At 38.4% G+C, this 288,358-nt stretch overlaps 2 protein-coding genes across 2 annotated transcripts; one reads left to right on the top strand and one right to left on the bottom strand.

Moving 5' to 3' along the window:
- The first annotated feature begins 61,195 nt into the window (after positions 1-61,195).
- Positions 61,196-64,007, top strand: BHLHE22 (basic helix-loop-helix family member e22). The gene has a single exon (XM_047726570.1). It carries the CDS (start codon positions 61,206-61,208, stop codon positions 62,316-62,318), a length of 1,113 nt encoding a protein of 370 aa, XP_047582526.1. The 5' UTR covers positions 61,196-61,205; the 3' UTR covers positions 62,319-64,007.
- Positions 64,008-78,384: 14,377 nt separating this feature from the next.
- LOC125098786 (cytochrome P450 7B1) lies at positions 78,385-252,236 on the bottom strand. Its single transcript, XM_047727898.1, has 6 exons — positions 251,935-252,236; positions 106,730-106,866; positions 98,409-98,996; positions 97,720-97,926; positions 86,141-86,316; positions 78,385-78,779 (listed from the first exon to the last, which is right to left on the bottom strand). Exons 1-6 carry the CDS (start codon positions 252,045-252,047, stop codon positions 78,492-78,494), a joined length of 1,509 nt encoding a protein of 502 aa, XP_047583854.1. The 5' UTR covers positions 252,048-252,236; the 3' UTR covers positions 78,385-78,491.
- Positions 252,237-288,358: the final 36,122 nt, after the last annotated feature.

Genomic DNA, 288,358 nt, shown 5'->3' with positions numbered 1-288,358 from the left:
AAGCTTGCAAATAAGGTAAACTGTTAGAGCTTTTTACAGTTCTTGACCATGGAAAGCAAAGCTAGTCACATAGCCAAGCCCAGCATCAGTGGGGAGACAGTATAATTCACCCACGGGAATGGGACAGAAGGGAAAGTAGGAAGTGAATATTTGCTGAATAACAACCCAATGTACCATCTCTACCATTATATCAAATATCATGTCTTCTCATGTAGAAGACTTGGATTTTATTGTAAAAATAATCATATACAAGTGCTGAATCCTAGTAGGATTGAAAAACAAGTAAAAAATGGCAATGGCTCCAACCTCTGTCATGTGTATCCTTTTCTATTTCTTATGGACACATAACCTCTCCTTCCCTATTTAGAGATTTTCTTATTACTTCCCCCTTCTCCCATCAAAGTCTTTTCTTAGATCTTAACACCAGCTGGAGTTTTTAATAGAGGCAGTATTTATGAAAGTCTTAAAACTAAAGAGAAAATCCTTTCATTGGCATTTCAGGGTTGGAGCTGAGTGTTAAGGAGCCACCGGGACCTCCAGGGGTTCTCGAAAACCAAACCAGAGAGGTGGTAAATGTCATTCCTCTTAACACATCTGCCACCATTTGGACTCTGCTAGAGCAGCAGGTATTATTAAAGACAGCATGGTGAAGTATGAGTTTAATTTAGTTCGGAGAATATGCTGTGATTTTACTTGCTCAACCCATGACTGTTAAGTCAACAGCTTTTGTAACAAATTAAGACTATTTCCTTGAACTCGTATAACTATAAAGGATTCATAAAACACCAGAAGCAAACTCATCCCTCATGGATACGGTGTTCCATAATAGGTCCTGGGTAAGGACTTCCTAGCAGGTTGCAGTAATATAGGACACAAGGCTTGCAAACACATGACAGGTTAGCTTCTGGGGTGAAAGTTGGGGGACTCTTTCCAATTAAGAGAGAAGGCAATTGGAACTCCAAGAATTTAAGCGTTTGAATAAAATAAGTTTCTTGCAGAATTAGGATTGTAAGCAAAGTTTGTAGTTTCATGTTTTATCATTCATATTTTCAACCTACCTATCAATCATACACACCCATATGTGAGAAATGCTGAAAACAAAACACACAAGTCAAACCCTCAGCTTTTGCACAATATATATTTTTTAAATGTGTGGAGTTGTTATCATAATCTCAATATTTACTTTACATCTTGTTCTCACTGAACAGATATTATATGGAAAGCTGATGATTTTATTTTTTTAAGATTTTACTTGTTATTTGTGAGAGAGAGAGAGAGAAAGCACAAGAAGGGGGAGAGTAAAAGGGAGAAGCAGACTCCCTGCAGAGCAGGGAGCCTGAAGTGGGGCTTGATCCTGGGTTTCTGGGATCATGACCTGAGCCAAAGGTAGATGCTTAACCATGTGAGCCACCAGACACCCCGGAAAGCTGATGATTTTAAAAGGAAATGGGCTTTTCTAGACACTATGGACACCAAGATATACCCAATACCTACATATTGATATTTCTAAAACCAGTCCCCTGCTTACCTAAAAGTCTCAGATACCAATAGCTTCTATTTATTAGAAGGCATCTTCCCAAACTGAACAAGAAAACTAAAGTGATCTGGTTTTGCACTCATCTTTATAAGTGCAATGAACAGAGAAAAGAGTGATGAGAGCATGCTAGATAGGTTGGGGACAGGTGGCCTGCTGTGGCTGGAACAAAGGATCCTATAGTTGGAAAGAGACAAAAAGTTTAAATAGGACCTAAACTGTGGGATTCCTTCAGTGCTAGGTTGACAAGTTCCGATTTACCTCACAAACTGTTTTGAAGCAGAAAAATGATATGATCTAGGGGCGCCTGGGTGGCTCAGTCATTAGGCGTCTGCTTCTGCTTGGGTCATGGTCCTGGGGTCGAGGGATGGAGCCCTGCGTCGGGCTCTCTGCTTAGTGGGAAGCCTGCTTCTCCCTCTCCCGCTTCCCCTGCTTGTGTTCGCTCTTTTGCCATGTCTCTCTGTCAAATAAATAAAATCTTTTTAAAAAGTGATAGGATCTACATTATAGGGAGAACTCTTTGGAGTCAGGGATGGCTTGGAAAGAGCCAACCCTGGAGGCCAGAACAGAGAATAATCACTGAGCCCCTGAGAAGATTTTAACAAGGACCCAAACAGGTGGGTCTAAGTGTAGAAGGGATGTTACTGAAGTTAACCTGACTAAACTTAGTGACTGATTTTATAATTCTGTAAATTTTTAAAAAGATTTTTATTTATTTATTTGATAGACAGAGATCACAAGTAGGCAGAGAGGCAGGCAGAGAGAGGGGGAAGCAGGCTCTCTGCCAAGCAGAGAGCCCGATGTGGGGCTCGATCCCAGGACCCTGAGATCATGACCTGAGCTGAAGGCAGAGGCTTAACCCACTGAGCCACCCAGGCGCCCCTAATTCTGTAAATTTTTAATCAAATTATGAAAATATCTAGAAGTGATGAAATATCAACAATGACCATTTTGTTTTTTAAATAAAATGTGAAATATGTGCACAAAATATAATGAGTGTCCATTCACCTACTCCCTAGGTTTAGAAATAAAATGCTACAAAATTAAAAAATAACACTATAGGGACGCCTGGGTGGCTCAGTTGGTTAAGCAGCTGCCTTCGGCTCGGGTCATGATCCCAGCGTCCTGGGATCGAGTCCCACATCGGGCTCCTTGTTCTGTGGGGAGCCTGCTTCTCCCTCTGCCTGCCACTCTGTCTGCCTGTGCTTGCTCTCTCTCTCTCTTTCTGACAAATAAATAATAAAATCTTAAAAAAAAAAAATAACACTATAGACTCTCCCCAAAAACAAATTTTCCCTCCTGCCAAGAGGGTAACTCTATCCTAAATTTAATATTTATCCAATCCAATACTAAATTTAATACTCTTTCTTTTTTAAATTCCTTTTATCCCTTTCCTTTCCTACTGTCACCACTATCTTTGCAAAATGAAGCAATATTCACTTGCTAAATCACAACCTTAACTATATACTTGTAGTATGACAACATTCTAGAGTACTTTTCTGACTTCCTTCTCTATACATTGGGCTATCTCACTATGATCATAGCTATCCCCTTCTCCACATGTGGTAAAGCTACATACATTTTCCAATTTATTCCTCAAACATGTGTTACAAACCAAATATGTGTCAGGTACTCCACTAGGGACTGGAAATACAATAGACACTGTGATCGCTTAGTAAAGTAATTGTTGAATAAGTGAATAATGGGCTCTATTTATGCCCTTAAAGGCATTGAAAATAAAGAAGGAGAAAGACACAACTATTTGGTAAGTGATACTGGACAAAAGAATAAAGGGCTATAGGAATACAAGCCCAGATACCCCATCAAGGGATTCCCCTTGGTTATCCCGTGGTGTATCAGAATCTCGTCACTTAGTCTGATGACTTGGCACTTCAACATTTGCAGACAACTCATGCAATATTTACAGCCTCTCTAACAAACATCAGATTGCCTTATTACTCCCAGTGTTTCTGGGAAGTCTCCCAACTGGCCCTCAAGGATGTTAAATAAACTGCCCATGAGTATAGAACCAGAAAAGGCAGGGGTATGCCTATCTAGAAGCTACCAATACTACGGGAAAATATTATGATAGCAAAAGTAAGTTTTGGTGTCATTAGCAACAAATTATTGGCAAAACAGTAGTGGTAGTAGTAGTAGTAGTAATAATAATAATAACAATAATGGCAACATAATGCCAGAACTTTGGAAAGCCTAGGCAGAAAGAAGGGTGATCTTTGGTGACAAGATGCCTTGTCAAAGGCAAGTGCAGGGACCTTATTGATAGAATTATTCATTTGTTAAGCAGACTACTAAGAATAGGATTCACCTTTTGTATACTTGTCACACCAAGCTGTGGTTTCATTTTGCCTGAGGCAGCAGGCCGCTGGTTGCTGTTTGTGTTAGTAACAGAAGAGTCATTTCCATGGTTCCCTTATGGTTTCTAGAGACAATTATATATATTTTTAAAGCTTGGCTGATTTTACTCATGGAATCCACCCAATAGTTGACTCATTACAAGTGGCATAAGTCCATATTTTGTAATGTATATCAACATCTCACAGTTATGAAGTATTACATGCTAGAGTAGAAAGGTCTTTTAAAAATGATATGCATCTACAACATTCCTGCTCAGAGCACCCATCTGCAGGGTCCTGGTGCTGATGGGAACCAGGATAGCTTCATTGGCCGTTGTTGGCCAAAGCCTCACAGAGGTCCCCCTGGGACAGCCCAGAGGCAGAGTGGCAAATGATGTCACCTTTGGTGCCAATGCCAGTGGATGGGAAAGGCTTCAGAGAACACCACACTGATGGCGGGGAGGGACTTAGAGATTCTTAGGAAATATGGTCTGTTCTTTAGTATTCTTTAGGACGAAGGATCATCCCCCTTTATATGCCATCTTACCCAAGAAATTTCCATGGAAGGTATACTATGTGAGCTGGATTTTAAAGGAAAAATAAGAATTCACCAGGTGGGAAAGTGGGTGAGGGCTGAGCAGATGCAAAAACATTAAGGCACTGGAATGTTCTCAGCCTATATCAAGATGAGTCATGAGGTATACATGCATTTTTATGAGAGATCATGCCATTTACCAGTCTGTGTTGGGCTTTTCCTTAAATGTTATAATTGGGGTTATATTTTAAATTTTTTAAAAAGCTATTTTGGGGAATGGCATTTTATTATATGATAGATTCCAACTTATCTAACCATTCATTTAATGGTGGGCATTTAGGGTTTTTTCTAATCGTCCTATATTATAAACAAGGCTGCAAAGAATATCAGTGTATGAATTTCTATCTGATTTTCTGATAATTTATTTAGCAGGTAATTCCAGAAGTAGAAATGTTCAACAAAAGGGAATGGAAATATATGAACTTCTAGATGTATAATGACAAACTCTTTTCCAGAAAAATTCCATCATCCGACTTTCCATCCAGGGTTGTAAGACAGTGCTTATTTCACTAAACGATTTCTACTTCGGAGTGTTCATTTGGTCAAGACTTGAAATAAAATCATGTCATTGTTTGAATGTGTAATTCTTTGAACAATATCATGCCAAAGTAAAGTCGTCCTTTATTCACTGTGTAGAGTAACACCCGTCCTATTTTGGAAAAGTTGCTCTGAAGGGGACAATATCAATTTCTATATTGCTTCTATCTACATAACCTAGGGAGTAGAATTTCTGGCCAATATTTTGACCTGGTTTTACTGGATGGGAAAGGGGAGGATGGAGGAGGACCTTTAATTTCAGAACTTCTGCCTAGTGTTAGAATAAAGGTTGCTGCATCTGTTGTTTGGTAAGTCCCTGTGTATGAGCTGGAAGCAGAAGGATAAGAAAAGGAGAAGTGACATTGATCTGATGATAATGTAATGCTCCACATTGCCTGTAGGGAAAATCTCTTGTTTTCAACAGGCATGATCTGCCTTTGGGGTGTGTGTGTGTGTGAGAGAGAGAGGGAGGGAGGGAGGGAGGTAGAGTATGTGTTCTCTTCACAATTATGTAAGTCAAAATTCACATGGTTGCAGGTGACAGAAACTGACTTCAAAATAGCTGAAACAATAGTAAGCATTTGTTTGCATCAGTAACAGAAATCAAGGGGCTCCCTGCAGGAATTAAAATGCCGAATGCAAGCCCTATCATTTACTCATTCTCATTTAGGCTTTATTTTCCTCCGTGCTGATTTTATTCTTAAACAGGCTATCTATAGATACTGGCCCACATGACCTTCACCAGCTCAATATTATGGAATCTTAGTGTCCAGGATATTGAAAATACAGTGTACTTTTCCCCAGTCATTTCAGCAAAAGTCAGAGGAGACTTTGATTGGCCCATATGAGAATATTTACTCATTTTTCCACCAATCATCAAAGCTACAAGGTATGTGATACTCTGCCTACATTTGGAGCTAGAGAATAGGGTCAGTCCCATCTGAACCAACTAGGCTACAAATAGAAGAATTATGGTCCCCCAAATATTGGAGCAATGGTATACTAGTAAATGTTTAACAACTGGCTCTCTGGGGTAGGAAAAAAGCCCATCTGTAGCAATTCCCGATTTCCATGGTGTAAACACTCCCACTATGACTGGTTATAAGCTACCAAAAAGACATCTCTCAAGGAAAAGTGGGAAGAAGTGCCCACAGTTGGGTTTCTCTCCCAAGTGGGCCAAAAAAAGGAGTCTCAAGCAAAAGTGCCAGATCCCATCTGAATTGTCCTGCTGAGTCTCTAACCCCACTCCGTAAACACTCCATATATTACATACACAACAAGTTACTATCAGACTGATAAGTTAGACTTTGGAAAATGTCATCCCAGGAGGTAACCTAATATGGAGAGTCAGAACCAGAAGATAACTAAACTCTATGACGGTGAACAGAATTTTCCTAAACTGGGTGGAGGGAGTTCCTAATAGGTGCTAAAGAATGGAAGGGAGTAAGGTGAGCTTCAAGACCAAGAAATAATTGACCATGATGACTAAGAAAGGTTTTTAGTCTTTTTGTTTAAGTTTTTTTTTTTCTACAGTGAAATATTTTCTACCTATTCCTGAACACTGAGTACACCACCACCCATCCACAGTGGCCAACATTCTAAGGTCAGCATCAAGTTGAAAGAGAAAAGTAGGCCCAGGGGTTTGGAGGGCAAGAACAAAGTAAGAGGACATTTTTTAATAATATTTTTTATTTTTTATAAACATATAATGTATTATTAGCCCCAGGGGTACAGGTCTGTGAATCTCCAGGTTTACACACTTCACAGCACTCACCATAGCACACACCCTCCCCAACGTCCATAACCCCACCACCCTCTCCCTACCCACCCCCCGCCCCCAGCAACTCTCAGTTTGTTTTGTGAGATTAAGAGTCCCTTATGGTTTGTCTCCCTCCTGATCCCATCTTGTTTCTTTCATTCTTTTCCTACCCCCCAAAGCCCCCACATTGCATCTCCACTTCCTTATATCAGGGAGATCATATGATAGTTGTCTTTATCTGGTTGACTTATTTCGCTCAGCATAATACCCTCTAGTTCTATCCATGTCATCACAAATGGCAAGATTTTATTTCTTTTGATGGCTGCATAGTATTCCATTGTATATATATACCACATCTTCTTTATCCATTCATCTGTTGATGGACATCTAGGTTCTTTCCATAGTTTGCCTATTGTGGACATTGATATAAACATTTGGGTGCACATGCCCCTTTGGATCATTACATGTATATCTTTAGGGTAAATACACAGTAGTGCAATTGCTGGGTCCTAGGGTAGCTCTATTTTCAACTTTTTGAGGAACCTCCATGCTGTTTTATAAAGTGGTTGCACCAGCTTGCATTCCCACCAACAGTGTAGGAAGGTTCCCCTTTCTCCACATCCTCGTCAGCATCTGTCGTTTCCTGACTTGTTAATATTAGCCATTCTGACTGGTGTGAGGTGGTATCTCATTGTGGTTTTGATTTGTATTTCCCTGATGCCGAGTGATGTGGAGCACTTTTTCATGTGTCTCTTGGCCATCTGGATGTCTTCTTTGCAGAAATGTCTGTTCATGTCCTCTGCCCATTTCTTGATTGGATTATTTGTTCTTTGAGTGTTGAGTTTGCTAAGCTCTTTATAGATTTTGGATACTAGCTCTTTATCTGATATGTCATTTGCAAATATCTTCTCCCATTCTATCAGTTGTCTTTTGATTTTGTGAACTGTTTCCTTTGCTGTGCAAAAAGTAAGAGGACATTTGAAGGAGATCTGAGAAGAATGGAAAGTTGAAACCCTGTGGAGACATTAATGAACCATGCAAAAACTAGCGAGCAGATGAGGCAAAACTCTCCTTTCCCCCCAAATACACTAAAGAAAAGTTACCCTTGGAAAAGATGTATTTTCATTTTGTACGTAAATTCCTAGTCTATCTCCTTAGCTCTTTTTTTTCTTGTTGTGCTCTTAGTATTTTTACTTGGATTTATACCATAGTTCAGTTCCCTAGAAGTCTCTGAGATGAGGAGTTGTACCAAAGTGACTTCTTAGGAAATGTTCCTAGGAAAAAGTAGTAGTGTAGGAGAGTAGAGAAGTAGAACAGGAAGAGGAGGATGACTAAAGAATTCTATGGCATCAAATGAAGTCCCACGGAGGAAAACTTTGGCATAACCCCCTAGGGAAGCTCTGGGGCAACAGAGGTCATACCTCTAAATTGTCTTGATTGGGGAAAAGAGAAATTTTACTCTCCATCCTTGCTTAAAAACTATCTATGTCAGAGTAGGGGTGGGCCCGGGGGTAACGGGGAGAGGTAGGTGGGCTAAGAGAAGTCTCCAAAGGAGATACAGGTACCACTATTTAGAAGGGAAAGCATACGAGAAGCCAGTGTGACAAAAATTGGTAAAGGATCCTAGGGGATATGAGTGAAACACAGACAGTATTTGCTATTAATTAATGCATGTGTACTTCATACATCAGTGATATTAACTTGTGTCATACTTATTAGAATGTGTGTGTCTGTGTGTGTGTGTGTATTCCCAAGACCACCATTGGACTTTTAATTCTGGTTTTGTTATTTTCTGATGTACAGATCTTTTCAGTGTTTATGTAGAAGAATTTTAATTATAATTTCTTTGCAAAGAAGGGACAATGTCAGTCTTGCTTACCAGTATCTACCAAAAAGCCTAATGCATATTAGGAGGTGAATTAATATTGGAATTATATTGTATATAGAGTTTTGCATATTCACTATTTTTCAGTTTTGGAAACTTGTTAAAATCCTATCATTTTTCTCACATGTTAAACCACTGCTTGGGGTGCGTGGGTGGTTCAGTAGTTAAGCGTCTAACTTTGGCTCAGGTCATGATCCCAGAGCCTGGGATCAAGCCCCACATCAGGCTTTCTGATCAGCGGGAAGCCTGCTTCTCCCTCTCCCACTCCCCCTGCTTGTGTTCCCAATATCTCTGTCTCTCTCTCTCTCTGTCAAATAAATAAATAAATAAAATCTTAAACAAATAAATAAATAAATAAATAAACCACTGTTCAGGAGAGTTCCATTTTGGTGTAGGATGTAGAAACATACAAGAGACTATCACTCTACCTTAAACAGGAGGAATATCTAGCTAATCCACGAAATCATAAATTTTCTTAAACTCATTGGTAGGCTGAAATCACAAGGTAGATTGCTACTAAGAGAGAAGTAAAACCCAAAAGTACCTGAAGAGCAGGAAATACGTCTGAACACAGGACCTTGCTCTGACAAAGCTGTTCTACAATTAGTTAAGACTGATGCAGGACCAGACACCTGGGTGGCTCAGTTAGTTAAATGTCTGCCTTCAGCTCAGGTCATAATCCTAGAGTCGTGGAATGGAGCCCTGCAACAGGCTCCCTGCTCAGCAGGGAGTCTGCTTCTACCTCTGTCCCTTCCCCTGCTCATGCTCTCTTTCATTCCCTTACTGGAGCTCTCTCTCTCCAAAAAGTAAATAAAATAAAATCTTTAAAAAAAAAAAAAAAGGGACCAATGCAGGGCCAGGATGCCCCCGGCAAGCCTCACACTGGGTTATAAGTAAAGTCTGTTTCCCGGTAAAGGAAGAGCAGAACCATGAAAAGACAGCCCCGGTACACTGTAGTCCTACACCATCTGCTGAAAGGTAAGGAGAGAAAAAACCCACAACTCCACGCCAAGCACAACAGAGATGTATCCCACTGATGAAGGAAATGAAAGACTGTGACCACTGAAGGCAGTGAGAGCACCAGCATACGTTAAATGCAACTCTAGTATAAACTAGATCAACTCAAATGCCTACACTAACAGCTTGAGAGAAGAGGCTTGCCAGTTTCCGGGCAAGAACAGTAGTTAGCTTACTCCCTATTCTTCTACGTGCAGTGTCCAGCATTCTATAGAAAATTATGAGATACACATAAAATCAAGGGGAAAAAATCAGTGCATTGTCAGAAGGTAAGACAAATGAAAGAACCAAACACAGAGATGCCCCAGATAACACACAGGGATTTTATATAACTACGATTATTAATATGTTCAAGGATCAAGGGGAAAATATAGACAATATGTGCAAACACATGGGAAATTCGGCAGGGAAATGGAAACAATAATTAAAAGTCAAAAGGAAATGTTACCAATAAAGATTATCCCACAATAGAACTTTGACATACCTACAGAAAAAAATGGATAGAACTGAAAAGAGAAATAGACAAGTCTATTAATTATTATAATTAAAATTAGAGATTTCAATACTTCCCTCTCAGTAATCAATAAATAAAACAAATAGAAAATCAGTAAAGATATTGGAGACTTAAACATTACCAAACAAATTGATCTAATTTATGTTCATAGAACACTCTGGTCACCCCCAAACAACACATTCTTTTCAAGGATACACGAAACATTTACCTAGATAGACCATGTTCTCAGATAAAATCAAATCTCAATAATTTAAAAGGAATGAAATCATAAAAGATGTGTTATCTGACCACAATGGAATACCTTGAATTGGATGAGGAGAAGCATAAGGGTGCTGAGCATCTCCTGAAGGTGCAAAACCAGCGTAGCATGGTGCATCCATGGTGCATCCACTTCTAGGACATGCTGAAACCCTCCAAGAGGAGTGGCATAAAACCCTGAACGCCGTGGAAGCTGCCATGGTTCAAGAGAAGAACCTGAACTCACACCTTTTGGATCTGCATGCCCTGGGCTCTGCCCCACAGACTGCCAGCTTGGATACGTCCTGGAAATCCTCTTCCTGGATGAGAAGGTGAAACTCATCAAGAAGATGGCTGACCACCTGACTCAGCTCCCCAAGATGGCTGGCCCCCAGGCTGGCCTGGATGAGTATCTCTTCAAAAGGCTCACTATTCTGACACCTGGGTGGCTCAGTTGTTAAGCATCTATCTTCAACTCAGGTCATGATCCCAGTGTCAGCGGATTGAGCTCTGTCCATGCTCGGGGGGGAAGCCTGCTTCTCCCTCTCCCACTTCCCTTGCTTGTGCTCCCTCTCCCGCCATGTCTCTCTCTGTCAAATAAATAAAATAAAATAAAGTCTCATGGTCAAGCATGACCAGGACCCTTTGAAGGCCAACAGCCTTTGAGCATCCCCTGAAAATCCCCTTGGTGCCAGGGATTGTGCCAGAGCTTCCCCCTGCAGACACTGGGCTACTTTTTAAACACCCTGGAGCCCCCTCTTAAAGCCATGAACCAAATGGAAACCATAAAATGTTTTATGGAAACAAACAGACAAAAAACACAAAGCAAAACAACAAAAAAACAAAGCTCAGATGAAAATCCATAATGAACACAGACACAAAAATCCTTAACAAAACATTAGCAAACTTAATTTAGTAATATGTATATATCAAAAGGATACTATAGCACAACCATAATTTATCCTGGAACTAAAGTTTGTTTAACCTTTGGAATCCAGTCAACATAATTCATTATATCAAAAAACTAAAAACTAAAACAAAAACATATGATCATCTCAATAGATGAAGAGAAAGTGTTTGACAAGACTTAGTAACCATTCACAAAAAGCACCTTTACCAAACTAGTAATAGAAGAGAACTTGTTCAATTTGATAAAAGGCATAATTATGGGTTGAATTATGGACACCCCCCCCCCAAAAAATATGTTGAACTCTTAACCCCTAGTACCTCAGAATGTGACCTCGTTTGGAAAAAAGGTCTTTGCACATGTAGTCAAGATGAGGTCTTCAGAGAAGCCCATAATCCAATATGACTTGTGTCTTCATAAAACTGGGAAATTTAGAACCAAAGACAGATATGCATAGAAAGAAGACTATGTGGAAAAACACAGAAAACTTCATGTGAAGGTGGAGGATTGAAAAAATGTATTAACAGCCAGGAAATGCCAAAGATTACTGGCAAACCATCAGAGGTTAGGAGAGAGGCACAGAACAGATTCTTCTTCACAGTTCTAGAAGGAATCAACCTTGCCTACACTTTGATTTCAGACCTCTGGCCTTCAGAGCAGTGAGCCAATAAATTTCTGTTGTTTGAAGCCACCCAATTTGTGGGACATTATGGCAGCCCTAGGAAACTAACAGAGGTAGGTAACTATTCAAATAATAATAGCAACAACAAAAATACCACTAACATCACGTTTAAGATGAAAAGATGAATGCCTCCCTACAAAGATCAGAAACAAGAGAAAGATGGGGCATTTTGGTGGTGCCATCCATTAAGCATCCAACTCTTGATTTCAGTTCAGGTCATGATCTCAGGGTCAAGAGATCAATCCCCATATCAGGCTCCACACTGAGCACGGAACCTGCTTAAGATTCTCTCTCTCCCACTCCCCTGTCCCTCCACTAGTCATCTCTCTGTTTCTTTCTCTTACTCTCTCTCTCAATTAAAAACAAAAACAAAAACAAAAAACAGACAAAGACAAAACTTCTACTTAATAGTGGACATTGGGGGGGTATGTGCTATGGTGAAGGCTGTGAATTATATAAGACTGGTGGATCACAGACTTGTACCTCTGAAACAAATAATACATTATATGTTAATAAAAATAAATAAATAAAACTTTTAAAAAATAGTGGACAGGAGGTCCTGGTCACTGTAGGAAAAAAATAAATAAAACACATAGAGAATGGAAATGAAGGAATAAAGCTGTATTTATTTGCACATCACTTCATCTTACAGAAACAATCCCAGAGAATCTCAAACCAACAAAAATCTGCTAGATCTTATAAATTAACAATGTTACAAGATATGCAAAGTCAACATAAAAAAATTGTATTTCTATATTTTAGCTGTAAACAATTGGAAATTGAAAAAAACGTGTTGTCTCCAAAAGGGTCAAAAAACACAAAATATACAGGGATAAATATGTTCAAAGTTTGCATGCTAAATATAATAAAATATTATTGAAGGAAACTGAAGATCTAAACAAATGTACTTATGTACTAATGTACTAATGTACTAAACACGGTACTTCTGGATCAGATGTTGTTAAAATGTCAGTTTTCCCCCCTTGACATGCTCATTTTAAAATTTAAATGGAAAAGCAAAGGACCTGGAATAGACAAATCTATTTTGAAAAAGATAACAGTGGAGGAGTGAGGTCACCTGATTTCAATACTTCCTATAAAGCAACAGTAATCAAACCACTATGGCACTGGTTTAGGGATAGGCATATAGATCAATGGAATAGAATCCAGAGTTTAGGGGCACCTGGGTGGCTCAGTGGGTTAAAGCCTCTACCTTCAGCTCAGGTCATGATCTCAGGGTCCTGAGATCAAGCCCCACATCGGGCTTTCTGCTCAGCGGGGAGCCTGCTTCCTCCTCTCTCTCTCTGCCTGCCTCTGTGCCTGCTTGTGATCTCTCTCTCTCCATCAAATAAATAAATAAAATCTTAAAAAAAAAAAAAAAAAAGAGAATCCAGAGTTTAGAAATAGACTCACATGTGATTTGTCAAATGATTTTTGACACAGATACCCAGATAATTTAATGGGGAAAAAAACCAATCTTTGCAAGAAATAGTTCTGAAAGACTGCACATTATGTTAAAAAAAGAAAAGAACTTCAACTCTTCCATTGCATCATATATGTAAATTAACTCAAAATGGGTCATAGACCTACATGAAAATGTTAAAACTATAAAACTTCTAGGAAAAAATACATAAGAGAACGTCTGTGACCTTGGTATAGGAAAGATTACTTGGATAAAGTAAAAAGGCACAAATCATAAATGAAAATATTAATAAATTGGACTTCATCAAAATTAAGAACGTTTGCTGTTTTAAAGTACAACTAAAAAACAGAAAATACAAATCACAGACTAGGAGAATCTATTTGCAAAATAATCTGATAAATGATTTCTATCCAGAATATACAAAGAACTCTTACAATTCAAAAGAAAAACAACAACCACCACCAAATCATAAAAAAAAAAAATGACAACAAATTTGGATACTTTACTGAAGGAAAGGTATGAAGGACAAATAAGCACATGCACAGAAGTTCAACATTAATAGTCACTTGGGAAAGCAAATTAAGATTACGAATGCTCATGAAAGTGTTGGCTCAGTGGGCCTGGGTTTCCCAAACCCTGCATATTCCGAAGAAAGGCCTGTGTTTAGAACTGTCCCCTGGAACATTCCATGAACTATTTCTACCTCATAAGAGGTTTTTTTTTTGTATGTCTGAGCTCTTGAGCCATGCTACGTTAATGTTGAAACCTCGTTTTTTTGTGCCCAAGAACTTGGACCACGCTGTACCAATTTGTGGGTAGCTGAGATCAGTCACGCAGGCGTTGCACACCTACATTATTGATCCCCAGTAAAAATCTAGGCACCAAGGCTCTAGTAAGTTTCCTTACATGTCATACATCATTTCTGGGAGAGTTACACATATTCCCTGGAATATGAACCTGGAGGCTTTCATTTGCTGTCCCCTGGACTTCACCCTATGGACTTTTTCCCTTTGCTAATTTTAGTGTATATTCTTTCACTGTAATAAATTATAACCATGAATAAAACAACTTTTTTGAGTACTATAAGTCCCTCTTGCAAAACACTGAGACTGAGGGTGGTATCACTACCCACCCACCCCTCAATGCAATGAAAGAATATTACACACCGATTTGAATGGCTAAAATTAAGATTGACATGTCAATTGAGAATTGCCAATTTGGCACGGATTGAAAGCATCTAGAACTTTCTAGATTGTAGGATGCAAAATGACCCACCTACTTTGGAAATAATTTGGCAGTTTTTCATAAAGCTAAATACACTTATCACACAACCCAGCAACCTTATTCCTAAGTATATAATAAAGACATGAAAGTATATGTCCACACAAAGACATGTATGTCAGTGTTTCTGTCAGCTTTATCCATAATTGCCCAAAATTACAAATATTCACTGCCTGGTAGATGGGTGAAGGAATTGTGGAGCATCCATGGAATAGAATAGAATAGAACAGAACAGAATAGAAAAACAAAAAAGAACAAATCACCAATATATGCAACAACATGGAAGAATTTCAAACACATTATATTATGTGAAGCAAGACATCAGAAGCAAGAAAACATGTGTCTTCTGAGCAAGACAAAGAAAACTATATATTCATACTGTCTGACCCAATTTATAGGACATTTAGTAAAAAGCAAAACTACAGAGACAGAAATCAGATCTGTGGTCACAGGAGGCTGCAGCTTGGAGAGGAGAGACTGCATAGGGGAATGAAAGATACTGAGGTAATTATTTTATGAACCGCATCTATTTGCCAAAACCAAAAGCAACTTATGGGTCTAAAATTAATCTATGGGAAATATGTCTGATAAAGTGTATTTTATTTTTTTTAAGATTTTTATTTATTTATTTGACAGACAGAGATCACAAATAGGCAGAGAGGCAGGCAGAGAGAAAGGAGGAAGCAGGCTTCCCACCGAGCAGAGAGCCCGATGTAGGGCTCGATCCCAGGACCCTGGGATCATGACCTGAGCTGAAGGCAGAGGTTTTAAACCACTGAGCCACCCAGGCACCCTATCTTGCTTAATTTAATCGTTTCCCTATTGTTGGATATGTCAGTAGTTTCTAATAATTTACTGTTATAAGTAGTGTCATAAGAACTTACTTACATGGCTTTTTTCTGTCTTAGATTATTTTTATGTAGTTTTTATTCTTTTCATTTTATTTCACTTTATTTATTTATTTCAATTTATTTTACAGAGATTACAGAATCTCTTAGATTTCTACCTTTCTTTTCTATTTTGTTAATTTCCTTGAGAAAACATGAACTCGTAAATTTCTCTGGAACTTATTAAATTAAACTCTAATTTTTTTCTCTATCATTGCTTTTAACTTAGAAAGACATCTTCATCCAGATACTTGAATTAAAATCTTCTTGCTTCCTTCTACATGTCTGTTTAGTGATCTGGAAGGATAGGGTTCGAATTTAGTACAATCACAACGTTACCACTGTTACACTTTTGTAGCATTTACATACTGCTTTGTAATGATGTTTTCTGACTGTCCCCTGACATGGCAAAATTCTCATGAGAAGAAACCATTGTCTATTCATCTTCTGTTGTTCCCATCTCTATGTGTTTGGTGCATAGTAGAGACTTGAGAAGAGGTCTTGGGTAGATAAATGAATGGTAGGGGTGAGGACAGCTGGACCCTATTACCAACCAGCCCTCAACTCCACTGCCACAGTGTGAACACAGATCCATTCATTCCTCTTTTCTATACAAGATCAATCGCTCTTTTTAATGTCTTGTAGTAAAACCTTAAAAGGATAAAGCAAATCTGGCCTTTGAGCTGTGCACACTTCTTTCTTCTTTGCCTCTCATGACATTGGAGAGCTTCACTAAATTATCTGTAGTGAAGGAGTTTTCTTTGCTGTGAGATAGTATAGCTAGACAGTATAGGTCATGGGCTTTCTGGAAACAGAATTATTCTTGGGAGGAGCTATGAGTTTTGCCACTCACTGTTACTAGTAAGTTATATATACTTACTAGTTTGGGAAAGTTCACGGAAAGAGTGCAACTTAGACAGGGTCATTTTGAAGACAGCTGAGATAAGGTCTGTTAAGATCCCAGCACAGCTCCAAGCACACAGGAAAGCCTAGTAAAGATGAGATCTCTTTCATTAGCTATATTCTCCACTACCCCGCCTTTACTATTAAAGTTCTTAACAGGCTGTTTCACACCAGGTAGCACTTTTCGGAAGGAGGCCGACCTGTGACGATGTGGAAATGTGTGTTGTCCACTGATCTTGCTATATGGGCAAAGAAAACTCCCTTGTGTCTCTGACCATGATCTGAATGAGGGGCTTCCCTGATTCCCCCTACGTCCTATTATTCTGGGATTATCCCGTTAGGCGTCCATGATTGACGGAAGAGCCTTCACAGCAGTCTTTGTTCTTGTGCTCCATTGACACAGATGAACCATTATTTTTCATCTCAATTCTGTCATCAGGGTTCCTCAATCATCACTTGGTGCTTCTTTCTTCTTTTGCAAGTGATGAAAGGTCTGAAAGCCTGGAGACCACCCTTGTTCTGGCTTCATTCATGCTGTGATTTCTCACCTATTCAAAACTGTTCTATTTGGGTGTCATTCCAGCAGGTGGCTTCCTCCTGCTCTTTTTATTTCTTGTTTGCTTTACAAATTAGAGAGAAAAATTCTTTCCTTGTTTTGTTTTTGTTTTTGTTTTTTTGTTTTTAATCTCTGTCATGGGGCTGGGGGCTGAAAGGAAGTGGGTTTTCAAATGTATCTTTCTGGATGCTCCGAAAACAGGAATTGTAAGAGGACTATAGAATTTGCTTTTAAGATGAAATACACCTGGGGCTGTACCTGCTGGGTTTCTAGGCTGTAAATAAATACTAAACTAGGAGCTATTTCTCCAGGATTTTAACTACAGTCTCATTTGCTTCTGTGAAATACTAAGTGAGACTCATTTCTGAAATGACTGGTGAAGAGAGACTACAAACCCCATATTCTAAGCAAATGGTATAGCCTCCCAAGGCCATCCACCATCTGCCAGCCAAGTGTCTAAATTGCTACAGCTCAAATCCCACTCCAGTAAACAACATTAACCAAAAGGCTCACTTTGCTGAATCAATTTCAACTCCTGAAAAGTGGTCCGCACTGACATTCAGCGTAGCATAGCAGAAAGAAACATCATCTTAGAAAAAGGATGACCTGAGTTTGAGTACTTTTGAGGGAAAGGATGAGGATTAATAATAATGAAATTGTAATAGATAACGCTTATTGGGAACTTGCTCTTTCCTAAGCCCTGGGCTTAGCCCTTCACCAATATCATCTTGTTGAATCAACTTTCCCTCTAAAGTGATGACTAACACTGCCCAGTTGTGCAGATGACAAACATAAGACTTTAGAGTACTTTGATGACTTATGGAAACTCACACTTGATAAATGGCAGGACTAGGGGTCGAACCCTGTCCTGTCTAAAACCCAAAACTAGGCTCTGAACCAGCTGTCCTCCAACTCAGGGCCAGACAATGGCCCTAGAGTTACATAGGCATCCCCTGAGAAGCTTGAGAAAAACTGAATATGTTGGCTTTGCCCTGGAAGAAGTTGGTGCCAAGGGTCTCAGAGTCAAGGAATTCCAGTAGGAGCACAGATTGGTCTCTACTCTGTAATGACCCTAGGATTCTGAATTTGTTTCAGGATGTTACAGAAACACCCTCTAGGTTGCGGCTACAGAAGAGAGCAAGACTGCTGGGTTTGGGGCTTTTATCGTTTGAAAAAGTTGCCTGGTCATGGCGTATGTCAACTTTATATATCAGAGAGGGGTATCATAGTACATACCCCAATATATTCTAGTATCTTCCAGAGTTGTAATGGAGATCAGAAAGGAGAATGTAGCAAGGAGAGAGTGCTATATACACATATATTATACACTTATTACTATAACATTATATTTCTTATTCGCTGGGTGGAGCAGACTTCAGTGATCTATCTAGAATAATTTAGATCCTGTTTCTGCTATTTTTTGCACAGCTCACTCCCCATACCAACAACCAGCACCTGTGGCCTTTCTCAAAGCTGTCCTGGGACAACTGAAGCTGCTTTTTCCTTAGACATTTATGCGCATGAAGGGACGCCCTTGTCCAAAGGCGACTGTGTGGAGGTGAGAAAGGACACTGGCTCAGGTCGGGACAACTGAGGCATAACTTACTCTGCAGAGCCTGTCTTTCTAGAATTTAGCCTGAGATTGTACTTTTGCATGGCTTTTTCCCCTTTCCTGCCCCGTTCTGCACACTTCCCCACTGGTCTTTCCTGGGAGCCCTTCCTTAACAGTACTATTCCCTTAAAATCTGCTCCCAGGGAAACTAACCTCTAGGTTTTTGCCCCAAAGTCTGAGGGTAGGGTGCCTCTCTGTCCAGGACCCACCAACATGGACACCCTCATCACTTCCCTTTGTCTTTCCTTCTGCCCAAGCTCAGTGCTCTCTAGTTGGACGTTGTGAGGGTTCTAGACACTCACTCAACCTGCTCTTCAACCCTTTTATCCTTGTCTTTCAGTTGGTGAAAAGTCTCTGGGAAGCTGGGGGCGGAGGCAGGCAAGGAGTAGACTGTAGAGCATTAGCTCGGTACCATGCCGCGTCTCTTCCCTGAGGGGACAAATGGAATAGTTGCTCAGATGGGGAAGGGCAAGAGGAGAGAGGAGACATTGTTGGGGAGGGGGGGATCCTAAAGAACATTTTCACTGTGCTACTTCATCCTACTACTCAGTATCACATTGACTTTTTAGTTTTCATTTCTTGTTGGTTTGCTTTTTACTCACTGATTCACACTGGCCAACATTTTGGGAATGAAGACTCCCAAAAGCCACTTCTGTCCTCATCTCTTTTGTCTGATCTTACTCTCTTTTGAGTGGCAAACGGGGGGATAGAAATATGATTCCATGATAGTTGATCCTTCTCTCTGACCCTCTTGTCATGACTTGGACAAGATTGGTAGGGTGTGGAGGGAAGTGAAATATGAAATTTCTAGATGAAAAATAAAATCTCTGAACACTGGAAAAATGAATCCTTTGATCAGCCAAATATTTTTCACAATATGGCTACTTCAGTTTGGCTTATTTGTCCAAGCCACGATAGGGGGGAAAAAAATCTGAACTCTTAAAGTTAGTGCATCCTTCTGCCTGAATATCTATAGGCCCAAAATAGCTGTCAAAGACTATTTTAGGGAAAGAATTGACACAGTGATCCTAAAATGAATGTTCCCAACTGCTTCGTATTATATATTTAGAAGGAATGTGTTTGTGTTGCTTTGCTATTTTAATGAATCAAATCTGAATGGCTTAATCATCTTTCAAATATCAAATGATCTGTATTTTGACAGATGTCCTTCTTGGCCCAGGATTTCAAACACAAGTACCTAGAGTGACAGAAGACAGTCAGTTTTATGCCAGCAAAAGAAGTAACTCCAGGGCCTTGCAGATAACAGAATCATGGTACAGCCCGGCCTCCTGCCTGGGGTTCGCTCTGTGAGGCTGAAACAGCCCGAACATTCCACCTCTCCACCAGTCCTGTCAGCTGCACGTTGGCAAATAGTTGGATTGATTGTATTTTACTTCTGGCTAATAGATTTAAGTTTGTAATTAATGACTGAGACAACTGGATTAAAAAAAAAAAAACACTGAGATGACTTGAAAAGGAAAGCTGATGTAGGAAAAGAGGATCAATTTCTAACCAGTTTGGGAAAAACAGATAATTAAGAAGTCTATAAATAATGCTAAGTGTGGGTCCATGGTAATGAGTTACATCAAGCTTCTGGGAAGGAAGAAACGCAAAGCCCATGAAGAAGTAGCCTCAATGCTTTGAGGCCCACTGAATGGAAAAGACTGAATCCCGTTTCAGAATCTCTTCAGAAAAATGTTAAATGGTGGTTATAACCTTACTACAGCAACCTGAGAAATTATAGAACTCTTTTTTTTAAAGATCTTATTTATTTATTTGACAGAGATCACAAGTAGGCAAGAGAGGCCGCAGAGAGAGAGAGAGAGAGATAGGGAAGCAGACTCCCTGCTGAGCAGAAAGCCCGATGTGGGGCTCGATCCCAGGACCCTGGGACCATGACCTGAGCCAAAGGCAGTGGCTTTAACCCACTGAGCTACCCAGGCACCCCAGAACTCTTATTACATAATGTCACATACATGAGGAAATTCACATACATCATTTCATGCAATCAAAGATTATATCTGTGAATATGATAAGATTTATGTGAAACCACCAGTGGTCTAGTTAGATGTGGCACATTTTTTTTTTCTTCTCTTCTTCAAAACTTTTTGTGATTTGGTTAAATTACTCATAAAAATGTGAAAATATAAATCCATTTAAAATCCATCAATTTTAAAATGAGCCCATCGGTACACTTTACTGAGCTCTGACTCAAGCCTGTCAAAGTTCACGCTGTAGTTGCCACTCCCCCTCTATTCCCGGAACCTTGAAGAATGGAGTTCAGTAGCTTGAGGAAAATTCCAGAAACAACACCACAACTACCCTCAAACTGCTGCATCATTATTAACCATGGACAACCCTGACTTCATAATACAGGACAGTCAGACTCTGTAGTATGGCCAAGTTTAGTAATTCATGCCCAATTTATTCTGTTTCTGGTTTCCTTTTTAGGTAGGTTTCTAAAGTGATATGTGATAAAATATACCTCATCAAAGTCTAATCAAAGCTAAAAGAATTCTTTTCAACATGTATAAAATGAATATGCCAAGCGATAAGGAGTTATTATGCCATAGTTTATTTGGTAGCAATTTTTCTTCTTTAGTGGTGTATGGAATAATGGCAAAAAATCTTGCCACTTGTGCTGTCTTAGATGGAGTGAAACACGACTCTCCAAGTGGGGATCGACCACAGGCATATTTAGCAGATTTTGTAGCTGCCTTGGCAGCCATGGATTATTTTGGAGCTACTATGCCCTCCTATTTCATGTAACCTCGTACCCATTATTTAGGGGAACATAATTAACCAAACTAATAGGTAATTATAATGAGTGGAGGTCTTAAAAACATGAAAGCCAGAGACATGATTTTGATACTGAAGATGGTTGTGAATAATTTCAGGAAAAACAAGTATCAAGGACTTTTTATGCCTTCTAATCTTCTGGGAGAAATAACCAATTGTTAGGGATAGGAAGAATTCCAAGTTGCAGAGAAATCTAGCTCCAGGGAACATGTCTGATGAAAACCCCACCACTCCACCCATCACTCACTATGGAAGTCTCTCTCCAGGGAAAAGGATTGTGCATATGCTGAAGGAGAAAGAGAAGACGTCAGAAGAGGAGAAAAGGAGAGAGTCAGAAGGTCTACTTTATAGGGAAATATGAAATCACTGGAGTTGTCCCAGTCATTCATTTAGCAAATATTATTGAGTGCCACTCTGTGCCAGGAACTGTGCTGTGGTGAAGGGATAAAAAAATAAGGAACAGTCAGCCACTAACCAACTAGTCTAGTTGGAAGAAATACTATAAATAATCATCCAACCATGTATTGAAGACAGGATGTACAGAGAGCAACTGGAGTTCAGAGGGAATGAAGACCATTTGCAGTCAATACCCATCATTTCTTCTCCTGGGTGGTGGTACACAGTTGTGTACAGAGTTTGTCCTCCAAACTAGGGGATGACAAAGGGACAGGGAGTGCAAACATGTACAGGTGGGCAATTCTAGGGGCCAGGGCTGTATTTTCGCTATCTCCATAGAAACAAGACCAGGGAAACAATGTCTGAGTGCAGTTGAGCCTTGACTAACACACATTTGAACTATACAGATCCACTTATGTTGGGATTGTTTTTCTATAAATACAGGATAGTACTGTCTATAAATAATAATGTATCTCTCTTCCTTATGATTTTCTTAATAACATTTCCTTCTCTCCAGCTTACTTTATTTTAAGAATTCAGTATATAATATATATAACAGATACAATATGTATTAATCTAGTGTACTATTGGGAAATCTTCTGGTCAACTGTAGGCTATTAGTAGTTAAGTGTTTGGAGAGTCAGAAGTTGTATCTGGATTTTCACCTCTATGGGTTGGAACCCTAACCCCTGTACTGTTCAAGGATCAACTCCTTACCTTCACCCAATAAGTGGATTAATATCATTTTGACCAGTGGTTGCCACTTAGTGAACTATAATAGAATTAACATGTTTATGCTTGACTAAGATATGGATTCAGTCCATAAGACTCCTTATTTCAAGAAGAAGAAAATATTTAGTACCAGTATCCCCTAATGCATGAACATTTCAAAATCCAAATTTTATGGAAAAAGTAATAATGGAAATCTCTTTTCTAAATGTTTATTAAAACTAATCACTTAATATAATAGTGTCCTAAGGTGAATCTGAACCTCAAGGGGTTTTTTTAACCCCTCATAGAAAGATATTTTAAAAAACTGAATTGTGACTGGGCTATGCTATGGACATTATATACATTCTTTTAAGGCCAAAGAACTGGTTTCAGAAGCTTTTAAAGTCAGATGTTCATATGACCACCTCCTTGGTTTGATAGAACCATTCTCTCCCTGGAGCAGAGGAAGGTTTCCTGGAGAGAATAACATTTCCAATGTCAACTATCCTAGGAAAAAATGAATTCTAGGGCAGAAAATGAAGGCTCTGGAGAGGGCTATTAGCTTAAGGGTTGCAAAGTTTTATCTGGGCCTGAGCCATGTGGTGTGGAAACTCCTCAAGCCTTTGGAGGAGGTGAGCAGGTTGCTGAAGGCATGCTGGGACAAGGCAGGACGAAATTACCGCACCTCTTGGGCACAGGTCCTGACCTGTTGCAGTTTTCTCCATGTTCTATTTCCTTAATGTGGTGGGAAGAAGAGTTTTAAACCTCCTAACATAACTTTCTTTTTGCTAATATTTTTTTTTTCCTGCTTCCTTTCCATGATGACATTTATCACTACAGGAAAGGGAAAAGCAACATGTACCAGACTCCATATACGCATCACCCCAGATCCATGCACTTGCTTGGTTTTCTGGCCTGTCAAGTTCTTGATAGGACTTATCTTCTTCCATAGGTCATGGAGCCAGGTGCCTTTGTGACTACAGACAATGCTTCCCCTTCTCCCTCCTGCTGCACTGAGGTGGGGGACCCACCAGGACTCACTTGGTACCCCACATCACCATTAAAGCTCCACGGGACTAACTGTGACTGATAGAATGTGGAAGCCAGTGGTCACATATTTCTCCCTTCCCCTCCCCTAGACAGACTGTTGGATATACAGTCCCTTCATTTATCTTTTCTGAAACTATCCTGGGAAACAAAGTGGACTTGCCATGAAGATCCACAACATATTCCCTTATATTTTCTCTCCTTCTTTTCTTTCTTTCCTTGTCTCCCTCACTTGCCTTTCCCTTACTTCTCCTTCTTTGGTATTGCATTGCCCAAATCCAACATCAGTTTGGCTTCATTTTCTGCTTTCTAGGAAGACTAGGTGGACATAGTAATCCCAAAGTTTCATCCTAGGAAGAAGGGGGAGATAAAGTAAGAGACCCAACCAGATGAGGAGAAGTGAGAGAGGAAACCATATGGTGATGAAAACGTGGATTCTGGGACAGGATCTGGACTTCCTGGATTCAAATTCTGGCTCCACCCCTTACTGGCCATGTGACCTTGGGCAAGTTTTTCAGCTTTTTATGCACACATTCCTAGTCTGTAGAACTAAAGTAATAATAAATATAACCCGCCCCACAGGGTTAGTATGAGAACTAAATGAGTGCATAATAAGACATGCTAGATATGTGGTAAGATCTACAGTAGTATAGGCACCCATCATCATCATCATCATCACCATCATCATTTTAAGGCCACTGTGGTGCTGGGAGCATGAGGAAGAAAGAAAAGGAGAAAAACAAGAGGGTAGCTACCAGCATTCTTAACTCTAACTCCCATTAAATGAGGGAATGGGGTGCTGGAGTTCAGGAGATGGTATAACCCCAGAATGAAGTGGGCCACATAAGTTTGAGGGGGATCTAAGATATCAGGGCCAGAGCCCCAGTTCCCTCAGACACAGCATGGATAAGTTGAAAGCTGTTCCAGAAAGCACTCAATTTAGCTCCATGCACAATGTGGCTCCAGTGGGAGAGCACAATATTGGGGGGAGGGGGCCTGGGAGGGAGAAGTGAGACATGGTCCCCTGGCCCTGCGTGACCCGCCCGTGTTACACCAGGAATCCAGAAGCACCAGCATTAGCAGGCATGGAGGGCAGGGAGGAAATGCCCTAGTGGTGAGGTGAAGAATTCTGAGGGGATGGGGGCACCAGAAGATTCCTGGAGACAAGAATGTCCAATGGTACAGGACATTGATAGCTGAGCTCTAACAGGAAGGACAATAGCCTTCATCTGAGGCTGTCAGCAAAAAGACCAGGACAGGACCAGACCTCAGCAGGCCCCAGCACCAAATACCCATTGGATCTCAGGAATGAGATTTCAAAGATGTCGGTCATTACTTGAAAAACAGCATACAGACTAGAGCCACCAGCACTCATCACTCCTCCCCTCCAAGAAAGTTATCTTTGATTTTCCCAGAGCACAGAGAACTCAATCTGGGAAGGTGAAAGGGAAAAGAAGAGTATGTAAGAAAAAGGAATCACTCCCTAAAGGAACTGGACCTTTGAATTGATTAAATCCTTCCCAAGAGGTATATTGTAAACTAGAGGACAGTGAATTATATTTTTGTAGAAAATTTTAGCTTACCCCTCCACTCTCCTACTTCATCAAAGAGTAGGAGAATTCTGGTACCAGATAGCCTCGGTTATAAACCACAAAGGAAGTTATATTATTTTTGCACATCAGAATACTTCTTGGAAATAAATGGGGGATTTAAAAAAAAGGTAATTTCAGAACTCAGGTGTGTAGTGATTATTTCTCAAAATAAAACTCTCTGGGGCTTGTAATATTGAATTTTAAATCTTCATAACTTTAAAAATTCCCTGGGTGTTTATATGATGCCTCTCAGACCACTTCCAGTTATTTTTACCTGTTTTTCCTCTAGAGGAAGGACGAGGGTGAGGGTGGTGGTTACAAGACATTTAATGCATCTGAAACCAGCAAAGCGGTGGGGGGAGGGGATGGGAAGAGAGTCAGCTGAGTTCATTCAAAATGGGTAGAGTATGCTATTCCATTCTCATTGGAGTAAACAGCACATATTCCTTAAGGTCAAACAAGTACAGAATCTCAAGCATGAATAATTAATAAGGATGTACAAGATGTCAGAACTCACATTCCCTGGATTTGCTAAGATACAGATAAATTGGAATCTGACAAAAACAAATTGTGTTTAATAACCCTTAAAGACGTGATCTCTGAAGCATTCTGCACTGCTCTGGTTGTCCCTTGTCCGACTTCTTCTATCTTAATTTATAGTTGACAAAGACTAGTAAGAAAAAAGTGTTTGAACTTAAGTAATAAAATCAGTTACAAAACCACTTACTTTATCACATATTTAATGTGATCCTCTACCACTTTTATATATATATAACTTTCTAATCTTTCTATTTAGAGTAGACACATAAAGTATCATTTAGTTTCAGCTGAGAAAGCATCTTCCAGAGCCAGCTCTGGGATCAGCATCATGGAATGAATCACCCTTGTGAACTTTCTTGATTAAGTGAAAGAGATGGGTGGTAGAAACTGGCCTCACTTACAGCAGGAAAATAAAATGCCCTCTGATATCTCAAAACCAGAACTTTCCAAGACTGGACATAGTTCTACCCCAGGCAAAATTATGAAGCCAGGGAGAAATTCTATTGATAAAAGATTTTTTTATTCCTCCACATTTTTATTTAACACTTCTCCTTGGGTGATCTTCAAACATCTCTATCAGAACTTTGCAAACGTCATTCATTTGCCTTTCTCAGGTGGTGCAAATATATTCTTCCTTTCAGAAAAGATGTGCCCAGTTAGAGATCAACTGTACATGCCTCAGAACTAAAGAAGAGACAACACGAGCATTCCAAGTTACTCCCAAAGCAATTTAATACAAATAACTCCCTCCCCTTCCAAAAAAAGCTCTCATTACCAAAATCCAAAGTAGCATTCAAGCTTAAATGAGTTATTTTAAGTTTTTTTTTCCAGCAATTCTATAATTCTATCCAGAGTTAAATTATGTCTATGAGAGTGTCTTAGTCAGGTGCTATGTGTGACATATAATTTCAGAGCCTTGAAATAACACCCCCCCCCCATTAATATTGTTTTTCTCTCTCAGGTAGCCAAAAATTATGGGATTAAAAGTGGAAGTAGGAAGGCCACATTATTAAGAGTGAAGAAGAGGGTGCCTGGGTGGCTCCGTTGTTAAGTGTCTGCCTTTAGCTCAGTCATGATCTCAGGGTCTGGGATCAAGCCCCATGTTGGGGTCCCTGCTTGGCGGGAAGCCTGCTTCTCCCTCTCCCACTCCCCCTGCTTGTGTTCCCTCTCTTGCTGTCTCTTTCTCTCTGTCAAATAAATAAATAAAATCTTTTAAAAAAAGAGTGAAGAAAAAATATATTTTATAAATTATTAACTATTTATTAGAAACACTACATTAAAAATATAACACTTTCTGATAAAGCCAGAACTTTTGATCACTGAGGAAATGATGTATTATTCACTAAATGATGTTGAAACACATTATCAGTCATTTGTGTGACAAATTACAGTAGTTCATATATTATACAGCACCCAAGTAAATTCCACATGGATTACAGATTTAAATATAAAAATAAAACTATAAAATATTAACAGAAAGTAGGAGTGATGACTTATATAATCATGATGTGGAGAAGGCTCTCAATAAGGATTGTGCCAAAAGAAAAACCATTTTTTTTAAAAGGGATACTATTAAATTTAATCATATAAAAATAAGAATTAATGTATATCAAAGATCCATTCTGAAAAAAATTGAAGCAACATGAACAGTTAAAAAAAAATTTGCAACATATGATGAGAAAAGAATTGAAGTATTAAAAGTTTCTCACAAACTAGGAAAATGAAAACACCAATAGAAAAAAGTTACAAGTGAGATGAAAAAGCCCTTTATAAAAGATGAAATCAACGAGTCCCTAAGCATATGAAAAAACGTACAAAGCACTAGTAATTAAGGAAATGCATTAAAACAATAATGAGATGGTATTTTTCATCCATCAAATTCCCAAAGATTTCTTAAAGCTAAAATTCAGGGGATTTAGCAAGTGTTTAGAAAAATGGTCCTTCTGAGAAGCACAAATTAATTTATATATTTTTTAAGTAATTTAAGCAATATATATGAAAGACCTTAAATTGTTATTACCTCTTCTCCCAAGGCTCTCATTCCTGGAAATATTCCTTATGTGGTAAGCATAAATAGCAATTTAATTCAAAATTCTAAGACTCACAAAGCAGATGGGCTTATTCACCCCCATGCCATCTCCCACGCAGACTATTTCTGTCAATAAATATATATCTACAAAATCAATTTTGATGGCTTCATAATATTACATTGTGGCAATGTATATTAACATATGTATCCATTTTCATGATGATAGACATTGAGTACATTTCAAGATTTTGTTTTTGTTAAAAATGTTTCAGAAAGCATCCTACTAATTACATCTTTGTACGTGTCTTCAACTATTCCCTTAGGACTAATTCCCATATGCAGAATTACAAAGTCAAAGTATACCCATTTAAAATATAAATTCATAGTTTTAAAAAGCTGTAGCAATTTATTCCCACCAGCAATTTACATACCCTTGCTTAAAGTATGTTAAAAATCTTTTTGAACAATGTCCTTCTTATAGCTTTAAAAAAAATATATATATATGTGTATATATATATATATATATATATATATATATATATCATAGCTTTAGTTGGTAATTCCTGTTTAACATATGGAACATAAATTTGCCTATTTTTCTATTTTAATTTTTTTCTATTTTTCACTCTTCCTATCTATAAAAAAGCCTTGTTATACTAAAAATACTAACTTTGCATATGTGTTGCAAATAGTTTCTCCAAATATAGTTGTTTTTGACCTTTGTTTATGTTAATTTTTTGTTACAAAAAATTTTTATTTCTACATGGTTATACGTTTAAATTTCTCCTTTATAGTTTCTATACTTAGTGTCATTTTCATAAAGTCCTTCCCATCTGGCACAAGTAATAGAAATATTCACTACATTTATTTTTTTTAATGTTTTACTTATAAAAAATTTCTAACATATAGAAATGGAGAGAATAATACATAGATCCATTGTAAAGTCAACAATTATCAAGCCTTTGCAACTCTTGCTGTATTCACCCTCATTTCTGTTTTACCAGGTTTTTTGGTTTTGGGGCGGGGAGTGCTTGCCACATATTTCTGTTTGCCCATCACTTCTGTACCATTCACTATACATTTCTAAAAACAATTTTGTTACAAGTCCTCACTAACATTTCACATCTAATCAAATTAACAGTGATTCCTTGGGATGGTATATTTCAACCATTATTAAATTTCCCCAACTAATCTAAAAGTATCTTTTTATAGCTGGTTGGTTTTCATTGTGTCTAAATAAGGTCCAACACTACTTTGGATTTCTCATATTTTAACCTTAACCTTTAATCTTTAACCTACGGCATTTTCCCTATTTTTTTCTTTTTCTTGTTGAAAAGAGTTGATGCCACTGAATTATGACAGATTTCAGATCGATTGCCCTAAATGACATTTCCACTTTTCAGAGTTGTCTACTTTCTTGTGGTGTCATTTAAGTTATCCTTTTATTTTTATAGCTTCTATAAATAGAAGCTATGTCCAGAGATTTCATTAGACTTAAGTTTCACTTTTTTTTCTAACAAGAACACTTAATTGGTGGTTACTTTAAGCTTCATACAACATCATATCGTAAGTCAAACAACATCTAATTGTCCCGCTACTATTAAGTTTGATCAATGGATTAATTTTGTCTTCTCAACAACTAGAGCCCTGAATTCTGTTCTTGTAAATTCATCACAAACCTATGAGTTTTTGTACATTCAATGTGTGCCAATCATTTGCACTTAACAAATTGCCCAAGTTTTTGCCAATGGGAGCCCATTTACATTGGCTTCTGTGTCCTTTGACATAAAATTAATAGCTTTTTAAAAATAAACCTAATTTTAGAATAGCATTACATTTATTAAAAAATTGCAAAGATAGTACAAAGAATCCTCATATACCTCAACCCATTTTTCCTGATTATTAACATCTTACATTAGTATGGTAAATTCATCATAAGTAATGACCCAATACTGATACAGTGTTACTATGTAAAGTTCATACTTCATTCAGATTTCCTTAGTTTTTAACCAAATGCTCTATGTCTGTTGTGGGATCCCATCCAGAACACCATATTACATTTAGTTATCACGCCTCCTTAGACTTTTTTTGGTGAGGAACTTGTGATAGGTTCTCAGACTTGCTTTGACTATTAACGGTTTTAATATCTGAAGTCAGCTTGTATATTTCCAGTCCCAGTGCTTTGTTTTCCTGAAGGTGAAAAATACTCAAAGATTATAAACTATGGAGTGGGTATGCTCAGTCATTGCCCTTAGGGTTTTTTTAGTAAATACAACTAGAAAATACATTTTTTTGCAAAAAAAAAAAAAAAAAATGAATTTGTATGGATATTTCCAAAGAAAAGTTAACATTAGAGGATTTTTACTTCAATTATGTTATTTTATACTTTTATCTCTTTTCTCTCACACTGAAAATCTTGACTTCTATTCTGTAGTCATGGTTACTTACTAGTATTATTTTATAATGTATAAAAAATTGTTTCAAAATAATAATACCAATAATATAACTGATAATTAGACTACTAAATATAGTTTAAGATTTCTTTTTTTAAAGATTTTATTTATTTGACAGAAAGAAAGAGAGCACAAGCAGGGGGAGCAGCAGGAAGAGGGAGAGAGAGAAGTAGCCTCCCCGCTGAGCAGGGAGCCCAGTGTGGGGCTTGATCCCAGGACACTGGGATCATGACCTGAGCTGAAGACAGATGCTTAGCTGACTGAGCCACCCAGGTGCCCCTAGTTTAAGACATCATGAGAGAGGTTGCCTGGCTGGCTCAGTAGGATAAGGGGTTGACTCTAAATTTTGGCTCAGATAATGATTTCAGGGTCGTGGGATCTAAGGCTTCACTGGGCTCCATGCTCAGGGAAGTCTGAGATTCTCTCTCTCCCTCTGCCCCTTCCCCAACTTGTGCTCTCTCTCTCTCTCTTTCTAGAATAAATAAATAAACCTCTAAAAAAAGATTTATTTCTTCTTTGAAGATATATAATCAAAATAGTTTGTTCTAAACTCATTTGAAATAATGCTTCTCTCTCTGAAATCTGATGTATTTGCATACGTAAATTTCCTTTTGCTCCCTATTTTCATAGATTGCTGGTTTTATATATAGTTTATTTTTTATTATGCCAAACATTTATGTTTCCAAAGCTGTTTACAAAATGTTATTTTTAATTATTTACAAATATTTATAGTTAAAATATATTTAAATATATAGAATGCAGGATATTTTCTATATTTACTTATAGATAAAATAAAGGATGTTACTCCAAAGAGTCTCATGTCCCTTCCTACTTCCTCTGCTCTATTCCTTTCTTCTCCTCACAGGAAACTATTTCAAATTAATTTTGTTTATTATCCCAGGTGTTCCTTTTAGCCAATATAAGCAATGTATATCTGTGTTTGTATTTGTGTGTGTGTGTATACATACATATATATATACACACACACATATATACATACATAAACATACATATTTTTATATATACATATATCTGTGTGTGTGTGTGTGTGTGTATAAATGTGTATATATAGAACAGAATAACATTTTATTGTGGGCTAATATAAATTTATATTACAGGATAATATGTCTATGGTAATGACAAGAATGAAGAACTTTGGTGTGCAATAAAAGAGATAAAAGCTCAAAATAAACTCTACATCTGAAACTAGTAATGTACTATATATTAGCTAATTGAATTTAAATAGAAAGAAAGAAAGATGAAAAAAACTGAGCAAATGCATAGCCAAGGACCCTGCAGTTTCACTCCTAGGTACATATATAACAGGCATATGGAAAACAGAAAGTCAGGTACATGTGTGTGCATATTCTTAAGCATTTATAATAGTGAAAACTGGTAATAATCCAAATCTATAAACACAGAATTGATAAATAGTGTTTTATTCATTCAGTAGCATACAATTAAAAACAAACATGAACAAGCAACTGCTACATGCAGCATATAGGTGAAATCCCATAACCATAATGTCCAATGAAAGAAGTCAGATACAAGGAAGTACACAGTGTATGATTCTGTTTATATATAGGACAATAACAGCACGACTGATTTATAGTGTTTGAAGATGGGATCCATAATTTTGAGAAGCAACTGGCAAGGGCACAGGGAAGACTTCTGGAGTCCCAAAATGTACTATTTCTTTATCTGGATGGTAGTTACTTACATAGCTTTCGAAGTTTACTTTATGAAAACACATATATACCTATATGTATGTAGACTAATGCATATACTTTTTTATATGTATTCGATAAAAATAAAAGACATGAAGGAGTAAAATTTTTAAGAAGCTCAAATAAAAGTTTTAATTAAGCATTTGTAAAATAGATTTTGTAATGTTAAATTTGTGTTGGAGCTCAGAGGAAGATGGCAGAAGAGTAGGGGCCCTGAGTTTCATCTGGTCCCTTGAATTCAGCTACATATCTATCACATCATTCTGAATACCTGCAAATTCAACCTGAGAGCTCATAAAAGAATCTCTGCAACTCTACAACTCTACAACTCTACAAATAGAAAAGTGGCCATTTTTTGCAAGGTAGGAGGTGCACAGACATGACTCTCAGGAGCTACATTGGAAGATAAACTGCAGGGGGAGGGAGCCTCCATAGGCCAGCTACCGGAAAGTAGTATAGCAGCAGAGGGCAAAATTGGAACTTCGCCTAAGAAGTCTGCTCTTGTAAGGGATGTTCCTGACTGAAAGGTGCTTAGGCAGTCAAATGGGGCATACTCCTAGGTGGGACAGTATGGTCTCAAGATCCCTGGTGTAACAGAAAGAACAGGGGTGCCTAAGTGCAACAGAGTTCACAACCTTTGGAGCAGGGAAGCAGGCTACAATTAGTGAGCTCCCTAGTGGCTTCTCAGTTAGGTGTTACCATAAACTGCCAATGGCAGCACCATCGGGAAGCTGCTCTCCAAACAGCGGCCCAGCAAGCAACAGCCACTGGGAGATCCAGCTCCTTCCCCTGGGTGGAGCCGTGTGGGTAAGAACGTGATCTGGCAAAGAATCCCTGAATAGGGGCCCAGCCAGTGGTGGGGCTGTGGTGAGACACCTCTCCCTCCCCTGGGAGGATTGGTATAGGTGCCCATGCCAGGAGTCTGGAGAGTTTGGTGCACAGGAAAGGATTTGACTATCTTTCCCTGAGGGTGCAGTGAAGAGTGGGGGCCATAATCTTTCAGCTCCAGGGCTGGAGATCGAGGCACCACCATTTTTTACTTTTTTTTTCACCCTCCTAAAGTGGCCCCAAAAGACTTCAGGGAACAGAAGCCACATAGAGCAACCCAAAGCAGCTTACACTGAGCCCAGCCCCCTGGCAAGAGGTGGCACAACTCTGCCCAGGCAAAGACACCTGGGCCCCTCTCCCAGAAGACCAGCAGGATCCTCAGGCAAATACCAAGTTGATAGATATCTCAAAACCAAAAAATTCTTGCACTAGGGGAAAATGGTGTATAGAATTAAAGATTTTTTTTCATATGAGTCTTTTGTCATTCAGTCTAAAATTTTTTTTTCCTCCTTTTAATCAAGTTTCTTATTTTATCAACTCTTTGTTTTTAAGTCTTTTTAAATCTTCATTTTTACATTTATGTTTTATGGATAAATTCTTCTTTTTGCTTTCTTTCACTGTATACAATTTTACTGTTGTATATCTATAATTTTTGCTTTCTTACAGTTTTGGGATTTAATGTCTTCTAACAAACAGACCAAAATATACCCAAGACCAAATGTATCACCCTGTTTTGTCCATCTGTGAGATTATATTCTTTTTTCCCTTCTTTTTTCCTTTTTCTTTTCTTTTTTTGGTTTCTGACCTCTTTGGATTTGTCTAGTGTGTGTTTTCCTTAGGTTGTGGCTGATGTTTTTTATTTTGATCTCTCGTTCATCCATTCTTCTCTGGGCAAAATGACTAGAAGGAGGAATCCAAAACAAAAGAAAGAATCAAAGGTAAAACTTTCTACAACAGATCTAATTGATAAGGATATTAGTAAAATGTCAGAATTGGAATTCAGGATAATGATTATAAAATTACTAGCTGAGGTTGAAAAAGCATAAAAGATACTAGAGAACTTCTTAGTGTAGAAATAAAATCTAATTAGGCTGAAATTTAAAATGCTTTAACTGAAATCAGTTTAAGATAGATACTCTAGCAACTAGGTTAAGTGAGGCAGAAGAAAGAGTCAGTAACATAGAAGACAGGGTGATGGAAAGGAAGGAAGTTAAAGAAAAGAGAAAAAAACAACTAATGGACCAGGAGGGTTCAAGAAATCAGCAACACCATAAAGTGAAATAATATTAGAATTATTGAGGTCCCAGAGGAAGAAAGAGAGAGAGAGGGACAGAAGGTATATTTGAGCAAATCATAGCTGAAAACTTCCCTAATCTGAGGAAGGAACAGGCATTCAAGTGCAAGAGGTAGAAAGAATACTCTCCCAAGTCAAGAAAAATAGATCAACACCACATCATATAATAAATAGTCAACCTTGGAATTTCAGAGATAAAGAGAAAATCCCGAAAGCAGCTCGAAGGAAGAGCTCCTTAACCTATAGTGGTAGAAACATTAGAATGGCAACAGAGCTATCCACAGAGACCTGATAGGCTAGAAAGGGGATGACATGTTATATTCAGTGTACTAAATGAGAAAAACATGCAGCCAAGAATACTTTATTCAACAAGGCTGTCATTCAGAATGGAAGGAGAGATTAAGAGCTTCCAGGACAAACAGAAACTAAAAGAATTTGTGATCGCTAAACCAGCCCTGCAAGAAATATTAAAAGGGATCCTGTAAGTGGAGAGAGCCCAAAAGTAACATAGACCAGAAAGAAACAGAGACAATCTATGGAAACAGGAATTTTACAGGTAATACAATGTAGCTAAATTCATATCTGTTAATAGTTACTTTGAATGCAAATGTACTAAATGCTCTAATCAAAAGACACAGGGTATCAGATTGGATTAAAAAAACAAGACCCATGCATATGCTGTCTGCAAGAGACATTTTAGACCCAAACACATGTCCAGACTGAAAGTGAGGGGATAGAGAACCATTTATCATGCTAAAGGATAGCACAAGAAAGCTGGGGTAGCAATCCTTAAATCAGACAAATTAGATTTTAATCCAAAGACTAGTAAGGTATAAAGAAGGATGCTCATCATACTTAAAGGGTCCATCCAACAAGAAGATCCAACAATTATAAATATTTATGCTCCTAACTTGGGAGCAGCCAATTATATAAACCAATTAATAACAAAATTAAAGAAACACATTGATAATAATACAATAATAATAGGGAATGTCAACACTGCACTCACAGCAATGGACAGATCATCTAAGCAGAAGACCAACAAGGAAACAAGGGCTTTGAATGACACATGGGACAAGATGGACTTCACAGATGTATACAGAACATTCCATCCTAAAGCATCAGAATACACATTCTTCTGGAGTACACATGGAACGTCCTCCAGAATAGATCATTTACTAGGTCACAAATCAGGTTCTAACCAGTACCAGAAGACTGGGATTATTCTCTGAATATTTTCAGACCACCAGTGTTTTGAGACTGGAACTCATTCACATGAGGAAATTTGGAAGGAGTAAACACTTGGAGGTTAAGGATCATCCTACTAAAGAATGAATGAGTCAATGAGGAAATTAAAGAGGAATTTTAAAAATTCATGTAAGCAAATGAAAATGAAAACACAACTGTTCAAAACCTTTGGGATCCACCATAGGCAGTCCTAAGAGGGAAGTACATTGCAATACAAGCCTTGCTCAAAAAATTAGAAAATCTCAAATACACAAGCTAACCTTACACCTAATGGAGCTGGAGAAAGCCCAAGCAAAATAAAGCCTAACTAAGCAGTAGAAGAGAAATAATAAAGATTAGAGCAGAAGTCAATGAAATAGAAACCAAATAAACAGTAGAACATATCAATGAAACTAGAAGCTGGTTCTTTGAAAGAATTAATAAGATCAATAAACCCTAGGGGTGCCTGGGTGGTTCAGTGGGTTAAAGCCTCTGCCTTTGGCTCAGGTCATGATCTCAGGGTCCTGGGATCAAGCCCCGCATTGGGCTTTCTGCTAAGCAGGGAGCCTGCTTCCTCCACTCTCTCTCTCTCTCTCTGCCTGCCTGTCTGCCTACTTGTGATCTCTGTCTAATAAATAAATAAAATCTTTTAAAAAAATCATTAAACCCTAGTCAAACTCATCCAAAAGAAAAAAAGACCCAAATTAATAAAGTCATAAATGAAAGAGGAGAGACCACAACACACTCAGAGGAAATAGAAAAATTTTTAAGAATGTATTATGAGCAACTATATGCCAAAAAATTAAGGATTCCGGAAGAAATGGATACATTCCTGGAAACTTATCAGCTAACAAAACTGAAACAGGAAGAAATAGAAAACCTAAACAGACCCTAACCATCAATAAAATTGAAGTAGTAATCAAAAATCTCCCCACAAACAAGAGTACAGGTCCAATGGATTCTCATGGAATTTTACCAAACATTTATTTTTTTAAAGGATTTTATTTATTTGACAGAAAAAGAAAGAGAGAGAGCACATGCACAAGTAGGAGAAGTGGCAGAGGAGAGAGAGAAGCAGGCTCCCCACTGAGCAGGGATCCTGATGCAGGGCTTGATCCCAGGACCCTGGGATCATGACCTGAGCTGAAGGCAGACACTTAACTGACTGAGCCACCCAGGTGTCTCTTTACCAAACCCATTCTTCTGAAGATATTTCAAAAAATAGAAAGGGAAGGAAAACTTCCAAAATCATCTTATGATGATTTACCTTGCATACCTTATGATGATTACCTTACCAGCATTACCTTGATTCCAAAACCTGACAAAGATCCCACCAAAAAGGGACATTACAGACCAATATCCCCGATGAACATGAATGCAAAAATTCTTGCCAAGATACTAGCCAATAAGATCCAACAATACATTAAAAGGGTTATTCACCATGTCCAAGTGGGATTTATTCCAGGGCTGCAAAGGAGGTTCAACATTCAAATCATTTAATGTGATACCTCACATTAATGAAAGAAAGGACAAAAACCATATGATCCTCTCAATAGATGCAGAAAAAGCATTTGACAAAATACAGAATATTTTCTTAATTAAAACTCCACAGTGTAGGGGTAGAGGGAACATACCACAATATCATAAAAGCCATATAAGAAAAGCCCACAATGAATATCATTGTCAGTGGGGAAAAACTGAAAACCTTTCCTCTGAGATCAGGAACACGACAGAGATACCCACTCTCACCACTGTTGTTCAACATAAGACTAGAAGTCTTAGCCTCAGCAATCGACAACAAAAGGAAATAAAAGGGATTCAGATTGGCAAAGAAGAAGTCAAACTTTCACTCTTCAGAGATGACATGACACTTTATGTGGAAAACCTAAGACTCCACCTCAAAATTGCTAGAACTCATACAGCAACTCAGCAACATGTTAGGATATAAAATCAATGCACAGAAATCAGTTGCATTTCTATACACTAACAATGAGACAGAAGAAAGAGAAATTAAAGAATCAATTCCATTTATAATTGCACCAAAACCCATAAAATACTTGGGAATAAACCTAACCAAAGAGGTAAAGGATCTGTACTCTAAAAAGTACAGAACACTTATGAAAAAAATTGAGGAAGACACAAAGAAACAGGAAAACATTCCATGCTCACAGATTAGAAGAACAAATATTATTAAAATGTCTACGCTACCCAAAGCAATCTACACATTCAATGCAATCCCTATCAAAATACCATGGACATTTTTCAGAGCTGGTAAAAAAAAATAGTCCTAAAATTTGTATGGAACCAGAAAAGGCCCTGAACAATCAGAAGAAAGTTGAAAAAGAAAACCAAACCTGGTGACATTACAATTCCATTCTTAAAGCTCTATTACAAAGCTGCAATCATCAAGACAGTATGGCACTGGCACAAAAACAGAAACATAGATTGATAGAACAAAATAGAGAACCCAAAAATGGACCCTCAACTCTATGGTCAACTAATCTTTGACAAAGCAGGAAAGAATGTCCAAGGGAAAAAGAACAGTCTCTTCAACAAATGGTGTTGGGAAAATTGGACAGCCACATGCAGAAGAAACTGGACCATTCTCTTACACCACACACAAAAATAAACTCAAAATGAATGAAAGACCTGAATATGAGGCAGGAATCCATCAAAATCCTAGAGGAGAACACGGGCAGTAACCTCGGTGACCTCGGCAACCTCGGCTGCAGCAACCTCGATGACCTCGGCTACAGCAACTTCTTCCTAGGAATATTGGCAAAGGCAAGAGAAGCAATAGCAAAAATGAACTATTGGGACTTCATCAAGATAAAAAGCTTTTACACAGCAAAAGAAACAGTCAACAAAACTAAAAGGAACCTACATAATGGGAGAAGATACTTGCAAATGGCATATCAAATAAAGGGCTAATATCCAAGACCTATAAAGAACTTATCAAACTCAACATCCAAAAAACAAATAATCCAGTCAAGAAATGGGCAGAAGACATGAACAGACACTTCTCCAAAGAAGACCTACAAATGGCCTATAGACACATGAAACAATGCTCAGTATCCCTTGGCATCAGGGAAATATAACAAAACCACAATGAGATACTACCTCACACCAATCAGAATGTCTAAAATTGACAGGTCAGGAAACAATAAAGGTCGGTGAGGATGTGGAGAAAGGGGAACTCCCTTACACTCTTAGTGGGAGTGCAAGCTGGTACCACCACTCTGGAAAACAGTATGGAGCTTCCTCAAGGAGTTAAAAATAGAGCTACCCTATGACTGAGCAATTGCACTATTAAGTATTTATCCCAAAGATAAAAATATATTGATCCAAAGAGGCACCTGCACCCCAATGTTTATAGCAGCAATGTCCACAATAGTCAAACTATGAAAAGAGCCCACATGTCTATTGATAGATGTATGGATAAAGATGTGGTAAATATATACAACGGAATATTACTCAGCCATCAGAAAGCATGAAAATTAACCACTTACACTGAAATGAAGGTAACTGGAGGGTATTATGTTGAGTAAAATAAGACAATCAGAGAAAGACTATTATCATATAGTTTCACTCATATATGGAATAAAAGAAGCATTGCAGAGGATCATAGGGGGAAAATTGAGTGGGAAGAATGAGAGAAGGAGAAAAATGATAAGAGATTTTTAACAATAGGAAATGAACTGAGGGCTGCTGGAGGAAGATAGGTGGAGAGATAGGGAGATGGGTAATTGGGTGATGGGCATTAAAGAGAGCACATGAGGGGCGCCTGGGTGGCTCAGTGGGTTAAGCCGCTGCCTTCGGCTCAGGTCATGATCTCAGGGTCCTGGGATCGAGCCCCGCATCGGGCTCTCTGCTCAGCAGGGAGCCTGCTTCCTCCTCTCTCTCTGCCTGCCTCTCTGCCTGCTTGTGATCTCTCTCTGTCAAATAAATAAAAATAAAATCTTTAAAAAAAAAAAAAAGAGAGAGCACATGATGTGATGAGCACTGGGTGTTAAACTCAACTGATGAATTGCTGAACACTACATGTGAAACTTTCTCCATTCTCATTTTCATTTCATTAAATTTAGTTGGCTAGATTTTAAAGTTTTGTTTTTTCAAAAAACCAATTTATTCATTTCTTTCATTGTGTTTATTTTTTCTTTTCTATTTATTTATACTTTTTTCTTTATTAATTCTTTTCATTTTTCTTTTAGTTTGCTATGCTGGGCACTTTCAGCTGTGGGATTAAAATTTAAGTTACTTACTTTTAAAAATATTTTTATTGATACAAATATTAAATGCTGTGATTCTTCCTCAGAAAACTTTTTTTTATCAGTTTTCCATAGATTTTTTAAAGTTATTTCTGCACCTAATGTGGGGTTTGAACTCACAACCCCAAGATCAAGAGTCACATGTTCCACCATTTGAGCCAAACAGGTGCCCCAGTTTTGCATGGATTTTTATGTGTCCTGTGTTCTTGGTCATTATTTTCTAGAAATTTTGCAACTTTATTTTAATTTTCCATTTGACCCAAAATTGCTTAATAAAGAGTTTTAAATTTGGGAATTTTTTTTTTTAAAGATTTTATTTATTTATTTGACAGAGAGAGATCACAAGTAGACGGAGAGGCAGGCAGAGAGAGAGAGAGAGAGGGAAGCAGGCTCCCTGCTGAGCAGAGAGCCTGATGCGGGCCTCGATCCCAGGACCCTGAGATCATGAACTGAGCCGAAGGCAGCGGCTTAACCCCCTGAGCCACCCAGGCGCCCTAAATTTGGGAATTTATTGAAGTTTTCTTTGTTGTCTAGACTGGTGAATTTTTTATAAATGATTCATGTGCACTGGAAAAGTGATAGTCTTTAATTCTGAGGAAAACATTATGTACCTATCAGGTTATTTATTAATTTTTCTTTACATTTTCTATATATTTACTAATTTTTTTGTCTGCTTGTTTTGTCTGTTCTGTAACATATATTAATGTCTCCTATTATTAGTCTGTCTTTATTTTTCCTTTCGTCTCCTGCAACATCTGATTTATAGATGCTGCTATTATGCTATTTGTTGTTAATTGCAGACTTCACTTTCATTAAAGTGTACTTCATTAACTTGGTTAATACTTTTTGGCCAGAATTCTACTTTTTCTGAAGTCAAAATTGTGATCCCTGCCTTATTTTTATTTACTTTTGTCTCATATCTTCTCACATTCTTTTAATTTTAACCTTTTGATTTAGTTTATTTTAATTGTGTATTATAGGTATGGCATAGAGTTGGGTTAGTTGGGTTAGCTTTGTTGCTTGGTAAGAGAATTTCCTTTTTTAGTAATTGAGATAAGCCATTCATTTTATTGATATTACTGATATATTTGCTACCAATAATGCCATATTACTATATGTTACACTTACTATATACCATGTGGTCTCTTTTCATTTCATTTAATTTCATTCATTCATTCATTCATTTATTTAGTTTTAGGAAAGTTTGTATATTTGTTCCAGTCTTCACATTTATACTAATTTATAATCCCTTAGTCACCCTTATAGGAGAAGGGTTTTCTGTTGGTTTTCTACTAGATAAAGTATTAAAGTTAGCTTTAAAAAAAATGTAGGATCATGTGAGACCAACCAAGGCAAGACTTAAGGGAGGAGCCCCTTGGAATGTGTCCATGAATGTGGCAAGTCCCCTAAAGTTCTCAGGACGGCTTGGTATAATTGGAAGTCATCTTAACTGGCTGGAGGTAGTTTAATCCCATCTCTACCTAGTCCAATAGGACAAGTATCAGTGAACACATTCAGAAAAGTGACTCTCTAAATGGGATGGGCTCACCATCAGGAGCAAAGGGCGCAGAAAAGAACAGGCAAAAAGGTAGCATCAAAATGACCTTCAAAAATTTGCATGGGTTTGATTTCATTAGTTAGAGATTTCTTACTCAAATGTCCTTAAGAGACCCAAAGCAAATACACTATGATCTAGTTTGAAGCTGCCCATTAGACAATCTAGATGCCTACTTTGCCAAGTTTTAAACCCTAATTATTCTTGGGACTAGAAAACGCAGTCTGGATTAAATTCTACTGAAGTCGTCCTATGCCACAGAGAAACCTATCAACACAAAAGTCTTTTCCACAAAAGACCCTGGTAAGGAAGTTTTGGGTAACTAATGAAGAGATATAAAATATACTGATGTCACAGGCCAAGAATGAATAGCAAGGTACTCAACTACTGCTGTACGACACGATCAGCTTTGAACAATGTGAATGGAACAACTCAGGTTGCAAGGTGGGTGATCTCAGGCATAATACCTCAAGTACCTAATTGAGATCATGTGAAAAAAATATTTTAAGATTTTATTTATTTACTTATTTGATAGAGATCACAAGTAAGCAGAGAGGCAGGCGGGGGATGGGGGAAGCAGGCTCCCTGCTAAGCAGAGAGCCCATGCAGGGCTCCATCCCAGGACCCTGGGATCATGACCTGAGCTGAAGGCAGAGGCTTAACCCACTGAGCCACCCAGGTGCTCCGGCACCATGTGAAAATTTGAAGATTTAACATGCATAAGGTATTTACCATGGCTTCTGATGCACTGTAGGACCTCAAGAAATCATTGCTAGTATTTTGATCATTATAAATGTCCACTGGTATTAGACCAAGTAAAGCTATTTAATATAGATATGTCTGAAGCAAAATATTACTCTTTATTGAAATGAGCTATTTCTCAAAAGAAAAAAAAAAAAAGAAAAAAACCCAAACAAACAAACAAACAAACAAAAACATATAATCAATTTAGCTCCATGGAATGTTGTAACAATTTATTAATTAATATTATAAAGCGCTTTGGAAACATCAAGTAAAATAAAAATGCTAAATATTGTAACAGCTTTCCTTTGAATAACATCTTCATACTCAGTAACTTAACCTGATTTAATTAAGCTATACAAAGTTAAATAATAAAGAGTAGGGGAAGAAATAAATCAAGAGGCATGGTCCAGGGAGAAGGGCATGTTTCCAGATGAGATTTGAAAAGAGAGGGTGAATCAATGAGGCAGAGAGACACTAGAAAGCTGTTTTACTTGAGAGAAGATACAGACAAGGTCTCTCCTTAGACAATCTGCTACATTCCCTGGGACCTCATTATAACATCAAATGCATCAGCATCTCAAATAACAGTGAATGTTAATGGCGATCATTGGTGAGACACAAAAGAGCACTTAATTACCCTTTGGGAGAGTAAATGTAATCATTACTGAGAATTGCCGAAGTCATATAAAAGTTGAAAAATGTAATAAATTGTCGTTGGCTAACAGTAAGGATCCACGCCCCCCTTCCATAGGTTGCATTGCCTCTGGGCTGCCTTGTGTCTAAGGAAGGCCATGCAGCTTGTCCGGCTGATGCAGCATGAACAGAGATGATGTGTGTCATTTCCACACTGGTACAGATAATTTGTAGTAGTGTTCTTGCTATACTCGTTTTCCTACCCACAGCACCCTTGGGGCCTACATGTTTAAGAAAGTAGCTTCAAGAAAATGGAAGGAGCTAGAATCCCAGAATCCCCACTTAAAGAAAAACAATGGCAAGAGAGTTTCCCAACTAAGAACGATCACCTTGGACCAAGAATGGACCTGAAATAAAGTTGTTGTTTGCTAAGCTACTGATATTTTACAGTTGTCTGTTACCATAGATGACCATTGTTAGTAATATATTTTTATTTCCAACATTGGATAATTAATTAAAGACCTATTTATGAGAATAAACTGTTATCACAGTCTAGATAAAGAATGGAGTGAAGGGGCAGGGATGGAAAGAAAAACCCTGGTTGGAATAACACCTATCCCCTGGAGAGAAGTAAAAGAGAACACAGCAAGTTGGTCAGTATGGCTAGAATGAAGAGCTGGGCATGGTCCACTGTCAAATACAGTCCAGAGGTCAACTAAGATAAGAAAAAAAATGTCTTTAAGGGAATTGGGTTTCAGAAACCCATGTCAAAAATGTCTTTAGTGAAAACAATTTTCATAGAGTGTTGGTAGGTTAAGTCAGACTGTAGTGGATTGAGGACAGAAGTGGAACTGAAGTAGAGAAGAGAAATTAAAATGTTTTTTAAAGAAACTTGGGATTAGAGGGAAAGAAAGGCAGAGGAAGGCAGCTTGAGGGAACTGTAGGGATGAGGACAGCCTTCCTTTGTTTTGTTCTGTTTTAGGATTGGAGTGACTGGTGGATACTATTAACAATGCTGCAGCATAGAGGGAATGGTGTGAGACATGGAAGTATGTGGTACCACGTCCATGTGGAGGGACGTGCCCCACTTGGCAGGAAACGTGCCTCTTTTTCCAAGAGCAAGAGGCAGGAACAGGTGCTGCTGCATATTGGGGGAGTGTCACAGGGAGAAATTTAGCAGACCTGACTACATTTTGCTTCAATTTCCCTTGCCACTCTGACGTATAGCTTAGAAACTTCTGCTTAATTCTGCACATAAGCATGTTAACATTGATGCCAACTGCCCCTATCTAAAAGCCATGTATCACAGAGGAGATAAGGAAGTACGTACAGGAATAACATTTTCCATGTCTAAGATTTATAGGAGCATCATTCCGGGAATCCAGTAGGCAAAGATCAATAGACCAAGGACAGAAAAATATCACAACCCTTCCCCTGATCCTTGCGGGCACATGAATGGCTATGGACGTCAGTCACCTCCTGACCATCCTCTTCAGGCTTTCCCCTCCTCCTAACATACAAGCACAAATTTCGGGTTGGATGGAGATGGTTCTTTAGGACAATGGTCCCACATCATCTCGGCTTGATGACTTTCTGAATAAAGTCACTTTCCTTACCCCAACATCTTGTCTCGAGACTTATTGGTCAGTCTTGGGGTGAGGAGAACTAGTTTGGACTCCGTTAGAGGAAGTCCTGCCTGCTCTCGCTATGGGGATTCCAAAGAATTGAGGGATACGGGCAATAATGTTTTGATCAATAACAAAAGAAAATTAAAAACAGGAATAATGTCAAGACAATGTACAATCAAATAAGAATGAAAACATAAAAAAAAACAAGTAAGGTGGAAAATGGCAAGGATATAGAGATAGAGATAGAGTCACATATAAGGATGCATGTGTGAAATATAGTGAAACAAAACATAGAAGGAAAAGATTGCTTCCTCACAGATATCGGGAATACAGTCGAGAGTTGTCTTGCAATGTGAGTTAAGTGATAAAGAAGAAAAGTAATTATTATCAAGGGAGCACAATGTGCCACAGAGTGGGCTGGTTTTATAAATATTTTCTCATTTATTCCACATCATAACTGCATGCGGTATCGTTTCCTTTTTTTTTATTTTAACTTGAGTAAATGGGAGTTCAATTCATAATTACTAAGTAACAGAGCTAGAGTTCAAGCTCACGTCTGTGTGACTTAAAAACTCATCTTCTCATTATACTCAAAAACTGTTATTGCTTTGGGGAAAGAGGGAATATTCACCTCGGTGACAAATAAACCAAAATCGGTATATTATTTCCACATCTGACCTCCTATATCATCAACTTTCCGAGAACAAGGTCTATGTCTTTTTTTTTTAACCCTTGTATCACTTTGGCATTGCACAACGTTTAAGTATATTAAAGGTGTCCAACAGTGATTGTAGTACTATTTAATTTCCTTATGGTTATTTCAATATTCCCAGCAGGATGAGATGAAAATATTATAAAGGAAGACAAATGAAAGAAAAAACATAATTTTAAAGGAAAACTTAGAATAACATAATCAAGAAATAGCCAAGATGGAAAAGCAATCGATGGTTCAGATTGCCTAGAACAGCATACATAATCGCAAGGGTTATTTAAGTGATTTACACATGCCGATGATGGTGGAAACCATGTCATTGTCAGTAGCCAAGGATAGCACATTCCTGCTCTGTGCCACACACTGATATTTTTAAGTGGGTGCACTCAAAAAGTTTAAACATCATATTGTCAATTAATCACTACCCAATATTTCCCAAATGCTTTGTTTTTCTCAAAACTTATACTGAATTTTAAAATACATTTCCATGTTCACACTACAAATAATAACTTTTGCTTAAGTTGATTTTAACCCTTTTCCTGACTCCGTTTGAGAAGCCCAACGAACCTTTCTTTTACAGACCACATTTTAACATATACAATTTTAACAACATAGAGTTAAGAGTTTAGAAGCATATTCTAACAAAAGTTCACAGTTTTAGGTATCAAAGGAAATCATGATATGCATAACGCACAATAAGCAACATTTGCAAACTACCCGTATGGAGCGTGGGTACATCTGGTATAATATTTAATTTGAATACTATCTTTGTGTTACTTGCTCAGCATGTCAAATAGTACCAGTTATTTCAGTAACCCAAATTAACAGAACATTTAAGTGCTTCATTCCATGTCTATGACCAACAAAGCCCCAAAACAAAAATCATAGGAAAAGGTAATGCTAGGAGCTTAAGTTAAAACTATTTTATTCTTGGGGCACCTGAGTGGCTCAGTCGTTAAGTATCTGATGTTAAGCATCTGCCTTTGACTCAGGTCATGATCCCAGGGTCCTGGGATCAAACTCTGCAATCAATAGGGCTCCCTGCTCAGCAGGAAGCCTGCTTCTCCCTCTCCCACTCCCCCTGCTTGTGTTCCCTCTCTCACTGTCTCTCTCTCTCTGTCAAATAGATAAAGTCTTTTAAAAGAATTTATTTTATTCTATTTTATTAAAACTAATTGTATTCTGTTTTTTAAAACCTACTCTTCTAAACGATGTATTTTTTAAATGAGATTCAAGCCAAAAAAACAAAGAAGTAATGACTTTAAATCCAACTAGCTTAAACTTGTTCTTATTAAACATAAGTGAGCATATGCCTGGACATCTCCATATACATAAATAATGATAACAAATAAATAGACAGATTCATAAATGGCTACAAAATAGGGTTTGTTTTCTGCATATTCCAAAATTATTCAGCTTTATTTACACTTAACAGCAACACGGAAGGGAAATGTAAAACATTCCAACTTTAATTCTTACCACTAAAATTTATCAAAGTCACAGAAAAAAATTGAGTGGTTGGAATTATTATGGCTATTTTAAAACCATATTTCCCTTTCAAATAGTATTGACTGATATCGGAAGATGAAGAAATTGCCACACTAATGCTTTTTCCTATCTTTCATTTCATTTTTTGTTGATCAAATATTGTCTTTGGGCTATCAAGTTTTACTTTCTGTCCCAATACTAGTGATCCCCATAGATGTTTTGTCTTAGTTTTAATTGGAATAAAATGCATACTCCATTCCTTTTACCAAGTCCTCTGAATTTCTGAGTTCTTTGTTTTAATTAACTGCATGGCTGGCTGAATGTATCAGTGGTGTTTCCCGGATAGACTCAGCAATGTTGAGTTTATTCCTGTTAGGGAGTAACTAGCTCTTTGCCTTCAGACTTAATGGACAGCTTTGATGCATGTGCCATTCTTGGATCATGCTTGCCCTGGAATTAGCTTTCTTTTACTTCATTGTTTTTGGGCATTGAGTATTGCTATGAAGAAATCTGAAGCCCACCCAATCTTCCCCCGACACCTGCCATATAGAAAAACACTATACTCATTATATAGATTAAGAAACTGAGGGTCAGGGGGAAAGACTTGTTAATGGTTATACAATTTAATTAACAAGAAAACGCCATGTCCCAGGACTTCCTAATGCTTATAATAGAAAGTCAAGAAAATGTTTACTGTGGCAACCATGCACCTTGTTTTCTTTTTTACCCTGTGACCATCATGTTTGAATGTATTTCTGAAGATGGCTGTTCCTGACTTATTTTAGCCTTAGCCAGGGCTGTGGAAAGTGAAGGAGCGAGTAATGTAGCAATCTTCATTCCTGTATGGGAAAGCTATAGAATATGGCTGCAAGTATTTTTTCTTCTTTAAGATGTAAGATAAAGTGTGCAATTATTCACGGTCACAAATTAAAGTAAAATCACAATAAAAATAAGATGAAGGCTGAATATGATGAATATAAAAAATCAAATACGTCTTTACAGATATGTTAAAAACAAATAAAGATAAGAATCAGTGAAAGAGAGAAAGCTAAGATATATGAAGGCATTCACCAGCCACTTTTAAAAACCTTAAATAATTATTAGGATGTGAAGTGTTGAAATTATGTTAGGCACTTGAGCAAATGTAAAAATCCATAAAATCCATTTTTGTATTATAAAATGAGATTTTAAGAAGTATCTGTTTGTCTATCTAATAGCCCATTTTGCAATAAGTGCCTTTGTAACCTCCAAATAAATTCACAAGCCTTACAGGCTGTGATTATTTTCTATCTCCTTCCCAAAGTAAACTATATATATGCAATTACAAGGACAATGGAGTGTATATAGACAAGACGGGGAGACTGTGATAAAGGGGGGGTGTCTTTCCTTGAGGTAAAGGAAAAGCTACAATTTGATATTTTCAATCGCTAATAGTAAATTTCTTTTTATGGTGTCTAGTATAATGGTTGCAGCTCCTGAAATTATATCCAATTAACTAACAAGATACTCTTTGTACTACATGTACCATGTGTCTAAATTCATGCCACTAGGTGGCAGTGGCACCATCTAGGGTAGCATTGACCTAAAACCGCTTCATCTGAATCCACCAAACCTTCCTCTAGGGCATCTGGAGTTTCCGGACAGTTAGCACATGTCTCATTTGGAATTTTTGTGGTTCTTATTAAGATACAACTACATTAACAAATAAAATATTAATCAGATATCTATTTTCCTTTTTTTTTTAAGATTTTCTTTATTTGTCACAGACAGTGAGAGCAAGAGCACAGGCAGAGGGAGAAGCAGGCTCCCTGCTGAACAAGGAGCCCGATGATCCCAGGACCCCGGGATCACGACCTGAGCAGAAGGCAGACACTTAAAAGACTGAGCCATCCGCGTGTGCCTATATGTCTATTTTCAAGAGCAGAACTCTCAGAATCAGGATTTAGAGAAAGCTCTGTACATGATGGCTGTATCCAGTTGAATTGAATTGTACTGCACGAACTGAATCAGGGTGATACAGATAGATGCATTGCTGGAATGTTTAAATAGCTTTTGTTACCACTTACCTTAATTTAGGTTACAAAATTACTCTGACATGCTTTGTAGAGGCAGGAGCTTTCGTGATTCTGCTCCTTCAGGTGGGTTTTAAAAACTAGCTATGTACCTTTCTCAAGATGAAGATCACATTTTATCCTGCTAATGAGCTTTGAAGCATAGTTTCTCCCTGCAGAACTGTTACTCTTCAAAACTAGGCTGAAGAAATTCTTTTTTTTTTTTTTAAGATTGTATTTATTTACTTGACAGAAAGAGAGACACACAGAGAGAGGGAACACAAGCAGGAGGAGTGGGAGAGGGGGGAAGCAGTCTTCCCATTGAGCAGGCAGCCCAATACGGGGCTCTATCTCAGGATTCTGGGATCATGATGGGAGCCAAAGGCAGACGTTTAACAACAGGGGCATCCGGCTGAAGAAATTCTTGCTGAAGCTCTCAGCTTTTTCTCTTACCTCTGGAACCAACCCATGGTTCAAAACTCTCACCTCTATTATGAGTTACCCTCACTAAGAATCAATGCTTTCTTGGATACATTGTCATCTGTAAGCCTCTCTGATACATTTCCTCTTCTGAAGCTGCTTTTCATGTGGGCAGCTCTTTTTTTTTCTGAACATTTGTTTAAGATTCTAGGAAGTAAGTTTGCAGGTTTCAGGTCTCCATCTCTCCTAAAAGTTTTGTTCTCTTGTCTTTCGTTATCCTTCAGTGCAATTGGAAGTAGACCGGAGACTGATTTTAAAAGCTTCTGTAGATAACAATTATGCCTTCATACCTTACCCAGCATCAGATTCTACCAAAGATGCCTGTATTCATTATATACTTCCTTAACTGTAGCCTAAGATTGTTTTTGACATGCTCTTTCTGAATCATAATATCTTTTTTAAATTAACAAATAGTCCAATGCCTTAAAAAAAAAGGAAGAAGAAGAAGAAAAGAAAAGAAAAAGGCTGTAACAACAGGATGGGCAACTAGAAAATATAAGGAGTTTGAGAGTACCACACACACACACACACACACACACACACACACAGTGAAGAGGCGCTCTGACCTTAAGTAGTATGCAAATTGCTTTCTTTTAAATGGTAGCATGATCAACACAAATGATATTTCTGGGTCTTGGCACATCAAACTACCCACAGATGAAAGATGACTTAATTGCTTTGACCACAGTCCGAGTCAGAAGAGCTCAGTTGGCAAATATAAAAATAGCTTGGTGCTATTTGCATTTGCATTTGAGTAAGAGTGATTTCATTTTAATGTTTAAAGACTAAGTAACACAGCAACCCACAGGTAGTGAAACACACATTAGAAGCAATGGACACAATCCCTAGCCAGAGCGTGTAAGGGGTGCAGAGGACACATTGATCTTGTCAGCTCTATCCGTGTGCATAGGAAATACTGCTGTCAGCACAGCACCTTCAAATTCAGATCACAATATATGGAGAGTTTATGTCTTTAGAGGGTAAGCAGTTAAGCATTCATAGAGATTTGTTGCCCATACCTTTGCCTTTAAATAACCTCCTAAAAATCTTTTCATAATTAATTATTATTCTGAATGTCTAATATTACTGTTAATGGCTCGCATGGCTCCTCATCATTTTGTCTAACAAAATATTTCCAATAAACACTCACAGGGAGTGAGGCTTGCTGTATTTTAGACTTTACTATGCAGCAGCTCAAATAAAGTAAAAATATGTAGAAGAGAAAAAATACGACACAAAGAAAAGGAAGTTTCTCCAGGCCTTGTATTAAATGTGATTCCAAAGCAAGTAATGGCAAAATGGGGACTGTGGACTCTCCATTTCTTCTAACTAGTTATCTTTGAGATGTCTTTATTTTCGTACCTTCTAACTTTGTGATATAAATGCAAACTTAATTCAAGAGGAAAAAAAAAAAAAACCTGCCATCACTGATTACCATAGCCAGGCTCACAGACATTTAAATCAAAAGTCACCTGAGTTGGATAAGGTTTAAGTTTTTTCAATAAATTATTTTTTATAATGACTATAAAAGTTATATAGTACACAGAGGCTAGCGGGAGCTAGATACTTTACTGTACTTGAATTGCGAGGAATACTTTCTGAGACATAAAGCTGACAATCAGACATCTGAGTGGAACTGGAAAATAGCACTCCCTTAAAGATGAGAGGGGGAATGTGAGTACCTCGAAGGCAAGAGCCATTGTTCTTTCACTCTTGAACCAGTAGACAGCATGGGCAAATGATAATACAAACCACGGAAAGAAGCCAAAAGGGTAAAGCCCTACCCCAGAATCACTTAGAGCTGAAAGTCACAGTTCTTGTGCCGGGAAAATCTGTATTTCTTCTGGTATTTAAAAACCGGTTCTGTGATTATGCTAAAATCATAAAATGGCTCAATTTACAAAGTAAAACTGCCTTGTTCTTTACTGAAATGCAATACAGTCACTGAGGCTGCAGTATGTATTTTTCATGTCTTGGTTGTGGCGGTTGTTGTTGTTGTTTCTCAAAAATTTAGTTGCTGGGGAAGAAGGGCTGGCAACTTTGGGGAAATGAGAATATATATTGTTCATAAATGTCATTATTATTTTAAAAATGCATTTTTGATCCAAATGACATGAGAGAAAATGGTTTCAGGTAATGAAATTTGAGGGACAAAAATATGGAGAGCAAGTGGTTAAAATTAGGAAAACTACTGTTAATACTTTTAAAAGGAAAAGAGAATAAATAATGATGCAAAGAACCTAGAGAAAGTATTAGCACTTTATTGAATCTTTTGTTTTTAAGATTTTTTAATTGTTAAGAAAAGCTATTCACATAATAGCAAATATATAATTGCTATTAGCAATTATGCAAATATCTACTTGCATAATTTTATCCAGGTAATTAAAATAACTCATAGGAAACCACCCTTGGCTCTCCAGTTCAAGTTTCCCCTACCCTTCAGCTGTCCAATTCAAGGGAACCGGGGTTAACTATCAGTAAACTTCTTACAGATTTTTTTTGCATGTATCTACCCACATACCCTTTGTGATTCCAAAAATACCCATATTATATTCTACATCTTTCTTTTTGAACTTAATTATGGATCAGAAATGTCTTTCCAGGTCAGTTCATTTACTTTGTATATCTGCATACCATTTTATAGAATGGAGGCATTATTATTTATGTAATTATTTGCTTACTGAAGAACATTTAGATTGTTTCATATTTTCTGCCCTTTCAGAAAATCTTTATACATATATGTATAGTGTTTAGTCCATTAGTTCTGTGTCAGACTCCAAATCACCTTCCCCGAAAGACTGTAACTATTTTGACTACAACTGTTTTGCTTCACAACTCTGCATATTATTAATTTTTTAATAATTTTGGCCTATTTTAAAAATTGTTTTAATTTGTATTTTCTTTTTATTAATGGTCCTGAACATTTTTTATATCATGCTTTGGACATTTATATTTCTTCTAATTGCCAGATTAAATTATCTTCCTATTTATTTTATTAGGTAGCTTCTTGCTGTTTTGTAGAAACTCTTTGTATATTGGATGTGTTTATTTTCACCTCCTAGTCTGCCATTTGTCTTTTAACTTTGTTTATGGTCTCTTTCCTTACAGAACAGGAATTTAATTTTTCATGTGTAGTTAAATGTGTCAACTTTTTCTGTGTGAGTCCTTGGGTTTTTGCCTTGCCTAGGAAAGCCTTTCTACCCTAAGTCTATAAAAACCATCTATCTCTATAAGCATAGTATGTTACCACTCTGTTTCTTTAAATGTATTTCTCAATCCACAAGGAATGGATTTAATTCTAATTCTAATAAAATAATAAAAATTTTAGGTAGACATTCTCTTCAAATACTTACAGAACATTAAAACAAGGAGCAATAAAAAGCTGAGGTTTAAAAAGAAAAAATAATTTAGACAAACCTGATTTTCTTTCTTGATAAAAATAACTAAATTAGTGGGTAAGAGAAGGCAAGGTGCATAATAAATTTAGATCTCTGACATACATTGTCTCCATAAATCTTTCATAAAAAATTAATTCAAATTGGCTTTGAGATGAACACTGTCAACTGAATTGAAAACTGCCTGATGGACCATAAACAACAGAAATAATAATAGCATTGATGTCAGCCATAGGGAGGAAGAAACAAATGCCACACCAAGATCAATGATAGATCTGGATTCACAAAGCTTTTATATTAATGATCTAGAAGGAAGGAAGAAAGATGATATAATCATTAATTTAACAAATGTCACTAAACTGAAAAGTGTGCTCCACACATTTGAAAGCCTTATTATAGAAGACTGTTGTGAAGGATAGAAACGCAGTGGGATATCCGAGTAAGAATTGACTTGGAGCCAAATCTACGGCTGTTTTTCTATCCATATACCAGTTAGTTGAGTCAAATCACACTATGGTGACCACTTTGTAACTGACTAGAGACAAATTCATTCAGTTCAAGATAGCAGAAAGAGAGTAAACCCTCCATAAGCAGGGCAGTTAGGGATATTCAGGAGAAGGGAGAGGGAATGGGGATATAGACACTGAAGCAGTGGGAATATCAAGTGTCCAACAGCTCCGGCTCCGGCTCCCATGAGACTCCAGCATGGCGGAAGCCATGAAATCTGCCAGCGTCTGAACGTTGTGATAGAAAAATAAACAAAACACAAACCAATAATGATAATTAAAGGTGACTGAACTGGTTTAATGGAACAGTCAGACTGAACTGGTTTAATGGAAAAGCATAATAAAGTGTTAACATTAAATTCACATAACATTTTAACGTTTACAAAACGCTTCCCCATAGACCATTTGATTAATACCCTGAGACAGTCAGGATAGGCATGATTACCGGATCCATAGTCCTCCTGAAGCTAAGTAGGATCAAGAAAATTGCCAAGGATACAGAGTTACTCGACAGAGGATCTGCTATTTCTACTACACCTACTCATACCTCTTATTTTTATTTTTATTTTTTTAAAGATTTTATTTATTTATTTGACAGAGAGACACACAGCAAGAGAGGGAGCACAAGCAAGGGGAGTGGGAGAGGGAGAAGCAGACTTCCTGCTAAGCAGGGAGCCCGATGTGGGGCTCGATCCCAGGACCCTGGGATCATGACCTGAGCTGAAGGCAGTTGCTTAACGACTGAACCACCCAGGCACCCTACTCATACCTTTTAAAGCAATTCAGAGAGAAGTGCAATCAGGTTTGGACATAGGCAAAAATTATAATCCACAAACTTCCTTTCAAAGGAAAAGCAGACTCTATCTTTATGAGACAAGGACTTTCCACAAACACTGAATATACTCAATGTGTTCTTTGGCCTCAAATCTGCATACCTGGTTCCTTCCTTTGTTCCTTCCTTCTTTCTTCTTTCTTCCTTTTTGTCCCCCCATGATCCTTGTTCTCAAAAACAATGGGAATATGGGAAGGGACTCAAGGGAGTAAGAATGTTTAAGTACCTGGATTACAAAACATATTTCTGGGAAGATTTCGACTTCTCCTCCATAATGGCAATGGGAGACTTTTTTTTCGCAAGTGCCTAAGACCAGGAGGCCCTTAAATCACTTTTGGGGTTAACTTGAATGTCCTCATGCCCCCTGCATAGTAATATTCATTCTCCACATGGGCACTGCTCCACCATAGATACACAATCCGGATAGTCTGCCAACATGGTGGTTTGCAAATGACGGCCCCCTTCAGGTAGTCCGAATGAAACATTTCATCAGAAGAATGTTATTTTTATGTTAAGACACTTATGTCATGATGCCTTGCAGCTGTTGGTTTCCTTTTTTATAATACTTGCTTACCATTGTGTAAATACAGCACAAATGTGTGTGTGTGTGTGTGTGTGTGTGTATTTCCAAGTGGACAACTCAATCAGTACAGTTTTCAGCCAAATATATTACTAGAAAAGCCCAGTGAATGTTTCTTAAACATAAGTTAAATTGATTATGTGCAACAATACTGCATTGCTAGAGGAGATCAAATGACCTCATCAAAAATGTTTGAGAAGGTGTCAAACTTATCCATGTTAAATTTCAAAATTTAACTGTGAAAAGCTCTCTAGCTAGCCATCTGTTTATCTAGTTCCTCCTATACATAATCAAATTTCTTTCAAACAGGAACTCTTACATTGACAGAGTAAATGAGTCCAAATATTTGGCTTAATAGATTTTCACTGTAATGAATCAAATAAAACTAATCTTTTAACGGAAGTAAGGTTTACATTTGTCTGTTTGAGCTACAATATTTTGAAGGATATTCATAATATTTTGTACACTATCGAAAGCATATCTACTTTTATTTGTATTACAAGCAGCTGGCCTGTGTATATAATTGTAGATGAGAAATGTTTTTAATTAGGGTATCATCTCAAAGTTGTATTTTAATTGTATTTATAATATTTAATTGTATTTATAATATAATATATTATAATATACTATATTTTAATATATTATAATATAATATTTTGATTAGGGTATCATCTCAAAGTTGGATTTTAATTGTATTTATAAAAAGGATCAAAGCTTGTGAAAATACACTTTAGAAACATTTTAATTCATCAAAGTGTTAAGTATCCATAATTCTGTTGTGTGCATTAAATTTGAGGGAAATAATTTGGCTTCAATTGATAATTTCAAGTTCAGAAAGCCTAAATAAGACATTCTGAAAGACTGTGCCATGAGAAGACTATTAAACAGAGAAAGCAGAAGCCTAATTGAGAAAAGTGGGTAAGATTATTTACTAATGTTGGTTGGAAAAATTGGATGAGTTATTAGCAGCAGTAATATCTCAACACATCATCATCTCCCATTTGTCTCCTATCTGCTATATATGGTAAGTAGAATCCCCAAAAAGCAAGTGAAGAGAACTGTTTTTACTGAAAACACCCACACTTGAAAGAGAAATCTTTTGGCGATTAAAGTATCTCAATAGTATTCAGCACTTGGGTTTCACTTGTCAATTAATTCCTGAGAGCCCTGAGGTATTTATAAAGTTACAGTATCTTTGGCATAAAATGACTAATTAAAATCCTGATTTAGAAATTAAGTTGTGGTTATTTTCTTCTTTCAAGTTATGTACTTATGACAAATTAGGGAATTATGTTTTACCATAAGTCCTTAGAATAACAACTATATCTGCCTCTGTAAAAACTATGTGTATGTAAATATAAGATACAAACTTCTATTTACAAATAACTAGCTTCCAGGATAGTGTCTGACAACTTTTAACGATCATAAATTTCCAGCTCACGTTTTGTAATCGTAATCAATTTATCACTGAAATAATTTTGGAGACGTAAAATTGTCTCATCCTTCAATATTTCATATTCAGCATTTAAGTATTGTCATCCACCTTGGTATTCTCCTTATTGCCAGGAGATGGCGCTGTGGGTTTTAAATCGCCGCGCTAAAATCCCAAAGCCAAACTAAAACCTCTGCGGTGTTTCTTAATTGGTGACACAAGGCAAGCCCTAAAATTGTCCATCTTTTTTTGTGCAAACAATTTTTCTTTTAAAAATGTTTTCCAACGTTCGATGAAGGTATGGTTCCAGGGAGGAAACACGTGTAACACGAATAAGTAAATCAGCCCTTAGGGAATGCAGCTGAATGCAGGAGTGTGCCCCAACTAACCAAGAGGGGAGTGAACTCTGCAGAAACTCTTTACTAGTCTTCCTCTATCTCCTTCTGTATATCCTCTCGTTCTCTGGGGTCTCTGTAGTGACAGGCAAGCGCCAAGCTTTTACGCGTGCCTTCGCGAACCCCTCCCCTTAAGAGTCCGCACAATCAGAAAGCTCCCGCGGGAGACAAATGAGCCCTCCGTGGTGGGGGTAGGGAACCTACCTGCGCGCCCCTGTGGGGTGCACAGTCATACTGAAAAAAATTGTTTCTCCGGGCTCTCTGAGGTTCCAACAGCTTGAGGGTCAACCTCTTTTCTTTAAAGTAAAGAAAAAGAAAATCTTCCCGAAAGAACTTAGATCAACAGGTTTCAACTTTTCCACGAAGTCCTTGGAATTGACACGCACTTCGGGACAATTGCAATGCGGGGGGGCCCTTGGCACGCTGCCAGGAATGTTCCAGTGCCCATGGTCCCAGCACCCTCGCTGCCCTCTTCATTAGCCCCGCCAATCCCCAAGACACCGGTGGAACCACGGTGTGGCTCTGCAGGTGAGCTGTGTAGGACCTGGCGAAAAAGGGGAGAAGATACTGATGACAAAACGACACCGGAAGGCTTGACTGGGGGAGCTTGATGGGTTTGAATCTTTCAGCCGGGATTGGATCCCGCTTTCCCAAACGCCGCGAGGTGCTGGACGATCAACCTCAGCTGTGCAGGTTTCAAGCTGACCCAGGTGCCACCGGACGGCACTGGGCGGGCGAAGGGCAGGGATAGGCAAATGAATCTTCAAGGTCAGCGTGCCTCTGATTGGCGCTGGGGGCATGCCCCGCTTCCGCGCGTCGGCCACTGTCCCGGAGGGCTCGGAGACAGCACTTCCCCAGCGGCCTCCCTGGAAGGAGCCGCGCTGGGTTCCCTGCGGTTCCCGTCACGTGCGACCTTCCAGGCAGGACTCCTCCGGACCAGCGCAGCCCGGACAGGGTTCCCTTCACTCTCCAGGAAATTTGCTTTTCCAGAGCAGCTCCCAAGCCAAAGTTCATGTCACTCTTGCCAAACTTTGCTTTTACTTTTTAGAATGTTCTCTCACACAAATAGGACAATTTTCCCCTTTAGGAAACACACACACATACCCAAATCCCAGTATTCAGGGGTTCTCCTAACTTTTAAAATCTCGATAAGTAAACTGTTTATTAGGGCTATAGAAATAACAAAAACTCCTGGGTTTGCTCTTTAAAGTAGATTAGATTGTGTTCTGTTCTTTATTTAGGGTCCTATTTCAAATCTCAGGCAAATACTAATAAAGATGATCACCAAAACTTTTGGTTTGGTCTGAAGTTCAATGCTCTAAATTTCACTGCAGTGATGGTTGCTGAATATTCTAGAATGCTTTTAAAGCTATAGGTATGTTCCCTCCTGCTGTAACAAAACTGTTTTTTGCACAACATGCTCTGGCGTTTGGAAATTTTGTATCCAACACTCTGCAGAGAATGTTCCCTGTCCCGATGTGTTGTGGACAATGAGCCTCACAGCGCCAACCTGGGCAGCACAAGGGAGCCCTATTGGGTGTTGGTGATGGATGCCCACCCACCCTTCCCGCGGGCAGAGTGGCCTGAGCCGCCTCCACTCTGCTGCGAGTGACCCCCTGTCTCCTGTCCCCCAGTTGCTTTGGTAATTCACAGTGATCGTCTCTGAAACTGCACAGAGTCCCAGTATTTAGTTTTCAATGCATCATTCTCAAGAGGTCATCTGTGGGTCATGAGTTTTCACAGCCGGCCAATTTCCTACCCTTTCTTTCTGAGCAGCCAGAAGGTGTTGATTTTGGTTTGTTCACTGCTACCTTTCCAAATCGCTAGTTGCTTCCGGAGCTCTTTTCCAGCCTCTTGGCGGAATAAAGTTCAAGCATAGTTATCCAGAGCTCCTCGGGCCTGAGGGCACCACGTGAGCAGCTGAGGCCAGTCCTTTGCAGGTGGAAGTCAGGCGGCGGGATCCCACTCAAGTGAGGGAAGGGAGCCTAGGCGGTGACTTAGGGTGGCGACGATTAAACCAGGTAACGAGACACCAGGCAGATGTGTTTTCATTGCCTTATAAGATAAATGCAGTGTTAAGTGCCTGACAACTTCCCGGAAGCAATCAGCAAAAGTTTACGAGTGCATAAACCTCAAAGACCATTCCCCGACGGTTGTTACAAGGCCCACGTTTAGAGCTTCTATAAATTCTCCAGCAGTTTCCCAAAGCTAAGTTTCCTGTGACTACTAAGCAGCCACCTCCTCCGGAGAGACCGGGGGGATTTTCTTGAACTACCAAAGAGAGAGGTTTGGGGCTCCAACCGAGTGAACTATAGTTGCGGAAAAGTTTGTTCTAGAAGTTTGGATGGCCAGGGAGAGCAGGGAGGTGGAAGACAGGAGTGGAGGTGCTCTCCGGCGCTGAGTTATGTGGTAGCGGCGAAGGACCAGGGTCCCGCGAGGGTCCGAGGTCTAGCCAGGGCAGAGCCCCTTCAGTGGGGCTCCAGCTCGGCCATTACAGCCCATTTTGGCAGCACGGCCCATTTTGGCAGCGGGTAGCTAAGCCCGAGCTCCTACGGGACCCGGGCGTGCTGGATCCTTCGCCCATCTAGTGCCCATGGAGGGGCCATCAGGAATGCTGGCGTCGCACGAAAAAGTCCGGCCCGCTCAGATAGGCAGGGTAGCTGGGAAAACCGCGTGAGACATCTGGGGACCTGTCGCCTGTCCGGCCAGAGCCACGACAGCGCCAGCCTCAGCCCTTCGGGAAGAGACCAGAGGACTTTGGTAAATTACGGTCAAGCACACGGGACTCACCTATGTTTATAGTGAACCTTTGTTTATGATCCCGGTGAAAACAAAGCTGCTAATTGAAAAACAATAACAGGAGCGTGTCTTTAGCTTCCTAAGGGGTGAGGTTAACAGCTGCGAGAGCCAGGGGAGGGAGAGTGGGAGGGAAGTGGCAAGCGAGAGGCCACCCTGCACGTAAACGTGCTTTTAAGTCCCCAGTGAGACACGTGGGCAGGCTCAAGCCTTGCAGAACCACCGGCCTGGGTCCTGGGCTGGATAGCTTCCCGCAGCCCGCTAGCTTTTTCTCAATCTTTGGATTCCAGTAAATCTGAAGGCGCGAAAGTAACCCACGACTGCGTAGTATTTCTGTCCCCAGGAGACTGAATCTCAGGCAATTATTCTGGAAAGATACCGCTGGGCCCCTTTTCATTCTTTCCAGGTGAAAATGCAGACGCCCCTGTGTCGTCCTCACCCCTCCTTTATGAAATAAGGCGCCCAACTGTTCTGATATTACCATTCAAAAACAGGTTCTGTGGCGAACCTCATTTGTGAATCTATTACAGAGATTAATAGATTATTTCTCCTTTTTCAACTAATTCTCAGTGGGGAAATTTAACCATATGGTAAGGAGAGAATTAGAATTTCATCACATTAGAGCAAAATGTAATGAAAAGAGTCCAACACCTGGGGCCAACTCTGAAAGCCACAATTAAAAGGTTTTTAATGAAACCAGAGAAACCAAAAATTTCATAGGCTTCAGTAATTCTGCCACATAAGAAAGATTTATTGGAGGTGTTGGGAAATATTGTTTTTACTTATGTCATAAGGATAAAAACCAGCCGCTAAATACCATGTGCTCCCAGATCGAACTCAGGAGCGAGAGGACCGCGTGTACCATTTCTCATCCGGAAAGGAGCACTGGTTTTCACAGCTCTCCCCTTCCTAGCCCTCCAAGAACAACCGAGGCAGATCCAGAGGTCCCTGAATGGCTTCCTAGCTGCCGGTTATGTTTCTGGGTAAATAAATACGCACAAATGTCCCCTTGGTGTGTGAGAGGGTTTGACTCCTGGTGGAGTTGGCTGTTCTGAAACAACTGGATTTTAATCTTGAGGAAAGTTTGAGAAATCAGTTTCCTCCCGTTTAGGAAATCGTATGCTTCATAATCACCATCACTGTCTCAGTTATTTGGAGACCGCTGCAAACGCACCCCTTCCTTTTTTTTTTTTTCTTTTTTTAATCTAATGGGCTGCATAATCAAGTTGCTCTCCATTTTCCTTTTTTTTTTTTCCTTCCCAACCCGGATAGGAAATGAGCAGTGGGCGTGCGGGTGGAAATAAGGCAGTGTGTTCAAGGGGGACGACTGCTTTGCTCTCTTCCTGAGAATCCTGGGTGAATTTTGGGCAAGCCAGCGGGACACTACTTCCCCCCGAAACTCCCATCACCAAATCCGGATCAGAGTCATTCTACGAACAGGGGTGGAGTATAATTCTCGCCCGCAAGGGTAATTTAGCACAAGATGAGACAGCAGTGGCGAGGGAAGGGCAGTGGGGGTGGGGTGCGGCGGATGGGGGCGTCTGCTTTCCCCGGGACTCCCAGGCTTTGCCGCCGATCTACAATTTGCTGAAGGAGCAAAGAACATCCTCGGCTCTAAGTAGGGCTTTTAGTGTGCTCATTGATGAGTGAAAGTCGCCACACATGTCAAGCTAAAGGCAGTTGTTGGGTTACTAACAGGACCCAGCGCCTTGCAAACATATGCGCTAAGCTGTGTATACAGATGGCACGCAGAATAATGGAGCCGGCGCCTTTTATAAAGCTCTAGCTGCTGCCTGTCTTCAGACCTGGGAAATGAAACTATTCAGACTCGCGGCCAGATAGCGCCTGCGATTGTTTGTTACCGTTTTAATCCTATTAATTAAAACGTTAACCTGATTGGGTAGAAAGCGCTGTCCCAACAGGCGAGTCTTCTTCATAATAACCTACTCAGAGATAATGATGTAAAAGACTCCCCCGTCTGTGGCGGCGGCTGGTTGATGGGTCCGGAAATCTCTTGAAGGTGAATCCAAGCAAGATAAACGGTGCGGAGAGGCGGCGCGGGGCTGGGCTCAGAGCGGCGGCGGCGGCGGCGGCGGCTCCACTCCCTCCGCGCCCACCCTCCCACCATGCGGGGCCGCGGCCCATGGTGAGCCCCAGCAGCCAGCACCATCGGCTGGAGACGAAGAAGAAGAAGAAGAGGAGGCGGAGAGCGCGGGGGAAGGCGAAAAAGAAAAAGAAGGGGAGAGGGCTGCCAGCAGCACCGGGACCGACGCGCGCACCAGCCCAGGAGCCCGGCTCGGGCGCGTCTGCGGCGCCGCCTGACCCCCCAGCCGAGGCGGCGGCGGCCGGCGCGGCGGGCCGGGGCTGCGCGCCGGCGCCGGACCATGGAGCGCGGGCTGCACCTCGGCGCGGCCGCCGCGGGCGAAGACGACCTCTTTCTGCACAAGAGCCTGAGCGCCTCCACCGCCAAGCGCTTGGAGGCGGCTTTCCGCTCCACGCCCCCGGGAATGGACCTGTCCCTGGCGCCGCCGCCCCGGGAGCGCCCGGCGTCGTCCTCCTCATCGCCCCTGGGCTGCTTCGAGCCGGCTGACCCCGAGGGGGCAGGGCTGCTGCTGCCACCGCCTGGGGGAGGCGGTGGCGGCGCGGGAGGCGGTGGCGGCGGCGGCGGGGTGGGCGTCCCCGGGCTGCTCGTGGGCTCTGCCGGCGTTGGGGGCGACCCTAGCCTGAGCAGTCTGCCGGCTGGGGCCGCCCTGTGCCTCAAATACGGCGAGAGTGCGAACCGGGGCTCGGTGGCCGAGAGCAGCGGCGGCGAGCAGAGCCCCGACGACGACAGCGACGGCCGCTGCGAGCTGGTGCTGCGGGCCGGAGTCGGCGATCCGCGGGCCTCCCCGGGCGCGGGAGGCGGCGGCGCCAAGGCGGCCGAGGGCTGCTCCAACACCCACCTCCACGGCGGCGCCAGCGCCCCCCCGGGGGGTCCCGGCGGCGGCGGCGGCGGCGGGGGTAGCAGCAGCGGCGGCGGCGGCGGCGGCGGCGGCAGCAGCAGCAGCAGCAGCAAGAAATCCAAAGAGCAGAAGGCGCTGCGGCTCAACATCAACGCCCGGGAGCGCCGGCGGATGCACGACCTGAACGACGCGCTGGACGAGCTGCGCGCGGTCATCCCTTACGCGCACAGCCCCTCGGTGCGGAAGCTCTCCAAGATCGCCACGCTGCTGCTCGCCAAGAACTACATCCTCATGCAGGCGCAGGCCCTGGAGGAGATGCGGCGTCTTGTCGCCTACCTCAACCAGGGCCAGGCCATCTCGGCCGCGTCGCTGCCCAGCTCCGCCGCCGCGGCGGCGGCGGCCGCTGCCCTGCACCCGGCGCTTGGCGCCTATGAGCAGGCTGCCGGCTACCCGTTCAGCGCTGGGCTGCCCCCGGCCGCCTCCTGTCCGGAGAAGTGCGCCCTGTTTAACAGCGTCTCCTCCAGCCTCTGCAAACAGTGCACGGAGAAGCCTTAAACAACCACCCCCCCCCCCCCGCCCCGGAAAACACAAGACCGACCCAAAAGCTAGAGGAAAGTGAAAAGCTGCCCCCCCCTTCCCTTTTTATTTTGGTCCTCTCGTAGTTGTGAAACACTTGCAAAGCAAACAAAGCAGAGGCGAGAACTGAGGAGAAATATCAGAGACAAACGGGACTTTTAGCCTTGACATCCCCAGCATCTCCGTCTTTGGGGGTGGGGAGGGAGGGAGGAGGGAGGTGGAGTTGGGATGAAGTATGGATGTCTTTTTTTTTCTCAGAAAAGTGGCAACTTTGGTGGCAGCCTAGACCGCAAGGGAGTTTAAGAAATAAGTTGGGAAGTAGTCGCTTGGTTATTAAGCGTGGAGATTATTTATTCAATGGCAAAATACTAATCCTACTAATAATTGTGAATTTGGCTAGTGCTGAGGGGCAGAGGAGGAGTCCGGGTTGGGTGGCTTGTGGGACGGAATATTCATTCAGACAAATCAGAAAGGGCACTTGAAAATAAATTTTGATTCTGAGCCAGGAGAAAAACTTGAAATGTAGACTTATTTAAGTGGGAGGGGGAAAACCAGAAAGAGACACATTGCTATGAAAAGACTTGTATTTTTTATTGTCTCTGAACTTTAATCCTGTGAAAACGCTCAAAAGTTTTGGCAAGAGTGATATAAAAAACTGACTGTGGCTGAAAGAATTGCATTTAAAAATATTTATGTGCACCTTGTTACTTTTCACTCTGAAATGATGTATTAACAATTCATGGTATTTATTTGTTATTCTTCAATGACCCTTCCACATCAACAATATTTATCATGTGTTAAGGTCATGGGTCTTATGTGCAGAATTTTTTTAATGCCTCTAAAATTCTGTTTTATAGATTAACTTATACCGTGTGCCAAGTGTTTAAAAGGTTTATTTGCCAACAAGTATGAAGAGACATATTGATGTATCTGAGCTGCTTAGGTTTATCAAAGGTCACCTGGATATTTTCAGTTGCATCATCCCTGTATTTAAATTGAGCTTTAATAAATTGCTTCAGTCCAAAAATTACAGGAAAGGTGTATTCTTAATTGATGAATGAATTGATCTCTTTTTTTGAAAGGGGACTCCTTTGCATTCTAAAAGGGAAAGACATCACAGCAATAGATCCTATAAGTAAGAACATGCTAAGCAAATATTTTTCCAGGCTGTGCTGTGCATTTTTAAAAGGTCTAATTTAATTGCTTTTAATATATATGTACATATATAAGTTATTTTAACTGTGGAGAATTATTTAAGTTAAAAGACTGGTTTGATTTGCCTATGGTGTGAAATCCTTTGTTATTTTTCTAAAAAAATAAAATTTAAAAAGAAATAAAACTAAGGAAGAGCGAGAAGCTATTTACCCAAAGTGAGCTTTCAGTTTTAGTTTGCATGGCTGTTTGCCTGCCTTTCTGTCCTATGAAAATCAAGAAAACCTTTTTTTAAAAAATGGAGTCCTGCTATTTTCCACTCCTTGCAGATAATACAAATTCAGTTTGTCAGGTTGGATGGCGAGTTGGGAGCTATGATGGATCTACTGGCGGGTTTTGGATGTGTAAAGAATGATATATATCTTAAATAGGTCAATCAGACTATGACAGCTATGTACGACCATTTGTATGTGTATCTATGTCAGAAAGAATCTTTATTAAAATATTTTGATCAAACATTTTATTATGCTGTGCTTTGTGGAAGGAGCAATCACCTCTCTTCTGTGTTACTCTTTGCTTGAAAGGTAACAAAAAAGAAAGGAGTTTCAGAGAAGGTGGAACTAAAGTTTTGGCAGGGATACACAATTAAGAGTAGTTCTAGTTCACTTGTTTACTTGTTAATAGGACGATGGCTGGGCCTGGTCATTGGAAGAGAAATAAATGGGGTCACTGGTGAGACCCAGAGGAGATCCAGAGTTCCCATCTGCTGGCATGAACTTTGAAGGCCATGCTGCCCCTGGGATTCTTTCTCCCACTTGTATGGTATTGTTAACCATGCCAGGGCCTATCAAAGAGCGTAAAGTTTTTTGAAGAGTTTTAATCAAAATTTATATCTCTAACTGCCTGAAAGCCAAGGAAAAGAGATGGATTTGGATTCTCTGAGAATGGATTTTATTGTGCCTTTCCACTTTTTTGGTAACAGGAGAATCAGCCAGGCTTAATTATAAGTGTAAACAATGCCCATAGAGATTTTCAAAACTTACTAGTGTGGCTTGTTAATGACATTTTCAGGGATTATATGGGGATTGGGTTGAGAATTGATTCTATTAAAGAATGAATAGGCTTGTATTTGGACCTTTATAATGTCTTCAACTATAAAAGGCTTGATTTTTCCTGTGGTGGAGGTTTTAGAGATGGTGGCGAAGGCGATGGTGGTGGAGTGAGAGTGTTTCCTCTGTAGGCAGTCTGCTACATGCATTTTTGTCTGCATAGCCTCAGCTCATAATGATATCCCTAAATGACATCAAACTTAGTGGGGGGTGAGGGAGGATATTTTCTGCTCCACTTGCCATCAAAAAAGATTAATCAGAACCTGTAACTTTTCAGAAAACATAACAGCAAAGGGCCTTGAAGCTGGAGCCCTCCCAGTCAGGGAGTGGGGGCAGAGGGAGGGAACAGACTAGGGCAGCCCCCGGGCAGGAAGAGACCGTCTCTCAGCATTTACCAGACAAAGCCTGGGTGCGTCTAATTATGATTATTAAAACAATTTCCATGACGATGTCTAATATTATGTTAATTTGAAAACAACTGTGTATGAAAACTGTCGACTATAATACCTAAATTCATTTAATGAAACACATCGTTAAGGCAATTAAACCTCCTGGATGTGATTAAGAAACATAATTACGACACTGTTCTGCGCCATAATTGGGTGTCTTTAATCAAGGGGTAAAGTGATCAGCAACACAGCCATTAGTTTGTATTGTTCTGGCCCTGCTGTCCATCATTCTGATTAGGAATTAACCACAGCCACCATCAGTTGAATTTTTTTCTTTTTTGCATATTAGCATTATAGGGGATACACTTGCTCAAGATTTACTGCTTAATATTTCTCCTTATTAAGAGGACCTCCTTGAAATACTTTTTAACCTCTGTACTGTTCAACTATTATTAGAAATTGTACAAATAACAAAGCTTGGACTTCAGGCGGAAAAGAAATGCTCGTTCTTCCTTCACTCTTTGAAAATTCAATCTCCAGTCTTACTCCTGAAAGAGACTTGGAATGGTTGGGGAAAGGAGAGCATGTTGAGAATGTCAGATGAATGTGCACAATTATTAAAAATAGCAAGGTTAATAATATTTATTCTCATGTTGGTCATTTAAGACAAATCAATTCTCTTTCCCAATCCAGGAGTGGGCCAGCGTTTGGTTCTAGGAATAAAGATAGGACGTCTGAAAGGAACGGGAGGGGTTTCCGCGATTTACCTCGGTGGCCCTCCATAGGGCCTCAAACTTTTCAAAGTTTCTTCAGCAGCAGCTTTTAGAGAAGGAAGCCGATGGTTGGAGAAACAGCTCTTGCCCCACCTGGCGAACCCCCGGCGCCGTCTCCTTTCTGAGATTTGAGTCCTGAATTGCGGCCCACAATGAAAAATTGACCCCCACACATGTGGGCCCCAGATGGACTTCCCAGACCCGAGCATGCACGTCGGGCCCGAGTGGCTGAGCAGCAGGGGCGGACGTGTGGGCTTGCGGAACTGTCCTGTGGCCCGAGCTGACAGGCTGGAGGATAAGCGGGCGGCGTACCAGACCGCCAGAACACCTTGCCCCGCCTCGGAGCCCGCTCCACACCCACCACACCTCAGGGCGCTTTTCTCGAGCCGTCCCGCCGGGAGGCATCCTGCTACATCCCGCCTGTTAGGGAACCGAAAGTAGGCAAATGAGGCGGAGCAAGGATCCCACTTGGGTCCCACTTGGCCTTCTATTCCACCGGTTTCCTTCTCTAATTTCTCTCTAATTCCAATTGTCTTCTCTAAATTTTAATTCCTACTTAGGTCCCCTCTCCAGTTTGATACTAGGACCTACAGAAGCGTCGGACCTCTTCGTGGACTCCTACAGGACCAGCAGCTGATCATCTCCGAAGATCTTCCTAGTTGCCCCCTGTATCTCCTCCCCATCCTGTGTGTGTGTGTGTGTGTGTGTGTGTGTGTGTGTGAGCGCGCGCGCACTCTGTGGTGCATTCTCCACTCTCCGCAGCTGGGCATCCCCCCAAGATAGTGTGTTGAGCTTAAATTCTTCTCCCTTCTATCCCACTCACCACCCATCCCTACTGCCGACAGCTCACCAGGGAGGGCCCAGGCTCACAGGTTACCCTTCTCCACGCGCTCTTGGTCTTGGACTCTGGAACCGAACCTTTCCACGGCCCCGGACCCCAAGATTGCTCCAGCATGAGTAGCATCGACTTTTCCAATGTAATGACTTATGAAAGATATAATCATGTGTTAAATTGAATCCTCCGTTTAACTGTTAATGGTGTGCTCTGGGCACATTTACGTATTAGATGCTATGGTAACTAATTACCACTAGGAAAAAGGATAATACACTTCCCAGACTTTGAAAAATAATGATGAGAGTTCACTTGCCGGCTCGCAGCACACTGTGGCGGCTCTGCCGGGTGGAGCGTCAGAGTGAGTGGAGACCCGAAAGTGTGCTCGTAGAAGGCAGGAGGTAATGAATCCTGGTCAGAGGAGTCTCCTTACCAAAGCCTTTAATGAAACTGTGCTTCAGTTGGGGAAGTGGTGGGGGGGGGGGGGGTGTGGGTTGGGGGGGGTACCAACTATACAACAGTGCCTCTAAACAAAATTAAATTGCAAGACGTAAACATCGGAAACATAAATAAGTTTTCTTTTAATTAAAATGCAGGCCAGATTAAATTATCCACGTGCCAAGCAACTTTACATCAATTAACAGTTTTTTGTTGTGTGGGCAAAATAAATGAGCCGGTCTCCTGTGCACTCTGCTTTGGCACTTATAACTCAGATGCCCCTGGATTTTCCAAGCCAATGAAGTGTAGTTGATTTAAATTTGCCCTTTTAAATCAGACATTGGGCACAGTAGATGGAAGGAGGGGAGGCAAGGAGGAGGGAGGGAACCAGGAGACAATAACTAAGTTTAAGAGCAAAAACAATTCTCAGGTTAAGAGTCCTTTTCCTCCCGTTGGATCTCTGGCTCTCCTGATCCACGGGTATATGATTACTAGAACCAAGGTTCTCTAGGTTGTGCTGAAAAACCAGGTGCCTGTTTCAGCCCAAGGCCAGGGCAAATGTTTGTACTGGGGACCTGGGAGAGCAGGAGAAGGGAAGGAGCCTTTTCCCAGCCAGCCCGAGATTGCAGACAGAACATCCACCATACACGTGCCCACCGCGCTGCTCTGCTCGCGCTGCGCCCTGGGAGGGACTTGGTATCCGCAGCCACAGAGCTCCGGTTCTCCCAGTCCTTCCCCTGGACTGGGTTCCCAGCCCCTCCTGTGTGAGCAGAAACATCCAGCTTCCAAGTTTCTTGGCACAGAAAGCGAAGTTCAGAGGCTTTGCCTCAAGCTCTCTTTCTAGAGGTAGCACTAGGATCGAGTTGTCCCCTGCGCCCCCAAGGCAGGTGGGTTCTCTTCCAGATGCCAGGCTTGTCAGGAACACCCCACAGCCCTGCTAAAACTAGGAATTCTGCGAAAAACGCCCTAGTTTTAAACCTCAAAGAGCTCTTTGCTTCCTAGCAAAGCTGGGAAACTCTTTCTTTGCTTTTCCTGAGGTTTAATTTGGGCTAAATTCTACCACTTTATCTAAATTACTCGTCTTAACAGGATCCAGGAGATTTCTGGACTATTACAAAATTACCAGGTACCCCTGAGTGCATGTGCAAGTGTGTGTGTGACTTTTCTTTCTTTCCCTTCCCCTGTATTCTCTAATTCTGGCAATATAGAAATACAGATTAGAAACTTTAAGAGAAATGATTGGGCTGGGAAGGTTAGACTGCAAAGGAAAAGAGGATTTTGCAGTGACCCCCCCTCCCCACCATATATAATAAGATAGACAAGCCTATCTTACAAGTAAGCCTCCGGGATGCTTTGATGGGGAGTTAGCTTTAATTATGCACACTGTGATATCAGTCTCCTTTCCAGCTTGGGAAAGAGTTAATTCTTTCCCAAAGACCATAGTTGCCCTTGTCTTCTCAACCTGATTCAGAGATGCAATAAAATATGAAGCAAATTTATGATCTGTTTCAAGCATTTTATTGCTGTATTTTTAAATTCATATATGCACATATAAGAACTATGATCTGTGAATAATTTGAAATGCTATAGTAGAATGATACATTTTAGATAAAACATAACCATATCTTTATATAATTGTCTCAGATTAAAATAAAAAAGAAAAATAGATTTCTAATGTGGACCAAACTGAAAAACTAATGACAGCCATAAACTGCTAACCAACCATAAATTAACATCTTCATCAAATGCTAAAATGTTATCAGTGGTTATATAAAGCAATTATTATTTCTCCTTATAAGTTTTAGAATAAAGTTCAGGGATATTTAAAGGATCCATTATTTACAAATGCTTCACAATCTTAAAGGTTTCACATTTTATTAGGAGGATGGTTGCAACTCAAATCTGCTGTGTTAATAGAGATGTTTAGAGATGAGAATTTAGATTTAAACATAAAAATGCTTCATGGCCTAAGCTCATTTTATGCATTTATTCTGCTCTGGCAATTACTGAAGAACTTGGTAGAAGGATTTCTTTGTTAAATATCTTCATCTAGTCTTTGAAAAGAAAAGACAAATAATACCTTATTATAATGGGAGAGACCCAGGTTACATACGTAACTGGTAAAAACATTCAGTCATGCCCTGTCTGTTCAAGTAAGTCCAACTACATTTGCCATGTACAGCTTCTCTGCCGAGCTATGGTCAAAATTCTAGCATCAGCCTGAGTCTGTGCCCTCTGTCTGAGATGTCCACAAAAAGAAACGATTTTTCAAACCAGGCCTCCACAGAAACATGAAGAGCCATGGAGGGGGAAAGGACGTCTATCTTTTGAATATCCTATATATCAGGAAGCAGGGGTCAGTGAGTAACTCACTTTAATTTTTTTTTTTTAAGAAGCAGCAAGCATATCTATCTTTAAAGTATAGATTTCTCAAGACAGTGAAATTAAGTAAAATCTAGAATTACTGAACAAAGTAAACTGTTTTTAAAATTTAGAAAAAAGAAATATTTTCCAAAAATCATATTCACTTGGATTATAGAGGATCTGCATGGCAGATCAAATTATCTTTGCCCCTCAGTTGTTGTTGACAGTAGGTTGCCTTACACGGTAGTTATTGTGGATGAACATCTCCAAAGTTCAAGGATTAATTAAGGTCTTCAACTGGCTAAGTCCTGGGACCACTCAGAGTTTAACTTTTTGCAAACATTGTTTAGTCTGAAGACTTTCTTCTGTAGAAATGAATGCTATCTTACAGCTTTTGGGTAAATCTAAAATGAGTTCAAAAGAAAAAGTTTAAAAAATGGATACTTAATTTAAAAACAGAGAAAATACTTTAAGATTCATTTAAAAAAATCCAAGTGATTCCAAATACTTAAAAAAAATTCCATTTAAAGTATAAAACAAAGACATTTGTAAAACTTTAAACATATTCCATAGTTCTTAGAAGTTGTGAGGTAAAAGTATATTTCATTTAAACATTAAGCACAAAAGACAGAAGAATTTACTAAAAAATTTGGGTTATTTGTCAGGGAATAATGACATATATTTTATGTTAACTATAATGGCTCATTCTTAGAAATAAATGTTATATGGAGTAATGTTCTCTTACGAACAAATAAAAATCTCAAACTAATACATGCTTTATGAGTGTTTAAATTTGACTCAATGGAGAATCATTAGATATTCATACCTTTACCTGTTATACACCTGTTATTAGATTATAGTTACCTTTACCTCTAGTTTCCTCTATAGGCACAAAACGTTGTAAGGAAAATAAAATGCTTCAGGAGTCTATCTCTAAATATTTACTTTCTGTGTCTGCAATATATCATATCTTTCCTTATAAAAATGAATACATTTAGGAATTGAGAACATAAATTATACCTCAAATAATTAACAATAAACTATATTAAACCCACTTAAAATTATCCAGCATAACCCCGGAGTATTTTTTCTATCCAATTATATCTTGAATAGAAAATGCATATTATTACTCACATGATCGTGGCTAATTCTGGACAATTAAAAGTAAAAACTTTTTAAATTTACTCAATAAGTGCTTTTTTAGAGTAAAATTGAAAGCAGAGATAATAATTTCATAGATTGCCCATATAGTGTCATGATTAATCCTAGTTGTTAATACTGAATTGACTAGTTGAAATACACGGGAACACCTTTAGAGTCTGAGACAAGTTCCTGTAAAATGTTAATGACTCACGGGAGTGTTTCTTAGAGAAGTCAAGTGTCCAGTGGAATGCTATGTGTACGGTTACTGCAGAAGCCACATTTAATCCTCATCAACACCATTCTGTGGCGCTTGCTGTATTTACAGTTTGGATTAAAGCTTTATGAATAAATAGGATACTGCTCAAATATTATTCAGCTTCATTCATGATCTGTGGTAAGTGATCTGCAGAAGACAAAGACCACCTCTAATGGGATCTCTCTTCCATTTTTTGTATTTTTACATCTCTCCACAGATGACTGCAATTATGAAGAATGTGGTCTAGCAAGGTCAGCCCAGTTAAAATAAATTATTAAAAAACTTATTAATCCCCATTATTTCTTGGGTCTATTTTTATAATTTCCCACATACACAGCTAAGTTAAAATATATTGAAAACTACTCTGACTGAAACAATGAATGTACTTTTAGGGAGGGTATCAGAAAATAAGAACGTGTGTTTGTGTGTGTGTGTGTGTGTGTGTGTGTTTGGGGCAGGGGGTGCGGGGGGACAGGGATATGAGGATAGTCAGATAGCAAAATTATCCTCCAAATAACCTGCTATTTGGAACCAAATCTTCTGCCACCGAACATGCCTCCTAATAGAGAAATGAGGACACACAGTCATTCACCTGCACTTTAAAAGTTGATTTATTGAATTATTGTTGTAAATAAGGTATAATTAAAAAGATTTACAAAGCATTTGCATTTCTTACCTAATGTCTTTTTAAGATTTGCTTCCTCATAAATCCACATATATCCCATTTTAAAATCAAAAGGTAATATTAAACAAACAATTCAGAACAACAGTTTTTTATATTATATGGCACTCCTCTGGCTAAAAAATATTTTTAAACATAAGTATTGACAAATTATCTCCTATTTAAAATTGTGCAATAGAGTTTTTCACAAATTAAATTTATCTTACTCAAGGAAAGTATTATAAACAAAATAAAGATTTAAGATAAAAGTCCAAACATCATTGATCACTGATTTAGATCAACACTATGAAGACTAAGTAATAATTGCTTTAGAGAAATAGTAGAGAGTTTTATGTGATTGCTCATTATAATTTAAAATAATGCTACAGGGAATGTAATCTTGGCTTGCTAACTTTTTCTTAATTGAGTATGTGAATATGAATACCTAATAATGCAGTTCAAGTAAATAATAGTTTGTAACATTGTGAATTTAATAGGTTAAAAACAGTGCACATTCTAAGGGTTTTTAATTAATCTTTTATAATTATTGATGTTATTTTATGCTAAGATCAATACCTAAACAATTTTTGTGCTTTGATCTTTGAAATTGGTTTTAAGATTCTACTGTTAAATTAGAAGACATTTACAGGAAATGTTACCCAAATTATTTTTTTATGAGAAAATAAACAGAAGTCATCATGTAGATTTTGAGTTGTGACCCCTTTACCTTAGACTTGTGACCCCACACTTACTGATAAAATGAAGAAGATATAATTAAGTGTGCCAGGAAAACCAAAAGAAGGCAGATAAATGTTCCCATGTAGGTTGCTTAGCAGCATGCCTTATTTAGTGGTAAATTGCTTTTTTTTTTTTTAATATGTTCAGAGCATTTAGTTTTTGCTACTGAATGCATCATTACCATTGGTCATTGACATAAAACAACAGTATCATTCATTTCCTTTAAGTTGAAACTTAGGGGAGGTTGTAAAAATGAAAAGATGGGTTTTCATGATATGTAAAATATAGTTTTTAAGACATTTTGGACACTCAATAAGGTTTGGTTTGGCTATTTTTGTCTCATAATCACAATACCCGATGTATATGTTTTATTGTGTGTAATTATGCACATAGTAATTTCTCATTACAGAACACTGCTTGGGAATGACTGATGGAAGTCTAGATCTAGTGGTAAATCAGAATTTTAAAACTGTTTTAAAGAGATGAATTTATTACTTACAGGGAGACTTAAAATAGATTAGTTGTGTATGTGTTGTTTTTCCTAATAAATTGTGTGTTTTTGAAGAAGGGTAATCCAGTGCATAGCAACATATCTAGAACAGAGGCAATGCTCAATAAATGTTTGATTGAATTAATGAACAATGAACTATGTAATGACTAAAAAATTATTCCCTTTAACAAATACATAGGAACAGATTTTAAAAGACACAACCTTGTTAAAGTATCTGTTACAACTTTGTTTGCGTATTGCATTACACTTTTCAAAATAAATCCACATACCTTACTATGTTTAATCCTTATCATGAACCTTCATGTCAAAAAGGCCTTATTGTTTTTATTTGCAAATAGGGAACTGAAGCAATGAGAGGCAAAATGACTGGTCGATGACAAACTAGTCACACCATTGCTGGAATTCATGTCTTTTAACTTATTTCTCCATGACATATTTTTCTATTCACAAACACGCTTTAACGACTAGATATATGCCTGTTACAAACTCTCTTGTTTTGGTTCTACTGTCCATTCCTTTTATATAACACTTTCTCACCCATTTTGTTTATTCTTACTTTCTATTCTAAATTCTTTTTTTTTTAAAGATTTTATTTATTTATTTGACAGATAGAGATCACAAGTAGGCAGAGAGGCAGGCAGAGAGAGAGAGAGAAGAGGAGGCAGGCTCCCTGCTGAGCAGAGAGCCCGATGCGGGGCTCGATCCCAGGACACCGGGACCATGACCTGAGCCGAAGGCAGAGGCTTTAACCCACTGAGCCACCCAGGCGCCCCTCTATTCTAAATTCTTATACACACTTCTAATTATAAGTGAAGCAGAAATTAGAATTGAATAATTTCCTGTGTTCTCTCTACTATAACATTGCAAAAGTGTACTACTGAGACAAATGTAAGAACATGGAGGTTTCTACTTCAGGTCATATGGTGGACTAGATGTCCTTCTAGTATGCAAAAAATGGGCTATGCTTGGTGGCAGGCAGAAGAGAAACCCTAGGGCCCAGGTTGGGTATGTGCGTGTGTGTGAAATCCAAGACTGATTCATAAAGCCCAGAACTCACAAAGGGAACATCCTTGTAGGTGAACTAGAAAGAAACCTTGCTCCAGAGAGCAAAACTGAGAGTAGATCTGCCTCTCTCCGTAATGCCGAAGGAAAACAAAACAGAAAACCTCTCCTGTCTATTCCTAATCACAGGGCTGCTTTGTAGCTGATTTAAGGCCAGAACCCACATTACCTATGTATCTCCCACCCGTCATCCCCTCTCAAGCTGCAAACTTAAAGTAATGTGTGTTTGATCATAACATCAGCAGTCTGACAAAAGAAACTCAACTTCTCCCTGAAGGAATGAGTTTTAAATTCAGGTCTTAAAAAATTTCCAGAGATAAAATTCCAGGGAATATGGGCTCAATAAACAATCAACACTGAGTAAGAGTTCAACAGACAAATTATAGAATCAGACTCACAAAACACTAATGATTTAGAAATATCAGATACATAACATAAAATTGGTTTCTTAATATACTTGAAGAAATGGAAGAGGATATGGAGCATATGATGAAGGAAAAAAACACCAGGGGCACCTGGGTGGCTCAGTGGGTTAAGCCTCTGCCTTGGGCTCAGGTCATGAACTCAGGGTCCTGGGATCGAGCCCCGCACCAGGCTCTCTGCTCAGCAGGGAGGATGCTTCCCTCCCCACCCTGCCTGCCTCTCTGCTTACTTGTGATCTCTCTGTCAAATAAATAAATAAAATCTTAAAAAAGAGAAAAAAGACTTCAAAAATGACCAGGCAGGATGCCTGGGTGGCTCAGTCGGTTAAGCTGCTGCCTTTGGCTCAGGTCATGATCCCAGAGTCCTGGAATGGAGTCCTGCATGGGGCTCCTTGCTGGGCAGGAAGCCTGCTTCTCTCTCTGCCTCTGCCTGTCACTCTGCCTGCTTGTGTTCTCTCTGTCTCTGACAAATAAATAAATGAATAAAATCTTTTAAAAAAAATGACCAGGCAGTGGGCACACGGGTGGTTCAGTTGGTTAAGTGCCTTCGACTCAGGTCATAGTCCCAGGATCCTGGGGGACAGCCCCATGTCGGGCTTTGGGCTCGGCTGGGAGCCTGATTCTCTCCCCATTGCTTGTGCTCTCTCTTTCTCTCTTAATAAATAAAATCTTAAAAAAAAAAACCAGATAGGAAGAACAAAAGAGTGTTCTCAAATTGAAAATGTAATCATTGAACTTAGCACATTCAGTGGGATCAGAAAAACTGAAAGCTGACAAGTTGGCAGCTGGCACCCTGGCTCAAAATCAACCCACAGAAGGGAGAGGGTCGTAAGGACCTGAGGATAGAACATAACAAATCTAGAACATCTCAGAGAGAATGCAGGCAGTCACAGACTCTGTGTGTGTGTGTGTGTGTGTGTGTGTGTGCAGGTGTGAGCTCACGTGTGAGCGTGTGCGCACGTGCATGCACGTGCACACGCACTACAGGGGTTGAGGACAGAGTTTGTAGCAGCCCAGAGTAGAAGATGGTGGACACAGCAGTGGGAGGATTTTTTGTTCCTGCTTTGGCCTCTACCCCCAATTAAGTATCTGATGGATACAGTTTCTATCACAGGATGAAGAGATTTAAAACATGGTGGGTGCATGTTATGGCATAGCAGTTAGAAGCAACAGATTAAATATATATGTATATGTGTGTGTGTGTGTGTATACATATATATAAAGTAATACGAATATATCTTTAAAAACATAGAGCTTAGTAAGAAAATTAAGAAGGATCTCTTATATAGAAAATTCATTTATGTAAATTAACATGCACACAGGTACTATGTTCTATAAAAATATATACTTATGAAAAGATAAATATCAAACACATAGAATGTTTGCCTATGACAGAGAGGAGTATAACGGTGAAGATTAGGGATAAGATAGAATAAGTAGATAAAGGCAGAGGGGACAAATCATAATTGTGTACCATGAACTAAGAAGTATAAGGAGCATGATTACTCAATGCTATGAAGTTAAATAAAAAGAAAGAAACAAACTCCATGGATGAGATAAAGAGCAGATTAGGTACACGGTGTAGAGACAAAACTGACAGTGAGATCTAAACAGATGACCTAGAATATAAAATAGAGGTAGAAAAAATGGGGAGGAAAGGTCAAACAACATGGAGTGTAGAGAGAGAGGATCTAATAGAGTCTGGGAGAGGTATTACTCCAAGATTATGGCTAAGAATACTTCCTACCCAATGAAAGACACACATTCTCAGACTCAAGAGGCACTGTGACATGCAAGAGTGAGAAACTGAGACTAAGAACATCAAAGACAAAAAGAACACGTTAACCCTATCAGAGAGAAGAGGCAGACTGCCTTCTGAATAATTAAAGTAACAGCTAACCTCTTGACAGCAATGATGGAAGCCATAAGAACATGCAGTATCTTCAGAGGGCTGGAGGAAATAGATTTGTGCACACAGCAAAATCATCTGTCAAGAACGAAGGCAAAAATAAAGACATCTCCAATCAACCAGAGCAGAGCTTAGCTAGCAGAGCCCCTAAGAAACCTAAGAAACCTAAGAAAGGTTTAGAGCATGTACTTCAAGAAGGAGACTATAAATCCTAGAGCATCTATTGATTAGTAAGTATTGTAAGTATTTTATAATGTTACTTTAAAAATCAATCTCCTGGAGCGATGTCCCTCAGCAGAACAGACCGAAGGGGCACGTGCACCCGAATGTTTATAGCAGCAATGTCTACAATAGCCAAACTATGGAAAGAACCTAGATGTCCATCAACAGACGAATGGATAAAGAAGATGTGGTATACATACACAATGGAATACTATGCAGCCATCAAAAGAAATGAAATCTTGCCATTTGCGACGACGTGGATGGAACTAGAGGGTATCATGCTTAGCGAAATAAGTCAATCGGAGAAAGACAACTATCATATGATCTCCCTGATATGAGGGAGAGGAGATGCAACATGGGGGGTTGAGGGGGTAGGAGAAGAGTAAATGAAACAAGATGGGATTGGGAGGGAGACAAACCATAAGTGACTCTCAATCTCACAAAACAAACTGAGGGTTGATGGGGGGAGGGGGTTGGGAGAGGGGGGTGTGGTTATGGATATTGGGGAGGGTATGTGCTATGGTGAGTGCTGTGAAGTGTGTAAACCTGGCGATTCGCAGACCTGTACCCCTGGGGATAAAAATATATGTTTATAAAGCTGTAAAAAAAAAAAAAGAAAAGAAAAAAGAAAGGATGAATACCCAAGTCTTGTAGCAACATGGACGGGACTGGAAGAGATTATGCTGAGTGAAATAAGTCAAGCGGAGAGAGTCAATTATCATATGGTTTCACTTATTTGTGGAGCATAACAAATAGCATGGAGGACAAGGGGAGATGGAGAGGAGAAGGGAGTTGAGGGAAATTGGAAGGGGAGGTGAACCATGAGAGACTATGGACTCTGAAAAACGATCTGAGAATTTTGAAGGGGTGGGGGGTGGGAGGTTGGGGGCACCAGGTGGTGGGTATTGTAGAGGGCACGGATTGCATGGAGCACTGGGTGTGGTGCAAAAATAATGAATACTGTTATGCTGAAAAAATAAAAAAATTAATAAAAAAAATCAATCCCCTTTTTAAAAACAGTAGTGCAACACTGAAATAGTAGAAGTTCCAATCCACGCGATGCAAATTAACTGAATTTTATTACCTGCTTTTCCTGTTTAAGTACGGGGCATCATTTAGGTCAGATGCCAAATAATCACCTGGTAAGGTGAAATTAGAAAGCTCTGAATTATGGACACAATGCTGCACTGTGGGATTTAAAATTATACTGCATTCCATAATGGTGCAACTCCAAAGAATACAGATCAACTCCAAGTCCGAAAGGTGATGTGTCAAGAACAAATACTGCGATCTGATTTCTCAGTTTATATAAATGGAAGCATTTAGGAAAGAGTTCACTGCAATACTGGCATAATCCTCAGAGTTTACACTAAAACCAAGTGCTACCATCAATCCTGTCATGATTTTAACATTTGCTCTTAACAAACCAAATACCAAGGTCTCAGGCAAATGTTGAATATATAATAGGTTTTGTGTGTTCTTATACATTAAATCTTCTCAGTATCTAACTCAACGTGAGTGCTCTTACATAACAAGAAATTTTGTTGCATTGAGCCTTAGTATACAAAATAATAAAGAACACTTATGGATGATTAAATATTGAAGTGAAGTTGGAGCATTTAAACTGCAAAACTCATTTAAGGCAAACGTACCCAGGCGGTATAGACATTATTGATATTACACTTGAAGGGAACATTTTCATCCAGTTTATCTCATGAAAATTTAATTTCCTTCTTCTCTGAGAATTTGGAATTTGTTAGACTGTGTCCATTTTCAGCACAAATTTCCACTAGTACATAAAGTGTGATTATACGTATTAGAGAAGAATCTAAGTGACTTAAAAAAAAAATCCCACGGAGCCAAATTTATTGTGGTACATTTACCATGACGAGAGAACATCACAATATGTAGAAAAACATAAAAAAGCTATTTTATCATTATGCTGATTTTGATGTCTATTTTCATGTCAACATCCTATTTTAGTTTATGATGGGTTTTGTGACCAGGTACGAACGGGACTGATTGCCGATCAAATGTAAATTGCACTTTCTTTAAAAAACAAACAAACAAACAAACAAAGCAATTATATTTGCAGAAATTCATAACAAATAGATGAGCCACGGACATTTAGATGAGTTCGGATACATTTCTTTTCTTTCTTTTTTGCTTCTCTAAGATTTTACTTTGTACCTGAATAAAACATCAGAAGCCGGATGCTGAATGCCAAATAAAAGTCGACTATAGTTTGCTTTCATAGGTTTATCATCAATTATTTCTAAATCAAAGTAAGTTAAAAGTATAACCAACAACTGCTTTACTTCAACAATTGCCAAAAATCGGCCTGGACACTTGCTGGCCCCAAATCCAAACGGCAGCAGGTAATACTTCAGCTTCTTCCCGCTTTTGAAAAAGGCAGTTTTCTTTTTACCGTCTTCTACAAAACGATCGAATCTAAACTCCTGCAGAGAAGAGACAAGGAGTGTTAAAGTGCAAAATTTACATGAAATAGTTTGAGGTCAGGTCCACAACGTGGCCCGTTCTCTCTGCCCATCTAAAAAGGCTCCTTTTAATTCTGCAAATGCCAGAGAGTAAAACTTGACTAGGTGCAAATTATGAATGAACTTTCAAAAAAACTCCAATGCTCCTAGGAAATGACTTCTCCCTTATCATCATGAAAAGCATACACCTATATGAGTCTTCTTCCTAATTCGCACCTCTCTCTTATGCTGTTTCCTAAGTGAAGAGGTAGTCTCTTTAGTTTTGTTCCCTAAGATGGTCCCACTTGGTGGACGGATGTTGGGTAGAAGGTAAGGGCACTGCCACCATTGTTACGATGGGATACAAATGTCTTGGGCCCCAGGAGCTGCCTAATATGCCTTTTCTACTCCTTTTAACTTTAGGGTGGCAGGTATTTCCAATATGTTTTCATAAATAAGTTACATTACTTGTTACATAAAATTATGGGACTGGTTTATCCAGGGTGTTTAGCCTGGCATTAATTTTCTCTCACTTGAGTTTCTGTGAAGAAACTGAGTGACCTTATTTCAGCCCATGGTGAATTAAGCCATTGATTAAATTAATGCACGTGGCATGCATGAAAATGACCAAGTATTTCCTATACTTGGTGTTCATTAGCATTAGATCTGCTCAGCACACAAGTTTGATATGAACTACATGAAGTCAGAGGCAAAGAAGCAGGTCAGACTGCAAGCATTTCATGTTATAGTGAAAACCTTACAATCGGTGGACAGCTTCCAAATCCGTCACAGATGACCTAATTTTCCCACTCAATGTGAATGCCATTGAAACAATTTCCTTTAAAGGTACTGGTCTTGTCTTCTTCTACCTAGGCACCTATTTTGATAAATATTCATGCTTGGAAGGCACACTTTGGGTGGTTTCCATTCCCGTCCAACTTGCAAGTTGGTGAAATCATTAAGGCCAAATTAATCCACATTAGAACACAAGTAATTTTCCTCCTCACAGACAGTTCTGGGATGTATCTGAATAGGATCTAACTAGTGCTAAACTAAAAATATCCATGCCTCCCCGTAGCAATGAACAAGGACACTCTGTTGACATGCACTGTATTACTGGAGATATAGTACAATATGGTACTCTCTCTTCATGACCTTTTCCATGACTGGGGGCCAAGCCTGCTTGCCTGAGTGTAGGACTGCTCCTTCCTCCTTCTCACTGGCTAATCTGAGGAGAGAACACTCGACAGGAGCTCCTCACATAGCCCAGTCAGTTCACGTTAACTAACTCATGAAATGATTTGTTGGGAAAAGATCTCACTATAGCCACACTCTTTAAGCCAGGAAGTACAAAATGAAAACTTGACTTGGGTTATGACTTCATAGTGTCCCGATTTCATAAATAAGCCAACAACTGCTTTATTTCATGGCTGCCTTGTTCTTCTTCGTGAAAGTGAATGTGCTGCTCTCTGAGAGGCCAGTGGGATAAATGCATGACGCCCCCCAACCCTGTGACCTCCAGGTAGTGTTCACAGTCAATTCCCTCAAATTTCTACTCATTCAGCAATGTCTCTCCTCTGGTTTTCCACCAGCTTTGATTCCATTTCCTTATAGTAAACGTCTTAGAAATTCCTACTTAGTTGTTTATATTAAGAAACAAGAAGAGGAAAGGCCAACTTCTTTTTGTTACTACCATCAAGCTCAAAGGGCACATGGGCATAAATATATTTTTTGAGTCAAAATTTATTTTCAGTTTGTTTTCCATAGTCAGGGCATGCAGAGCCAGAGCAGAAACCAATATTAGGACAGGCCTGTGGCAGAGGCTAGGGAGATGGTTTGGTTTTTGCCAAAAAGATAAGGAATATGGTAGTCTCACCTGTAAGATTCTGGGGTCATAGTGACTAGAATAAAGTGTTAGGATCTCAAGATGCATACATTCATTTGGAACAATTTAAATGCAGAACTCATCATGTTGACATAAACTCTTTGCAGTCACCCTCACAGCTCAGCACTTCAAAACTAAAAATGGTCAATTAAATGCCATAATAGTAAGTGGATGAGAATAGAGAATTCATGAAAGAAAGGGCATGACACTGTAATTCCACATCACCCCTCTCATAATTCTTGTGGTTGACTTCTGAACATCTTTCTTCTGCTGAGGTTTGTCTAGGCACCTACCACAGTAATCACACTGCCCTGGCCTCTGACTGATTGAGGATAGGGTATGTGACCCAATTTCTTCACTGCTACAGAGGAAACATCTGTGACGACATCTGATAGAAGTTCCTTTCTAGTGAAGAAAGAAAAACAAACAAACATATGCTTAATCCCTTCTCCTCTGGACCTAGTTATTTGTGAGTCTGGTGCCTGCAACAGCAATGGCCTCCAGGTTGAAGAGGGAGCTAAACCCACAGGAGATGGCAGAGCCAAGAAATCCCAGGAGATTGGAGTTGTCACATTGTCTTATTTATCTCTGTATTTTCAAAGCACCCAACATAGTGCTATGTACATAGTAGAGGTTCCATATACATTTGTTGAATTAATGCATAAATACATGACAATAAAGTATATTTTAAAAGCAATCTTCAGGCTTCTGGAGAAAACACAGATATTGAATGGGTAAATAAACATGTAGAGAATGAAGCATGGATGAATATTCAGCGTTCATAAATAGAGAATGGTATAATATTTAGCATGAGAAATCAAGATTGGATACATGATACAATTTTCTGGATAGAAAAGAGTTTTGGTACAAGTGACTGAGGAGGATTGAACACCCTAATTTGTGTGCTCCGAATATTGTCTTTAGTTCAGTTTAAGAGATTTGTTTCGAGACTTCCTGTATGACAAACATTGAAGTTAAAAAGGCATTAAAACGTAGTCTTGCTGAGGTAGGTGACATACAATTTAATCAGGGTTTGGATTCACTCAATTATCATTTGGGGTGTAGGAATCCAGATTCGAGAATATACGGACTTCTTAAAATAAGAACTGTCAGTGTTTTGAATGGACGACTAAGGGGCAGCGCTCTTGCCTTTGGGTACACAATCAGCCCTCCTGGGAGCAAGATGACAGGGTTCCTTTCTATCTGCATGACTTAAGTTCCAATTCATTTGTACTAGCACGAGAGAGCGTGCCCATCTCCTCCCAACTCTGCGTTTAGAGTTTTCACAGTAGTCACATGAAATCAGCCACGTGGGATATTTAAGCCACAAAAATTGACAAAATCAGGGCTTCTCAGAGGGCCGTTTTACCAGCACACTGATGGTTCCAACAGAATGAGTATGAAGGCCAATTTACTGGTGTGGCAGAAACCCTCTCAACAAAAAGCACTTAGCTCTGAGAACACAGCCATGTAATAAGACCAATTCCCTAAACTCTAAGCTCTTAAAGACAAGGGTCTTTTAAATTCCTGTGCCACCACCCCCTCGCCATTATGCCTATCAAAATGCTTTCTGGATAACAGATGCTCAGTATATATTTGTTTCCTTGAAGTAGACTGGTGGCATTATCTCTTCCAATTTGAGGTACAGACAAAAAAGTAGAGTATTTCCTCATTTGTTATGATGAGCATATTTGTAGAGCAGTGACAATAATCAGAATAATATTGCTACAACAGTTTTTAACAGTGATTTAGAATTTATTCAAGGGCTTTCAAATTCATTTTATCATTTTAGAATCCCTACACGGCTGAGAAGTTAGATAGGGCAGACTTGCATGAGGTCAAATAAGGTCTTTCACTTTCAGAGCTTTTGGGAGCGCTCCGCTCCAATGACTTTGTAATTACTTTCTTGTTTCCCTGTGTCCTTACTTTAGAAGGCTACTTGGCTGTGTTAAAGCGTTACCACCTTAAAAGTTTGCTGTTTCTTCCCTATGGCTCCATGGTGTTTCCAGGCTTCCCTTTGTACCTTAACTTGTCTGGTCACAGAAAAACCAACCAATAGATTTGCTCCTCTCCATAGCTCCAGGTCAGGATGCTGCATTTTGGCGGAAAGGAAATCATCACTATTTACCAATTATTTGAGTGCCAGATGCTTGAATTCTGGCTAATAATAGATGTAAATTTGAGGAAGGCTTCAGAAAAATTTCAAAAGCTATCTATTCCTAGTTAAATTATCTAGGCTTTTTTGAATAGCATTTAGACCAAAAAAAAAAAAAAAAGAGGGAAAGGAAAACTGAGAAGGGTGTTTCCTGCACGCTCTCATTGTCTTCAATTTTAGCTGCCAATTTATTTCCCGTGTAGGCAAGAACCACCTAAGTGGTTAATATCACAATATACTAAGCACCCGATATTCAGAAAAATAATAATTCTTTACACAGAAGTTACATGTTGATAGCTTATAGAACCAGTTAGGTCCCCAAACACTTTTTGCTTAGCCCATTGTTGTGTTTTTTTTTTTTTTTTTAAAGATTTTATTTATTTATTTGACAGAGAGAGATCACAAGTAGGCAGAGAGGCAGGCAGAGAGAGGAGGAAGCAGGCTTCCCGCTGAGCAGAGAGCCCGATGCAGGGCTCGATCCCAGGACCCTGAGATCATGACCTGAGCCGAAGGCAGAGGCTTTAACCCACTGAGCCACCCAGGCGCTCCAGCCATTGTTGTGTTTTTAAACATTATTTTCCCAAACCTTTAAAAATTCTGAAGTTTACCCCAAAATCTGTTTTCTGAGTTTTTTTTTTTTTTTAAATGACTCAGCCATGCTAGGCCTACATGCTTTTAAGAGCTGAAGGCTAATTCATAAGTAACCAAATGGTCTTACTTAGATAGCTCTGGGCTCTCCTTTCCCCATAGTTTTTACCATTCCTGATAGTATTGCTACATTTATACACAAGCCATTTCATCCATTTGTTCTAGTTAGGCCCAGTACATATTTGAATATGCAATATTGGTGGTAATTTAAAATTCTAATTGAAGTGTATTTTCACTTTCAGAGCATTCATCCATTCCAGCAACACCTTATTTATTTGCCTTGTGGACAGCCTCCTGTGCTGGGCACTGAGAATGCAGAGAAGACAGTGAGTGATGTGGTCTTACCCCTTCTGGAGCTTTCAGCATATGGGAGCGCAGACAAACAAACAAGTAATTGGAAAGCAGCAGGTGCTTTGCAGTGTAACATAGGTCCAACAGGACACAGAGTTGGCAATGGCCAATTCTCTGAGGAATGAAGTGGGAATCAGGAACACTGCCAAAGAAGAGTGATGAAGGGTGATTCTTGTGGAGTAATCTGGAACCTCTTGAGTGGACAAGAAGGAAAATTCTAGGAATAGAGAGTTGTGTGAAGGAAGACCATGGACTCTTTTTGTAATGTCATATTCTAGAGTCTCTTGGGCTTGAACATCCTGAAATCATGCATCATTGGGTTGGGAGAACCTATGTTCTGTGAAGGTTCTTCAGTCTCTGTGTCTTCAAAGAAGGCCTATACTTACATCTGGATCTAGTCTTCTTCAAATTTCTGGACTCAGAGCTGTCTTTTTTCTGTATCTAAGGCCTGGTCTTTCCATTCAAGATCTATAGGGCACAAAACATAGGCAGTGGGGGAATATGAGCTTCTGAAGAGCTTCTGAGTCAATGCTCTCAGGGACAGATGGCCCAGGACAGAATTTCCCAAGATTTCCTTCTCTTTTTTACTGTCAAGGGATGGTGGCTTCAGATGGGCATCCATTCTATGAGCATCTATGGCATCTACTTATTGTCATTCTACATTGATAAAAATCACAGGAATAAAGCTATCTGCCTGATAGTGGTAGGTACTCAGTAAATGTTTATAGAATGAATGTTTATGTAAGTCCTTGCCAAATCATATAAAAATGGTTCTGAACCATGCCATATTTTTCTGTGCCGATAATGATCACCATTCCACAACTAATTTAGGGAAGACAACATTGGTAAAAAGAATTACCTAGTTAATTTTGGGGACCAAAGAACAGTACCGCAAAAATAGAGGTAATTTGGTAAACATGTATCGTGCTGATAACTTGATAACTGATAACATGTATTGCTAAACTTTAATGTTGATTCTGCCATCATGATATGAATGGTAAACTTAATGAGTAATGGAGTAGTCACATAATGAAAATAATAAATAGAAGTTAAATTTAAAAAATTATAGATAAAAATAAAAGTTAAAATTTTAGATATTTTTCAAATATTAGTTATTATCTGCCCCATTTATTGAATATGTATGTGTGGAATTTTTTTTTTTTATATTTACAAATGTGGAGACAAAGCCAGTTGTCTGCAGAATTTTCATGCACTCACTAATACCCTACTTCTGATTTGCTGTCACCTACATATAACGTCTCTTCTTCTGAAACACAGAGGAAACATATGTATACTTTCCCCCTCACTTGAAAAAATTTGCCTTTGCTGGTGCAATAGATGTAAGTTATCTCATTGCATTTGGAGTCTCTCCTCTTCTTATTAATTTCCAAAATTCAAAACTATTTTAATCTAGCCTGGCTGCAAACCATCTGACTTAGAAATGCTTTAAAAGTGATCCTGCTATGAACTGCTCAAAAAGAGCAACGTAGTTTACCTTTGAAAAATAGCGTTTTCTATACAAAAACCACTATAACAACAACACTACTTCATGAGACACTCAGGCAGACTATGACTGCATTCAATTTGCATGCAGGTGGTGAACCTCTGAAGTGGTATTAAGGGATGAGCCAGGGTGGATTAATTTCCAGTCTTTGATATTCATTAACTCCAGCTTCAGAAAAAAATACAAGGAGATGACACAATTACCCTCAGAGCTTCACCCGGGAGCAGCAGCTTTACAATCTCGGGTTCATAATGCCATTCTGACTGATCAAAAAGGGGCATATACCTGTGGTAAGTGGTGAAAAAGTATATGGGCTTAAGTACAGCAATGATGGCATTTGATCTGGGGACAGTCAACCCCATTCTAGAAACACTTAGCAAAACAGTCATCCTTATTTATTCTCTGAGCCACCCACCAATAGCTAGCCCTCCACGGTTTTCAACAATTCTCTGCCAAGCACAGCCTATTTTTGGCCTAAAGCTAATGATGGCCAAGGTACAATGCCTTTCATTTGAAGAAGTCAGCATCCAGTCTCATCATTCTATTTCTATCTACAGACCACAAAACCTTTGGAGAGAGATCCTTAGGAAACACTTCAGTAAGTAGGAAAAAGATCCTTAGGAAACACTTCAGTAAGTAGGAAAATTTTCCCACTGGAAGGCAGAACATAAGCCATCAATCCATCTCAAATTGCTCCTGGAACAAGGTGGCAAAAGGAAGCTATGGAAAGATAGTGTGAGGAAGAGGAATGTTCTCACAGTTATTTAAGAAGGAGCCACGACCGCTTGATGCTTGTTTACCTCTGGAGCCTCAAAGACCTCCGGGTCATAATGTATGGCTGGAGGAAAGATGGCTACCAAGTCCCCCTTCCGCAAACAGTAGTCTTGCGTCTCTGAATGTAGAGTCAAGTCCTCTTGAACAAAACGAATGATGCTTGAAAATGAGCATAGTCGTAAAACCTCGAGAACGGTGCTTTCTGAAGGACACAAACAAGCAACAGCTTATTAAAATATGACTGCTCTGGAACAGTGCTCTCAATTTGCCATTAAGCTCATTACCAATAGCTTTGATTGAAAAGGGAACCCTTTCTTAATCAGATCCATTGAACACCAAGGGGGAGTCATGGTGGTCTTGGATCATCATAGCAAGGAGGAGGTGGGGGAGACAGCTGGGACGGCCTGTCACAGACAGAAGCCTGCGGTGCTGTACTTGGGCAGAAAGTCAGTCGCTAGGGTTTTTGTAGGAAGGAAAGGTTGGCAAGAGAAAAATGCTGTGATAGGTATATCCATTGGACATTAAAACCACCTCCCAGCCGAAGAACACTGCTGGTGGGTTTTTTCTCTACCCTTCAGAACAGCTACGTCTTTAAAGCCAGGCTCAAGCATTTAATAATCACTTAGGCAGTTAATAGTAAAGTAATTGTAGTAGTGCTTTCTGCGGTGGCTTAACAATTTCTTTTTTGCTAGCTGTAAATAAAATGTGGGTCAGCTTTTGTTGGAAAAATTTCAAAGATAAAAGACTTGCATGGGATTCGGAAGAAAACCGTCTCTTCCTCAGCATCCAGGGAAAATAACAGCCACCATCATAACCTGGAAGATTCCAGAAGCTGAATGTCCTTGCTTTCCCAGTGGCCTTCACCTTTTGCTCCTAGCACGACAGATTTTATGGCTAATTTCCGGCAATTTATCCTGGCAGTTTGAGGAGGAATTCCTTTGGGAATAATATGCATAATTTGCATAAATCATTCTGATAGCATGCATATCAGCATGTAGCTCCTGTCTAGGTCTGCATCTCTGCCTTCATAATCAAAACTGACTATGTTTTCACCAGCCTGAATGGGTCCTAGAATATAAAGCTTGATTCTTTCTAATCAGCAACGTGAAAAAGAGCTCCAAATTGAGCGTTTTCCCCCTTTCACATGGTAACAAATGGTTGTGTTTATGGCTTGCAATTTAGAATCTCTCTCTCTCTCACACACACACACACACACACACACACACACCCCAATTTCTTAGTGTTCAGCAAAGCTCAGAAACATAGCGTGCTCAGTTATTAGAGTAGAGCAGGGCACTGGTCAGTGAGGGCTTGCATCAGCCAAAGAAGAAAAATAAATGCTATTTCACTAAAATGTAAATCTACGCCCAGCTTGCACAAGTAGCTTTGGGTGCCTTCTCCCAGGACATTTCCCCCTCAGCGTGCGTTTGTCTAAAGAAATGAGGCTGCGGTCCGCTCTGTGTGGCCGGTGTGGTGATTCAATGTGACGTACAGTGAGGCTGTGCATATTCTTTTGGACTGCCTTCGTTATTATAATCAGGCAGAGTCAAATCGGCTTGTTGGTGATGAGGCCAGAAAAGAACTTCGGTATTGGAACATGGACTCCACTGCAGATAGCCACAAGGCAACTGACACGACGGATCTCAGCTGGCAGGACACCGGTGACCAACATCTCTGTGGTGCAAAGCGAGGGTCGGTTTCCCATGTACGACTGCTGGCTCTGTTGGGTCAACAGCGGGACCGCAGCATTTTCGCTTGTGGTGTGAAACGGTAGCTGACATATGTAGCGGCGCCGTTCCCCCAAGTCCAGTAGGGGTGTGGGAAGAAGAGAGACAAAAGCGAAATCACTGTGGGGTGGCTCTGTGACAGGGCAGGCATTTACCAGTCCGAACAACACAGTCCCATCCGATTGGCCGGCTGGGCTCGGGGGAAGCACGGCAGCTTGCGCCCACTGCGGGATCACAAATGACAATTGGGCAAGCATCTCTTATGCAGAAGTTAATCACAATAATGGAGCACAAAGTGGGGCTTAGCGGTCAGATCGTAAATGACAAATCTGTTTTACCTTCCAGTACCAGTTATGTGTGCAAGGCGAGGTTGGCTCTCGCTCTGAGCGATCCCGCCGATGATCATTAGATGACAAAAGTGATGAGTTGCATTATTATCAACAATGGAGAGGGGAGCTTCCGTGGCTCTGCGTTACAACAGAACAGACACAAAAGCCAGCAGCTTTTCCATCAGCCCCAGTAAGAACGCGGGCAGAGCTCTATGTTGAGAAGAATGACAACTGCACAATAAAAAAAATTGCAGCCTCTCCTTGTAGTTGTCATAGTTGAGCAGACACCAGCCAGTGCCACTGACAGACCAGCTGGGCCCTGGGAGGACTTCCATGCTGCACCAGGAGGTACAGTAAATTATCCTGCACGGTAGAGCAACATCTGTTTCTGTGCTAGTGCCGAACAAACAAGGCAATTTAAAACATACCAAGGGATAACCAAGCAACAAATGAACATGACCCTCATTTTTTCCCCCCCTTCTCACACACGAGGTGTTAAACTTCATTGTGCAAGCACTCCACGAAAGAGAGGCCAGGTTGGTAGTTGATAAGGTGTTGTCAGAGAGATTTTACATATTTCCAAAATGGAAAGAAAAATCTTATAGTATTGTTATTCTTAGAATCTTCCTTCCCCCTGCTATCTTCATTTCTTTTATACCAAAGCTAGCACTCAGTTCTCAATTCGCTCTAGAATTAAAAAAAAAAACTTTCCATATACTTATAAATATTCAGTCTTTAAACCTAATTTGCTATACTTAGTTCACATGCCTTCAAGCATTTGTCTTCCAATTTCCACTGAATAAATGCGTACTAATGAGAAGTAGAGCAAGCTGCTGAGGCAAAGCTGGGTGACTTGGGTCTGGCCTGCCACCAGCTTGTGATAGGCGGGCAAATTGAGTTAAAATGAAAAGTCTTGTCAGCTGAAATTCAACATGGTAGCCAAACAGCAAGCTGTCAATCATCCAGCCAAAACAAGGGACTGTAGGTAATAAAAGGTCATTGTGATCATTAGTGCACTTGGCTTTCATATGCAAGTTAATTTTAATTAAACATGATCTCTATCTGTAAATGTTTTATAAAACTTATTGTGCATAATGGATTGTTAATTTATACTAACATTTAGCAGGTAATAGGACCCTCTACTTATTAAAGCATTGTAGAGAAATGGCTATTGAGAATGCAAATATTTGGGGGATCATTTACACCAGGCACCACAAGGTGCCAGCAATTGCGATTGCGATTAAGATAAGGCTGCCTGTGTTTTATTAAGTAAGAGCTGAGCTTTACTAACTGGTATACAGTAGAAAATCGGATTATAGCATTCCCACGATGAACTTACAATTCAGGGCCTGAACTACCTCCTTCACCTGGCTAGGAGGGATCTGTTTTTCTCCTCCGGATCTAAAAATATTCTCATTAAGTATCCCTTCTAAGCAAAACGCTGGGGAATGTGTTGAGCTAAGACGTTTTACCACGTAACTGTGAAGGAAAATTGCAAACGAAAGGATATGCTGGTAGGAAAAGGCATGTACTCTTTCTCTCTTGCCCTCAGATCTCCATTCTGGCTGTAATAATTGACAGATGATTCTCATTTGCAGATTTAAAGCATTGAAGCAGCTCATGACAATCAATAATGCATGTAACAACGCAAACACAAATAAGCACATCCAAGTTTCTGCCTCACACTTAGGCCATGTCTGTGTATGTGGAATGAATGTACTGTGACATGGCCAGGCTGTTAATTTGGGTCATCTTAATGACTGGTGCAGACTGTCGTACCATCTGATTAGCCATGGTGATCAGTGGATAGCAGTGATGGCTGGAGCGAAATGGACAGCCAGGCCACGCCACGGTCCATTGGGGCTGAACGCTTGGGTGGTCTTACAAAGGTGGATGAGGAGTGGGGAGAAGAGGATCTGCCGGCAGCTCTCTAGAAGGTGTGAAGAAATGGAGTGAGGCTCCAGGTGTGTGGGTGCATTTTTACATAACTGCCTTTAAGACAGGTGAGAAGATCAGTTAGATATTATAATAATCACGGATGCTGGGTGGCTCAGTGGGTTGAGCACCTGACTCTTGGCTTTGGCTGGGGTCATGTCATGATCTCGGCGTGGTAGGACTGACCTTGTGCTGGGGGGGGTCCCCACACAGTGGGGATTCTGTTTGAGATTTTCTCTCTGCCCCTTCCCCTGCATGTGTGCTCTCTCTCTCAAATAAATAAATAAATAAATCTTTAAAAAAAATCAATTATAATAATCAGATAACTTAAAGCAAATAACTAGTTCTTAACTCAACGGCTGTGTTTTAAATAAAATCAAGAGTAAATCTGAATTGGTACAGAAGTCTACTTTCACTCTGCATTGCAGACACAACATTTGGTTTCCTCTAGAAAAGTAAATTCAACATTCATATGTTTAATAAACGTTTATTGGGGTGCCTGGGTGGCTCAGTCCTTAAGTGTTTGCCTTTGGCTCAGGTCATGGTTCCAGGGTCCTGGGATCAAGCCCCACATTGGGCTCCCCACTCAGTGGCAAGCCTGCTTCTCCCTCTCCCACTCCTCCTGCTTGAATTCCCTCTCTTGCTGTCTCTCTGTCAAATAAATAAAAAAATCTTTAAAAAAATGTTTATTAAGACCCTACTCTGTTCAGGGCACTGGACCACTGCTACTGGTGAAAAAAAGAAAACACAGCAAATGGACTTAGCCTTCGTGGACACTGTAATCTGGGTAGTTCAAAGTTGGGAGGTGCATAAAGACAGGAATGAGCCACAAGATCCCAGAGAGGATTCTGCGCAATTTCTTAGTAGATACCTCTCTAAAGATGGCATTCAGAATGTACGTTTAGCAGAAAGTTATTTTTCATACTGAACTGAAATTTCCTCCTTTTAATTTCTACTGTTTTGAAAAGAGGCAAAAGGAAAAAAAAAATTTAATCCCTCTTCCACGTGACAGTCCTTTAAAAAAATTTAAAGACCACTGTCATGACATTTTTATTTTTAACATTTTTAAAAGATTTTATTTATTTTATTTTTTATTTTTTTATTTTATTTATTTATTTTTTTTTAAAGATTTTATTTATTTATTTGACAGAGAGATCACAAGCAGGCAGAGAGGCAGGCAGAGAGAGAGGAGGAAGCAGGCTCCCTGCTGAGCAGAGAGCCCGATGCGGGGCTCGATCCCAGGACTCTGAGATCATGACCTGAGCCGAAGGCAGCGGCTTAACCCACTGAGCCACCCAGGCGCCCCTAAAAGATTTTATTTATTTTAGAGAGAGCGAAAACAATCCCAGAGGGAGAGGGATCACAGAGGCAGAGGTAGAAGCAGACTCGACGTTGAGTGCGGAGCCTGATGTGGGTTCGATTCCAGGACCCTGAGATCATGACCGGCTCCAAAGGCAGCCGCTTAACCCACTGAGCCACCCAGGTATCCCTATCACGACATTTTAAAATTGTATGTCAGAGACAATGTGGCCTTCAGTCTTTTGACATCCTGGATGAATTCAATTAGCCAACTTGCCTCTTAAAAGGTAGCAGAAGTGGATGTGGTATTTTAATTAGAAATGTGGAGAGGTACCCTGCATATCAGACTTCTTTTAATGTTTCGTTGGAAGCAAAAGGACAACAGATTTTTAAAATCATATCGCCACTGACTTGTCTTAAGCTTTCTGATATTCCAGAGGTTATCAGCCCTGGCTGCCCATTAGAATCACCGGAAATGGTTAAAAAAAAAATGCTCCATTCCAGATCAAAGGAATCAGAACCAGTGCATTAACTCAACCTTTAAATTAGTGGTTTTGAACCTTGGTTGCACATTAGAATCACCTGGGGGAGCTTTTAAAGCCATCAGCCTGCACCCCAAACCAATGAAATCAGAACCTCTGGAGGTGCGACCAGGTATGAGTAGTTTTTAAAGCTCCCGAGTTGATCTCAACAAGTAATCAAGGATAAGAACCACTGTTAAACCCTTCTCTGCTAAGCCACACATTTCATCATCCTATTTATTCTTAGGCAATTGATGCTTAACCTAAGTCCAATTCTTTGCCTTCTCATTGTTCCCCTCTCAAGTCCTGTGTCCAGTAATCATTGTGTCATCTAATCCTCTTACCTCTGTGCTGAACTGAAAATCTGATAAACGTCCAGCTGGTCTTTCTCACTTTTGGACCAATGCTTCCTTACCTAGAAAAATCTCACTGTCTGATCTCTGGTGTACCCCTTGTGAAAGATACCTCTCCCTCCTTCTCCAGGTAGTTTCTAAACGAAGAATTTACACCTCCTGAATATACCCATTGGAAGAGAGGATTTCATTCAATTTATTGTCCAAATTATGCATGATTTTTCTTTTTTAAAAAATTAATTTATTCATTTGAAAGAGAGAGAGAGCATGCACAGGTGCCAGCAGGAGTTGGGGCAGAGGGTGGAGCCAGATGTGGGGCTTGATCTCGAGACTCTGAGATCATGATCTGAGCTGAAATCAAGAGTTGGATGATTAACTGACTGAGCCATCCAGCTGCCCCTGTATGATTTTTCAAATATACAATTATTTTTAATATTGAATGAACTTTTTCAAAATAATGCCCACAATTGTGACAAACAGCCACATTGACTATGTTAATGATAACTATGTATGTGTGTGTGGAGGGGGGATATAGGAACTCTATCATCATTATAATTTTTCTGTAAATATAAACCTATTCTAAAATGAAAAATTTATTTTTATTTAAAAACACCGACAAGATTCTGATGTGAACCTCGAGCCCCATCCTTACCCTCAAACTCAATTGTATCTGAGAATTAGTGATCCATATCCTTGTAAAATAGTGGTCAAGGTCTCTGGTGTAGTTCTGGAGCATTTGCTCCTTAACATGACAGTATTTATGGGTTAGCTTTTGAGTTAGACTGGCCATCAATTTCCGGTTCTGCCACAATCTAGCTTCATGACTTGACTTGGTTAACTAATCTTTCTGAATCTTGTTACCTAATAATTAAGTGAAGATAATAATACTTGAGGGCTAAATAAGCTAATATATGTAAAGCAGGTAGCACAGTGCCTGCCATATAATGAAATAGTTGTTAATATCGTCATTCACACTGTGTCATCTAGAAATTAAAAATACAGTTAACTGTATGATCATCTTGTTCAAGTCATCTGATCTCATACATGTGCATATCATGGCTGGCTTTGCTGAAATCAGGATACAAAGAATCCCTGCCCCCGTCTCAGCTCAGACAATGAAAAATGACTAAGGATTCTGCTCTCAGACATGTCCAGGAGAGAAGCATGGGTGGGCAAGAAAACCCTTTACCCCCATGCAAGTTATTCAGCATTCTGATATTTTTCTCATCTGTAAAAATCATGCAAAATAATGGATGCCCCAGCCCCCCAGGATTTTGGTGAAGATCACATGAAACAATGTTTGAGTCCATAAAATTGCCTTAAGATTTTGCAGTCATTAATATATTTAATATGGACTACATCTAATACTCATCATTTGTTATTCAAGGATCTTTATCTTTCCCAACCGATCATTTCTTTCCCTTTCTTTCTCCTCACTAATTACAAACAATGGGCTTAGAAATTTTTGATAGAAATTTGTTGGGAGAATCACTGCAGGCTTATTATTCTAAGTCTAAATTTTATAATAGATGATCTCCTTGCAAGAGAGTAGTGCAAATTCTGCTGAGTTTTGGTTTTATAGCACCTCCTTTTATTCCAATATCCCTCACTACCGCCACGTGTGCGACTTTTCTCATTTTGAGGATATGTAATTGAACAAAAATTAGGTGCCTGCAACTCGCCTGAGTTATTCAGTTCAGAAGTTACAATCTACTTCAACTTACGTTCTTCTTACTTAAAGCAGGTTTGTTTTTTTTCATGTGTGATGCACAGAAAGAGCACACCTGTGCGATGAGGTAGACTTGAATTTGCAACCAGCTTGGTTCACAAATAACTGAAAATGAAGAACACAATGTACGCATTGCAGGAATGGCACTGAGAGTCAGGATTGTTTTGGTGATAGCAAGAGATGACATTTATCGAACCCATACTTTTTAAGTTATGCATTATCTAGGTAAACGTGGAAGTCAGAAGTAGTACTCAGTGAGATTCTTTGCTAGCCATTTGTCAAAATTCCAATTTTGAGAGCTTCCTCTCCTTGCATTCTCTTTTATCTTACCTTCTCTCGGATTCATCTTTTCTCCTTTTGCTTTTCCTGTCTTGGAAATCTATAGTTCTAAATCCTACCTCCATCCCAGGTTTTTCTTTCTGGGAAAACAGAATAATTCTTACTTTTCTCTCAGGGTTTCTCAAACTTCGTTCAAACAACAACTTTTCCTGTTGAGATTTTGACCCCCACTGACATTTATCTGAGCCAACTGTAGTTAGTAACTTATTTTAAAAATTATATTTAAATTTTGTTGTAGAGACCTTTATTAAACATTGAGAGATATAAAATTATAGTAAGGTCATGATAAGCAGAGTCCTAAGAATAAGGTACATAAATATACAAAAATAGGAAGTTGTGTTTTTCTTTATCTAAAAGAAAAGGTTGGAATGGTTTTAAAGAAAGATTTTCAAGAGCCAAGGGGAAAAAGCATAAATCCCTCACAAACTCTTAAAACACATGATTGCTTTGAATTACTTAAACAGGCTTGGTACTTAAAAGCCCAATCTATGTTACATATTTTAACTTTTGCTGACGTTAAGTGTATATTGATGTCAGAGGAAGTTTGATACATGCAAGGCCTACAGGATTGAGCCACAAATGTCAATAATATATGCACAAGTATTCGCACCACGATAAACCTATGCCCCATTGGACTCTGTCTTCTATAATCACTCTAAAAAAGAGAAATCATTTCTGGTCAGGAATAAAGCACTCATTTCTATGGCATTCTAACTTCCCTTTCAACCTTACTTTATAATCAATGTAGGCTGACATGCAAAATCTTTGTTAAAAAAAAAAAATCTCTTTTCTTCTTCCTGCTTAAAAAACTTCTTACTATTTGGGCGCCTGGGTGGCTCAGTGGGTTAAGCCGCTGCCTTCGGCTCAGGTCATGATCTCAGGGTCCTGGGATCGAGTCCCGCATCGGGTTCTCTGCTCGGCAGAGATCCTACTTCCCTCTCTCTCTCTCTGCCTGCCTCTCCATCTACTTGTGATCTCTCTCTGTCAAATAAATAAATAAAATCTTTAAAACAACAACAACAACAACAAAAAAAAACTTCTTACTAGTTAAAAAAAAAGTGGCATTCATTTCATCCTTGTGATCTTTTTCCTTATAATACTAAAAACTCAAGATATCTTTCTTTATAAAGAAATGTACTTAGAATAACTACATAGACCTCTGTCTTTAGGGACATGAAAAAAGGGAAACACATACACCCATACCATGGGGGTACACTGTAAATTTTTAATCCTGTAAATCTTCCCTTTGTACAAAGAGTACATACTCTTCTAATATAGAAGACTATTCACAAGTGAACTATGATGAGATGCAGAGGTCACCTGTTGTGTAACTGATTCATATAAAAATTCGTTTCAATCTGCATAAAACTGTCTATCTCATATAAAGAAAAAATGCACATTATTTTCTAGAGGATTAAATTCTCGTTATGAACAACACTGGCCTCTGCTGGTAACCAAGGTCACAATGAACACACGTCCACCTTTTCTAGATTGCTGAAGGTGCTGCCTTTATCCAGGTAGATCTACAATCTCTTGGGATCGTTACTGTTCCTTTGTTGATGATACAGGGGCCATAAATTTATGAGGGCTCCGAGCATGAAAATCTCTAACTCTAGCTACGGACTTAAATGGACCCAAAGTGTAGGTCTGGAACTTGCCATTTCTTCTGATCAAATAAATTTAAACATTTCTGCTTCAATACCATCATTTTAAAATGATCTTTTCTTTCAACAAGATATTGAGAGTAAGAAGTTGGTGAATTTCAACTAAATTTTTAAAAGTAATAACTGTGTACAGAATACAAACACATATTCCTTTAAGTTTATTTGCTTTACTTCCCAGTATGCATCACCTGGTTCATAAAATACAACTGAAATAACTTGAATACATGGGAAAAGCAACCTTGATTTTCATAGAACTCTGAATCTTCTACCCCGAAAATACTGTGTATCCATGTGAAGGTTACTGCCCAGAATTTTATGCAAATTTTTTGGATTTGTTCACCAATAATTCTGCAAAGAAAACCAAAATAATATTTGTATTTTAATAATGTTGGGATTATTTTCTTTCACCAAGCAAATATAAAGTGTCTTTGCTAACTTATGCTAAAAAAAAAACAAATAAACTAGAAGATGACACATGTATCCCAACCAATTAAGCAAGCTAACCACCTGTCAGGACAAGATAAGCTTCCTGCTATTGCCTCTGATAGGTCTTAGCCTACACAGTGGGAACATTCTCTAGAACACATGGACTTTTCTTTTTAATGTCGCCATTAGTCAACACTACTCAAGATCTGTAAGTCCTCTGCTCCCAGAAGTTCCCATCAAAGAACCTGGAACACACTTAAAAGATAAACAATTGAGGCCAACATAGGCTAAAATACTTGTCTACGTTATCAGAGGAGTGAAGCAACAGAGATATATAAAGACTTACTCTTACATGCATCCAAAGGGTCTTGGATTATTGTATAGTAAAGGATACCACAGGAGGAAATATCAATACAGAAGGGACAGAAAATAACTTGTTAACATGGAATTTAAATTAGGGAGTTAAAGTTTGTTCACATAAAGATACAAAGTGTCTCATCGAAACCAGTAAAAGAGAATGCAATCCACTGTCATCAAAAGCTATGTTGCTGGCGTACAGGTCTATGTAGAAGTAGAAAAATAACTGAGTCGCTCCTGACCTCAAATATATTTGAAATAGTGACCATGCATACTTCATGAGTCAGTGAATATTTTATAAAATATTGACATTTCACATGGAGTAATTAGTAGCTGTTGCTTCTTCTTTTCCTCCCTGTCTCCCTTTCTTTTCTACCTTCTTCCTTTTCTCCCCCCAAGTATATTCATATCAAGAAGTTCCAGTGGAAATCACTTTTACTACATTTTTGAGAATCATACATTTCAAGCTGTATAAAACATCCTAACCTCTGCCTGAAAATGTAGACACCATCTTAGGTAAGAATAAATGCATCTTGTATACAAGTCGCCGTTCTGAAATACTTCCTTTTCAATCCCCAAATACCTTTCTTGTTAAGATAGTGTAGCAGTGTTTGGAAAGCGTTAGCACACCAACAGATGCTCAGAATCAAATGATTTAATAGGCATAAACTTTTTTTTCCAAATAATTGCAAAGCTTTGGGTTAGCCTTTTGCTTACCTTGCATAGTTAATTACCTAGGCCTTAATGTTTACATGTAATGAGAGTATCTACAGTTATAAACTACATAATTTATAATTGATGTAAATGGGTGTTATTATGTCAATTAGGCAGCTGTGTCCTCCACCTCTTGGTAAACAGCTTTGAGTGATAAACTGAGTTTGCAGAGAGGTACCTTCTTTTCTTCATAACAGATAAAAATAAATTACCTAGGTAGACCAGGCTGTCCAATTGTTCTCTGGTGAGGTGGATGGGAAATCCAGACCCTTTCTTTTGACCTGTTGACTGCAGCAAATGGTCAATTTCGTCACGCAGCACCCCCATAGCTTCTGGGTGCTGGAGGAGGTAATACATCGCCCAGAATGTAGTTGGAATAGTGTTTGTCACAGAAGCCCAGAGAAAGCCTAAATGATGTGCTGGGAGAAAATAAGTGAAAAGGAAGATTAATAGCGTTTATTACACTGATTAGATTTGCAGTGTGCTAATTAAAAGATGTTAGGACACAGACCCAGCCAAGGATCAGTGCATGCTAATGAGGACCAATAGGCTTCTGAAGTCTAATTTTCTGCTTAATGAGAATAGTTTAAAATGTAATGTGAGCGTGGGGGGCGGGGAGGTGGGAGATGAGATAAGAGGAGTAAATGCAGCTTAGCTATACTCTTTCTCATTATCCCCATTAAGTATCTTGTTTTACCACCTCAGCAAAAAAAAAAAAAAAAAGAAAGAAAGAAAGAAAAAAATCAATTATCACAGAGGGTTGTTTCGGAGTAAAACATTTTATCATTAGCCAATTAGAAAGAGCATAAAAATTTTCAAGGTCACCATTTTGTCTTTTTATTTCAAAGGTCTATTGTAAATTGTTTTATTTTAGACAAGTAATCATTCAGAAGTTTCTTACCTCCTATTTCAAAGTCCTCAAGTGTATAGTATTTCTCCAGGATATCTTGCCTCATTTGAACAACTTCTGACCATCCTTGTGTCTTAGCTAAGTGTTCTGATGTCAAGAGTTTTATAAGTTTCTTTCTAATAGATTTGACATTTCCTAGAAGCTCTATCGGTATGTCTGATATTAAATATGGGAATTTGTCATCAAATTTTAAGAAATCATCTCTTAGCTCAGTAATAAATTTTCTCCTATTGCCAGCAAGAGATTGTCCATATATGGTTGTGAACGTGACCTCAAATATTACCGAGCTGCAGAATGTCAACAGGTATGCTGTGTTCCAAGTTGTGGTTTTTAATAGTTGGAGTTTGAAAACTTGTTTTAAATTCTGCATCATGTTTTCTGTGAGTATATCTAAAGCTGTCCCTCGTAAAAGATGATAGCAGCCATGAAGATCATCATTCATGTCATCATTGGTTGCCAACTTTTCGATGGAAAATGCTTTCCTTAATAGTTTATTAGTGAATACTCGAAAGCTTAATTTGTGACTTTTCATTACTAACTGGTACTGAAAAGGGTCCAGGATAAATGTGATATACTTTCCTGAAAGAAATAAATGAGAATATGAGTTCGGTTGGGAGCAAAACAAACAAAATACCTGAACTTTGAAAATATTTTAATCAATATTATAAAGACCTCAATAACTAACATGTAGAGAGATGCAAAGTTTAATAAAAATCCATTTTGTTCAGAGATCCCCCATATGTTTCTGTTAAAAATGGAAGATAAGTGGGAGAAACTCAAATATTCTTATGTTCTGAATGTCTTTTAAAAAGATACTGTTTTATTTTAACTAAATAACCAAATATTTAAACTAACCCTGAAATATCCTCAGAATCCCTTGACTTAAACATTTCTCATATTTTCCCTAAGAATACAAACAGAAAACAAACATCAAACAAACAAACATATCAAAGTTATTATTTACACTTTATAGAAAGCCATTTCATACCTGATATCATCTTAGCTTTGACTGGATACGATAATTTTAACTCAGACAAAGGAAGATGTGGTATAAAGCAGATACGCATAAACTAATGTTTAGTGTGACACTAATACCAAATCACAAATGCCAGCATTTTCTTTTTTATAGATGAGAAAATAGTGGTTCATGGAGATTTAGTAACATGTCCAAGGTGACCTACTGATTTGTGACTAAAACAGGATTCCAAACAAGAACCTGTCCATTTATGCATTCATCCCTCCATTCAACATTTATTGAGATTCAGATACTTGTTTGGATCTCTTTCCTCTTAAGATAAAAAGATGTAAAGAAATAATTCTTGAAGGGGTGTGAACACAAGATAAGGGAAGCAGAAAGTGAAATCCACTTTGGTCTGCCCAGAGTTACCTATCAGCAAGTGTTCTTTGAGGTGGTGACATTTGGTCTTTTCATAGATCAGTGTTGTCCAAACTTACCCAATTAAAAGACATAGAATACTGGTTAAAAATACAGATTCCTGCCTGATTCTGATTCATACGGTTGAGATGTGGGACCTATGAAACTTTATTTTTGACAGGGGCCTGAAAGGATTTAAGGCAGCACAGTGAGGAACATAGTCCTACTTTGGTAGGGCTCTCAAAACTCTCAGAACCTTGGAGAGTTCCCAGCTCTCACCAGCTCCCTCCAGAGCCTGGACAAGAAGTCACTTCCCCCCATGCATGTTCTTTTCCTTACACAGTGCTGATTTCTTCTCACTAGAGAGCTGTTTTAAGACTCCTAATTAGAAGTATTCTGTACATAGTATTTAATAATGGCATTTAATAAATCTTTCTTTCCCAAGAACACACATGAAGTTTAGATGATCCTATAAACTGTCATGCCTATTTATTGCCCTCTAGAAAACAATTAATAGACATGACAGTTTGTAGGACCATTCACACTTTCTTCTTCACTTTATTATTCCTCTCTGTGTATGCGTGTATGTGAGTGTACTTTATCAGACCAACAGCACCTCAATTGTTATTTATTGGTAACTCAAACAGCATCATAGAAATTAAATTGAACGTGTTACAGGATTTAGAATAAAGTTTTGAATAATTTTCAACCTAATTCTTGAAACGGTATAAGTGTGTTTTTGTTTTACAATTTTAAAACATAATTTAAGCTTTTAATATACATTCATATACATGTGCTATATTTTTTCTAAAAATAAATCATATGTCTTGAATTTTATTCACCATATTTCTCCTTGATTTATTTAATAAGGTGGGTCAATCTAGGAATGAGGGTAAAGCTAGAAGTGGCTATTCATTTTGGTCAGACCCCAAAGATGCAAGTATAAAGTAAACTGGATTTTTTTCCCTCAGGGAGAGCAAAAAGGACTCAACTGGATTGGAGCATATTTTATGACACCTGCTTTACCATAGCATCTTAATTAAATAAAATTGCCAGCATCTGCCTGACAAATAATTGAAAAAAAAAAAGAGTGAATTCTCATTTTGCAAAAGATATAATTTTAGGCAAAGCTATGTATTTTCACAGGTGGTGATTCATACTTTCCTCCTTTCACCAAATGAGAAGATTTTGCTAAATATCTTTAGGGTTATTTTAAATTAGCCACTAAAATTCAGGGAATGTATAAAAGGTTCAGCTTGTAAAACACAATTTTTAGGGAATATTTTGAGTTTTTCCTACTAATTTTCTACATTCATTAAAATCTAAGCAGAAAGATAAAATTATATTCAGCCAAGACAGCATGAGCTACTGGCCATTGGCCTACTGAAGTAAAGGCTGTGTGCATGTGAGAGTTTTTGTCTACAGTTTGTTACAAATACACATACATTCCTTTCTCTCTCCCCCTCTGGGATAAGGATATGGGAAGAACTATGAGATTCATTTCAACTAAAAGAAACAAAAGCTAAATGTGGAAAAACTGGTTCCAGTTAGCAGCCAATTATTAATAGTTTTTTTTAAATGAGCAGTTATTGCATATAGATTCTTTTCAAAAATCATTATTGATTAGTTAAAATCAATTTATTTGTACATAAAATTCTCACTCTTCAAGGCTCTTTATACTCCAGGATCTCCATTTTCTCTTTCATATTTTTATTTTAATTTCTTCAACCACAAGGCATTGTGTTTTATTAACTATCTTTCTAAGATGTGGATTGCTTTAAAAGTAGACGTTTTGATTTTCTGGATTTTACTTTTCAAGTGGGTTTGGAAGTACTAATAACCCTGGAGATGTTAGTTGGCTTTCCAACTTTTAATCTTCAGTATAAACAATTTAAGCTAAGTTTTCCAAAATTAATATTAATTTAAACCATCTGTCCACCATCTGCTAATGTGAGATGCAAAACCAGAGTTTCTTTGTAATCTTTAATCAGACAGTTAGGAAAACACATATACATTCATAAAATGAATTTAAATTTCTTAACAAAGGAAATCTGAAAAGTGATTCTGAAGGCCATGTATTCTTGGAGTGAAATTAACTTTTGCTCCAGTGTGATTTTATGTAAATGAATACCAAGTGTTGATAGGCAAGTTGCCTAGTTTACCAAGATTACAAGGTAGAAACAATATCCACTGCCATGTTTTCAAAAGAGAAAAGAATGCTGTCAGTAGTTGATATGAAATATTGATTTAAAGAATTTCAGAGTTTGCATTTGTCTAAAATAGAAATGTCAAAATGGGGCTCACTTCTGCAAAAAAGTGTAAATATATATAATATGTAGTATTATATATAACACCTAACATATATAATCATCTTTTTGAGCAGTAAATTTGAAATGGGGTCAAAATTTTTTGTATCTTCTTTGCCAATAATTTTATCCTCTTCCCTTTTCAGAGCTGACTGGTCCTAAGATATTAATTCTAGCATTCCTATATAACCCACATACGATCTTTTATTAACTCAGCAGGCTTTTTACTTCTTCCCAAATTACTTCTTTTAGGAAAGTGGAGATACATGATGCAAAGTCCATCAGTAAATGCAAAAAACCCTAAATCATTCATCCTGATGTCTTATATACAAAAGTTTGACATCTGGATCACTATAAATTGAATTTTGATGTTTTCATCTCAGATATTTGGTGCCATACAGAGGCAACACCCATGGGAATTCAGAACAACTATTTGAGTATTTAGATTTAGAAATGCCTTGTCAGCAAATACGAGATAAATTTGGATTTTTAAAGAGAATTTCCATAATTATAAGCTTTCACTTTCCATGCTTAGTTTGCTCTTTAATAGAATTTTTTAGAAGGTCAAGCTGAAAACATTCGTTGGAAAGCGGAATGTGAACCAACTTTTTATTTTATGAGGATGACCACATTACACACTCCCCCTCTTATTAGGGAGATTTCACTAGTTGTTGACAATGATGTACAGTGATTCTTTGCTGGCATGACATCTAGGGAAAATGACTCTGCTGCATCACCACACAAAACCAATTAGAGAACTATTTTCTGCGACAGGTCAGGAATTTACGTGGTTTCTCATGAAAAGATGTATCTTTTAATTTCTTTATTAAGATGACATCCGTGTCCCTTGAGACTTTTGGGGATGACAGTCATTTGCTCATCATGCAAGAACATACACTAACAGAAATCACATTACGGGACAAGGTTGGAAGACTCTGGTCCCTCGTTTCACATTTCCCAAAGGCGCTATTTTGCAAACTGATCATTAGGAGCACATATATTAATAGATATCTTGACAGGAATCGATTCAAACTCTAGTAAGAAGCCAAAGGTTAGTGGTAGTACATATTCAACCTGTGCTGGTGTACTGTTGAGTTAAAAAACATGGTCACGGTCAAATTATTTAGACATCAGAAATTCAACAAGCTTCTTAGTGTCTAAGGTTAAGAGATCAAGTATCAGCAGAAATTGATTATTTTTTGAGCAGTGAATAAAATTATTCAACTTGCCACAAGTTTCTGCTTAATCAGCTTAGATTATTTTTGTATAATGTATTAAAAGGCAAAACTGCAAAATTTGCTAATTTGTTGTATCTGTTCATTAGAACATAAAGTTTAATTTTCTTAAGTAAGAGTGACTTACTCTTTTTTAAAGTGAAGAATAGAGTTTTGTTACTATGAAGCCAAAAGCTCACTTACAATAAAAGCCCCAGCTATGGCCTTTATTTGTATTATAGCAAGTATTTCACCAGCTCTAAGGTATTGGAAATATCCTCATCAAATACTTATTGTGAAGCAATCAGTGCTGACCTCTGGCCCAAATGTTGGCAATAGAGGAACTAAAGAATAATGAAGGGAAATAGACAAATGAATTAGCAATAAATTCACAATTTATTAAATGCCATGATAGAGTGATACTGAGAGTAATGGGAGCTTGGAGAAGAGGAGTCAAACATAACCAGGGTTCTAGAAGAGATGGTCAGTGAAGCTTTTGGGAGGACGTGATATGTGACTACAGTCTCCAAAGATGAATCCATGTCAGTCACTTTCTCAGGATGACTCACAAAGAGAAGAACAGCACTCAGGCAGAAAAAAACAGCAAGAGGAAACACAGGTGCAAAAGGACATGGTGTGTGAGGAGGAAATTTCAAACAATTTGGTGCATTAGTAGTGCACTGAGGCAGGCAGTAGCAAGAGATGAGGCTGGAGAGATAGGAGGAGCCCAGATCTTGGCGAGCCTTGTGGAGATTATACTACGATTGTTCTAAGATCTATGATTTTTTTTTCCATTTCCATTTTTCTGAAATCAGAGTGTTGGGAGAGACTTGCCAGGCAAAGGAATAAGTTGTGAGGAAAGGGATACTGCCTGTTCATGAGAAAACTCACCCGTGATGACAATCATCCAGTTGGACCATTGTTTTTTCTCTCCATTACATTAAAATGGCGATGCTGAAATGAAGTCGTGCTATGTACTAAAGGTTGGTTCTGATACTCAACAAAGTAATTACAGTGAGAAGATATTACCTAAACTCTTTAGGAATAAAACATTAAATTCCAAGTCTGGTTAGAGGAAGATAGTTGAGCAAAGAAAGGGGCATAAGTAAAGATGACCTAGATAAAGAATTCTCAGAGTCAGTGAAAGACCCAGAAGGTGCAGCGTCAATAGAATGAAGGAATAGGGTGTTTTAAGGAGGAATGAGGGATCTGCATTGCCAAACCAAATAGAGAGGTCTAGTCAGGTGAAGGTCCATTAATGGCCTCAGCAAGGCAGACAGCTGGTTCCAGGTAGGAGGTCTCTAGGAGATAAGGAAGTATAGGCAGCAAATGTAGGAAACTCTCTTGAAAAATCGGGATGCAAAAGAGAAAAAAAAAAAAGAAATGAAAGGTAACTAGAAGGAGAATATATGAAAAACATGGTTTTAAGCTATAGGTAAGGACCCAAGAGAAAGAAAAAAAGCAAAGACATATGTGTGGGAGGAATTAATAATGAACACCAGCCCTGTGGAGGCAGGAATTAAGGGTTATGTGGACAGGTGATAGATTTTTTAAACATTCTTTGAAATTAGAGAAGAGGTAGTGAAGATAGTTGTGAGACACAGAGATATCCGGTAGATATGTGAGGGTTTGAGTGAGATCATACCTGATGCCTTCATTTTTCTTGAGAAGGAAAGGAAGGAGAGTGAACTGTTTTGCCAAAGCCCAGTGAGAGACGGGGACCTGGAACACAAACTTTCCTGCCCTTGGACCTGACCAGAAGTCAGAAGGCAACGAAGTGCAGATATTGATGGTCACAGTAAATTCTTTGTATCTCTCCACATGTGTTCCTTTGCAATCAATGAGACTCTCCAGCACTTCTCAGTAAGTGGCGGAGTGTATTTCCCTCCCCTTGAGTTGGGGCAGGCCTGTGATGGCTCTGACTAATAAAATGTGGTGTAAGAGAGGTTTTGTAAGAGCTCAGCTTAGGCCTCAGGGGACTTAGCAACTTTTCTCTCACCCACCCAAAACACTAGCTGCCATGTAAGGACATCTTGAGAATTAAACATCATGTGTAAGTGACTCAGGCAAGACTGGGTGCTTTAAGGCCTTAGGTTTGGGGAGGTGTGTTATGCAACAATAGATAGCTGATACAGCTGAGCAACAGGGGCTTTAAAGTGAAGAACATTCCAAATTTTCCTTTCAGCCCTACGATGTTGGAAGGTTTAGTGATCTTGCTGCAGTTTTCTTTTTTCTTTTGTAAGCATCTTATTGAAGTTAGAAGCATAAGAAAGTTTTTAAAATTAAAAATACATTCTACAGCAGTGGTTGCTAGGAGTTCATGTTGGGGGGAAATGGCATGAATATGTGGAACATAGATGATTTTTAGGGCAGTTAAACTATTCTCTATGATAGTGAACACTATCCATCGAATGATGGATCCATGACACACATTTGTCAAAACTCAAAGAACTATACAACACAAAGAATGGACCCTAATGTAAATCGAAGACTTTTTTTTTTTTTAAAGATTTTATTTGTTTATTTGACAGACAGAGAGAGAAAGAGAGACATCACAAGTAGGCAGAGAGGCAGGCAGAGAGAGAGGGGGAAGCAGGCTCCCTACTGAGTAGAGAGCCTGATGCAGGGCTCGATCTCGGGACCCTGAGATCATGACCTGAGCTGAAGGCAGAGGCTTAACCCACTGAGGCACCCACACCCCCAAAGACTTTTAATAATGTATCAACACTGGCTCATCCACTGCAATAGAGTATGGGATATAATAAGGAAAATTCTGATCAAGGGAAACAGGATATATGAGAAATCTCAGATCTGATCAATTTTCTTTAAACCCAAAACTGCTCTACAAAATGAAGTCTGTTAATACGTTCTAGTTTTTTTTCTTTTAATCATTCTTAAAATCAGACCAAGTCAAACCAAACCAAAATCACAGGTGATGGCAGGAGAGTAGGGTTCCCTAGGTACCCTCAAGATTTTATAATTCATCTTCTACTGTGAAAATCAGTGTATTCAAAAACAATGTTTCCTTTTATATTAGTCTAGATACAAAACAATAACATAAATATTCCATATTTTGCCTACAGAGAAATGTAAGAACTTGGGGTGCCTGGGTGGCTCAGTTGCTAAGCATCTGCCTTCAGCTCAGGTAATGATCCTGGAGTCCTGGGATCGAGTTCCGCATTGGGCTCCCTGCTCAGTGGGAAGCCTGCTTCTCCCTCTTCCACCCCCATGCTTGTATTTCCTCTCTTGCTGTCTCTCCCTCTGTCAAATCAATTAATCAATCAATCTTCAAGAAAGAAAAAAAGAAAGGATGAAAGAAAGAAAGAAAGAAAAAGAAAGAAAGAAAGAAATGTAACAACTTAAGGAACAATTGAGAACTTATGATTTATGGAAGGTACTTATAGAAGTGTTGTTTACCTCCAAGGAGAACAGTGAAAGTGTCACCATGTTGCTTTTGAAGAGTTTTCATGAAACCTAAAGGATCCTTTTGTAATTTCAGGGCCTCTCCAAGATAAGGAAGCCAGCCTTTTATTAGTGGAGGCTCACCAGGTCTCCTATAAGAAAAATAAATAAACAAGAAAAAATTAAATCCTTATTTTAACACATATGGGTTATTATTCCAGCCTAGAAGTGAATGGATGAATTACACAACTTTTTCAGTTATTTTATTTAATGATGATTATATAATAATAGACATGAATTTATTGAGCCCACCAGTATGTGTGACTATGGGGTAGACAATTCAATTCACAGCTTCTGGTGAGCAACGTTTTTGAGAAATTGTGTCTTATAAGACCCAAATGGCTGGCTGAAATGACAGCTACACTCAGTAAACATTTTATGTATGAGAGCTCTTGCTGAGTGCTAGATGTCAGGTAGTTTACTTGCCAAAGTAAAGCTCCTTATTATCAGATGTCACTTTAGACTGGAATGATATAATTAGAAGAGGAGCAGTTAATGATTTTGAAAAATCTTTTCTACTGTGGAGAACAATAAAAACCTGAACATTATTTCCATGAAGTACATCTTGTTGTATTATTGCATACAGTTTTTTATTCAAACTACAAAGAATAGGAATATTTGTTAAATTTTACAAGACAACATATGAAACGTGTTCAATGAAACACTGAAATACTGGACTTTTTTAAAAAGTTTCTTTTTTTACTTATAATCTTAGCAAAATTGGACTTCAAAATTTCTTCTTCATTTATTTGGTGAGCTCAATCTGATTTAAAGTAAAAAAAAAAAAAATCCAAAGCCATTTTATCCTAGAAGAGATTAAAACAAATATTCAAGAGAATTCTGATGATTCTCTATCCCATCTGTGAAGATGACTTACACTATAGGCAGTACAACCCATTTTGATTAATCACAAGATATTACTAGCTCAAGACTTAATCAAAGATCAAGATTATGGTCATACTCAACATGGACTTTTATGTGGTTAGATTAACCCTATCAAGAGCTTTTATTTTCCCACAACCCAACATGGTAGAATTAAACTTAAAAAAATAAACAACAGATCTTTCAGGGGAAAACACAAAATAAAACCAAGGTATGATAGAGACAAAGGAAATAGGTATCAAAACTCTCTCCTTTCTGTTTTTAGAAGACAGTTGATTTTCATACTAATTTACAAAATTAGTATAATTTTGTAATTATATAACAACACAAAATGTGTGTTGTTATTCAAATATATGTACTTAGAAATAGGGAGACAAGAAATATCATATAAAAATGTGTATCTTCTGCTTCTTCCCCTTCCCTATTATTTTCTTAAATGCCAGCTTTACCAATGGAGACCTGCTTTTTTGAGAAAGATAGAAGCGTACCAAAAAGTATAGTAACATTAATTCTATAACCAAAGATTAAACAAAAGACAATATATATGATAATAGAGTAGGATCTCTAAGTCAGAAATTGCCATAGCACGCAGGCTCTCAATCAATGGCTTTCAAAATTTGCAAGTGATCTTGGTTCATAAAATTTCCTTTCAAAATATTCTCTTTCTTGGCCTGTTTTTACCCCGTTTTGTCTAATGTTGCTTGGATGTTGCATTGTGGCAAAGATTTTGAAAGGCTTTTTGTCATATCATAATTTAATGCAACTAATTTTATTCTCTATGCTCTGTCATTTGGTCAAAAGCTGTATTCTTCATGGATTTCCATGGTGGGGGGAAAGGATGGAACTTAGAAATCCAGGGGAATATTAAGTTAATGTTCAGAGTTAGGGAAACACATTAGGAAGCCGTTTTAATGCTACAAAGATGAGAGGACCATCATTTCTTACAGCTGTGTTCATTTTGTCAGCAAGGAGCTTAAAACTATGAAACACAATGTCGCAAGTGTGTATTTACAGGAAAAAAAAAACATAGTGCTAGTTCAACTTATATAGGCCATAGAAATCTGTCTTCATCAGTATATTTGTAAAAACTATTTAGAGAGGAAAGACATCACCATAATGATTCAGAAAGACCTTTTGGCACAATGCAAATACTGTTACTTGTCTTTCTCGTGCTCTGTGACTTTGAAAATGAAATGTCTACTACCCACTGCTGCATGAGAGAATGGGATACCTAATGTTTATTGGGGATGAGCAAGTCCCAGACTTAAAAAGAACAGGTTCTGAAGCAATGGTGGGTAACTAAAAAACAAAGAAAAACAAAAACAAAAAAACACCCAGAAACAAAAAACAAAAATTGTGGCCTACATTCCTCTCAATGCCACTCTAACAGTACACACTTTCTCAAATATCCTCTTTACTATTTAAGACGCTAGAAGGACACATCTTGTAAGTTATACAAATTAGAGCTTATAAGTTTCTCAATGATTAAACCCAGTTCTATGCATAAACAACTATCACCACTTGTAATTTCTTCCATACAAATAGTGGGACACACCTTGACATTATGAAAAATGTCAAATATGGTCCAAATTTATCTGGAAGCAAATAATGAAGAAGAACTGAAATACACCAACTTAGATCTCATTGGTGAATTTTATCAAACATTTAAAGAAGAAATATTACCAATTCATTCTAATCTCTTCCAGAAAATAGAATTAGAGAAAACATTTCCTAACTCATTCTATGAGGCCAGCATTAACCTAATACTAAAGTAGACAAAAACATCACCAAAAAGGAAAATTATAGATCAATAAATGTAACACAGATGTGAAAACCCTCAAAAAAAATAACAGTAACTTGAACTCAACAGAGAGAAAGAATTATACATTAGAAGAAAGTGAAATTTATTCTCGATATGTAAGTCTGCTTCAACATTCAAAAATCAATTAATGTAATTACTGCAATCCATTATCTCAGAGGGATAAAGAAGAAAAATCATCTTATCATATCAATAGATAGAGAAATATCATTTGACAAAATCTAACACCTATTTATGATAAACTCTGAGCCAACTAGGATTGGAGGAAACTTCCTCAACTGGATAAAAAACATCTACAAAAAACTTTAATGCTAACATCATACTTGATTGTGAAAAACTACTTTCCTGCTAAGATCTGAAACAAGGCAAAGATGTCCCTCTCACCACTCCTATTCAACATTATACTGTAAATCTTAGTTAATGCAATAAGACAAGAAAAGGAAATAAAATGTACACAGATTGAGAAGAACTAAAACTGTTCTTGTTGCAGATGACATGATTGTCTATACAGGAAACTTCAAAGTTCAACAAGAACAACAAAAAACCGTTCTGCAACTCCAAAAGCAATTGTAGCAAGGTAGCAGAATACAAGGCTAATACACAAAAGTAAATTGCTTTCCTATTTTCCAGCAATGAATAAGTGGAATTTGAAATTTAAAAAGACAAGACCACTTAGATTGGCACCCATAAAAATGAAATACTTTGGTATACAAAATATGTACAAAATTGGCTGTGATGAAAGAAATAAAATAAAATTTAAATTAATGAAAGATATCCCATGCATATCAGTAGGGAGACTCAATATTGCCAGAAGGTCAGTTCTTCTCAACTCATTTTATAGATTCAATGCCATCCTGCTCTGAACTCCAGAAAGTTATTCTGTGGACACTGACAAACTAATTCAAAAGCATATATGGGAAGGGAAAGGACCCAGAATAAGCAATATGATACTGAAGAACAAAGTGGGAAGACTGACACTACTCAATTTCAATACTTTATAGCAACAGTAAACAAGACAGTGTGGTACTGGTGAAAGAATAGATAAATAGGTCAGTGGAACAGAAGAGAATATCCAAAGTAGACCAACACAAATACAGTCAAATGATCTTTGACAAAGGAGCAAAGTAATTCAATAGAGAAAGAATAGTCTTTTCAACAAATGGTGGTTGAACAACTGGGCATTCTCTTGCAAAAATACAAATATAGACACAATTCTTACACCTTTCACAATAATTAACTCAAAATAGATCAGAGACCTAATTGTAAAATGCCAAACTATAAAACTCCTAGCAGATAACATAAGAAAAATCTAGATGACCTTGGGGCTGGCAATGATACAATGAAATTTAGATATGATTTCAAAAGCACAACCCAAGAAAGAAAAAGATTAAAATTTAAAAATTATGTTCTGCAAAATACACTGTTAAGAGAATAATAATAATAATAATGCTTCAGACTGGGAGAGAAATCTTTGCAATACACATACCTGATAAGGGACTAATAACCAACATATAAAAAGAACTCTTAAAACTCAACAATAAAAAAAAACAATTAAAAATGGGCAAAAGATCTGAACAGACACCTAACCATGGTAGACATACAGATGGCAAATAAACATATGAAAAAATACTCAACAACACATATTCTCAGGGAATCACAAATTAAAACAACAATGAGCTACCACAACACACCTATGAGAATGGCCAAACTCAAAATATTGACTGCCCCAAATGCTGACAAAAATGTGGAACAACAGAAACTCTCATTGCTGGTGGGAATGCAAAATGGTACAGCTACTTTGGAAGACAGTTTGGCAGTTTCTTATAAAACTAAACATACTCTTACCATATGACCCAGCAACTGTGATCCTTGGTGTTTACCCAAATGAGTTGAAAACTTGTGTCCACACAAAAACCTGCACACAAATGTTTATAGTAACTTTATTCAGAATTGCCAAAACTTGGGAACAATCAAGATATCCTTCAATTGGCAAATGGATAAACAAACTGTGGTGAATCTGGTTGGTAGAATATTATTCAGTGATAAAAAGAAATGCACTATCATGCCACAAAAAGACATGGAAGAACCTTAACCACATATTGCAAAGTGAAAGAAGCCAATCTGAAAAGGCTACGCACTGTATAATTACAACTATATGACATTCTGGAAAAGCCAAAACTATGGAAATTATTAAAAGATCAGTAGTTGCCAGGGGTTTGGGTGAGAGAGGGATGAATAGGTGTAGCACGTGGGATTTTTAGGACAGTGAAACTATTTTGTATGTTACTATAATGATGCATCTATGTCACCATACATTTGTCAAAACCCACATAATGTACAATACAAAAATGATCCCTGATGTAAACACTAAGACTTTAGTTAGTATTAATGCATTAATGGTGGCTCAACTGTAACAAATACACTGTACTGATATTAATATGTATGCAAACTGCAGGGGTAGGTGGGTGGAGAGGGGGGTATATGGGAATTCTATAATTTTAATTTTTCTGTAAACCTCAAACTGCTCTATAAAATAAGGCATACCTACACATATAATAATAAATTTTAAGCAGGAAACTGATATGAAGTTTCCATCTTTTACAAATTAAGGACATTTAAAAAAAAGATGGGAAATTCTAAGGTATCAGTATTGGGCAGTGTGTAAACTGATAGCAATGAAGTATTTTTTAAGAGTAAAGAGTTCCAAACTGATGGTTACCAGAGGGCAGGTGGGGGGGGGATGGGTGAAATAGGAGATGGGGATTAAAGAGTGCCCTTGTCTTGATGAGCATTGGGTGATGTATGAAAGTGTCAAATCACTGTAGTGTACACCTGAAACTAATATTACACCATATATTAACTAACGGTAATTTAAATAAAAATTTTAACAAAGGGTACAGGGTTCTGGAATCCAAAAAGTAAGAAAATTGCTGTGGATTAACCCCAGTCACAATAGGCTCATTGCTTCCTATGATCTCATAAGGAGCCATTGTTAATGAATCCCAAGCATCTATTTAAGACCTTGGCAGGGCTGAGGATTTTGTACCTTCTAGCTCAGGAGGCTGTTTTTCAATGACCTGGGATTTGACCAAAGTTCATTTCTTCCATGGCACTGTAGGGTTTTTAGTCTATTTTTTGTATTATTTTTTTTTCATTTTAAAGAAAACGTGAAAAAAATAATAATAAAAGAAACTGTTGTTAATATTTTTCTTTATTCTTTTTTTGTGCATTTAAAAAATTTAGTTTGCTAATGTTTTGTTTGCCTTTATTTTTTGTCTGGCACTATGTAAATTCTATCATAAAGATCTGTTTTTCAAGTTGGCCTTGAAAGTGCTTTTCTTTTGAAGGAAACTGGATCAAGTTTCTCTCCAGCTTTTCCCAGTTTCAAGCTGATGCTGGGACATGCTGCCTCCTGAGTGAGTACAATAGGCTGCCAGGCCTCTTGGCCATCTCTGCGGAGGAAGAGACCCTTTCGACAACTACCATTGGCAAGGATATATTTGCCAAGGTGAGATTGGCCCAACACATCTTGATTGGGAAAGCAATGGTCATGACAACCATTAAGGAGTTCATACCATTAACTACCCTATAAAGTCCAAATAATGAAGGCCTTGGGTCACCCAAACAATTGTGAAGTTATTTGAAGTGATGGAGACAGGAAAAGTCTACCCTGTCATGGAGTATGTTAGTGGGGAAGAGCTATTCAATTACCTAGTGGATCATCACAGCAGAAAAGAGAAAGAGGCAGGCACCAGGCAAATTCACCAGCAGAGAGTGTCTGCTGCTCAGTATTACCACCAAAAGGGTATTTTCTATAGACCTAAACACAGAAAACCAACTATTGGAAATTGACATGAACATCAACATCAAGGCGGCAAACTTTGGCTATAGTAATGAGTTCCTCTCTGGCAATAAGTTGGATACCTTGTGTGGTAGTTTTCTTATCATGCCTTGAAACTCTTTTCAGGGACAGAAGTACAATTCACAGTAGATGTATGGAGCCTAAGAGTTACCTTATATACTCTGGTCAGCCGATCCCTGCCTTTTGATGGACAGCTTAAAGGATCAGGGAAAACAGTACTGAGCAAAATATACCATATTCACTTCTACTTGTCCATAGTGTGAAAACCTGCTCAAGACATTTCTTACCCTCAATCTCACCAAGAGGCATGTTAGACAGATCATGAAAATTCCACAGATGAACATGGTTCTTGAAGATGAGTAACTAAAACCTACATGGAGTCACTCCTTGAATAAAAAGACCCTGGTGGACTGAGTTAATGGCGCCCACTGGCTTCCCAATGTGAAGATGTTGGGTAGAAGCAATGACCTGATGTGAGGCTGTGAGATTGTCTGTCTTGAGTCCTTTTCCACAGACAGAGACACCATAGGCCACCATATGGCACTCACAGAGTCAGTCAATACTTAGTTTTCACAGAGCTGTGTTCACAGTGTATCTTTAAGTGAATAAAGCAGTTAAGTAACAATAGGCACAATAGCATAATACTGTCTTCCTAAAAAAATATATGGGAGGTAATATAAACACAGAGAGAAATGTCTGGTATGCCTTAAGATGTCAATGGTCATTATTCTTGGTGGTGAGATTACGGGGGTTTGGTAACTGGTATCTTCTAATTTGCGTGGCACAAACATACTTCTTTTGAAGATTATTTGTCATTTATTTTGTAGAACGTCCCTCAGTTTTCTCATGATCAAATCAAGGTGGTAACAGTTTTGGGGAAGAATCTCACAGAAGCAATGTGCCCTTCTCAGTATATTGTTTTTTAAATGAAAAAAAAAAAAAAGTTTTTTTTTTTCATTTAAAAAAAGTTTCATAAAAAAATGTTTTTTAAATGAAAAAAAAAGCTATTTTCATGTTCAAATGAAAGCCCCATACAGAAGGTACTGTCTTCAAAAAAGTAGTTGATGGCAAAAAAGTACACTCCACAAATGAATCAAAGACTGATTCTAAAAATGAGCTCTACATTCCTAATTGAGTGAGTAGAGAAACAGCCTGAGATCCACCATAAGGACAAGCAACACCCTCTCTACCCACACTTCAAAATACAGAGCAGACACTGGGGTCAGACTCTGTAACTGCACAAAATATGGACACGCAGTGCCACCTGGGATGCTCTGTTACTTGCACTAGGGGCCAGGTGACATACTAATGAGGCAGGCAGAGTTGATTTCTGTGACAGCCAGGAAAGGGAGGAGTTCTCTTTACAAATGGGGTTGCAACTAGTGGACTGTAGACAACTGGGTTCCCTGATCATCTCTTCAAGCTTGCACTCAGACAAAGAAACTTTGCAGCCCAGAGCACACTGTTCCTATCTCCTCACAAAACCCCAGGGCATCTCATGTCTCCAGTTAGGGAGTGGGTTAATTTTTTCTCCTTGTATAGGATAAAGTGTATATTATTTAGGACTCCTGATTTGCATGTCGAACATAAATGATCTGCTTAATATTTGTTTATTGCAAGAATCAGAACTACTGTAATCTCTTTCCAGGATGAACATTAATCCAACCCTGTCTAGAAAAATTATATAATTCATTACCATAAGTAATCTCTATTGTATCCTGTGCTTAACCTTCACTTTCCCCCGGTCTTATAATCTTGCAAATCCACTGGTGCTGTGTGATTGGCATCTGGTGTTCATACAACCTCTGCCTCATAGAGAATAAATAAGAAATCCCTAGATAAAAATGCCACTTTCCAGTGATCCAACCCTCTGCTCTTTGGTAACTTTTGTACCACTCTAGAAAGTTCTGTTAACTTTGCAGCTCATAAATAAAGCCTTGAAATGTTTTTGGCTCTATCACGATGGCAATTGACTTATAACTTGATTTAATTTCCTGGTAGCAAAGATATCACTATTCAAGCACTTTTGATCAAAGCATTAAACATAATGGCAATGTAAAAGCAAGCAATGCTGAATGTTCACAAATTTCTCCATTATTGACATGGAATCATAGCAAAACCAATATGAACATGGCTATATCTTCACACCCTGAGAGTAACTTTTCAAGCCATATTTCAGTTGAACCTTTAGCTGTCAGTTCATCTATGTGATTGACCGATCCGAACAAAGCTTTGTCTATGGAATGTGCCTTGTAAACTCAATTCCATTAGCAGATTTATACTAATGCCTTGATCAAGTGAGTGATTTGTAAGGGCTTCTTTGGATAAGAGGTCAAACCACATCCATGTAGGATTTCACTCAGAGAAGTCTATGATTGAGATTTTTTTTTTTTTTAATCTGGAAGGAATGCCCCGGTTGGCACCAGTGAAATAATGTCAAGACATATTTAAAAACAACAACAACAACTATCACTTAAAACTTAACTGAGTCTCAAACACCCCACAATGACTGCACACTCGAAGATATTTCTTTTCTTTTCTTTTCTTTTTTTTTTTAAAGTTTATCCATTCACCTGACAGACAGAGATCACAAGCAGGCAGAGAGGCAGGCAGAGAGAGAGGAGAAAGCAGGCTCCCCTTGGAGCAGAGAGCCCGATGTGGGGCTCGATCCCAGGACCCTGAGATCATGACCAGAGCCAAAGGCAAAGGCTCAACCCACTGAGCCACCCAGGCGCCCCTCGAAGATATTTCTTTATGAACCTGACCCTGGGTTTAGCAGGGCATAGTTCAAGCCCTCATCCATTCTCATGGGCACTACTACAATAACTTCCTGACTGATCTTGCCACACTGCGTGGCTCAGGCTACTAGCTACCACCAGTTTGATGACTTTGGCCAATTTACTTAACCTATCTGTGCCTCTGGTTTCTCACCTGCAAAATGGATATACTGTTGTACTTTCTTCGTGTAAAAATAAGCTGAAGCATGTCAAGAACTGAAGGCAACAACTTGTATGTAGGAAGCACTCAGAACCTTAATAACTGTTATTATTATATTATTATTAGCATTTTAAAAAAGATTTTATTATTTATTTGACAGAGAGAGATCACAAGTAGGCAGAGAGGCAGGCAGAGACAGAGAGAGGGAAGCAGGCTCCCCGCTGATCAGAGAGCCCGATGCGGGACTCGATCCCAGGACTCCGAGATCATGACCTGAGCTGAAGGCAGCGGCTTAACCCACTGAGCCACCCAGGTGCCCTATTATTAGCATAATTATTGATCTCTACATCACTTCCTGAGATCACCTAAAACACAAATCTAATCGTGGCTCTCTCCTAACTTCTCTTTCCTAAAAGTTTTTGATTGAGGACCAACTTTTTAAGATATTTTTCACTGGCTTGCATACTTGCTTTACTTGCCTAATTTAGGTATTAGTTTAGGGCTGCAATATATGATTTGCTGGTCAGGGGGTGGGGCACCAGAACCATCTACCCTCCTGAAAAGTAACTGTAACTTCTCGGGCTCTGTATTCTCTGGGCAAATGATCTTAAAGGATGAAAAGTGGCTCAGAAGAGCACTGTATTTTAGGAGAAAGCCAGTCAAGAATGTTTAAACAGCCTAGACAATTCTGAAAGAGGGAAATCGATTCATAATTTAAAGTTATTTCAACTCCTTAATTAAAATAGAAAACCATGCAACTGAATTTGTAATTTCTGAAATGATCAGTTGCTAATTTATTTTACAGATGGGATTTGATTGGACTTCATGGAAGAGATATCAATTCCATTAACTCATCATTTCTTACATTTGATTAAATTGTTTGATTTTGAAATGTTTAATCAAAAATTAGAAACCACAGTTTTGCAGAAACTGAATTATATGAGAGGGCTAAACCAGAAAGCTTTGGTAATGACAATACAGAGATCACTGCCCACATAAATGCACAGTCAAGTTATCAAGTGACATTTCAACAACCAAAGCCAATGAAGAAACAAAAGTTCCAAATTCTGAAGATTGACATTCAAATGACCAAGCATGGCTTTTTAGGGCCATCGGAAAGGCAATGTAAAGGTACTCCGGTTTGCTGAGGTGGGAAGCTAATAAAAAGCCTGAGGACCATATGCTACATCTGCTTCAGAATGCAAAAATGCATAACCATATTTTACGATGAGTCAGCTATTAGCATAGCAAAAGCTAATAGTATCTCTCTATTTGTAACACAGCACATGGCACAGAGAAGGGCAACGTTTTGATTTTGTCATGAATTAGAGGGCTTTCAAAAGGAAAAATACTACTCATTTCCAAAGACTAGTTCCTAACTTTGGCTTATGATTTTAGGTCACTGCACAAAAGGAGTGTATGACTACCTCAGGAAATCTGTCATCATTAATATTACAACATGGAACACAGAAGACCCGGCATCATATTTATACACAGAAATCACTAAGGTTTGCAAATTCTAGAATTAAAGATAACCTCTTGCTTATTTTAAATATAAGGCTTGCAGCATCCATTGCTCATGCTACCCTTTCTTATGTGCACCCTCCCACTGTTTTGTGAAATCAATTCTCAGTATTTAACCAAAATCATTATTAAAGTAGTACTCAGTTGCTTTGTTTTTCTTTGCCTTGTTTTCCGTGTACCCATCACTAATTCGTATCAATCACTTTCAGTACTCTCTATAATCTCTCTCAATATGGTCAGACATATGGTCCTTCAATTTTCATATAGCTCCTCTCCTATTTTCCATCAATTTTTCTTTTGCTCCATTTAATGAAAGACTTTCTTGGCTTAATCCCTTTCACAGATTATTTTATTTTTACTCTTAGATTTCTGATTTCCCAGAGTTCTTTTGTGCTTTCTGATTGCACATTATACAAATTAAATTCTGTTCTTGTTTTACGAATGCAATTTCTTCTCCTATCCCTCTAAGACTAATAAGTATAATTAGGGGGAATTTTTTTCTCTCCCCAAATTGTCTGTTTCCTCCAACTCTCTTTTTTTTCTGTTTGTTTTGTTGTTGTTATGCCTTCTCTCTTTTATGATGGGAGCTTTCCTCAGTGTCTCATGATCCTTAGCTTTTTTTCAGATCTCAAAGCAAGGCTATGCCTATTGGTGCGGCTGATGGAGTTTACCATATTGTGATTAGAAGGAGACCTTGTCATTTTAATGAGCTACCCATCCTTGCTAGTTAAATGGATGAGGCTGTAACTTTTCATGAATTTTAATTTTGCTTTGGGGACTCCGGGAATAGAACATAATATATAACTATATGTAAATACATTTCCTGTGAAGAGTTAACATTAACCAATTTTGAATTTGTCTTAATTACAGTTTTTTGGGGATTACTGCCAAAGTCACTTGCAGTCATGTTTGTAGATACAAACTTTAGAGGTCATTTCTATTTACAGTAGTGAGAAGAGTTGGAAGATATCACAATATGAAAGCCTGGTATTAGAGGTCAGAAAAGAGGGACAGATGATGGGTTCTACAGTTATGCAAGTCTGTCAGTTAAAATTGCAGAGTGGAGTAAGGGATTTTATTTATTTCACTGTTCCTAAAATTAATCCAACACTCTTGAAAGTGATATTATCTTTGGGATTATAAAAGGGATTAAGGAGAACTGACAGAGGAAACTGAAGTACAGATATATTCTTTTTTCTCATGGGAGAAGTGAATGTGTGTGTGTGCGTGCACGGTATATTTTGAATTGTGACTTAAATAAAGTGATGACAATGTATAGCATTAATTCTTTCCATAGACTACCCTTCATATGGCAGATGTCTTAATTCTCAGTAGAGTAAAAAACATTAAAAAAGCAAGGACTCATATCTCTCTCCTTCTAGTTCCTCAGATCCTCTTCATCCCTCCTCAGAAATATGTGAATTTTGACAGGATTCAGGCATCTAGAGGAGGTTTTTTCTCTCCTCTATAAATAGGGTACAAACTAAAAAACATAAGCCACCATTTGATTGGTAAATAACCATTCTACCATCTTGACAGCTTATAGGTAACTACTCAAAATAGTCATTTAATAATTGTTAATGACCATTTAAAATTTATTCTGCTTCTTTCCTAGAATTAAAAATTCCATTCTGTTATTTCCAAAGGATTTTATGTAAGCATGTAAGTATGTATATATACACATTATTTTATATAAGTACATAAATGCATACACAAACACACACACATTAATGGGTTCCTTAAAATTTAGGGACAAATAATAATATTAAGAAGTCTTATAATTCTTTAATGAGCAAACAATCCAATAAAAAATGAACAAGAAATCTGAATAAATATTTCACCAAAGAAGTTATACAAATGGCCAATAAGCACATGAAAAGATGCTCAACATCACTACTCTTTAGGGAAATGCAAATTAAAAACTAAAACGAGATACTACTACTCACTTGCTAAAATGGCAAAAATCAAAAAGAATGACAGTGTTGGCAAAGATGAGGAGAAATTGTAACTCTCAAACACTGCTTCTGGGAATGTGAAATAGTACAATTACTTTGGAAAAGAGGCAAGCAATTTCTTTTAAAGTTAAATGCACACTAACAGTACGACCCAGTGATTCCAATTCTAGGTATCTCTTTACCCAAAAGAAGTAAAACCTATGTCCACACAGACTTGTATGTGAATGTTCACAGGTGCATTAATCATAATAGTCAAAAGTTGGAAACAATTCACATGTCTATGAATTAGTGGGCAGATAAACAAAAGGTGGTATATCTATATAATTGAATATTGAATTGATTGAATATTATTCAGCAATAAAAAAGGAACAGGCACTGATGTATGCAATAATATCGATAAACCTCAAAAGCATTATACTAAGAGAAAGAAGCCAGGCACATAATTTTAGTTATATGAAATTTCCAGAAAAGACAGAAATAGAGGCAGAAGGCAAATTAGTTCTCCCTTGGGATTGAGGGTAGGAGCAGAAATTAAATGTAAACAGCCATAAGGAAACTTTTTGGATGATGGAAGTATTCTAAACTGGATTTTATTGATTGTTGTACAACTGTATCAATTTACTAAACTCATCAAAGTGAATGAATTTCATGATATGTAAATATCACAACGAGCCTGCTGGAAAAAAATGGGGTATTTTCTATGATTAATTATAGGGTTGCCTATAATTGGGTTGCCTGGGTGGCTCAGTTGGTTAAGCATCTGTCTTCAGCTCAGGTTATGATCCCAGACTTCTGGGACTGAGTCTCAAGTCAAGCCCCACATCAGGCTCTCTGCTCAGCAGGGAGTCTGCTTCTCCATCTCCCTCTTATCCCCACCCTGACCCCTCACTCATGCTCATTCTCTCTCTCAAATAAATAAATCAAATCATTTTTTAAAATTTCAATTATCAGACAAGTCTGTAAATAAAATGTACCATGCCAAAATCTCCTTTAGTGATTTTGTTGAGCCATCTATATGACTTCTACAAAATTCCCTAAGTAGAACAGGGTGTTGAAACTGGCAGAGTCTGGGGAGACTCATCAAGTGTTTTACAAATAAGAAAATAGAATCAGAGAAGTAAAGTAACTTTCCCAGTCACACAGCAACAAACTAACAAAAAAAGATCAGAGTCCAGGTTTCCTGACTTCCCAACCAATGATTTCTTTTTCTCTGTACCACACTATCCAAAGAAGATAGGCACATGTCAGGGTTCAGGGAGTCCTGACTTTCTGAAATCAGATTTTTCTCTTTTCTGATATGTTCTGCACTTGCAATGAGCCCAGAGGTGATAATCCTATAAAGTAAATAAACGTAAGATGTTATCTCCCATAGGGCAACTTCTGTTTGTGGCTAAATGAGCCAAGATGAAGAAACACTTCAAATAAAAGACTCAGCTGGAAAAACATAGTGAAGAGCTTGCTTAGCTTGAAAGGGAGTCTGGCACGTAGCCACTATGATTCATAAACTATAATGTAATAAACTTGTATGAACAAAAATCTAATTTCCATATTCAACGATGGTTACCTGAATGAGCCATATGAGAGCTAATTTTTGGAAACAACATTAATTCTCTGGAAACAAAATGAGCCACTTGGTACCAGTCAGAGTTTGGTAGCTAAAGGGTTTCAAATTCTATCATCTATCTGTACCTATTCTGCAGCTCCAGATTCCAAGAAGTATCTCTAGAAACTTCTTAAATTGAATCTTAGTCTAGTTTAAAGCCTGCTTTTTAAAATCACCTCCAATTGATCCAAGCATAATACGAGGCCAAACATTAGGCATCTGAAGCATAAGAAAAGATGAAGACATGTGAGTCTCAGAAAGTTTTTGTCTTCAATACCATCAACTCAGAGGGCTCCACTGTTTGTAACAAAGTGACAGAGACTAAAGGATTTGTGGCACTAAAGTTTTTAGTGATTAGAACCAGCAGGATTTACCCAAAAGGACTTAGGCAAATTAATCCTTACCAAAATCCCAGTTAACCCCAGCAAAAAATGAATAGGAGGACATGATATCCCTTCAACATAAATTTTTAAGGAAATTGCTTAAGGTTTTTGATAAATTGCAGTAGTGTTCAAAATACCCAGTGTTCCTTCCTGTAGGAGCACTGTTCATTGATGCCTTATTGATGCCAGGTTTAGGCCTGTGACTTTCCTTGGCCAGTGAAGACACATGCCACCTCCCAGTGAGAAGAGACACATGCCACTTCCCAGTGAGAAGCTTTATGAGCCATCATATGTTTCCACTATGTTCTCATTCTACTGACAGAGGATTAAAATTATCTCACACCAAGATTCTCCTTAGATTTGGAACATGGAATGAAGACTAAGACTCATGATGAACATAAAGATTGAACAAGAAATAACATCTTTCAGGGTGCCTGGGTGGCTCAGCGGGTTAAAGCCTCTGCCTTCAGCTCAGGTCATGGTCTCAGGGTCCTGGGATCGAGCCCCACATCGGGCTCTCTGCTCAGCGGAGAGCCTGCTTCCTCCTCTCTCTCTGCCTGTCTCTCTGCCTACTTGTAATCTCTGTCTATCAAATAAATAAATAAAATCTTTAAAAAAAAAAAGAAATAACATCTTTCAGTTGTAAGCCACTAAGCTATTTGTTACTGTAGTGTAACCTAGCCAAATATGACTGAAACAACAGCTAAAAAAAAAAAAAAAAAAGAATGTTCTTATTAATGGACTTTATGGTAGCTTGCAGCTCTCATGCTGCATCATAAAAAGTTGATATATATTCCCCTTATCCTAGACCAATATTTTACAAAGACCTTTGAGCCAACATGTACACTATGATATGCAGATACACATATACATATATGGATATGTAGATCTATAAAGTCAGAAAACAATACTTACTCTTATTATGTGTGATGTACTTTGTTATTTTCTCTTCTATTTATATCTTTAAATGTTTTCTGGAATCCACTAAATCCATTTCGAGTTCCATTATTGGGTCACAACCCATTATCCTACTTTCTACCCATTATCTGTCTTGTTGAATGATCCTTAAATGTGTCTTCCTATTATCTTTTTTTTTTCCCCCAAATTTTAATACAATAGTACTTGACCCTGGAGTCACCATAGAATTGCCAGGAAGATTTTTTGAATATACTGTTCCCCAACATCAGTGATGGTGATTTTTAAAAAGTCAACATTTTAAAATGAATTGCTGCAACATACATTTAATTATCAACTTTCATATAAATCATTTGGACATATATCTGTTTTATATTAATAGGGACACTTCTGTTCCTGAAACTCTGCCACCTTAATTTGACCTCCACCACAGGAGGTCCTGAAAATGTCTCTTATCTGATCATATGGCTCCTTTTAGATGCCAATGATTTCAAATAAATTTTGGCTACTTGTACCAATCTCAATTAGTTGGGTCATCCATTAATCAATGGATCAATCAATTGGTTAATTCAAACAATTACCCTGTACTCAATTTGTGCGAGACACTACTCTGCATGACAAGAGCACAAGGAAGGATAAGAGACACAGGATCTTCCCTGCAAGAACTCAGTGTTGATGGAGGTAGGTATTAGCTACATATAAAAGATAACTAAGAAACACTGTAATATTGTGATGACAGTAATGTCTGTAATGACTGTGATGACAGGGGTTACTACGGATTACATATTCTATTTGTAGCTCACTTCTTATTTTGATTTCAGATTTTCAGAAGCTTCCATAATTCATTGTTCTTCATCATTACTGTCTGTTGAATTTAACATCCTTGTTCATACATCTGGTTCTCTTTCCTGTATATCTGGTGTCCATATATCCTCACCAAAGGAATACTTACTCAGTAGAAATACAATGATATTTGCTGAGTGTACCTGTCCTGGCCATGTAAAATTATGCTCAAATCCCAAAATAAACATGCAACTCCCAGAATGTATTCACAATCTTGATGTACTCACATTTTTTCTCAACACATATCATTAACACATTATTTAACTTCTGTGCTTGCTAAGTGGTGTTTCAATGACCCCTCTCTCATTACTATCTCTGTATTTCTGTGAAGTAGGAACTTAGAATACTTAATAATTCATCCTATTTTGTTCTTGCCTTTGCTAGTCCCTGGCAACTCTGTAATAATTATTTTTCTTGTGATATAATAACAACCATATCACAAGAAGGTAATGTTAAAAGCAGTTGAGTGAGAGATGTTACAATACTTCACCTATGCTTGATCTAGAAAATACTGGACAACTTTTCTCAAAATTTAACTCTCCAAAATGCAAATTGCAATTTCTGCTGAATAAGATATGGTAGAGTCCAAGTGATTGGTAGATTCCATGCTCAAAAGCCATCCACTGTCAGCCTTCCAAAGTGATCTGAGATTTAAAAATATGATATGAATGATACCTTGATGCCAATAAGCATTAGCAATAGCTTTGCAATAGCATGCCTGCATGCTCTAAAATCTGTACATATATTTAAAATAAAATTACACTGCATTTACTTTCAAAATAAACCAGGAGAGAAGTCAACAGAAGCTTCTAATACTACCACTCCCAGAAGAAAGAAATATTTTGGCTATTCAATATAGGTAAGTTTACTCAAACTGTGCAAACTGTGTATTTGTCCCTAATATAATGAAGCAAATAGGTATAACTAGATGTATTATTATAAATAAAATATATTTACTATCTAGTAAATACATTACTATATTTACTATTCTGAAAATAACCGGAAACAAAGCTGTAGATCACTCATACAAAGAAATCCTTAATTCTTCATACCACAGGTAAAATCATTTTCTACCATAGCCTGGCAAAGATTTTTTCAACTTGCAATTATAACAGCTTTGAAATTTATTTTTTAATTTGGATCTTCCGAGAAACTTATACTTCAAAATGTAAACTAAGAGCCACAGAAAATGTTCTGTTTGGCCTTCACTGGACTTTTCATCCAAGGTCAAACAGAGTGTTGGGTGCCTGGGTGGCTCAGTCTGTTAAATGTCTGCCTTCGGCTCAGGTTGTGATCCCAGGATCCTGGGATTGATTCCCGCGTAGAGTTCCCTGCTCTGCAAGGAGCCTGCTTTTCTGTCTCTGCCTCGCTCTCTCTCTGTGTCTCTCCTGTCACTCTGTCTCTTACGAATAAATAAATAAAATCTTTAAGAAAGAATAGAGGAGGGGTTTCCTCTATAGAGTACTATGGGGTTAGGCCCAGAGAAAGCCAAGGACCTGAGGAAGCTTTACAGTTTGCAACAGGGGCATACAATGTAATTGCAGATTCTGATTTCATAGATTATAAAATATATAAAGGTGGATTTCAGGTGGTGGAAGGTGGGGAAGATAAAGAAAAGTACCCAAGACCATCCACGATGTACTCTGTAAATACTCCTTAAGAGGGTTTGCAATGGTTCTTTAATGTTCTGAAGCTACCCGGTTCTTCCGAAATGGTTTCTCTCCCCTCCCACGGGACTAGGAAGATGTGGCTCACGTTTCCATTTTGCGCCACAGATTGAGAGATCTTTTTCTTCTAGGCTTCTCTGCTGCACTGCTTGACCCATAAGGCTTTGATTAAGGCTGGCGTTATTCCCATAAAATAAGACGATATGGTTGAAAGATGATCTGGGGGAAGTGGATAAACATATGAGACTCTGGAATTCCAAACAAATATTGCAATGCTTCCAGAGAACCTAGGTTGGTAATCTTGGTGGCTAAGAGCACAAGATCTGGAGCCTGTCTGCATTTGACTCCTGGTTTCCACCCACTCAGTGGATACTCTTGAAGCAAAATCTCTCCATAACTTGGCTCCATTTTCTGCAAAGTAGGGCTAAAAATACCTCCTCCCTCATTTGTGGTTGTGAAGATTTAATGGAGTATATACAATATTTAAGAACACTCAAGTTCAAAAGAAAGGTTCTATCAATGATAGCTATTATTGTGAATCACACATAACTTGGCCTGAAAATTAACTGATGAGAATATTGAGATATAGATATGCTATGACTTGCAACCATCCTAAAATTACAACGACCCAAAATATAAATCTTGGCCTCTTGCTACCCAGTTTACAATTCTTCCAAATTACTGATATTCCCAAATGTTAGTTCTTCAAAAACTATTGGCAATTTTTTAGCCATATCCATGAAACACCTGCTCATATTATTTGCTTCATATCCTTCTTTAAATGGGCTCATTTCTTTTAGATAAATAAATGACCACCATACAGAAAAACAGAACACTGCTATTAAGTTCTAGCTAGATTGTCCAGTCTGCTGAAAGCTCCAAGCCCAGAATCTGTTCTTGGTCTAAAAGGAAGATTAGCCAGTGTTATAGGCAGAGGATACTTGTTTCTTGACTTCATAAGGTTTAAAGCAAAATACAAAGGGTTAACTTTTTCACACCAAGATTCAATGTTGATGTCACACTCACAATTGCCTCCTGACCTTGGTAGGCTCACTGCACTTTGGGAATAGCCCCCCCGCCCCCCGCCCCGGTCAGAAATGCAGCTAGGTCTCGTGCCAGGACACTGGTGAGGCTTCTCATTCACCATCATATCTCAATAGATGAGGGAGGAAGAAGTGTTCTAAAGGAGGTCACAAAATAAAGGACAAAATCATTTTAACCAACAAAAATTCATTGACGAGACCAGGAAAAAAAAAAAAAGAAGAGCCCAATTACACAAGTTTTTCACACAGTACTCAGGTTTTTTGTTTCTCAATTCCATTTATTGATGTTAGGAAGTATTCCTAACGTGTCAGTTTTATAATAAGGTGACCTCCCAACTGCACTGAGATGAAGGAAATCACTGAATTTTAAGCCACTGTGAACACATTAAACTTTAATTTGAAAATCCTCAAAATTAAAGGCAAACCACAAACAGCGATGCTGCATTGTAGTGGTGTAGAGCGTCTGTGATTGTCCCATCTCAGGGGCCTGAACAGACCAAATGGCTTCAGTGCTCCTTGCTATTCAAAGTTTTGATTACAAAGGTCTGGCTTTTATGAAAAGCAGCATGTAGAGCAAAAACAAAACCAGATCAATATGAGATGATTTTTGGTTGCACTTCAATGACTGAAGGAAGCAGATAAAACAAGTATCTGAATAATTTTTGGCAGGAGATTCAGTGGGCTTTTACCCTACATTGTTATTTCACTTTTTTCACTTGTGAGTCCTGTAACTAAAATGGGTTCTCTAGAAAGCGGGCTATGGGTTTTAGTAATTTCCAGTATAAAATGCTGTGGCCAGTTAGCATCCATTTTTCCTTGGGAGTAAAACTTTAATGTTGGAAGGTTAAAAGCCTGATGCCCTCTCCAGCTTCTGTAGGACTTCAGGGCTCTCTCTTTGGTGTTTAGACTATTTTTTGATGCCTCTATTATACTTGGTATGCACTGGAAATTCTGTGTGATGTGACAGACACCTGCGCTACTCCATCACCTTCTTTTGGGAAGGACCATGTCTTTTTCTTCCTTGTATGTCCAGCACCTGCCAAATTCCTTAATAAATAGGGGCTCAAAATGTATGTTAAAGGAGAGTTGCCTAAATAATCCCATTAGGTTTTAGAAATCTATACTCATTATAGAGACATTACAAAACGAAGGTAACTAGAAGTCACCTCTAATCCAACCATTCCAAAACAACATCATTAGCATCTTTGTGTATATCTTAAGAACTTTCCTTTTTACTAATATATACAGAGCTTGCTCTTCACAGTAGTGCAGGACCATAAAACTATGTAAGATGAAACTGTGTAAAGTGATCTTCATTATCACTAGGGATAATTAGGATCCTTACAAGTTTTTGTCAAAGCATTATAATCTCTCTTAGTCTTGGCCACAGATGCACAGGAATATGAAAAAAACATGGTAAAAGCAATACTTATTTAGTGCACTGCATTAAATAAAGGCACATGATGTGATGAGCAGTGGGTGTTATACACAACTAACAAATCATTGAACATGACACCAAAAATGATGTACTAGACGTTGGCTAATTGAATTTAAATAAAATAAAAAAAAACATTAAGAACACTGAAAAATAATTTTCTTTTAAAGAAAGAGTCATTTTTTTAAAAAAAGATTTTATTTATTTATTTGACAGACAGAGACCACAAGCAGGCAGGGAGGCAGGCAGAGAGAGAGAGGAGGAAGCAGGCTCCCTGCTGAGCAGAGAGCCCTATGCGGAGCTCGATCCCAGGACTCTGGGATCATGACCTGAGCCGAAGGCAGAGGCTTCAACCCACTGAGCCACCCAGGCGCATTTGACCAGCAGTTGCTTTCTTCTTTTCATCGCATTCCTTGGATATGGTGTAAGCATCTTTTCTATGCCCTGGACCATTGTAACATTCCTTTCTCCCTCTGGCTCAGCTCTAAACATTAGATCCTCTGGGCTTTCAGTCTTGGAATACCCCTGAGAGTTCCTTTCATGTGAAGTAGATTATTTGTTGTGGTTCCTTTGCCTGGGAGATCATCTGTTCATCACAACCCTTTTCCTCCTTTATGCTGGTAAGTCCCCTCCACGAAGTCCTTCTGCTGCCATGTGGAGCCTCTGGATGGTGGTGGTGCTGACATTCCCAGGGTCAGACATTTCTTCTCCGTGTCCATTCACATTATATTCATGTCAACTTGAAGCTTTATCACTTTTTGTCTCTTTGCTGCACTTTCACTTTTCTTGGTCAATTCTCTTTCAAGAATCCAAGTTTTCCCTTGCAGACAAGGTGACAACACAAATATTCACTTGTGTGAACTGAATGGCAGATGCGTAGTAACTGATCATGGGGGACTGTCCCCGACCATGATCAAAGAGCTAGAAATGAACTCTGTACTTTGTTCTTCACAGGGATATCCTATAGCAAGCAACGTCAAAACTGCACTGTTGGGGGATTGGCGTTACTTCACTAGATCGTGGTAACTGAAAATTTATGCATATTGAAACTGTGAAAAGTGACTGTAATGGAAAGTTATTTATTATATATGTTCACATCTATGCATAGATGTGTGTCTTAAATTTGTGCTATTATATGTCTCTTTCATAATTTTCTTTCCTCATTTTATAATATTTCATATCTTTCTATTGGGGTAAATCTATACCTATAGCATCCTTTAAAATGGGCTGTGTGAATCCTACTGAATGAATAATTACAGGGTTGCTGTGATTTAATTGACATGATATATATAATGTTCTTAACACTGGGCTTACCACATAGCAAGGACTAAATAAATGTTAATTATTATTACTCATGAGCATAATTTAATTGATTTTCTATTGATGGACACTTAGTCCCTAATTTTTAGCACATTATGATGTATATCTCTGTACATTGAGTACCATGTGCTTGCGATAATTGTTTTAAAGGATTGTCACAATCTTGGCTATTTATACTCAGAACAAGGGTCTTAGATCATGACTCCTCCCAAGTGTAAGAATAGAGCAGCCACAGCTGGTATGAGGAAGGGGGGAAATTAGATGAAATTCTCAGCTGAAATACCTGTGAGTGGGACAGTTTGGTAGAACTACTCAACAGGAAATAAATGTACACCATGAGTTTGTAGGAGATGCAGAGGCTTGGTAGTAACAAGTACCTAAGTGGGAAGTAATGTCCTGGAATATAAGAGAACCACCCAGAGATAGTTCATGGGAAGAAAAAGGACAGGGCCCTAAGCAAAAATCGGTGTCTAAAAGTGATAATCATTAAATATAATAATAAACATAAAACAACATTCAATGAGTTCTTTCTATGAACCAGGCGCTCTGTCAAGCACTTCTGTACATTATCTCAACTAACGCCCAAATAACCATCCTTATGAACAAGGTGTTTTTATTAGAATAGCCTTTCTATTGATCAGAAAACTGAGGCTTACAAAAATTAAATAACTACCCCATGGCCACTTATTAATGTATGATTCAGGCAAGATTTTCATGCATATATTAAGTTTCCAGAATCTACAGTCTTAGCCTTTGTATTCACTGTCATTGCTCTGTAACAAATTGCCCCCAAACTGAGAGGCTTAAAACAATAAACATTTATTATTTCACCATTTCTGTGAGTCTAGAACCAAGGCCAAGTTTATGGTGCCTCTGGCTCAAAGTCTCTGATGAAATTGTACTCAAGTGTTGGCTGGGGTTGTGGTCTCACTTGAAGTCTTCCTGGGACAGGGCCATTGCAGGCCTTTGTCCCTTGCTATGTGGGCCCCTCCTTAGGATGGTCCGTGTCACAGGTGCTGGCTTCCCCAGAAGGAGTGACCCAATAGAGCAAGAGTGAATGAGTGAGTGCCTCAAGTGGAAGCTAATCTTTTTGCAGCCAAATGCTAGAAGTGGCATCCCCTTATTTCTACTATATTCTATTTATTAGAAGCAAGCCACTAAGTCCAGGCCACATTCAAGAGGAGGGGAACATATAAAGACATAACTCCCAGGAGTCAAGGATTACCAGGAGCCCTCCAGTTAAGAGGCTGTGAGTATCATAGAAGGCTAATTAGAAGGACTCAGGAACCAAGGAGTGGACACTTACACTTAACTGAGCAATACTCCAGAATCTAGACTATCATTTTAGTTCTTTGAGCTGCTATGAGGGAGGAGTTTAATCTGGAAAATATAATGAGAAAACTCACAAAGCTCATCTTTGAGAGGTTGAAAAAACACTTTAAAATTTTCAGAAAATCAAGGAGAAACTCTTTGGAATACTACAGATGTGAAAGAGGATTTATGAAGATTTGCAGCTCTTCAATGTAAATAAGAATGAAACCTGGTGACCTCCACAGCAATATGCAGGATCTTACGTAAGTTTGAAGGGCAAAGCCTTGATGGGAACTGCTACTGGCAAAAATAGAGAATGAAATTCACATGTATTCTTGTGAGTCTGAGTAGTATGAGGGTGGTCCTTCCTGAACATGAGGGATTCGATCAAATGTTGCAGGTTTCTTCTAGATTAAAGTTCTTCCAAGAATTAAAAGGGACTTTGTAAATGTTGGAAGACAACAGCCAAGTCTTCCATTAAGGCCATGCTGGTGTTCTTGAGATATAGTTTCTGCCCACTCAAGAACTCTGATAGGACTTATTGCCATTTGTTCGCAAGGAAGCCAGTTTTTACTTTGTGTCCCTTTCTTTTTGAGAACTAGAGATGATTTAAATTATTTTTCTATTATAGTGGAGCCAGAGTAGTTGATCCTAGCTATATCCAGATGGTTTCATTGCTTAGGCTGATTTCTGTTAAACTGTTCAATGTTGTTAATAATCCTTTTAATATATTTAAATTTGTGTGCAGGGTAAAGGGGGCAGATCTGGTACAGATTGGAAGTCACAGCTTCTGCCGGACTTCTGTTGATTTGTTAAATCCAACTGTGGTCTCCCGTACTTGTTCCAATTTTGTTGAACTCAAAGCAACCTCTTCCTTTAAGCTGCGACACTCAACTGCAGTGGTTCATTAGTAGGGACATTCAGGGAATGGGGACCTGACTGTTTGGGAAATGTATGCCTTTAATATGAAATGCATACTTTAGAAAAATAGATGTAATTTATAGAGGTTTTTATTCTGTAGAGAAAAAAGCATGTTGTGAGGGAAAGAATATGAACAGTGAGATTATCGTTCACATTCAACAAATTGTAGGCTTGTTGATTCTCATTCTTAAATTAACATCTGGCTCTGCAGCCCATCTCACAAGCCATGGTCCTACCCTGCTTTCCAACTAGACCCTAACAATCACCTCCCAGCTGGCTGGTCTCTTTGCTTTCAATTCACCCCTATCAAGAGAGGAAGAACAATAACTAACACATACTGATAGATTATTGTTGGATTAGGCACAGGGCTAAATGATGTTTATGATCTTATTTAATCTTCCTAATAAGGTGAAAAGGTACATTCTACTGCTGTCCATTCTACAGATGCAAAAACTCAGAGAGGTTAAGCAACTTCTCAAAGTCAATTCTATTCTTCCTGTTCACCCAGAAAATGAATGCAAACAGTGCCGCTTCACCAATTGAAATCTTGTCTCTTTTGAACCAACAAATGAAGCGCAAATTCTTTAGTATGGGATTTAAAGAAAAATTATCATAATCACATACTGAGTACTTTCTACATGTCCCAATGGCTACAGATCCTTATCTCAACTTTGCAAGAGACTTATGCTTTTCATTGTAGTAGATGAAGAAATGAAATCTTGAGGTGGTCTCTAAAGTCACAAAGCAATTATTAATTGACATAAATGAGATTTAAGGATGCTCTGTAGTCTCCCTCTGCCACTATGCCTTTCTTAAGGCCTAACCTCTACCAACCTGATCACTCCATCTGCCCCTTTTCCTTCTTCTCCCTGCCACTCTACTCCTATACTCAAGCAATTTTGGAACACAGGCAATTTCTGAAACATTCTCTTTCCTATATCCAGAATTTCTTTATTTTTCTCATTCATCTGGCAAGCTTCTTAGATATCATTTAAGACTCAGCTTCTTCTGGGTCTTTTTCTTTTTTTAAAAATTTTCCTCCACCACCCTCTCCTTGCTGGAAGATGATTATTTTCAATGATACTTTGTAAATAGTTGTGAGGAGGATGTGACCTTATTTTGTTATGTTTATTTATAATAGACACTGATGGAGAATCATATATTGATTCATTTTGTGCAACTAATTATTCCTGAATGCCTACTGATGTGTCTGATATTTATCTTTGTTTTCCCAGCTTTCAGCACAGTGCTTGACACTTAAATAGTAAGCAAAAAAATGGCTGTATGAATGAATGACTAAATAAATGGGGGCTTCACTCAGGAACGTACAGGAGCTAAATCAACAGCAGTCATTTCTGAGTCAGACTTCAAAGCTCCTGAAATATGATTAGCCATGATTCACTTGCCTTCTCCTTTTGTGGACAGGGCCTCCTTGATCTAAATAACCATGTTTTAAAAGATGCGTTAAATAGCCAAGGAGCCCTCCTAACTCCTGAAAGTTCCAAATACAAAGGAAACTTTGTATCAGGTAATTCCAAGAGTGACCCCTCTCACCCTGGGTTCTCCAGCTCTCAGCGGTCCGGCGTCAACTGGCATCTATGCTATGCACAACACTGAGGCGTGTCTCATAGACCGAAGGGGCAGGGACAACCGTGTTCTTCATCCTTTCTCTGATAAGTTCTGTATGTTTCCTTTTCAGTGATTATTTCACTACAAGACTGAGATTGAGCTGAGCTTCATCCCTAGATCCTGAGGACCAAGAATTTTGTCCACTCTGACTGGCAACGCTATGCTTCCCTCCTGCCTTGCCTCCCGAAACCGAGGCTTTCCTCCTAAGGTGTCCGACGCTCCCTGGTTCCCAGGAGCACTGTCCCTGCCACTGCTCTCCCTGGTCAGACCACTGACCACTCCAGAAGGGCTGGAAATGCAGACTGCAGTTGGGCAGTTCCAGGATCCATCCAGGACAGGGAAGGGAAAAGGCTGCTTGCACTGCTTCTCATTCCTGGGTCTCAGATCACATACCCTGTCCCTGCCTAAGGTCAGCTGTGGAGTGTGAGTGTGCATGTGTGTGTATATGCGTGGAGGAGGGGGCTAAAATCTGATTTTTTTGCAATTTGAATAATCCAGCCAATAAGACTTCGCCATTTTTTAGGTGCCTGTGCGCGCACACGTACACACACACACACACACGCACACACACTTAATGCTTCTCACTCAATAGTAGTAACTATTTTGTAGAACCTGTTTATATCAGACACCATGCTAAATGCTTTGAACGGATTATCTAATATAATCTTCACAATCACCCTCTGAAGCAGATTTTATCATTACCTTTTTTTTTTTTTTTTTTTTTTTTTACAGAGAAAAACCAAGCCATGGAGAAATAAGGAACTTGTCCCATATTTCACAGCAGAGAAACTGGCATTTGAGAGGGGCTGGTCAAAACACTCCTGGACTTGGGCTCTCAGCCTGCAGGCTGAATGCTACGTGAAAACCACACCCCGGAATTGTTACTCAATTAAGTTGATGCCTTTTCCTCCAAGTTTCATGGCCCTTCACTTGATGAGTGCAGACTTATGGGGTACATGGGCAAATGTTTGAGACTGTAATGAGGACAAGGCTGTGAGCTGAGCAGTAATCTCCATGAGGGAGTTATCTTGGTTGCACCTGTCCTTTATCTATAAATTCTTGTCTGTCTTAAAGGCACTGAAGCATGAGAAACACTGAGACAGAATATAGAGTTGAAATACCGATGGAACAATGGCATAATTAGTTTGTCCAAAGAAACACAAGCCAACTGCAATTTGGCTTGATTATGCATGGAATTAAACTTTGTCTCTGCCAATCACGTTGGCATCATCATAAAAAAAAGGAACCCGGATCACCCCGGCTGGCCAGTGAATTGGACCGTGGCAACTTATATATTATTTTCTATGTGTCATATATGAAAATGATGCTAGTCCATTACTGTCAGTGGGACACATATTAATATTTATTAATTCAGCAGACATTTATGGAAGGCCTACTGTGTTACAGGTACTGTGGCAGGCTCTGTGTACAATAGCTAGTTGAAAGGCTATGACTTTTGCCCTCCCCTAAGAGTTCATTGTTAAGGGGGGATAAAATAAGATGACTGTGGGGGAGATTAAACATGGAGTATCAAGTACTCTCAAGTTTTAGAGATCAGGGTCATGTTCTTCCCTAGTGATCTGGAAAGTCTTCAAGAAGGAGGGGACATTTTACACCAAAAGGCAGAAATGCTGGAGGAAGACATACTAAGAAAAGAGAATGTCAACATTTAACATGATACATAAACTAAACGAGGCAAACCGAGTTTGGGCAAATGGTTATTTATTTATTTGACAGACAGATCACAAGTAGGCAGAGAGGCAGCCAGAGAGAGACAGGAGAAGGAGGCAGGCTCCCTGCTGAGCAGAGAGCCCGATGTGGGGCTTGATCCCAGGACCCTGAGATCACGACCTGAGCCGAAGGCAGAGGCTTTAACCACTGAGCCACCCAGGTGCCCCAAATGGTTTTAACTTACACAAACTGCTTCAACCTTCACAGAAACTTAAAAAATGAACACACTTTCTTCAATTTTTTAAATGACTGCCCAGTCCTGAAATATTGCTCTCACTAACAAATAGACGATACATTTTAAGTATTTGAAAATTCGAGGCATTCTTTCTTCAAATAAATGTTAATGCTTTGTTTTACTTTGAAAGTGTACTGCTAATAGAAAAAATATTTGATGAGATATCACCTCATACCTGTCAGAATGGCTGAAACAACTACACAGGAATCAACAGGCAATGGCAAAGATGGGAAGACAGGGGAACCCTTTTGCACTGCTGGTGGGAATGCAAACTGGTGCAGCCACTCTGGAAAACAGGATGGAGTGTTCTTGAAAAGTTAAAAATGGAACTACCTTATGACCCAGCAACTGCAGTACTAGGTATGTACGAGAAGGGCACAAAAATATTGATTCGAAGGGGTCCATGCACCCTGATGTATAAATATCAGCATTATCAACAATGGCCAAACTATGGAAAGAGCCCAAATGTCCATCGACTGATGCACTGACAAAGAAGATGTGGTAAATACAGATGCAGTGCATTATTTCTCAGCCATAAAAAAAAAGAATGAAATTTTGCCATTTGCAATAACATGGATGGAGCTATTGTATATTATACTAAGCAAAATAAGTCCGTCAGAAAGAGACAAATACTGTATGAGTTTACTCACATGTAGACTTTAAGAAACAAAACGGATGAACATGGAGGGGCAAAAGAGAGAGGCAAACTAGAAAATAGATTCTTAACTATAGAGAACAAACAGGGTTACTGGAAGGGAGGTGGGTGAGGGATGGGTTAAATGGGTGATGGGGATTAAGGAGAGCACTTGTGATGAGTACTGGGTGTTGTATTAAGTGACGAATCACTAAATTCTACAGCTGAAGCTAATATTACATTGTATGTTAATTAACTGGAATTTAAGTTAACTTGAAAAGAAAAAGAAAAAAAAAAGACCTGAAGGATATATACCACAATGTTAAATGAACTGATTATTTCTGGGTATTGGGACTCTGATTAATTTTCATTTTCTTCTTTGTGCTTTTCTGAGTTTCCCAAATTTCTAATAATCAAGATGTATTTGTTCTGTAACTAGTTAAAGGCACAAAAGTTACTCTAAATGGTCCTTTAGATGAGTTACTCTAGTTAAAAAGTCAGAGCTGGTGAGTACATGGGCTGAACAAATATGTAAGTCCCACTCACATGACAGGCACTGTCCTTGTCATGGATGCAAAGGTGAGTCAAAGTCCCCTTACAGAGTTTGCAGTCTACTGAGGGAAAAGAAATTAAATGACTTAAATAAATTACAACTATATCATTATGACTTAGAGGAAAGAAAGGAACAGTGTCCTGTGAAAGGGAGTCATGGGAACAAACGATGTAACTGTGGCAGGGAGAGGGCAGGTGGCATCTGGGGCTAGATGTGAAAGTGAGTAGGGTGGGCTGGGGGCGAGTGTCCTGCTGGGGTGATCAGGAAGTGAACCACTGCCCTGGGGTAGAAAAAGATGGGACTAGTGGCAGGACCAATGACATGGGGCTGGAGCACCCTGAGGGGGAGGATGGACTGGACAAGAAGAATTTGGGCGGTGAGGAGGTCCAGCTCTCGTGGGAACTTGCAGGTTGTCTTTGGCCAGTAACTAAATCCGTCCTCGAGAGTCAGCAGTGGAAACTCAAGGTAATGAGAGACAGGGGCAAAGAACTCCAATGCTTGAGTCACCTGGCCCTGGTATGAACCCCAGATTTCCCCTGGAGGTGCGCCTACCCAGCTTCCTTAAACTCCACCTTAGTCATCTGTAAAAAGGAACTACACCCTCCACCCCCTCCAAGGGTAAGGTGGATTTTAGGCTAAGTAAGAAATAATGAATTTGAAGAACGGCACCTAGAACATAGGACCCAATTTAGAAAATAATTATGGTTATTACCAAGCAACATCTTGGGTATCAAAAATCCTTTCTATTACTTCTCTTCAGAGGTAAAACCCAAAGTAACCTGTATTAGCTGTTGTTCTTTTTTTTTAAATTATTTTTTTTATACCTGATATAACTATTCTTTCTATACCTCTATAATTAAAGAGACTGTTTTTAGGGTATCAGCTTTTATGAAAAAGAAACAGGCTTGTATAAATATAATCATACATACACCCAAACACACACGTACATACCTACTATTTTTTAAAACATTGTTTTGGGTTTGCATCATTAAATTTAACTGGGCTTGGAATAAGCAAATATACTCTACACTGCCAGGCGATCCTACATTTTCATATTATCACAAATGCATTTTAAAGGATCTAATTCAAAAGAGGAAATGGAAAGAGAAAAATTTTAAATGACCACACAGGAGAGTGTGTTTTGTGTTCTGCAGAATGGTTAGTTTTGAGGACACTAACTTACAGCTGTTGTGGTAAAGAAGAATGAGAAGATCTTACCAAAAGGGAAAAACTGAATCGAACTGAAGAGAAAAATAGTCTAGTACCCAACTGTTTGTTTGGATTGACCCCCTTCCAACAGTGTTGATGATTCCTGTTACTTAACATCATGATTAGTTAGTTAGACTAATTATCTGCCTTAAAAAACGTGCACACTGTTGGCTATTAAAAAAAAGTTGTGTTAAGCTGGTATTATTTTTTTAAAGATTTTTTTATTTGACACAGAGAGAGAGCACAAGTAGGCAGAGCAGCAGGTAGAGAAGAGAAGTGGGCTCCCCACTGAGCAAGAAGCAGGATGCAGGGCTCGATCCCTGGACCCTGCAATCATGACCTGAGCCGAAGGAAGATGCTTAATGGATTATTTATCACCCAGGCACCTCTTAAGCTAGTATTATTACTTAACCTAGGATTTCAGGTGAAAACGTCTCTACCCTGAAATGTTCATCTGTTCTACTTCTAATGTGTTTACAATCCTTATAAGAGGGTATTTCCACTCAATTGCCTTTATTGTCATCACTCAAACAACTTCGAAGTTACCAGGATATTACAGAAGCCAGGGTCCTCATGGGATCAGGGGCTATCCACCAAAGTAAAACTTACGGTAAATTTGGAAGATATTCTCTTTAATTAAATGTAGCTATTTATTCTCAACGAGGCTGCAGAAAGCTCTGAATGACTGGGGAAAATAGAAGGAAAAACCCCCCACTGTAAAGAGGAACCCTATCACTATGTGTTAAGTTGTGCTGGTGGAATTAAAGTCTTGAAACAAACAACAAACAAAGAAACAACAAACAAAGGCTTTTGAAGTGAGGGTCTCATAATAACTAAGTAATTTGAAACTGGGCAGAACTACACATTCCCTCAGGGGCCGCCATATTAACCTCCTTGTAACAGTAAAGTGTGTGGTTCGTCAAAGCATCCTGGCACGAGAGGGCCAGGCCAAGAGCTGGAGAAGATCACTTTTGGAACATCAACACAGAGCATCCTAAAAAGCCATCACTTTCCTGATGCTTCCAGGAAATACTGTGTTTCAGGACTTGGTGATTTAAAAATCCTGAGCTCTTGAAGCAGACATAGAAAATAATTATATGATCCTTTTATACTAAAGCACACTGCAAAAATTCATTAGTCTACTCACCAAGTTACAAGAGATGAGACTCACGTCTAATTAGGTATCAGGTGGGGCCCTTGACATTAGAGAATGAAGTTAAGTCAATATATTTCTTATCTATATTTGCAAAATATCTGTGATGGGCGAATTTTTGTCTTTTGGTCCCTTGGAGCAGAACGGGGGAAAACTGAAGGAAGTGTTTTATTTGGAATCTTATCAGCAGCTATAAATACTAGACAGAGCACCCAGTAGGTGTTTTTGACTGTTTTTGTAAACCCACTTAACTGTGCTAAATAAGAAAAGAATATGATGATATCGGGTGCCTGGGTGGCTCAGTGGGTTAAGCCTCTGCCTTTGGCTCAGGTCATGATCTCAGGGTCCTGGGATCAAGCCCCACATCAGGCTCTCTGCTCGATGGGGAGCCTGCTTCCTCCTCTCTCTCTGCCTATCTCCTCTGCCTACCTGTGATCTCTGTCTGTCAAATAAATAAATAAAAATCTTTAAAAAAAAAAAAGAATATGATGATATCATACCCTGTTCAAATATTCCTATTGAATTCTCTATACATCTCTGAACTCAAACTGTATAACCTCTCGATCTACCAAAGAATTCTTAGAGTATAGGAACAGTTTCAGAGAGTAATTACTTTCTTTTTTCCTCCCAAGTGAGATCAGCCTTCCTGTCACCAGAGCATTTGAGATGTTTGGGGCTTTACCTTTGATGAATACATGACATGCCAAGTTCTATGGGTCTCCAGATTCATCACTCCCCAAATTTATAGGGATGTATGCAGTGTGATTTGATAAATTGTTTTGTTTTGCCTTTCATCAGTCACACGATATTGAAAGGACGCTCCCAGTATATCTTAGGCATCATCTATCAAAAATAAGGCTTCGGGGAGAACAAATAAAACGCAGTAAAAACTTGTTGAACTGATAACTATATAATATGAATGTGTCATCCCTGAATATGAAGGACCACTATAAGAGGCTCATATTTTATTTTTTTAAGCAAGTTTACATATCTGTTTCCCAGTGGTTTAAAGTACATTTTGGTTCAAATGTTTACAAAGCTTCCAAGTATCTTTGGGAGAGAGAGTCCTATAAATTAAAATGATTATTAATCTTACTAAATCTATTCCTTTTTACTGGCACTTACTTAGGAGATCTGTGCCCCCTTATGATGGATTGGTTTGGCAACTACTTGATATACTAGTATATGAAATAAGAAGTTGGAGCTTGGTACTTTGTTTTGCCTTTAAAAGAGAAAAAAATATCGATGAAATCTCTATTTTAAAAATCTCTATTAAACTGATAAGTAAACTGAGCCAAAAAGAGTTGAAAAGAGAATACTGGGACTTTAAAATTGCTGGATCTGGCATTTTAAATCAAGGTGGGGATGGTAATTATTGCATTTATTAATTTAATTTAATTTCATCATAAGAACAATGAGTTTCTTCTAATTAATAAAATGTTCTCTATCCAAGGCCACTAATGACTCTGAGTCCATGAAAATATGTTTGAATCCCAGAAGAAAACTGCTTTACAGGTTGTAGGGCCTCAATTTCTCTTGAGAGACATAAAGTGTAACAGTCAAAATCTCTGTTAAACAGATTCCACGGTTAACATCCTTTTTTAGACCTTACGCACAACCTTCAACTCCACAGATACGGAAAACCTAACTTGCCAATATATAATGCTCAAATGAATGAGCAATCAGAGAAAATAAAACAATAGGAAGATTTCAAGCTTGCTCTTCTGATAGGAAATATTTAAAGGATTGATCATTTCCAGGGCTGTTGGTAGCCTGGGGTCAGTGGGGACTCTCACACACAGGTTAGAAAGAAGGAGGTATACATTACAGATCCTGAACAACTTCTAAGACATGCTGTTGAGTGAAAGAGGTAAATTATAGAATAATAAGTCTAATACGATCCAACTTATGTAAATGCCTCCTTCCCTCATGTAGTAATAAAATAAATGCAAAAATAAAGATCTGGGAGGCTTCAAACCAAACTCCCAACAGAGCCTGGGGTGGGCAAGGCTGGAGGCAGGAAAGAGAAGCCAAATAAAGGGGCTTTTCACATGGTTACTCTAGATATTCCTGTATCAATTCAATATTGTGTGGCAAGATATGTCCTATTTCTTACATAATTATAATTTTAAAAAACCCACATCTTTATAAAAACTTGTTTATGAATTATGTCATTCACATTTTTTTTTTCATAGAATTTCAAAGCAGGCAAAGCAACATTCTATTTCATTGAATTTATGGCTTGCAAACTGTACTCTGAAGCCTTAGGGACTTTCTAGAGTCCCTTGGGGGACAGGGAATGAAGGTTGCAGCTGGTGGGCTTCAATCACTAACACACACACACACACACACACAGTCACACACACACATACATATACACACAAACACACGCATACACCTAGATACCTCCCCTCCAACTCTGACTTCCAGCATTGGCTTTCTCTGTTTCACAAATTAAAATTAAATTGTAAGATTTTTGTGGGGTGCCTGGGTGGTACAGTCGGTTAAGCACCTGACTCTTGGTTTCGGCTCAGGTTTGTGAGATCAAGCCCCGGGCCAAGCCTGCTCCATGCTCAGTGTGGAGTCTGCTTGAGATACTGTCTCCCTCTTCCTCTGCCCCTCCCACTCATGCTATCTCTCTCTCTCCCTCTCTCAAATAAAATAAATCTTAAAAAAAAAAAAGTAAGGTTTTTTGTGTTTTTTTTTTTTTTGACAGAGAGATCACAAGCAGGCAGAGAGGCAGGCAGAGAGAGAGGAGGAAGCAGGCTCCCTGAGAGAGCAGAGAGCCCGATGCGGGGCTCGATCCCAGGACTCCGAGATCATGACCTGAGCCGAAGGCAGCGGCTTAACCCACTGAGCCACCCAGGCGCCCCAAAAAAGTAAGGTTTTGTGTGAACAGTGTTTCAGGGCTTAAAAATGTTAAAGACTATTATGCTTCCATTTTGAATTTGTCCCCATGCTGACGATGTGATTTGCCCAAGGTCACACCCCAGTGCCAGAGCCCAGAGAACCTTGGGTCTCTTGCCCTGTACCACATGGCTTCTTCATAACCCCAGAGGTCCTCTCATCTTGTACATGCATCACATATCCCCTCACTTGGAAGTCAGAAGCAGCCAGCAATAGGGATGAACACACTTCACCTTATACCAGCTTCCCTATTCATTTCCACTTAAATGTTTAGATTTACCTTTTAATACCATACCTAAGTGGAATAACATGCAGTCTTCTAGCTTTTTAAGAAGGATAACTTTTATAGAAGATGATCTGAATACATAAAATAGTTTCTGCTATTTTCCTCAAGTTAAAAAGATTCCCAAACTAATTAACAAAATGACATTTATTACAGTCAGTAAAGTATAACACTGAAGTCACTAAGTACAAAATAGCTTGAATGAGTCACCTCACCCACCCAATTAAGAGCTGACCCACAAGATCCAAGAGGATGATAGTTCAAAAGAGACAGAAGGGCCACTCATTCTACAGGAACCAAACCACAGAGGCACGTCCCCTCAAGAAAACAGTTCATTGTCATTCTCACCTACAGAGATGAATTGAAAACAGCTACAGACCCAGAAAGGGCAAAGAGAAAGCCACCCCCTGGGTTGTTAGTTATTGTCACACAGTGAAAAATGGTAATGAAATAACAACCTGACATGGACTACCAGACCCCCAAACAGTCCTTTTCACATTCCTCCTGCTAACAAGGATCTTCACTTCTCTCAATGCCTAGTCTTTTTTTTTTTTTTTTTTAAATTGGTGTTAGTATCACTCATGTTAGCTCTGAATCACACACTGCCTGGTTCCAGTGGCTTAATTTCCTTGTGTGGGATGTATCTTCCCATCTAGATCATAAGTACAGGAGGGCAGGGCTGTATCTTAAAGGGTATCTTGTAAAGCGTATACAATGAATTAATTCGTAGGTAGTCAGTGGATATTATTGACTACCCACCATGTGCCAGGCACTGTACTAAACTATAGAGATATAGATGTGTGATGCTTAGTCTTATGTGTCAACTTTTACCAAGTTACTGGATCAAACACTAATCTAGGTGTTGGTATGGACATATTTTGTAGATGTGGTGAATGTCTACAGTCAGTTGACTTTAAGTAAAGGAGATTACCACCAACAATGGGAGTTGGCCTTATCCAGTCAGTTGAAAGGTCTAAAAAGCAAAACTGAGTTTTCCGTGAGAAAGTACAAACTCTGCCTCAAGACTATGGTATCAGCCTCTGCCTGAAAGTGTCCAGCCCGCCATCTTGCCCAGTTGATTTTAGACTTGACACATCCTGTAATCCTGTGAGCCCATTCCTTAAAATATAACATCTATACTATGTAAGCATCATAAATACATTGCATCTATTTGTATCTATTGTCTACACACACACACACACACACACACACACACACATATACCCATACATATACCTATACATATATATCCTACTGGTTCTGTTTCTCTGGAGAAGATTAATACAAGAACTGAACAAAATTCAAGATTCTGTTATCATGGAACTTACATCCTTCTTGGGGAAAACTAATAACCACTTAAACACATCACTAATTGGAAGAAAAAGAGTGAGTGACAAAACTGCAGAAAAAATAAGGCAAGACAGGTATGATTACAAGTGGCTGAAATGCTGCATTTGGACCCCATAGCCTGGGAAGGCTTCCCTGAAGCAGTGACATTTAAACTGAAACAGGAGTTGATATTCTCATTACTTTTTTTGTTCCTTTCACAGAGCTTGTATAAAAGTGATTTACATAGTATGCACTCAATAAATTATTTTGAATAACAATGAGCAGATTAATAATATGTACTTATGGAAGATTGGCCATTCTAATTTTAGGTAACTAAGGAACAAGCCAAGTTTAAGACCTTAATGAGAAGAAAGTCTTTCCTCCAAGCTGAAATTACATCAACGTGGAGCCAGAAGCTTTTGTTTCTGACTTGATTAATGAATGGAGGTGACTGATTAAGTCGTTCTGGGTATGCAATGGCTTTTACCTGCACTAATTTGAAAACAATAGAGATATAACACAGTTGCTGGACAAAGTACAAAGCAGAACCTCTTCTGTCTCTTCTTACCGCATTCTCCTCCTCCTCTCCTTCAAAGCATGCCAATACGCATTCACCCTAGTCCCACAAGACTTGATCGGTTATTTATCAGGGAGAAAAGATCCCATATTCCATCCTTCTTGTCCATGATGCCTACTATCTAACACATCACATTTACTATCTTTTTTTTTTACTATATTTTTATTGAATGGTGGTGTGTGTGTGTGTGTGTGTGTGTATAAGGGGAGAGGGGCAGACAGAGAGAAAGTTGAGATTCCTTCAAACCTAAATCCAAGAGATGTTTTTATCATTCCAGAGCTGTGCCTCATATTAATTAGAGGAGATCTGGACAGACAACCATTTCACAAGGGACAGCAAGACTCAGATCTGCTTCTCAAGGAATGCAGACTTGAAGATTATGTTCTTGGCACATAAGAATATGCTAAGTGGAGAAAAAATATATATATATATCTCAAGGTGCTGGCTTCTTTAAATGTTCAAAAAGTTTCTAGGGGAGAAACCATGTCTTAAGACAATGATTCCACCTACTGAGAGGGTTTAACTGAGTGAGCTAGGATGGTGCGGTTTGTCCCTTTGCAAGATGTCAGTAAGACTTCTCCCCTTCGTGTTTTGAGCTGTGATGTGAAATGCATGAGCAAAGGCTGATGCTCTGAGCAGAGAAGGTGTGTTGGAACATTTTCAAGCGGACTCTCAAAGGCAGTAGAGGTTGACCGGAACAGGGAGTGTGTGAAGAGATAAGAGGCGGTGCTAAAGACTTAATTAACACCTAAGCTCTGAAAAACAGACAGAATACTCTGCCCAACAGGCATGAACAGCATTTCCTCAGTAGCAGGCTATGTTTTTTTTTGGGGGGGGGGTGGTGGTCATAGGTGAGAAATTCAGAGTTTTTTTCAGCAAAGAAGAGGGGAAAGGGAATGATAAGCAGAGATTAAAAAACACTCATAGAGCCAAGACTCAGATTTTTGGAATTAAAATGGACCACAGAAATAACTCAGTTTCTCATCTTCATTATTTAAACGATGAACCCAAAGCCCAAAGGGAAACACATTTCCCCTGAAGAAATCTCATCTTGCTTCACCGGGAATAGGTACTTCTCTTCTCTAGGTGGAAGCAACCCAAGTCTAGCAGTAGGTTTTTGACAGGAAACCATCTCTCAAGAGCTTGCTCTAGGCCTTAGTTTTCAATGATATTATAGCAAGAGACCACTTGTAAATGAAACTCTGTGTTTTTGCATTATGTGCATGGGCCTGTCATGGTCACACCTATTCACACGGACTTGAGCTGGCTTCATAATAATGATGCCAGTGGTAGGGATTTATGGGTTGCTGCTCAAGGACAGATGTTCTGCTTTCCAGTGTGAACACAATACTTCTGAAGATGCACTATGTGCAGAACCTTCTATGCATCACTACACACCCCTTTTGACCTTTGACCCAAACGCGCATACAGGTATGCATGCGCGCGCGCGTGCACGCGCACACACCCACCCACCCACCCACACACACACACACACAAACACCCTGAAAGTTCAAGCTACCCACCTGTCCTCCCATTTGCTCTAGTCTTTTGGAGCTTACCCATCTTTTCCAGGCTCTCATGTCCCAGATAAATTTTATGGGCTCTGCCTTGCTCTGATTGTCCCTCATTTTTAGTGAATATGGTTGAGGAATAATATTCTCGATAATGTTTACTTTGTTTCTCAAATCTTCTCCTTAGATTAGATTTTCCATGGCCTTCAACTCTGTTCCGGAAGTAGAATGCCCTTGCCCTGTTGCTATCTACATTTGGATGGCTTCCCACCTCCTCCACCCTCTCTGGGTTCCTTCTCACTAGTAACTTTCCACTGTGAGCAAGATAATATATTCAGGCCTGCAGCTTGTGCTCCCTTGCTCTGGTCCTGGTCCCCCTTCAACCTGTGTGGCTGCTACTTTTGCATTTTAGCCACCACCTGGGGGTGAATGTTAACAGTATGTGTTTAAATTTCTGCAGCTCTTGCCATTGTAAGTCGGGTATGGGAGCCAAAGCAGAAAGTAAAACTCAAACAAACCAGAATTTTGAACAGAAGTATGACTTGTACGTAATTCATGAGTTTATTAATTGTTTTTTTCCTGCTCTGGGTGAGATGTTAGCTGCCATTGAGTCACTAACCATAATAAACGGACAGACAAGGTGACGGTAGAAACAGGTCTTTGATTAAAAATCTATGCCCTGCAAACCCGCAAATTAGATCAGAGTTGTTCTGGGTATGGGATGGGATAGAGTTTCTCAGCAAACATACAATTGCCATAGACCACTCAGAAAATAAACAGGCACAGGTCTAAAGAATTTCAGATAAGCGATGCTTGGAAAAGTACAAAAATATGCTTTTAAAATGATACTGGTATCAGATATCCATTTAAAGCCTTAAAAAAGCATCGTGAAATATCTGGTCTTGAAGAATTCCAAATGGCTGGCTTCTGTGCTTTTTGCCCCTTCCCTCCTCTGCCCCTCCAGAACTGAGCAAGGTTTTAGCACCTTGTTGACAGAGCCAAGAAGTGAATGATCGACACTAATGGGATTTTTAATCTTCAACCTAATTAACTTTGTTAAAATTAAGGCTTACCAGGAAGAATCAGCACAAAGAAATTAATTAAAGCAATGGAATTTTTGCTGGATTTAACAGCTGAGTACTGACTATAGCTATAATGCACACAGAGACAGATATTTTAAATTCATTTCCATCTTTCTCTTGTGTGCTTTCGTGATTTTCCCCAAGCAGAGAGGGTCCCTCTTTGCCATAGGCACAGACCATGGCATCCTATGAGGAGACTTCCTTGTCCGTCAACACCATATACCCTAGACCTCGTTGGATCTGGCTTGTCTGGAGTCTGGCAAGGTGTCTGACATATGGCAAGTGTCCGATACATGTTTGTTGAAATAATGACTGTGTGAATGAGTAAGTAATTATAACTTAAAAAAAATCAGTGGTAATAAGTGATGGCATTGATGTTCCAGCTTCTTTTCCTTACCTTGTGTTTATTATATGGAAAAAAAAAAAGCAAAGATAAAGTGAACTGAGTGTTTCCTTCTTTGTAGAAACTAAGCAAGTCAATGTATGTAACGCTGTGTAGTAAATAGAAGAATCTTTCATAGTGGCTGAGTTCTGAGTAGACCCACTACCAATTAAAATCGACATATGCCTGAAATGCTATTGGTGAAAATAAAGCAGTACCTTTGTTTTGGATCCTAGAAGAATGGAATATTTTTGATGAGTCAGCTTTGTATAGCTGTAACTATGAGAAAATGTTCAGGATAGCAGAACTTATAAATTTTACCACAAATTTCCCTGACTCAATATCATTACACAATGATCATACTTTAAAGTTTTTTTTTTTTTTTTTTTTATGACTGGAGTTCTTAACCATGAACAGCAGCTATTAGATGCTGTTCTGTACAACAGTGATAGTTTCAGTCCTCTGAGTTTCACAGGGCTACTTGTCTGTATTCTTTTTTGTTTTTAAAGATTGTTTTTATTTATTTGAGGGGAAAGAGGGGGAAGAGAGAGAGCAAGCACAGGATCAGGGGGAGGGGGAGGGATAGAGGGAGAATCGGACTCTCCACTAAAGAGGGAACACGATGTGGGGCTTGATCCCAGGACCGTGGAATCATGGCCTGAGCTGAAGGCAGATGCTTAACGACTAAGCCACCCAGGTGCCCCTTGTCTGTATTCTTTTTGATCCCTTTAAACTTGGCAGTTTGGACCACGTTATCTCCATCTTCACTCCAAACTCTGGGACAAACATAGCTCTAAACAAGTAAGTAAGAACAGTATTTCGCCAAGTCACTATAGCATTTTTTTTTATCACTTTCATTCTTTAGCCATTTTTTAAAAATGAAGGCATCTACGTTATATCACCAACAATAGTGCCAGACACTGAACATATATACAATGAACAAAACACAGTCCCTCTCCTGGGACTCTGGATCTAAAGCCCAGAGAGGAAGCTTACAAAAAATCCAACGATGTAGTAATAGCTCTACAGAGGTGTCCACGGATGGGCCATAGGGCAGGGAGAAGACAGCAGGGGCCCATGTAGGGTAGGAAGGGGGTGGAGGTGGAGTCACAGGGCACCGGCGCCTTGGAGGTTAAGCAAAATTTTAGCAGATGGAGTAGGGAATGAGATGGAATCCACATAAACCAAGCGTAGGGGCAGGAACTGGTTGGGGGTCGGAAGAGGGTGAAGTTTTGGGTAAAGAGGGGCACTCTGGTGTTTGGAAACCAGCTAGAAAGATCTGGATCAGACTGCAAAGGTAAAGTCATTAAAGGTTTTTCATCAGGGGTAGGATATTATTTTAAAAATCCTTGCGGTGCCACTGTGAAAAATACTCAACAGTGAGAAAAGACTTGAAAAACCAGGGAAACCCTGAACAACCTCTATTGGATCACTTTAGTGAAACAGCAAACACGGGCAGCAGGAGACAGTGGGCAGGCAGCTGCTTTCATTGTCCTCTGCCTCAGTCAGTTGGCATTTGCCAATGCTCTCTTCTGGTCAAAGCAATACTGTGTCCCATCTTTACCTGCAGACCTGGAAGAAATCTATACAACCATACTCTGACTTTTCAATTTGCTATTCCTTAAGCGCTGACCACCAAAACCAAGGTAGTAGGTTGTAAAGTGATGAAGTTGGACCAGCAAACAAGCAAGGGAGGCAGGTGTACCAGGGACAAAATGTGGACAAAGGCAAAGGGCGGAGGTGAACTGATTAGTAACATAGGAGAAGAAGATGACTGTTGTTAAAGGCAAAGAGGGGCAGGTAAGAACAGCAGGTCCAGGCATACAAGTTTCCAAGTCTATAAGGCCAATTAGGTCAAGGAATTGTACCAGGGTAGAGTAATGACAAAGATTCATACTCAGGGAGCAGTCAAGTGGTCCCACACAGATCAGGATCTAGACAGAAGCGTGAGTGAGGGCCACTCCTAGGGTCTGCTTGAGGTCCTAGTACTCCTAGGGTCTGCTTGAGGAGAACTCCAGGTTTAGGTTCAGGTAAATCTTGGTTCACAAGTGGAGGAGATAATCAATTACAATTGCAGACCAAGGGCAGAATGCTGGGAGCTGTCCACTCAGGGCATAGGAAATAAGGTGGTCAATCCATGAAGAAATGAAAAACAATGATGAAACTATTAAGAGTAGGTCTGCTTTTTATTACAACCATGTGCCAACACTTCTAAACAATATTAGTAATAAAGTACTCCTTTTATTGATCTAAGGTCTAAGCAATTGTTGGGCTTTACACAAACTAGCCATTTTCTTACATCTCCTTTTATGAACACGGTATTCTGCAAGAAAATTAAATTAGAAGAACTACCAATTATACACCTGTCTCTTCTGATATTCTCAGACTCAGCTACATGCATTTATTTCAAGAGTACAGTTCTTGGGGTGCCTGAGTGGCTCAGTCGTTAAGTGTCTGCCTTCAGCTCAGCTTATGATCCCAGGGTCCTAGGATCGAGCCCCTCATTGGGCTCTCTGCTCAGTGGGAAGCCTGGTTCTCCCTCTCCCTCTCCCCTGGCTTGGGCTCCCTCTCTCTCTCCCTCTGCATCAAATAAATAAATACAATCTTTTTTTTTAAAGATTGTATTTATTTATTTGATAGACAGCGATCACAAGTAGGCAGAGAGGCAGGCAGAGAGAGAGGGGGAAGCAGGCTTTCTGCTGAGCAGAGAGCCCAAAGCGGGGCTCCATCCCAGGACCCTGGGATCATGACCTGAGCTGAAGGCAGAGGCTTTAACCCACTGAGGTACCCAAGGTGCCAATATACCATCTTAAAAAAAAAAAAAAAGATTCAAGAGTACAGTTCTTAACTGCTGAAAGTATATAAACTCACTTTGACTATACTTCATTATTTCCTAACCTTGGTGGTTCCACATAGTCCTTTATTTAAATAGTAGATTCTAAATAAATATAATAGTACAGTGATTGTAATGATGAAGAAAGAGAACCAGTCATAATTCTGTCATTCTATGTGACCCTCTGGAATTTTTTAAAGGTTTTTATTTATTTATTTATTTGAGAGAGAGAGAGAGAGAAAGCATGTGCACACACAGCAGCAGCTGGGGGGAGGGGGAGTGGACATCCCAAGACACCACGATCATGACCTGAGCTAAGCCAAAGGCAGATGCTTAACCAGCTAAGCCACCCAGCCGTCCCACTCTCTGGAATTTTTATTTATGCTTAAAATCTTAAATAATAAAACAATACAAATTGCAAGATGAATATTTTTGTTTGCAAAATGCAAATTTGAGTTCACACATGAGGTATCTTACTGATTTTGAGCAATACCTATTAAGTTAAATTTCTTTATTAATGTAAAAACTAAAATATTAAGAAAAGGCTAGTTCCTGATTCTTTATCATGTATCATGAAATGATACTGTCATATAGAGAAAGGAGTGTTAAAAATCCCTTCTGGGCGTTCCACACACTAGATACAACACTGGAACAAAGGTGGTTGAAATGGGGAGTGTGAGGCGAGAAGTGAGAGAGCATGGCAGGCAGCTCCTGAGAGGACACACTTGAAATTTCCAGGCGTGATCTGAGGGTCACCCAAAATAGTATGTATGTAGGTCCTGACTAGGGTGGATACATTTTCCCTGCAGAAATTTACCGAGAAGTGGGATTTTTACACAGCTCCAAGGCCGACCCTTAGAGGTCTGTGAGATTTCGTATTCTACTTCATGGGTGATATATCATAAGGAGGAACTCTAGTTTGACCAGAATCTCTCCAAAAGAAAGGCTCAACTGAGAGTTCCTGAAGGGCAGGGACTGTACGTTTCATTTCCAACCCTCCGGGACAATCACAGAGATGGTGTTGGCAGAGGGAAAAAGCCCTGAATAGATATCAAACAAGATGAAGTGTTACAGCATAATTCACATCTTTCTTCAAATTGATCCAGTTAGTCTACTGCTTGCCTTCAGTTTTACACGGATTCTTTTCTCAATCATTTATTAATAAATATATTAATAAATAATAAATTATAAATACATATTATAAAAATTTAAATACATTAATAAATAATAAATATATATTAATAAATATGCATTGTTGCCTACTCTTTGGAGGCACTATTTTAAGTACTGGGAATATAACAATTGAATAAGCAGTGGTAAGTCTTGGGAGTAAAGTGTTTCTTTTTTTTTTTTTAAGATTTTATTTATTTATTTGACAGAGAGAGATCACAAGTAGGCAGAGAGGCAGGCAGAGAGAAGGGGGGACGCAGGCTCCCTGTTAAGCAGAGAGCCCGATGTAGGGCTCGATCCCAGGACCCTGAGATCACGACCTGAGCGGAAGGCAAATGCTTAACCCACTGAACCACCCAGGCACCCCAGTAAAGTGCTTCTTGATCACCAAATGACATGATTTAACACATTGCTCAGGACACACCCATATGCACCTGTCCCTACTTGCTAAAGCAACCTTGCCAACCATTCGGGAAATAGGAACTAAATGGAATTCTCTTCTGAATCACACTGAGTGACCTGGTTTTACGCAGTAGGAGACTGTTAAATGCAAAAACTCCGAAAACCCTCTTCAGAGATTTATGATTGAACTGAAATTTTGTCCTACTAATTACAAGGGACAGTCACATTGGGTTTGGACTCGGGGCTTGTACTCTCTCATTAAATTTACCACCTGGCATGTAGTAGACCCTCAATAAATATTTATTAAATGAATTAATCATACAATACCAATAATGGCTCATTTGTGATATATTAATAATATATAAAATTCTCAGTAATTTATTGTCTATTGCAACTTGATTTCCCTTACACTCTTCATTCAGTCTTAAATGGCCGTTCACTCCCGTTTTCTTTTACTACTTCACTGCATTAAAACACTGCTTTCTTCCCCCAGCTTGTGATTTAAATATGCTAGCAGAAATTCCTATTAATTCCATTCCAAGTATTTGCACAGAACTGATCCACCATAGCCGTCTGCTAATGATGCATCTGTCATTTTATTGACACCCCTAAACAGCTTTATTCTCTTTTCTAATTAAGAGACAAAACTGGTATTGTCAGCTGATGAACCGACATTTGGGGGCTTTTGTTCTAATGTAAAAGGCAGCACATTATGATGCTAAAACAAAAACTCAGGAATGTTAACAGAAAAGCCCACTAGACAAAATATATTTACATGTACGATTTGAATTAAGCTTGTTATAAGCCTAATGCGCATACAATATTTTGAGTTACAGGAAAAAAAATATACACTCATGGCAAAATATATTCAAAACAAAAAGTGGCGCTTGCTACCCTAACTGGCCATTAAAATTCGGAACAGAGCAGTCTCGTGTACTCTCTGGACAATCAAAAATCCTAAGAAAAAAAAAAAATTAAACCTTTTAAAGCTGACCAAAATGATATGCTGGAACGTAAGCTGTCAGAGAGTAATAATTATGTTTAAATAATACCTAACTAGGAACTAAAAGTTCTTACAGAAAAGCCATAGAAATGAGGTAAATAGCACATTTTTAAAGGCTAAAAAAGCAATGATTTCCTGATGATTATATTAGCCAATTGCCAGAGAAACGACAATTACATACAAGTACGGGACTAACAGCTCACCAGAACGTTCTCAAGCAACTGAGGAGGACAAGCCGTAAAACCTCTATCACCATCACATTAAAAATCTAATCTAAAATCATTGCATGTCAGAAAATTAAGGATTCATCAAAATATTCCCAAAGGTTATGTGCTGAAAGGAATGCATAAGAAGGAACCACACTCTTTGATTTCTTTACACAGAAATGTATCGCAGGGTCTACATTTTCAAATAAACTAAATATAAAATCTGGTCTGCCAAATGAGATCATTGTTACAGAGCAGTTAGCATACATTTTGGCACGCAGAAAGTGTCTGATAATGTTAGCTGCTCTTATTATTGTTGTTATTATTGTGGTGTCAGAATTAGCTCATTGCTTTTCATGGTTCCTTCCCAAGGTTTAAAAGAACCCCGGAAGAATTTCTTGTAGCTAAGCCATAAAATAATTTCAGCTAATTCTGTTTCTTTCCTTCCTTCTACCTATTTTTGCTCTGGTGTGGCACACTAGTTCCAAGTTCTTGTCATTTATGTAATTTCACCCTCTTTGCTAAATGCTGAGGACTAAGACTCTGACCTGTATGTCTTGCTTTTAATGTCTTATCAGCCCAACCTTGCCTTTCGTATCATTCTCGGGACTACGAGCAGAACCTCCCTCACATGAAACCCAGGGCTGACTTCTGCTTGCCGAGAAGCAGAGTTTGGATATGTTGCTTTTGAGCACTTACCATTTCATTAAGCCTGTTACCTGCCTGCGCCAAGATTAGGATCTACCAGCTGCCTTGCCCTAAGCCCCTGAGAATCAGATCTTGGTCTTTCACCTTTTAAAAGGTTCCCATGGTCACTAGTCTAGCTAGATTTACGTAGAATTGATTCTTTAACCCTAGAAAAGTCATTGAGGGAAAGAAGGTACCTTATCCCGATCAAAAAAAAAAACCTTCTGTGACAACAAAATCAATTTATAAGTTACAACCCAAATGTTGGCTCTGTGTAGCAGTGGATGCCCACAGATTCAGTAAGCCCCCCCCCCCCCCCGCCCCAACCCCCTTCCCAAGCTCATGGGAGCCACTATGTGTGAGATGACCCAGTCCTGGTTTCGGCTGACTAGTCCAGGGTGGGCATCTCACCGATGCTGAGTCAAGACGAGCCCCCCTTTTTGGGAATATTTTGGACCAGCCAACAAGTGGGTATAAATTATTCAGAGCAGAGCAAAACAATGCATACAGTTAATATGTGGTTATACAACCAGTTAGTGATTATTTTGTCCACAGAGAAATTAGGAGGAAAATACTGCTCTGAGGCAGAGAATATAGAGTGACTACCTAGTGTGCAAAAAAAGCTAATGTTTCGGAAGGATCCTACCCATGTATGAGGAGGACTATATTAGCCTTTCCTATCCCAAGAAATCAGAGCTCTTATAGAACTTAAGGAAACTGCTTTCGCTAAACAGTAATGCCGTATATATGCAAGATCATGTGTGTGTGTGTGTGTGTGTGTGTGTCTATATATAGATCTATCTCTCTATCATCTATCTACCATCAGGGAAAGAGAGAGAAGTAGAGATTGTGGAACTGGTTTCTGAAAAGAAAGACAGCATAATATCAACTAGGCCAGAGGAGACTCCTAAGAATGTATTTGGTTGCTTAACTATGACAGTCCTTCTATGTTTTGACTTTCTAGGGGACAGGAAAAGTACAGAGTTGATGATTCATAGACCTAGAATATTTTCCTAATCTTTTTGTTGGAATTCAACTTCAATAAGATAGCCAAATGAGAATGCCTCTTTCTCCACAATCATTCACTCAATAGCCAGAAGAGAATGCCTCTTTCTTCACATTCATTCAACAGTCAGCTTGAAAGACCAAGCAGTGGCCAAACCCAGCCTCCACTTTAACAGATTAGGGACTTCTTGCAGAAGTCAACAGACAGGTGTTTGTCCTCACTACTCCACTGGCAGGGGACTAAGGCTGAGGAGCAGGGGACAGTGAGTACGGAAGCCCTCTGTAAAAGGAAGACCTAAATCCATAAATACATGCCGAACCTGTTGGCTTTGGCTTTGGCTTTGATTGCCTCAGGCCTCTCTCTAAGCCCCACAAACTAAGCAAGAGCCCTTCCCTGAGATTTGTGTTCTTAGTAAGGAGATGAAAACAACCTTTAAAGTATTCCCCTGCTTTTGAAGATATTTTTGTTGCTATCAGTTAAATATGATTCATTAAAAAAAAAAAAAGACATTTTGGGCAAAAGGTTCAATGGGGTGAATGCCAGCAGAGATAGCTCAAATCCTTTTTAATAGAAATTGTCATGAGTTTTTCAACCTTTTTCTTGCTTTTTGATTTTTTAATTTTATTTTACAATTTTATTTTATTTTATTTTACTTTAAAGAGAAAAGAAAATTCCCCCTTGATTTATTCTTCCTTTCTTTTTCCCTTCCTTCCCTCCTTTCTTTCTTTCTGCCTCCTCTTCTTCTTCTTCTTCTTCTTCTTCTTCTTTTTTTTTTTTTTTTTGAGGTATAGTAGATATATCCTTTGTTAGGAAAACCAGCTCTTCATCCTTCCAGCCATTCTGTGACTTTTTTCTTTTAAGCTTTTTCTGGCAGCACACCTTCATTTTTCTTTGCAATATTGTACACGCTACTCTGTTCTTTCTAATCACCCTTCCTTTCAAATACACTCTTATTTTCCTGATATGTTCCTTATGGCTGTTCCCCACTGATAGACTGAACTACTCTCCTTATCAGGGAGAAAAGTGACAGTCTCTGCCCTACTCAGGTCTGCAACTGGAGGAGAAAAGCCCCAAAGTTTCTACTTTATTTAAATTACAAATGTGAAACTAAAATTTATGTGTCCTGCAGCCCTGAGGCACGGTTTCATTTCAAAAATAAAAATTTCTATGATTTATAAGAATTCATAATAATATTCATAGGACTTTGGAATTCACAGGACTTTAGAAAATTAAAAACAAAATAAAGAAAGACGGTAACAGTTGCCAGTGACACAAATTTCCAAAATTTTAGCCATAAATATGGTTCCAATGAAGCTCAGTACAGGACAATAAGAAGATCCAGAGGATCCTGACCATTACATGCTTTCACTTTTGCCTCGCTTTTAAAGTTGAAGTTAAAATTTGAAGCGACATTTAACAACGCTATGTTATCTTTGTGAGAAAGGAAGATTTTCTGAAGCATCTTTGTGATCGCATTTTGCATAAGGATCTCAGAAACCAATGTGCTTCTGTCACTTTAAGTTTTGTACTGCCGAAACCAGTATCACCCAGATCCACTCTACCTGTAACTGGGTCCATTCCAAAACTACCTCCCTTATTGACCCAGATGTCACCCAACATCCAACCCACCCAAGAAAAAAATTCCAATTTTTTTTTTCCAGTGGAAATTAATTCTGCTGTTTAAGAGAAAAGCAAGGTGACTGGGTCACTCTGACCTTTAATGTGAGTTTTAGAATATTTGTAGACACAAATGATTAGACAGTAACATAGCAATGCAAACATTTCTAATAATACAGGAAAAGGAATGCTTACTCCTCCCTTTTGCCCATTATTTGTTAGTGGAAAATGCCATCAGAATTTCAATACCACTGCACATTCCCTGGGTTTGTTTCCTCCTTTGGTCAGTTATTCATTCCACAAACATCCACTGAGTATGTGTCTTCTGTGTGCCATGTACCAGAATTGGTGAGCTGGGGGAAGAAGCTAAGAAGAGGGGGGTGCTCCTTCTGTGGCAGACAGCCTCCAAGATGGCCCCCAGCGATCTCTACCTCCTGGTATTCACACCCTCCCACAGGACTGGATGGGTTCGTGTGTCATTGTGATACTCAGCAGAAGTGAAGTTATGTCACTTCCAAGATTAGGTTATAAAAGACTGTGGTTTCTGTACTGGGTTCTCTCTTTTTCAGACCACTTTTCTGGGAAACAAGTTGCTATTTTGAAAAGGCCTGCATGCAAAGGCCTTCAACCCCAGTGAAATCCTGAGATGGCTACAGCTCCCATTGATATTGCAAGTACCACATCACGAGTGACCCCGAGCCACAACTAGGTATGGAAGCTACTCACTCGTCCCCCAAATCTTGGAAACTGTGAGATAATAAATGTTCGTTGCTTTAAGCTGCTAAAGTTGGGGTCACAGGGTAACTTATTACACAGCAATAGATAACTAATATGCATTTGGGATAGAAAAACCATCCAGTATGTAACTGTGGGAGATGAGTTATAGCCAAAATAGAAGCATAGTCTAAGAAAATTATTAAAACATTTTGACGGTTAATTTTATGTGCCAACTTGGCTGGGTAAAGGTACCCGGTTGCATGATGTGAAGGTATTTGTGTATACAATTAACGTTTCATAAATTGACTTTAAGTAAAGCAGATTACCCTCTGTAATATGGGTGAGCCTCATCTAATCAGGCGAAGGAGTTGACTCTAAAAACAGGTTTCCTGAGGGAGAAATAATTTTGCCTCAAGACTGACCATAGAACCCTATCTGCATTTCCTGCTTATTGGCCTGTGCTATGGATTTTGGGCTCAAAATTGCAACATTAACTCTTACAACCCTACAGATTTCAGACTTGCCAGTCCCTCAATTGCATGAGCCAATTCCTTAAAATCTCTCTCTCAGACACACACACACACACACACACACACATATATGGTTCTGTATCTCTGAAGAACCCTGAATAATATAGGTATTAAGAGGAAAGCCCAGGAAAGTCTTTCTTGGAGTACTCCACCAAACATACTACCTAAACTGTGCATTTAAGGATGGGTAAACCTCCATTAGGGAATAAAGGGAAAGAAATTATGGGCCAAGTAGAGGGGATGGCAGAAGTAGTTCAATGCTGTCAGATTAACAGAATAGAGTTGTCTGGGATTTGGGGTGGCAGATTGTGGAAGATGTAGCTAGAGCAAAGGTGGGATGAGCCAGGTTATGAAGCATTTGTAATGCAAGACAACGCAAACATTTTTTAAAGTAGGGAACTAACCGAAAGGCACCAACCATTTTTATTGGCAGCAACACCTATTAGTCGAGTTGCGCATTTCTATTTCAGCTCTTCTTCAGTGTTCCATAACCTGACAAATGGCAGGCCTATGCACCCCAGTAGCTCAGATCAAGGAAATTTGGCTTTAATCCTTGACTCTTTTTCTCATAATCCTCACATAACATCAGCAAATCATTTGGTCCTAACTTCAAAATATTTTCTAAATCCATGTAGCGTTCCATCCTAGTCTAGACCAGCATCACCCCTTCCCTGCACAACTGCAAAAAGCCTGTCCCTGGTCTAATGCTTGCCCGCACAACAGCCTATCCTCCAAGTATCAATTCTAGTGATGACTTAAAAACACCTTCCTTTCTGTTCCTGGAGCTTGCCAATGAAGCTCTGATCTCAGGACCTCTACACTTCTATGTTCCTCAGTCTGGAATGCTATTCCTCTTCTAAACATCTTTGTGGTTCTCTTCATTCCCTTTGCTGTTGAAATGCCACTTACTCAGAAAAGCTTCCCCTGACTCTTTACCTAACTACACCTCCTACCATCCCATAGCTCTCTCTTCCCCTTACCTTGTGTTACTTTAAAAAAAAAAAAACACCTCATAGGTAATAGGTCTTTATGGTTATAGGATATGGTCTATCTTGTGGGCTGGAAGAGTCTCTCCTTAAGGACAAGAGCTCTGTTCAAATTCTTCACTAGTGCTTCCCCAGTGCCTAGAATGTGGTTGGCAGAGGATAGGTATTCAACAAATATTTGTTAAATAAATTCATGATTGGGCTATATATTCTTCATCCCAAATACCGCATGAGTGAGACCGTGTAGCCTAAAAGAGGCAGCAGAGCATAGCTCCAGAGCCACACTGCCTTACTAGCTGTGTAATGTTGAGCAAGTTACTTGATCTCTTTTTGCCTCAGCCTCTTCATCTGTAAAATGGGGATGACAGTAATATTTCTGTTGGTTGTAGTGAGGAGTAAATGAGTTGATATTTTTAACATGCTAACAACAATGCTTAATATAACACTAATCACTGTATACAGACTTGTTAATAATTAAATAAATTAATAGATTTTCTAAGCAGCAGAAATAATGCAAAAATATAAATTATTATAGAAATCAGACATAATAAAGAGATTTACTTTTAAAAATATGTAAACTTGGGGCATCTGGCTGGCTCAGTCAGAAGAGCATGCAACTCTTAATCTCGGGGTCGTAAGCTCGAGCCTCACGATGGGTGTAGAAATTACTTACAAATAAAATCTTAAAAAAAAAATATGTGATCTCATAATTAGCACTCAAAAATTTCTTCCAAGTTCAGAGATGATTTCACTCAAAAGTACGTATGAATGCCATCTTACCAGGCAATTGCCAGTAGGTACAAAGAAAGTGATCAATAAATGTACGATGATGAAGAGAATGAAAGTCTGGGGCACCTGGGTGGCTCAGTGGGTTAAGTCTCTGCCTTCGGCTCAGGTCATGATCCCAGCGTCCTGGGATCGAGCCCCACATCGGGCTCTCTGCTCAGCAGGGAGCCTGCTTCCCCCTCTCTCTCTACCTGCCTCTCTGCCTACTTGTGATCTCTGTCTGTCAAATAGATAAATAAAATCTTAAAAAAAAAGTCTGCCTTAATTTTTGTTTCCTGAATCATTCAGAAATGCATAATAATACTAAACAAAATTACTCCTCTCCATTTTCCCATATCTGAGGATATACAAACCACCAATCAGCACATGAAAAAATGCCCGATATCTCTGGCAACAGAGAAAAGTCAAAACCACAGTGAGATGCCCCTTCACATACACCTTGACAGTTGTAAAATGGTACAGCCACTGCGAGAAACAGTCCATGAAAAGTTAAACACAGAACTATTATACGGACCGGCAATTCTACTCCTAGGTACACAAAAGAAAGGAAAATATACACCCATTCAAAAACCTGTACACAAGTGTTCATATCAACATCATTCCTAATCACCAAAAAGTGGACAAAATCCAAATATCCATTTGCACAAACAAGTGTGGTACATGGCTACATGACAGAATATTTTTCAGCCATAAAAAGGAATGAAGTTCAGGACATGCCACAACATGGATGGACCCTGAAAACATTCTGCTCAGTGAAAGAGGCCAGACACAAAAGGTCACATGTTGTATGATTCAATTGATATGAAATATCCAGAACAGGCAAGCCCATAGAGCTAGAAAATAGGTTACTGATTACCTAGGCATGAGGAGGGGGAGAAATGGGGAATGACTGCTAATGGAGTATTTTGGGGGGCTAATGAAAATGTTCCAGAATTAGATGGTGGTGATGGTTGTATAGCCTTGTACTAAATATATATATATATTATACACTATATAATACTATATATTATATACTATATATTATACTAAAGATGATTAATTGTACACTGTGAATTTTACAGTGTCAATTATATCTCAATTAAGAAAATAAATAAATGCAAAAAACCCCACCTAAACTCAATAACATCTGAAAGTATGTGGCACACAACAGATGCTCAAGAATATAAATTAAAAAAAAAAAAAAGAAATGGAAATCTCTTTCAAAAATTACTTCTTGGATAATTCAAAGTTTCTCTAAGCATTTTTCCATGTATGTGTTACTTGGTATAGCTGGGAAAATAACTCCACCAGCTTTGAACATTGTGAAAGGAGTAATAAATAATAAAAGCCTCACTCGTTCATTAGAGGTCTTTTCTCTAGATAAAATATTTCTCACACTCCAGTGGATTTACCTCAGGTTATCTGCAAGACTCTCTTCAGTATGAGGCATTTGGCTTAACAATTGCTTCAGGCGCTGGGAAGCGAGACAGGACACGCTGTTCAAGGACCATAGGTAACACCGTGCCAGTCATGTTTCCCTCCCCAGCCATCTCCCGGGTGTGCAGAGTTCTCTCATCCCGTATCACAGTTCAGGCAAATACATTAAGTACCCAAGAGTAATACTCACACTGTTCCCTCTGCTGTCTGCTCCTGTCATCAGCATAAAACCTAGTTCATGACTCTGTGAGAGCGATGGGTGACAAGACAGATGTCTGTACACGAAACCCCAAATTCAAGTTGGATCATGGTGCCTGTGACACTTCTGTGGCAGCCCCTCTGTCTCTGTCACCTCCCCCCTAGCAAAGCTTTAGAGACTGGGGTGGGGGGGAGCGCTAGCTACAGAGAATAGGTAAAAGCCATTAAAACACTTTCTGTGAAGCCTTCCCATTTCTCCGGCCCCTTCTTTCTTCTTTTTTTCCTCCTCCACCTTTTAAAAATTCACCTATCAATAGATAGGTAATACATACGGACTACAGGCTAGACATCGAACGAAAATCATAGAGGATACACTGAATGAGAAAAGGACACAGTGAATGAAAGACAGACATACCTACGAGGAGCTTACACTTCATTTTGAAAGGCACCTCTCCCAGGAAGCTTTCATGAGTTCAGTTTTCACGGAAGTACAAGTTTCTGGGCTTCTGTGTTTCTAGACACTGGGACTTAAACACTTTTTGATATAAAAATAAATTCTTGAGATTTTTTCATTAAGTTTAAACAGTCTTTCATTTCTTTCTTAGTGTTTAACTGGTTTTATAAAATAGCTATCTACTCTTTTTAACCTTTAAAGATGTTCTTATTTACTTCAAAATATAATGCATACTTTTTGAGATAAATTCTTTAAGATATATATGAACATCAATCTTTAAGACAGAAGTTATATTTACAATGTCCTACCAAAGCCTGATATTTAAATAATGAAGTAAAAACTTAATATAAATTCAAAATAGTCATAACCGAATGGTAAATTCTTTTTTTAAATTTATTTTTATTTTTATTTATTTATTTGATAGATAGAGATCACAAGTAAACAGAGAGGCAGGCAGAGAGAGAGAGAGAGAGAGAGAGGAGGAAGCAGGCTCCCCGCCGAGCAGAGAGCTGGATGTGGGGCTCGATCCCAGGACCCTGGGATCATGACCTGAGCCGAGGACAGACGCTTTAACCCACTGAGCCATCCAGGCACCCCCGAATGGCAAATTCTATGTTACATCTAGGATTTCCTTAAAAAGGGGAAGGGGTATATTAATAATGGAATTTTCTCACAGTGCACCCACACACAGAGCCACTAATTTATTGGCAGAACCGGGAGGACCTATCTTATATGCTGACATCTATAGACACACATCTAGAGATATTATTATCCCCCAAATCATGAAAAGAATAATACATTTCCTCTTCTGCACTATTATTTATTAATCAAACTAATGAATGTTAAAATGCCCATTGTCTGTATTGATTATACACAACCCCTCACTGGCTAATAATCTAGCAAAAAGTTATTTGATTCTGAGTTTCAACTGGCATCTCCACTCTTGGAAAATGCCTCAAATAAATTGCAGCTGTGTACCTCCTACTATATTTCCCCTTATAAATAAGGAGAAATATATCTTGATATAATACTCTTTTATTTTCTAATCTGAAAAGAATATCCCAACACTACACAGTCTTTAAAATAAAACCAACTATTCACATTTCCATATTTATGATAAGATATTCTATTTAAAAACTTATGAGCATGGGGCACCTGGGTGGCTCAGTGGGTTAAAGCCTCTGTCTTCAGCTCGGGTCATGATCCCAGAGTCCTGGGATCAAGCCCCATATCGAGCCCCATATTGGGCTCTCTGTTCAACAGGGAGCCTGCTTCCTCCTCTCTCTCTGCCTGCTTCTCTGCCTACTTGTGATCTCTGTCTGTCAAATAAATAAATAAAATCTTAAAAAAAAAAATGATGAGCAAACCCAGATGTTGTATATTTTGAGGCATAGAAAGCTACCCTTATTTGTAAGTCTACACTGAAGGCAAGTAGCTCTAAGATCCTTGAAACCTGCAATCCCCCTTTTCCGCTTAGAAAATGCTGGTTAAACACACACACACGCACACACACACATACACACACACACACAGAAAATTTATGTATTATTCATTCTCAAGTTTGAAGGGATAACATGCATTTTCAATAACATGTATCTGTTGAGCTGTGGTTGAAGAAATATTTGAAACTTATTCTATTTGAAGGAGAATATGTAAAATAAATTTTGGAAATTGAAGAGATTTTTCAAGGCAGACTTATGCTTCTCCCTTCACTGGAACTACTTCTCCTGCTCATTCCGCTGTGGGATGTGGATACAAATATCCCCAGGCATTCATTTTCTGCCAGGACATTTTTTGTGGTTTAAAAATGCACATAGCAATTAGTTTTATGCCTTCCAGTAAGAAATGGAACCGAATACTCATGGTATGAAGGGATCGCACGTGTGTCACAGTGCCCGGAATTCAGCACTCTATCCCCCCTGCTGGTTTTATAACAATTCAGTGCTTTGGGATACAGCAGCTCCTGGGGTAAATGCTGCTTAGGTCTGGGGGTGGGGGGGCAATTTAACAATGAAAGTGAGAGAAGTCATATAAATAGCTTAAGTATAATTTAAACATCCTACATCAATATTCACAGATTCTAAACAGCTTCAAAACGCCTAAATTGACATAAACATTTATCAAAATTGTATTCTTTACCAAAAACTATAAATGTCCTCATTTATCAACACAAATTCAACCATTAAATAGGTAATCAAGTCTAGGGAAATTAAGTTGGCTTAGTGACCACAGCAGAAAATGGCTCATCAGCTCTCTCAGAAGCTCTGAAATAAAAGACAAGAGAAACCAAATGGATATCCAGCTCTCCCTGTTTTAACCCCTGTCCACTGTCGAAGGATACAGACTGCCAGGAAAACAGGAATCCCACTGGCACGCGTATCCAACACATGTATAAGCAGGCACCAATACAAACATACGGTTGTGAGGACAACGGGGATGGGGTGATCATGAGGGTTAGAGGTGGGACATGGATGGCCTCCAGAGTCATTGTCAAGTCTACATGCAATAGTATTGTCTCTGTTCACCACTGACTCCCAAGTGCCTGAGACGTAGTAGGTGTAGGTGTACATTCAACAAAATGGCAAAGGCAGCCAAAGTACTTTCCACTTCACTGTAGCCTGAGGAGCTAACAAGTCTGTGTCTAGCACCAGCAGCCTGGGATCATTGGAACATTACAGGTCCCTACTGCTCACCCAGTCTAACCTTCCCCACCTGCTGAGGAGCCAAGCCACTCTAGCACTAAGAGGAGGAGCCTGAGCAAGGCTCTTGCCTCATCCCTCATAGAGCACGGTGCCTTTTCCACTCATGACTCTTAGTACTGACCAGGCTTGTCAAAGAGTTACTGGGAACACCCAAAGTGCTGTGCTTTTTAACATAACTTAAATGTGTTTATCCTGGAAAATACAGAGCGCAGATTTCTAGATTCTAGATTCTCAAAGGATTGCAATCAGCCAGCATTAACCAAGTGTCCTCTGTAGGCAAAACATGACCAAAAAATGAATTTACAGATGAAGTAAAGAGAAAGAATTACAGAAATGAATACACAACACACTGACAAGAGATGCCTGTCCCAAATAGCCCCAAGACAATTTGCCATTGTTTCTGATTCCATTTTCAGGAAGCAGCCTCTGGAAGACCAATGAGACCTTTAGTACCTGGATATCAGTGAGGAGTTGTCCTGATTATAATATACAAGCATTTGTGTCTCAGAAACGGTCCATCTGATCGTAAATTAACAAACGGGCATTCTCATTTGCTCATGTCTCTTGTTACACAGTAAGTGTACATCAACCCACAAGAGGATGATTAATCCTTGATTACTGACAAAGTCAGGCCTTTGGACTGCAGAACAGAGAACCCCATCCTGGAGAGGGCCAGGACCTCACTCAGGCCTGTCAACTGCTTCCCTTGACATTGCTAGCTCAGCCTTATAAACAATAGAAACTGAGCAGAGACATTTTGCAGAATGTCTTAGTGGACTGAACAGAGAGAATAAAACTGGGATCAGTGGCTCAAGCAAATCACAGCTGTAATTGTGTAAGGGTGAAAATAAACTCAAGCTGGTCTCTTGCAACTTTGTCTGACTTTATCACACTGCATACACCTTCAAGGCAGAAAGGAAAACAAGTCTCCTTGTTTACCATTGCCACATCTGATAATACAAAAATCTGTGTTTTTCACGAGCAGGACCCAGATTATTTTTTCATTGCCTCTGTCTACCCGGCACCAGACACTGCCTGGTTCATGACAGGTGCTCGCAGATATTTGAATGGACAGATGGATGAAGTTCCATATTCTTCCAATCTGTTCTTGAGTCATAAGTAACTCTTCTAGAGGCTAATGTAGACCCTTCCAGTTTACTAGCGTGAAAAAGTACTTTTCTACTTTCCATTTCCAGAACTTCATGTTTGTTTGTTTTATTTTCAAAGATTTTATTTATTTATTTGACAGAGAGCGACACAGTGAGAGAGGGAACAGAAGCAGGGGGAGTGAGAGAGGGAGAAGCGGGATTCTCGCTGTGCAGGAAGCCCAATGTGGGGCTCGGTCCCAGGACCCTAGCATTATGACCCGAGCTGAAGGCAGATGCTTAATGACTGAGCCACCCAGGTGCCCCAGAATTCATGTTCAGATTTAGATTGTTCAGACCTGTCTCCGCAGGGGTCAAAGAGGCTGGTTAGGACTAGGTTGGGCCAAGCGTGCAGGGCCTTGAGACAACCTGCTTCTTTGCTCTCAGGGCAATGATCTTGTTTGTGCTCTCATTGGCAATCACTGTTCTCCCAAAGGAAGCCCCATTATGACCATTTGTGAAGCATAACAAGGGTGATAAAGTATTATCATGCAGAAATCCAAGGCCTGACCATGGCTGCCCAGAGAAAGCTGAGTGTCAAGGGCCTGGGGTTTTGTGTGTGTGTGTGTGTGTGTGTGTGTGTGTGTGTGTGTGTTTATGTGTGCGTGTGTGTGTGTGTGTGCGCGCAGGACGCCCTTTCATCCAGTCCAGGAAGCTCAGCACCATGGCAATGCCTAGCGTCACGGATCAAGTGAGCCTCTAATCTTGGAGATTATATTTACATGATTCTTTCCCTTATCTTTTATTTTTTTAAAAACATTTTTGCTTATTTATTTGACAGAGAGAGAGATCACAAGTAGGCAGAGAGGCAGGCAGAGAGAAGGGAGAAGCAGTCTCCCTGCTGAGCAGAGAGCCCGATGCAGGACTCGATCCCAGGAGCCTGGGATCATGACCTGAGCTGAAGGCAGAGGCTTTAACCCACTGAGCCACCCAGGTGCCCCTTCCCTTACCTTTTAAAACAAAAATTAAAAAAAAGTTTACACTTAAAGTCATGGGAAGACCTGGGTAGGATGAGAAAGGACCATAAAATATACATGGAATGGGTTAAAAATAAACTTAGGCTCTACACAAGAGTTTTCAAGAAAACAAATGGTTGATTAAGAAAAATGAAGAGTATTGTCACATGCATATACATACATGTATACATAGACATATATGCACACATATAGGTGTGCATAACATGCCTGATGATCTCCAAAGCCCACTAACTAATTAGCCTGGTCTTCCTAGTAATCCTATGCACAAGACAGCGAAGTAATAGTCTCCCCGTCTTAAGAAGAGAAAACTGAGGTCTAAAGTGATCTGGTGCAGGCCAGATGGCCAGTAAGTAGTGACAAGATGATAACTGGGTCTCTTGATTCCCAGACCAGTGTGTTTGTTTAGTTAATCTATCCTCAATATGCATTGAGGCTTGGGAGACAAAATTACCATCAGCTCCATTTCAAAAGGGCAACTAAAAAGAAAGAGAAAAATAAGGCAATGTGTTCAGTCTATTATTTTACTAAGCTGTCCAGATTCTTTACCTATTGAATATTTCATGAACATGAAGACCCCCTTTAATTGCTTCATTCCTGGCCCAAATTCATAAGACAAAAATAATTTAATTTTGAACCTTTTGTAGTGTGAGGTGATTAGAAAATATCATCTGCAACAAACTTTTAATTATATGCTCAGGGTCAAACATTTGAAACCTTATTTTCATTAAGTTGGCACTGCCATCAACCCTTCTTTTTAAATTTTTCACACAGATTCCCTTTCAATTTACCCCCACCCTGCATCCGGGCTGGCTGGGCTCGGAAGCAAGACCTTCCCAGCTCCTCCCTTGTCCCAGCGGAGGGATGAAAAGGGAGTTCTGTTCCTGTTCTGCAGCAGTTGGAGAGGCAGTGCCTGATTCCTGAATGGGCAGGCAGGTGTGGAGCTGCAGTGAGAAGTACGAAAACCACCCAGCCACCACGAATCCCATGGAGCCCACCCATGCCCACTGCCACCACATGCTGTCCACCATCAGACACAGAGGAGAGCAAGGGTTCAGAAACTTACAGCAATTTCACACAGCAGTTTTATGTCTGTTGAATATAATCATAAAAAGGAGGTAGTATCTCAAATGCTTTTTATTTCACTTTTCTAGTCATTTATTTTATTGTATTTTCCAGAAGTATTGATCCACAACAAATTGGAAAAGGAATAAAAGAACTGGTCTATCACCGTAGACCACACATAGACAGACGCAGGGTGCTAGCCGACCCCACCAGGCCTCCTGAGTCAGGTTTCATGTGGGAAGAATATATGAGTTCTTAGAGATGAAGGATACCTACATCTCACTCTGAGAACCTAAGTTAACAGAGTCCATGTCTGTAATGATCGCCTACATTTTCGATTCTTCCCTTATGGTGTGATCTTTGAATAACTTCTGTATACCAGGGTAATGGAAGCAAACAACCCAGAAATGGGTCAAATGACACGTCAGTCATGTATAAGGTAAGGTATTTAAGCATAAACCCAAAGGGCCCTGTTGGAAACCTGGACCTTTAAAATCTTGAACGCTTCAATGATGTGCTGCTGACTAAAACTGGCCACGCTGGAGAAGCAACGGCTGTCCCTGCCCTCCCTCTTCTCTTAGGTAGCTGAAGTGAAATGAGCAGGTGGTTTCCGTTCAGTTCCTCCTTTTAAACTGGCTCCATGAAAATACACGCACGAAGCCACTTGTTTGGCGGTCTCCGAAAAGGGGCTAAAGACTGACCGGACATGAGACACAATTACCCTCTCGCCCTAGAAGGAAGTCCCTGCAGGTTAGGGGTGATGTATATCAGCAGGTCAGGATGAAAACAGCCAGCACAGCTGCTGCCGATGCTATCCGGACCTGAGGGAGGAAGGGTAGATTTTCATTTCCGGATTACCTCTTTCCCCAGTACTCTAACTTAAGAAAATGAGTGATCGGGTTACCATGAATATGTGCTTTTTAATCCTCATCTTTCAGATTTAATCTGTCATTTTGGAGGAAGCATTTTAAATCACCACCTTTTGAAAGTTGTACCTTTTTAAAATAACGAAATAAAATATGATGGAAAATTCCTTTTTTGGGGGGAGGGTAGATAACGGACCCAATAAAATTAATCTGACTGCTATGATATTTTGTATGCATATAATTTTGTGGGCAGACAATGGATGTGTTATCAACCCTCTAAAACAGCCGGGTTTCCTGTTAACAGGTTTCTCGGCTTCGTGACAATGCGGACTCCCTCTAGTGGCCAAAGTTATATACATATATAGATAAATTCACAGGTTTGTTAACAAAAAAGGGTTATCTTTTGTCATTTGGCTGTTTTCAAAAAGAAATAATTTTCTTCTATGTACAATTTCTTTTTAGAGTACTTCACATGAGGTAATTATACATAAAGGAAGTGCAAAATGCAGATTTTATTCTTAAATTAAGTGTATATGGTATATATTTATTTACAATTCTTATGACTGATTAGACAGAAATTTATTTTCTCAATTTATAATATTAAATGTCCAGAACAAAGAAGACTCATTAAGTTTATTAATAGGACCATGATTATTCTTTACCAATACTAGTGCTTACCATTTAGGTGACTATATTTCCAGAGATAGATTATTTCCACAGCAGGCATCAGATCATTAAACAGAATCATTATAATCTGATGCCTGTGATAAGGCTTTATTTAACATAATAAACATGTATCCTTTAAGGTGAAATGACAGCTTCTTAAAATGTTACAAGTTCTGGATTAAGGAGACAACACATGTGGTAATTCTACAACCTGCAAAGTTAAAAAAAAAAATTGGATATAAATCATTTTTTCCATCTAATCCTGAAACCTTGTTTTACGGATGAAACAAACAAACCAAAAAACCAAAAAACCAAACATGAGAACCAGAAAGTTCAAATCACTTGTGCTAGGTCCCTGACTTGGTTAGGTGAAGAGAAAGCGAGAATCCGACTCCCTTGACTCTCTTTCAGGCTCTTTTGGACTAAGATGACTGAGGAGAAAGAGTCCCCGAGTTGCATTCTTCCCTTAAGCTTGCATCTTAGCACAGACTTGTGACTATACTGTATTTAGAATGATTCCTACATGAAAAAGGCTCATACCTTTAGACATATTACATATCTTTTTACATTGTATGGATTATTTGAGGACATTCAGAAACATTTGTTGGCTGACAGGACAAACTCCTAGGGAATTCCTTTTATGCAATGGAAATGAGAAATTACTAATTAATAATAACAATAATACATGCAGATTCCTAGTTCCAATGCTTTCCTAGTTACCATGGACTTGAAACTTAACTATGAGTTTCTTGTAAATTTCTGTGATTTTTGTGAAGGAAAAATGAGGCCAAATTAGTAAAAGTGCTTTGAAAATTGTGGTAAATGCTATAAAAACAAATTCTTGTTTTAGTTACCCAATATGAAATCACACAGAAAAAAAAGGGGGGGGGATTCTACTTATTGCTTTAGTTTCCTGAAAGAAACAGAAGGACATCACTATCTTTTGGAAGAATGAATGAAAATAGAAGAAAATCATCCATTATCCCCACAAATGTGTACTGAGTGGCAGGTTCTCTGTTAGGTGCAGAAGAATGCATTATAACGCCTTCTGAAAGTTTTGGAGTTTGATCTGGATGAGAATTAAAGTCTTGTCATAGCCATAGCTGTGAACACTCATAATTATACTGATCTAAAAATACAGTAATGAATTTTCCTTTTTTTTTTAAGATTTTATTTATTTATTTGACAGATAGAGATCACAAGTAGGCAGAGCAGCAGGCAGAGAGAGAGGGGGAAGCAGGCTCCCCGCTGAGCAGAGAGCCCGATGTGGGGCTTGATCCCAGGACCCTGGAACCATGACCCCGGCCTAAGGCAGAGGCTTAACCCACTGAGCCACCCAGGCGCCCCCAGTAATGAATTTTCAATCCTTGGGGAAGGCCAAACACATTTTGAATCATTAAGATTTTTCATGTCTTGAAAATGCTAAGACCCCCTTATCAATCTGAACTGTGGACTATGAAAGAATAGGGAGTGTGTCTGTCTTGTCCACTTCCGTGGGCCGAGCACCTAGGATAGCGCCAGGTGCAGAGTAAACATTCATTTCATATTTGCTGAACTTGAACTCCAGACGGGAGATCTGGAGATTTCCAGAAGAGCCCATTTAGACGGTGAAGGGTTGAAGGACTGAAAGAGGAACTGAGCTAGAGGAGGACAGAGATGTTCTAGTGCCTTGCCCAGGAGATACGCACCTTCGTAAACAGCATGCTACTTAGCCTGGAGGACGACACTCAGTTGGGCTTCACTTTTCAGATGGGTGAATATGGACCACATCTGCCAATGCTTATCCACAGATTACATAGAATTCCTCAAACTGTCCTCTACATCCCAAGATGGTGGATTTTCTTTTTAAGATTTTATTTATTTATTTGACAGACAGAAATCAATCACAAGTAGGCAGAGAGGCAGGCAGAGAGAGAGGAGGAAGCAGGCTCCCCGCTGAGCAGAGAGCCCAATGTGGGGCTCGATCCCAGAACCCTGGGATCATGACCTGAGCCGAAGGCAGAGGCTGAACCCACTGAGCCACCCAGGTGCCCCGCCAAGATGGTGGATTTTTAAAATGTGTGAAATCTTCAACACTGATAGAAATGTCAGAAAAGCTGGCAATAGATATCAACATTGATTCTTCAGACTTAATACAAAACAAATGCATACAAAAACAAAAACCAGCTTGCACGATTGACTTTTTACTCTTTAAAGGCTGACCAAGAGGGACAAAACAGGGCTCGTTTAGACTAGATGTCTTCACATATTAGACTTGTTGACTGTGACAGCATTTTTGAAAACCAAGAGTAGAATCACCTCACTCCATGTGTCCGTGTCAAACAAAATGGCCAACTTAAAAAATAAAGACAGCTGAAAAACCGATAAAATCCCACCAGTTTTCCAATGTTCCATGCTTTTGAATTTTTTTTTCTTTTCTAAATCCTCACACATGATGGGTGATAGAAGCTTCTTTTTACTGTCAGAGAGATCAAAGAGAGGTTGAGAAAGAATCCATAAGCAGATGCTGCCCAGTGACAAACCTGAAAGCAGCAGACAGTGGGGCCAGATGTTGGGGTGACCTTCGGTCGGCAGAGCACATTGGCATGGTGTTGATTTAGATGGTTGTTGGCAGAAGCTTTAGATCCAGCAGCAGGGGGAAAAACAGTAAACTGTGGAATCCTTTCTTACTCTTTCCCATCACTAGAAAACCCGAAACCACTGGTCAATAGTGCTGATGGCTGTCAAAGAAGTTGAATTCACCACACAACCCTGCCAGTAGGTATCACATCAAAAAGGAGTTAGCTGCGTGAACAAGAACATCTTCAGGCTGTGCCATTTTGCATCCCACTCAACTTTCAACAGCTGTTTCTTGAGCGAATGCGGACGCAAAATAATTATACGAAAAGAACAACATACTCGATATGCAGGACAATGTTTACATTTATTACATAGCCATTAATAGAGGATATAATGAAGAAAGATGCCAACATGTCTAAAAAGTCAATGCCCTGTCAATAGTTCTAATTAGTGCTCAATGAAAGTTCTCTTAAATTGAACTCTGAACTTTCAACTTGGGAGAAGGATGATAAAGTATTTTTTAATTGAGCAGAATTACTCAAATCAGTGCAGCAGCCACCAAAAAAAAAAAAAAAAGAATATATAATGACATGTTACCGTTTTCTAGACTCCTTTCATGTTATAGGATTTTTCCCAACATTCACTCAAAGGGAATATAAAGAATCTTTCTAATGACTAAAGTGTTCTTACTACTGTAAACAGTGGTGAGTAAGGTAAGGGATCTCTGATCCTAGATTCCGACATAATTTTAAATCTTAGCCACTGTCCAGTGCTCAAACACAGAACATAAACAGAGGCTTACTTTACAATATTAGATATGATTGAAGACCACACAGTTCTTCTGACGCTTTTAGACATTTTGTCACTTTACCTGGAGAAATATACACTGCTTATTCTGCATTGCTGCTGATGTCCAGCACTTGTCAAAACCTCTATCTGTCAAAGCCTTCACAAAGAGTTGGAAAATGACAGATCAGGATGTCTGAGTTGATGGAGCCCCAGGAAAAATGGAACAGATAGAAAATTCATGACTCTAAACTATATCGAAGTGACTTCTGTCAACATCATGTCAGAAGAACTGTTCATTTTTAGAGGGTTTTTTTTTAATTATATAAACACTTTTTTGAGTATGAGCTAAGTGTAATGAAAAAAATTTCTTGGTGTACAGTATGATCATCCAAATGTTCCAAAAATATACTTTAGATCATCCAGGAATAAGGAAAATTCTAATAGTAGACACTGTCTGCCAGTTAAAACCAATGACATTCAAGAGAGATGTATGAAGATACTATCGGCTTAAAATAGGACAAACCATCTGGCTTATAAAGGAACAAAAGTATATTTTTTGCATATTTTTTGGACCCATCAAATTTCTACAACTGGATTAAATTTTATTCTTCTACAATCAGTTTTGATCCATTTTTTGCTTAGTGTGACAATTATAAAACACTAATTCAGTGTTATTTTCTTAAACATGTTTCCTAAAATATGTGGTATTATTTTAATTTTTTAAAAATCACTGAAAAAACCCTCAAAATGCATAATTTCCTTAAATTATTGCTTTCAGGAGGAAGTAAAAAATAAATGGCTTATAATATGCAGTACTGCATACACAGAAACACTCCATAATCACATTCAAAGAGTCACTCACCGAATGAAATATGAGTCGCATCAATCTGGAAATGACCACTCTCTCGTTTTAATTCCCAGTACCTTTTAGGGAGGGTGGCTAGCACCTGATGTTAGAACCCAGGCAACTTGATTCCCACTGCTCATATGTCACTGAAACGAACGGGATAAGTGACCTTGTGCAGTAAAGACCATGGACTATGCAGTGTGTGTACATACAGAGCAAACAGGAAGGGAAAATCCACCGTACACACACACACATGCACACGCACATGCACACACGCATGTGCACATGTGCAGGGATACACGCATGCACACACATGCACACCCACGCTCACAGGCACGCACGTGCCTGAAAGACCCAAACGTGCAACTTCTACAACCACCGTAACTGTCCATGATACTGTCGTTCACTTACACTACTTCATCGAGGCAGGATAAGCGGATTTTCACATCAGCTTTTCTTAATTGCTCCCTTTCAGAGATCATCTACAATCTCTCTGATAGTAGCCACTGACTCCGTGCACTTGTCCAATTGCCAAAAAAAAAAAAAAAAAAAAAAAAACCCTAAAACCATTCTTGGTGACCAGGAAGGTTTGCTTACCTCCAGGATGACAAAAGATCTCAAAAAATAATGACTAGTTCCAGTACTGAGAGAAGACGCTTCCTTCGAAACGGTACCATTGCATTGTGTTCTAAATATGTATGGGAAATACCATCCATTAATACAAAAGTAGGACAAGATCGCCATTTCTTATTACGGGCGGGACTCAATATATCTTGTGTCCTACTTACGAAAAGATGTTTATTACCTGTAAGTGTACAGAGGTGTGGGCTTCACAGCAGCCATGATTGGTAATAAGCCTCTTTCTCTCATTTACATTGATAGCAAGCATTAGTGAAGATATATGCATTTCATTTCATGGTTCAGAAAGAACAAAGTATATGTATATGTGATAGCAGTGGGTGGTTAATGAAATGGTCTGACAAACATAAGCTAATACATAATCATACCAGAATGTGAACTGGAACACCTGTTCCTGCTTCACAGACTTGCAATTCTTAAGGAAAAGTTACCATTCTCAAGGATTGAAGCCACTAGTGTTTAGACATCAATATGCTCCAAGGAAAATTTAGTCACTTTTTTTGTTGTTGTTGCAATCACTAAAGGGTGGCTATTTTAATGCTATCAAATCTCTTTTGCTTGTGTCCTAAGAGTAATGAAAACTTCACACATGCATGAAGCTCCAGTAATTATTTTAAACTGCCTTCTGTTGTCCCCCTGAGGAACACGGTGGTATTTGTTTGATGCAGTTTAATTAGTGTCAGGGTAATTAATGCTATGCTATCTACATGAGATCAAAACCCTTTCTTTGTAACACTCTGGTAACTAAGAACTAAGAAAAGGAAGCGTTTTGAAAACGTCGAGGCATGGTGTTAACCTGGGTTCATGAGTGAACCGAATTGCTCATCTCTTCCTCCACGCCTCGCCCAAATGGCAATTTTTAGTCCCTCCCAGGACAGGATCAGAACCGTGATGCATTGGAACCACACTGCCAGGCGTACGACCCAGTGGCTGCTATGGAATTAAATTCTTTTTTTATGGCTATAATCAAATTAACTAAAACATTCACGGTCACCAAGCACCTTTTGCCATAGTTTAATCCTTTAATAATGAAATAGTAAACTTTTACACTGACAGAGAACTAGAGTCCCTTGTAAACAGGGTGTGATATTACCATGCACTGATATATTTTTTCAAATAAAGAATCATTTAGTTTAATGAATGAATGTGATTCTGCTTAAATGCCTGAATAAAATTTGCATTTAATAGTAGGTATAGATATTCTCTCTATTTGACAATCATGTTAAGAGAGGAAAAACAGAGGTAGGGAAAGGAAAGAAGTTAAATACACAAAAATTCCAGACACACACATAATGTGCACTACCATAAATCCTTTTTAACTGTTTCTTTGGTAATAAGCAACGGCAGTATAAATCTCCCAACACACAAACTCAAGCTGATCACAGGCTTAAGGAAATAGCTCCAGTTATCTTGACTGGATAAATTATTATATCCTAGAGGTTATTCCAGTTTCTAATAAAGCATGGTGGCTAACAAACAAAAATAAAAAGATCAACCATTTTCCTTATTTTATAACAGATGAAATTACAGGCTGCATAGGATAAGACACAATGGCACTGAATTTATTTTTACTCACAAAAACGCACCATACAATGTTCATTTTGACCGGTGCTTTAACGCGATGATGATAACCAGCATTAGACTGATAACATTTTTTATGGGAAGGGGAGGCTTAATGGCACATATCTAAAAAATAAACACGACTGGTTTGAAGTCAAACCAAATGGATTTAGCCCATTCTATAAGTATACGGAACGTGAAAACAACCTCTGCTCAGCCCAAAAAATGAGCAACAAAAAAATACTTCGAGAGGGTACAAATGTGAAGTGTGTAGTAGTTATGAAATTGTGTCAGTACCCATCAGAGGCTGAAATTAAGGTTAACGTTATGAAATGAAATCTCACAAGCTCAGGCTGACGCCATATCACCACCTAAGAGGGTCCGTGCTGAGAGCATCTTCTCCAGAGCATTCATTACGGAATACCTAGCGGGATCAGCTGACTAGCAAAATATGCTCGTCCACCTCTTCAGTTCTGCTTCCTGCAACTTAGTTGTTTATCAATTAAAGTGATAAATACAAGTGACTTTGATAACAATGAGAAACGCATGATGCAATGAAGTGACCTCCAGGAACCCCTCCAGGAACCCCGCAATAGGAACGGCGTGCAAAGTTCAACAACTGTGAAGGAACTATTAAAGAGGACACACAAATAAGTGACCTTGACTGACAAACGCACTTCATTCCAGCAATAAACAGCGGTGGTGCTGATAACTGTTCATTGGCGCAGAGAGTAATTACCTATCTGTCAGCGTTGCTGGTGTGTGCGAAATAGTATAAATGAAACATACATAATGTACGGCAATAATATCGGGCATGCAGAACCTAATGTATTATCATCATTCTCAGGACCCAGGTTTATGTGGCTGCCACCACTGAGTAAATGCCTTCTAGCCATGATAATTTCATTCTAATCTCTGTTCCATATTATAATTTTCATAGCTAAAAGATACTGAGGAGCAATACGTTTCAATCAAGGGCTAAATAGAACACAACCTGTAACTGGGTATTTTATACACCTATATATTTTTTTCTTTCAAAAAAATTAGTCAATTTATGAAGAGACGGGAATAAGCTGTAAATTTATGGGTGACAAACCCTGTCTGTACCAATGTCACCATGTTGGAGATGGGCTGAAAGGGGCTTAGTAAAAGGTTGGGGGCTTTGTCTCCCATTTCTTTTGACAATACGGAATTCTGTCTTTTCACATGTTTCTATTCTGTTCCAACATGTAAGGTAAGAATGTATTTTGGAGCAAAATAAAAGACAGCCCCTATTCTAAAGGAGAAAAATTATCTTCTAATTATCTTGATTTGCATGAATTGCCCAAATCTGTAACAGAAGCACAGAATAATCTTCTGCACCGGGATACTGTACTATTCTTACAAAACTGTCCAACTCTTGCATGCTTGTTTGTTTTCTTTTTTCCTTTAATGCAAATGCAATTTGATGACACCTCTAAATCATATTTAAGACCATACAAAGGAAACCAGGAAAATCTGAGTAGCCGCTAGGCCGTCAGGACAAACCCCTTAAGGACAAAGCATTAGAAAGCCACAGCTCTGTCATTCCAGAAAGGGAAAAGAATACATGAATACTCGGAAAACATTGGCATGCTTGATTGTTTTAATCTAGTCTTCTTATTTTTATAGCAAGAATGTGTATTTTGGAAACTCTGGGGTAGTTTGAACTCATAATTAACACAACAGTCGACCTTCTTAAAAGAAGTCATTTTAAAGGAATTTTAATTGTTATCAACCAATGTCACATGTCAAATCACACAAGTGATTGTAATTGTAGAAGAACCTCATCTTCATTCTTTAACTTTTTGCTTGCTGGTTTCTTAGTTTTCTAAAATTAATATTGTAGGTGATAAGTGAAATCCTGACAGGAGATTAAGCAAACCAGAGAAATAGCTCAGGTTTTTCTTCAATGTTATCCTTTTGTTCCCTGCGTTTTTCCTTCTATAATTCCTAGTCAATAATGAGAGCCATCAAACAAACTGACTCATACTAAGTTGTTAGGGAAATAATATGTTAATTCTCAGAGAAGCAGTGCTATTTTAAAGAAGAGACAAGGCAAGACACAGACAAAATTCTCAGGAAAAGGTATTGCCCTACTTCATTGATAACAACACAGCACTTTTTTTTTTACATCTTACTTCTTTGAAATAGCTTCTTATAGTCTTTGTCAGCCAGGTGGTAGCTGTTGACACCTGCTAAAAGATCTAAGAGTACTGTAGCATCAAAGCACCTTCGACTTGACTCTTGACTCTTGTATTGAAATACAGTAATGAAATCTAGTATTTCATGCTATTCTGGCTTTGAAGAGCATCTGTTAGGTGTTTATCATAAAATGGCCCTGATTACGATCACCCCTTAACAAATGTGTGTGGGACCCAAGAATATCTGGTTAAGTTAATGGATTAAATTGAACAAATAGTTGACTTTCATGGGGAAAATATCACTAAACTTACCTATTTCTACTGTCAGCATTAAGACCATAAGGACTTTGCATTGGATCTATTGGGGCATTTATCTCTGTGGGCTGCTCAATAACTTTTAAAATGATTTTATTTATTTATTTGAGAAAGAAGACAGAGAGAGAGAGAGAGAGAACCTGAGCAAGTGTAGGGCGTGGGTGGCAGGTGGGGCAGAGGGAAAGGGTGAAGTCAAGAGGGGTAAAACGGGAGGGAGGGGAATAAGCAGATTCCCTGCTGACCGCAGTGCCAGAGGATGAAGGATGTGGGGCTCCACTTGGGGCTCCATCTCACAATCCTGAGACCACAACCTGATCCAAAACCAAGAGTCGGATGCTTAACTGACTGAGCCACCAGGCACCCGTGACCTACTCAATAATTAAGAATGCTCACACCTAGCAGTGATTCTCAAACTAGGAATGGGGCAGACAGTCAAGGGACTCTTTCACTTATCTCCAGCTCTAGCAAAAAGACAAGTGACTTCCTCCCTCCAGCTGTGAAGCACTGTCCTAGGGGCTGTGTGTGTCTGGGGTGGGGAACGGCTTGTCACCCTGGTATATTACAGTGGTAAAAGCATTGAGAACCAGTGAAGAGTATAATCTTCATAATTCAAAAAACAAGTTGGGGGGAAGACTACCTTTCCATAATTTTCTCAAATAGCCCCAAGGATATTTATCTACAAATGTGATTAAAATTCAAGTTGTTTATTTTCTCCTTATATACCAGGAAATTACTATTGCATTTCATGGTCATTATTCTCAATGCTCAAAACCTCACTTTCTCTAACGAATATGTGTTGAAGAAATGAATGAATGAATGGTATTCTTCAAATCAAGTTAGTTATTTTATAAAAATGTATATCCTAATTTGATGTTGCAAAACTCACACCAAAAAGAAATCTCAGAACGATAAGCATAAACTACTCTGTGTCTCATGTTCTTTGGTGTTATAAATTTTTTTTTTTTTTTGGTAATGGAATTATTTAGGATTGATGGTTTTGCAGTTAAAGTACACTTTTAAATCAGAAATTAACTTTTAATATATGGCTTGGTGATGATAATACTGAGGTATGTAAAGTGTAGTTGCCTTCTTATAGGCAATATACTTGATTAATTTTGAACAATTTAACAGTGAAAGATTAATTAAGAATTTCATCCAGTACAGGCCATCTTTCTTTTCCAATTACATTCCTTTAGAGCCACTATAACTGTTTTAATAATTATACTGAAAATGCTAGAAAGTATCAAGATAATACAGTGATTCAGCAAGAACAATAAAATTCAGAAACATGGCAATTTGGTATTTGGAGCATTTAACATTGTGTTTTACATTTAAGACTTCTGCATTCCAGGGGCACCCAGGTGGCTCAGTTGGTTAAGTGTCTGCCTTTGGCTCAGGTCATGATCCCCGGGTTCTGGGATCCAGCCCCATGTCAGACTCCCTGCTCAGAAGGGGGTTCTAGTTCGCCCTCTGCTCCTCCCTAGCCTCCTGCTCCCCTCCCCCAATAAATAAGATATTAAAAAAAAAAAAAGACTTCTGAACTCCAACAGATTATGTTAACACTGGAGGCCTAAAATCAACCTTAAATTTTTATTTACATAAGAACTGCTTTTTCTTAAATATCTATTAGAAAATACTTTGCTAAGAAAAAGACAACAGTATTAAGAACTTCTCTAATTACATCCTTGTAGATTTCAAGCTTATGTTGACAATTCTCTGAAAATATATTCAGTAGAATTGCCTTTGAAACAAATGAACACCCTATTTATCTATAAATGGGACCCTAACTCAAGGAAATTTTAGAATGCAAAAGTGAAGCTGAAGTTTAGAGTTCCTGGTAAAATTGACTAAGACTCAAATAAAATGGGCTAATAACAAGTATGTAGAAAGGAAAAACATTTGATTTAGGTGACCCTTTATGTGCTTAAGCTAATTCTTAAAACAATTACTCTTCCCATTTACTAATTGAGAAATTGTTAGCATTTAAGTACAAACTTCTCATATTTCTAACTTTGGTATTCAGGATCCCAATTTTAATGGAAAAGAAATAGTTGTCAAAAGTTTATCAAACATGAAAATTTCCTTCACTTACTTGGTTTCTGATAAGCAAGTTACAAAGAGAAATTTTTTCAGTTGCTTCAGGATAATGGAAACAAGTTTTTGCCCTAAAATAACAGCTCTATTTTTTTTTCAGTGTCCCAAGATTCATTGTTTATGCACCACACCCAGTGCTCCATGAAAAAAAAAAATTAATTAAAAAAAATAGCTCCGGAGGCCCCTGGGTGGCTTAGATGGTTAAGCCTCTGCCTTTGGCTCAGGTCATGATATCTAGGGTCCTGGGATCGAGCCCCACATCAGGCTCCCTGCTCAGTGGGGAATCTGTTTCTCCCTCTCCCTCTGGCTCTGCCTCTCCACCTGCTTGCGTGCTCTCTCTCTCAAATAAATAAATAAAATCTTAAAAAAATATAGCTCCAGTAGTCTTAATCAATTGGATTTAATTAGGTCCATTTCATTCCCTATTAAAAATATTAAAATAACCCCAATAAACAATGATACTGCTTGAAAGACAGGCTGTCCAGCATCACTGCCAAAAACAGGCTTTCAAAGAAGACCTGGGTGGCACCTGTCTCAGCTATTCACATGATACATGTGTCCTACGCTTTGAATTGCATCTCTAAAGTAGACAGTGACAGTAATGCCTCATTGGCACATGGTAAGCCCTCTAGAAATGAGAGCAAAGATTGTTATCAGAGAAATGTTTTCTTAAAGAAGGTATTTAAATTGCTATCAAAAATGGAATTGAGCAATTCATCTACTTAATGCCATCCAGCAGCTCACAGAATCAGAATTTGTATTAGAAACCCTGAATGATTCAGCTTTAAACAATAACAAATTAGTATGCATTTAGAATCTACACCTGAATAACTCAAAATGCATATGCTCTGCAACATATGTGTGTACCAAACAAGCCTGCAAGAGAGAAAATGAAAGTCTGAGAGTTCTACTAAGATAATACTTTCATCTTTAATGGAGTTCATTTTCATTTAGTTTTGAGGGTCCCTAGAGGCCAACAAAATGAATATCTAAGCCAACATTATTTCCCAAATTCCAGAATCTATTATCTTTTCAAGGCCACATTCCCCTGGTAACTAACTAGTCGATCAGCTTTCCAATGTCATCTCCAGGTAAAAGTTCTTTTCTAGGCAAAAGTGTAAACCAAGCAGGTTTATTTGGTTCCAAAGAGTAACCTCTATCTCTCTTTTGAGACCCCGCAAGCCCAATCAGACTACAGCTATTTAAAAACTCAATAGATTCAGTTGCAAACATGACTGGCAATCAAAAGCTAATCACTGGGAATGGAATTCACTGCCATTTGAAATGAAGAGTCACTAACTTGGCAGGGCTCTACTGGGTAGAGTCAGTTATCCCCAAGCTATACTAGTAAACCATTTCACCAAAATATTAACATTGTATTAATTTTTTTTCCATTTTCTTGGACTCTAACTTGTTTTTTCCCAAAAAATTCCAACTCAAATGTAAAATTCTCTCTATTCTGACCAATCATAAACTCTGGACTTCTGAAGCAGATTTTATTGGTAAATACACATAGGAAGTGGTGTCATTTTTCATAATTCACTCCCAAAGTATATCTGGAAATGATATACACTGTCATAGAATGGGCAAGGAGGTGGCAAGGGACAGAGATGGGAACTATGGTGGGGTCAGATGGGCTAATTATATAATTCAAATCCCCTCAGGTTCACTGCTGTTTCTTTTGAAATATCTAAGTATATACCATGGCCTCTGGGAGCACTGGCTATGGGCAGAAAGAGCCAAAGGAATTGTTCCTTGTCTGAGGGTACATTAGTCTGTCTCAACACCAAGTCATCTGGATTAAGTAGCAGATGTTGGACAACAGAGTATAAATCTTATCTACACTCAATATTGATTCTTAAGTGTTAATTTTATCTAATCTATATATTTTACATGGGATTATAAAAGATTTGAATGAAATCTTAGCTTTATTCTCTTAAATTTACTGGGTTTGGTGGCACAACGATACCATCTTCTCTCTACTTTGCCCCCATTGTGGCTACCAGTTCACCCTACTCAACAAGATATCCTTCCTCCACTTACAACAGCCAACATCCCACTGTGATTTGCATTTTATAAAACGTATTTTTTAAATTATTTTTAAATTTTTTTAATTTTTTTGAGATTTTATTTTATTTATTTGACAGAGATCACAAGTAGGCAGAGATGCAGGCAGAGAGAGAGGGGGGAAGCAGGCTCCCTGCTGAGCAGAGAGCCCGATGTGGGGCTTGATCCCAGGACCCTGAGATCATGACCCGAGCTGAAGGCAGAGGCTTTAACCCACTGAGCCACCCAGGCGCCCCTATAAAACGTATTTTTAAAAGATTTATTTATTTATTGTTTTAGAGAGGGGGCGGAGCAGAGGGAGAGGGAGAGAGAGACTCCCCTCTGAACACAGAGCCCCATGTGGGCCTCCATCTTGGGACCTTGAGATCGTGACCTGAGCAGAAATTAATGTCAGATGCTGAAACTGACATCCAGGTGCTCCTGTATTTTGTAAAACTTATTTATCACTACTTTGTTGGACATGAAATCTTTAAGCAGCAAAGTCTCCCATGAAAAACCACAAAGGTATGAATAAAATATTTTTTAAAGTTTAATGCCAATATCAGGACTACTACGCAGTCCAGACATTTTGGTTTGTTGCTTTATCCACTGTGTGCAATCTCCTTTCATTTAAACATTTGATTCTGACTAATGAAGAGGTTCTAGAAGGTGACAGGAGAGAAGCCATATAATAAATTAAAAAATGAAGAGCTTCCAGGAAAGATAATAAAAGAAGAACTAAAAGCAAGATGTGTAAGCAAAGCTTAGGACAGTTAAAGTATTTTGTGATTACTGATCATCATAAGCTACACTAGGATTTCTAAAACAATACCATAATTTCCATATTTAATATTTTAATGACTTGAAATTTAACTTGTTACTTTCCTGAATTAATGCTTTATTACAAATCCAATATTTTAAAAAATATGACCTAAATGTATTTTTAATTCTTGGATGTATATAAGTGTATAATAATATATGCGTTCTGATCTATTAAATATTCAACACTAAAACTGTTAGTTATTAAAATCACAGCACACATAGTAAATCCTAGTCAAAAATATTTCCAAAAACTTTTCTTCCAAATAAAGCCTGAAGAGATTAGTGAATGTGTGTATATGTGTGTGTGTGTGTGTGTGTGTGTGTGTGTGTGTATTAGACAGCAATGTCCCTTCCACTAATTTTGTATAGCTAGGTGGAGGAATTTCCCCTACTTAACACAACTGCTCTCTTGACTATCCTGTGGTCACCTCCTCCTTTGCCAAAGGAGGAGTACTAATTTGTTTAATTGTGGGTGACAATGATCTGACAGGTACTGGTCCATGTTACTCCAATGGGTGGAGCTAATCTTGGAAAAGTAAAAGCAGTGGAGGATTCTTTTCTTCTTCCCTATAAGCTCCAGACCAAGGAGGACAGTGATCCTCCTGGTAAAAGTGTGTGTGTGCTCTGAAGACACAATGATTTCCTTAGGTGGGCCATCACACGGGGTGGGAAGAAGAGTCAAAATAGAGAAAGTTAAGCAAATCCTTGTAGCTACACACGTCAAACCTCATTTTTCCAACCAGCTTGATGAAGAATAAATTCGATATTTCTATTTCCAACTCTCTGTCTTCTGTCTTACTTGTCAGTTGTTTCTGAGTAAATGGGATAGAGAGCAAAGAAAGAGGTGTTGTGCATTCACTTGTGACTATTCTCCATCAAACTAATGGTATGAGTGTGTGTGTGTGTCCTCAAGTTATACCTTTATTACTACGACTCAGAACATGTGTAAATATATTACTATAATGGTAAAAATTATTAAGAAATTAGAATTCTGGAACTTATAAGGCCAGTCATAAAAAACTGGACTAGTTAATATGCTAATAATTTTGTGTATTTTTTCAAAGAATGAAGTCATTCCTAGGGATATTAAAATGCTTATGGCTGGTCTGCATGGAACCATAATTTATGTTATAAGCACAAGAAAAGGATAAATGGTATAAACAATGTGTGGCCTTTTCAAAGAAGAAAGAAAATATCAGTTTACAAAATAACGCCCTCAGGAGCGCCTAACACTGTTAAAAAGTAAGCACAATAGATAGCAAAGGGTTTGATTTCTGAGCTAGTTTCACTATGTTGGTTTTTATTTTTCATGAGCTATTTCACCTCATATATCACCATTTGGGAACAATGTATTTTAAGTCAGATTTCATGACCGATTGTGCCAGGCCACAGCATTTGGTTGACATTTTTCTGTGGGCCTTATCAAACACAGTGCTATCAGATAACAACAATGGGGCTCAGTTCATTCTGAGGGTGTTGTTCAAGCAGCAGACAATCACAGCAGATTCCATCTCACTGACCGCATTAGTCTCAGACCCAGCTAATTGCTCAGAATCCAGTGTTTCTCGAATCTCTCCATCCCTCCTGGGCAAACAGTGTCTCCAGCCAAGTCTTTTTAAGGCACAGATCTGCCAGGTCACCACTTCTTTCTGCAACTTTTAAAGGCTTCCCACAGTACAGATAAAAGCCAGAGTCTTTGAACTGGTATCTGAGGCTCTACTATCTGGCTCTAACCGACTTTTAAAATATATCACTCATTCCTAAAGTCCAGTTAGACCACACTGATTACCATTCCCTAAACTTGCCTTGAATTTTCTCTTTCTGGGCTCACATGATTGCCTTTGCCCTGGCATTGTTTCAAGTTCAGCTGACTCATTTTGCAAGGTCAAATGCCACTTTTCTCTCATTTGTTCATTCATCATTCATTCATAGAGCAAATTCTGTGTACGCTGTTCCTATATGCCAGGCACTCTGTTAGGCACTGTCTCTTTTAAACCAATCTTACATTACCAGTTCCTCTAATCTCACTTGGAAGCCATCTTGGATTTTTGATTCTGCACTTTGTACCTCAGGACTCTTTCCATATTAAGGTTCAGAAAATTGTTTCCTATATCACTGTAGGTCCACAGTACGTGGCACATAATAGGAATGCAATGAATTTCATGCATAGGTTATCACTGGTTGAGTTACAGATGGATATGTAAATACAGAGCAACTTGTAAAATATAGGTAATGTGTTTTTATTTTATATTTATTTACATATTTATATAAATAAACTATAGAAGCATAAAGCATCTTATAAAAACAAAATATTTTACTTTAAAGTTAAGCTTAATATTTAAAATTACATAAAATATTCAAGCAACCTAATTTTGAAAGGAAATAACTTCTTTGTTGTAGTCTAAAATAGGAAAACTTTAGCAAGATCTTAAAGAATAAGTCACATGACTTCTCAGCTTCAAAATACCTTCTCTCCCATCATAACAAACTGCACGTATAGCAATAAATACACTGAAGACTGCCCGTTTCCATTCCATAATTTCAGAAGAGGGAGAGGGGATGTAGGTCTGGGTGGAGGGGTAGAGTAAACAACTCCATTTTCAAATCTTTTTGAGTTTAATTCCCCAGAAAAAGACACTGCTAGAGGTACTAGGAAACTTTAGCTCTAATAATACCAGTAATATTTTCTGTCATCTCAGCACAGATATGTAAAGAGATCGGCTACAACATCTTGAATAGGAGAATCACTGCAGACCAGCTCTCTGGTTTTATACACATCACTGCTGAGTGGAAATAAATGATTTCACATATGCCAAGGACACCCAGTGGTGTCTCTCCAGATTAGCAACCTTACCACTCTGGGTCCAGTTACTGCAAAGCAACCCACCATCTCCACTCCCTAAGAAGGGGCAAATGGGGGTCCTTGCTACCAAAGGGTGTGTTATCAAGGGAGGATCATCTGCCTGGTGTTGATCTTGTCATCTGTCACTCTCGGAAGGAGCTTCTGCCTTAGAGAGGGAAGTCGAGGTCTGCAGAAAACAATCTCTGTTTGCATCTCCATTGCCCATTCTAATCTTGTCGCCCCCCAACTTTTAGTTACTTCTTCAGAAAGCTAGCTAAGTGGGACATTTGCCATTTGCTAAGGCAGAGATACTAAACAGGGACTCCTGTGAAGGCTATTTTAAATCCCAAATATTCTTATAATATGCTTTCCTACTAGAAAATAATGTAGAATTTGATCTGAATCTTCCAAAGAACACTTCCTCAGAAAGCCATCTACTCAGTCATCAAATCAATAATGCTAATTGAAATTTTCAATATGCAATGTAGCATGTGCTCATAGTCTTATTATGGTACTTTCAATAATGCAGATTTAAAGTGATTTCTGTCTTTATGACTGTTAAATAAAGGAAAGCTCACTTAAAGGGGCATGTGGGTGGCTCAGTGGGTTAAAGCCTCTGTCTTTGGCTCAGGTCATGACCTCAGGGTCCTGGGATCGAGCTCCGCATTAGGCTCTCTGCTCAGCGGGGAGCCTGCTTCCCCCCCCCCCCCCCCCCCGCCTGCCTCTCTGCCTACTTGTGATCTCTGTCTGTCAAATAAATAAATAAAATCTTTTTTAAAAAAATTAAATAAATAAAGTGGAGTCAGGACACCCTGAAGGGGGAGCTCTTACACATAACCACTCTGCTGCTTGCATAACCAGCAGGAAGAAGGAAGATAAGAATTATCTTGACAAGAGAGGACATTTTTCACCCAGGAATTTCATCTGCTTTTAAGAAAAAGAAGAAAGATCCCTCCCTGCCCCAGCAACAACACACTAACCACCGTCTGCAGCCAATGGGAAATGCCACAACCTCGAACTCTTGTTCTTCTCCAATGAACTATTTGAAACAATCTTCCCCAGTTTCTTCCTAAAACCTATTAACAGCTGCTCTTCCCTTTGTCTTTTCAGACTTGCCTATGGTTTGCCATTGCTTGCATGTTCTGAATTGCAATTCCTCTGCTATTCCCAGAAAACTCATTTTGCTCATAAAATAACGGTATTTTATTTTTAAGGTGGACAGTGACTATGTCTCATTTTCATAAATGCTTTAAAAAATGATTCTACAGCAATCCTCATTTTTTTCTTCTGTACTGTGAATATCCTACATCTCATAGGATTCTTTTGAGGATGAAAGAGATTAAGTAAAGAACATCACAGAGCACTGGCAGATGTTGACAATTCTGGAAATGATAGTGAGCAGCAGCAGCAGCAGCAATAACAGTAGTAGTAACATTTGTAGTAGTAGCTCCTAGCCTGGCTTCCCTTTTGCAATTAAGAATCTTCTTGAAATTCATACCCTAAAACTCTAAAAAAAGGAATCCAATTTGTATCCACAAAAATAGCACTCCCACATACAAAAGTATAGATACATCAGCAATCCTTTTTTAAAACACTTCTCTGGAACTAGCCATTTTCAGCAGCATTTATAATCTGGAGCTCAGAACAGGGAACAAGCTGGCCTTCCCAAGGGCAATTTTTCTACTATTAACTCAATGCTAGAATCATTATGTCACTTTCAAAGCAGTAAGATAAATACAGAGCCATAATTTCATAATACGGTATATATTATCACTACTTGATTTGTGTACTTTGAATTTGCATTTTGAAAGGACTTTGTTTTGTTCACGATTGTCACTCCAGCTGTGAATTGGCACATTATAGCTAATCATGATATATTTGTTGAATAAATGTTTGAATTTTTATAAAAGGAGATATGTTTTTTTCTCCATATATATACACACAGTTTTATAATACTGAAATTTTCTTAAACATTGTGAGGCCAAGATAGAATAACCAAGGAGAAAAGAAAATTCAGTATAAGAGAGTATACTTTAGTTGAACATCATATATACACATAGGAAAAGTAAGATACCAGCAGATTCTATAGCACTTTGCATATAATTCTATTAGGGCATATCAATGATCTTCTCTCCTAAACTGTAAGTTCCTTGAGGATTCCTTATTCATCTTTACCATATCAGAGAAATTCAATAAAACATTAGTTGGATGAATGGACAGATGCTGATTAATAAGTTAATATGTGGCACCATCAAACAAAAATTGACAATATATTGTATGAGACCTGTCAAATGATCTGCTTCAGGATCCAACCTTATGAAGTTTAAAAGCTAGCTTTGAATTAATTATATAGATACAAAGAAGCTTACATGCATGCCAGAACAAAGCCTGACCCTATTAGAAAAAATACAACCAAATTCAGCACCCCAAAATAAAATCCTCAATGTTCAGTATGCAGTAAAAGCTATCACATATTCAAAGAAGCAGGAAAATACAAAACAAAACAAAACAAAAATCAATCAATAAAAGCTGCCCCCAAAAATGAAAGACAGGGGAAAGGGGATAAAATTAGCAGACAGGACACAAAAATGGTAAATATAAACATATTTCATTTCTTCAAGAACATAGAAGAAAACAGGAACTTGAATAAAGAGAAAAGAGAGATCCAAAAAAGGAAATTTTAGAAATGAAAAATAAAATAACAACAATAGATGAGATAAAAAACAAATCACATTAGATACTGTAGAAGAAAAGATCAGTCAACCTGAAAATATGGCAGTAGAAACTATCAAAAAAAAAAAAAAAAAACAGAGACAAGACAAAAGAAATAAAAATTGTAATCACCTGTGGGACAATATAGAGAAGTCTCAGCAGTTGGAGTGATTAGAATTCTACAAGTAGAGAATAGAGAAGGGGAGACAAGAACACTTTCAAAGAATAGTGGCTCAAATTTTTGCAAATTTGATCAAAATTATATACTCATGGAGCCTCCCTTTTTACATGATTCTGATAGGAATTGCATACGGGATATATAAAAGCTCAGCAACATAATTTAATAATTGCAAACACTTACATGGCACCTACCATATGCCAGAGCCTGTTTCAGAAACTTCCAAGGTAAGAGCTCATCATCTCCATTTTACACATAAAGATAACTGACTCCCACAGATATCATGTGGTATGCTCAACATAAGTGGATTAAGGACTCAAAATCATGAAGTCTGGCTTAGACATCCAAGCTCTTATCCACTATGCTATATAGCCTCTGTTCCATCTGTGCAGGGGATAGACATCGACACTTTAAGACTCACACTTGATTGAGAAGTGTCCATTTTTATGCAAAACGTGACTCTAAAACAGCTTGATTCAATTGTGGTCTTTATAAATAATATCAATTTACCCCTTATCACCCAGGACACAAAATTAAGTCAGTAAGTGTACGCAAATTTATAAACAAACTGGCAAAAAGACCAAGAACATGATAGCATCCAAATCAATGTGGCCATTTGGCCATTGACTAAATCAGCAGAAAAACTATCTGGAAGAATGGGCACCTGCGATTTTCTGAAGCCATATTTAAAAAGAAAACCAAGAGCATCCAAATACCAGAATTGTTAGCAACTTGACTCCTATTCAGAATTGCAGGGTTCCTGCTGACACATGTAGCCTCTGCTTGTCCTTTGTCACATATGTGCTTCCCCTACAAACTGTCAGTGACTTGTCAGAATTGATCAGGAAGTCTAAGGTCATTTCCCAGTGATGGACAGATCTGGACACGACAGCATCCCCTTTCTGGTTCCCTGTCACATACCGTATGAAAACTGATGTCCCCATCACTCTACGCTCAGAATAAATAGCTATATACAATGATGATGATATTTTTAAAGGTTAAAAAAATCAACAGCATAAACTCAAAATTTAATCATATTTTTAAACAAATATTTAATCTAATGATACAGAGAAGGGATGTCTTAGAGAAAGATGAAGACTCCTTTTTCCCTATGTATGAATAAAGGTGCCCATGCTCCCTGTTTGAGAATCCAAGCCACTAAACAACCAAATAAAGGAGTTGGGGACTTTGGTGAAAGAACTGAGACCGTGAAGCCTTCCAAGGCCTCTAACCAGTGAATTATAGGCTAGAATTCTGGAAGCATCTTTGTTGCTTTCTAAGATGTCTACCTGGAAAATTGATAGAAATTAAGATTTTTGTTACTTTTAAAGACCATTATATAAAAACAGTGGGCATTTTAATACTCTTTTTGGGAAGAGAAAAATGCTAGAAAATTTTGAGGATACACAAAAAAGGTCTGATACCATTGAAGTATGTTAAGGGTCTGTAAAATTGTGATCTTATTGAGAGAGTGGGTATTCACTAACTGTGAACATGGTTATAAACTATATGCTGTATTCTTTAAACTGGAAAGTGGATGGAAAAGGACATTCACTGGATAATTTATATACGTAAGCAAACAACACTGCCACTGCCCTCTCCTCAGCCACCTTCTTTCTTTTCTTCATGGGCTCTGACATCTCTCATTGTTATCCTTGCCAGTCACTTTATTTACTCTTATACTTTACTATAAAATATAGAGAAGAAAAGAGAGTATCCCATTCTGCTGCAATCCCAGGATTCTGCCTCTATTTTTCCATGTTCACCTCTAAGTCTGGGGTTAGTCAAGGGCAGTTGTTTGGGGTGGGTCCAGTTTGATGGTGCTTCCTCTGAGCAGAGTGGTCCACTCTAGGTACACAAGGTTCCTTGTAGAATGACAGATGCAGACATGGGCAAAGGACCGCCATTGGCATCTCTGCCTCAAAAATATCAGAGGTGGATTTTCCACAGGATAATGGGAAAGGTGAATGTGAGAGAGATTTCCTCAAGGGCCTGACATTCCAACTGCGAGGCAACGATGGGTGAGCTTACGCCTTCAATGTCTTCAAGGTTCCATCAGTTGAGCTACAATAATCATGATTTAAGCAGTCATGGGATAGAGTGCTTCTTAAGTGCTAAGTCAGTATTGTATAGTTTCAAGGTCATAAGGAAAATGTTTAAGGAACTTCAACTCATGGCAAATGGTTTGGGTTGGTTTTAGGACAGTTATGGGCACACAACTGACATATCCACTGGCCAAAAAAATTAGTATTAAATGGGATTTAGAAGGATAAGAACTTAGAGCATATGACTGTCATTGGGATGAGCAACTCATATATGAGACACTTGAGATGGTTCCGTGACTGACACTGTTTGTAAAATATCCTCCTCCCCCCAACACTCAAATATCAACCACTTAAAATATACTAAATTGTTCATTCAAAAACTTACATTATTAAGACCCCACGGAGCAAAGTACACACTACCACCCCTTTAAACCACTTTTGTGATAAATCAATAGTGCAGTAGATTCGCATACTGTTAAGTTCATTGTCTGTCAACATATTAACAGTGCTGATTTCTAACAAGAAGTCTAGAATTTTTAAAATCCAAACTGAGTTGATCAGCTTGGACAGATTGCTGCTCCTCTAAGTGACTTAGTTTGTGCTACAGAGCTACAAGTTGCCTTTGGGTTCACAAGTCCTTCAAAACCAAAGATCCATGCTAATGAAAACCTTTTCAGCATAAAGTACCCAACAATCAGAGTTAAAGTTTTATTTATTGGCTTTGACCATCTACTTCTGTTATCAACCATAAGGGCCCATACACTTCATCAACCCTTAACAATAGCCGCAAGCTAGGACAATCTGTCTTGCGTCTTCATTGGGGAAGACTTCAATGGAACAGCCTGGATTAAAGAACAGCCCACGCATAAAATGGAAACTCATTAAAATAAACTTTCTCAAAGGGGGAAACTTTGGTTCCAATTGAACTGGACTGTTTTTATTTCAAAGATGAAAGGCCCATTACGCAGTCATACATTCATGTGCTCTTGGCCTAAGTGCTTTCTATTTGATGACTTTAACTTTGGGTCCCTTCTCATGTTTTTTTTTTTTTTTTTTGGAGGCTTTAGGAACATAATAGGAATTCAGCCCTTATTGAGCCTGATTGGAACATAGTATCTGTGAACCTCTTAATAATACTTCAGACTTTTATGGTTTAATTTGCAATGGTGTCCCTTTTGTCTGCCTTGCTGGCCTTTAATCCAAGGTGCAATACACCCATTTTACATTTATTTGCAGAAAAGCATTGAATACCTACAGATTTTTTAATATGTCCATTAGAAATTAGTGATTTTTAAAAACATACCGGTATGGTCATTTACATAACAGAATGCAAAGCTGAATGAATGAATAAAAGGATGGTGTCAAAGATGACAGTTGCCAATTGTTTACATGAAAACTGACTTTCAGCTTTGAACCTGAAAACTTCACCTTGAACTTATTATGAATGTATTTCAGTGAAAGGAACAACACAATAAAATGAAAAAAGTCAAGGGACTGAGAAAATCTGTTATGTGAAAATACCAGCCATCCTATAAAAGAGTAATATAACTGGTATTACCTGAAGCAAATAATAATATTCTCAAAGCTTTAATTTTATATGAATGACCATTAAGTGAAATGAACCACAATCATGATTACTTAGATACACAGACTATTCAGAGAAAATGTTAATGCTCAAAGCAATGCAAAAACATCCATACAATGGTTGTATACACATGCCATCAAAAGGAAATTAAGCACCTTAAGACTGGTTGTATGTCACTCTATAATTTTAATTCATGCATCTTTGTCTGAGGCCAAAACATATGGCATATGCATATTGTAAAAGACATATTAGTCAAACAAAGATAAATCTCTTATGATGAAAATATCCCTTTAAATTATATCATTACAAAACTATATGTAGATGTATTTTAAATTTCATCATAATTAATAGCTAGCATAATGGTCTCTGTATAATAGAAGTGTTACATAATTTTTCAGCAAAATTTTTCAACAGAGTTTGCTAAAAGACTCTCAATTATATTTTGAATTTAGTCTATTTATAAATTACTTCCCATCCAAGTACTAACCAGGCCCGACCCCGCTTAGCTTCCGAGATCAGACGAGATCGGGCGCGTTCAGGGTGGTATGGCCGTAGACTATTTATAAATTACTTCCAAATAGGTTGTCTTTATGCAAAAGTTTATCAAAATTAAGTATATAAACAAAGCATTTTTTCTTTAAACAAAAATCATTAAAAGGAAAACAGAAGATTAAAGTCTAAAATATTACAAAGTCACTCACAACCACAAATGACACATTATAGAAAGACATTTGACCCTTACTTTGTTCTTTGCCTAAGCCAATTTTTGTTCTGTGGTTGTTTTTATTTTTAATAGAAGATGTATTAAAACTTCAGCATTAATTTTAACTAACAAACAATGAAACAAAATTTATCTTCATTGAAATTACCAACAACTCTGTTAGTCACCAAGTTAAACAACTAGCTGAAGTATAAGATAAACATCTGTCCTGCCAGGAAGCTCTAAGTGCATTCTGTGACTCTGCTCAGCCAGAATCACACAGATACAGTGTTTCTCCACCCTTTTTTAAATACCTAGTTTGTATATTTTGCTTTATATTGTTTTTGTTCTTACCACATTTATCCTATTATCAGCATGAAATAAACAAATTAAAATAAGCAACAAGTTCTCAGGGAAAACTAAAATAGGTCTATCTCACTTTAAGCAAAACCAGGATATAAATGTAGGTGAGGGACGCCTGGGTGGCTCAGTTGGTTAAGGAGCTGCCTTCGGCTCAGGTCATGATCCCAGCGTCCTGGGATCGAGTCCCGCATCGGGCTCCTTGCTCAGCAGGAGCCTGCTTCTCCCTCTGCCTCTGCCTGCCATTCTGTCTGCCTGTGCTCGCTCTCTCTCCCTCTCTCTCTGACAAATAAATAAAATCTTAAAAATAAATAAATAAATAAATAAATGTAGGTGAAGGATGATTAAAAGATTCATATTCATAATACAAGGCATTAGCCACAGGAATTCTTGAGCAGTGAGCTCTCCTAACAAAATCTGCAGTTTTAAAAAAATACATATTACTTAAAATTGTCCCTGAGTGTATCTAATAAACAAAATAATACTTCATGTTTATATTATATTATCTGTTGCAAATGTTTTTGTTTATTATATTATTCAAATAAGTCCTCAGAATCTGGATTACTCTGCCAAGAATGTTAGTTCATAAAAATATGATTATTGTTAATTAGAAGCTGTTCTTAAAAAGAAAAAGCTGTACTTACCTAAAAAGTTAACTTATGAAACTCATGTTAAATATAAACCATGCATAATTTAAAAATGAAATAAAATATAATACTTTCTTATCAGAAGGTTAAATCATGGAATTTTAGAAACTATGATTAATTTCTTATTTTATGCAGTTGGCCACAACTGTCATAAAGTTTCCCACAGTTTTAAGGCCACTCTTTAAGTTCTGCTTTCTGAATGTGAGGTTCCTTTTTCATCTTTAAAAAGCATAGCTAGCGTATAAATACAATGGAAAACGGCACGTTGGAAGCTATGGCCTCTCCAGACCACCTTTGCAAATTAAAAACAAGATTAGCCCAAACCTGGCCAGTATGTGTTTGTCAGATCTGAGAGGGCCCATCAGAAAAATTCCCCCAAAACATATCCAGTGTTAAAAATACGGGTATAAATATTTTCCACAAAAATCATTTTTAATTCGACAAATTTTATTTTCATTTAGATAAATCCTATAAATGTAGACTAGCTTTTAACCAAGTATTAGATGGTAAATAGCTTTTTAAAATGTGGACATAGGACATTATCAACTAAAGAAAATCTAACATAACTAAAATGTTTTTACTTTTGCGTTGAAATTGTAGTGTGTCTCAAAATGAGATGGGACAGTGGCTTTCGCCTTATATCTACCCATGCTAAATTGTCTGGAATGTTTGCGATTTTCATTTTTATGGTATCTTCTGATGCTCTCCTAGGAAAACGGGAATACTGTAGTAGCAATTTCAAGAATAGCAAACAGATGATTTAAAGGAAGTATAGTGTTTTCTGGGGAGGGGGAGAGGGAGGGCTTTAAAAAAAATTTTTTTTGCCTTCTTTTTCTTTTTGCCTTAATCCTCTCATTTGGTTTAGAAACATAAGGCCCTGTTCACTTCATTTAAGCCTCACAATGACTGGGAGCCTGATCAATCTGTCTTGTGTCTTCTTAGGGTGAAGCTGCAATTGAGCGGAAGCAACAGATGAACAAAGCCCACATTCAAATCTGTAGCTCATTAAAATAACGTTAAAATAGAGTAAAATCTCAATTGTAAGTGAATTGGAGCTGGCTTTTTTTCCTGCTAAATACATTTGATTAATAAAGTATACAATCATTAGCCCTGAATCAGTGGTCTTTAAAGTAAATTTAAATAAATGTCTCATTCTTTTTAAAAACTTGAACATTTTGAAAAACATTTCGGAAACAGGCTTTCAACAAAGCGCTAAGTGAGATAACATTGTAGCATGCTCCAAAGGCCCATCCCATCAAGATGTGAGTCCCAGAGATTCTCTACAGTATATGGGGGAACTGTCAATGTAACAACAGTTCTAGCCCTAAATTCCTACGATCCTATAGTCCTATAGTGATGCCTCACAGAGGGAGTTTCTATAAATAAATGCCCAAATTGATTTGCTATCCAAACACCCAGGAAGTAAAATCTGTAGAACTTTTGTGAGTTCCAACCCAGAAACTCCGTAGGGGCGTAATCAAGTAAACATACTAACTGTGGCAGTTTTTTTTTTTTTTTTCAACTTGATCCAGTGGATTCCAGTCTGTACCTAATCCCCAGCTGAAAACCTTTAAAACATATTTGACAAGGGACAGTCAGGATTTGTGAAAGTCAAATACTTGGGAACACAAGTATCCATTCTTATGTATGTCTGATGGGATTTTGATAAAAGGCAAGTCACATGTCCCAGGAACTGTTTGAGCAATCTGGAGACAAGTATTAAAATAAAAAATGCCTATACTCTTCAACCCCAAAACTTCACCTCTTGGAATTCTATCCCATAGAAATAAGAGCATCAGTATGAAGTCATATGTAATCAAAATAGAATTGTTTCTTAGGGAAGAATAAAAGGAAAAAGAAAACCAAACAAAAACCAAAAAAAAACAAAAACAAAACAAAACAAACAAAAAAACAAAACAAAACCCTGAAACCGAAGTAGAAAAATTATGAGTTGTCCATACTGTGGAATATTACATACCTTTCAAAGAATGGCCTAGAGCTATACCAATTGACCAAAAATTTTTTCCACGATGTATTCTTTTTTTTTTTTAAAGATTTTATTTATTTATTTGACAGAGAGAGATATCACAAGTAGGCGGAGAGACAGAGAGAGAGAGGAGGAAGCAGGCTCTCTGCTGAGCAGAGAGCCCGATGTGGGGCTCGATCCCAGGACCCTGGGATCATGACCTGAGCCAAAGGCAGAGGCTTTAACCCACTGAGCCACCCAGGCGCCCCTCCACGATGTATTCTTGAGGGAAAAGTAAGATGCAGAGAACTCTCCTCTGTTTCCCACATCTGTGTAAAGGGGGTAATAATTAAGTGGGCATTCAACGAAATCATGTACTCGAAGCACCCGAGAAGAGGGGATGACCACAGTAGGCCCTCAATACACAGTAATTCTGAAATCCCTCACTACACTGTTGCCCCAGGGATTGGGGAGGAGGGAGGATTCCTTGCTGACAGGAGGATCTGTCAGAGAGGAAAGCAAGCGAAGAGGGAAAGAAGTAGAATAGGGGTGGGAAAGTGGCTACCTTCTTCTTTATCTTCCTGGTGATGAGAAAAGAACATATGTTATGAATCTCTTAGTTTGGTACAGTGATAGACAAGTGTCTAAATGTCTGAAATCTGGGTCCCAATGAGCTATGTGGTATCCCTTCTTTATAGTGTTCGGACCCAGCTCACTGACCCAACCAAAGGCCTGCTCTGCCTTCGGCAGCAAATTCACGCACTCTGCCCACCGCGGGGTCAGAGTTTCTGGGTAATCACAAAGGAAGCAGACGGTGTGTTTCATGGGTATCTGGTCCCCTTATGAGGATCTAACTGACATTTTTTAATTAAACTGGCCCACTGGAGTTTAATTAAGGTGTTGTCTTCTTGAGATGAAACTAAAGGAAAAATATATCCCTCTTATGGAACAAGTTGTAGCATAAGAAACCTCCTTCTTTCAGTCCTCTGATCTTTAAAGGAAAAAAGAAAAACTTCATTGTTTCCCTTATTTCCTAAACTTTTCATCTTTAAATTAGTAAAATTGTTTCAGAAGTGATTTAAAATCAACCATAGGCCATCCCCATAAAGCTACATGTATCTAAGAAACTATAGAGACTGAATATGTACTTTGGGAGGCATCAGAAAGTCCTTCATTTCAATGCAGCTTCATAGAAACCAGTTTAGAAAATATGTATTGACTAATGATCTTGTAATGATACAAGTTTTGCAAAATACTTTGAATCCCACGGGGAAACTCACATTAAAAAAAAATACATAATCAAAACAACTTCCTATTTTGGAAAGAGCACTGGACTCAGTGTCGGGAGAGCTGGCTTTGACGTTAGCCCCTCTGTTTTCTGTCTCTGTGACCTTCAGTAAGTTACCTATTCTCTCTGAACATCAGCTGCCTGACTTGGGAGGAGGGTGTTCTCCCCCCTGGTAGAAGGAAGACTAAATGGGATAACGAATGAAAGGCTGTGTGAACCGTGTGATGCTCTACAACCCCAGGGGCTTATTATTATTTGGGAAATTGAGATTAAAAGTATTTAAAAATGGTTTTCTTCTGCAAAGGCAGTATACAGGAACAGATTATACCTGGGACTTTAGAATCAGACAGACATACACTTGTGTCTTGAATGAACCACTTACATACTAGCTATACTTTAATGAGATAAATGGAATAAAAATATATAGCCAGGCTGTGTTTGATTCAATATGGCCTATTCGTTCATTTGCTCATTCAACAATCATTTCTGGCATACCACAGCATCTGACAGAGTCCCTGCCCTCCCCAAATAAGGGAAGTAACATTCATACTCACTGCTCTGAGTATCAAAGAGTTACTGTGCTTCCAGGGCCTGGTATAGTTCCTGACCTACAGTAGATGCTCAGTAAACAGGAGGGTTTGTTTCTCATATGATTAAGAACAAAGCAACAAACAAGGATTCTTAATAAGGCTGATCTGATGATTTTTCTCTAATCTGAGAAACTCTATGGGTTTGAATTATCCTCATTGAATTTTTATACATTTTTTTTCATAATACTCATATAACAGGATCATTTGTTTAGCAGACAATGTTGAGCCTCTTCCCTTTCTTTTTCGCCATTTCTGCATGCAACCCAACCCCTGAATTGGTAATGGAGTGCTTACGATGGCCGGGACTGCAACTCTTCAGAAGACAAGGCCCATGCTGCTGAGTGAGGCTCCTTTGTTGCAAGTACAGAGCAAAAAGGGCTTGAGGGTCTATGACCTTCCCACATACCCTACGACTACGTGGCGAGGGAGTATGAGCCTCAGTACATATAAATATAATTCATATTACCAAGTTCTTCTGCAGGATTAGGCTGAAGCCCAACGTCTGGGAGATTCTGCCTGAGAATCCTTCCTCCTTTCCTTGGCTTCCTCCCTTCCCTGTCTTGCTTTCCCTTTCCCCTTAAGGTTCCCCCTGGGGGCTCCTTCTCCTAAGCTCTGCTTCTAAAAACCTCAATCTGATAAAATAGGTTATTACAAAGTCTCTTGTAATTTATTTGACTTAATTTTGGAGCTTATATTTTCATGCCAATTTTTTCTTTTGAAGAATACATGTAATAATTCATCATTTTTCTTTGATGACTACATTTCATAATGACATAATTGTGAGCATTCATTGCTTTCCTTAAATTATTTTTTTCACAAATTATTTTCTGTTCCCTTGAGATGTTTTAATGTATATATCACCAACGAACCAATTTTCGTGATCATTCTCATGCCTTAGGTCTTCACACAATATATACGTTGATCATAGTAGTAAATGAGACAAAGAACCTGAATTCTTGAAAAGAATAGTTATCGTGAAGATTCTAACATCAAAGTGACTGCATCTGTCCCACTACTTCACTCTTCTAAACTGAAAAGGACTCTATGGAACAGTTGACCAAGTAGAAATCTTTAAGCAAAGACTATGCTAATATACTTGCCAACTGAATCAGGGAAGGTTGGTCTAGAAAGACCAATGGGAACAATCTTTTTAAACCGCAAGATTTAAAACCAAAACTAAAGGTTCACAGCCAGGGGCAAAGTGCTTTGGCAGTTTTAAGACAGAATTCCAAAGGTGTCTTCCATTTCAAAACATAGGAAATTAAGCAAAAGAGTAATGTTTTAATCACATTTGGATTCCAACCTTTGAAGAAGCATGAGTAATTAGAAATGTATCTGAATATTCAACCAAAGTATACAGCAAGAACATTTAAATTATCTTCTTTCATTATCATCATTATCTCTTCATCCTCTCATTCACCACCACAATGGAGAAGTTATGCTTGCCACTCATGTGGACAATAGGGTCATAAGTCTTGGGTTTAGCATGCAATACCTGCTGTGGTACATATTCTTCTGTTAATGAGCATGCATAACTCTTCATCCCCAAGGAACTGTCTCTGCACATAAAAGGATACATAATTTTTATAATGCCAGAAAGAAGTAAATACAGCTCATTGAGTTTTCTATGGGAGGATTTGGAGAGGATAATTATTATGCATTGCCAGTATCTCCAGGCAGGAGGCTGGTTCCTTTTCTTAACTAGGGCTGTGTGTAAATTTTCATATCATACAACCAAGTTACCAAGTATGTTGTAACTAAATGCAACATAAAATCAAATTTTAAATCTCCTTATTGCTTTCAGTGACCAGAATCTGCATCCATTCTCCCAAGGGCAAGTCTGCGGTCATTAGAGCCAGGTGGTCCTACAGTGAACCCAAAGTGCCTGGGTCTTAAAAAGATCCTTCTGCACACTCTGTCGGCTCCTTGCCTCAGCTGGGAAAAAGTCCAAGATATAATTTACATCAATAATATTGATGTGTAAAAGATTTTTTCTTCTGAATATATTCAAATTTCAAGTTGTTATATCTGTTGGGTAAGAGAAAAGCATCATATTCTCTCATAATACATATGAAATTCTTTGCAAAGAGGTTGACACAGACTGAATGCTCAGTGTTAGATACTATTACTATAATTATTACTATCATTAAGAAAAACTGCAGGGAAAAACAAAACAGGGAATTATCATGTGCTTCTAAAAAATCAGGAAAACAACTGAAATTCAGTTTCAAGATGTTTAGGGAATTTCTGCTATTTTCTCAGTTCTTCATAATGCAATTACAGAAAAGGTCTGTTAAGAAAGAAAATTTCACGGAAGGAATTCTACTCAATAACAATCTGAGACTGAGGAAAGAAAGCTCCACAACCAAATCAAAGAGAAACTAAAAGATAACAGCTTATTTAAAGATACATATTCAGATGGTTTTATGTGATCTGCTCTATCAAAGCAAAGTGAAAACCTTAACCCAGGATTTCTGACACTAAGTACTTCATTACTTGACTAGAATACTTACACATACACATACACACACAGGCAGTCCTCACTTTGCACAGTGCAGAACCATAAAAATAACTATATAAGTGGAAACTGAGCAAAATGATCTTTATTATCAATAAGGGAAAAAAAAAACAGTCTGAACAGACAAGGCAAGCACCAGAACCAGATTCCAATATAACACAAATTGTGGTTTTATAAGATAGGGAATTTAAAATAACTGTAATGGACATATTAATGGCTCTAAATGAAAAAGTACATAACACGAAAGGACAGATGTATAATATAGACAGAGAGATAAAAACTCTAAGAAAGAATCAAAAGGAAATACTAGAAATCAAAATACAGCATAACAGAGATACAGAGTGCTCTCGATGGGCTCATCTATAAACTGGACACAGCCAAAGAATCAGTGAGCTTAAAGGTAGTTCTGTGGAACTTACCAAACTGAAATGGAAATGAATTAAAAAAACAAACAAACCATACATATACTAGAGTATCTACAAACTATGGTCAACTTCAAAATATGCAACATATACATAACTGAAATACCAGGGGGAAAAAGAGAACAAAACAGAAAAATATTTGATGTAATGATGATTAAGAATTTTCAAAATTAATGAGAGACAACAAACCACATATGCAGGAAACTCATAATATCAAGCAGTTATCCTGACAATCCATATCTAGGCATATCATATTCAAACTACAGAAAACCAAAGACAAAGTCTTGAAAGAAATCAGAAGGGAGAAAAAAAAAAGAAAGAAAAAAAGAAAAAACAAAACTCCTTACTCTCAAAGAGGAATAAGGGTAAGAATTACAGCAGACTTCTCTTCGCTCAAGCAGGAAGAAAGTGAATTGAAATATTTAGTGTTAAATTAAAAAAATATATCAGAGGGGCGCCTGGGTGGCTCAGTGGGTTAAGCCGCTGCCTTCGGCTCAGGTCATGATCTCAGAGTCCTGGGATCGAGCCCCGCATCAGGCTCTCTGCTCAGCAGGGAGCCTGCTTCCTCCTCTCTCTCTGCCTGCCTCTCTGCCTGCTTGTGATCTCTCTGTCAAATAAATAAATAAAAAATCTTTAAAAAAAAATATTAGAATTCCAAAGGAGCACCTGGCTGTCTCAGTCACTAGATCATGATCTCTTGATCTCAGAGTTATAAGTTTAAGTTGAGGTTACTTAAAAATAAAATCTTAAAAAGAAAGAAGTTAAAATTCCATATGCACCAAAATTATCCTTCAATGGTAAAAAAAGATACAAAGATTTTTTTCAGAGAAACAAAAACTGGGGGAATTCATCATCAGCCAACCTGCCCTGCAAGAAATGTTACAAGAATTTCTTGAGGAAGAAGGAAAATGATCTAGGACAAAAGCCTGGCTCTACATAAAGAGAAAAAGAGCACTGGAGAAAGAACAGGAACAAAATAAGCATTCTTCTCAAGCTTACACAGAATATTTGCCAAGACAGATCACATCAGGGCCAGGAAATACACCTTAACAAAAAATTAAGAAACATATAAATTGTGCTGTCAGACCACAGGGGAATTAAACTAGAAATGAAGTAACAGAAAAGTAGCTGGAAAGTCCCCACGTTTGGGAATTAAATACATTTCTGTACTATATGGGTCATACATAACATATATGGATCAAAGAAGTCCTGAGATAAAGTACAAATATCTTGAACTAAGTAAAAATGAATATACAATTAATCAAAACTTGTGGAATGCAGCAAAAGTCATGCTTAGAGAGAAATTTAGAGCATTTAATGTACATGTCATAAAAGTAAAAAGATCAATAATCTAACATTCTCTCTTAAGAAGTCAAAGAAAGAGCAGAAATTTAAGCATAAAGCAAGCATTAAAAAATAATACAGAAATGAATTAAATTAAAAATAGGAAAAGAAAAAAGAAAAAATCAATTAAACCAAAGTCTGGTACATTGAAAATATCCATAAAATTGATAAGCCTCTATCCAGGCTAGTAGAAAAAAAAAAAGAGAGAAAGAGAGAAAGAAGACATAATTTACCAAAATCAGAAATGAAAGAGGGGTCACTAGAGATCCCATGGATAGTAAAAGGATAATATAGGAATGTTATGAACAGCTCTGTGCCCACAGATTTGATAACTTAGATGAAATGGACCAATGCCTTGAAAGATAGAAACTATCAAAACTCATACATGGAGAAATAGATGATTTGAATAGGCTTGTATCTATTAACGAAATCCAATCAATAATTAATAACCATTTTTTTTTAAACCAAAAATCATGGCCCAGATGATTTCATTGGTGAAGTCTTCCAAACATTTGAAGAAATGTTACTGATTCTTTATAAACCTTTCAGAACACTTCCTAACTTATCCTAGGCCAGTCTCAGTCCAACACTAAAAGCAGATAAATACATTATGAGACTATATATCTATATACCAATATGTCTTATGAACATACATGCAAAAATCCTCAGAAGAAATCAGCAGATCAAATTTAACAATGTGTAAATAGAATTATACACCATAATCAAACAGGATTTATTTCAGGTTTGCACGTCTACTTCAACATTGGGAAATCAGTTAATGTAATCTACCACATCAACAGGCTAAAAAAGAAAGTCGTAATACTAACTGATTAGTTGATAATATCAAATGATGAAGAACAGTATTTGACAAAATCCAACAACCATCATGAAAAAACTCTCAGGAAACTAGGGATAAAAGGGATCTTCTTTAACATGATAAAGAACATACAAAAAACATAATGCTTAATGGTGAAGGATTGGATTAGGATTCCCCTAAGATAGAGAACAAGGAAAGGATGTCCCCTCTTACCACTCCATATAACATGATAATGGAAATCTTAGCTAGCATAAGAAGATCATAAAAGAAAATAAGAAGTATACATATTGGAAGAGTCAGAGAAAAAGGAAGAAATAAAACTCTTTATTTGTGGGGCGCCTGGGTGGCTCAGTGGGTTAAGCCGCTGCCTTCGGCTCAGGTCATGATCTCAGGGTCCTGGGATCGAGTCCCGCATCGGGTTCTCTGCTCGGCAAAGATCCTGCTTCTCTCTCTCTCTCTGCCTGCCTCTCCATCTACTTGTGATCTCTCTCTGTCAAATAAATAAAATAAAATCTTAAAAAAAAAAAAACTCTTTATTTGTAGAAGACATGATTTTTTATATCCAAATCCCAGAGAATCAAACAAATAAATGAAAATCCTTGCACTAATAATTATAGCAAGGTTACATGATACAAAATTAATATGCAAAAGAAAATTGTTTTTGATATATCAGCAATGAAAGCTGGAGTTTAAAATGAAAAACACAAGTCCATTTACATTAGCAGAAATAGCAAAAATAAAATATTTAGGTATAAATCTAGCAAAATATGTCCCAAGATCTATACATACACAACAATAAAACTCTGATAAAAAATTTAAAAGATTTTAATAAATGGAGAGATATTCTATGTTCATGGATTGGAAGACTCAATATTAAAATCTTAATTCTTTCCAACTGGATCTATAGATTCAACACAATCCCATTTAAAATCCCAGCAAACTCTTTTGTAGATATCAATGAAGACAAATTGATATAAATTCCCTAAACTTCTAATACTGATTGACTTACCAGATAGGATATCATTATTCCCATATAAGATCTATGATGATGAAAACTAGAAAATTATGTGTTCAACTAAATTGAATTGCAATTCTGGTAAATATTTTATAACAACAAAATTTATACTCTGTACTGTGTCATTTTGAATCTAATTTCCAATATCTTTAATTCACGTTAAGACTATAGACAAATATTACTTTGAGTTAATAAAAAATCTTCAAATACTTGAATATTTCTAAGTACAATAAAATACTGAGCTATTAGTTTTATTTTGTCTTAAAGATTTTATTTTTTTGAGAGAGAGAGAGAGCAAGAACATAAGTAGAAGTGGCAGCGGGAGAAGGAGAAGAGGGCTCCTGATGAGCTGGGAGCCTGATGCGGGGCTGGATCCCAGGACCATGGGATCATGACCTGGGCCAAAGGCAGACACTTAACTGAGTGACCCAGATGCCCTGAACCATAACTTTTAATAGTTTTAGTTATATATTTTTGCTTCCTACTTTTATATTTGTGAAGTGGTTTTACCTCTCAGTTATATTAAAGATTTCTATTTATTTATTTTAGAGAGAGAGCAGGGGGAGGAGCAAAGGGGAAGGCAGAGGGACAAGCAGACCCCATGCTTAGTGCAGAGCCCTGTGCAGGGCTCTGTCTCAGGATGTTGAGATCATGACCTGAGCCTAAACCAAGAGCTGAATGCTTAACCAACCGAGCCACCCAGGCGCCCACCTCTGGGTTATATTAATGAATGTACTGATATTTACCAATTTAAGAAGGCGTAAAATGAATAGTTATGGCTCAGGGGGTCAGACTGTGTATGCTCATGAACTTTGCTGGTCTGTTAAAGTGTGTGCATTAGACAGATCTTTCTTGATTATCTACCTCTTAGTTCGTTCTAGAAAAGCAGAAGTTACCTTAGATAAAAGTTATAATTAATATAGCTAACACAGTTATATTAATTATAGGTTAGAATTAATATAGCTAATATATTAATACATAAGTTATAATTAATATAATTAACATAATATATTAGAAATGGTAGTAGCAGAGATATAGGTTGCCTATGCAAGGTAATGAGATACATTTTGTTTATCAAAGGAAAAAGAGTAGTTTTGCTCTGAAGTAAAGTTTCTGGCTTTTCCAGAAGATAGTGAATAAATAATTTGAATGCATATAGAAAACTGCAGGAATTTTGTAAAAGTCATTGGTCTTGGTTTATAATTACTGCAAATAATAAGACTGAAAAACACTGCAATACATTAAAATTTTGGCAAAACTTCCTCAGTTTTGATGGGTTTATTTGTGAGAAAAAAGAACTCACTAATACTTTAATGGAAAAATAAAACATAAGAATTTTGTTCTCTGTTAAAATGTCAGGCTGGTCTTGGAGAAGTCAGTATACTTTATCAAAGGGTTCTTTTTCTTTGCATCCTTCTAATGTCGTCAGAATAACTGTCTATGCTTTTGCTTACTTTATAGTATCTTTGATTAGTAAAAGTGTTTCTCACTTCTAAGAATGCTAGGGCTCATTATACTTCTTTATCCTTCTTCTATGTTTATGTAAAAATATTATGTTGCCACTTTGATTATTAAGTAGCCAAGCCTACACCATTCTTTCTCTCCAGGCATCTATGGTCCTCTCTTAAGCAACTGGCCAAATTTCCACTAACAAATCTTGATTTTTGCCTTCCCAAGATTAGACCCTACATTAACAACAACAAAACAAAACAAAACAAAACAAAAAACAAACCTTTTTTGAAGTTATTTTTTATACCTAAACTATCTCTCAAGTTTCTCAGATGGCTCCTGGGAAATCACAAAGATGTGTTTATTAACTTTATAAAAAAAAAGAGAGAGAGATACTAGAAAGAATATATTTGTTTAGTCATCTCTGTATTTTTTATTTGGTTCAACACTAATCAGTGTAAGGGCTGCAGGAAAGAGCAGACAAATCAAAGGACAGACACCTTTCCCTAAGTTAATTTTATATGGCAACATGTTCTTAATATAAATACATCTCAGGGATATATTTGTCAGTGTCATTACTACTGTTCTTTTCCCCAGGAAAAACATAATCAAGTCCTGTAAAACAGGTATGTTTCATACTTCAATAGAAAATTTTACTCTCCTACCTTCTAACGTTATATCGGTTATGGTAATCATTAATACAGCCATTTGATAATGTCAGTAGCAAGTGGTTTCCACTTTCTTCTCATGTGTGTCTGAAGGCTCTGCTATAAACTCCAGACTAGAAATTGCGTCTTCAACAAAGGCCGACTCTGAACCGTGACGGAAAGTATGAGATACTCTTAACTATTGACATATCAATTATTAGGATATAGGTTCTAGCTTCCAAGTTCAAATAGCCTAGACAATAGGCATAACATACTACAGAGTATTGGGTTGGATTTCTGGAACTTCTTTTAGTCCAGAAACAGAGTATTTCGGAAAAGCCAACCACCGACCCATGATCAAGGAGATAAGAATTCCATGGGAACAGAAGAGGAAATCCAATTTTGGATATCTGTTTTAGAAACTTGTCAGTATTGGTGTGCTTGGGTGGCTCAGTCAGTTAAGTGTCCAACTCTTCATTTCAGCTCAGGTTATGACCTCAGGGTCATTAGTCAGGCTGTGGGCTGAACATGGAGCCTACTCAAGATTCTCTCTCTCTCTCTCTCTCCTGCTGCCCCTCCCCACCCACCATGCACATGGGAGCTCTCCTTCTCTCTTCCAAAAAAAAGTTGTCACTATTATTTGTAATGTTCTATTGTGGATGAGTGCATGAAGTAGCCTTTCCTATTTCCTTGATCCATCTCAAACCTTTAATTTAATAGATTACATTTGGACAACTTTAAAGTAAGCATGCTTTACATGGTTAAAGAGTAAAAAGCAAGTCTACGGGTTTTTCTTAATGTTTTTCTTCTTGACAAGTATTTAAGATATCAGGGGATGACAGGACAGAAGACAAAAAGAAAATGTATCATTATGTCCATAGCTTTTTTGATAAAATGTAGCCCTCTCTAATCTTAGCCCCAGGATATGAGCAAATATCAAGTATCTTATTTTATTGTTTCCTTCGCTTCAACTTCTAACCAGTCCCTGAATCATACAGTTCAGCCAAATCAAAAAAAAAAAAAAAAAAAAGGAGTAAATGACATGAGCTTCACATACTAACACACTCTCATTTTATTAGTTTGGAGTAGTAAATTGTTTCATTCCATATAAAGAAGTTGAACTTCCCTAAGAACACATTTAGTACATTTAAGAAAAAAACAACTATTACTAATTTCTTAAATTACTTATTTTACAACATTCTATCTCTAACACATTTTTCTTATAAGCTTTTTAAAAAAAGATTTTATTTATTTATTTGTCAGAGAGAAAGAGAGAGAGAGAGAGAGCACAAGCAGGGGTAGTGGCAGGCAGAGGAAGAAGCAGTCTCCCCGTTGAGCAGGAAGCCTGATGTGGGACTCGATCCCAGGACCCCGGGATCATGACCTGAGCCGAACCCTTTCTGTTAGCACCTTCTGGAGGAATTTGTCTTGTTAAGATTACATACTACAGAATCAATACAAGTCGAGTTTTTTTTTTTCCCAATGAATTCACTAACAAATATAGTTACCAAAGGTGAAATATTTAATGTGTAATATTGATCTGTATTAACAAAAATCTTGGTAATGTAAATACAACCATTCTTGTTAACTAGCTGCTTTATTAATAAGGGTTAAAAATAGAGAAACGCTTATAGTTCCACATGTATTGCTGAAATTCTTTCTCAATGGCATCGATACATTTCTTCACTATCTTGAGACCGATGGCAGTGGTCAAGAGAAAGGCTTTGGAGACACAAACACATGGGTTCAAAATGAAGTTTCCCAGTTATTCCCTGTACAACCCTTGGCCAATATGAACCCTCCTTAGCCTCTGCTTCCTTATCTAGACTAAAAACAAAAACCTACCTTTAAAGGTGTTGGCAGGTTTGGTTTCTTCTGAGGCCTTTCTCCTTGGCTTGCAGATGGTTGTCTCCCCCCATGCCTTCAGTTGGTTTTCATTCTGTACATACACATCCGTTTGGTGTCTCTTTGTGTGTCCAAATTCCTTTTCTTATGAGGACACCACTCAGATCAAATTTAGGGCCCACTCACATGATCTCTTCTAACCTTAATTACCTCTTGAAAGGTTGTATCTTCAAATACCACACTCTGATGTACTTGGTGTTAGGGCTTCAAGATATGAATGTGGAGAGAGAGTACAATTCGGCTTATAACATATACTGATATATTTTCCATCTTATCAGTTTAGAGTAGTACATAGTTTCTTTCCATATAAATAAAGAAACTGAATTTTCTCATGGCTACACAGTAAAATCCAATAAGAAGTAACTATTGTTAAATACAGTATTATGAACATTATCTAATCATTCTTTGGTGGCTGGCATGTCATTATGGCACCTCAGGTCATCATTCAAAATATTACTTACCACAGCTATAGTTATTTCTACACGTAGCCATGAGAAATTTGGCCAAATATTTACTCATACTAGGAATGTAATCTGGGAATTGGTTTTTGGGATAAATCTTTTGTATTGACTTAAAAAATTTTAATTGGTTTCATTCTTCCAAAAGCAGAGGGAAAACATAATCAACTGAGTGATAGAATATTGAAATACCATGTCTATAGGCTGTATACATAAAACACTTGAGAAGTCTGAACGAAGGGAGTTTAATCACAGTCACTCCATCCACACATTTAAGTCAATTCAAGTAAAAATCTGATATTTAATTGAAAAATAGCTTTTAGTATTTTTCTTTCACATTACATAGGCCTACCAACCTAATGATGGATTGAATTTACCATGAAAGAATGTCCCATAGCCTCTACCCCATGCCATACTCACAGTGACACCAAGACAACTGAATATATTCAGGAAGAAGCAGGTTAGGCTCCTAATTAAAGTACTGCTCAGAGGTGATTTTATTTAAGCAATGAAAATTGTGTATAATTCAAATAAGATAGTTTCTTTTATTTTCTTAAGAAAGACTCAAATTAAAGTCTTATCATGGCCTCTATATTTGACAGTAAAGATTGGTCGGTGCATATGATATTGAAACCTCCTTTAAACATATTCCACAAATCTCCAAATTATCTTAACTTTACCCTGTTATTTCTGGTTTTCACTGAAATATAAAGCAAAAATTCATGCACAGCCAAATAGTTCTGCTTGCAGGAACTGCCTTTGCTCTATTTTGAACCACAGAGGAGTTTCGAAAGTCAATAAACTATAAATGTGTATCTTCTTTAGGAAATAACCAGCGTTGACCACATTTTTAAGCAGGACTCTATAGTACAATGGCAATAAGTTTAGGTGTAGCAATAAATATCATGACTAAAATGAAATGTATGCATGTGTTATAACTGGCTGATCATACAAATAATTATTAAATATAAACACATATGCTTTTGTAGATTTGTTGGAGAGATTCGTTAATTGCTTAATGAAAGATGTCTTTGAGATACTAATTCCTTCATTTAGTTCAACAGATTAAATTTTATATGAGAAGATATTAGCATGCATGCAATGAAGTGACAAGGACAACCAAAAAGCTTAAATGTTAATGGATAAAAGATAGTGTTCAGGTTATTAAAAAAAAAAATGAAACAGTATAATTTTCATTTCGTGTGCTTCCATTTGCTCTCTGCAGACAAAAATGTCCTTTTTAATATTCATGCAAATACTGCAATATCAAGATTGTTTCTACATTTTTCTGAGGTGTAAATAAGTTATAAAACTTTAAACAGTGTATGAATAATTCCAGACAGGGCAAGATTGTGCATTTTCTAATTTGCAGAGCTGGTCTGGACTTGACCTTTGCAACCAAAGCAAATCACTTCTTGTGCTATAGTTTTAAGTCATTATCTAATTTTATGGAGATTCTAGATTTCTAGTTTGCAGAAAGCTTTAATATAAAAATTGCTTCACCAACATAGAGTTAATGTTGACAATTTTTTGTGTGCGAGAGAAAATTACCACTAATACCAATAGACCTGTGTCTTCATTCCCCTCAGTCCCCTTAAACTGCAGTTCAATCTGGTATAATCTTTTTTCCTCCCCCAGTAGGGTGCAGGGAGCCCTCTAGCTTCCAAGCCTGTTTCCTACTGAGGTACATATTGGCCAGCATACAGCTGCTCAGAACAACTATTTGCATCTACAATGGGGTCATCCCACCACGTTCTTTTCAGATCAATATGATTGGTACAAACAATAGTTTGATTTTGATTGCTCTATAGTACGCTTGGGTAGAGCCTCTGAATGCAAGTGAATTGCTTAGAAACAATGGGCTGGTTCATCATCCAAAGCGTCCCTTTTCAAACAGCTGCCTCTGCCACACTCACCCTGACAACGTCCAGAAAAACAGATGGTTTCAGCATTCATGGCCAGTTTAGTGAAAGCCCCTGAGTCACCCATTCAAGGCATGTTTTTTAATCTATTTCATATTAAAGAGTATTTGTCTCCATGAAAATTTTCAAATATATTTAAATTCTCTTGCTAAATTGACGTTGAATTAAAAAAGAAGTAGGTATGTAAGTGGTGAGAATAAAATCCTTTTCTTAAGTCAGTACAGTCAAGATCTTTTGTGAAAACTGCCGTGTAGACCCTCATGTATGTTATGTGCAGTAATTCTGCAACACAAAAAGGTAGATTAATAATGCAGCTAAGGATCTCCCAGCGTTGATCTCCTAGCTGCTGTTGTCTATTTAAAGGCAGGTCTTTAAGATTACTTTAAAAGCAATGCATTTCCCCCCCCTGGTTTTGTTTTACCACATACACACAAAATAGTTCTGAGAACTGCAGAAGAATAATGCAAGAAACCCTGTCATTCTTCTGTGTTACTATGATTCATTTATAAAATATATTAAAATATATTTTGCATTCAGTTTGTTGCAATGGCTGTGAAGACTCAAGGATTGATCCTAAATTCATTCAATTTTTGGTGCTTTAAAAGAAACAATATCTATGTTTTATATGTGAGTTATCATCCCAATACTACTTTATAGTAATGAATTTTTTCCCATTGGCCAGAAGAAATATTTTAATTTCAAAAATAAATTACTAGAAACAGGTTATTAAACAATTTAAAATCAAGTTTTTTCATTACCTAAGATATAAAATTCTGGAAAAGATACCTATCTATCCTAATGCTATATATTTTTTTCTAAACACCGTTTGTTTATGTCATAACTCTCTAAGGACACAAAAGACAACAGCCTTCTGTGGAATGTATTTAGCCCCAATCTGCATTTACAAATCTGTAACACTGTATATACTCTCACTTTATGAAAGATTTTATTCCTAAACTTTGAGTACAAAATACATTTCTATAAATAATTCTGTTTGTCATTGACTTTTACAAATTACTAGAAAATACCCAATTACTCAACTAATTTTCCTTATCTGTAATATGGGGATAATAATTTTATCTTTATCATTGAGTTATGCGGTGGATTAAATTAGATAGTTCTTATAAAAGCACTTGACAGTGCCTGGCTTATGATTACTATCATTATCACCACCATGATCATTGTCATTACTAGAGAAATATGAAGGAAATACACAGTGGAAGGAAGTATCAAGTTACCCAATGGGCAAAGCTGAGCACTTGAAACGGAAAAATTAAGGTCTTGGCCTGGTCTGTGACCCTCTGTGCTTTGGTCTGGAAGAAGCAGCACCTTCACAACTTTGGGATCTGTGTTAATCCTTTCGCACCAAAACTCCTCTTCTGGGGACTATGAGATGTTTCTCGGACCTCCCGAGCACAGCCATTGCTAAGGCAGTACCCACTTCAACCTGCCTCCCTCGCTGTGTGCATATATCATCACAGATGTCCCACCTTTCAACACAAACAAACAGAAACTCCCTGTTCCTCTAGACTCACGTTTCTGTGATTGCACAGGGTGCTTCCCTCCATTTCCTTCAAAGCATGATCTAGACTCTTCAGCTTTTCTTCCTGGTGTCCAGTCCCTCCCCGGACCTCTGCATCAAATGCTCCCCTGAAGCTGTAATTATCCATGTGATTACCAAAGATCCCTTAACTGACAAATCCAATGAACACCTCTCAGTGGCTATGCTATTCAGCTCTGCTGCAGAATCAGAATCTGAGACCACCATCATTCCACTCATTCATTTACCTGCCCCTGTGCTGGGCCTGGAGATACAAAGAAGCATCTACTGTGATCCTCTGCTTCTCGGTACCCCTCCTCTATTCTCTCCTTGCTTTCCCCCTGTCTTTTCAGTCACTCTCACAGATTTACCATCCTCCACCACCCAGTAAAATGCTAGTGCTCTTCAGGGTTCTACTATGTTCTTAGTTTACCAATCTTCATTATTTATCTATTATCCTTCAGCAAAACCCTAACTGAGTTCTTCCTACATACAGATTTTATTTATGCCCATGACTTCAACTAAATATGACCTCCAAACTGACATCCTACATTCATCTCACAAATGCTGTTAAGCACTAACTCTGTGCTAGAGACATAGTACTAGGATTATTCATTTCCTGATAAATAAACTAGTCTCCATCTTTAGAGAGCTTTCTGTAGTAGTCTAGGAGAATGATAGCTATATAGCAATACTAAATGATGCACAGAGATAAATGCAAAGAGAAGGTTAACCCAATTTGCACTAAGGGTTTAGACTTTAAGTCTTTAGTGGCTGGAGAGAGACATCAAATTTGTGCTTTAGAAAGATCACTCTGGCTGTGAGATGGAAAACAGATTTGAAGGGGGCATGGAGATGACACAGGAGATGCTAATCTAGGTAAATGATGATGGAAAACTGGATTAAGAGAGAAGCACTGGGGACAGAAAGAAATAGATGGACTTCAGAGCAATACTTGTTAATTGAGCCCTGGATCTGGCTACGTAAGAAACTCTTGAAAGTGGGGCAGAAAACATGGCGTCAGGCATGTTCGTGTGGCTGTTTCCATGACCAAAGAGCATTACCCTGTTAACAGACTGTACGAGGCAATTTGTAAGTCTGTCTCCTGCACCAGGTCATTGGTTTTCCATATTTTTCTACCTCCGTACTATCCATATATTCAATCAGTTTTCATCATAATATCTCTTACTAAAAGCAAAGTGGGTGAAAGTGGGAGGAGAAGAGGGAGAAAGTTCAAAATCTCTAGGGGAACAGACAGTAGGAGAAATGAAAATCCTCCACTGCATAGAAAGTTTCTTGACAACAGGAGAACTACCTATCCTCTTCAATTTTGTTTATCTAAGACCAAACACAACATCTGGGACAAGACTGGGTGCTGTTTCTTGAATGAATGAGTAGGTGAATAAACGAATGCTAAAATGCTCCTAGATGTTTAGCCCTGCAGTCAGTCTTTAAGGATATTCCAGGAAAAAAAAGAGCCAGCTCTCCGTTCAGTCTTTCTGTGATTGATTGTCCCTTTTGTGGCTCTTCTATTTGGGGCTGGGGTGGGTAGATATGACAGAAGATATGGATATGAAAGTGAGAGCAGAGAGTCCTGCTCTTCAGGTCCAGAGAGTCCTGGAGTTTCAGGGCTGAAAGGATCCTCCACCTTTATCTCACTTTATCTCATTCTGCAGATGATGGAACTGAGATAAAAAAAACTCGAAGTGACTTTCTCAGTCAGGCCTGGCAGCACAGAAGGATCTAGATCTATTGACCTGATTCTAATAATCTCTTTATCTCCAGAAGTTTATAACTGAAATCTTTCCCAAGGTTTAAAACATGTAGATGTTGCAAATGATCCCAATCTAAGGGCATGTCTGAAGTCAAAGGAATGAATTTAATCACCTTTGCTTCCCAGGGAAAAATTAAGTGGGGAAAAAAAGATATTGGCTCCATCTGTTGGTTTAGTTTTATCTGTATGTTTCCCAACTCATTCCAACTACATTAATAGCCTTGAGCCACCTTTAGTACACTAGATATTATGCTTCATTTCTCTGCAGACAAATGATTCTCTAAGTACTCAGAGTGAGTGCAAGAGAGGGAACAAAGTTGTTCCGGAGCATTACCAAGGGGAAATGTAAGGAGTCCTGGGACAGTTGTTCAGTAGCTACTGAGTTGGGCTTGCTTCTCCCTCCATCTTGGCTTTTACCTCCACTTCCCAGAGCCAACCTTAAGTCCTAACTTTTGCTCTCCCTGTGGTCTCCCAATTTCTCTAGAACAAAACTGGGGCTGGGATTCATATCCTAGGGCTACTCTCCAGGGACCATAGCTGCCATTTAAACATCTCTGATGCTAACTGTGCATCCCTAGAGGTACCCTGCCCTGCCCTTGATGTTAAGATACCATCCTTACGCCAACACCGGATTTTTCTGCTGTTGAACATCAACTTCCCATTAACTTCTCGCTGCAGGGGTTCATCCCCCGCCCCTGCCCTGATTCTGACCTCGTGGAGTCTCTCTGTATTCTAGATCCCGTGGTTGATTCCTGTGACCATATTCTTATTTCTTTTCTTAAAATTTTAAAAGTGATGTGTTCTCACTGTAGAAAATCTGTAAAATAAAGATTAGGAAAGGATGAAAACAAACATGTTCTGTCATCTTATCTTCCAGAGATAACAGAGAAAACCACTGTTGGCATTTGGGTATATCACCCACACAATTCTTATGTACATATATGGAGTTTTACTTGAAAAATGGCATCATACAACATCATAGTTTTTCTACTTAATGACACGGAATAAACATTTTTTTCTTGTCACTAAATATTCTTATACAACATATTTTTCACAAATGAATATCATTCCTTTTAGGGATATACTATAATCTATGTTGACAACCCTTTGTTATTAGTTATTATTTAGATCATTTATCTTTCACTATTACAGTAAATGCTATAATATATGGTATGCATACATATAGATGCAATAACCATATATATTAATAAATATTTAAGCACTTGAATGATTACTTCCTGGGGATAAATTACTGGATTAAGAACTGTTTAGTCGGGGCGCCTGGGTGGCTCAGTGGGTTGGGCCGCTGCCTTCGGCTCAGGTCATGATCTCAGGGTCCTGGGATCGAGTCCCGCATCGGGCTCTCAGCTCAGCGGGGAGCCTGCTTCTGTCTCTCTCTCTCTCTGCCTGCCTCTCCATCTACTTGTGATCTCTCTCCATCAAATAAATAAATAAAATCTTTAAAAAAAAAAAAAAAGAACTGTTTAGTCAAATGTGCATGTTTTTAAGGCTTTCAATGCATATGGAAAAGTTGGCCTTCAGAAAAACTGAAGCAGGGGCACCTGGGTGGCTCAGTGGGTTAAGCCTCTGCCTTCAGCTCAGGTCATGATCTCAGGGTCCTGGGATTGAGCCCCGAGTCCAGCTCTCTGCTCAGCGGGGAGCCTGCTTCCCCACTCTCTATTCCTTCCTACTTGTGATCTCTCTTTCTGTCAAATAAATAAATACAATCTTGGGGCGCCTGGGTGGCTCAGTGGGTTAAGCCGCTGCCTTCGGCTCAGGTCATGATCCCAGGTCCTGGGTTCAAGCCCCACATCGGGCTTTCTGCTCAGCAGGGAGCCTGCTTCCTCCTCTCTCTCTGCCTGCCTCTCTGCCTACTTGTGATTTCTCTCTGTCAAATAAATAAATAAAATCTTTAAAAAAATAAATAAATAAATACAATCTTAAAAAAAAAAAAAAAAAAACCTGAAGCAATATACACTACAAATGATGCTATGTGATGGTGTTCATGGCTACCCATATCCGGGTCTGAACAGCCTTTCCTTTCTTGCTCCAGAAACTAGGACATCCTAACTATTGACCACAGCACGTGTCTTCCCTAGCCTGTGAACCTGGGAGTGTTTCTTAACCTCTCTGATCTTTTACCTCTGCTAGCAAGGAGAGGAAGACACCATCACATAGACACACAGTAAATTCACAATAAAAGTTCATTTCCTTCCTTCCACATGTCATATACCAGTCAAAATGTAAATGATCATCACCACTCTGTTTTGTTATTTATCTTTTTTATGTATAGGTTGGTTCTTAAAAAACAACACTATGATCTGCTTTCCAGGGATGTACTGTGATGAAAAGCCAGGCCACCTATAGAATTAGAAAGCAATATCACTCATTGCCAGCAGATGCCACTACCTGATCCTTGATGTATACCAGAAAAAAATCTATAGTGTGAGGTTCCAGGTCCTGTAAGCAAATCAGAGTTCTAGCTAGATCATGATTGGTACATAGCTGAGATTATGTAAAAATTATGTAAAGGAAGTTTACTTACAGGCAGGACTACATACTTTGAGATACATTTTCATAACTAAACGTCATGTACAACTTTCTGTTAAAATAGTGTGTTGGGTGTGTTTGTGTGTGTGTGTGTATGCATATGTATATGTACATGTATATACCAAGATAAATTCTAAAGTTCCCTCAAGAGGTTTATATTAATTATGAGCTGTTCTCCAATGTATCTCTGCCACCCACAGAGTTCTAATGACTTTAAAATATGCTAGTAATGAGGAAAGACATATGGGATATTATGTAGAGCTGAGGTAGGTGGTAAGGGATACAGAATGGGACTCAGGATAGAATATTTTTTTTCCAGTATTCTCTGTGTGAAATTATACACTACAGTATTTGAAGTAAAACTGCAAAACCTTATGTCTTTTTCTATATATGTAAGCCTATATATATATATTTTTTTCACATTATATATCTGAAACTTTGACCCTATATACAAACATTATATATATTTATATATATTATTATAACATATGGTATATATAATAAGTAATATATATATTATTTATATATTATATATAAACATTATATATATATATAATTTGTTACCATTTTTCTTGCAATGTATGATGAAAGTAAAATCTGAGAAGTTTCTATACTTTAATGGTACCTATTAATATCTTCTTGTTGAATATCTTCATTTAGGCTTTGTAGTCAGGGATTATGAGAGCTTTGGTAAATTCACTATGCATATACTACTCCTATTATATGTTAAAAGGGTGAAAAGAAATTTGAGAGAACCCCTCCTTCCCATAGATACACAGGATTAACAATCTGGAAACGTTAACAGAGTGTACAAAAAGTAAAGGTCAAATATGAACTTCTAAGATCATCCAGTGTTTGAAATATTATTTTCCACTGAAGATTTAAGGAAAGGCTTTATCTTAGAATATACCAGAATTCAGTGGTTCTTCTTTAAATGGCTAACGCTTTTGTAAAAATGAAGATGATGGACTCAGATTTGGAAAGACTGACGGGAATTTCTCATGAAAATTTTATAACAATTTTTCAAAACAAAAACAATGCCAAAACTATCTTCGGCTGTTCTTGATTTTAATTTACTGATAGGCTACAAAATATATTTTTGCTTTGTTAAAATATGAAGCATCATATAAACATTTAGCATTGCATCAGCTCCCATTGCTTTGCAAACATACCTGGTTCCTTTCCATATAACTGCCAAGCATACACAGAATTTCTTTGAAACCAAAACATGTAACCCTGCCACACCAAAGATTAACATTCACTTTGAGGAAAAGTAACCCTTCCCCTACAGAGAACAAATCAGACCTTTCCTTTAAAAAAAAAAAAAAAGATCTATTATTTATTTGACAGAGATAGAGAGAGAGTGCAAGCAGAGGGAGGGGCAGAGGGAGAGGGAGAGAACCCTGAAGCAGACTCCCTGCTGAGCGGGAACCTCGATGGCAGGGTTCAGTCCCATGACCTTGAGATCATGATCTGAGCCCAAATCAAGAGTTTGACGCTTAAACGACTGAGCCACCCAGGCGCCCCTGAATCAGATCCTTCGGACTGACTTTTGCTCATTTATCTTAAAGGAATGAATATATACCAGGACAACAGAGGGGCCTTGTCATGGCAAAAGAGACAAGAGTCCTCCTCTCACAATGCTTACATTCTGGATGTTGCAAATAGATAAGAATAGGTCTACAAACACCTGAGCCAGAAAGTTGGAGGTTGTGATAAATTTATAAAGAAAATGAAATGGATTCATATGACAAAATGAGAGGATAGCTTTTAGAGAGGGTGGTTAAGAAAAAGACTTTCTGGGGAGATGACATTTGAGCTGTGCTTTGGATGACAGTCTCAAACCCATCATGGGAACGTGGGGGCACAGCTCTAGTCAAAGGAGCAGGAGTGCAAAGGGGAAACAGCCTGACACATCAAGGAACAAGGAGGTCAGTGTGGCTGGCGCCCTGTGCAAGGCAGGGAAGGGTAGGGCAGGAGGTGGGAGGAGCTTCTGCCAGCCCTGCCCCCGCCACCAAGCCAGAAAATGCACTCCCTTCTGACAGGAGCAGGAGACCACCGAGGGTCTGAGGTGGAGGGGTAGCACACAAGATCTGACTGGGTTTTTAAAAGCCTGTCCAAAAAGTGCAGGATCTCTTTTTTAGTATTGGAATATTTGTGCATACTTGATAGTTTATGTTGATCGACCTGATTTTTGAGATATGCAAAGTCTCTGTATCTGAGAACATCTTAGTCCGGGAGTTGGGATTGCCCTAACAGTAACTGGAAGGGCTCAAAAAGACAACCTGATACCTTGAATTTAAAATGATATTTAAATGCTCAACATAACATCCCTTACAGGCAAGGGTTGAGGCAGACACGGGACCTGAAGGCTAGAAGTTGGTCTAGCACAAGCGAGAGACGAAAGCAGGCTGAGGATCTGGGTGGATAAAGACATAAGCCTTGGGATTACAAGGCCATTTAGAAAAGCTTAAGTGTGGCAGGAAGAAGTCCTGGCAAGAGCATGCATCTGTTAGGGTTCGTGGGAACGGAGGTGCCGATGTAAATGCCTCCTTTACCACAGACAGCTGTCTAACCCTTCCTATGAAAAAGGAGTGACGTAATCACATCAGAGAAGGCGTGAGCTCTCTGAGAAAAAGCGTGGGGAAAGGAGGGCAGGGCTCTGAGGACAAGTCTGGCCAAGTAGAGAACAAGAGTAAAGGACTGTGAGAGAAGCCTCAGAGATGAGATTTTAAAGAGATTGGGAAGTAGGAAAACCCACTGGCTTTGATGATCGCAAGATCTGCCAGCAACTTCAGGGAACTGTGGTGAGGCCAGAGGGGAAATATCTCCCCCAAATCCCATGATGAGTTCACCACAGAGCTAAGATTTCAGCTTAGGGTAACTTTTCCCTCATAGCAGGCCAGCTGCGGGTGTGTGCATGGGTGTTTTCACAGAAAAGGTAATTTTTCGCTGGGGTAGGGAGAAGACAACCAGCCAGTCCTTCAAGATTCTATGTAAGTGCTTCACACGAGTAGAGAAAGAACATTCCACTTCCTCCATTTTATTCGTAACATCATTTCATCTGCCTCTGTTCCCTGTAACTCGCCCATCACCTTTTTCTCCTACTGCCTGGTTTCTTTTCCTCTGGACAGGGGGCTGGCACATTTTTTTTTTTTTTTCTGTAAAGAGCTGGATAATGAGTATTTCAAGCATTGTGGCTCAAGAGTCAAAATCAATTATATAAGTACTTACATAATAAGAGGGAGTCAAAATTTCCTCATATTTCTCGTTGATGAAATTTAAAACACAATAATAATAATTGAGTACAACTTTTAATACTATAGGCCTATTAATAAAAAGAATGGAATTCTTTTTTATTAATTTTTTTATTTTTTATTAACATATAATGTATTATTAGCCCCAGGGGTACAGGTCTGTGAATCGCCAGGTTTACACATTCACAACACTCACCATAGCACATACCCTCCCCAAAGGAATGGAATTCTTCTGAGGGGGTTAACATTTCACTTACTTCAAGCTCAAAGTGAGTGTTCTCAATCATCATATCAGTTGCAAATATTCACCCATAAAAACCGTTTCTAGCGTGCACCCTATACAAAAGGAGGCACAGGGGTTGGGCTGGATTTGGACCACAATTTGCTGGCCTCTGCTTTGAAAAGTCACGCCATTGCCCTACCTTGCATGCTTTATACCTGGTGGGTTTGCAGCAGACAACAAGGAAAGGAGAGTCTGTTTTCTATATGGTGGCAGTGGTCATTTCATGTCCCACTCCTCACTCCTTTTCCTCATCACCCCCCACTCTAGATCCTTAGTCTCTCCAAGTCTGTGATGGGAGTCAAATGGGCAATTTGAGTTTTACGTCCAATGACTTTAGAGCCTCAGAAAAGCCCTGTCCTTCCAAAAAAATGAAATCGGCTGATGTGTGAATTTTTTTTAATGGGGGGGGGAGCATCTTTTAATTTCACAATTAGATACAAATCTCAATATGCAAATACACCCGAGGAAGAGAATACAGATTTGAGATCCTTCACACTAAGTTTCAACCATTTTTTTTAGCACAGGGTTTGTGTTGGAAGAATCTGTAGATGCAAGGATAGGATGAAGAACTATCAAGGAGTGGAGAAAAGGAAGGCAGAAAGGGGAACACTCTGTTTTGCACTCCACTGTGTAGGGCAAACTGAGGTTCAGAATCTGTTCTGTGCTAAACACCAAGGGAAGAGAAATGTAGCAGCCCCACTCCTTGGAATCTGGTTCAGTATAGCTTTAGCCTCATAAAGTTTAGCTTGGACGGAACCTTAGGGATCACGAAATGCACACCTTTACTTCATAAATGAGAAAACTCAGATATAGAGAGGTTGACGCTCATTTTCTTTGTAACTTCTGATGTGCTGTTTCATTGTTATGTTTCTCAGTTCTAGAGAAAATGTGGCCTTACAGAACTTCTGGGGAAAAAAGGTGCAGTTTCTAGGAACTTTCAACTTCATTTTGTTCTTACCCAGGCAGTTGAAAGATTCACGGGCTAAGGAAACCTATCTCTGAGTCAGAGATGTGGTGGGGATTTCCAGCACTTATCATGGAGACAGGCCAGGTCTCCAGTTGACTCATTTGCAAAATGCTGACAAGCCTGAGTCTCCGAAATGAGTTCATTTTGTAGAGTCCCACGGTGACTGCTCAAGCACTTGCCAAACAAAAGCCAAGGCCTTCCCCACCAGAACACCTAGAGAGTGAAATAAATGTGGGCATAGGAATCGGTTGGAGGCCTGTCTGAATTTCAGCCGGAGCTCCAGTGGGGGTGGCCTTGCGCAATTCAGCCGGGCTCCTCCACTGTTTCCTCTGAGCCAGGCAGGGCAAGATTCCCTGCTTCACAACAGTGTGGTTAGGATGAGTGAGACTGTGGGCTTACAGAGTCTAGCACAGAGATTGGCACATAATAGATACAAAAATAAGACAGGATTACTCAATGCACCATGTCCTTACTCTTTTCTAAACAGACTGATGTTCATGAGCTCAACTTTCTGTTAGATAGAATAGGATGGAGAGAGGGAAAGTTTGGGAAGTACTTAAGACTAAATGTCCAGCACTCTCTTAGCATAAACATAGCTCTTCCAAGGTCATGGATTTGCAGGGCCCTGATCTGCAATGCCCATTACTTGCTTTCTACCCCTGGGTCCACTGATACTACAGGCACAGGCCACACCAAAACCTTTCCAAACACTCACATGTGTGCCACCCAGCAGTTTAGAGGGGTTAACACTCGTTGAACAGCCCTAGTGCAATAGGGCACAGCAATATATGCATATATACTTCTTGCCCCTGTGATCCTCCCATACAGATCGTTCTCCAATACATTTCGTGCAGCTTCTCGGGAGGTCAGACTAGATGGAGCACAAGTGGTGGTCTCTTCCATGACACAACCACCCCCTGGGTCACATTCTCAATGAAACTATGTGCACACAAGCCTCTCTGTCTCATGCTCTGCTCTCAGGGAAATGCAGACTAAGACACTACCTACTCTGAGAGTTAACCTAGAATAATAGGTCTGTGGTGTGGAAGGGATAGTAAAGAGAGTCTACTTCAAGGATGAGAAATAGATGTCTGGGTGCTGCCTCTCTCCCCTGGCTCCTGTGACAAAGCTCACTAACTAATGGTGACATTCTTTTCCAGTGAGCCTAGACACAGCCCCAGAATCCTTTCCTATGCTGCTTCAGATGACACTGAACTAACTGAAGTTGATGCTTGAATTGAGATTTGCTGCTGCCTTGGGTCCAAGAGACCCCGCTGGTCCAAATCGCAGTTCTGCCACTTATTAGGTATGTAATCTTGGAACAACGTTCCTAACTTTTATGAACTTCATTTTTCTCATCAATGCAACAGGCATAATAGTTTCTGTTCCACATTGTTATGAAGCATATTTAACATTATTTAAATCTTTTAAAATTATTTAATAGTTAATAATATAATATGCGAAAGCACCGAAAAAGATATTTGACACATAGGAGATAGTCAATAAATATAATTCTGTTCTCCTCTTTCTTAAAAGACTTTATTTATATGAGAGAAAGAGGGAGAGAACACAAGCGGGGGTGGGCAGAGGAAGAGGGAGAGGGACAGACTCCCCGCTGAGTGAGGGGCTACACAAAGGGACTCCACTTAGGGGCTGGGCGAGGGGGCTGGATGTGGGAGGGAGGCAGGGGTTTCATGGGGTGGGGGGAGAGGGCTCCACCCAGGGGGCTCCTCGTGGGGGGTTGTCAGGGGAACTCCATCCCAGGACCCCAAGATCATGACCTGAGCTGAAGTCAGAGGCTTAACCAACTGAGCCACCCAGGTGCCCTTCCCCTTTCTTTTTTATTTATTTATTTATTTATTTATTTATTTATTTATTTATTTATTTATTTATTTTTTATAAACATATATTTTTATCCCCAGGGGTACAGGTCTGCGAATCGCCAGGTTTACACACTTCACAGCTCTCACCATAGCACATACCCTCCCCAGTGTCCATAATCCCACTCCCCTCCCAACCCCCCTCCCCCCATCAACCCTCAGTTTGTTTTGTGAGATTAAGAGTCACTTATGGTTTGTCTCCCTCCCAATCCCATCTTGTTTCATTTACTCTTCTCCTACCCCCTTAACCCCCCATGTTGCATCTCCTATCCCTCATATCAGGGAGATCATATAATAGTTGTCTTTCTCCGATTGACTTATTTCACTAAGCATGATACCCTCTAGTTCCATCCACGTCGTCGCAAATGGCAAGATTTCATTTCTTTTGATGGCTGCATAGTATTCCATTGTGTATATATACCACATCTTCTTTATCCATTCGTCTGTTGATGGACATCTAGGTTCTTTCCATAGTTTGGCTATTGTAGACATTGCTGCTATAAACATTCGGGTGCACGTGCCCCTTCGGATCACTATGTTTGTATCTTTAGGGTAAATACCCAGCAGTGCAATTGCTGGGTCATATGGTCATAGGTAGGTATTTTCCACATTTTGAGGAACCTCCATGCTGTTTTCCAGAGTGGTTGCACCAGCTTGCATTCCCACCAACAGTGTAGGAGGGTTCCCCTTTCTCCGCATCCTCGCCAGTATCTGTCATTTCCTGACTTGTTCATTTTAGCCATTCTGACTGGTGTGAGGTAGTATCTCATTGTGGTTTTGATTTGTATTTCCCTGATGCCAGGTGATATGGAGCACTTTTTCATGTGTCTGTTGGCCATCTGGATGTCTTCTTTGCAGAAATGTCTGTTCATGTCTTCTGCCCATTTCTTGATTGGATTATTTGTTCTTTGGGTGTTGAGTTTGCTAAGTTCTTTATAGATTTTGGACACTAGCCCTTTATCTGATATGTCATTTGCAAATATCTTCTCCCATTCTGTCAGTTGTCTTTTGGTTTTGTTAACTGTTTCCTTGGCTGTGCAAAAGCTTTTGATCTTGATAAAATCCCAATAGTTCATTTTTGCCCTTGCTTCCCTTGCCTTTGGTGATGTTCCTAGGAAGATGTTGCTGCGGCTGACGTCGAAGAGGTTGTTGCCTGTGTTCTCCTCGAGGATTTTGATGGATTCCTTTCTCACATTGAGATCCTTCATCCATTTTGAGTCTATTTTCGTGTGTGGTGTAAGGAAATGATCCAATTTCATTTTTCTGCATGTGGCTGTCCAATTTTCCCAACACCATTTATTGAAGAGGCTGTCTTTTTTCCAGTGGACATTCTTTCCTGCTTTGTCGAAGATGAGTTGACCATAGAATTGAGGGTCTATTTCTGGGCTCTCTATTCTGTTCCATTTATCTATGTGTCTGTTTTTGTGCCAGTACCATGCTGTCTTGATGATGACAGCTTTGTAATAGAGCTTGAAGTCCGGAATTGTGATGCCACCAACTTTGGCTTTCTTTTTCAATATTCCTTTGGCTATTCGAGGTCTTTTCTGGTTCCATATAAATTTTAGGATTATTTGTTCCATTTCTTTGAAAAAAAATGGATGGTACTTTGATAGGAATTGCTTTAAATGTGTAGATTGCTTTAGGTAGCATAGATATTTTCACAATATTTATTCTTCCAATCCAGGAGCATGGAACATTTTTCCATTTCTTTGTGTCTTCCTCAATTTCTTTCATGAGTACTTCATAGTTTTCTGTGTATAGATTCTTAGTCTCTTTGGTTAGGTTTATTCCTAGGTATCTTATAGTTTTGGGTGCAATTGTAAATGGGATGGACTCCTTAATTTCTCTTTCTTCTGTCTTGTTGTTGGTGTAGAGAAATGCAACTGATTTCTGTGCATTGATTTTATATCCTGACACTTTACTGAATTCCTGTACAAGTTCTAGCAGTTTTGGAGTGGAGTCTTTTGGGCTTTCCACATATAGTATCATATCATCTGCAAAGAGTGATAGTTTGACTTCTTCTTTGCCGATTTGGATGCCTTTAATTTCCTTTTGTTGTCTGATTGCTGAGGCTAGGACTTCTAGTACTATGTTGAATAGCAGTGGTGATAACGGACATCCCTGCCGTGTTCCTGACCTTAGCGGAAAAGCTTTCAGTTTTTCTCCATTGAGAATGATATTTGCGGTGGGTTTTTCATAGATGGCTTTGATAATATTGCGGTATGTGCCGTCTATCCCTACACTTTGAAGAGTTTTGATCAGGAAGGGATGCTGTACTTTGTCAAATGCTTTTTCAGCATCTATGGAGAGTATCATATGATTCTTGTTCTTTCTTTTATTAATGTGTTGTATCACATTGATTGATTTGCGGATGTTGAACCAACCTTGTAGCCCTGGAATAAATCCCACTTGGTCGTCGTGAATAATCCTTTTAATGTACTGTTGAATCCTATTGGCTAGTATTTTGGCGAGAATTTTTGCATCTGTGTTCATCAAGGATATTGGTCTGTAGTTCTCTTTTTTGATGGGATCCTTGTCTGGTTTTGGGATCAAGGTGATGCTGGCCTCATAAAATGAGTGTGGAAGTTTTCCTTCTATTTCTATTTTTTGGAACAGTTTCAGGAGAATAGGAATTAGTTCTTCTTTAAATGTTTGGTAGAATTCCCCCGGGAAGCCATCTGGCCCTGGGCTTTTGTTTGTTTGGAGATTTTTGATGACTGTTTCAATCTCCTTACTGGTTATGAATCTGTTCAGGCTTTCCATTTCTTCCTAGTTCAGTTGTGGTAGTTTATATGTCTCTAGGAATGCATCCATTTCTTCCAGATTGTCAAATTTGTTGGCGTAGAGTTGCTCATAGTATGTTCTTATAATTGTCTGTATTTCTTTGGTGTTCGTTGTGATCTCTCCTCTTTCATTCATGATTTTATTTATTTGGGTCCTTTCTCTTTTCTTTTTGATAAGTCTGGCCAGGGATTTATCAATCTTATTAATTCTTTCAAAGAACCAGCTCCTAGTTTCGTTGATTTGTTCTATTGTTTTTTTGGTTTCTATTTCATTGATTTCTGCTCTGATCTTTATGATTTCTCTTCTCCTGCTGGGTTTAGGGTTTCTTTCTTGTTCTTTCTCCAGCTCCTTTAGGTGTAGGGTTAGGTTGTGTACCTGAGAACTTTCTTGTTTCTTGAGAAAGGCTTGTACCGCTATATATTTTCCTCTCAGGACTGCCTTTGTTGTGTCCCACAGATTCTGAACTGTTGTGTTTTCATTATCATTTGTTTCCATAAATTTTTTCAATTCTTCTTTAATTTCCTGGTTGACCCATTCATTCTTTAGAAGGATGCTGTTTAGTCTCCATGTATTTGGGTTCTTTCCAAATTTCCTCTTGTTATTGAGTTCTAGCTTTAGAGCATTGTGGTCTGAAAATATGCAGGGAATGATCCCAATCTTTTGATACCGGTTGAGACTTGATTTAGGACCAAGAATGTGATCTATTCTGGAGAATGTTCCATGTGCACTAGAGAAGAATGTGTATTCCGTTGCTTTGGGATGAAATGTTCTGAATATATCTGTGATGTCCATCTGGTCCAGTGTGTCATTTAAGGCCTTGATTTCCTTGTTGATCTTTTGCTTGGATGATCTGTCCATTTCAGTGAGGGGAGTGTTAAAATCCCCTACTATTATTGTATTCTTGTCGATGTGTTTCTTTGATTTTGTTATTAATTGGTTTATATAGTTGGCTGCTCCCACATTAGGGGCATAGATATTTAAAATTGTTAGATCTTCTTGTTGGACAGTTCCTTTGAGTATGATATAGTGTCCTTCCTCATCTCTTATTATAGTCTTTGGCTTAAAATCTAATTGATCTGATATAAGGATTGCCACTCCTGCTTTCTTCTGATGTCCATTAGCATGGGAAATTCTTTTCCACCCCCTCACTTTAAACCTGGAGGTGTCTTCAGATTTAAGATGAGTTTCTTGTAGGCAACATATAGATGGGTTTTGTTTTTTTATCCATTCTGATACCCTGTGTCTTTTGATTGGGGCATTTAGCCCATTAACATTCAGGGTAAGTATTGAGAGATATGAATTTAGTGCCATTGTATTGCCTGTAAGGTGACTGTTATTGTATATTGTCTCTGTTTCTTTCTGATCTACTACTTTTAGGGTCTCTCTTTGCTTAGAGGACCCCTTTCAATATTTCCTGTAGAGCTGGTTTGGTATTTGCAAATTCTTTCAGTTTTTGTTTGTCCTGGAAGCTTTTAATCTCTCCTTCTATTTTCAATGATAGCCTAGCTGGATATAGTATTCTTGGCTGCATGTTTTTCTCATTTAGTACTCTGAATATATCATGCCAGCTCTTTCTGGCCTGCCAGGTCTCTGTGGATAAGTCTGCTGCCAATCTAATATTTTTACCATTGTACGTTACAGACTTCTTTTCCCGGGCTGCTTTCAGGATCTTTTCTTTGTCACTAAGACTTGTCAATTTTACTATTAGGTGACGGGGTGTGGACCTATTCTTATTGATTTTGAGGGGGGGTTCTCTGAACCTCCTGGATTTTGATGCTTGTTCCCTTTGCCATATTGGGGAAATTCTCTCCAATAATTCTCTCCAACATACCTTCTGCTCCCCTCTCTGTTTCCTCTTCTTCTGGAATCCCAATTATTCTAATGTTGTTTCGTCTTATGGTGTCACTTATCTCTCGAATTCTCCCTTCGTGGTCCAGTAGCTGTTTGTCCCTCTTTTGCTCAGCTTCTTTATTCTCTGTCATTTGGTCTTCTATATCGCTAATTCTTTCTTCTGCCTCATTTATCCTAGCAGTGAGAGCCTCCATTTTTGATTGCACCTCATTAATAGCTTTTTTAATTTCAACTTGGTTAGATTTTAGTTCTTTTATTTCTCCAGAAAGGGCTTTTATATCTCCCGAGAGGGTTTCTCTAATATCTTCTATGCCTTTTTCAAGCCCGGCTAGAACCTTGAGAATCATCATTCTGAACTCTATATCTGACATATTACCAATGTCTGTATTGATTAGGTCCCTAGCCTTTGGTACTGCTTCTTGTTCTTTTTTTTTTGTTGTTGTGAATTTTTCCGCCTTGTCATTTTGTCCAGATAAGAGTATATGAAGGAGCAAGTAAAATGCTAAAAGGGTGGCAACAACCCCAGGAAAATATGCTTTAGCCAAATCAGAAGAGATCCCAAATCATGAGGGGGGAGAAAGGGGATAAAAAGGGGTTCAGAAAGAAAAAAAAAAAAAAGAAACTATTAAAAAAAGCCGATAAAAAATATAAAAAGGAAAAAAAAAAATATATATATATATATATATATATATATATATATATATAACTATTTAAAAAACGTTAAAAAAGAAAACGGTAAAAGTTAAAAATATTTAGCAGAAGAAGAGAAAAAAAATTGAAAAAGAAAAAAAAATTAACTGCAAGGCTAAAGAATCATGGGGAGAAAGCCATGAGTTCCATGCTTTGCTTTCTTCTCCTCTGGAATTCCGCCGCTCTCCTTGGTATTGAAACTGCACTCCTTGGTAGGTGAACTTGGTCCTGGCTGGGTTTCTCATTGATCTTCTGGGGGAGGGGCCTGTTGTAGTGATTCTCAAGCGTCTTTGCCCCAGGCGGAGTTGCACCGCCCTTACCCAGGGCCGGGCTGAGTAATCCGCTCGGGTTTGCTGGGTTTGCTTTCGGGAGCTTTTGTTCCTTGAGCGCTTTCCATAGAGTTCTTTCAGATAGTGGTTAATTTTCTGTTTCTAGAATTGCTGTTTTTCTTCTCTTCAATCTCCCGTTGGATTTGTAGGTGTTTGCAATCTTTAGATAAGCTATTTAGCTGATCTCCCACTACCTGAAGTAGTCTCAGCCTGCTACTTCTCCGCCATCTTGACTCCTCCCCTTCCCCTTTCTTTTATTTGTAAATGCAATCAACAGGTGAAGAGCAGACACAATTATTTATTGGGTAAAACTGGCCAGTAAACTCCTACCATTATATTTTACATCTAATTAAAGGACATAGTTCATACCTCTTTCCTCATTGTGGCAAATGAGAGAATGAATGGACCTTAATAGTTTTCAGTCATATTATTAAGATTATTACTAATGTCAAATTAGTAATAACATAATTACCTATATTATTTCAAGTGAAAAATTCTAAGGTTTGTAAGTATATTAAGCATAACTCTTTATTCCATATTTTAATAACTTCGACATACTGGGGCCTTGCAGATACTGAAGGGACTGTTCCTTCTATTCCTAGACATTTCTTAATGATAATAAATCACTTACCTGCTAGCATACCTTTCATATGCAAACCAACGGATCCAGAGCCTATAGCCCCCACCATCTCCCTGACCTTGGGCTCTCACAATCTAGGTAACAACACCCTTGCCCTAATCATCCCAGGGCCAGGTACCAGAAAACTAGGGATAGCTCCTATGCCTCATTGCCTACTCATATCATCCAAACTAGCCAATCCTAAGCCTGCTTATCCTACCTCCCCTGTTTCTTCCCATGTTTATCTCTGGCTTTCTCTGCCACTTGACCAGCCCTAGTACTTCCCCCGCTCCCCACAACCTGCCCCAGAGTTATGTAATTATTCACTATATCCAAATAATAATAAAACCTACCTTTTAAAATAGTGGGGCCAAATCACCTACCTAATTAAAAGGAAAGCCCTCAGTCCCTTCTCCTTCTATCACACTATGCTGCCTCCCATCGGGGCATCAGACAATCCCAACCACCATCTACAGGACGACAAGCCCAAGGCAGAATCTGTTAAAAACAAAGGCTGTCTGAGGAGTTCACCAAGCATCCTGGGGTCCTGTTGTACTGCAGGAAGGTGGAGAAGAAAGAAGTTAAATAATTCTTAGGGTAGCTTTCTCCGCCTGTCAGCTCTGAACCCAGTGATGCAGGGAGGAGCTGAAGCCCTGGATACAGAAACTGGAACAGTTGTAGCTCACCAGAACCAAAGATTTATTCATAATTGTCACCAACCAGTGATTACATCAGAGTAGAAACATTAGGGCTGAGAACACAGCTAACAGGGGGTAGACCCATTGAACTGTGAAAGGTCATCAGTCTGTGAATCTGAGTTCATAGATCCATCCTCTAAACCAGAATCAAGTCCTTTAATAATTCTGCCAGCACTTTTCTCAATTTTTAATGGATGGGCTTAATTTGTTGGTAATCACTTACATCTCTAAATAGCTATACTTATTTCACAACAATAAATTCTAATGGGTTCCCCTCTACTAACAGCACAAGAAATATACCAGAGGACCAAAAGGACAGCCAACAACAAAGAATATAGCCATATGTGTAATTATGAGAACTAGCAAACAGAGAATCTGACAGGTAAATGATTTATAAGAAAAAATATGAAAATGATCACACTATGGTTTTGGGAAGTTAGACTTCTATGAAAATAGAAATTCAGACCTAGAATGGGTCTTAGATCATGAATTTTTTTTTTAATTTTATGAACAAGGACACTGAAGTTCACAGTAGTTAAATCATTTGGATTAAGATAAAGGAGCTAATTAGTGAGAAAGATATCGATGCTTCAACGTCTAGCAATTTGAATCCACTTTATCATAACTGCATATCACAGGTAACATTTGGAGAAAAAAATAAAAATTCTAATAGGAATCTTCAATTTTATTTTCAGTTGTTTAAGCCCAAGAGAAAACCAATATTTCAGATACTATTTTATATAATTTAAAAACTGAAATGTAGAAATAAGATTTTCAAAGTCATAATTCATAATCAAAATTATCTTAAAATGAACACTCATTTCCTCAAAGGGATTGACAATATTAAAAAATCTGTATATAAAGTATAGATTTGTCAGTAGGGTAGAGAAGACTTGAAATTATCAAACTAGAAAAGAACATAATCAGTTTCTGGACTGGTATAGATTCCTTAGGTAAAAAGTATGCCTGCCCTCTACTGACCCCCTAAAACCCTACTTAGTGACATGTGGTTTATACCAGAATGCACATAAACCAGAATATATTTAGGAGTTGGTCTATTTCTAGTCATACAAGTTTTGTTTCCTAAATAAGACTTCAGATTACCATTTTGGTTTGTTCCCAAAAATTTCAGCACTCCATATGGTTGAAGATGCAGTCCCATCTTCTTAACAAGACCTTGTGTGAACTGTGTACAGTACTGTCTTCAAACCATTCGCTCCTCTGCATATTCCGTGGCGAAGAGAAATGCAGGGATTATGAGGGAGGCAGGAAATGAGAAAGACAGGCATGTTCCAAAGTTGAGATTCTGAAACTGCTTTCCAAATTTTCAAATGTGAAAATTTCTTTAGTTTGCAAAAACTGTTATAAATGATAGCACAGAACATACACATTCAGCTTATGGAGAGTCACACAGTATGGTAGTTATCCTAATTACAGCTCAAAAACCTACTATGGTAGATTTTTTTTTTAGTGCTTCAATAAGAATATTATAGTTGCCATTTTATCTTATCTAAAAGCATTATTTGTAAAGCTACATATATAAGTACAAGCTATACATAAGTCCTGAAAAGGGTCACAGGGGATGTATTAAAATTACTTTGATATGTGAGAATAAACCTACCTGTTCATGAGTGATCGTACTGAATTTCCTTTTTGACTCTTCTTCACTTACAAGTTTAATGATCAATTTTACTTCTATTAACCAAACAACTAGCAATTATCAACATTTGGGTGGAATTAGTTTCAGAGGATAATACAGATAGGTAAGAAAATAGGCTATTTCACTAAGTTTTCATAATTCACTTGAAACCCTGGTTTAATGACTCAATGATCAGGGCTACCAACAGCTTGCTACAGCACAAGTCTGCACAGTATTAAAGGGATACATTTTAATAGTTCATATCTGTTTTGAGAAGAAACCATTTTGGGTGGCCATTAGTCACTTAAGAGTTCAAATACCTCTAATCAGCTTGCAGATAATTGCTGTATGCATTAATCTTATAAACCAAAATTAACTAAAAGACTCTGTAGTATTCTTCCCTCCAAAACATTTTCCCTCCCTATTTATTATTCATGGTTATAAACTACTGGGGAATAACAAGTGTTTTTCAGATGTTTCTTACATTAATAAACAGGTAGGTAGGTAAATAGACAGACATGAATAATGTACAAAAATCTAAAAGAGAAGGTGAACTAAGAGGTATTACTTATATATCAAGGATCAATTCTTTTGTAATCTGCTCATTTTGATGTATTTCCAATATTCATTTAAAAAAAAAACTAATTCACTCAACTTCTTTTATGATAATTTTTCAAGTGAGGTTACTTTTTTTAAAAATTTATTTATTTTTTGGGGCAGGGGCACAGGGAGAGGGAGAGAGAATCTGAAGCAGATTCCACACACCCATGAAGTTCTTTTTTAAAGCTGTATTTAACTTACTGATTGATCTACAATCAACTTGAGTTTCTTTTTTAATTTTTAACGAGAATGAGAGGAACAGAGAGACCATTGGCAGAGAGCTTCCCGTGTACCTGAGACTTTCACATCAATACCTCATTTACTCTTCAAATCAAAGCTATGAGATATGTCTTATATTGCCAATTTACTTAGGAGAAAACTGAGGTGCAGAGAAGTTAAGCAGTTTATCTAAGATTATATAGTTGATAGCTGGCTCTATTTGAATTCAAAGGTTTGTCTGATTTTAGGCATAACCAGATGCCTCACTTGGCCATTCGAAAAAACAAATCAAATCAAAAGCTCCCTTTGAGCAGTTCCAATTCCTGATAAGATTTTCCAGAACAGACAGCAAACTATATAAGATCAGTTGCACAGGATTATTTGCTATACACCAGCTTCTTTTTTTTTTTAAGATGACCCCATTATACATCTCTGCAAAAAAAATGTGTATTAAAAATTAAATTATTGTTTTTAATGCTCATGGGCATCATACTGTTAAAAATGTTCTCCTGGGTTAAATTATCATTACAGTATTTCAATCATTAGTAGCACACAATTGAACAAAACAAATTAAATGCATTACACATCTTGACACATTCTTATTCAACCTAAAAAGCAAAATTTATTGGAATCTAATCCTTTAATGAAATGCATGGGAAGGATGGAGCAGCGCCCTAATTAAAGGAGTCTTGACAAACACAAACATTTTGAATCTCCACTTTTTTTTCTTGAGAAAACAGTCAGATTCAATAAGAGCTGGAAGATCTTTTTTTTTTTTTTTTAAAGATTTTATTTATTTGACACAGACAGAGAGATCACAAGTAGGCAGAGAGGGAGGGGGAAGCAGGCTCCCCGCTGAGCAAAGAGCTGGACATTGGGCTCCATCCCAGGACCCTGAGATCATGACCTGAGCCAAAGGCAGAGGCCTAACCCACTGAGCCACCCAGGCGCCCCTCGAGCTGGAAGATCTTAAAAGAGGAAGTAGGAGAGTCTCTTTGGCATCCAAGCATGTTCTTTGGCACATCAATGTTAGATTAAAAGTTTATAAAGTATATGAAAGTTGAGAGCCCAAAACTACCTTAACACTATTCCTCTGTGTGTCATCCCAGGTTGTAGACGCGTTTTGTATTCCTCTTTTCCAAGGACTTTTTATCCCTTTCTAAGTCCCCATTCCCTACTTTAATTGTTCAATCTTCAATAAAAAGATTAAATATTAATACTTGAATGTGCTCTATCTGTTCCATTTCATAGCAGTGTCAACTGCTGGTATTCAGTTCAACATCTACCTTTCTGTAACGCAAGTCTTTTCTTCTGCTTCTCCAAAGGAAATTGATTGCTCCCTCCATCTTCCAAATAGAACCTTAGCTTCCCCCCAGCTCCCTCCCCATCCTTGGCCCATGCCTCCACCCTCATTCCATTATTCCAGCCAAGCAAACAGGAGACAGTCCTCTTCTCCCAGAAAACTGCCAATGGTCTTTGCTGAAGTCCTTCCAGAACAACATGGGAACAATTCTCTCTCCTTTCTTTCTGATGCCCAGTGAGAAACAGTGTTCCTACCATTCCTCTTTACCTCATCTCTATTGCTCAGTATTCTCCATTATGCAATTGTTTTGTAAGCAGACCTCCTCACCTTTCACCACAATGCATCCCTAAAAGCCATACTGGAAAGTAGACTTTGATTCATGTTTTCCATAGGCACCATGCATTATTCCAATAATAAGCAATGATGCATCAACCAGACGTGAGACTAACAGGGTGTCATAAAACCAAAAAAAATACATTTTATCTTAGAAGTGTCCCTAAAATAATTTGGAGGAAAACTAAAACTATGGCTTAAGTCATAATGTTTTATGGCTGAAATGGATCTAAGATCTCCAGTGCAAGCCCTTCATTTCACAGGTGGGGATCCTAAGGCACAAAGAAGGGAAGAAATTTGCCCTGAATTTCAGAGCTGGGATGGGGTAGGAATGCAACTCAAGCACAGCTTGAGGCTGGACACATAGACCAAAGCCCTTTCTAGGATACTGTACTGCCCAGCTATAAATGCCTATTATAAGGGCATGTGTACTTTACACACTGATTATTTAAGGAGGCTTAATTTGCAATAAAGTGTTCATCTACCATAAAGAATAAAACTACTGAACCATAAATCTAAAACCAATATACTCCCCATAATAAACATTAAACAAACAATAACACAAATAAAACCCCCCAGCGAGCTCCTGGAGATCACAGCCATGCCTCTGTTCCCAGGCTGCCTGGCACAGCAGGGTCACACGTATGCTGTGGAGGAACCCACAGTCCATCGCTGGCCTCCTTAGGCTTCACATGCAGCTGGTCACTAAAGCTATAAAAACTATCCAGGGGAAATCTGAACACCTTTTCCTTCCCCCATAAATCTCCCAGTAGCAAGCAGAGATAATCCAAAAATTAATTGATCATTTAATTCAAAGATTAATTTGCAGCATCTAAATAATTTGAAGCTGTCGCTAAAGACCTTAGTTGAGAGGATTCAGAACTATTACTCTGAACCCAGGGTGAATATTGGTTTATGTGGGGAGTTTTGAAAACAATTTCCTCAGTCCTTACCAACAGCATCAGAATCTCAGAAGTGGGATCTGAGCATCATTTATTTTATTATTATTATTTTTTTTAGTCAATGCACTTTAACTCTGATACACTGTGAGAGCTAAGAACCACATGTTCAGAGATAGAAGTTTTGTCAGGTAGGTCCTGACAGGCACCAGGGACTTGATGACTTCAGAATATCCGCCTTTTGAGTTCCTCTCCCATTTGATGCCCTCATGGACCTGTTTTCTAGTTTAAATTCTATGGACAGTCATCTCAATCACTCCCTGGCCTACTCCTCTAACTACTGCATTTCTCACAGGACAGGCAACTCATAGGCAAGGCCATAACTCCACTAGTTTGAAGCTCTGCTTCTCACCTACCCTGTGCAGTGAATATGGCCCAGAAAAACATAACCCTTCTGTCAGGTCTCACCTTAAATCAGTGACCCCAAATCTCAAATGGCTCTGAATTCGGTCTAGCAATCATGTCACATTTCTCTACTCCATTCACTCTCCCATGTTGCTGGTCAACTAAATCATACTTTCCCTTTCCTTTGTTCCTCAAATTTCTAACACCTTGTCCCTCATTTTACTCTCATCCAATGACCTTGCTTCCAACTTTACATGAGAACTGAAGCAATCTGAAGACAACTTTTGCAGGCTCTCAGCACCATAGCCACCCACCAACCAGCATTGCATACCCATGCTCTCTGCCTTCCTATCTTGTTCATGAAGGAACAATCCAGGCTCCTATCTAATCCAACCCTCCTCTTGCACATGAGATCCTGCCTGGGATGGTTAATTTGATATCAACCTGATTGGGCCTTGGTGCCCAGATATTTGGTCAAACATTATTCTGGCTATTTCTGTGAGGGTGTTTTTGGATCAGATTAACATTTAAATTGGTAGACTCTCAATAAGTCAGGTTGCTCTCCATAATGTTGGTCAGCCTTACTCAATCACTTAAAGGCCTGAATAGAACAAAGAGGCTAACTTCCTCCAAGCAAAAAGGGATTCCACAGCACATGACCTCTGGACTTGAACTGCAACATTGGCTCTCTGCTGGCTCTTCAGCCTGACGGCCCACTCTGTTAATTTTGGACTTGCCAACTGCCATAATCACGTGAGCCAATTCTCTATAATATACATATATATTATACACACACACACACACACACACACACACACACACACATTCCTTATCTGTCTGATTCTCAGGAGAACCCTGACTAGTATACAATGCCTTTCATTAACGCAAGGAATTCTGTTTGGAAATTCTTACCTCTCTGGTGTATATCACCACTTTTTCTCTCTATAGGATCCTTCCCATTTGCAGTCAAACATGCTGTCATTTCTCTTATATATATTTAATCTAAAAATAAAACCTTTTCTTAATTAAATGTCCCCAACCAGTTACTGCCCCCATTTCTCTGATTCCCTCTGCAACAAAACTTTTTAAACAAATCTTTGTTGATTTATCCGTAGTTACTGCTTTCCATTTCACTCCTGCCTTTTTCCATCAAGCCTCCCCCAAACAGATTTTCAGCTCTGCCACTCCACAGAAGTTTATCTTGTTGAGATCAACAATGGTCTCTATCTTGCTAAATTCAAGAGTCATTTCTTGGTCCTCATCTCACTTGACTTGTCAGCAACATTCAGTACAGATCATCAGTCTCTCTTCCCTGACATGATTTCTTCACTTGGGCACCACATTCTCAGGGTTTTCTTCTACCTCACTGATTGCCCCTTGCCAGTCCTCTTCTGCCTAAATTCTGAATGTGGGAGTAGCCAAGGCTCAGCCATTGGTCCTTCTGCTCTTTCACACCCACACTTTACTCTCAGATACTCTTATTGTCTTACTTCTCTATCTATATTCCAATGACCCACAAATTTATATCTCTAGCCCAGACTTCTCTTCTGACTTTGACATTCAAATATCCAACTGCCCACAGGGCACATTCATTTAACTGTCCAAAGCTGAGCCTTTGATCTTCCCTCCCAAATGTACCCAATCTGCAATTCTCTACATGAACTCATGGCAATTCCTTCCCTCAGTTGTCAACAAATCTCTCTTCCAGGAAATCCTGACAACTCTACCTTCAAAATATAATCAGCTTCTGACTATCTTCACCACTTCCACTGCCAAAACCCTGTCAGACCCATGTCACAATCATTTCTTAACCTCCCGTTGGTATCTGGCTTCCACTGGGCTCTCTTTGATGCAGGCAGAGTGATCATTTTAAATCATGAATCAGACTACCTGATGCCACTCTTACCAATACTCCAATGGCTCCTCATTTCCCTAGGAAATAAAGCCAAAGCCTTACAATGGTCTTGAAGGCCCTTCGCAATCTGACTACTTGGTACTCCTCCGACCTGATTTTCAACAACATTATGCATTGTTACTTATTTCCCACAATACTGACCAGCTCACCACACCCCAGAGACACCAGGCACCCCTCACCTTCCCATTCTTACACTGGAACACTCTTTCCACTGACATTCAGTCTCTCCTCCTTGATTCTTTCAATTCTTTGCTCAAATATTACCTCCTCAATGATGGCTAAACTTATGACCCTATTATAGCCAGTCCCACTTCCAGATCCCTCTTATTCTCCTCTACTTTTTCCATAGCACTTATTCACATGGTATATAATTTACTTATTTATTGTGTTTGTATTTAGTGTCTGTCTCTGGATTCCACAAGTGCAGTTTGCGTGTGTGTGTGTGTGTTTCTGTTTTGTTCACTGGTGTTTCTAAAATAATGCCTGGCACATATATGACACTCAAGAAATATTTGTTGAATGAATGAAGAAGTATGATGGTCAGCTGTCCTCTCTGATGTTTTTGTTGTTGTTTATTAGGTAAATTTTCTCTAATGTAGACCTGCTTCCTTGTCCAAGATAGGACAAATGGTTGCTAGCCATTTCCAGGCTCACATCCTTATAACTCTAGAACCAGAGATGAATGGGATCTTTCCTGTCAATTGCAGTTTGAAAAATTGAAGTGGAAGACTCAGGTCACATGACTGTCCTTTAACCAATTACTTTGGCCCAGAAGACATAACTTGTGAAAGGATGGCAGATAACATTTATATATAACATAAGAAGTTGGTGAAAATGTGACATCTGTGAGAATTGTCCTGAGTTGGCAGTTACCTCAATTTATTTCTAGTAACCTACCCATCACTCTTGCCCTTTTCCGAATAAAAAACATGAAGGTAGAATTGAAGGAAAAATAATGTCTATGCATACAATTGCAAATATAAAGATAATACTACGGCAGGGCATCCCACAGACACCGCATATTCAATACATCCAAAAAGTGGACTCATCCTCTTAGCCCAAAACCTAATCCTCCTAAACAGTCTCTGTCTTATCGAATGACCCAGTTCCAGTCACTTAGACCAGAAGCCAAAGAGTCATCCTTGCACCCTTCCCTTCCCCTTCCTTCCAACCACATGTACTCCAACACCAAGTCTTAGTAGTTCCTACTGCTAAGAATTTCTTTAATTTAGCCCCCCATCAACACTTATTTTTCTGTGCTTTATCTCCATCCTAATTATCTATTATACTGCATGATGGAATTGCTTGATTATTTATGTATCTCTATAGATTTTGGGTTCCTTGAGGACAGAAACTGACTTTTATCTCTATACATAACCAATAAATATTTGTTTTTGGTCCTCATCTCATCTGACTTGTCAGCAGCATTCAATACAGATCATCAGTCTCTTTTCCTTGACTTGATTTCTTCACTTGGACACCCCACTCTCAGGGGTTTCTTCTACCTCATTGAAAAGAACATACAAAGAACATACAAAAGGGAAAACTAATGGAATTAAGAGATAGAGATTGAGGTGGAAAATCCATTTCTTTTGCCTTTATGATTGTTGGGAAATTCATATCAGTAGTAGCAGTTGACACCAGTAGCCACAACTTCTCCTCCCAGTGCAAGTCACAGCCTTCTGGAATCATGTGAAAGAAACGAAGTAGGTAAACATGGACCAATACAGGTGTTAAGCAATAATAGAGGGGGGAAATGTGAACACTGAAGATTGGTATTGGGACCTATTTGTACATATCTTCCTGATTTAGTTATAAACTCCTTGGAACCAGAAATGGTATTTTATTCTGCTTTCTACTCACCTCAGTGTTTTCCATATTTTAGGAGTTCAACAATTATTCATTGCATAGTGCATACCTCCTTTCCTTCAAGGGTCTGAGCAAGGAAACCTTTTCACATTCATCCATCTGCCTCCAAAACTATTTCTAATCCTCAACTAACTTGTGGAAAGTCTCACCTCAAATAAATAGCAGAGCCAGCATTCAAACTCCTCATCTCTCTGGTTGTAAAGCTCTTACTCTTAAACAGTACTGCCATATTGCCACCTGAAATATTCTGAATAAACATGGTGGTCAAATACCTCACCCTCTTCTATTTCACTTTTGTACCAGGAGTTTCATCTGATTTGTTTTTTGAAATGGCCTTCTTGACTCCGATCTGAGTTCTCGGGACATGCTTAGATTTCCAAATGGCCTCACCCAATCCCATTCAAACAACTCTTTTCTCTAATTCTTTTTTTTTTTAATATTTTATTTATTTATTTGACAGACAGAGATCACAAGTAGGCAGAGAGGCAGGTAGAGAGAGAGGAGGAAGCAGGCTCCCCGCTGAGCAGAGAGCCCGATGCGGGGCTCGATCCCAGGACCCTGGGATCATGACCTGAGCCGAAGGCAGGGGCTTTAACCCACTGAGCCACCCAGGCACCCCTCTTTTCTCTAATTCTCAAAAAGAGTGTTACTCCCAGTCTTCAAGAGTGAGATGTTTCTCATGGCCTTGAACTCACTACGGGATTCAGGGTCTTATAATCATTATATGTGGGACCTTTAAATTTCTCTTGTAGTTTACAGGTAGCCTTAGAGTAATTCCCAATAACTGGCTTAGCTCTAACTCACATGGAGCTATGAGTCATATTCTGTGTAGTCCAACTGTGTATGTCAGGTTTCACAGCATTTTTTGCCTAAAAAGAAAATTGCCCACAGGCTTTATTGTCCATATGATGATGAGCATTAGTTCTATTTAAAGACATTTCTTTTTAAATTATTATTGTATTACTTATTGACTGCCTACAATACGCCAGGCATTTATTTCTAAGTACTGAGGACATAGAGATGAATAAAAATCAGGTTCTGATTCTCATCCTAGGTGCTGACACACTACCAGGGAGCAATGCATATTGACTAATAATTACAATACATTGTGATGTGAATTCTGAGGTGTGAGGCCGGAGGAGGAGATGGTAAACTTTGCCTGGGAAAGAGCTGGAAAAACTCCAGAAAGGTGCAGCTTTTATGTTGGATCTAAAAGGGAAGAAAAAAGGGTATTGCAATGAAGTCAGAAGAAGACATACTGTACTTGAAGACACATACATTCTGTACTGCTGAAATGTGTGTAGTTCGAGGGATTAATTTGAGTGGCAATGTCCCTATTCCCTACAGAAGCAAATTATTTCCAAAGCGATTATCTAGTCTGACTTCCTTATTTACATGAGAAAACTGAGGCTCAGAGAGAGTGAGAAATATTATCATGCCATTTCCTCTCCTGTGGGAATTTCATTTTTTCTGATTTCACAAATATCATGATCTTAGTTGTTCTCTTCTAGTAAAAATGAATTTTCTAAGTTATTTTCTGAATCTGTTTGTAATTACAGCATTTCAGTGACAGCCTGGAGACACTAACTGGAGAAGAAAAGTCCTTACTACTGTGGATTCTTCTTTACTTGATCTTACCAAGGCTTCAGAGACCTGTGAAAAGTAAGCTCTAGAGGTACATGAAATTCTAGTCATTTTTCTAAAGTCAACCTGTGACAGACAGAAACAATGTCCCTGTATGTCTCTTCCCTGTTTTTCCTTCTATTGATAACAAATCATAAATGAGGGGGATTTGAAAATAAATCTGTGTATATCATAATTATGTTAATAAAACTGTCATTGTTCAAAGCTGTTGACAAATAATGATCAATTTTAAATGATTAACTTATCATTATTAGAAATTTGCTACACAGATCATGAGATGTCCTACAAATCTGAGTTATCCTAAAATACCTAAAGGCCCTCTTACCCTATCATATAAACAGTGCTTGAGAATCTTTGGTTATGTGTTCCTTTTTCTAAGACATGAACAATTTTTAAAGTCCAAAAATAGACACTATTTCAGTTTTTGGTTCTATTTGGCCAGCATTTCTTCTCAAACATGACTGTTTTAAAAGAGTACAAATACAGAGTTTCAAAGAGGGACTGAGTTATCTTAGTCCCACTAAAGCAGATTGAGGAAACTGACATGAATCAGTCACTTTAGCTCCTAAAAAAGGAAAGACTAGCCCTTTAAAAATATTACAGTTGCTTATAAAGTGGAGCATAATTTGCATATATCTTCCACTGTAGTGTAATTAAGAACATTTTAACTTACCACCTCGACTTCATTAACTCATATTTGGAACTAAAGAAAATTTCTATAGTAGATGTCCAGAGAACAAAGGGAAAAGCACAAGAACAAAGTGGTAAAGCAACCACTGCCTAAGAAGTATATCGCAATACAGCTGGGTTCAAACATAAATCATAAAATGAGAAGGAGCCTTGCTAAGATGACTTCTAACAAGACTAATCTTGTTAGACCCATCCCATAAAATCCAAGTCCCCCATGTAGGGCCATTTTGTAAAAAAAAGAAAGAAAGAAAAAAAGACAATTAGGGAAGGTGAATAAGGTGAATAAATACAAAAGAAGAAGAATCAATTAGTGAAGAGATGAAAAGTTAGGACTAGATCTTTGTCAAAGAACATAAGTACGATTTACAGAACTGTTACCCACAAATGTCATGGCAATGGCACTTCCTCTTTTTTACATAATACTGTACCTCTCTGGTAAAAAAAAAAAAATACACTCAATCCTTAGCTAGGAAAGAAACTACTGAACTGTTTTTCCCTCGTTTTTGTCAGTTGAGCAGTTGAAAACAATATTCAATGTGACATAAAGAAATCTAGGTCTACTTGAGACCTAAAATGAGTAAAATCTGAGTAGCACAGTACCACTTATTATAGCCCAGATTGCTTATGCTTATTGCTTATTGTTGGAGAGTAAATAGCTCTGAAATCACATTGTTATTATGGCTTTACTTCATGGGCCCTAAGAATGCTATGGGATTTGATTTCCTGTACCTTTCTTTTTCTGGTTAAAACATCCCGTCTATGGAATAAGTTAGAAAAACTGCGTAGTGGCCATGTTATCCACAGCCAGAAGACTCAATCCACCTGCAGTGGGTGGGTTCCATCTCCAAGGCCTCTCTGTATGGTAACTCTAGAGATTAAAATAAGAGGGGGAAAGTTCTATAAATAAATATGGAGAATTTCAGTTTAGAAAGAAAACACTGATTTGAATCAATTCCTTTAGAAAAATAAAATTTTCGAAGCCTTTGCCTTTGGATTCCTTCCCTTAAAAAGTAAGTGCCATTTTAACTTTGAAATATGTCCTGTTTTTTAGAATTGGGGTATGAAGCTATGTACTATTGCCCACAAATGCATCAGAGTCACAAATGCTGTGGTCAAAAGTCTTTACCCTTCTTCAGTTGACTGGTGATTTCATATGTTCTAGAAATATTTTTATCTTTTGGCATGATGCTCGATACCATATGGCACAACACACTGACAAGCAAAAAGGGTAGAACTAGTTTGAAATATATACACATATATACACACATATATTTATACATTTATATATTCACACACACACACACACTGAATGTATAGTGAAAGAATTTGCATATATGCCTGCAAAGAAATATAAGGGCAAAGTTACACATTCTGCATATAGTACTGAGATTCTTTGTCCAGGAGAAAACGGCCGTTCAAAATCCAAAGCAAGATTGAATGTTCACTATAGGCCCAAAAGCATTCAAGAGACATATCAAGAACCACTACACTTTGCAACATCGAGTAATATTTGAACTGTCTGTAACACTTCCTCACACAATATTTAATGCTGCTTCTATAAGTGCAATAATAACTGCAGCAATGACACATTCAACAGCTTGGGGAACCCACTTCTGAGGAGGGTTAAAATGGGAAACACACCCAACTGTCTTCAGTTGACTCCCAGAGGGTGAAATAGCCTTCCCCTTTGATTCCAGGTTGCTTCAACACTGTGTTCCCTTTGAAAACAGTGATCCTGAATCAGATTTACACGTTTTCAGAAAGATTAAGGGATGACTCTCAGCCTGCTTACTATTCTTTGTGGTCAAGAGGCACGCTCTTCTAGAAAACAGAGGACAAGCTTCTTGACCATGATTTCTTGGACATGACACCCAAAGCACAGGAAACAAGAGCAACAATAAACAAGTGGGACTACACCTAACTAAAAAGCTTCTGCACAGCAAACAAAATAAGCAATAAGATGAAAAAGCAACCTACAGAATGGGAGAAAATATTTACAAACCATATATCTGATGAAGCATTCATCTCCCAACTCTATAGGGAACGCCTACAACTCAAATGCAAAACAAACAGATTAAAAATGGACAAAGGAACTAAACAGACATTTTTCTAAAGAAGACATATTAATGGCCAAAAGGTATATAAAAAGATATTCAACAACACCAATCATCATGGAAATGCAAATCAAAACCACAATGATAGCTCGCCAGGATGGCTATTATCAAAGAACCAAGGGGCACCTGGCTGGTACAGTTGATTAAGCATTTGACTCTTAATTTAGGGTCAGGTCATGATCTCAGGGCCATGAGATCGAGCCCTGCACTGGGCTCTGTACTCAGCAGGGCGTCTGCTTGAGATTCCCTCTCTCCTCTTCCCTTTGTTCCTCCCGCCAACTTGTGTAATATACACTCTTTGTCTCTCTCTCTCTCTCTCAAATAAATAAATAAATCTTAAAAAAAATAAAAGGATAACAAGAGTTGGCAAATACGTGGATAAAATGGAACCCTTGTACACCATTGTTAGGAGTGCTGGTGCAGCTATTCTGGAAAGCAGTATGGAATTTCTTCAAAATTAAAAATGGAACTACTGAATAATTCAGTAATCACACTTCTGGGTATATATTAAAAAAGAATTAAAATCAGGATCCTGTGATCTGCTCTCCCATTTTTCATTAAAGCATTATTTACTATAGCCAAGATATAGAAGCAATCTAAGTATCCACCTACAGATAAATAGATAAAGAAAATGTGGTCTATACATACAATGAAATATTATTAACCCTCAAAAAGGTAGGAAATCCCACCATTCGTGATAACTTGGATGAACCTGAAAGGCATTATGCTAAGTACAATAAGCCAGATGTAGGACAAATACTACATGGTATCACTTACATAAGGAATCTAAAATAGTCTAACTCATAGAAGAAGAGAGCAGAATGAATGAACATTAACAGGGGCCAGTAGGGAGGAGGAAACAGAATTATTAGTCAAAGGGCATGAAGTTTTAGTTATACAGGATAAATAAGTCCTAGAGATCTGTATATCATAGTGTCTATAGTTAATAGTACTGTATCGTGTACTTAAAATTTGCTAAGATGATAGATATTTTGTCAAGTGCTCTTATCTCATCATCATCATCATCATCATCATATATAAACATGGGAGGAAACTTGCATGTGATGGATATGTTTATGACAGTTTCATGGACGTATATTTATCTACAAACTCATCAAATTATATACATTAAGTATGTGCAGATTTGTATATGTCCAGAGGAAGAAAAAAAGGGCAGGGTCCTATGTCATTTGTCCTATTCTCCGTCGTATCTTAACATGGACTTCTGGTGAATCTCAAATCCTCTCCTGAGTTATTAAATGAAAGGGTGCAAAAGCCAGTATATAAGATAAGGAAAAAGATATATTTTCTCATATTGTCCATCAAATGTGACTTTCACACAATCTAGTGCAAGAGAGATACAACAGACTATTATTATCTGCTTTTCTTAGATTTTTTTTTTTCTTTAAGATTTTATTTATCTACCCGACAGACAGAGATCACAAGTAGGCAGAGAGACAGGGAGAGAGAGGAGGGGAAGCACGCTCCCTGCCAAGCAGAGAGCCCGATGCGGGGCTCGATCCCAGGACCCTGGGATCATGACCTGAGCCAAAGGCAGAGGCTTTAACCCACTGAGCCACCCAGGTGCCCCTGCTTTTCTTAGATTTTTAACACATTCTTATTTTAAAGTCCTAACATATATATTCCTGTCTTAATTAAATTTCTACTAGTAATGTTTAAAAGTTGTATCACATCGTAATATTTTAGTTTTCAGTAAAGGGTAAATGTATATGTCAGAATATTATTGCAAAGATTTAAAAAGAACAAGAGAAAAAGATAAATTTAAAGTGTTAAATTTTTGGACTTGGAAGTCAAACACAGTGGGTCTGAATCTGAGTACACGTGCACTTCATTCTTGGTTATATGACTTTGGGAACATTATTTAAATGAGACTTACTTCTTACCTCAATAAAATGAGAAAAGTTATTGTGAGGGAAGAGTCAATAAATGTAACATAATAATGAATATAAAATACTTGTTTCTATGTCCAGTAGGCACATAGGAAGTGCTCAAAAGTGTTGGCTATTATTATAACAAGCCAGAAACAATTTTCTAGTATTATAATACTCAATACGCAAAAATACGAAGAATCAACAATATTGGAGTGGCTACCCGTAAAGTGGTTAACTGTCCATCAACCAAAGACATTAATCCCCTCACATCATGCCCCAAAAAGACACCACCGCCAAAATACAATATCATGACACTAAATCCCCACTAGACATGACTGAGCAGGAAGCCACTTGTTTTCCTGAGATAAAGTGATTTGGATGTTCATAGTTCCAAGGTACAGCTAATACAAAGCAATGTTTTCACCAGCACGATTTTGATTTTCAAGCAGAAAACATGGTGTCTCTAATAGTTTCTGAGTAATCATCCTACCATTATTTAAGTGTATTGAGGACCAAAATGTGTGTGATTTTATGTGATTGACCAAACCAGGCTCAGCCCTTTCTCAAAGGAGCACTCATCTATTAAATAAAGTACATTGTCCATCTATGCCAGGGAAGGGAATCATAAGCACAGTTACAAAACCCAGTACCTAAAATGGAAAGTTAACAGTATCTGTTTAAACTCTGAATTTGAAAAAGCAGGAATCTTAGGAATTGAGTGCACTCCAATCTCTACGTTTTCAGTTAGGTTTACACTAAAGAATAACATTGCACTGATAAGATCTCCATTTATAAATATTCCTGATAGGTAAGCACTTGCTTATGACATCTTCACTTTCCAATTAAGCTGCAGAAAACATGTTATGTATGACATTTGATGTATCATTTTTGTACGCAGTTTGTATACCTTGATATCAATATCTACAACTCTAAAATATCCATATTAGAAGTAGAGAATTACCACACCGAACTGTCCATTCATGCATTCATCCTTCATTTCTTATGACAAATATTCACTGAGAAACTAGTCAGTAAAATAAGGCATCTGAAGTTTCTTCTTCATTATCATCAACTCTTTAGGATAAAGTTATGAGGAGAGATGACAAAGGATTTAAATCCTGTTATGGTTGCACTTTTATTAAAATTTCTATTAATTTCTGCATTAAGCAATTATAGACTTAATTAATCCTTTCCACTTTCCTATAGAGGAAAAAATAAATCCCATACCAAATACTTCTGTGTTGAAAAAAATGCCAAAGCCATAAAAATGAGCACTCTGGCTATAAAAATGCACGATATAATAGATGTCACCTTCTCTTATTCAGCAAAGTAGCTTTCTATAATTTTGTCCTTTGCCTTTCACAGAAGAGTAACCTGAAGTAGTTTCAGTGGGATTTTACTCTGGATAAAATACAAAAATATTCTCCTACAAGAGGCTGTTAATCTTTCCTCTACAGCTGATGGTTCTCTCTGTTCTACTACTTTCGGGAAGTCAGTGAAGTGCAACATCTCGTCCCCTCTAGGTCTCCTCAAATCTTCAGGGTCCTCTTCTGTTTTATCCTCCAGGCTGTGGGCAGCAGGATAGAGGGATGCACCAAGTCTGGGAAATAAGAAATCTGGGGCCTCCTGGGTGGCTCAGTGGGTTAAAGGCCTCTGCCTTCGGCTCAGCTCATGATCCCAGGGTCCTGGGATTGAGCCCCGCATCAGGATCTCTGCTCAGTGGGGAGCCTGCTTCCCTCCTCTCTCTGCCTGCCTCTCTGCCTACTTGAGATCTTTGTCTGCCAAATAAATAAATAAAATTTAAAAAAAAGAAAGAAATCTGACCAATTCACATCTAGATCTCAATGCCAACAATCTATGACTTATTTTCAAAATGATTTTAAAGATTCAGAGATGCATGATACATAAAAAGCTTTCAAAACTTATTTGTATATTGATGGATAAGGAACAGAGACTAATGAACAGCCCATGGTGATCTGTGAAGTTTAGGAGTCCAGATTCTCAAATTATTATGCATTAGTATAGTGATGAAGGCACTGAGTGTTTAGAAATGCTTATTTTCTGTCCTACTCCTCAGAGGCAACCAGCAGTCACCCAAGGCCCAGTCTCTCCTACTCTTTCAACTTTCTTACAAAAGGCAATGTAGTTGGGGCGCCTGGGTGGCTCAGTCGTTAAGCGTCTGCCTTCGGCTCGGGTCATGATCCCAGGGTCCTGGGATGGAACCCTGCTTCGAGCCCTGGCCCCACATCGAGCCCCGCATTGAGCCCTGCATGGAGCCCCTCATCAGGTTCCCTGCGGAAGGAAACCTGCTTCTCCCTCCCCAACTGCCCCTGCTTGTGTTTTCTCTCTCTCCCTCTCTCTCTCTCGCTGTGTCTCTCTCTGTCAAATAAAATAAAATCTTAAAAAAAAAAAAGGCAATGTAGTTTAAGGCCAAAGCCATGGCATATATGGTTACTGCCTTAGTTTTCTGTGGCTACTGTAACAAATTACCACAAATTTGTGGTTTACACAATATAAATGTATTATCTTACAGCTCTGTAGCCCAGAAGTCTAAAGTGGGTCTCGGACTCAATCAAGATGTTAGCAGGGCTAGGTTCTTTTCTGGAGGTTCTAGAGAGGAAACCTTATCTTTCTAGCTTCAAGAGGCTGCCTGCACATTCTTTGCCTCTTAGACTCCTTAATCCATCTCCAAAGCCACCCATGGTTGGGAGACTTCCTCTCCTACCTTCTTCTTCCAGTGTTAATTTGTGATTATACTGGGCCCACTCAAATGTTCAGGATAATCCCACCTTTTAAGGTTAGCTGATTTATAACCTTCATTTCATCTGCAATCTTAATCTTCCTTTTGCCAAGTAACCTAACATATTCATAGGTTCTAGGAATGAAGGTGAGAGCAACTTTGAGGCTGAGGGGGCTTTATTCTGTCTACCATAGCTATAAGGGAACTGGAATCAAAAACCCAGCTCTACTTCTGGGGAAATCTGCAACCATAGCAAATGAGCTAATCTCTTATTGTGCTCGTCTCTTCTTCTGAAAAATAGTTCAGTAACAATTATCTCATGAAACATAGTAAAGATTAAATGAGATAACATGTGCAAAACATCTCAGCACAAAGCATGGCATAAAGTAGGGTCTCCACATTGTTCTTTTCTGTCTTCCCTTACCTTCCTCTCAAAAATCAGCATGATAGTGTTGGATAGAGCTGGATGGTGGGTCCAGGTCCATTTGACTTCATAGTCATGCTCTTTGCCTTACACTACACTGCCCTCTATAAGAAGGTCCCCTCATTAGGGAACACTAAGTCATGGATGACTTTAGATACATAACTAGTCCTATATTTCTAAGGCAAGCACTCCAAGATTTTATTCTTACAGAGGTATCTGATTTATGCCCATCTACTATAACTTCTGAATTGATTTCTCTTATGTAAACACATAATATCTTCTAAAGGATAGCCGGGATTTATCAGCAAATATGATTACAGCATTTAGCAATCTATTAATGTTGACCTAATCAATAATGTATTAAATGGTCGCTTTGAAGGGTACACAAATAAACAGTGAAGGGTTTTCAGAGCTCACACTTTCCTATAATTATACAATAGGAAGATTCTTTACCTTCAGGACCTTCTTTTTTTTTTTTTTAAGTTACAAAATAAAACAGCAAAGCACACCTGAAATTGAAATTGGTCTCAAATGGTAACAAGACCCATCCAAACACTGCAGTTTAATAAGGGAAAGTGTAGCACCATGCATAACTGATTACTTGTTGCCACAAATGTGCCTGGAGCTCTCTCTAGCACCTCCTATGTAAAAACATAAAAATCCACCTGTGAAATTCAGCACAATCTTGAGCAGAAAATTACTTGCTTTCAGCTGCCCACATCCTTTTCCTATATTTTGTCATGAGCAAAGAGGAAGATAGAAAAAATCCACTAATGATTGCAACCTAGCTCTTCTCATTGTCTAGGAAGTGGTAATAGTGTGAGGGATCTAGCGCACCATATGTCTAGTTTGGGAGTAACTAATCAATTAGAAAGAGGAAATAATTGACTTATGTGATACAGTCATGTCAACAAATCAACATTTCAAAATAACTCATTATCTACATAACCTTGACATCTTACAGCTTGAAAAAAAAACCACTGAATTTTTACTTTGACTCATCTTAACAGCATTTAAATCATATTTCTTACCAATTACAGCATTTGGGGGGCATGGGGATATGTGTGTGTTGGGGGAGAGGAAGGAGAGAAGGAAGGAAAATCGCCCCATTTTTTTCTCCTAAACAGCAACTAGGAAAAAAGGTTTCTGGGAAGTGACAAAGAAACATAATGGTACAAGCCAATTGTCTTTGAAGTGATAGGATACTTTACAAATGCGTTCACATGTCTCAGGCACTTTGCTTCTCACATCTACCTAGTGTGACAGCTGTTGTTTCCATTTTCGAGTTAAGGAAAATGACTCAGACAAGTTAGGCACAGTCAAGGGTCACAGAATTCATGGACCCTTGAATCTCCTGCTGAGGAAGGGGATTCTCTCTGAGGTAGTCTGGAAAATGTCTTTTGGTGAGGCAATCTCTTCTGGGCTCAATCTTTGAGGTGTTTCTCTAGTTGAAGACTTACACAGTGCAAGTTCAGTTGTTCTCAGAACCTACTATTCTCCACCAGCACCTTTGGAAGGGTCTCAGCTCAGCCAAAACTTTAATCTTAGTCCAGGAAGACTCTGACCTCCAGAACTGTAAGAGAATAGGTCCATGTTGCTTAACATCACTGAATTTGGGAAAATTTGATATAGCAGCAATAGGAAACAAGGGTGATTTTTGTACCTGGAAGTGGCACACTGCTGTGACAAGTAGCTAAAAATGTAGACATGAATTTGATTGGGCAATGGACAGAGGCTGGAAGAATTTTGAGGAAGATGATAGAAAAAGAATCCAGATTGCCTTGAATAGATGAGGAGTAGAAATACAGAGGTTAAGAGCTCCCTGATGAGGACCCAGAAGAAAGTGAGGATCATGGAGGATACACACACACACACACACACACACATATATATACACACACACACATATATATATCATCTTAAAGAATATTTACAGCATCCTAAATAGTCCATAAATAAAAATATTAACATCAAAGGCACTGCTGGTGAGGGCTCAGATGAAAGGAGGAATATGCCATTGTAAACTGGACAAAAGGGATTCTTAAGAGTTGCAGAAAGCTCAGCTACATTGTGTTCTGCAGTTACATGGAAAGCAGAATTTGTACAGGATGAACTTGGATATTTAGCTGAAGAGATTTTGAAGCAATGTGCTGAAGGGGTAGCCTTGTTTGTCCTGTTGCTTACAGTAAAATGTGAGAGAGAAGATGTAGAGGAAGGGAAGAATTCTTGGGCACAGAGGGACCAAAAACTGATGCTTTGGGAAATTCTTAGCCTATCCAGACTGCAAACTAGGACACTATCAAGGAGGAGTGCTCTGGAGAGAGAGCCAAGGATGTGGCTGGACACATTTTGCTAGTGCCTGGGAAAAATCAAAAGGTTGGCATATTCGGTTAAAATCAAAGCTAGATGGAGACAAGTCTTGAAGCTTCCCTCGGCAGACAGAACCAGTTTAGTCATTCAGGCAAAGCTTAATTTAGCTTATTTTGTGAGAATAACTTGATCTGGATTATTTCTTGCCTGTGCCTCTCAAAATGATAAGCAAAACTTAAACTGTTTCCCAAGGTTTATATGAGGTAACCACTGAAAACTGTAATAACAAAACCCATTGCTGTGAAGAATAAACAGTCACTACTCTCTCATTATACAAGTTGCTTTATAAAAATATACCCCTGAGTCTCATTTCATGTTCCAGTTTGAGCACTTCCAGTTTGCAAACTGTCTTTTTGGTGTGTGCACAATAATTTCTACATAGTTCCTACTTCAGTGATTCATTGGTTTCACATTGGCTATTTCAAACTCTTGACAATTTAATCATACATACTCATTCACATGTAGAGTATTGGTCAATCATCGAAAATATGAGGCATGTGACTGTTTCCCCTCAGCGATGTCAAAAGAAGCCAGGAATGTAAATGGAATGATCCAAGAAAAATCTGTGGAGCCTCTTACTGAGGGAGTCAATCCCTGTCACGTAGATGAAGGACCCACGATGTTCTTGGGAATTTTTGTCCCCAAATGGATCATATCGAGATCCCCACACTAATTTACATGATTTAAATGGTGAGATTTGGGACTTGGGAGCTGAATGAGATTTATATGAGATCTTGGACCTTGTGCTGATACTGTGATAGGTTGAGGTTTTTGTGACTGTTGGGACGGGGTGGTATATTTTGCATGTAAAATGAACATAAATCTTTGGAGGTTAGAGGGTGCACTGTGGTAGGAAGAATGATGTTTCCCAATGATGTCCATGTCTTAATCCCCCAAACCTATGACTATGTTACCCTACATTACAAAAAGGGCTTTGCAGATGTGACTAAATTAAGGACCTTGAGATGGGAAGATTATCCTAGATTATCTGGGTGAGTTCAACATAATCACAAGGGTTCTTATAAGTCAGAGGCAGGAGCATTAGAGTATGAAAAAAAATTGAATTCCAGTGGTCTTTAGAAACCAGAAGAAATAAGAAAATGGATTCTCCCCTAGTTCCACTCTGTATTTCATTTATTTAGAAGAATTTAACCATTTTATATTTATTTTATATTGTTCTGGGACTAACTTTTGTCATTTTTGCAGGGAATGGGAGGTAGGGAAAGAATAATAGAGACATGTTTGTTTTCAAGTTGGCCTTGCTAACCAGACTGTTTTTACATGTTGTCTTTATAACAATTTAGAAAGTATCTATATTTAAGTCAATTGTTAGTAAAAAAAAAAAAAGGGGGGGGAGGTCATTTTAAAAAATATATGTATATGATTAATGACTTGCTGGAAAGGAAATGAGTTTCCTAGCATCACTCAAATTGTATCTTAAATTTATTGGTTTTATTTTAAATGTGGCCTTGGCTGAGGATAGACACTGTGGAAGATGAAACCTACATAGAATAGAGTAACACTGAAATTAGAGTGTCCTAAATTCTCACATTGGGCTCTGAGCAAGAGCACAGCCATCGGGAAAGGCAACCTGAGGGAGGGCATGGCACATAGATTTTCAGTAAAATCACTGAAAATCTGCATGGGGAAGAAGAGCAATACTCCCTTCTAGAGTATTAATCCATGAACATTCTGGAAATGTCCCCAGATATTTGAATGTAGTAAAATGGTGCCATTTTCCCCAAACCTTTGAGAAACAACTTGTGTCATACACACATATACATATAAACGTATCTTTGTGTATGTATACCTAAGCAAACAGATCTAATCTCAAACAGAAAATATAGTGACTTCGAGTGAATGCTTCTACTTGGAATATTCGTTTTTACTTCCACATTTTCAAATCAGATAAAGAAGTGACACACTTCTTGCATTGTGTTGTTATTGTTTTGTCCTAATAAAAATAATACAGTAAATGCACAAAATATACACTATAAACTCATTTAGTAGTCATCAAAAGCCCAGAAGGTATTATTATCGCATTTTTCCACATGAGGTACAGTGAGGTAAACTGAGGCACAGAGAAGCGCCCAGAGTTATTGTTCATACCGTACACTGCCATTCTCCTGAAACATTTCACTTTTATCTGAAGGAAATGTAAGAAAATTCCTCCTCGAAATGCTCTACAAATTCTAGGCCATAAAGCATCAACTCACTGTTAACTCGGCCCCAAAATGTGTCTGTTTGGAAGCCGTGAGTGATGCATAATGAATAATGCAAACCTGGGGCTTATTACATACAACCTATACTGGAGCAGCAAATCGAATTCGGTCCCAACGCTTTAATATGTATGCGTACGTATGGGGAAGACGCAGAAGCAGCCTTTGTGATTACACACAGTCCCCCAAGACGCCGCTGCCCCGCAGCAAGTTCTGACTATCCGCATTCGAAATCACAAGGAGTCGGGAGAGGGGGTACTCCCTCCGCCGTCCGGGTCGCGCACGGTCCGCGGGGCCCAGGGCGCATGCGTGGCCCGGGCCGCCGAGCTGCGCGGTGAGGCCGCAGGGGCGCTTACCTGGTGCGCCGGGCGCGCAAGCACAGGACCACGAGCAGCAGGGCCGCGGCGAGGGCCAGGCCCGGGAAGCTGAGTGGCTGCGGCAGCAATAGCTCCAGCAAGAAGAGGGCCATGCCCGCGGACACGTCTTCTGCCGTCTGTTTACCGCGCGGCCGCAGCGGACTGCTGGGGGTCTCTCTCGGGGCGGCGACACTACGGCTTCCCGCGGCGTCTCTCGGCGGCTCTTTCCCTGTCCGGGCGCCAGAGGCGGGCCTGCTCGCGGCGCCTCCAGGAATGTCACCGCGGGCCCCCGAGGCTGACTCTCAAAGTTCTTGCCCTCCCCTTCCCCGGCCCAGCCCCCACCCACGCGCACCGCCCCGCTCGGCGACCGCCTCCGGCCAGGAGGCTTCTGGAAAACGGCGCTCGGGTTCCCAGGGGCCCGGAAGGAGGGCCAGAGAAGAGGGGGAAGGGGTTAGGATTTCCTGACGACGAACCTCTGGAGGCCGGGAGGAGGGAGATTTCTGTTCGCTTTTGGAAGTGAGTCGCTTGGGTTCCTCGTCCCCTAGCCCGCGCCCCTCAGGAGGAGGGACCCCTGCCCCTTGAACAGCGTCGGGACTGTGCCCGCTGTTCAGTGGCACCCTGATCTCTTAGGCGCGACCCAGAGAACAGAGAACCGGGCGAGCGGCAGATAACCTGGAATGGGCGCTGCTTCCAGCCTGGTCCGGGCCGCCTCTTTTCGCCCTGCGCATCCTGTTTGCTCACACGCTTTTTCTGAGAGCCTACTGTGTGCGAAGGCTTGCCCGAGAGAGGCCAGGAGTGGAGACCAGGGCGGTGAGGCACACAGTCCAGGAAGAGAGAAGAAAGACCAGTCTATTGCACAACCACACTAAGGGCCGAAATAGAAGTGGTACCAGCCCCACAGGTTGTTCTTACAAAGGATAAGGGAGAAACTTTGTAAATATTTTTGCTGGAGTAAGGCCCATTCACCTGGGACTTCACACATGTTTATTTACTTTCCACAGCAAACTTGTGATGTAATTTGGAGCAGTATTTTAGAGAACGTATAATGATACTCTGATTAAGTAATTTACCCTCGTTGCTTGTTGATAAGTAACTAATAACCATTCTTGCCAGACTAGTCTGAGACTATTGTGTTTTCTACTTTATAGGAGTTTTTATTTCCACGGTTCTCTGGACTATCACAGCAGCCTGTGGACTGATCTCAGGTCTTTGACCTTTCCGGCCCATCCTCCCCATTGCACATCCCTACAACACAGACTTACTCTGTTTTTACTCTGTTTGGAACTCTTAATGCCTTTGTGACAAACTCATAAATCTTCGATCTGCAATGAGAAACCCTCTGCAATTTGTCTCCGCTGTGTAACTCCCAGAGCTAGTATAGTACATATACGCTAATTCTTGAGCCATGGTGTCCCTCACAGCCTGCCCTTTCACACCTGTGCTTATGATATTCACTCTGCCTGAAAAGTTTTCCTCTCTCCCCTAAATCTCCCCTAAAATTCCACCTGCCTCTCAAGGTCCAACTCAAATCTCACTTCCTTCTAGAAATTACCCCTAACTGTTCTTTTGTAATTAAGCTCTTCATCCTCCATACTTCAACACTCTCTCAACTTTTCACCCCATCACATTTTTCTGCCATATCTGAGTTATTTCTAACTAAGTCTGTCTTTCTGGCTGTAGAAGGTGAGAACCATCTTTCAGACAGCCTTGTCTGCACCCATTCTCTAATCCACTCCCCCTGAATCCCCACTCACATTTTGCATGTGCCTGGCTCTTAATGCTTCATTAATAAATTACTACTGCATTGCTGTCCTTGGCCCTAAAGCTGTAAATGGCTAGGCTAGCCATAACACCAATGCTTATGTGTAGTATCTTCATCTTTGACTTTTATTCTAGGGTCTTTCTATTGCCTCTCCTTCCTCCTGTCCTAAGTTCAAATTTCCAGGAAATCCAAAAGGATACAGTGAAACAACAGTTACTCTGTCTCCTCCAAGGGAAAACAAATTGGTTTCTGTCACTGCCTGGCCAGCAGAACCAGTTTACAGGATGATACCCATGCTGTACATTTCTATAACCTCTGCAGAAAGCCCCTCTCACTACTTTTCACAGCATCCTCAAATTTTTCTTTTATTTTCCATTTGATTTCCTGGGTGACTCTTCTGTTTGGAAATATAGGTAAAAATATTAAACATTAATCAATCTGTTGAACATTTAGTATCTACCAGGTACCATGCTAAACATTTTATTTCCCAACAATAAAGCACCTGCAGTTAATCACACTGTCTTAGGAAAGTGGAAGAAGGACGGCCACTGTGTCATATTCCCATAGTATCTGTATAGTATTTTACTTTGAACATTTTACGGTGTTCACTTAACAAGTTTTGAATGTATGTTTCTCTTATATTTTCCATTTATTTTAACAGGGAACTCCATTCTGTAAACTGACCTGGTTGAAATAAAATTGAAAGACTTTATTATTTTACTTTCATAACCCAGCATCAGCATCATCATATACAATCTAGTTCAGTTTATTTTACCTCTGAAACATACCTTTATTCCCATCACTATTCTGACAGAGATGACTAGTTGGTCTTCTATATCTACTTTCCCCTTCCTTCTCAGTAATAGTCTTTGATTTTTAACTGAGCATGTGACTGTCCACTGCAAAGACTTCTTTCTCAGTAGTTAGATGTGACCATGTGACCAAAGTCTCACCAGTAAGCTAAGTTTAAGGTATTTGTTCAGAAAAGTGCCCTTAACAGGAATGAACAGTTTTGTTTCTCTCCTTCCCTCTATGTGTGAAGCCCAAGCAGCCATCTTAGCACATTTAAGTATATCCCAAATACTACATTTAGTATTTGTTGTTTATAGGAAATTCAAACTAATTTATGTTTTATAAGTTTATATTTATATTTTTATTACTAAATCTGGCAATTCCAACATAATTCCAACACAGGCCTTCATAAGGTATACAGGAGAGCAAGTGTAAAATTCTGACTGCTCAGCAGTCTCCTTCAGAAATGAGCCACAAACTGTTCCTTCAACATTGATTACCAATTTTAGTGTCTTGTGTACCTTGGCTGTACTAATTAGACCAGGGTTAACAGATCTAAAAGAGTCATGGGGTGGCCCTTAAACTTTGAGGTGTGCAGATGTGGAAGTATGTTCAATACAGGTAACATCTGGCCTAGTCATCTTTTTCCAGAAAATATTGATCGTGAAACACACAGAGAGAATTACAAGCAAAAACAGAAGTGAAATCAGAGAGTAAAGGGAGAGGGTGATACAGTTGATTCTCTAATGTAAAGGCCATGAAAATTCAGATGATGGGTTATCCTCCAAAGTTTCCCCTACTTGCCCCGTTGACCCTCATCTGCCAGGTGGTCAGAACTGCCATCCTCTTTCTCTGTTCTCTTTCTAATCTAATCTCGAATTCTGGCCCAATTTCCTTTGTGTCTTTTCATTTTAAAGAGCCTGTTTAGAAGTCTCCAGAACTTGAATTCTGATATAGCCCTCTGCATTTTAACATGTATGTCCCAATGCTCCCACTCTGACTTTGATAATACTACTACATTGGATTGAGACTTCCAAATCCACCTACTTAGTCAACAACATTTTGTTAAGTGCAAATGTTATCCATGGCACTGTAGTTGGCCTGCTGGAGCTATAAAAATGAATTAGATGAGCTTCAAAGAGCTGGGACTAAGAGAACAAAAAGGATTGACATCAGAAAGGAGAACAAAAAGAAGCCAGTCCACATGAAATTGTGGAGTGACAATGGAGAGATTATAAGCATGTGCACTCATATGGCTTTAATTTTGTGAATTCTTAGGAGGCAAATAAGTGCTAGAGAAAGAGTAGATTACATTCTGCCTTCAGCTGTTGGGAAATATTTGAAAGTACTTCTGTGAAAATGTCAAAGTGGACTCCACATATTTTCCCCCCAATATCAAGGAGTTCCATATTTTTTTCCCCAATATCAGGAAGTTCCTAAAATCAGATTTAATTACTTAAACCTGAAAGGTCCTATCAACTTTTGACATAAAATATAGGTTGGGTTTTAAGTTATATCCATAATTAAATAATGACCGTGGTTTTCTTTTCCCCCTTCTTCGTGAGCTCTGTCTTGACTTTGATTTCTTATCCCCTTCTGTAGAATTAAGACCACCTTTGGGCACAGCTGTGAAGCAGAGGAAGGAAAGATAAGGAAAGAACAAAGAACACAGATTGAGAGGACTTGCCAAGTGCCAGGTACTGCTTCATGTCTTAACATACATTGTCTTACCTAATCTTCAAAGCCAATCTTGGATCTAGGTATTACTTCTTGTTCCATAACAGGAAGACAAGAGTCAAAGAGTTTCAGAGCACCCCTGATTAGTCTGCTTCTTGATTACACTGAGAAGTTGCCCCTCTTGTTGCTGTATCATCTTGCCTTCTTTTAGAGCCTTCTTTCACTAACCGTTTACCATTTCTGTTCAGTCATTCCTACCTATCTTATTCTTACCATCCTTACCTATTCTTATCCATTTTTATGGATCCTGTTTTTACCTTGAACTGCACATAACCAAGATGCCCCCTGGCAACAAATGGGCCTCTGCTTTGTACCTTGGCCTGCTGCAGCCCTTGTCTAACTCGGTGGCTATTCTCAGTTTTCCCATTTGTAAAATGACATAGGACTACCTTCCCTATAAGGTTATGAGGATTAAGTTGCGAGGAGTAAATATATGAAAAAAGAAATGCCTGGAGTTTCTCCTTTTTCACGTTTGAGCACATCTGCTCCACTGACATAGAGTTTAAGTAGAAATGAGTTAACCAGAAAAATTCAGCCCAGCTGAGGGGTTAGCTTGTGGATATGCTACTTTTGCCTAATTAAAATATAAAATATGCCACTTTCTTGTTTCCTTAAGGTGACTATCCCTATTGTAGCTGAGATGGCAGTAATGGTATACACTGAGACCTGAGAGTGCTATAAGCCTCAAAGTTATTGTTCAGTTGTCACATTGTAAATAGTGAGGCATCTTAGATACCAGCCCTGAACCTGACTACAAATATCTTAAGTTACTATTATTTCCTTTTATTCTGGTTTTCTTTACAATTTAAACAATGGTACTTTCCCTTTAGTTTTCCCTTCTCCCAAAAAGCCAGTTTATAGTATTAACCTAGCACTCAGTTTACACATATGGACATGGCAGGCAAAGATGCTTATTAAATAAAATGTTGTTGAGCGAACAGAGTGACCCAATGATAGAGAGTATTGTTACATTTAAATCTCTTTTTTATCAAGTACAATTTTGGGTAAGACAGGAATGTAATTATTTTGAAGCAGCTTTAAAAATGGTGGAACAGATGGCTCTGATTATCTCTAAGAGGCAAGGAATAGATTAAATAGTTTCGTCATTTCTTGTTTAATAGTCTTGGCATTACTTATACACACTTGAGTTTTGAATACTCTGGCTTACAAATTCACAATCCGATGTTAAACCTTAGTTCATTCTCACGATCTGACCCTACTTTTATGTCAGTATTTGAGATTTATTCTCTCTGTCTCTGACTCACTTATTGGCTTTTCCAACATTTCATTTCCCGCTTAGGCCTTGAAACCAGATTTCTGAGGACAGAAAGTACAAGGATCTCTCTGAGCATTCCTTTGTATAAGAACCTTTCCCCCTGCCCTCACTCCCCAGCTACAGCAGAGCTCTGTTCACTAAAGGAAAGTTTTATAGATTCAAAACCTTTGTGTTTTGGGGTTTTTTTTTTTTTTTTTTTTTTTTTTTTGGATCAAGTTAAGGTGGGTCTTGGAGAAGCAATAAAGTGTTCTGGTCCAAAATAAAATCTACCCACACCACCTCTCTCCTACCAGGTTCTGCTGTTTCTGCCCCTTACAAGAGTGGTCCTGGGAAACAGACTCAGAGAGACCAGTGCAGGAATTTATTATTAGGGCAGACTCTCAGAATCAGCACCAGGGGTGGGAGAGGGAAGCAAACACATAGACAGAGGGAGAGTTGGGGCTGGGATGCAGTTTCAACAAGACTCAGCCCCTAAGGATATCTAGAACTCAGATGGAGCTTCAGAATTTGTCCCAAGGTGAAGATTTAGATCTTTAGAGCACAATAGCAATGAGCCATTGCTATGGACTGCCCTCAGGATGGTGAGGAGGGTGACCTTAGAGAAGGTAATTCTCTTTAGCCGAAGACAGTTTCTGTAGCTTAAGACAGTTTCTGAAAGCAGCTGGTGAACCTCAGAAGCTGGGAACACAGGTCCTCCCATTCTGACAAAGACTCTGAGCAACACAACACAGTGCCAACTAAACACACGGTGTCTACTGGGGTGCCATAGAAATTTTTCAGGGGCAGGAGCACCTGACTGGCTTAGTTGGTAGAGCATGCTACTCTTGATCTTGGGGTTGTGCGTTTGAGCCCCATATTGGGTGAAGAGATTACTTAAAAATAAAATCTTAAAAAAAAAATACTTCAGGAGCAGATAGCACAACAATGGTGATGACTCTTAGATTCATTCATTTTGGAGTTGTTTTCTTTTTGATGAGCTGAACTAGAATAACACTAGCCTCCCAGCTTCTGGAATGATACAGCAATCATGTTTATTAAATGATTCTAATTGTAAAGAAAAACTGCACACTATTTATGAATCAAAGTTTTAGTATAATACTGCAAGAAGGAAAGCCTCTAGGAGGTCCGTTCTACCATTTACTCGGATTAGGAACATTATGGAAAGAGAATGTTAGCTAATCATTGTTAGATTAGCTACAAAAGGAAAAGAACAACTTAAAATGACTCCGCTTTTGGCTTATGGGTGACAGTCAACAAGGGTGAGTTTCCCCAAGTCCAAATCCTATGAAATTTTATCAAAAAACCACTAAAGCATTTTTTAGGAATACTAAGTTCTTCCTTTTCATTGGGCAAAAAGTTTCTGCTTCAAATAAGACTCAGACAATTTTTCTTTCACATTAACAAGTTATATTTCATTTACTCACTCTATCACAGTGACCCTTCCTTCACAGAGTCCCATCCCTCTTATCAGGCTGCTTGCAACTTGGACTCATAATTGGTCCTTGTATACCCACTCCATTCTTTAAAACCTAGGGGAAAAAATACATTCATATTTTATCCCCCATTCCTCTCTGATTCCTCATTGTTTGAACTCTGTTTCTAGATTTCTTCCCACTCTTCTCTTAATTGTTCAAGGCTCAACTGAAAAATGGTCAAATTCATTCCTGCAAGGTGTTCTGAGACTTTTTTCTTAATTCCTCGTGCAGTTTTCTGATCATGAACATTTCTGTGGTTGATCCATTCCTTTTTCCCTTTTCTCTGAAGTCTCATATTTTTTCCACCAATGTTGCCTAATTTTTGTATTTATAAAAGCAATTAATAATTGTAACCATATATACACTGGAAGTTTTAAATATTCTGATTTATGAGCAAACCTTGCAAGAAGAAATTAATTGATTTGTAGTAATTCTGAAAAGCAGTCTAGTTGTTTGCTTACCAGGGTTGAAATACAACTAAAACAAGTATACACATAACCCAGCATCAGCCAAGAGCTTCCTATGGCTGCATGTGTGGGATGTGTTTTGACCCTACAGCAACTAGCAACCAGAAGTCAGAGCTCTGTAATTTCACTTGTTTCTACGAGAAACCAAACCCAGCAGACAATAAAGTCTTTGCTGCAAATTTGTAAGAAATCACATTGTATAGCAATGCGAAATTACACACTCACACAAATCTCCGACCCTCTCAGACCACATTGCAATAGGAAACATCTTTTTCTTCTCCCGGACAAAGTTCACACTTTCTGGTTCTACTTTCACTCCAGAATTTTCCTCTTCAAATCAAATATGACCTGCCTCTGTAATGTAAAGCAAGTCAACTCACATCTTTTATTTGAGGAAGCTGCTGGAGTCTCCCATGTCTAGAAGCTATCAAAAAAATTTCTTCTGAACAATGAGCATATAATATTTCAAAATTATTAAAGTATATAATATATAAATATAATAATATAAATTTATTAAAATTATTAAAAATTATTTAATTATTAAAGTCATCATCTTCAACAACAGCAATTTTAAAAAATTAAGTGAAATTAATCATTTTCTCTTTCAGAAATGTATGTAGATGTTAGGGAAATTAGAGAAGAATGGTATCCTCTCTCTCCCATTCTTAAAGACACTCTAATGACAGTGATTGGCCAATCAGGGTGTATGTGGACTGACAAATATCAACATGCATACTTTCTGCATTTATAAATGCCTCAGAGAATACAACTTATAGTCATACCATGTCTTTTCTCCACTTGTCTCTCAGGCTAGATTCTTGGTCTAGAAAAGGGCAAGGACTGGGGCGCCTGGGTGGCTCAGTGGGTTAAAGCCTCTGCTTTCAGCTGAGGTCATGATCCCAGGGTTCTGGGATCAAGCCCCACATTGGGCTCTCTGCTCAGCAGGGAGCCTGCTTCCTCCTCTCTCTCTGCCTGCCTCTCTGCCTACTTGTGATCTCTGTCTGTCAAATAAATAAATAAAATATTTTAAAAAAGAAAAGGGCAAGGACTAATTCAGTCTTTTCAGAGTTTCCTCCTACCACCTGTGGGTGTTCAGGACCCCAAAATTCTTTCTCTTTCCCCATGTCTATTTGCCTTTGCTTCTACTTTATGTCAGAAATCTAAAAATCTATTCCTTATCTAGATTTTCATTGACAGTCTCAGCAAAAACACTTAGCCCTCTGGCATTTATACAGCCCTCATGCCAAACAAACATAGTGTAATGCTTTAAGGAACTTTCTTATGCTCACACAAAAGTTGAGATATATATTAGGATTCTACCTTCCTACTTTTCTCTGTATTTCTGTATCAGGAATCAAAACACAGTTATTTTGTAATTAGAAGTATGAAAATGAACCAGCATAGGTCTTTTGAGTCAATAAGGCATTTTCAATTATTATCTCATGTGACCGCCTGATCTTCTAGTGAGCTGAATATTGTCTTCACTTTACACACATACCTGGTAACTTCCCTGACAACAAGCACTGTCTCTGTCTGTATTTCATCGGTGTACACATAATGCTTGGCAGAGTATGTGTCACTTTGTAGATTCTCAGAAATATTTGTTAAATGAATGAAAATTAGAAAACTAATGTTAAGAAATAAAATGAAACAAATATTTATCGAGTACCCACTATGTGCTGATCACCAAGCTAAATAACTTCATGTACATTTTATCTATGCAATATTCCTATAAGCTTGACCAAGTTCAAGAGCCAGATTGTGGAAGCAGATGAATATTCATTTGTTAATCTGAATATCAGTAGTACTTTTTCTACTATATAGGTTTGCCTCACTATATAGAATGCATTTCTAGATCTCTTCTGTATCAGCCTGCCTTGCAATTTAGTTCTTCTAAAAAATATTTCTAAATCTTGGGTCAATATTTACACAACATTGAAGCTTTAATTTGAGGAAAACACCATGAATACAGATGTAAGTGAGAGAGAAAGGGGTAGGCTAAATTAGTTACTTCTGAGAAATAAAAAGAACAGTTCAGGTCACAGAGATAGACACTGGGACTGATCTTACTGAATTTTGTTTTGTTTTTCTAAAAAAAAAAAAAGTGTGCAGTAGATTTTCAGACATTGCAAGAGTCACATGCCAAGATAACAAATAAGTTGTCTCTCTGAAGGCTCAGTAAGATATCTCTTTTGGAAAGAAAACATCTCAGTTGTATCTAGCAGGGTCCTCATTTTGACAGCTTCATTGTATTTAGTACAAGGATTTATCAGTGTTGAGGACAAAAGAAAAAGAAAAAAAGGGAGTGGTCTTGCCACCAGTCCACTTGGAAGAGATTTTGGACCACATGAAATACACAAACTTGTTCAGAGGTAGAGTCTATAGGAGAGAGAAGGGATAATTTTGGGATTAGTAGTCATTCCTTTTTCCTATGTCTTTACCTCTCTCTCCCCTCACGTCCTTTGGAACTTGAGACAGAGCCTTTGAAAATGAAGGCTTTGCGGTGGGGGAAAACAATTTTGCTGAATTTCTGCAAGATTGCAAGATACTAGTAGCACAGTAACACAAAGTAGTATCATTTTGTCACCCATATATCACATGTAATGACATGTAATGTAAAAGGAAGCAAGGGTATTTTTCCTAATTCATGAAGCAGCAGCCGAGGAGCCCTAGACCCAGGTGACTAAAATCTGAAGGATAGAATTCTTCAGAGATAGGATTCTGAGATAGAATTCTGAAATATAACTCTAATATAAAATATGATCTCTAATATATGAAATATAACTCCAGTAACTCAAATATGACCTCCAATAACCCAATTCCTTGGTGCTGGATTTACTGTTCATTTTTTTAGTCATCATCTGAATTGCCTTCTCAGCAGTTCCTTCAGTCTCATGAAATACTTTCTTCTCTGCACCTGTAGGACAATACACTCCTGAAAGTCCTCTTACCTTTGGCTGTCTCTTAGTCTCCTTCATGAGTTATTCCTTTGCTTGATCTCCATGTCAAAGGGCTTGATCTCAAATGCTACTCTGTCCTGCTACAAACTCTAAACAGAGAGAAAGGAATCTAAGCATACTGCTAAAGAAAGTCATGAAACCACAAAGGAGAAGTTTAAGAGAAGAAGAAAAGAATAAAACACCTAGAAAACAATGAATAAAATAGCAATATGTAGACCCCTATCAATAACTGCTTTAAATCTAAATGAACCAAATTCTCCAACTGAAAGTCATAGAGTGACTGAATGGATAAAAGAAAAATAATCCATCTATGTGTTGACTACCAAAGAGTCACTTCAGATGTAAGGACACACAGAGACTAAAAGTGAAGAGGTGGAAAGATATTCCTTGCAACTGGAAACCAATAGAAAGCTGGGCTAGCTATTCTTATATCACACAAAATAGATTTTAAAACAAAGACTGTACTAAGTGTCCAAGAAGGACATTACATAACTATAAAGCCATCAATCCAACAAGAGGATATAACATTTCTAAATATTTAGCCACCCAAAAAGGGACACTTAAATATATAAAGCAAATATTAACAGACCTAAAGGAATAAATAGCAATGTAATAATAATAAGGGACTTTAATTACAATTAAATCCAATTACATCAATGGCAAGACTTAGATCATCCAAACTGAAAATAAATAAATATTAGCCTGAATTGGCACATTAGACCAGATGGACTTAACAGATAAATACAGAATATTTCATCCAAAAGGAACAGAATACACATTCTTCTCTAGTGCACATGAAATATTCTCCAGGATATACCATATGTTGGGCCACAAAACAAATCTTAATAAATTTAGGAAGAAGATGGAAATCATACCAAGTATATTTTACAACGGTATAAAACAAGAAATCAACTACAAGAAGAAAAGTGGAAAATTTACAAATATATGGAGATTAAACAACATCTCACTAAATAATCAGTGGGTGAAAGAGAAAAAAAAATACCTTGAGATGAATGCAAATGGAAATACAATATACCAAAACTTATGAGACACAACAATGGCAATTTTAAGAGGGAAGTTCATAGTGATAATGCCTACATAAAGAAACAAGGAAAATCTCAAATATTAACAATCTAACTTTATACCTCAACGAACAAGAAAAGAACAAATGAAGCCCAAACTTAGTAGAAGAAAGGAAATAACAAAAAACAGACAAAAATAATGAAATAGAGACTAAAAGACAATAGAAAAGATCAATGAAACTAAAAGCTGGTTCTTTGAAAAGATAAGTAAGATTGACAAAACTTCAGGTAGACTCACAAAGAAATGAAAGAGGAGACATTACAACTTATACCACAGAAATGCAGAGGATCATATGAGATTACTGTGAACAGTTATTTACCAACAAGTTTGACAATCTAGAAGAAATGGATAAATTCCCAGCAATATACACCTACCAAGACTGAATCAGGAAGAAATAGAATATCTGAACAGAGCTATTGTCAGTAAGGTGATAGAATCAGTAATCAAAATTCTCTCAATGAATGGAAGTATAAAATCAGATGGCTTCACTGGTAAATTCTACCAAACATTAAAGGAAGAATTAATACCAATTCTTCTCAAATTATTGTAAAAATACAAGAGGAAGGAACAATTTCAAATTAGTTTTATGAGGCCAACATTACCCTGATACTAAAACCAGACAAGGATGTCACAAGGAAAGGAAATGACAGGCCACTATCACGAATAACATTTGTTAATCAACAAAACATTAGCACACTGAATCCATCAATACATCAAAAGGACCATATGCAATGATCAAGTCAAAATGAACTATCAGGAAAAGAAATTAAGAAATACAATCCTATTCAAATTGCATCAAAAACAATCAGATACCTAGGAATAAATTTAACTAAAGACGTAAAAGGCCAGTACACTGAAAATTATAAGACATTAATGAAAGAAATATAGGAAGACACAAATAAATGGGAAATATGTTCCATGCTTATGGAAAGAGTTGATATTGTTAAAATATCCATAGAGCCCAAACAAATTTACAGATTCAATGCAACCTCTATCAAAATTTCAATGGCATTTTTCACAGAAATAGAACAAACAACCTTAAAATTCGTTTGGAAACGCAAAAGATCACACATAGCCAAAGCAAACATTTTGCTTACATAGCTCCATAAGAGCTTTATTATGAGATATAATTGGTATGGAATATCAATTATATACATACATAATGTACAGCATAATGATTTGATATTTGTAAAGAATTTTCAAGTTGAGGATTAATATTTTGTATTAGAAACTTAAGTAGTTACAAAATGTTAATTGTAGGTATATGTTATAAATATATAACCTTAAAAATGAAACTGTTCTATTACTTTAAAATGTATTCAATAGAATCTAAATACCACAGTGATTTGACACCCACCACCATCCATTTTTTAAAAAGACTTTATAAGTAAAAAATTTTACATTCTTTTAAAAAAGCAGTATGGTATTAGCATAAAAACAGGTGCATAGATTAGTAGAACAGGATAAAGTTCAGAAATGAACCCACGCATATATGGTCAATCAATTTATGATAAAGGAACCAAGAATATAGAATGGGGAAGGGATAGTTTCTTTAATAAATTTTGGGAAAACTAGATAGCCATATGTAAAAGAATGAAATTGTACTATTATCTTACACCATACACAAAAATTAACCCAAAATGGATTAAGACTTGAATGTAATACATGAAACCATAAAACTTCTAGAAGAAAACATAAGTGGTAAACCCTTTGACATCAGTCTTGGTAAAGGTTTCTTGAATTTGACACCAAAAGCAAAGTAAAAATAATTAAGTGGGGCTACATCAATTAAAAGATTCTGCACAGCAAAGGAAACCATCAACAAAATGAAAAGACAACTTACTAACTGAATGGGGAAAATATTTGCAAATCTGATGAGTTAATTTCAGAATATATAAATAACTCATAAAATTCAATAGCAAAACAAACAATCCAATTTAAAAATGGGCAAAAGATCTGAATAAACACTTATTCAAAGAAGAAGTACAGATGGCCAACAGGTACATGAAGAGATATCCAACATCACTAAACATCAGGGATATGTAAATCAAAACCACAAGGAGATAGTAGCTCACACCTGTTAGAATGGCTGCTATCAAACAGACAAGTATTTGCAAGGAAGTGGAGAAAAGGGAATCCCTCTGTGTATTGTTCATGGGAATATAAACTGGTGTAGCCACTATGGAAAACAGTACAGAGGTTCCTCAAGAATAAATAAATAAATAAAACTTCCATATGATTCAGCAATTCCACTTCTGGGCATTTATTTGAAGAAAATGAAACACTAATTTGAAAAGACATATGCACTTCCATATTCATTGCAGTCTTATTTACAATAGCTAAGATATAAAAACAACTTAGGTGTCCATCAGTGGATGAATGGATAAAGAAATGTATTACATATATGTGTGTATGTGTATATCCGGAATTTAGTGATATATATATATATTCATATATATATATTTATATATATTCAGTAATATTTATTTATTTATTTAATTATTTATTTATTTATATTTTGCTATATATATCCTGAGCTGAAACCAAGAGTCCAATGCTAAACCAACTGAGCCACCCAGGCACCCCAACCATATGATTTTTTTTTAGTGGCAAATCCAATCATGTCACTTTTTAAGTTGCTACAATGTCACAACCTTTTGTGTGTGCTAACTTATTTTAAGTTGCTACAATGTCACAACCTGTTTTTTTTTTTTTTTTATAAAATTCAAAATCCTTAACCTTCATAGTCCTCAACAATTAAACCCTTGGTTTATCTTCCCTTACTATCTCCTACAGCACTCTAATGCTAACTCACATTTGGTTCCTTTAATGATCCTGGTTCTCTTTAAGCCTTTATCATAATCTTTCTCCCCATTGCAATCCGACATCTACCTCTTCATGGACAAGCTAAATTCTGATTCTGCTTCTGAATTGAAAGTAAGCATTGTTTACTTAGGGAAAACTATTCTTGATTCCTTAAACTAGCTCAGTCCAATCTGTTCTTTGACTACTTAGACTATCAGACTTCATTTTTTCAAAGATTTATTTATTTATTTTAGAGAAAGAGAGAGAGAGAGGGAGAGAGCATGTGGTAGGAGGAAGGGGTAGAGGGAGAGGGAGTCTCAAGCAGACTCTGCATTCAGTGTAGATCCTGGCTCAGAGCTTGATCTCATGATCCTGAGATCACTACCTGAACCGAAACCAAGATTTGAATGCTTTTTTTTTTTTTTAAAGATTTTATTTATTTATTTGACAGAGAGATCACAAGCAGGCAGAGAGGCAGGCAGAGAGAAAGAGGAGGAAGCAGGCTCCCTGCTGAGCAGAGAGCCCGATGCGGGGCTCGATCCCAGGACTCTGAGATCATGACCTGAGTCGAAGGCAGCGACTTAACCCACTGAGCCACCCAGGCGCCCCTCAAGATTTGAATGCTTAACGAACTGCACTATGAGCTTCTGCCCACTTGGAGGATTTCCCTTCACAACTTTTTTTTTTTAGGGCCACTCCTGAATGGGGCTGTAGTATTACAGCTGTTTTCTTTTGGGTAGTGCCACCATATCATGCAGCAGTCTCTGTAAAGCAGGCTGAGATTTTTCTTTTCTTTCTTCTGAAGTCATCAGATCATAGAAAATTTTAGTGGGTTGAGATAGGAGGTAATGTAGCAGCAATATGAGACTTGGAAGTCTGAGATACTTACTTACAGAATTAACTTGTGCTTCTAAAATTTTCTTAGCCTGATAATGAACAGTTCTACCTGATGATGGAGACCCAATGTATGCATCCAACTTTATGGTTTGGTGAGTCAGACCTTGTTCAATTTGGGAAGCTCAATTTTCACAGCAATTTGGTTACCTCCATCAAGTGTTTTTCTTTTCATGAGAACCCTGAGGCTAGCCAAAGGTTGTTTCTCAATAGAATAGTTATATGCAGAGAATGGTGGCTTTGTTTTGAAATCTTCAAGGTTTGTTCTGTGATTCACCATTAGAGACCTTCCATTAGCTTCATACAACATATCCGTCTTCCATACACACTTCTGACACCATCAGATCAGCTAGGTCAAATGAGCAAAGTAAGAGAGCCACTTGCTTTACAGCCTGAACCTGTTCACAACTGTGTTTTGCTTTTGACTTTAGTCAATCCTGGAAGTCTTCTGGGTTACTCAGTAAATAGATTGTAGTATCAGACCCAAGTGAATATATGCTGCCTCAAAAATCCAAAAAGGCATAAAAGGTAGGAGAAGTCAGTTGCAGCAACTTATCCTTCTTGACCCCTAAATATTCCAGCCGGAGAGTATACAAATGTCTAGACCCCTAAAAATTTCAGCCAGTGGGTACACATATGTGTACCCCTAAAAATTCCAGCCAGGGGGTATACATATGTCTAATGATGTCTAAAAATGTTTAATTTCCTCTTCACAAGGTCCACTAAGCATGATAACATCAATGTAGTGGACCAAGGTGTTACCCTGTGAATGAAGAAACAATAAAGGTCTCTTCGACGGGATTATGATTATGACAAGGGATGGAGATTTGATATAGGTAAGACAATTAGCATTTATTGCTGGCCCTTCTAGGTGAGGCAAACTGCATTTGCCAGATTAATAGCTACCACACCAGGGGATGTGTTACTGTGCTATAATGATTAAACCACATCTAGAAAAGCAGCTGCAATTTAAATCATCACCTAATTAAACTTGTACTATGCTCTTGTTGTTCTTTAAGATTAATATGTCCTCTGCACAGTCAACATAGGCAAATTAAAAGGTATTAATATCTGCTAATATCCCTCTATAAATGTGGCATTTCTTTTGGTTTGCTCTGTTGTTAGCTAAAGGTAGTCCTAGAGATTTTCATTAACTTTTCCTACCATAATAACCTTCTGTCTCCAGGTCAAGGGACAATGTGGGGATTCAGCCAATTGCTGAGTATATTTATTCCCTTTTAAAAAAAAATATTTTACTTATCTATTTGTCAGAGAGTGAGAGAGATCACAAGCAAAAGGAGAAGCAGGCAGAGGGAGAAGCAGGCTTCCTGCCAAGCAAGGAGCCCTGTGCAGAACTCGCTCTAGGACCCTGAGATCGTGACCTGAGCTGAAGGCAGGCATGTAACTAACTGAGCCACGAAGGCATCCTGAGTATGTTTATTCTAATTATGCATTCTGTAAGTGAGGAAACAATCATTGAGTGCATTCATTTAGGGAACTCCCTATAAGATGGACATAAGCCAAACCCCATTAATCTTTTGATTTCATAATTGTCTAGTATTTCTTTTTCACCAAGCACAATGGCTGTATGTCCCTTTGAAAACAGCCTAGGAAGAAGATTTACAATAAAACTTTTGGCAGTGTAGCAGGGCCTTTGCTTCAGGGGATTGGACCTATTCATCATTAAATGGGTTTGAATCTGTAAACTGGTTCAAATAAAAGAATTCATTGGAGAACCGTAATTTGTGGTAAATCAAATGAAACTTTTAGATTTAGAGCTTTTCTGCTTATAAAAATCAACAAGACTTTAGTAGGTTACCTATCTATCTTTTCTAGGAATACCATAATCACTTACCTGATCCCAAGATCTCTGTGCATTAAAATGTACTGGTTTTGAAAATGTGGTAATTCTGACTTCATAGAATGAATTATAAAGTGTTCCCTCTGCTTCTGTATTTGAAAGGGATTGTAGAAAATTGGCATAATTTCTTCCTTAACTGTTTGGTGATCTTCACCAGTAAACCCATTAGGACTGGGTGCTATTTGTTTTGGAAGATTATTAATTACTGATTCAAATTCTCTAATAGATACAGGCCTATCAGATTGTCTGTTTCTTTTGAGTTTTGATAGATTCTGTCCTGCAAAGAACTGGTACTTTCCATTAAGGTTATCAAATTTGTGCACATAGAGTTTTATAAATTCTTTATTTCTTGATTATCCTTTTAATGTTCATGAAATCTGTATTAATGCCCCCTCTTTCATTTTTGATATTAGTAATTTGCATCCTTTTTCTTTTTTATTTAATTAACCTGCTGGAGGCTTATCAATTTCATTGATTTCTTCAAAGCACCAGCTTTTGATTTTATTGATTTCCTCTATTGATTTTCTATTTTAATTTTCATTGATTTCTACTCTAAATCTTACTTATTTTCTTGTGCATAATTTGGATTTAATTTGTTCTTCATTTTCTAGTTTCCTTTTTTTTTTTTTTTTTAATTTATTTATTTGAGAGACAGAGAGAGAGCATGAGAGGGGAAGTCAGAGGGAGAAGCAGACTCCCCATGGAGCTGGGAGCCCGATGTGGGACTCGATCCGAGGACTCCAGGATCATGACCTGAGCCGAAGGCAGTTGCTTAACGAACTGAGCCACCCAGGCGCCCCCATTTTCTAGTTTCCTAAGATGGATCTAATTTCCTTAGATGATTGATTTTGGATCTTTTTTTCTTTTCTAATATACATATTCAATGCTGACCTCTAAATTTTGTTTTTGCTGCACCCCACAATTTTGATGACTGTGTTTCCATTTTCATTTACTTCAAAATATTTTTAAATTTCTCATGACATGTCTTTGTTGATCCCTGTGTCAATTAGAAGTGTACTGTTTATTCTGCAAATATTTGAGGATTTTCCAGCTATCATTCTCTTATTGATCTAGTTTAATTCCACTGTGATTTGAAAGCTGACATTGTAAGATTTCTAATTTTTTAAATTGTTAAGTTATATTTAACCTATAAAAGTTAAGTACATTACTTTTTTTTTTTAAAGATTTTATTTATTTATTTGACAGAGAGAAATCACAAGTAGGCAGAGAGGCAAGCAGAGAGAGAGGAGGAAGCAGGCTCCCCGCTGAGTGGAAAGCCCGATGTGGGGCTTGAACCCAGGACCTGGGATCATGACCTGAGCCGAAGGCAGCGGCTTAACCTACTGAGCCACCCAGGCGCCCCAGTACATTACTTTTTTAAAAAGATTTTATTTATTTATTTGACAGACAGAGACCACAAGTAGGCAGAGAGGCAGCAGAGAAAGGGGGAAGCAGGCTCCCTGCTGAGCAGAGAGCCCAATGTGGGTGGGGCTCAATCCCAGGACCCTGGGGTCATGACCTGAGCCAAACGCAGAGGCTTTAACCCACTGAACCACCCAGGTGCCCTTAAGTACATTACATTTAATTTATGTCCGTCTTTATATTTAAAGTGAGCTTGTCATAAACAATACATAGTTGAGTCTCTGATCCACCCTGATAATATCTGTCTTTCAATTGGTGCATTTAGGTCATTATTATAATGGTCTAAAGTGATAATTGATATAGGTGGATCAATTTCTACTATACTTGTTACTGTTACTGTTTTCTATTTGTTGCCTTTGTTCTGTTGCTTTTTTGTTCTCTGTGCTCTTTCTGCCTTTTGAAGTGTTTTTGTTTTGTTTTGTTTTGGTAAAGATTTTATTTATTTATTTCAGAGAGAGAGAGCACACAAGACAAGGGTGGGCAGAGGGAGGGGGAGAAGGAGTTTCCCCACTGAGCAGGGAGCCCGATGTGGGACTCAATCCCAGGACCCCAGGATCATACCTGAGCCAAAGGCTGATGCTTAACTGACTGAGCCATCCAGGTGCTCACCACTTTTTGAAGTTTTAATTGAGCATTTTATATGATCCCATTTTCTCTGCTCTCTTAGCATATCAAATATACCTCTTTTATTTCTTTATTCAGCTGTTACCCTAGAATTTGCAACAAATCAAGCCCACTTTCAAATAACATTATTCCACCTCTCAAGTAGTGCAAGTGTCTTAAAATAATCTTAATTCTCCCTCCCATCCTTTGATGTGTATGGTTCATCCTTATGGGTTGTGCTTTGTAGCTGGACCCTTAGAGCCATCTGGGATGTGAATCTGTTTATAGAGCTAGAAGCAGTGAGAGGTGATAGAAGTTGATGCTGAGGAGGATGTGCAGTACTGAGTAAGAGATCTTTTGTAATTACTTCAGACAAGAGGAGATTGATCTCAGAAACTTGTAGAAATACTGATTTAAATGTCAAAGGGAACTGCAGAATTTGGGTATTCAAAATTCTCAGCTTTATTGGAATTTGCCTGTATGCCCTCCTCTCAAATTTTGGGGTTTCATTCTTTTCCATTCAATTCCCTAAGAGACCCTGAGAAGTTATTAATTAAATTTGCATTGTTATACAGCCTTCCTCTGGATTAAGTTTTGGATTTGGTTTTTAGAAAATCCAATTCTGTGACTATAGAAGATAAAGTTAACTTCAGGGCAGTTATAGAAGCTTTTTGGTTCCTTAGCAAGACTTCCAGTTGGAATTTTAAAGCCTTAATCTCATTTTTTCCTTCTCCATGTTCTCCAGCACATTAGAACCAACCAGACCAACCTGATAAATTTACTCATATTTCTACTAAATTTTTCTGCACCAGCAACCACTTGGACATGCAAGGTCCTTCCAAGTGGCTAAAGGTGACACTTTAGGTAGTGTTTTCACTGCATGCCATGGACTATCACTGCTCCATTTGTCACTGGCAACAGGATCCTAATTATCTTTAAATCTAGCCAGATCAGAGAACCAATTCCATATTCCCAATACTCAGATTCTATTACTCAGGAATTATTTTAGGTAAAAATAATTGTGTCAGTGAAGAAGCAGAGTCATCATGCATATATTTTTTTAAAGATTTTTATTTATTTATTTGACAGACAGAGATCACAAGTAGACAGAGAGGCAAGCAGAGAGAGAGAAGGGGAAGCAGGCTCCCTGCTGAGCAGAGAGCCTGACACGGGGCTCGATCCCCGGACCCTGAGATCATGACCTGAGCTGAAGGCAGAGGCTTAACCTACTGAGCCACCCAGGTGCCCCCATCATGCATATTATAAGAATAAGAGATTTATTATAAGATTTAAACTTTACATAATTGTGGGAGGAGCTAGGGAAATGAAAGTACAGAAGGGAAATTTGGAGGACCAGAGAAGGAAGCACTAGCCAGCCTCCTGAAGCACTGTGGCAGGTGGACATGTTGGTGCTTATAGAAAATTCCTGAAACCAAACACCCCTGCCACAGTGGACTGAGAGGGGGAGCTCATGCAGAAGTTTATGGGAAGGTATAGTGTCTCTACGTGATTGCTTTTGTGAGTCTGCAGCCAAGCACTTATGGTGGTCTTGTGGCCCCTACAGGTCAGTTCCATAGGGTCAGTGAGCTGAACAGGAAGTGAAGTGGAGTGAGGGAAATCTGAGAAAGTGAAGGTGCAGTGAGAAATTTAAGGGATCAGAGTCAAACAGACCTTCCTGGTTTCATCACATACTATTGTGGACTTGGAAACATTAATTTTTGTGAATTTCTATATTTCTAGTTATAAACACATATGAAATATTTACCTTTAGGGGTTGTTTGCATGTCCCTAACATTTTTTGGAAACTATTTTTACTTTTTTTCCCATTTTTAAATTGACAATGAGGGGTGCCTGGGTGGCTCAGTGGGTTGGGCCTCTGCCTTTGCTCAGGTCATGGTTTCGGGGTCCTGGAATCAAGCCCCGCATTGGGCTCTCTTCTTGGCGGGGAGCCTGCTTCCTCCTTCCCCTGCCTGCCTCTCTGCCTACTTGAAATCTCTCTCTCTGTCAGATAAATAAATAAAATCTTTGAAAAAAAATTGACAGTGAAATTTTTTCATCATCAATTAATTTCAAAAGATATGATTTCTGCCATACCTTAATTATTGACACTTGGTATAAAAGTTGTAATATTCCTTTCAACAAAGCTATTCATATAATTTAAATACTATAGTGACATAATATATCTATTTGATATAATTTAAATACTATACTTCATGCCCACCATTATCAGTTTTTAAAAATCCATGAATAAGTTCTTCTTTAACAACCAGAAATTTTACATTGTTCCATTTTCTCCTTGAACTCATATTTCCATTCCATTTCTCCCACAGAATTTTATCCTAACATAATACATTTTTATGCTTGGAGGTCTTTTATTGATAATAATTTGTATCTTTCTGGTATAAAAAAAGTATATAAATTGAAATTAATTTTTTTTATATTCTCAGTGACCAGAGGACCTAAATGTTATTTTCCCTTCATCTGGATTAAGTTATCATTACAATTATTATTGGCACATTATTAAAGAAACAAATATATTACAGAAATTGATAGATAAATCTAAAAAGTAAAGTTTAATTAGAAATGCATATTTTAGGGGCTCCTGGGTAGCTCAGCTTCAGTTAAGTGTCTGCCTTCAGCTTGGGTCATGATCCTGGAGTCTTGGGATCAAGCCCCACATCAGGCTCCCTGATCAGCAGGAAGCCTGCTACTCCCTTTCCCTCTGCCTCTCCTCCCACTGGTGCACTCTCTCTCTCTCTCAAATAAATAAAATCTTAACCCACTGAGCCACCCAGGCACCCTCAAATAAATAAAATCTTAAAAGAAATGCACATTTTAATATGTGTAATGCATATGAATATATATGCATATATAACTCTTCTCTGACAATAAGAAATTTGGATCCCATCAATGTATTTACTCATTTGATCATTCCCACCTGTATGTTACCAACAACCAACATCCCCCACTCCCACAACCTTCTCACGTACCTCTTAGCTCTGACAACACACATATGGGCAGTGTGCAGATGCCTCCTTCACCTTGCTTAAACACTCAGTGCTGGGCTTGCACTCCTTTCCCTAGTTGTGTTATTTTGCTCTGTCATACCTACTGTTTTTTTTTTTTTTTTAAGATTTTATTTATTTATTTGACAGAGAGAGATCACAAGTAGACAGGCGGGGTGGGGTGGGGAGCAGGCTCCCCGCTGAGCAGAGAGCCTGATGTGGGGCTCAGTCCCAGGACCCTGAGATCATGACCTGAGCCGAAGGCAGAGGCCTAACCCACTGAGCCACCCAGGCTCCCATACCTACTGGTTTTTGAACTAAATCATTCTGAAAGGAAAGATAGGGTGGGGAAAGAGAACATGCATTTTTATAAATCTTAACTCTTTATATTCTGAGATAGATAATAGATAGACAGACAGGACAGAGTTTATCTATGAGTTTTCACCTAAATGAAATAACCTACAATGCCCTTCAGTATTTACCGGCACAATTTTATTGCTTTTTTTCTCAGGATTTTTCTCAGCATCAATAATTTCTTTGGCAAGAATTGGGGAGATAGGGGCGCCTGGGTGGCTCAGTGGGTTAAGCCGCTGCCTTCGGCTCAGGTCATGATCCCAGGTCCTGGGTTCAAGCCCCACATCAGGCTTTCTGCTCAGCGGGGAGCCTGCTTCCTCCTCTCTCTCTGCCTGCCTCTCTGCCTACTTGTGATTTCTCTCTGTCAAATAAATAAATAAAATCTTTAAAAAAAAAAAAGAATTGGGGAGATAGAAGATAGATCTTTAGAAGAAAATGGTCACTACTCCTTTAACCCAGCTCTATAAATATATCTGATTTTAGAGTATTCTAACACAGGCAAAATACCACATTTCTAATGCTCCACTGTCTAGAACAGTAAAGTGTGTGAGAAAGAAAAGACAAAAGCTTTATCAAAAGCTTATGTTAACTTGGTTAAAAAAGATTTCAGACAATTTTTGGTAGGAGTTGGGAGGGTTAAAACACAACTGTTTCTATTGTAATATGGGGGAAGCTTGGTTGTGAGAAGGGAAGATAGAAAATATAAACCAAATTGATGCTTTGACCACAAACCTATTCTCAGACAGATCAATTTTGGCAAAAAGTAGACGTGAGAATATGAAAATGGATTTTCTTAAGTCCTGCACTGCCTACAAAGTTCTTAGAAAACTTTCATGGATCCTCAGAGGGACATGTACCAAATTTGGTAATTATTGGCCAATGTACTTGTCTTAGTTTGGGTTGCTATAACAAAGTACAGCAGACTGGGTAGCTTATAAACAACAGAAATTTATTTCTCACAGTTCTGGAGACTAAAAATGTAAGATTGGGGTGCCAGCATTGTTGGATTCTGATGTTGGACTGTCAGATTTTTGCTGTATCCTCACATAGTGTAAAAGTGGTTTTCTGGCCTCTTCTTATAAGGGCACTGGTCCCATTTACTAAGGCTATATCCTCATAACCGAATTATCTCCCAAATGCCCCATCTCCAAATACTATCATATTGGGGATTCGATTTCCACATATGAATTTTGGGGGAGACACAAACCATTTAGTTCATAATAGCACTCAAAATATTAAAAGTAGCAATTAATTTTAGTGAACTGATGGTTTCGAGAAAACAAAATAATTCATGCAAATAATCTGTACAGAGGTAAGAATGAAAAGTGTGTTAAAATGTTATTCATCTATGAGAATAAGTACAAACTACTTACAAATTATACTTTTATAAAATAGAACATGTAATGAAGACTGCAAAAATCATTTTTTAAAAATTCTAATTTTTTTTGCTTTTTTAAATCCAACTTTTTATAATAATACTCAGCTCATCTCTGTTATATTATTTGGGATGTTTAATGAAAATTAGCTCAACTATTTAGATTTAAAATGTAAATTACTCTTTAAATCTTAAAGGCAGGAAGTATTTTCAGGGGTTGGGGTATACCTATTCACTCATGTTGTTTCATCATTTGACAGATAGTTAAATGCCTCCCAAGAGCTCAATGCAGAGACAACACAGATGTAATAGTGAGTGAAATTAGAAACAGTCCCTGAATCCACAGAGATATAGCCTAGAACCCTTTGCCTAAAGCAAAAGGAACCATTACTTAAGCAAGAAAATGAGATCCGTCTGCAGAATACGCATTAGCTTGACAAAATAGAAGACAGAAGCTAAAGTTTCTCTGTGGTTTTCAGCTTTAGGAAACAAAGCATTCTTTGTGAGATGACTTCATTGGATCAACCAGCCACAAACTTCTCCATGTATAGGTCTTTGCTCTAATTTAAATCCCTCAGGGGGCACCTGGGTGGCTCAGATGGTTGATCATCTGATTCTTGGTTTCAACTCAGGTCATGATCTCAGGGTCCTGAGATCAAGCCCTGTGTCTGGCTCTGGCTCAGCCAAGAGTTTGCTTGAGATTCTCTCACTCCCTCTCCTTCTGCCCCTCCCCCATTCATGCAGTTTCTTTCTCTAAAATAAATTTAAAGAATCTTTAAATTCCTCAGAGGTGAGTATGGTTGATGTAACTTGTAGTTCTTACCTTTGGGAATAGTTGTGTAACTGTAATTGTTAGGTGTACCATAATCACAGAGAATGAAGTTCCTTAAAGGTTAAAAAAAAAGTGTGTGGGGGGGGTGAGGTTTGGGGATCTACTGGAAGAAAGAAAGAAAGTATACTGAGGTAGGAATGTCCACTCCAGTTTTCTACCATGAACCAAAATCTGTATCTAGTTCATCTTCCTATATAAAAGTTTTTACTAGTTTATATTAGTTTAAAATTTTAAACTCTGATTCAGTACCTACAATGTTGTTGTTCTTCCCTCCTGTCCCCGTTCCTGTTCTCTTCTTTTCTTCTCCTATTTCTTTTTCTGGCTCTTTCTCTTTTTCTTTCTTTCTTTCTTTTTCTTTTTTTTTTTTTTTTAAGATTTATTTATCTATCTTGGAGAGAAGGAAAGCACACACGAATGGGGAGAGGGGCAGTGGGAGAGGGAAAGAAGCAGACTCCCTGCTGAGCACAGAGTCCATGGTGGGGCTTGATCCAGCAATCCCAAGATCATGACTGGAGCTGAAACCAGGAGCTAGATGCTCAACTGATGAGCCACCCAGGCATCACTCTTTTTCTTTTTTATATAGCCGTATTGAGCAGCTTTCCTTAGAGTACCCTTCATCATCTTTATATAAAATTAACTTAAAAGTATTGTAATATTTTTCTACAATTGTAATAATTAAAATAGAGCTATAATAATTTACAGATTTATAAAAAGATATATGTAATTATGCACATGCATAAATATATACATACATTTGCCATACAATGCACATATGAATGCGATTTTCATTGTGAAACACATTACATAGAGAAGCAGCTCAATTGCCAACCAGTGCCTACACTTTGTAACATCCACACTTGTGGCCTATTAATGTCTAGAGTGAAAGAAATGCTTCATGGGAACTATAGGGGTTTAAAAAAGTGAGGATGGTCCAAGGAAAGCAGTGGGGTCCCGCATATAAAACACTAGTTTCCCTTTATTGCAGCCTGTTGGTATAATAGTTTTTTACCTTAATGTCATCCAAAAAAAAAAAAAAAATTGTGCGGTTTTTATTTTGCTCTGTTGATAACCATTCTAGTAGTTCTGGAGGCTAATTAATTGACCTCAACTTGGAACCTTTGCACTGACTTTTACTTTTACTATTTATCCGTTATGACAGATTTCAGACATTGAATTGATATTACATTCCTTGGTTTGAGGCTCATATTTAAAACCATTGTTTGTTTTCTCTGTCCATGAGATCTTAATATGCATGGCATGTTTCTCCTGAGTGGCAGCCAAATTTCCCTCAGGCTGGACTTTTAACTATTGGTGGCAAGCCTGTCCGGATTTGCAGTCACATGGGCATCTGGTCATGCCTCAGTTTCAGCTGTTCTAGAATAGATGCCTCTTAGTTGGTTGTCAGCCTTTCCTCACATCGCGCTTCAGTCTCAGGTGTCCTCGACAGAACATGCCTCTTCTGGGTGTTCTCAAGAGATTAGCCTTTACAGACAAACTTTGGACTCACTTAAAATTCTCATTTTTGTTTCCAGGCTTTTGATGATGTGAAATTTAAGATTTGTTCATTTTTGAGGTTGCTTTTTGTCTAGTATAATTTCTCATGGCTCTGGCCAAATGAATATTTACATTAATCATATTAGGAACTTAAAGAACATTTGGAGCCCTCTCCATTTAAAATGTAAAGCATTTTTTCCCCAAATACATACTATGTAACTAATAGAAATCTTTAAAATTATGCTCTCTTACCGCCCTTACATAAATAACATGATTGTGCATAGTATATAATCTATATTTTAAATCAAACCCTTTCAAACATACTCTCAAAGTCTGGTGAAAAATTCCATTTGTTTTCATAGGATATGATTTAAAAAGAGTAAAACAGCACCTTTATTTATAGAAATTAATACCTCACTGATGACACAATACAAAACCAGTTTCTTGCTGAAATCCATGTTGAGTTCTCTGTGCACTGGAACTGATACTGTGTTGCTGGATATTTCCGTGGTAAAGCTGGTCTCTCTCCCCAGCTCTATTACCCAGCATTCCCAGAGGAGCTCAGGGTAGCTACAGGTTTAGAGCCTAACTGCTAATATAGTTACAGTCACAAAGGAGTACTTGGAAGTTATTCTGCTTTTAGAGCAGAGCACAATAGAGGGAATGCTTGATTACTGTGGAAAGGAGTGTGAAAAGTGAGATGTGCCAAGGGAATGGCTTGACTTTTCTGGGTTTAGTGCCAACTTTTTTTTTGTTAAGACTTTGTAAAAACAATCGTTCTTAAAGGATGTTTTGCTTTTTTTTTTCTTCTGTTTTTGTGAAATTCAGCGTTTCTGTCCATTAAAAAATAAATAAATGAAAAGTGAACATGACATGTAACTGTTGTCTCCAGATCACTGATTCTCACAGTGTCATATTCATATACTTTAATTAATTTAAGAGATGCTATTTTAAAGAATTACTGATAGAATGTTAATGTCCATGCAACTTGCAAGAGGAACTAACAAAGTAAGTCATATTCAATGTGACAATAGCTTTCTGGTTGTTGGAAGCTATTTCATCTGTCTTCTGTATGCCTTCGTCTTGTCTCTTTACTCTCTTGTGTGAGCCTTTGAGAAAATTTACCAAAATTCTGTTAAGAGAAAAGTAACTTACCAACACCTTTGGTTAGTGGAGGGACCCATGTCATGTAGGATCTAGGAAAGGCTGACAAGGCAGTCAGTCCAGCGAGAACACTAGCTTTAGTAATTTCCGCTCTTTTAGGCAACAGTGTGATGACTAGACACTTTTCCTTGCTAAATTTATTTAAATTATGAAAGCCAGTAGTTATTACTTGAGAGTAGAATTACAAGTGACTATTATTTTCTTCTTTATAATTTTTTGCATTTTGCAAATGTCCTCAATGAGTTTGAATTTCTTTTAAAAATTCTAAGAAAGTAATTTTAAAATTAAGGTAGCTATTTCTAAGGTTAGTAGTTTACATTTACATCAAGGGTTAATAGCTTAATTTAGCTCATATGAGTTAAAGAGGAGAAAATGCTTTAGAAATTGACATATTCAATGTAAGAAAGATTAGAAAAAATATATACCCAAATATGAACAGTAGCTAGTGGGGTTTAAAGTAGTTAAAATATTTTTAAACTTGTCTGTATTCTCCCAAATTTCTCTTGTTAGCGTATAATACTTTTATAATTAGAGAAAGGTCCTTAAAGGCATTACTGAGGACTGTCTGCATTCTGTAGGTCTTCAGTTCTGCTTTTATCAACCCTATGGTTCCTTTCTGTTTGCACCACAGAAATAAATAAAAAGCTTGGAACTCTCACTATGCCATGTTGCTATACTAGAGCAAAATGCAGAAAAATTTTAGCTTTACAGATGGTACTTAAGAATGTAGAAAAACCACTTGTGTCAAGTCACTCATGCCTGGAAAGATCTGCCAACCTGCCTATTCATGCCTCCTTTACTGGAAATAAAATTCTGCCCTTAAAGCCTACAATTTCACATTTAAAACTCTTATTTTAAAAATACAACTAGCTGTCATTTCTTTATTTGAATGTGGCTAATCATCGTTGCTTTACTCCTAACACTTAAATTACTTCAGTTCACAGAAGCACTGGTGACATGGGTATGGGGTGGGGACAGTATGATCAATTTTGGAACATGGAATATTCCAACAAAGAAAGGTGAATCTGAATGGTTCCTGCTGGGTGGCTGGAGATTTGTGAGTGTGCTCTGGGTACCTAGAAGTAAAGAGGAAAGCCTGAAAAAAAAAGCCTGAAAAAGCCTGGGTACCTAGAAGTAAAGAGAAAAGCCTGAGATTTATGGAATGAAGAAGGCACATAGAAGCAAACTTCACTGATATTAGAGTTAATTTGCCAAGCTATACAGCCTTGGGGGCACAATACATAATATTGTGTGGATCTACAGGGTCTTATTTCAGAAATCCCAAGAGTCCAGATAAACAAACACCTGCTCTCCAAAGTCCTTTTGGGTCTATTGTCTGATAATTGAGTTGACTTTAATACTTTGGTTAAGTATTAAGTATTAAGAATACCTTCAGCAGAAGTAATGTTTTAAAGATAAAAACAAGGAATGGGGAGTGACTGCTAATGGGTATGAGGTTTCTTTTTGGGGTGATACAAATTCAACATTGTGAGTTACTAAAAACCACTGAATTGTAAGGGTGCAATCTTGACGTATGAATTATACCTCAATGAAACTGTTATTAAAAATGCCCTTCCCGGGATGCCTGGGTGGCTCAGTGGGTTGAGCTGCTGCCCTCGGCTCAGGTCATGATCCCAGGGTCCTGGGATCAAGTCCCACATCGGGCCCCTTGTCCAGCAAGGAGGGAGCCTGCTTCTCTCTCTGCCTCTGCCTACTTGTGCTCTGTGACAAATAAATAAATAAAATCTTTAAAAAAGAAATCTTTAAAAAAAATGCCCTTCCCTTCTACCTCTAAAATGATGCAAACTATTTCAAGTTTTAATGAAGAATAAACAAATTAATAGCAGAGTTCAGGAAAGAAAGCAATCTCAGCATCCGATTGGAAGACAGAGAGGCAACTCCTCAAGGTGCAAAGTTGAAACTAACTAGAAAGCAGTGATGACTGACACTTGACTTCCACCCACCATGGCAAAGCTAGGAAAAAATTGGTGGTTGCCATATGTGGCAATAGAACACTTCTAACTGGACCTGGGATAGATAACTCCGGTGTCTAGTGGTCCCCAGTAGGCAATGTAAATGCATGGAGTAGTTCTCTGGTAAACTGAGGTAAGTTCCCTGTAAATGGGGGCAGCACTACTGAGCTGTAAATTATTATCATCAAGCGAAAGTGCAGGATCATTTTTCAAGAAAAAAAATGGCCATCTAGAGTTTTATATCCTATCATCTTGTTTTTGAATGTTGGCAAACAATTAGGAAATGGAACAAAGTAAAAGATCACGAGTAAAAAACCACTTGGCTGGAAATACTTGAAGGGTCACACAGATGTCCCCAACCCTGGGGTAAAGCACCTGGACTGGTTGAGGAATTGAAAGGATGATTTGAAGAGCAGAGCAACATTTCCAGAAGTCCCACCTGAGTATCCAGTTGTCCCAGCACCATTTATTGGCTCAACCTTTCTTTCTCCCTTATTGGCTAGGTGACTCCGCCATGTATGAGCGTTGCATATATGCAAAGGTCCTTTTTATGGGCATTTATTTCTATTTCATTGGTTAATTCATCTATCCCTGAGCTACTATCAAGTGTGCTAACTCCTATTGCTGTGTAATATGTCCTGCTACCTAGCAGGTGAGTACACTCTTTTCTTTTATAAGTGTTCTGGCAGTATTAATACTTTATTTCCTGATGTTTGTGTGTGTATGTGTATATGTACTTGTAAGTGTATCCATATGTGTATACATTTTTATATATAGTATTTTAAAACCAGCCTCAAATTTATAGAAAATTGCGAGCACACTTCAAAAACATGTCTTGTTCCTGAATAATTTGAGAAAAACTTAAAAACTTTATGGTTCATCGCACCCGGAGACATTCGACTATATTTCCTACGATGACATTTCCCCAATGTAACCTCAATACAACTATTGAAATTAGGAAATTAACATTGATACATTACTGACATCTAATCCATATACCTCTTTAAAGTTTTCCAGTTGTCCTAGTAACATCCTGTATAGTGAAAAGATTAATCTCAGAATCATGTTGCATTTTGTTTTCATGTCTTTATTTAGACTCCTTCAGTCTGGCATAGTTCTTCAGTGCTTGCTTAATTTTATGACTTTAACACGTGGAAAGATTATAGGCCAGTATATTTTAGAATATCCCTCGAATTTAGTCTGTCTTGTGATTATATTCAGGTTATTCTTTGACAAGAATATTGCAGAAATGATGCTGCACTATTCTTATTGCTTCCTATCAGGAGGTACATGATTTTTATTATTTTTTAGATGCTGTTTTATAGCTAATGTTCATGTCACTCTACAGATGATGTTTACATTGATCAGTTGATGAATGTAGTGTATTCAGGCTTCTTTCTGTAAAGTAATCCTTTTCCTTTTGTAATTAAGTAGTATATCATTGAGAGGAACTTGGAAATTATGTAAATATCACATTTCTCATCAAAGTTTTAATTTATTCATTTGTTTATTTACATCAGTGTAGACTCATAATTTCCATTTTAATGGAAGATATATATTCTATTACCATCATCTTTGTTTTGATGCTCAAATTATCCAGTATTCAGCCAGTGGAAACTAATTCATGATGGGTCCCTTATTCTTTTGATACCTCCTTTTCATTTTTTGAGCATTTCTTTGCTTTCTAGCACATAAGATGTTCCAGACCTAGCTTGTATATTCTCTGGCTCATCCCTCCAAGAAGCTATGGTTCCTTTTGGGGGAGGATAGTATTTGGCAGTCACATTGTGATCGCTAAGTGCCCAATATTGTTGGGAAGTTGCTGTTCTCAGATCATCTTAGTGGACCATACTAGGTTTGTATATTGAACACCATGATGAGTTCACACCAATACCTCTCATCCCAATCCAATACTGCAGAATTCTTTTTAGCTTTCTGTTTTTCATATTTGTTCCCCCTTTTGCAACTCTGAAAAATATAGTTTCATCATCCTTAATATACTTATTTGATCAATTTCCTATCTGCAACCAATTTCTCATTGCTGCTGCTATTTCATCCTTCCCACAGGTTTCTTCTTTGCCACCACCTGAGCTCCCTGGGTCAAGCTACTATATTACCCTCAGGACAACACCTTTCTCCCTTTCTCCATGCTCTAGATGCCACCTGCAGGACTTTATTGCAGAGTAGAAGCCCTTCTGGTTCCAACACCTCATTTTGGTTGCATACTTCATTTCACCAGGGCTTTGACATTCTGTGTCCAAGCTGTCCCTCTGAGGAACATTTAGCTTACATCTTCCCCTTATGTCTTATATAATATTGTTAGTACTCTTATTGAATATTTTGTTTTTGTTTAATCCCATACAATAGACACTATTGTTTCATACTAGAATTGTTTATCATTCTATTTTCACCATCACTTCCTATGTCTGAGACCATCCTTCTAGCATGATTCTTCTCTTTTTTTTTTTTTTAAGATTTTATTTATTTATTTGACAGACAGAGATCACAAGTAGGCAGAGAGGCAGGTAGAGAGCAAGGGGGAAGCAGGCTCCCTGCTGAGCAGAGAGCCTGATGCACGGGGCTGGATCCTAAGACCCTGAGATCATGACCTGAGCTGAAGGCTGAGGCTTAACCCACTGAGCCACCCAGGTGCCCTAGCATGATTATTCTTCTTAAAGTAGATTCTTTCACAGTTTGCCTAAAGCAATTTCTAGGTGCCAAATGCTTCAGTTTTGTGCCTACCTAATTTCTTAAAAATTTTGCCCTTATGACTATTTTCTTATTTTTGAACAAAAATTTTCCTAGGTATACAATTGGTTGACAGTAGTTTTCCTTCAACAGTTTATAGGTACACTTTACTGTTTTCTGGTGTCCATTACTGTTAAATAGTTTTAGGTGATTGGGGGCACCTGGGTGATTCAGTTGGTTAAGCATCCAGCTCTTGATTTAGGCTCAGGTCGTGATCTCAGGTTTGTAGTGAGATGGAGCCTCACATTGGGTTCCACACTGAGTGTGGAGCCTGCCTGAGTTTCTCTCTCTCCCTCTGTCCCTCACCTCCTTCTCTTTCTCTCTCTCTCCCCCCCCAAAAAAAAAAAATTGGAAAAGTTTGAGGTGATTTAACTATTATAGTCTTTTATAATCTGTCTTCGCTTTCAGGCTACTTAAAAGATCTTCTTTTGGTCTTTGATGTTCTAGGATTTCAGTGGCATTGATAGAGGTGTTAGTTTCTCTTTATTTAACCTGTTGTTATCTGTGGAATCATGTTTATCCATTATGGAAAATTTTATTTAAATATATGTTCTTCTCTGATCTCCAGTTTTTTTTTCCCTCTGAGACTTTGAAGAGGTATGTACAGTTTTTTCATTCTAATATATGTCTTACTGTCATTTTATATTTTCCATCTCCTTAATTACTTGACCTACACTCTGGGTAAGTTTTTCAGATATATTTTCCAGGTCATTACTTTTTTTGTTCAGTTAAGTCTCATCTGGTGTTTAACCAAGCATTGAGTTTTTTCTTTCGATGATTATTTTTCATTTCCAGATATTCCATTTTTTAAAATGTCTATTTACCTTTTCAGGTTTCTCCCCGAGGTATACTCATCTTTGTAATTTCATCATGTCTTCCTCTTAGCATTTTTTGTTATTTCTGACCTTAAATTGCTACCTTATTTTATTTTATTTTTTTAAAGATTTTATTTATTTATCCAACAGAGAGAGATCACAAGTAGACAGAGAGGCAGGCAGAGAGAGAGAGAGAGGGAAGCAGACTCCCCGCTGAGCAGAGAGCCCGATTCGGGACTCAATCCCAGGACCCTGAGATCATGACCCGAGCCGAAGGCAGCGGCTTAACCCACTGAGCCACCCAGCCGCCCGCTACCTTATTTTAAATCACATTTTTGCTGAATACACAATTCTAGATTGATAGTTTTCTTCTCTCAACACATTGTAGATATTATTCTATTGTCTTTGATTTATTATATGGTTTTAATTGTCGTATATGACAATTTCCACATCTGTTGTCCTTGTGACTGAATTTGTTATTTCATTTTTTTCTTGGTTGTCATTCATAACTTGCCCACTCATGTGTTCGGCAACCTTTATTTATGAGGATATACTTGGCTTTAATTTGCAGCAGTCCAACAGACCCAATGTGGGGAAACTTTTCTTCAAAGGCAGACTGGAGGAGCTCCCATCCTAGAAATACTTCAGCTTTCTCAGAAAAGAGTTTCTGACTATTGCTATTTCAAAGATCCTGTGTTGCCTATACTGTGACGTCAGGTCAACACCCTTCTATCACCTGCTGGTCAGAATTATTTCTCTATCACTCTGACTCCCTACTGTTTTGATTTCTGGTTTCCCTGGCCTGGCTCCTCGCCTCTATGATTTTGCTCCTCACCTCTTTGGGACTGCTTAGGGTAGTCACAGTTTCCCTCTAGTGTTCTACTGTGGCCCTTTTATTTCTCTTGGCTCTAGGAAGTAGAAACATAGGATCTCTGCACCAGATGCTGCCTTCTTTCTGCTTGACTCCATTCCCATTTTTTTTTTTCCTGTTTTCCTGTTCGCTTGTTTGCTGGACACAGGGGGTCCACAGATGCAATTCATCCAAGAGCCCCTTATATCTGTTGCCTAATTGATTGATCAATTGTTGATTGGGAAAATAATTCATGATTGGAAAAGGACTCCAGATAACTTTCACCTTACAGTTTTTAAAACTAATTGATAGCTTTTTTGTTTTTGTTTTTGTTTTTTACTTCCTAATGACTTAATTTATCTGTGCTTACTGATGTAGTGGTATATATATCTATATATATATATCTATAAATATAGCTATACATATATATACATATGAATGGGTGTATATGTACATATATGTATGTACATGTTCATATCCCTTTAAAACTAAGATAGAATGGAAAACTGCTATGTTTAAATTATTAAAATTTCAAATACAGTTATTTTTCACAAACCCTTTATTCATACTTTTATAAATTATGTATAAAAAGAGCCAGTTGGATCCAGATGGTAAATGGTAAATGGTGATGATTTTTCCTATTATATTAAGGTTAAACATTCTTTTTTATTAAACTTAGAGGTTTCAAAGATGTATTTTTTATTCCTATTGTCCCACTTATAACTTTTATTAGAATAGAATATGCCTTTATGTTGGTGTCTCTCCTCCAGGTGTCAGCTGCCCCTTGGTCCATCATTGTCCTCCATTTCTGTATACTTCAATTTCTTGTTCTCCACCCAGCCTCAAAAATCAGTAACACTTGGGTTCACTAAAAATGTTCTCAACTCTTTTGCTGTATAGCATTAATTAAATTTTTAGCAATCTATTTTCTTCTTTTTTTTGTTACTATTTTAATTTTTTTGATACTATTTTAGTTTTGAATGGAGATATTTTCATACTTAATTCTTTATCATTTTTTTGCATTAATTACTCTTTTATCATCTCATATTCAATTTCTTCATAGAATTATTGTTCTCTTTGGGAGGTATTAATTGTAGGAATTTTCCTTTGTTTTCTGAACTTATGTATTATTTCTGAGTGAATGACTAATATATAATTTTTGCTGATTTTTTTCTCTAATTTTTTTGTTGTAGGAATTTTACTCATTGCCATGCTGTTTTAATGTCACACATATTTCACAAGAACAATTCACTGTATCTTTCCCCAAGATTTAATTGTTTAAATAAAAAAAATAAGGGTTTTAACCCTATTGCTTATAAAAAAAATTAAAATGTTTTTATGTTAACATGCTCATGTTCTATAAAATTGGTATCTCAAATTTGAAGTAAGTGGAGTGTATATTTTTATTGATTTTAGCACGCATTTTTCTCCATCTTCATTCATTTTCCTGGGTCTTTTGCACGAAATTCCTTACCAGTATAGTACCTAATGACCCTGAGCAGTCATGCCTTAGAATCCTATCATGCCAACTATAATATCTGGCAACTAGTGTGGCAGCTAAAAGGCTGGGCATGCTAATGCTATTTGTGATGACTTTTTAGTCTCCTTAGGAAGCTAAAGTCTTACAATTCAAGTATTTTCAAGGTCACTGACTTTGTCCTCAGCTTTTGAAACATCAACACAAACATATTATTTGAAAATTTTAAAAATATCTAACTTAATTACATAAGTAAATTACACTAGTGTATTTGAGGAAGTAAGAGATTATTATTAAAGACAATTATATATACATTTTAAGTGAACATAAGTATTAACTAAAAGGTTTGTTTGTTTTTGTGAGTGTGTACAAAAATATATAAGTACAAGCAGGAGCTTTGATTTTGCTTAAGATAATGCTTGGCACATAGTTGGTATAAGTATTTATTAAATGATCTTTCATTCATTCATTGTGGGCAGCAGTGGAAATAAACAGAAGCTATTTTGAGGCTCTGAAATACATGTTTCAAATATGAACAATTAAATAAATTCAAAGGTTTTCAAAAATTAATCTTTTGATTTTGTGCTAATTATCAGTTCACATGGAGTTATATAAAATACTATAAAGAGATCTGTACCCTTTACCTGGTTTCTCTCAATGGTAACATATTGCAAACTACAGTACAATATTATATCCAAGACATTGACATTGATATAGTCAAGATATAGAACAATTCCATTGCCATAAGGATCTCTGTTACCCTTTTACACCCTCACCCACTTCTCTACCACCCACAACCCTTTTAAACTCTGAACACCATTAAACTGAAAACCGAGAAAATCTAGCTCTCTCATGGCTAATCTCATGAGAGAGGGTTCCAACTTCATAACTTGATCTAATCCTAATTACCTCCCAAAGGCCCCACCTCCGAACACCATTACATTGAGAGGGTGAGTGAGTAGGGTTTCAGTATATGAATTTTGGGGAGGACAGAAACATTCAGTCCATAATAAGACATGAAGAGACATTTTACTGAAATAGACATGTAGATAGCAAATAAGCACATGAAAAGATGTCCAGCTTCATTAGCTGTCAGGGAAACATACATTAAAACCACGACAAGATATCATCGCACATTTATCCAAATGGATAAAATAAAAAGTAGGGACAAAGCCAAATGCTAACAAGGATGTGGAATAA

This window comes from Lutra lutra, chromosome 4 (genome assembly GCF_902655055.1).
Source record: "Lutra lutra chromosome 4, mLutLut1.2, whole genome shotgun sequence".
NCBI classification, from domain to species: Eukaryota; Metazoa; Chordata; class Mammalia; order Carnivora; family Mustelidae; genus Lutra; species Lutra lutra.
This window is presented reverse-complemented; position numbering and strand designations above follow the sequence as displayed.

Excerpts from the sequence above, each read along its gene's own strand:
- BHLHE22 (XM_047726570.1), top strand. The coding sequence starts at position 61,206 with ATGGAGCGCGGGCTGCACCTCGGCGCGGCCGCCGCGGGCGAAGACGAC.
- LOC125098786 (XM_047727898.1), bottom strand. The coding sequence starts at position 252,047 with ATGGCCCTCTTCTTGCTGGAGCTATTGCTGCCGCAGCCACTCAGCTTC. Across the intron at positions 97,927-98,408 it reads TGAGGACTTTGAAATAGGAG|CACATCATTTAGGCTTTCTC; the intron begins GTAAGAAACTTC and ends ATTTTCTCCCAG. Across the intron at positions 78,780-86,140 it reads AGGTCTTTGAGGCTCCAGAG|GAGTTTAGATTCGATCGTTT; the intron begins GTAAACAAGCAT and ends TCTTCTCTGCAG.